Source organism: Caretta caretta, chromosome 13, assembly GCF_965140235.1.
Source record: "Caretta caretta isolate rCarCar2 chromosome 13, rCarCar1.hap1, whole genome shotgun sequence".
Classification (NCBI taxonomy): Eukaryota; Metazoa; Chordata; order Testudines; family Cheloniidae; genus Caretta; species Caretta caretta.
Window position 1 is genome coordinate 20,748,438 of NC_134218.1, and position 253,021 is coordinate 21,001,458.

At 48.1% G+C, this 253,021-nt stretch overlaps 7 protein-coding genes across 19 annotated transcripts; 4 read left to right on the plus strand and 3 right to left on the minus strand.

The window, feature by feature from the left end:
* Nucleotides 1-20,386: 20,386 nt before the first annotated feature.
* Nucleotides 20,387-51,712, minus strand: SDC4 (syndecan 4). 2 transcript variants are annotated; one of them, XM_048819571.2, is made up of 5 exons: nucleotides 51,369-51,712; nucleotides 25,348-25,492; nucleotides 24,268-24,311; nucleotides 23,785-23,974; nucleotides 20,387-23,318 (listed from the first exon to the last, which is right to left on the minus strand). In XM_048819571.2, exons 1-5 carry the CDS (start codon nucleotides 51,390-51,392, stop codon nucleotides 23,167-23,169), a joined length of 555 nt encoding a protein of 184 aa, XP_048675528.1. In that variant the 5' UTR covers nucleotides 51,393-51,712; the 3' UTR covers nucleotides 20,387-23,166. The 2 variants fall into 2 exon arrangements, with proteins under 2 accessions (XP_048675528.1, XP_048675527.1); XM_048819570.2 differs by lacking the exon at nucleotides 51,369-51,712 and adding an exon at nucleotides 43,744-43,888.
* Nucleotides 51,713-51,794: 82 nt separating this feature from the next.
* Nucleotides 51,795-103,112, plus strand: SYS1 (SYS1 golgi trafficking protein). Of its 6 annotated transcripts, none has more exons than XM_075118799.1 (4): nucleotides 51,795-52,197; nucleotides 52,844-53,090; nucleotides 53,949-54,016; nucleotides 75,550-75,667. In XM_075118799.1, coding segments are annotated over exons 2-4 (231 nt in total). In that variant the 5' UTR covers nucleotides 51,795-52,197; nucleotides 52,844-52,928; the 3' UTR covers nucleotides 75,551-75,667. The 6 variants fall into 6 exon arrangements, with proteins under 6 accessions (XP_074974900.1, XP_074974899.1, XP_048675534.1 ...); XM_075118798.1 differs by lacking the exon at nucleotides 75,550-75,667 and adding an exon at nucleotides 102,978-103,112 and having other exon boundaries at nucleotides 51,796-52,197; XM_048819577.2 differs by lacking the exon at nucleotides 75,550-75,667 and adding an exon at nucleotides 55,856-57,599 and having other exon boundaries at nucleotides 51,797-52,084.
* On the plus strand, nucleotides 53,036-109,809 carry DBNDD2 (dysbindin domain containing 2). Of its 2 annotated transcripts, XM_048819573.2 has the most exons (5): nucleotides 53,036-53,090; nucleotides 53,949-54,016; nucleotides 102,978-103,130; nucleotides 103,420-103,563; nucleotides 105,877-109,809. In XM_048819573.2, exons 2-5 carry the CDS (start codon nucleotides 54,004-54,006, stop codon nucleotides 106,077-106,079), a joined length of 513 nt encoding a protein of 170 aa, XP_048675530.1. In that variant the 5' UTR covers nucleotides 53,036-53,090; nucleotides 53,949-54,003; the 3' UTR covers nucleotides 106,080-109,809. The 2 variants fall into 2 exon arrangements, with proteins under 2 accessions (XP_048675530.1, XP_048675529.1); XM_048819572.2 differs by lacking the exons at nucleotides 53,036-53,090; nucleotides 53,949-54,016 and adding an exon at nucleotides 93,334-93,554.
* LOC125622031 (neuritin-like) lies at nucleotides 62,067-75,184 on the minus strand. Its single transcript, XM_048819581.2, has 3 exons — nucleotides 74,822-75,184; nucleotides 71,668-71,815; nucleotides 62,067-63,272 (listed from the first exon to the last, which is right to left on the minus strand). Exons 1-3 carry the CDS (start codon nucleotides 74,865-74,867, stop codon nucleotides 63,047-63,049), a joined length of 420 nt encoding a protein of 139 aa, XP_048675538.1. The 5' UTR covers nucleotides 74,868-75,184; the 3' UTR covers nucleotides 62,067-63,046.
* A 2,432-nt stretch (nucleotides 109,810-112,241) lies between the features above and the next one.
* PIGT (phosphatidylinositol glycan anchor biosynthesis class T) lies at nucleotides 112,242-119,665 on the plus strand. 2 transcript variants are annotated; one of them, XM_048820334.2, is made up of 12 exons: nucleotides 112,242-112,456; nucleotides 112,690-112,894; nucleotides 113,843-113,970; nucleotides 114,838-114,938; nucleotides 115,207-115,293; nucleotides 115,693-115,780; nucleotides 115,879-115,976; nucleotides 116,402-116,567; nucleotides 116,975-117,175; nucleotides 117,971-118,136; nucleotides 118,344-118,427; nucleotides 119,084-119,665. In XM_048820334.2, the coding sequence occupies exons 1-12, from the start codon at nucleotides 112,261-112,263 to the stop codon at nucleotides 119,334-119,336; spliced, it is 1,773 nt and encodes a 590-aa protein (XP_048676291.1). In that variant the 5' UTR covers nucleotides 112,242-112,260; the 3' UTR covers nucleotides 119,337-119,665. The 2 variants fall into 2 exon arrangements, with proteins under 2 accessions (XP_048676291.1, XP_048676292.1); XM_048820335.2 differs by having other exon boundaries at nucleotides 112,243-112,456; nucleotides 112,717-112,894.
* Nucleotides 119,666-130,323: 10,658 nt separating this feature from the next.
* On the plus strand, nucleotides 130,324-149,116 carry BLCAP (BLCAP apoptosis inducing factor). 2 transcript variants are annotated; one of them, XM_048819438.2, is made up of 2 exons: nucleotides 130,324-130,462; nucleotides 147,335-149,116. In XM_048819438.2, exon 2 carries the CDS (start codon nucleotides 147,453-147,455, stop codon nucleotides 147,714-147,716), a length of 264 nt encoding a protein of 87 aa, XP_048675395.1. In that variant the 5' UTR covers nucleotides 130,324-130,462; nucleotides 147,335-147,452; the 3' UTR covers nucleotides 147,717-149,116. The 2 variants fall into 2 exon arrangements, with proteins under 2 accessions (XP_048675395.1, XP_048675396.1); XM_048819439.2 differs by lacking the exon at nucleotides 130,324-130,462 and adding an exon at nucleotides 130,482-130,736.
* Nucleotides 149,117-169,457: 20,341 nt separating this feature from the next.
* Nucleotides 169,458-242,276, minus strand: SRC (SRC proto-oncogene, non-receptor tyrosine kinase). 4 transcript variants are annotated; one of them, XM_048819443.2, is made up of 15 exons: nucleotides 241,681-242,276; nucleotides 208,314-208,388; nucleotides 199,569-199,818; nucleotides 199,136-199,235; nucleotides 197,162-197,179; nucleotides 190,431-190,463; nucleotides 188,866-188,964; nucleotides 187,812-187,915; nucleotides 182,355-182,504; nucleotides 180,985-181,140; nucleotides 180,154-180,333; nucleotides 179,212-179,288; nucleotides 177,924-178,077; nucleotides 176,641-176,772; nucleotides 169,458-176,153 (listed from the first exon to the last, which is right to left on the minus strand). In XM_048819443.2, exons 3-15 carry the CDS (start codon nucleotides 199,807-199,809, stop codon nucleotides 175,945-175,947), a joined length of 1,653 nt encoding a protein of 550 aa, XP_048675400.1. In that variant the 5' UTR covers nucleotides 199,810-199,818; nucleotides 208,314-208,388; nucleotides 241,681-242,276; the 3' UTR covers nucleotides 169,458-175,944. The 4 variants fall into 4 exon arrangements, with proteins under 4 accessions (XP_048675400.1, XP_048675397.1, XP_048675398.1 ...); XM_048819440.2 differs by lacking the exon at nucleotides 190,431-190,463 and having other exon boundaries at nucleotides 241,681-242,271; XM_048819441.2 differs by lacking the exons at nucleotides 190,431-190,463; nucleotides 241,681-242,276 and adding an exon at nucleotides 213,650-213,771.
* Between the last annotated feature and the right edge of the window lie 10,745 nt (nucleotides 242,277-253,021).

Genomic DNA, 253,021 nt, shown 5'->3' on the forward strand with positions numbered 1-253,021 from the left:
AATAGTGAGAACAAAGACCAGGGTAAATTAAAACTATAAAAAAGCTCCAACACATTCCAGTGGCTTAAAATAAAATACTAGAACCCCTTCAATCCTCCGTCCCTGCTTCTCTGATTGCCTCTCTGGTAGTGCTGCTCACGCAAAGGTTTGAATGTTAGGGAAACTTCCCTAACTGTGGTGTCATATCCATGAGCTTGTGACCTCACCAGATGAATCAGCCAGGAGAAAGCATGGTGGAAGAAAGGGAAGTATCTGGGGGTTTTTACACACAAAACATCCTCATGGTCAACTGCAATAAGGAAGGAAACCCAGAGGGGCAGGGAAGCCGAGTGTTCTTAACACTGCACAGCCTGCAGGAAGCTGGGTTCAATTTCAAAAACACAGGGCTTGTCTACACTTATAGCTTCGTGAAGACACTACGTACAACATTGGGAGAGCTTCTCTCCTCAGCATAGGTGGTCCACCTCCCCGAGAGGTGGTAGCTATGTCGACCGGAGAAGCCCTCCCATCAACACAGCACTGTTTACACTCGGAATTTGGTCAGTATAACCACATTGCGCTGGGGTGTGGATTTTCCACACCCATGAGCGACATAATTATACCAACATAAGTTTTGTAATGTACACCAGGGCAAAGTCTGAACAAATAAAACTCTTCTCCTCTCCAGTAACACCACTTTAAAGCAAAAGCTGTACACTACACATATACACTGGCTCACGTGAACACACACACGGAGCCTTGTGTAAATTGTATCTGATCCAAACCACTTAAGAAGTTAAAATAAGCCACGTTAGAAAGTGCACAGTCCAGCTGGATGAACATGAAGTGGTGAGACCTATGAAACAACTGCCTCAGAATAGTGTTAGCCAAGGTAAACAAGACAGGGTTTGGGCTAACTGGTCCCCACCCCAAATCCTTGCTCCCACGGGAGGTGGGATTATAAACCCAACAGTTGAGGGAATAAATTAGCCTTAATTGCGTCTTGTTTAACTTGACCAATTAAACAGCGAACCCTTCTGTAATGTGGCTTCCTTGCCACATGACCTGGTTCGGACAGAGTTATTTATTCCGCTTCCAAGACAAATGCCTGAGTCCCATTTTGGGGTTTATTCCAGGTTTTGAGGAGGTGCTTTGAGATAGCAGCTTCCTGGTGAATTTGCCCTATTGTGTCATCATGGAGAACAGAAAAAGTCTTTGTAGCAGTTCAACAGGGTGGGGGAAGGAGGAGTTCTGATTCCAGCCATAGAAAAGGTGGTAGCAGCCTCTACTATTGTTAAAGAAATATTGAGAGATCTCAGGATTCAGAAAGGCTGAGTCTGTCCAACAGGAGGACACGCATATATTTGTCTGTTGTGCGAGTGTCCTGGGGCAGGAGAACACAGCTGTGTTATATGTGTTGTTAAACAATCACAATTCATTCTCTAGCACCTGCCATCCAAGGATTTCAAAGCACTTTACAAGCATCTGTACATTAACCCTCACAAGAGCCCTGTGAGGCAGGCATTATTCCCATTTACCAGATTAGGAGACTGAGGCATAGAGCCCCAAAGAGACAGTAGATCATCACAGAACTGCCCCAGGAATAGAACCCAGGAATCCTGATTGCTAGCTGTCTTGTGCTAGCCCATACACTACACTCCTTCTCAATGATCAGAACAGAACCAAGGAGTCTTGACTCCTATCCCTGTCCCCCCTCCCATCCCTAATACACACACACACACACCTCACAGAGCCAAGAAGAGAACCCAAGAGTCCTGACTCCCCGCCCTCCCTACTTTAACTAACTCCTTCCCCTCCCCCATCTGTGATTAGAGAGAAGAAAGGGAACATCTGAAATCACCAGGACGCACACAGACAAGTGCAGTATGGGCTTGATTTTCAGAGAAGCTGAATGTTGCCAATTCCCGTGGTGTTTTGGGTGCCTAGCTGGGGCCTTGTCACTCCGCGAATCAGCGTGAGTCTGTGGCATTTAGCAATTCTGGGCACTTCAGGGCATGGCTGACAGGGAAATTGATAAGAAACCCCCTAGCCTCTGACATCTGGGCAGAGTTCAATCAAATGCAAATATGTGAGTTTGGCCCTGGGGGCATTAGGCCAGGAGCAGAGTACATGGCTGTAAGATCCTGGGGTACGCAGTCAGCAGAGCATACCGTAGGTCAGGCTCAGCACCAAGCTCCTGTCAGTTCCTTTTCAGAGCCCATGTCCTGTTTCCTGTTGTGCATGTTTTACACATTGGCTCTTGGGAGCCTGTTCTGGTCCAGCTCTAGCCTCTGAGCCCTTCAGAAATGGGTCCCTGAGGAGGAGGGCTCCCTCCTGGCCCTGGCTAACAAGAACCCGTTGTGGATGGGAAAGGAATCAGATGCTTGGCTTGCTCGGGGGAACCAGCTCCAGGAAGAGAGGTGCTAAAGGCAGCTCCTTTTCCCAGAAATTGCCCTTTCCGGTGCTTCACTCACTGGGGATTTCTTTGTGTTGAAGTCACTGCAGCGGCACAAGCCCCAGTGAGAGAAAAGGAGAAACGGTCAGGAAACAAATGATCTTTCGGGCAGAACCAGCCCAGAAAGGGACATAGGCCAGGTTTGGCCAGGGCCAGAGACACACCAAAGGGGTTAATGGAGTCACTGGGGAGCGAGGGCTTTGGTGACAATAATTGTGAGTCGGGGTCGGTTCTCCCTGCAGAGGGGCAGCGCCAAGCACCCCCATTCAGCAGCATGCAAACTAGAACCTGCCCTGCAAGAATCCAGGGCAAACCTGGCTTTGGAGCAGGGTTAGAGGAGAGCAGGACAAACAAACAGGGCTGCTGGCACTCCCTGGCCTGAGCGGTTGGCCTTCTCCTACCATGGCTGGAGTAAGGCGGCAGCATATCCCACTGCACGAGCCCCCACTGCCCAAGGGTCTCCATAGCTTTCAGTCCTGTGTTTCCTCCCAAACATAGACAGAGACTCCCCACCTAGCTCAGAATCTGTGCCATCATTTTTGAGCCACTCCTGTCTGGTGTGTCATGTGACTCCAGCTGATGCTGGGCCGGTTCCTATTAAACTAATTGGCAATTGTCTTCCATTTAATGCAGCTAAAACTCAAGTGTCCTGGCTCCCGCTTCTCTCACCCGCCTGGTGCCTTGTGCATGAGCAGCTCACACCTCAAGCCCTCAGAGTAGCACAAGAGCCTTCCTTCCTCTCATGCTGGATGCTGGCAGCATCTTTCAGGACACAGCAAATGACCATGCATCCGCCAGCAACACCCTAGGCCAGATGCTCCTATGAAATCATAGGGAGCAAACAAGCATTCTGAACAGACAGCATCAAGCATCCCACCTTCCTTCGGGGTGCCGGTACCCAGTGCTGGCACAACAGGGAGCAGTGACGTTCCCCAGCCCTGGGGCAGGATTATGCCCCAGCCTGGAGCTGTAGGTGTTACAGATACCACATGTGCCATTGTCCCCAGAGAGCTTTAAGGGCCTGCATATTCAGTGAGGGGTAAGTGGAGAGGTTGTGAATTCCAATCATGTCAACAGCCACCATGCAAAATGCTAATGACTTCATATGGATGTAAATCAGGAATGACACTGCAAAGTTGGTGGAGTTACACTGGGGTAAAACGGGTCTAAGTCAGAAACAAGATAAAAATCTTAAACTGAATGGGACCATCAGCTTTCTTGTTTAAAGGAGACCTGCTCTGTTGTCTGAGACGCCCGGATGGACAGACCAACTGGTGGGAAAACACGCCAAGGGGCCCATTTGCACTTCACCCAGTGCAGCAGTGAGTGCAGAATACAGAATGATGCTGGCAGCCAGAGAATGCTCTAGGGGAGAAACAAAGCGCTGCGGGATGGCAGAGGGTGATGCACTCATTTTTATAAATGCACCTTCGGTGTTAGGGCTAGGCCCTGGGGCCTGCAGAGCAGATCTGCAGAACAGGTCAGGTTTCCGAATGGCAGCTCCCACGGATGAACTTGAGGCCATTTTCAAAGGTGCATGAAATCAGGCACCGAACTCTTTTATATACATTTTCAAAGGTGCCTATACATCAGGCACCGAACTCTTTTGAAAGCCTGGCCCAAAACACTACTCCTGGCACAGGCCTAAGGAGTGAGTCAGAACATTACATCATAGAGGCCCCCGCTGTCCTTGGCCAAACTTTCTCCTGCTGCTGCACGGGCTGCCGGTGGCTGCTCCCTCCCACCCAGGGGTGAGGCATGTCTCTAGTTAGGTCAGCTGGGAGGAAAGGAAAGCTCCTTGTGTCCTTCCTGCTTTCTGGAGCTAATGCTTCTGCACACAGAGGCAAGTGCCCTGCCCACGACTGCAGCCCCTGGCTCCCAAAGGGAGATTAGCCTGGGTGGTATGTGGCAGGGAGAAGAGGTTAGATCTATTAGGTGTCAGGTTATTTTCCAAGGGTAGCATGTGGGAGCCAGTCGGGAGCAGAATCAGAAATGTAATCAGCTGACCTTGGAGAGAAAATCCTGATCTGGTTGCAGCTGGACCCCACAGCCTACACCTTCCTTGTCCCTCACAACCACAGCTCCTACAGTCATCATTCTCAATGGACAGTCCCTAGTGCTCTTTACTGCACCCCCCTGAGTTCACCTCTTCCCTTAGCTCCCTGGGAACTGACTAGCTAGTACATAGACCACCCTTTGCACAGGGGCTGCCAGGAGCTACCTGCCTGAATGGTAGTGAACAGAGTGGGTTCTGTAGATATACACTGAGCTCTGTGGAGGGGAGCTGAAAGCATTCAGCAGGGAGCGGCCAGAGGCTCCCATCCGTGATACGAGCCACCCCAGGGGCAGTAGAAAAGGTGCTTGATTAAACCAGCTCCAGTTAACTGGATTAACAAAAAGAATAGACACCCAGGAGCAGGAAGGCATTTGATCTTCCTGCCTCACCTGCTGCAGAAATGGGAATTTGGCCACAGGACAAAGGCTGCAGACAGCTGGGGAGGGACTGAAGGGCAAGGAACTCATCCCAACAGGCCGATGCCAGAGCAGCTGATGCAGCTTCCAGTGCAGATGGATGCAAACTCACGCCACATCCCAGCCCTGAAGCAGCAGTTACAGGCCCTCACTGAGCTACTTGGATGGGAGGCTGCTGGTCAGAAGCCAAGGCCCCCACGTCTCAACTGAACACTGACAAACACATAGCTGGAACCAGTCTGGCTCACTTGTGCGGTAGTGCTGTTAAAATAGGTCTCAGTGTTATAAAAATGTGCTTAATGTTTAGACTTTATTGAATGCTTGTAAATTGCCACTTATAGCATCTGTATCCCATCTCAGAAGGTTTCAGAGTAGCAGCTGTGTTAGTCTGTATTCGCAAAAAGAAAAGGAGTACTTGAGACACCTTAGAGACTAACCAATTTATTTGAGCATAGCTGTAGCGCAGGAAAGCTTATGCTCAAATAAATTGGTTAGTCTCTAAGGTGCCACAAGTATCTTCTGAGATGGCAAAAAGAAAAGGAGTAACATTTAAGTGTTTGCATTGTAAACCTCTGTAACTGTAAATCAGCAGGCAAGAGAGAAGCATTAACTACTGTGAAATACTAATCTCCAACAGAAGGGGTTATCTCCTGCCTGACAAAGAAGGGCCATCAACACCAGACAAACTATTGTGGAACATAAGATGACAAAAGACTTTGTTGATTGCTCCTCCCAAACTACCCCCACCCCCAGTTGGAGACATACAAGTGAATTCCTCCTGGCAGCTGAGCTGGCAGCTCACAGAAGAGGAAAGGGAATAAAAATCCCTGACAAGGAGACACAGGGCTATGCTGCTCGGACTCTTGAGGCAAGATTTCCTAAGCATAAGCAAGAGATCTCCGGTGTTTAGCCTGGTTAGCCCTAGGGGACATATAGAGCTTGCTTATTATAGATGCTTCCATTACCTTTCGAATGTGAGACTAACTCTTTTGCATGTGCATGTTTACCTGCTTTAACCTTGTAATTAACTCTATTTCATTCATAAATCTTTAGCTAGTTTATTATAGGATTGGTTACAAGTGTTGGCTTTGGTGTGAGAGCTAAACTGCAATTGCCCTAGGGTAACTGAGTGCTCCTTTTGGGAATATTGGGGCCTTTTAATAGTGTTGTGATGTTTGGTGTAAGGGACCTTCTATCACAAAGGCAAGCTTGCCAAGGTGACAAGATAGAAGAGTTCCCTCTGACTCCATGGTCAGGCTGTTATAGTGCCCAAGGAGTTCACACTTGATAGGTGAAATCTAAACGTGGAACTCACCGCCCATTTGGGGTTTGTGCCCTGCCTCTTTAACAGTCTGCCCTGAGGCTGGTACTCAGGCTCTTGAGCCACTGCAGGGCAGCTGGACTGATATGGCCATGTTTTTCTGGGTCCTTTTGCACCAGCAGCTTCCTGTGCAGAGTGGGCTGGTACTAGGGTGGCCAACGCTGTATTTCAAAAATAAGGAACCATTTTCTTAGCACCCTGCCATCCCTCCTCCCAATATTGTATTATTATCATCATCATTAATAATAATAATAAATAAGCAGTGCTCTCCTACATTCGCCAGGGATATTTCTTGCTGCTTTTTGCAGCACTCAGGAACTGCCGATCTTGTTGTAGGGAGCTCAAAAAGTAAGGGACGTCCCTTGTAATAAGGGACTGTTGGCAACCCGAGGTGGTATCTGGCTGGAACTGAGGCAGGCTGCATCTCCTGCTGTTAGCTCAGCCAGAAGTAGGGCTCACCCAACAGCAGGCTGCAGTGCAGCACCTGTCCAATAGAGGGTGCACATACACACACAGTGCAGAATGTGAAAGTCAGACCCATATCCAATAAAAGGGGCTGAAAGGAACAGGTAATAAATACAGCTAATCCCTTAAGTGACCACTCCAGGGACTGACAAAAGGGTGCAGCCGAATTGTAGCCAAGGGGCCAAGTGGTGTAAATAAGTGTTATAGTTTCTGACTTTGACACAACTCCCTACAGTGTCTTACACCAGCTGAGGATCTCGTCCCCTCTCTAGGGACTCTCTGGGGCACTCTGAAGATGATAGGCAGCCTTATAAAGGTGATGGGGGGAGAGAGGGAGTGCCCCGGGTGTGGGTTTTCTGCATGCCCTGACGTTTCCCTGCAACACAATATTCAGGGTCAAAGAAGTGATTTTTCCCCCTTGATTAGCTATAAAAGTGCTGCTCTTGCCCAAGGGGTTCCATTCACCACTCACTATAACCTATGGATACACCTAACCCTGCAGCAGTAGCCCATGCAGCAGCCATCCACTTGCCCCACACTCAGCCATCCGCCCTGCACTCCATCACACCCCCGATCCCTGGCAGGAATTCCTTGGCCCCCCCATTCCAGCTCTGCCAGAAGGAAGCCAGCGCTCGGCAGTGGGTTTAAAAGGCCCTTTGTTATCCTGTGTAATTTTACCTGAGTGATAGAATAGAAATGTGCTGAAAACTCACTGCAGACTTTCAAAAGGAGTAACACAGTTCAAACAAACAGTGAGCCCATTGTTCCCAGCAGCGCCAGGCTGTTGGGGGTTCATGCTCCCCACTCCCCATTTCATATGTTAGCCTGGGATAATCAGCCAGTGATAAAACGGGCCTTTCACTTAGCTAAAGTCAATATTGGGCAGCGAGCACCTTGAAAGTTTCTCCTTCATCCAGCAGCACTTACACTCCTGGGAGCCAGACCCACTGGGGAATGGCTAGCCCAGCAAGGTGGAATGTAACAGCGGGTTATAACCTGTGGGAAGATGGAGGTTGAACCAAGTTTGGGATGGAGGAAGAATTTTGGCCCTAAGGCTCGTGAACTGGGCTCTTAGCTCAGCCACTGCCCATAAACAGCCTATGGGGAATATCCACCACGGTCATTGATTATGCACAGTGCTCAGATACAAACAATCCTGCCCATGATGAGCTCCCCATCCCATGCCTGACGCTCCTGCCACACCACTGAACAGCTCTGTGCACACAGATGGGGAGGGAGCAGGGAGATGATTGGTTCATTCCCTGTGGATCTGGGTCTAAACATTCGATCCTAAGAGACTTTTTGACGCTGGCCTCGATTTTCCGGAGAGAAAATCTCCCACTTGGGTACCAAAGCATGTGGCCAGGTTTTCAGGAGGTGTCTATGGTGGGCGCTGAGCTCTGTTGGAACTCTGGCCCCATGAAGATTTGAACTCGTGTTCATAAATATCTAGCCTGTCCGTCTCAACCCCATTGATCTGTAGGCGGGAGAGATCCAAATAGCATGGAACACAGCACCAGCCAACTAATGGTGAGGCTACTATTGCATATTTGGCTATATATAATCAAACCAATAGGCCAGCCTAGGGCTATGTCGATCCCAAAGAACCCAGCTCAAGGCGAATCATAGTCATATAGGCTCTTCTGCTAGGTCACGTGCAGAGGAATTGGACCCTGCTGTGTTTTTCAGAGGGAATGACTTCCTCTGTCACTCTGCCATGTGTTTCAGTGACGGTAAACACTGGGCAAATGGCTCCCAGAGCCCAGGATCAATGGCAGACCTGGGACTTTCTGCAAACTATACAGCCGGTTGGTTCCTAGGTATGAACTGGTGTTTGCCAGCATGAATATCTGGCCATGCAGCCTTTTGCTCACTGCTGGCCTCTCTCTGGTTCATTTACTGCTGCTGACCAAACCCATCCCCCAAATGTAGTGAGTCTTAACACATACTCTAATGAGGGGTGTGGGGGGCATTAAAGCAATTCCCTGAGCAAACCTGGCTGTGTCTCTGCAGGAGGTCTTCGCCTCCAAATGGAGCCAGTCACCACTGTGTAAATGCAGCAGATTCTGCTGCATTGTAAAGTAAAATCAGCCCCTCCAGCTAGCATGTCCCTCTGCAAAGCACTTTGTAAACACACATCCCTGAGGCAGGGAACCTCCCAGAGATCTAGCCACTGGTGCTCTGTTTTCACACCGTGCTCCTCCTGTGGTGTCTGATACAAGGAACAGCAGTCTTGCATTTCTCAGTGAGGAAATGACACGGTGCTGGGGGAAGATTTAAGACAGAGCAGGATTAGGCCTCAGTGCCCTGGGAGCCCAGTTCATGCAAAACAATTGCTTTTCCCTGCTGCCGGGCTGGATTTCTGGATTTTCCCAGCTTCTGAGAACTGCTGGGTTTTCCCGAAGCCTCGCAAGAGCCAGAATCTCTTTGGTGCAGAGGCAGCACATGTTGAGCCCCACAAATCCACAGATGTCCGCAGACCAATTTTGCAGATTGCGGATCGGATGCAGATACAAATTCTGTATCCGTGCAGGGTTCAAAGCACATGGACAAATCTCGCCTGACCCTCTTCTTTCTTTCTTAGCTCTTTGGCACCTCGATCAAAGTATAACCACGAAGCAGTCATTGTAAGCTAGTATTTATGAGACTGCCACATTTCTGAGCAGGAACTCCGTTTCCTCCTCCGTCTAGTTCCCTCCGCTGCTGTCTAGACCCAAAACCTCAGCGAGGTTTGCAGGGTAAAAATTTCAAGCAGCTTTCAAAGAGCGCTGACCAGTGACAGGAGCATCAGAGAGAGGGAGAGGTGCCAGAAGCAATAGTGAAAGCACGAATGAGGGGCACAGAACAATAGGGAGGGCATGGTCAAGATGAAAGGTGGAGAGAGGGAGGCATGCATTTACATACACATCTTCTCCCATGGCAGGGATCTGGGCAGACTCTTCCAATCTGCCCCAAGGACTGTGGAGATCTAGGAGCCGCCAGTACGGAATTCCACTCACTATCAGGCAGGAGGAACGCCCCTTGGAAACTGGAAATATGGGAAGGAGGTGGGACCTGTGTTCTGGGCAGCCTACAGTCAAAATCCTCCCCACAGTGCTCCAAAATTTTATTTCCTTTCCATGGACTGACCAGCTGTAATGACACCCTATTTCAGAAGAGCACATCCACAGGAAGGCTGAGCTTTGGGAAGTACCAGGAGCAATCTGCCCATCAGTAGCCACAAGGCAGCTCTCTGAAGGTCCCCATCAGGTTTTGGCCCCAGAGTCACATCAGTTAAAAACTGTGGTCTACTGAGGACCGTGGTGGAATTGCAAGCTATCACTTTAAGAGTGGAGGGTATTCTGGCAGGCTAGGAGTCTCAGTATGGAAATATGTTAGTGGCAGCCAGCCAGCCTACAATAAGATGGAGTGAGTTGTGTGTCTCTGTTTTAGGGAGCAGCCTGTTTTTTCTCTCTCTGTTTTGGGGTTTGTGAGTGTTCTGAATTCTAAGTATTGTTATATTGCAACCTCCCAGCCAGCGTATTTAAGTTTTCATCCAGTTTCTTTGTATGTATGCCATGAAACATAACTAGAACAAGCTTGTGTCCAGTCAAATCAAGACTAGAACCAAGGGTGATGATGTCACGTCAGCTGAGGCAGGATAGGGAGAAGGGCAGGGGAGCTGCTGCAGCACACTGTGGCTGTGGGTTTTGTTAACATCAGTATCCACATTGACCAGGACTCTGGACTCTGGCTGGCCCATTGCCAGGCATCTTTGCTGCTGAGCACTGGAACAGGCTGCCCGGAGGGCTCAGAGAAGCTGCTACAGAAAGGACCGGAAAAGACTTGGTTCAGGATTCTTCAGTTCAGGCTCCTCTTCCCACAGGGGAAGGCGAGTAGCTGCTGCCAGGGGTTGGGTTTAGGGGAGTTTGCCAGGACAAAGGTGGCTCAGTCACCACCAATATTTAGGTAGCACCAGGGTGGCACAGGGCACTTAATGAAATGGACCAGACTGTGTTGTGTTAATACAGAGTCCTTACCCCAGAGATCCCTCTGTTGACCTTGGGCCCAAAGAGGCAGTCGTGATAGAACAGGATGAGGCTTTCTTAGACTGCTTTAAAAATCTGCTCTGGTCCATAAAACACCCTCCCACCCCCGCCCCCAGCCTCACCAGACACAGCCCTGGATCCTGTCACTGTTTAGTGTAGCCCCGACATACCCCTGCTGCTGTGTTTACCTGTGAGGGTGCAGGTCTGTGCTCCTGTCGCATCCGATTGATTAAGTTGTGTACAAGGCGGCTCTGTAAGAAGGGCTGGCGGCAGGCCGGCTGACTGCTGCAGGGAGTGTAGAAGGGCCTGAGAGAGAGGGGAAGGGGAAAAGCAAATGCCTGTCCTTGAGTGGACAGAGATGGGCCCTGCTGGCTCAGCTGGACGAAGGGGCAGGAGGCTAGAGAGACCAGTCCTATTTGTGTGGGGACGGGTCCCTCCCAATTTGGCAGAAGGTGAAAAGGGGCCAGCTTGAGAGTGCCGTAGGCTAAAAAGCCCAGTTTAATCAACAGAGCAGGGACAACACAGAGAATGGCAGACCAGCCTCTGCCAGATTGCTCAGCCCCGCCTGCCAAGGGCAAGGCCCATTCAATCCTTCCCCCAGCAGAACCCGCCAGCAATGGGTCCACTTGGTTCCGGTTGTGGTGGTAAGTTGTTTCTGAGACGTGTCCACCTGGAACTGGACTGAGACCCACCAGCTCATCCCACATATGGAGACTAATTGTCACTGGGCCAATCTCCTGAGCAAAGGGGCTTTCTGGGTCCCTCTGGACACGAGAGACGCTCTCATTGATTTAAACAGAGGTTCTCATGCCCTCTCCAAAGGCAGGTACTCAGTCCTTCTGGATCAGACAAAGGCCTACAGTGGGGTGGAGGGAGAACACCAGGACCCTCCAGAGCCAATGAACAATGGTGCCAGCAGGGATCTGGAGTCAGATTCGTGACATGTGCGATTCAGGTATCTCAACTGAAAGGTGGGCTGGATGAAAGTGAGCAAGGAAATGTCCTCCTTGTTTGAATAAGGAGCCCAGGAACTGGCTGGACTTACTAGCCTTAGTATAAGACAAGTGCTCTGGTTTCCTAGGTAAACCCTCTGGAGGCTTCCGGAGAGCCGGCTGGTGCTAAAAGAGCCACATCACCACAGGCAGAAAATCCACAGATTGGAGGCCCTACAAGGGCCTGGTGGAGGCGGAAAGGCCCAAACTAGTCCCAGGCGCCTGTTTCCAGAATCTGGGCTGCCCTTTATACGCGACTGGAGCCATCTTTGTATGTAGTGTAGTTGTAGCCATGTTGATCCCAGGATATTAGAGAGATAAAGTGGGCGAGGTAACATCTTTTATTGGACCAATTTCTGTTGGTGAGAGAGACAAGCTTTTGAGCCACACAGAACTCTCCTTCAAGGCTGGGAAAGGTGCTCCCAGTATCACAGGAAAATGCGAGGGGGAACAGCCTTCTTTAGCAAACAAACACTTTTCTCCAGTTCACACCACTGAGCCCAGGAGTAGCCCTGCAATAAACTGCCTCCAAGGGCGTGGGATCTTCAGGGCAGGGTCTGGCTTTGTTCGTGTCTCCTACTGCACCAAGAACATCCTCAGTGCTTGTCATCAGTAACAAGCCAGAGCATGCACACAGCACAGAGCTCACAAATGGCTCCACGCTTGAGAGCAACCCTTTAATAAGAAAGCAGGGTGCAGCCCCAGTACTCAGGATTGATCTTCAGTGACAAACCAGTGTGTGTCGCCCAGGGCTCAGCAGTAACCCTACAATAACAAATTAGGGAATGTATGCACAGTCTCGGGAAGTCTATTGCTGCACAAAGTCACATTGCAGTACCACGCTCTTATAAAGAGTGAATTGTTTTTTGGGAGTTTTTTGAAACTTTTTTTATTTGATCATCATTAATATGCATGGACTTTCCATACGAGTAGTAACAAATCTTTTTCATAACCTGTACTTTTATCTGTAAAAGATACATTTGTCTGTGGTCATCCACTTCTCATTATTTGTGCACTGATTTTGGTAACCATATATTATAAAACCGACCTTCTTCCTGGTATAAGTCTGTCATCTTTGCCCATTTGAAACACTTCCCGTACTCTATTTCTCCATGTCACTAATGTCTAACTCTCCCAGTTAATATTTCAGTGCACAAAACATCAAATCATAGAAATGTAGGGCTGGAATGGACTTCAAGAGGTCCTCCGGTCCATCCCCTGTGCAGAGGCAGAAGCATGCTAACCTTCAAATGCTCTATCATTTCAAGAGCTGCTCAGCAGCAGCAGATCCTCACGGAAGGTCTTTTCAAAGTGATTTCTCGATGCACAAAGTGACTTTTATAAAATGTTGATTACTTTTTTTTTTTTCAACTCACACCCAGTCGCCCAATCAGATACAGTTTAACTTCTTTCAGGCATGGGCCTAACTGGCATCAGCCTATTAGATGCTTCCTTTGATAAGACCTCCGTAATGCCTTTTGCAAACACATGGCACCTCACAGCACTATTGTGCCACATTTGGTTCCATAGCAACGGTTGGAATGCTCCATTTTGAAAGGGACGCTGTGAGGACAAATCATGTGGTTTTAAAATGCAGTTTCCTCCCCCGAGTTACTGCCACCAGAGGTTACTAGAACCGAGAGATTTTTGAAAATCGAATGTGGGCTTCTTTCTGCTTCTGCTGTTTGTTTTTCTTTTTGCCTTTCACTCAGCCAGGGAGGAGGAAAAAGACCAGGCCATGCCCCTTTGTGGTCTCAGATATTAGCACAACATTGGAAGGTGTGGTTGCACTCAGGGCTGGATATGTTTGAATTCAGGCAAAATACACCTCGATCAGTAGGCGTCTACTTAGGTTGAATGATTCCTAAACTCCCTGGCATTGACCTCTAAGGTCAAACTGGGAGGGAACAGCCCTTTCCATTTCAATTTCTCCATCATCTCATTCACGCGTGAGACTGTAAGCTCTTCAGGGCACGGCCCTTGGAAATGCTGTAAAAGTCATAAAATCATAATTTGGGAGCGATGTAAGTGGGGAAGGAGCTGTGAGGGGGGTGGGGGCAAGGTGGTGATGGCTTGGAGCAGGTGTGGGAGGCGCAGAGGGAGTGGGAAAGGGGCCAGAGGTGACATGTGGGGTGGTCACATGCCCCATCACCCCCAAATCTTTAAATTGCGGCCCCCCACTATCACCATCAAGAATTATGGGTCGTCTCTGTACCATTGTGCTGTTGCATCTAAGTATTGAGGCTCTTTAAAATTCCATTTGCCAGCTGGTCATTGATTATTGGCACTATGTACCTGCAAAATAGTTAGACTGCCAAGTCTTGGTAACACCACGACTTCCACTGCTCTCTGCTGATGCAAGTGGAAGCCACATTATCACCAGCGGCTGGTACTCAGGGCTTTACTGAGAATATACACTAGACGGAATAACGTGCTCTGTGACATATAATGCCGCTAATCCCAAGAATGGCCCTGCCCCTAAGTGGCCATGTCTGGGACAGTCTCCAGCACCCATCCTTGTTCAGGCAAGGTGATGTGACCTATCATGATCTGTGCAGACAAAAGCTTGCCAAGACTGGGCATTTGCTCTGACTCCCACCATCAGAACAGCTGCACCCATGTAAACCCACAGTGTAGCCAGGCAAAGCCCCTCATTTGCATTGGCAGAGCTTACCCTGGTTTCAAAGATGGCCACCAATGGCTGCAATGAGGGCAAATCCTTTGCCTAGACAAGGCCGCTGGTTCCCTTACAGCACTGCAGATTTTGATGAAGAGGTGGTAGCAGAAGCAATTAGGGGGTGCCCTGGGCTCAGCACATGAACAGCTGGGATCAAGTAAAACAGTGAGATGGGGAGGAGAGGGGAGAGTCAGAGTGGCTGGGGAGGGATTGAGGTGGGTGTCTGTTTAGCAGCTGATTCTATTGCCATCCTGAGAACTGGTCACTGACTAGAGGAGTAGCCCCTTTGCCAAGGCGAGCTGATGGACTGCAGGTGTGTCCGTGTGGAAACTATTCCCCTTCCGCCTGCCCTTTTCACCCCGGGTGGAAAATCAGCACCATTGACTTGCAAAGCATGCAGAAGAGAGCGATCTGAATGTGGCGGCAGGCGTAGGCTGCACACCGAGCGCTTATCTCGCCCCATCACGCACGCTCCAGGGTCAAACGAGTGTGCCCGAGTCCACAGTTGGAAAAAGCTCCCTGCTGATTTCCTTTTCACTGTGACATCATGGACACAGAACGAAACCGTTCCCAGAGCAGCTTGGGGCATTCGGTGGTTTGAGGGCCCAGGGCGCAGGGAGAGGGTTAGCCCAGCAGATGGCAGTAGACTACAAAACGAGTGGGGAGTTATTTATGTACTGGGGATTTTAAATATTATCCTTGGTTCAGGGGTTTAGCTAGGTGCATGCAGCAATTCATCGTCCACATTTTACTGACATTTCACTGGTGTTAACGTGCTTGCAACTGGAGCTGTGGCTTGTCCCTCCTTCAGGAGAATGGCCAGTCCCTCTGCCCTCTTTTCCACTCCGGATTTGTAAACTCATTACATTCCCAGCTTTTCTTCTGACTGGGTCTCTTCATCTTTCCTCCTAGGTCCCCTCTTATAAGGGAACTATAGACAGGCCCAAGCTGGAAAACCAGATCCAAATCCCAGACTTTAGGATCCAGGTCCAAACTTCATGGCTCAGGCCCAGCTTTATCAAGAACAGAAACATCACTGCTTTCAAATGTTCATCTAATGTCAGACAGGGACCTGTACAGAGATTTAAACCTCCATAATGCATTTATTTGTGTAACACTCACATGGCATGGGGGAAGGGGGTATTCTTACCAACACCCCACCCCCACTGCTGATCAACTACTGACCTAAAGCAGGAAACTAGAGCCCTTATGCCAGTGAGTCACTGCAGATGTGATTTAGACATAATAAAAGCTGCTCCCTAAATCCTATTCATCTATGTGTTTAAATATGATATTTTATCATGCAACAGTGAGTTCTGCAGGTTAATTATGGTTCTACTAACAGCACTATCTTTCTCTTGGTGTCATGGACTCTGTTTTAAATTTGGTGCAATTAATAGCCCTGTAGGGCAATGTGTCTATAAAGGTCCCAAACCTTCTCTCTTTTTGGTCCCTCTTCTTTGAATGCTCCGGTTTGTCTCTGGCTTTTTATTTTCAACGTGCGGCCCCAAACAGCGCAATGACTGACACCACCCCTGTGCCAAGTAGAGCAGAATAACTACCTGGTGTGGTGTACACATGATGCTCCTATTAATACGGCTCGATAGAGCATTTGCCCTTTTGGCAACAGCCTCCTGTTGATTCACATTCAATTCACCATCTGCAAGGAGGCGGCAGGTGTCCAGGGAGGTTCAGAGAGGTGCAACTCAGAAGGACGGGTTCCAAATGGGCAGAGGAAAGTTTTTAGACTGGACTCCAGGAAAAAAATGTTCTGACAAGAAGGGCCACATGCACCCTGGGATGACAGAGAACACCAAGAACAAAGGCATTTAATTGATGGTTGCCTCATGCCCAAAGGCAACCTGCCTGATTTCCTCCCTTGGACTCTCCTAATCCCCATCATTACAGATGACCAAGGCTCAGACTAGTCACTAGCTAACAGGGATAATGAAGCCAGCCCTGCTGTGATACTGGGGAGTGGACTGTGTGGCCTAGGGCAGGCTCCCGCTGACCCAAAGCATTCTGTGGTGAATGTTCCAGATATAAACAGGCTGGCCTAATCTCCAGTTCCACTTCCTTCAGGTTTCAGAGTAGCAGCCGTGTTAGTCTGTATTCGCAAAAAGAAAAGGAGGACGTGTGGCACCTTAGAGACCAACCAATTTATTTGAGCATGAGCTTTCGTGGGCTACAGCAGCAACACCAGCAGGACAGTGGGGTGGGAGGAGGTATTGTTTCATATTCTCTGTGTGTATATAAAGTCTGCTGCAGTTTCCACGGTATGCATCCGATGAAGTGAGCTGTAGCTCACGAAAGCTCATGCTCAAATAAATTGGTTAGTCTCTAAGGTGCCACAAGTCCTCCTTTTCTTTTTGCGAATACAGACTAACACGGCTGTTACTCTGAAAGCAGTGGGAAAGACTCTGGCAGCAGGAAAACAACACTCTGCCATCTCCCTGCTGTAGGAGCTTTTCCCCATGGCCGAAGCTTTCTGATGCAATGTATAGCTGCACATCAAAGTGCCAAGTGTAGACACAGCCGACCTGTCCCTGCAGCGTTTAGCTATGCATGTAGTACCTAAGTGTAGACATAGCTCCTACCTTCCTTCTCTGGAGGGGAAAGCCCAGCCTGGGTTCTCTTTGGGCCCAGGGCTAACTCACTGCTCCTCTCTTGCTTGAGATCTCTGTTCCCAGGCAGCAGGGTCCTGGTAAATCTTCTGCCTGGAGCTGAAATTCTCTCTGCTGTGATCAGCAGCACATCCCGAGAGTCTCTGCCAGGTTTTCTTTTGACCCGTAGGGGCTTTTTGTTTTCACTTGAACTTTGTTACAAAAAGTCTCCTAGCTACCCTTTGGGTCTGGTCAAGCAATCTGTCTCCTCCCTCTGTGGAATGTCCCTGCAGCTCCCTGAGGGAGCCGCTCCCTCCCAGGGCCAGAGCTCACTCCCTTAAGGTAGAATGGCAGCCAGTTTCATCTGTCTCCAAGAGATGGTACTGGCTTCCCACCCCAACCTTTTCAGATTTCATCCCAATAATACTGGCTTTTGAAAACCTGCTCAGCCCAAGAGAAGGGACTGGCAGAGTGCAGTGACTGTACTGCAGCTCATTCACTCATGGAAGCAGAAATTGGGAGCAAAAAGAACAGTTCTGCTGGGGGTCTCTCATAACTCTGCCAATATCTATCCACCTAGTGCTGTCTACGCAGGGACTTAGGTCTGGTTAGCTACGCTGCTGAGGAATGTGGATTTTTCACATCGATGAAGTTAAACTGACCTAATTTTCTAGCATAGATCAGGCCTCAAGTAGGGGCAGGTGTGCGTGTGTCCCACCTCCCATTAGCTTACACAGAGCCGAGCCAACCCCACATGGTCAAAAATCATGAGTGACACCCAACTCCCCCCCCCCATCATGATTAGCATAAAAATGAGATTTTAAACAAATTTTTGGTGCCCCCCCCCTTTTTTTTTTGGCCTTGAAGTGGCCCATGGGCATAGCCAGTCCTGCTGCAAGCAATGCAGGCCTTGCATACACCAACACCATACCACTGGGAGTTAGGTGCCTACTTTTTATTTATTTATTTTTAAGTGGGCCTTACCCTCTCAGTTTCCCCTGCTTTAGCAGTCAGGCACAATTCACCAGCAGTGTTGCAAGGACGAAAATAGCTACAATACATGTTAATGGAAGCTCAAAAAGTACTAAGACAGTCAAAATAGAATATTGATTTACCTGAAGTTACATTGGCACAACTGGTGTGTAGACAAACCCTTAGATGCCAAAATAGAAACATTTTTGAAAAATGGGACAACCCCCCCGATGAGATATACAGTCATTTCACTTGTGTATATTTAGGGTCATCTGGGGAAGCACACTAACAGATTTTTCTTTTTGATTAAAAGAAGTTACCTTTAGCTCAGAATAAAAGAGAGCTCATTAAGAGGATAAAAATAGTTATACTGATTCCAATTGGTGGGGCAGATGGGCATGCCTCTGAACTTTGTCCTCCTTGCAGCTTTGTTTTTATAACAGGTTTCAGAGTAACAGCCGTGTTAGTCTGTGTTCGCAAAAAGAAAAGGAGTACTTATGGCACCTTAGAGACTAACCAATTTATTTGAGCATGAGCTTTCGTGAGCTACAGCTCACTTCATCGGATGCATACTGTGGAAAGTGTAGATCTTTTTATACACACAAAGCACGAAAAAAAAACCTCCCCACTCTCCACTCACCCCAAATTCAGGTTTTGTGCTGGAAATGGCCCAACTTGATTATCATACACATTGTAAGGTGAGTGATCACTTTAGATAAGCTATTACCAGCAGGAGAGTGGGGTAGGGGGAGGTATTTTTTCATGCTTTGTGTGTATAAAAAGATCTTCTACACTTTCCACAGTATGCATCCGATGAAGTGAGCTGTAGCTCACGAAAGCTTATGCTCAAATAAATTGGTTAGTCTCTAAGGTGCCACAAGTACTCATTTTCTTTGTTTTTATGTAAGTCAGAGCTGCCCGAAGCCATGTGACTTGGCTGGACTAGAATCTGGGAGGGTTTGGGGTTAGTAGTAGCTGAGTGAAGTGGGACTTTAAGATTTATTTTTAAGTGTACCGTATTTATACCACCTCATGTGCCAGCAGGTGAAATGAGAAACTTACATCTCATAGGTCAGAGCTGTAGTATAATCAGCCTTTTTTCTAAAGTCTGTTATGCACAGAGTCCCTGTGCTGTAAACTCGGGAGGGCAGTGAATGCTGGAACTGAACAGTTGAGTCCGAAGAGTTCTGCTACTCTGCTCAACAAGATGTTGCAAATTCAACCCAGGGGCTCAGAAAGCCCTTTCCCCAGAAACTGGAGAAACTGAGCAGAGCTCAGGTTCCTGATGTGGGCAAAAGCCACCAAGCTCCCTTAAATAAAGAATGCAAAAGTTTGGTGTTTTGCAGTTTCATTTGTGGGAATATTGTGGTAGAAACTTTGGAAAGCTCAGGCAATTTCCTCAGCTCAGAAGAGGAAGTCTGGGCAGAAGAGCTTACTCAGAAAAGTAAATCCACCCACCCCTCATGACTGTAGCAAGAGGCAAATGAATACTGAGAACCTAGGAATAAATCAGCCTCAGTTCCCTCTGCAAACAGCAAGTCCCAGAGGAGTAAAGGTCAGACATGATTCAGAGAAGTTGGCTGATATATTGGCCTTATAGAAGAAGCAAATTGCTCAAGAGCCCAGTAGACAGGACATGAAACATTAGCAAACAATAAGGAATGAAGTAAACATTTCTGCTATAACCATGTAGGAGTCTGAATGTTTGAGCCCCATCCCATTTCCCTAGACATCTGCTAATTCTGCCCACTAAGCACCTGGAGCAGGTGTTCTGCTTCTAACACCAGCTACAAGGGAATAAGACTCTCTCACATGGGCTCTAATCCAGAGAAATACAGCACCTCGTAGAAGGCTCTGCACTTTTCATAGAGAGCAGTCTTGCTGTACCCCCTGTGCCAGGCAGTTTTGCAGCTTTCCCTTACCATATGGTCATGGAGTAGCTGTGTTTAAGCAGCCTCACACTATTAGAAAGCAGGCAATGAAGTTCTGAGAGGCTGACTAGGTGCACTGGATCCTGAAGGCAATAGTAGCTCTGAGGTTCGGGTGTATACCTGGAGTTGCACCAGTTGAATTTCTATGTGTAGACAAGCACTTAGTGTGAATCTAAAGTGAACTCATTCGGATTAAGCTAACTTAGACTAAAGTGCTCATTCTGGAATAAGAGCATCCACACATGGAGTTATTCCAGAATAGCTGCTCCTGATTAACTCCTCATGTAGACAAGCTCTAAAAGTGTGGTTTTAAACCTATTCAGTTAGCTTGTCAGTAGACTTGCATGCATTAAATCCACATAAACAGTTTTAAACCAGTGTGCATCTCCACACAACACTTTGCATGGATTTAAACTAGCTTACTCACAACTTTGAATCAGGTAAGGCCTAAGTGCCATGCGTCATTTATGTAAAAAAACCCCAAAAGAACGTTTTTAGAAAGTACCAGTTTATTTGATAAAGTACCAGTGGGGGAAAACCCAAACAAAAAAACAAACAAACAAACAAAAAAGCACAATTACATGAGAGAATCTCTTCCAAACATCAAAAGAAAGACAATTCATGTTTCACAGGTGGCACGGTCTGTAGACAACAGTTACAAATGGGTTATTTCCATAACAGCAGAATTAAAAAAATATTAAGTTTCCACATATTAATTCATTCCAGAGCTAGGCCCTGGGACGGGCTGGTCTTTGAATTGAAAGGTACCCATTTAAAAAAAAAAAAAGGAGGGGGGAGGGAGAGACAGGACTCCTGCTAGAGACTTCATTGCAGGGGTTCTTAAGCTACAGGATCAAGCCTTAGCATGGAGTCCACAGAGAGGAGACCCCTTGCCCACAGCTATAGAACACAGAAGAGATCCTCTTCCTTACACCAGTCTAGAATCAGGTGTAACTGCACTGATTTCAGTTAAGTTATAACAGGTGCATAACTACAAATGGAAAGAGAATCAGGTCTAAAAAGTCTATGAAAAGATTCTCCACGGCCTTCAGAACCAGTATGATTTTTATGAGCTACACTGTATGCAGTTGCCCCCACTCTCCACACACAAAAAGCCACCCCACAGCCAGCTATTCTGTAATCTTCATTGTATCTGGAAAGGTAGAGACTCAGATCTAGCAAGTAAGACTGATGCAACAGGACCAAGATAAGTGGGTGTTTTATATACCAATTCTGGAACTAGCCAAAGACTGCCAGAAAACCCTGTAGGACAGGAATGCATCTTCTATTCACTCAATGAATGTTTTGTGGAACTGGACCAACTCTGACAGAGGTAGGATCTGCTTAAATGATGCATTAAAACCCCTTAAAAAAAAGTTAATAGCAAGTGGCTTGAGGAAGTCAGTGTTCCCATAGAGCCACCCTTAGCAAGAGACATGATCAAACAATATTCTAAATACTGAAAGCCATCCTACTGAAGGCAAAAGGGACTAAAGGAGACTAGTTCAAAATCTCTTAAATAGCTTAGCCTATAAACTGAACAACAATTTTGCAAGAGAAAAGGTAAAGGTTACTTCCTTTGAACAGTGAGCTTCCAACTTTTGTTTGCAGCTCTATTGCAAATTAGAAGTGTCACTTTGAAATAAGGGGACGGGATCTCAGCTCCACCTCCTGAACATGAAGGAGCAAGGCTGGCATTTTCAACACAGCAACTGTTTCTAATTCATGGAAGTTAATCTGATGGCTGCTGCATTCAGGGGGCACACAGAGCATTAGTGACCTGGCTAGTTCAGCAACCATTAGCCTGACCCCCAGCTGTGATGAACAAAACAAGGAAAATATTACTGCATTCAACATAAACAAGACATTGCACAAACAGCAGCATATAAACAGACCAATACGCCCTTCCCTTACACACAGTAAGGCTGCACAAGCCCCAAAACCTCTAGCCTTTGTATTCTTAATATTTGTACACTTTGCTGGAAAATATATATATATATATATATATATAAAATATATAGCTCTATAGGACTGATTACAATATATTACAGGATAAAAATTCCCATCTTTCCCTATAATATACTTTAATCATGTTTTAAGAATCCAATTTTGTATACAGAGTAATTCTAGCAGAAGTTATTGCCTTCAGTTTATAATTAAAAATTCACAGAATAAAGCTTAAATAGTTTTCACAATCATAAGAGATTCATTATATTAGTGTTTTATATATAAAAATGAAAAAATAACCAAAAAACCAAAACATGAGAAGGAACCATAAATAATCCTATAAAAATCAAATCAAAAAATTATGGAAAATCCCCATAAATATATCAATTGCATACAGTAGCTGCTATATAGAAAGGGAAACCTGTAACATACTGTAGCCAATCCTGCTTCAGTTCAGAATATGAATTGTATAAAACACAATATATACATCTAGAGAAATGCCCAGCCAAAGGAAACAAAGGATTTAAAAATCAAAAAAAAAAGTCTTAGGAATTTTTTAAAAAGTATGTTTTTTTTTATTTCAGTACTATTTCTAAAAACATAACACATTAGGCTATTTTCCCTACTTAAAAAATTATAAAATCCTACATTAAAAGGTAATTCTCCAACTTGTAAGAGGCTAGGTGCAGGGAAAGGTTAGTCTCAGAGTCAAGCAAGCCAAGAGGCTTTCCTGATTTTGCAGATTGTGACCTACCAAGGGCCAAAAAGGAAGAGGAAACTTCTCCCTAAGAGCCATTTAGGCCACATAGTTATTTCTCCCATGGGCCCTTTATGGCATATGGGCATCCTGAGCCAAGGACACAGCTACTCCCTGATAAGGCAATGGTACACTGTAGTGTAAGAGATTCATAGATAATTCTCTATAAAATGCTTTATATGATTGGCCTGCTGCAGGACAGGCACAATACTACAGGGGAAATAGAATAAAAAACCTTCTACACAACAAGGCAAATTGGAGAGTTGCACACCAGATACAAACACACATATATACACCCTCCCCTAAACCAAAAATAAGGAATTTGACAATCATTTGCACGCCCCCTCCCCCCAATATAGCCATGACAATGTTCCCCTCCCAGACGCTTTACATTTGTTGTGCCCTTGTTAGTTTAGCAGGATGGAAGGGTTGCACAGAAAGATTTTTTTTTTTTAAATCGCTTTGAAATTAGATCCAAGAGAGCATTTGTTGGGAGCATCTTAGCTTAGGTCCAAATGCTTTAACAATCAGTTTTTGTCCCTAGAGGGGCACAAGGTGCTGGTGGCTTTAAGCGTAGAATTCATTTGTAGGCGCTTTCTTGTAGATTGGTTTTTTGCCAAGATCATAACTGCCCTCATCCTTTTTCTTCATGCGATAGACCAACAGGAGGATCAGGAAGACAGCAAACAGCAGCCCAACTGCCCCACCTGCAATAAGAGCTGGAAGAGAATATGGAATGAATATAGCATTTAGGAGGAAACGGCTACCCTCACCAGTCATAAACCTATGAAATCTATCCCAGAGTTCCAGCATTTCAGGGCTTTCTACTGGCAGCTTCCATGTTGCTGAAAGTGACATTTTCAGTCCAAACAGCATCTAGAGACCAGAACTCACTTTCCACGCAGTTTATCCATAATTAAAAAAACCAGCATTTAATAAAAAAGTTTCTTTTGATTAACACAGGAAAGAAGCTTCCCTAATACTCTGTGCCTCCCAGCTTACCTGAACAAAGCCAGTTGGCTCAGTTTCAAGTGACCTGTGGGTTGTGTGTTTTTGGTCAGCATTCTTGCCCTCTAAAGTATGGGAACAATCATACGACCCCATTTTTGGCATCTCCATTTCCCCTTCCTCCCACATTTACAGTGTGGCTGATGAGTCACTAGACTTTGGGGACAGTGAAGTTACCTGCAAGGACTTCTGTTCTTTCAAAGAGGCTGCCGTTGGCTGTGCTGGCCATGGAAATCTTGTTGGACGGATCCATTTTCTCAGCGGGCAAGACTTTACGTGGAGTTATTTCATTGTCTACCACCAGGTTTTCATCCACATCCTTTGTCCCCTTACCGGTATCTTCAGGGATATAGTTGTCACTCGAGAACTGAATAAAGCAGAGACAAACCACACCCTGTCATGAGCAGCTACAAAACACTTCAAAACAGGAGAGACAGGACAGACACCATTTAATGGCAGGACAGTTGAGGTCATTCAAGAGTTCGGTGCATCGTGAGCACCTTATTCCAGTGGACTGGATATGGAAGCCAGCTATGGGGGGGTGGGGAGTGGGTTAAGGCAACAAGAGCCTTCACAGGCAGGCAGGCCGGGCCGGCCAGATACCACACAGAGAAGGGCTGTTGGGCTAGGTTTTTCTGAGAGTGCTCAAACACCACCTACCATAGGACTCTCTTCAGTGGTTGAAGCAATGTCATCTTCAGCATCTAGATAACATGCAAACATACAATACAGAATTAGTTTCCCTTTGCTTTCAGAGTGTTTTCCCAAAGCCCAGGCACACTCTATAGCAGCACTAGCTGCTATTGTCTAACTAGGGCTCTGCTTTGATTAAAGTGCCCTCTTATCTGTAAGTACTTTCACCAGTTAAATATAGTTTTGATTACACAAAGCCACATGATGCAAGCTCCAGATTACCTCATTCAGAGAAGAAATCTTCAGCTCCATCAAGTGGCTCTTGCTGCAGGGTACCAGGATTTGCTCAGAAAGCTAATATGCTCTTGTGTGCTATGCTGGCTTCAGGAGAGCACTCTTTTGAACACCCATCCCTAGAGGATAATTTGCTACGATACTAACCACCAGATCTGCCTGAACATGCCACATACTAATTTCAGAGCTTGTTCTTTACCTTTTGAGAACACAATGTGAACATAAAAAGGGAACAAGGAGCTGTTTAAACTAGTTTATGCTGGGAGTTTTGAAGCCAAAAAGAGTTCTCTGAAAACACTGAATTAACTAGCTTTCACTACTACACTGGTTTTAGGGACAAAGCTGGAAGATTCAGAAATGTTGGGGCTGGAGGAAGATGAGATTTAACAAAACTAGTTAAACTTTACAGCCCCATGGTATTAGGGTGTGGGGGGGTAATGATTTGAGTAATGCATTGTCTACCCATTGAAGATAGCATGTAATCTCATTACAGGGGTGACCTACTTGGATGCCCCTATAGAGATGGAAGACAGAATGAGTCCCACATCATGGCATGGTGCCCTATTGCTGTTCCTATCAGTGTACTGCATCCAAGCAAGCCTCCACATAGGAGGTATTTGATTAGGCTGCTCTACTGATTCTTCTGAATGACTTGCTGAGCTTAGCTTTACAGACTTTGTAGCCCATTGCAAGTTCCATTAAAGAGCCTGTGAGACTCAGGGGACTATGTAGCTTTTCCAGGTCACAGCTATGAAGATGTAATAGTCAGAGGAAGACTCCAATTTAAAGGCTATTTCTTTCTTGCCTACATACCATCATCTCCAGAACCAGAAAACCAGTCACTCTCTCTGCTCAAGTCAGGCCTGGGGTCACTGATATCTTCATCATCTGGCAAGGCTCCAGAAGAGAAATAGTCCTCTCCATACTTCTCTGGGTCCATGGTCTCAGTTTCTCTCACCTGAGAAGGGAAAACCAGCATTAGACATTAGGCAGCGCAGCCAGCACAGTAATATTTCACCATCTAACTGGTGAAGTTCAATTCAGCCCACCTAAAAGCACCATCTTTACCTTCTTGAAAACAGCTGAATTCCCCTAGTATTTGAGAGCAGGAACCAAGATCAGCCTGAGTGGGGATTTCCAGAAGGACTGTGGGTTCAGAAGGTTCCCATGAAGTGACTAGGGTCTGAATTTACTGAAAATAGCTTTCTGGGCAAGAGCTCATGGCAGAACTCCTTGAGGTAGAAGGGAGGAATAAAGTTCAGTGTGATAGGCAGGAGAGTAGTAGTGGGACTTATGCCTAAAGAATCTTTTCCAAGCCTGTGTCAAGAGCTAGATTGAGGTTTCAGTGCTACAGTGAGAACCCAAACCCAGTATGTTTAATAGCATCATTATTTCATTTACAATTCAGATACTTTATCATACAAAAGGTTAAAACTGAGATTTGTTTGCTCCTCCCCCCCCCCCCCATCTGTATATTCTGGGGAACAATACAAGGAGATCAAAAGCATTATAAACAGTAACTCATTTGTATCAAGTGTTCCCTCAACAACACACACAATTCAAAAAGCAAATACCTCAGCAGTTCCCTTCTCAAAATAAAACCAGGATACTGGGATCTGACAAACAGTCAGACATGTGCATTAGCATGGCAGCAGTAGCCCAGATAAGCCAGTCTGCAGGGGCATACAAAGGAGCCAAGCCAAAGAATTGGATGTTAAACTGCCTGACAATGGTTTAAATCAGACCGCATTTTTGCTTGGGCCTCTGAAGAGTAGGGGGTGAAGGCAGAAGATTTAGACCAAGATTATATAAGTTCCCATAACTATTCTGTATAACTTTAGTGACCCTTTAGGGCCAGTCCAGGCGAGGATTCCGTAACTCTGAGATCACGGACCGTCCACACTTCCAAACTGGCAGAATCCAGTGTTTGCTGTGGAATTCCAGCAGCAATTCACAATTCCACAGCCATTAAGTCATTTGCTTGTTAAGGAATTTAACCCTTTCCTTACAGTTGGAAGTACAATGCAAACTGAATGGACAGCTGCTGCCGCCGCCACCACCACCAGTTTCACTGGCCTTGTTTGGCTAACGATTCCCATTGCTATCACCAGTTCTGCTCTGCTAGCGATAGAAATGCTGGGAGCACTAGTGTGGCTGGTGGTGCCTAGCCACCTGTTACAAGCATGGAGATGCAGGGTTAACTGGAGAGGGGGGAAGTGGAGACTTGGGGGGTAAGGAGGGGAACACAAAATATTGGTTCTCCACCAAAGCAGCTCACCCTCCCTTCCCCCAGATGGAATGCCATCTTATCTGGTAGCTCCTGGAACCATTTAATCGGTGTTAAGCGCTCCCAGTGCTTCAAGGGGGTGGGGGGTGTTCAGAAAGCAGCCTGTCTGCTGCCTTGCCCCAGGCATGGTCCCACTGCAATAGAAGACCTGTGGCATTGCCACAGCTAGCCCTGCTCAACTTGTGGGCACAGGCTGCAGACCAAAAAACTGCAGTACAGATATATCCATAAAAACTTTATTACAGTGCCAGATACAAGTGGTCTTTTCCCCTCACACCAACAATCCACTTCCACATCCGTAGATATTGCAGTTGCCCCAGCCACCAGGCTCTACAATCAGGCTATGAGAAGCTTCTCCTCATCCTGAATTCGAGGGGCTAGAACAGTGACGCAATAGCTTTTCTGGCAGCTCTGGTTCATTCTACCCCTTCAGAGTCAAAAGGGACCAGAAAACACTCAACTGAGCATCCTGAAAAACCAAGAAGAGCCTGATTCTGCCAGACTCCTCACCTCCCATTATGCCCCAACTAAGACAGCTAGAAATACAGCCTGGATCAAATATTCCCAGCATCACTGGTCATTTATAGGACAACTTTTATACATTTATAGCGCCAACCTTAATTAGAAAGGAGGCATCTGAAGCTAGCCAAGACACCAGGGCTCCCTAAAATGGTACTGCAGCATAAGCCACAGCTGGAATGAGGAGGCTGCTGCTCCCATCCCAGACTGCGGATGTTTTATTAAGATACAGAAAGGGTTTGATTTCCATTTGCTACCAGGCCACTGTTCAGCAAGTCAAGGTGTGTCCCCCAGACAGTAGCTTTCATGTAGTGCAATGGCAACAGGTTGAGGAGGTTTTCCCTTGAAGAGCAGACAAATATTGACAGGTGTCAGTACTACATTACATCTTTGTGCCAGCTCACCCAGACTGTACACTCATGACTGGTGAATCACAACCATCAGGCAGACACAAAGCAAATGCCTAACAAGGGAGGCTCAACAGAGAAAACTAGGCTGGATCAGTGAGTCTGAAGGGACTGAGTAACCTGCCTTATTCGATCAAACCAAGGATGAGTAAGAATGGTAGACATTTGCTATTACTGGATACTTTGGAATACACCAGGTTCAGATATCACAGGGGGCTTATTCATCAAAATACACACTGTCTGTGTGTATGAGTGAGGGAGGTCCAATACTAACGAAGTTACTGACTCACAGCAGTAGATACGATTATATGGAGTTTTCCATGCCATTGCTCGTTTGGCCCTGGGCCCAGGAGAAAGTAAGTGGGAAGTTCACTCTCCATCTACAGTAACTTTCTGGAAAACATCCAGACAGCTACTGGGGGAGGTGAGCAGCAGCAGAGGGACCTACACTTCTACACACTTACCCTCAGAAGATTAATTGTGTATCCTTAGGGGCTGGGAGTTGAGACTATTTGAGGTACTGGGGTGCTGTTGGGCATCTCACTTCCTTCCTGTATGGGTAAATGTGGTGATATTCATTCCATGTTTCTCCCTACACAAACTCAAAACACACCCACGTAACAAGCAGGCACTTCCCTGGAGCTAGGTGTAAATCCCACCTTGCAGAGCATTCTGAATGGGAAGAGTTAACAGTGAAGCATCTGTGCTCTGTGCCGGGTGGATCTGGAACAGTGACATTCCTCACATACACACCTGCAAAGGGCACACAGGAGCAGTTCAGAGACTCCAATGGGGTTTGTGGGCTCAGGGAGAGGCTTAGTGCAATGTTACAGTTTCTTTTAATATTGTCTACTAGGGACATTGCATTTCTAAAGCAGGAGGAAAGTCTCCCCGCTTCCCCATATATATTCTACAGGCTTCCCTAGGAGGCAGTTTCCGGGTATGAAGACTCCCTCCCAAATGGGAATTTGCAGTCCATGGGGTGCAGAGTCAATAACACAGTGGTTTTCAACCTGTGGCCCATGTGACATCCTCAGGGCCATATAGGTAGTACTGGATGCAGCACACAACACTGTTGGTAAATAAGTTGAGAACCACTTCCCCTTTTCAAAAATATCTGGCACTTGCCGAATGTCCTCCACAGCCGCATTCAGCCTAATTTTGGCAGTCACCAGCTGGAGGCTGGCATCGGATCGAAACTGCTTGTGGCCAGTTGTTCTGCCACCTGCTATTATTGTGCTGGAACTGCCTCAGGGCTGAGTCCAGCCACTCTTATGATGGGAGAAAGACTAAATGACTGTGCAGCCTCACCTACTTCTGGCAGCTGAAGTCAAGCCTTCCTGCTAATATGCTTTAGCAAATAGAATCCTTTGACTACAGAAGGATGTCGCTTCTGCTAAAGTCCAGCTCCAGGATTTCTTCTGGATGTTAAGCAGCTTTTACCCACAGTGACGTGAATGCCAAGTAAGATTAACAAACATCACTGGGGGGAGGGGAATAGAAGGGAGGAGAAAGAGGGCAGGAGCTTTCCCTGCTTAGCAGGAGCAAAAAGAGAGGCTTACTTCTTAGCTGCCAGCCAGAGTGTGTGCAGGTATGCATACTCTGCCTTTATCGTCACATGCTGCTTCAGTAGGATCCACGCAGGGGAAGTGAATGTTTAGGCATTACAGGGATTAGCACACTAGACATGCCAAGATGCAGAGGTAGCAGCCTCCTGTGTATGGATCATTCATGTAGAAGAAGCCTATGGCTCCAGGCAGAGGAGCTGGCAGGGCTGCGATACCTGATCCCCTCTCTGGCTGAGGAGTCTGATTTCAGAGTGGCTTTGGCTCTATTTCAGAAACCTAGATCAGCACTAGCTGCTTCTCACAGTGAAATCTGCTCACACTGCAGCACACAAAATTCCTATCTAACATGTGACTTTCCACAGCCACTGACTAGTCCTGAGAAGGAAAAACAGTAAACTCTAACCAAGCCTGCCTCCTCCAGCCCACACACCACTGCCATAGCTTATGTGCCCTTTCACAGCAGCCGAAAACAAGTAACATTCTCTAGGGCAAGGGCATGAAATGCACATGATCAACTTTTAGTGCTGGCCATTGTCTCTGATCAAACACACCAATGTTTGAATTCACTCCAAGCTTCTTTGAAGCCTGGTAGAAAGTGAGTTGGACAGGGGTTGCACATGCCGATTCCCAGGCATCTGAAGTGCAGGGAGCTCTTTACAGGGTTTCCAACAAGCCAGATAATGGAGCCCTATAATTTGCTTCAGAGTCTCTGCTTCCCAGCACTGTGTACACAAGCCCAGGAGTAAACAGGAGTGAGGTGAAAGTCAAAAGAACATGAGCACTTAGTTAACTATTTGCACCCTGCAAAGACAGAGATATGGGGAGTTGGTCTGACAGCTCCTTTGCAGATGTTTACTGATAGTAAAAATTCTATTCTTAATTTCAACACCAGGAGATCAAGAACTGATTTTCATCAGAGAGACTCAACAGAATGTGTGTCTCACCTGCACATCCATTCATATGACCACTGGAAAGTGATTCAAACCCAGACAAGTCCTGCTGCAAGTTTCCTCCTCCGCACAGTGAATTTGAGAACGGTCACACAGGATCAGACTAGGGATCCATCTAGTCCAGTATCCTGTCTGATAGAGGACGATGTGAGAAGTTCCATACTGGAACAGTCATGGACTAGCCTGCCCAAATGGGAAGTTTCTTCCAAATCTTGTCAGCAGTTGATTTGTGCTCTGAAGTGGTCATCCTGCTCAGTACAGTCAGTTCTTCACAATATAGATATCTAATTCTTTTGAATTCTACTTTGATCTTTGTGTCTCTCTTCTAGCAAGAAGTTCCACACAGTAATGGTGCATTGAGTGAAAATATTTCCTAGTTTTGAATTTGCCACCTTTCAGTTTCATTGAATGTCCTTTTGTTCTTGTGTTATGAGACATGGGGTAAGTTAGAAATTCCTGATCTACCTTCTATACCATTCTATATGGAGAATCATCTTGTCCCCTCACTAAACTCAGCAGTCCTGATCTTTTCAGTCTCTTAATGCGGCACTGTTCCTCTAGTCATTTCCATTGCTATCCCTGAACACACACTGGTGTTCTGAGGTTTGAACACTGTACTCCAAGTGAGGGTATACCATTGATTTAAAATAATGGTATTGAATCTTTTCAGTATTTTTCTCCAGCCAATTCCTTGCTTCGTGTAGTTCTGCTGCACACTGAGCAGAATTTTTTCATTGAGCTGTCCACAGCAAGGCTTAGGGCTTTTAAGCCGTAACCACTCAAGGAAAAACTACTCACCCACAGCTTAGTTGTAGGGAGGATTGTTGGATCCCCAGTTACCCAGACAGGCTGGAATGGTTTCGAGTATATGCTAAAGCTCATCCAGCCAGTGAGTATTTGGGACTTCCTCCAAGATGCAGCTCATAGCCTAGAGACCTTCAGCAGTTTGTGCACTTGTGGATTTAGGGAGTAGCACAGAGTCATTGTGGACTATTATATTAGTGGAGTATTCATGAAAGAGACAAGAGCCCTTACAACATAGCCAACCTAAAATTCAATCACTTAGTATGCATCCGATGAAGTGAGCTGTAGCTCACGAAAGCTTATGCTCAAATAAATTGGTTAGTCTCTAAGGTGCCACAAGTACTCCTTTTCTTTTTGCGAATACAGACTAACACGGCTGTTACTCTGAAACCTATCATTTAGTGTGTTTGTTGTTGCTTCAATTGGGCACTTGGAAAGGAGTGGCATGTGTTTATCTTGACACCAGAGCATACTCCCATCCTCCCCAGACATACACATAATGTCACATGCAGCAGAAGTCATATTACTAAAATGCACATCTAGATTTCAAGTTAAAGGATTCTCAGAATGGGGCTTACACAATACTGAAGTCAGCCCTAGAGTCTGTACTCTAAGAATCTGTGTTTAAAAGAAGCATGCCTATACGAAAGCCACCACGACTGACACTAATTAGCCCTCTTGCTGGATGTCTCAGCAGAGAGGCCAAGGACCAACTACTAGACCATGGAAAGTGAACTGTGTCAGCACCAGATGTAACCCCTCCAGGGCAGGGACGTGAGGCATACTGGTAGAGTACATACATGTTGCTTCACTGCTTATGCTTATGATGTGACTGACTGAAAGCTCCATGGCTGTCCTGACATTAGCACTGAATTCACTTAAATACTTCATTTCTGCCCCTTTGCCCTTAGTTCCAGGCCACCAAAGAGTTGTCATTCTTGTATCAGGAGATCCCAGAAACTAAGTCATTGTTGAAGCAATCTTGGCCAAAATGGATTTGTCCTACCATGGTACATGGCTGGGATCCAGCTTGTCAAACTAAGTGTAAACCACTGGAAATCTGATGCTATAACGGAAGCGCTGAGGCCAGCAAGCTGCAGACCATGTGCTAGGAGAGCTGTGAAAATAAGGTAGGCAAAAGAGCAAAAACTGTGATCTTAGAAACAAAGGAGATAAGCCTGGGACAGGAGGGAATTTCCACCCACTGCCCTTTGTTCTATCTGATTTATTTACATGAGACTCCTGTCTATTCCTAGCTGTTGGAAGGGATTTTAAATAAATCTGTTCTTAAAAAAACAACAACAATGAGGAGTCCTTGTGGCACCTTAGAGACTAACAAATTTATTTGGGCATAAGCTTTGTTAGTGTCTAAGGTGCTACAAGGACTCCTCGTTGTTTTTGCTGATACAGGATAACATGGCTATCACTCTAACTTTGTTGTAGACAGTTACTTTAACACGCACTCAAGAAGAGTCTTCCAGAGAACTCAGTGATCTTCAGATACCAAGCCTCAGATCATTTTAGCATATTTTACAATATCCACCAGACAGCTCTCTACTATAGATGCTTTGGAGTCACATCAGACTCAAAACACCTCCAAAACAAGAGCCACTTGTTCCCTTCCAGCTTCTCTAACACGGACGCACTGTAGCGCCATGGGGTATGCCACCATCCATCTGCCCCTTTAAAGCAGAGACAATATCCTCCTCTCCCATGAAGAGCTCTGTTAGAAGGAAATCACTGCTTCAGAAGCAAGAGTTTCCAGAGACTTCTGTCTTATGTGACTGCTTACTACTGTGGAAAAAAGTTGGATAGTACCAAGCCAGTCACATATGACTGAACTCTACCTGTGAGGGGTCCTGCATGCTGAGGTAGTAGTTATCCCCATGTTAACAAGCATTTCTGTATGTGGTGAGCACAAAGGCCTGGTCTACACCTAAAATGTAGATTGACATAATTATGTCGTTCAGGGGTGTGAAAAATGATGGAAAATGGTGGAAAAAACACTTCTATCTCTGTAGAAAGGATCTGCAGTACAGCATTGCTGCTGTGCCACTGTAGCGCCCAGAGAGTAGACAAGCCCAAATCTCACCAGCAGAAAATGGGTTGCTTCTTTTCCTAACTCCAAAACTCCTCCTCTTTAGATGCATAAACTCCTTAGCACAGACACTGAAGAAATCTCTTCTATGCCTGGGAGCAGAGCAAATAACCTTATTTTAATCCAGGTCACACCTTATATCAGCATTCCTCTGCATAACAAGTACTGTAACAAATCCACATTAGCTGGCTCACTGTGCCCTCTGATCATCTTTGGTGACTGCTTGCTAGTCAGCTTGCTCCAAATTATTGACAGGATAGATGGCCCCTTCTGGCTTTAGTGCCAAGGAAGACAGTTTAATCAAGGCTTCCCTGCATGTGCATGCACTTAAATAGGCTGGAGCCTACTGAGCCAATTGTGCTAGGAGCTTTCAGAGACAAAGTGCTACTGTGCATTTCCTCAATATACTTTAAAGTATCAAGTGATTGGTCATATTGATGAGCAGCAACAGCTCTCACTAGGCAAAACTACCTTTACACCCAAACGATCACATAACTACTTGGCTAGGGTGTCCTCAGGTCAACATAAATTGCCAAAATAAACCCAAAACTTTAGGTTAGATCCTGAAGCCTGTGCTGAGTAGGAAGTAGCAAGAGAGAACAGCAGGCCAGGATTTCTGCAGACAGTTATCGTCCAGCTGTCTGGGTGGCAGTGAGACTGGAGCAAGAAGAACAAGTCTGTTGGCAAGCATATTCTAGTTGTCTGAGACTGGGAGAGTCACTTTCAAATTACAGTGCAGTCCTTCTGCATTTCCACCTCGGGTTCCCTACCAAGAACCTTAGCAGGTAGATAGCAGTAAGAGTAGAATCACTTGTCATTCCTCCTGTACATTCCTATTGTGATGTTTTAAATACTGTGGCAATGAGGGGCTTCCACCTACCCCCGCCATCAGACAACCCTGCAGTGAAAGGATAATCTCATAGCAATAGATTATAATGTATTAAGCAGAGAAGTCAATTTGCCATCACCAGTTCAGCAAGAGGGCTTTACTGTAGCCAGAACCCAAGGAGAGTGAGTTCCAATATGTAATCCAGAGCAAGCTCTAGGTAACATTGTATTCCGAGTTTCATGCTCTCTGGAATCAGTTAGCTTTTGACCCATGTGCATTTGCCTAACAGAGCCCACACTTATTTAAGACTAGGTCTGTGTGTCACTTAAAAACAAACAAAAACAAACAAAAAAAAAAACCCTGAAGAAGATGCAAAGAGAAAGACAAAGAATTGACTGGGAGGAATTTCTTGTTTAAATAATCTGATAATTAGCAAACAGAGCCATAAAAGAGGTTGTACAGTTCCCATGACAGACGGTCACATGCAGGGATCTATTTACAGCAAGTGGACTCATTAACTAGCATCATAACCTTTTCTGATGAACCAGCTATAGGTGTTTGGAATCGTAAGTATCTATTGGTTACAAAGTCTAATTTCAGCATCTTCACCACAGGGATCTACTCATGTTTTAAAGAGCGATTCAGTTAAGCAGCTCAAGGCAGGATAAATAAAGCCAGCCACTGACAGCCATAGTGTCCAAATTCAGAGTACGGGTGGGAAGAGTCCATTATGCCTGTTCTCCCAGGGAGGTGAAGGCACAATGGGTTCTCAACAGGAGTAGATCCTCTTATTATGGGATTTTCATTCAAACATAAAAGTTTGGTATACAAAAGACCAGAGTCAAAGAATGCAATGTAATATACCTGTTTTCCAAAATTTAGTCTTCTCCTTCCCTCACCCGAGGGAGGCATATGGAGATCCTTCCTAGAGCATAACTCAATCCTCCAAGTTATTTTGCAGAATTGCAATGGTGTTTTTTTTGTTGTGGTGGTTTTGGGGTTTTTTTTTTTTTACATGTGTATTACATTACTAGCTTGTGTGTCTTGCACTTTTAAATTCCTTTGTAACAGTGTTAGCAAGATCAGACTTCAAAGAGAATAAGGCACACAGCAGAAGTTTTGGTGCCTTTCCTAGCTGGCCCAATACAGAGCTAAAATGGCCTGACAAGCAACTAATCTAGGCTTCCTTGTACAGCTGAGATCCTGATACTGCATCTTGAAAATGTTTCAATTCCCCACAATCTATGCAAGTTTAATCATATCAAGAGACTAGAGATTTAGGTTTGATTTACACTTAGCTATGTTAGTTTAGGAAGGTTTTGCTCGTATAGATGTGATTTAAAAAATAAAATGTGTAATTAAACCAGAAAAGCCTTTAAGTGTAGCTCAGAAAGGCTCCACTAAGGTCTTGTCCATGCCCAGGAAGCTAATGCCCACGTCTTAATTATTTCCAGATACTCACACCTTCCCAGAATCATGCAAGTCACCTACTAAAGTTAAACATGCTTACAGCACCCCAGCATTCTAGGGCTTGGTTTTTCTCCCCCTCCTCCGACAAAGGAATACTTCAGCTTCACACACACACACACACACACCCTCCTTAACCCCCCATCATCTGGGTGCCAGGGTGTCTTTCTAAATGCATGCTAGTAATCTAGAAGACCATAACGTTCTGTTATTCACCCCTTCTCTGGCTTCTGAAATCCATAGACCCCACAGCACTATCAAGGCATTTAGTTACCAGCATGCAATGACAAGGCCCATTAACAGTAGTAATGTTTATATGACAGTGTTTCTGATGCTTGACCTTTGTTTAGTTAGAATTAGTGCCAAGAATTAATGCCAAGAGTGTATAAACAGCCTCCTGTATAAGAGGCTTCAGAGCATGAGAGAGAATATTCTGGATCCAGTGTGCATTTCTATTTGCAATAAATATTTCTTTTCTTGGAAAAAATCCTCTCATAAATTAATTCTAGTAAATGAAGTCTCCTCCACCTACCACCACAAATAGAAACAGTCTTTTTAAATGGGCTCAGAAATAAAATTGGAATCCTTACCACCTTAAGAAAAGGTACCTGCTCTAACAAGACTGGGGACTTCTAATCACAGTGCCAGGAGGGCTTGCTGTACTGACCAAATTCCTAATTCCATAAGGTCAGACAGGGAGAAGAAATCCCATTTAGGAGTTGCAGTTTAGCCTTATCAAATTTGAACAATGGTCCATCATGCGAGATATGGTTTGAGCATTGGCCTGCTAAACCCAGGGTTGTGAGTTCAATCCTTGTGGGGGCCATTTAGGGATCGGGGCAAAAATTGGGGATTGATCCTGCTTTGAGCAGGGGGTTGGACTAGATGACGACCTGAGGTTCCTTCCAACCCTGATATTCTATGATTCCTCCCACCACACTACATCAGGTCACTGGTCCAATAATTCAGTCTCTGGTCATCAGAAGTAGCTAGACCCTGATGTTCTAGACTGAAAAAAAGAACTCATAATAATTCTGTCCAGCTGCGATCGCCTTAGATACAAGGGGTCTTCACTGTGCCAAAAAGAAAAAAAAAAAGTGGGATGGGGGGGTATTTAATTAAAGAATTGCTACCTCTCTAGAAAATTGCAGAACTGCAACATCAAGGAAAGTTTGAGTCACTGATTCTCAGAAGAGAAACAAAACTATTATACAAGTGCTGACAAGAGGTTTACAGAACCACAGTAAACTTCTGTCTTAGAAAAAGTAATTTTCAGACTCCAGCAAGCTTCTGTTTTAGAAATGTGACTTCCACAAGTCCAAATCAGAATGTAATCTCTATATTACTATTAGTAAGAAGATCTTGGAGAAGTTCTGAGCAGAGGCAGTTATGGCTTTAATGATTCACAAAAAGAAAAGGAGGACTTGTGGCACCTTAGAGACTAACAAATTTATTTAAGCATAAGCTTTTGTGATGCATCCGATGAAGTGAGCTGTAGCTCACGAAAGCTTATGCTCAAATAAATTTGTTAGTCTCTAAGGTGCCACACGTACTCCTTTTCTTTTTGCGAATACAGACTAACCCGGCTGCTACTCTGAAACCTTTAATGATTCAGCAACTCATCTGTATGACGAAAAGGCACTGGATTCTAAATGTGTAACTTAAGCTATGTATCTAACAAGAAGTGAAAATTCTCACCCACTCAGTCCTAACTGGAAATGGGAGTCTGAAGTATTTAATCCAATAAAAAGCCAAGGCAGCTGCATTCAAGTAGAATCTTTTATGGCCCAGCAATGCAATAACTTACCACATCTTGTGTTAAATATTTAGCACACTGCCCCCATCCCATTCACTAACAATGAACTCAGCCCTGCCTCACCACAACAGCTCTATTCTAGTGCAAATCATTTCACGCCTTAATCTAAAGGGCCTGCATTCCACCAGGTTTCAGCAAGCAGCCATTCGCTCACTGATAGAAACAGTTTAGAGGTCAGATATACTCACAGCTGGCCTACACAATTTTTGACAGCTTTAACTATATTGTAGTTAGGGAAGTGTACAACCCTCTATTGTTTGACACAGTTATAGCAGTAGAAGGGTGATGACAGAAATAAGGTGTACCATATAGTTTATTTCTGTCAGCACCTGTACACTGGTATAACTGTTTCAACCTAGGGGATTCTACTTCACTAACTACAATCCATTGCTAAACCAACATGGTTAAAGTGGTACCCAAAAGGAATAAAAATCTTTTTCAGATCAGCCAGGAAAGCAAGCCTCCTGTAGGGACAGGATAAAGCTAACATGAAGTCACATACATCTCTGCACTGCTGTGGTGAAGATATTTTCCAGTTTGGGGGAGTCCATTATATGCAGGGTTATGCACCAGAGAATTGCCCAGCAGTCAGTTACTACACAAAAATGTAATTCTACTCATCTAGGTGTGAAAACAGAGGCTACCTTGACAATAGGGGTCACTTATTTTACAGATACTAGCACCCACTATACCACACTATTCCCAGAGATGCAGTTCCAGCCCAAATCACACCAGGCATTTAGTAAGCACCATGTACAGAGCAAAACAAAGATTCTCCCATTTGAGGACAAACTTTTTTTTTTTTTAAAGCAATAGAGAGAATAGTGAGGATTCAGAGTCAGCCAAGTGGATTCTAGCAGCAAGCAAGATTTCAGTAGCGTATTTAGCAGCAACAAGAGTTTGAAGTGTGGTAAAAACAGACTGTGGGAATTCTGCAGAAGTTTGCACTGTGATGGCAGACAGACTCTCCTCCCCATTGTTAGGCTAGAAGTCAAGTTAATAGAGCTCAGCCTTACAATTGAGAAATAGGGCAAAACAAGGCACTAGACATTATGCAGGAACAGCAGGATAAGAGAGCAGAGTCATATCCTGAAATGGATTCAAGTCATGCACATTGGAAGGGCCTTGTCCTCTTTCCCCACCCAAAAACCAGAAAGAAGAGTCCATGGTATCCTAGCCATAAACAACAGTTTTCACAGCCGCTGGACTGGAGGTGGATTTCAGCAGACAAATAGTCCGCACATCTTTGCCAAGCCATTGCCAGCCACCTCAAGGGCCTGGTGCACTAGCAGTAATGTGGCAGAGGTAGAACGAGGTAGAGCATTAGGATAACAAACATGTTTAACTCCTTGTCTTCTTATACATCGTGGGTTTGGGAGTCTCTAATATTAGAATTCTCTGGAAAAAGTGAAGAGTTCAGCCCTGGGCTGCCTCCACCTGTTCAGAACGCAAGAGTTCTCTTGATCTCTTCTCAAATAGGGGACTCAGAAAGGTGACTTATGTAAGGGATTTGTTCCCCAGCTTCCATTGTGGAGACTACTTCATGAGAGAAGTTCCTCTTGCCAATCCTTAGTTTCCAAAGGATTTCAGTCTCTGGGACACAAGGAAGGGCTCTGGGGATTCCTGCTTAAAAGCTACCTATGAAGATCTTGTTCTGAGTATTCAGAGTACTGAACTGAGGGGACTATACAGATATCACTCCCACCCTATTGGGTGTAACCAATTTGCATATTAGAAACATTTCTGTGAAGTGCTAAAAACTAAAAGAAACTAACTTTTTTTCATTTGCAGACCGCCTAACAAATTTCAAATGGAGGTGCAGACCTCTTTGGAAATTCAACCTGTGGTCCAAGGACCCCTACCATAGAAGTCTTAGACTAAAAACTGACTGTGCAGAATTCAACTGTAAATGCTGCACATGCTCTGCATGGCATTTGCTGCACTGTGAAAAGGGCACTAAACTGTGGGCATCTATGGGAACGACAACACTTCTGATGGACCACAGGTTGAAAATCACTAATCTATTCCCTCCAATACAGCTGCTAATTTGAGCAGATGCATTAAAAAGCATTTGATTTAGTGACAAGAGCCATCATCTCCTCTTTTTCCTTCAAAACTCTGTTCCAGGTACATTAGTCTTTGTAATACAGTCTGCTGCTCTATGTTGGACAGGTATTGCTCTGGCCAAGTTAAAAATCACACCCTGGCTGAACACATCCACACACTCCATGAGCCTCCCCAAGTCAGAAGGTGAAGCAGATGGAAAATAAAGTTATACATACAGATAGCAATATCTTGATTTGATTGAGAGGGACAGATGAGAAACTGGGCAAAGAGCAGAAAGAACAGGCCTCGGGGAATGATGGTAGCAGGACAAGCCAAACCGGTTTAAACATTAATAATGCAGCACTACTTTCCAAATACCATCATGAACAACAAAACATCGACTCAGCCAGTCAGATGCCCAGTGAGTTCTAGGAAGTGTTGACACTTTTTTGAAGCGTTAATAATAAAACAGACAGGTGTTGCAGCAGAAAAGCAGGGCCTGCCTACCTACCTGCTTCACTCAGACCCCTTCTCTCCTCTCACATCTCCCATTTAAAAGAGCTTGATTAGAGATACTCTGGATGTCATAAGTTCAGGACTAGTCTATGAAATGATGCTATGATCTGGCATGCCAACCTCTAAAAGGCAGAAGCACAGCACCTCAAAGATTGATTCTACATACCTAAAACCAATGGAGCTCATAGGAACAGTCTCACATTTAAATATTACATCACGTTAACATGATCCAGTCTGTTACCTAACTAACAGAGCATAGGAATTATGCCATGGAGCTTTCAGGAATATTTTCAGTCCTTTTACGTGTGGTAAGGCTGCCTCAGTCAGAGAAAACCTGACTGCAGTGAGAGCCACATGGGGCATCACATGCCACTTGAAAGAAGTAGAGCTTGCTCCAAAGAATTTCTGGCTCTTGCATTGTAAAGGCTCTGTCGGACCATCACCATACAGGATCACGTAGCCCTCAAGGCCCTGCCCTTACACAAACACAAAATAGACTCCATGTCCTGTGGAGTTCCAACAATATGTCTGCACCCTCTCCATATCTTGGGTGTACAAAAATTACAAGCCACATGCTGTGTAATCCAGCATATTGTACCAACACTACAAAAAGGGACCCATTCCTCCCACACTAACCTAGATGCTGCATCACCAGAGACCACTCCTCAGTGGGGGTTAGGCCCATTACCAGCACTTCTACTAAAGTAAACTTGGTGGCGTAAATCAATTCAATATTGCAACACTAGAATACAGCCACACTAATTAAGCATAGGGCAATAAGTTGTATTGAGTGTACTGTAAACTCAGCAGGAGGGGTTATAGATACAGCTATGCAGAAATGTTGTCTTTGGAGGCATCTGAACTCTTTAGGACACAGCCTACCAAACCCACAACCCATTATATTCCCCAAGCACACTAGGTTGCAATGTTAATTTCATACCAGATGTGGTCAGAGAGCATCCAAAAGCTGTACTGACCCAAGACGTCTTTGCCCAGACACTTCAAGCATTTTGGCCTGAGAGCTTTCTTGCTAAACCACTAGCATCTTGGAATGGAACTTCAGGACAGAAACTGAACAAAAAGTAGTAAGTGGTGACCTACCTACAGAGCCTCAGGGTGCAAGTGAAACAATGTGGACGATTAAACCTAGTTTGGGGATACTCTAATCTCTTGCAATTGCCCCAGTCCCAATGCAATCCCTACTAACCAGTACCAAAGCAGGAGTCAGAGCTGGGTGCCTTCTGATTTGAGCATAGACACTTGTTAAAATTAAAAGTTAAAAGCCAGAAACCCCTCTGAGTTACATACATGCCTGGTGTTTGTACAGGGTCCAGGATCATTTTGAAAGGTAGAGAGGATCTAATGCCCATAAAAATGAGAGGTACCAGTAGAACTTCATTTAGAGATGCTTGTAAAACTTCGGGATTACATTTTCCAGCACTCACTGTATCTGAGCACCATACAAATTTTAAAAATCCCTCAGCATCATCATATTTTGAATTCCTTTCCATCCTCCTCAGACTTTTGATCTCCATACACCTTTGCTCCCCAATCCTAATCTATATCCTTGTTATGCAAATTCTACTCCCCCTCTTTCTTAAACTCTACAATTGCACCTCAAGCCTAACCTGCAGCATCCCTGTTAGCCCACTCCTGAGCCTCTTTGAGAACTACTGGGGTACAGACAAGCAAGAAGAGCAGGGCCCATCCAAGGGCACAGCAGTCACAGAGGCAGAATCAGAAGGGGAGAGCAAAGGCGTAAAGGAGCACAAAAGAAAGAGCATATATTGTGGTAGACTAATTGTAGAGTGAGAGGAAGGCTGTAAGGCATGGGTAAGGCAAATGCTGATAAAATAGAACCCGCAGGGCAAGCGGGTGGGTAGGTTGGTAGGTAAGAAAGTCGGGCCAACATCAGAAGAGGTATCACCTGATGGGAGGAGAAAAGAGGAAGATTTGTGAATAATCAGAAGGAGGTGGCACAGAGAAGGGAGAGGAAAGGAGTCTCTGACCCAAAAAGAGGAAAAGAATGTGATAAGGATTGAGAAGAGAACAAGGAACTTGGTGTAGAGACAGGCAAGTGGTGAGCAAGACAGGAGTTTAGCCGGGGTGGGGTGGGGGGGAAGAGTCAGTTAGACAGGAAAATTATATTTGGAAGCATAGCAGTGCACAGGCAGGCGGCAGATCCATTTGAATGGCAAGCCAAGTAAGCGTTAGTCAGTTAAAAGATAGGTTTCAGAGTAACAGCCGTGTTAGTCTGTATTCGCAAAAAGAAAAGGAGTACTTGTGGCACCTTAGAGACTAACCAATTTATTTGAGCATGAGCTTTCGTGAGATACAGCTCACTTCGAGTGAGCTGTATCTCACGAAAGCTCATGCTCAAATAAATTGGTTAGTCTCTAAGGTGCCACAAGTACTCCTTTTCTTTTTAGTTAAAAGATAGAAATCCATCATCAATACATAAATAATGGTGAGTAGTTCAGTATCCATCAAGCCACACGGTCCTATCACCAGCATATTTTCAGATGGAAACCAGCTACTCTTCTCCCTCATCTCACTCCATTCAATACACAAGCTGTCAAAACTAGAGATAGTTTAAAACCACAAGACAGGGACAGCCTTAGATAGCTCTGCCCCTTTCACCTACCCAAAGTTTATGGAAGTTGGAAAAATCGTGGCCATATTTACTTCAAAGCCTGCTACCAAGTAGCATATTCCCTCCCTGGATAATAGATATAAATTGCTTCAGGAGCAGGCACAAAATCATCTGGAAAAAAAGGCCGTTCTGTTCTCCCTCAGAAAAACCTGTTTCCCTCCTGATGGGAAAAGCCAGGTTTCTGCCACTAGCACATATAATATTAAGTCAGGTAAGGACAAAGTCACACAGAATATTTGGGGGAGCTAAACCTGGAGTCCTGGCTCCGCAGCTAAAAATTCAGAAAGATGGGGGGGACGATGACAGTAGAGAGAGGAATCGGGTGACCAGATGTCCCGATTTTATAGGGACAGTTCCGATTTTGGGTCTCTCTGATACAGGCTCCTATTATCCCCCACCAGATTTTTCCCACTTGCTGTCTGGTCACCCTGGGGAGGAATGGGGTGTTTGAGCTCTGGTACAAGTCTGCATCACACGTCTCTTCTCCTCCAAGGCTGGTTATAATCCATTACTCCCCCTGAGGAGGAGTTAGATCGAGTTCGAGATCACGAGGCGAGGATGGAATTGGAGCAATGCCGCTCTTACCCCAGCTGGAGTACGGGTGCGGGAGGCCTCTGGTGAGGGAAACTCAGCCGCTTCATTGGGTTTCCCCTCAGCAGCCCAGTATTCTCAGCCCGGGGAAATCGGGGGTTGGCACAAGGTAAAGGAAAACCGCAGCTGCGGGCGTGCCGTAGGAGGGGGATTTCAACAGGTCCCTGTGACAGGAGGCAATTGCCGCAGAGCCGGGCTTTGGGGCAGCCTTACTCATGCCCCAGCTATGAGGGCTGGGCACTATCTGCGCCATGTGCTGATGCTGGAGCCCGGGGGCGGCCGCAGGAGCAGGGGGGCAGGCACGAAGCAACGTCCGGCCAAGGGCTGTCGCTGTCCACCCCCGGGACGGGGCGGCCCTTTGCCCTACAGACCCACCCGTCAGCAAGGGACGGAGACAGGCAGAGACTCCGAGGAGAGCTGTCCCGCGTGCGGCCGCTCCCCAGCCCTTCCCTGGCGCCGGGCACCACCTGGGACACAGCGAGTCTCAGGAGGCCGAGCCGGCCCCGGCGCCCTGCAAAGAGCGGAGTCCGGACCCGGACCCGAGCCCGCCCCCTGCCCTCAAGCGGGCCCGAGCGCTGCCCCCCGCACTCGGGGCCCCGCGACGCCCCCCGGCGGAGGCACGGAGCCAGGACACCCCGCGGCGCGGGCGGGCACTCACCGACTCGGCAGCGCTGGCGGCCACCAGGAGAAGCAGAGCGGCGCAGAGCGCCCCGGGGTGCCTCGCTGACAGGAGCTGCATGGTGCTCGGGTGTGATAGTGGCGGTACGATGATCAAGCGGCTAGCACAAGCCCCCCGGCCGCGCATTTTATAAGCGGCCCGGCCCCGCCTCAGCTGGCCCGGCCCTGGGGAGGCGGAGCCGCAGGCCCAAAGCGGGAGGGGAATGCCCGGAGCTGCTGGGAGTCCGGGACGTGCCGCTCTCCTAGTCCTGTCAGCAAGGCAGGGGCATTCCTGGGCTCTGGGTAGACCGGCAGCCCCCTCTCCACCACCATTCTCCTCACAGCCCTGTCCCCTTCTGCTCCCATACAATCCCCTTCCCAGTCCCTGGGGCGTGACGCCACCCTGTCCCCCCCCACCTAACAGCCCCCTCCCCCATCTCCTGGGGCCGGACACCACCCTGTCATCCCCCCCTCCACCTAACAGCCCCCTTCCCAACCTCCTGGGGCCCAGCACCATCCTGTCCCCCTCCTAACAACTCCCTCCCCAAGCTCCTGGGGCCTGACACCACTCTGTTCTCCCCCCTCCACCTAACTGCGCCCTCCCCAGCCTTCTAGGGTGTGACATCACCCTGTTCCCCCTTCCCTGGTCCCCTGTATTCCAACCCCTCACCACTCCCTACATTTTACCACCACTTTACAGCCCCCTTACATCCCCTTCCCAAATGCCCCCATGTGCAACTCTAACACTTCACCTTCACCCTTGAAGGCCCTGCCAACCTTACACCCTGCTTCGTGAACTCCCCTCACATTCACACCATCCCCCTTACACCCTCAACCCAGTCCTATACCACCTTACCATACACCCCCACTCTCTTACACCAATAAGAACTTTATGAACACATAGGAAGAGAGGGAAATGGTAAGTCAAATTTTGGGCCATGTTACCTTGACTGTCTCTTAAAAATCAAGGTATGAGAGAAACCAGCATATGAAAATACCATTCTAAATATGATTTTTATAAAAATCATATTTAGAATGGTATTTTCATATGCTGGTTTCTCTCATACCTTGATTTTTAAGAGACTATAGGATTTTTTTTTAAATCCTCCTCTTGTCCTCCCCTCCAGATTTGCCATTTCTGCCCATCTTCTCTGGGTCTCTCCTGTGGATTATAAATCCTTCTAGGTAACGCCTGGCTGTACTTCTGGGTGTTATACAATGTTTATCCTACTATTGGCTATTAACAAATAATAAATTATTGCAAAAGGGACCAATGGGAATTACTGTTAACAAAAGTGCACCATGAAATTAACAAAGACTGGTCACTTTATTTTATTTTAAAATTTATTTTTTTCCAGAAAACTAAAGAAGGTTGTATTTTAAGGGTACCAAAAATATTCTACTGGATATTCTACTGAAACAAGCAGGGCACATGTTTTATGACAGGAACGAGGCCCTGATCCTGTACTCTGATTCATGCACTTGGACCCCTATGCCTGTGAGGAGCCCTGTTGATTTCAATAAGACACCACTCCAGTATAAGGGTCTGCCACAAGGATGTAATTACAGGATTCAGGCCAATATCTAAATCCAGAACAACATTACAATCAACACAGACCATGATGACAATGTTCTCTCCAACATTTAAGACTAAGCTGTGAAGGCTGGTGATGTTTCCAGGGCAAGTTTTCATAATCAGGCAATCTTTATGCAAAATAACTTCCAGGAAAATCTATTTTGCACCTGAATACTGACTGCAACTACAACCAGCTTTTTAACACTGTGCTTAGATACTATGGTGCCTAGATACAATACCTTTGATAAACATGGAAATAATCTGTTACTCATGTATGATAGGAGCAAACAGATATTTTAATTTTTTTTCTGGAAGCTTCACAGTCAGGCATTTAAAATCCATATCTGTTTTTGATTAATGCAATAGAATTTTAAGGAATATTTCCAGCCTTCATGTCAGATATTTAAAAACAACAAAAGTGTTTCAATGTTGTTAATATCTGGGACAGGCAGCAATCCCGATCCTTCTATGAATCTCATGCAAGTGTATGGCTCTGCTTGCATGGAGCTCATTGCAGGATTGGGGTTTTAGGTAGCTTTTGTTTTTAATATTTTAAGCTGCAACAAATATTACCATAAATAAGTGGAATCCATAAAAGAACATTAATAGGTAATGTAGGTCCAAAAGGTAAGTTTTGTAACTTTTACATGAATACAAATGTTTGTTACATTTGATGAAAAAATGAAAATAGTTTTCTGTTTCCAAAAACAGCAGTGGCAGTTTTAAATGTAAACTGGGACATTACATCACTGTGTTCCTGAATGAGACCCTGAAAGCAAAACTGCTTGGTCTGTTTTCTGTATCTAAGCAGAGGCAAGTGCACAGACCAAATAGCCATCACAGATGGTAAAAAGAAAGACTTAAATATTTCAATTTTAATCAACTCAAGGTATTCATAACACAAGTAAGGGAATTTGTTTATGCTTTTTAACCTGACAAGGTCCCTTTACACAAGAACCTTAGCTTTTTGTAACCAAACTGATAAAATCTTTGGCTCAGGCTCAGTCATAAATATAGTGGGAAATGAGACTTGCCTGTAATGTGTTTTCCAACATTTAGAGTAAATTTGCATAAATCCAGTAATGACAGACTTCCTGAGCACATTTTGTAGATTATCTTTCCTCTATTTGAAATGTAAGTTTTCTCTCTACTGTCACAAAAAGAAACTGCATGGTAGGAAATACAACCCTAAAAATTTAACACTGTGCTGTGAATTCATTTTGCCCTTCAAATGTCCCCTTTCAAGATGTTTATATTTTACTCTCACTAGAACAATGCAAGAGAAATCTTATGTACATGACACTCACTGAGAGTGACAGGATAAAATGGGCATAGAGAGAATTAGTAACTGAAATTTTCTCTGCTGAAATCCACTACCATCAAGTAGCATAAAAAGTCACATCTCAATGTAGTGATTTGATCAGACTTTTGAATTATGACATTTTTAGGTATACATCAGCCCTTGTAAAATATAAGATTACAGCTTTCAAGGAAACTGCACAAAAGTCAGCTTGGCTCAGCCTCTGCTGTTTCAGTCCCATTACTTAATAATAATGCCCTGTTCATTAAATCTTAAAATCAAACCATAACTGGGTAAAAAAAAAAAATCTTGAAAAGTTAATTAACTTGTAATTGTGAATCTGTGACAAAAACATCCAGGAGGAGGAACTATGATTCCGGATAGATTTTAGTTCTAAAACCACATTTTTCTTTTGTCATATATAAAGCACAGACTTTGTTATCTTCAGGAGGCCATGCATAAAGCCAACAAAGACTAACTTCTAGTCAAATCCATCATAGTTCCTACTGGACTGGCCAGGGAAAGACAACTTCCATCCAAGACTTGCTTAGCACAATTTCTAGGGTCTGATTTTTAAAAGAGCACAGGCCTGGATTTTGAAGTAGTCAGAACCCATTACTGAGTATTTTCAAAAAACCTCACACCTAACATGCATCCAGCATGCTGAGCTCTTTTGAAAATCTGACCACTTGCTTTGGTGCCTAAATGGGAGCTGAGCTCTTCTTAAAATCTGGCCTCAGTTGTGGATACTGAGCTTTTTGAAAATCTACCCTTTACTTTCTCCCTGCCAAGATCACCTTATTGGTCTATTACTTCCTGCTTGTCCAGGGGGTGGTGAATCCCAGCAGTGACCAGTTCAGCAAGTGATTTGGTCCACCTTGATTATCATACACATTGTAAGGAGAGTGATCACTTTAGATAAGCTATTACCAGCAGGAGAGTGGGATGGGAGGAGGTATTGTTTCATGGTCTCTGTGTATATAATGTCTTCTGCAGTTTCCACAGTATGCATCCGATGAAGTGAGCTGTAGCTCACGAAAGCTTATGCTCAAATAAACTGGTTAGTCTCTAAGGTGCCACAAGTACTCCTTTTCTTTTTGCGAATACAGACTAACACGGCTGTTACTCTGAAACATGGTTTTATGTCACAAGTTGAGTCAGAGAGCTGGTTGCTAAGAGTTCTAGCTGGGTTTTCTAAAGTGAATTGATGGGAGATTATTATTATACAAGCATTTCTAAAGTCACCACTATCATAGTATTTGAGTGCTTCATTTTGTACTTAAAAACTGCATAATTAAAGGGAAAGTCAGTCTGTAAAGACTGAAAACGAAACTAGGAAGTGGAAGTTAAAGTCTAGCCATTGGCTTTCAGTTCCCACAGTACCGCAGAGCCAGAAACTGAAAACTAATGTGTACAAAGTACTAAATGAGGCAGTGCTGTGGCTTGCAATTCTCTGTGATATGCAGGCAGCAGAGAAACTATGTGACCCTCCATGTCAGAATCTGGGACTTTCCCAGTCATTTTGTAAGGTCTAGAAATTACATCAGAATCAAGCTATATCGAGGGCACTGAGCCAGGTTTTTGAAAATGGTGCAGTCATAAAGAGCTTCCTCTTCCTTGCACAAGCCCTTCTGAGGGAGGAGGGAAGCAGCTGGCTTCTGAGGGCGGAAACTTGTCACTACAATGATGCAAGCTCAGCTCTTGACGTTACCCAGAATGGTGAAGGAAAGGCAAGCATCAAGACTATACAAGGAACTTCCCAGCTGGGTCAATGGGAAAAACCAAGCGTCACGGGAGAATCTGCCAGAGAGAATGAAACTTAATTTCTTATTACCAGGAACATTCCCCCCGCTTTCAAAGACCTTCTCACACCACAGAGACCTGGCCTTCTTCATCCTCCTCCATCTCACATGGACCTAGAATTCCTTTGTTACCTCCTACATGCTGCAAAGACCTGGGATTCTTCCCCTCCCCTGTCCCACAGAGAACCTGAGGTGTCTCCACCATCTCACTGTTGGGCATTAGCTAATGAACTAACTACTTATGGTCCACAGGAAATGAACAAATAGTGACGGGAAGGATAATTGAACTATTGAATTATTTTTATGTACAGCATCCAGGTTTCCTTTTGGCCTGACAGCTCAATACATTATTTAAATAAATATCACATTATTCAGGAAGAGGATAAATAAAAAACCCTGGAAAAACTAGATCACTCACCTGACCAGAGAAAAACAAACTTAACTGGGGAATTTCCCATCGGGAGTAAATCACCTTCCCTAGGAAAATCCAGTATTCCATACTGCCTTGAATGCTTGGTATACCCTCTCTCATGAGGCTCCTTGTATTTAAGTCCTTGCTAAACACCCATTTCTACTGCGATGCCTATGGGGAATCTAATGGACATATACTATCTACTCCTAGGTGCAGTCAAGCACAAACTGGACCTACATATATGTTGTACCCCTTTCTTCTAATCTCTGTCTGTTCTTTTGTCGTACTTTAGAGTGGCAGGTACTTGAGCAGGAATTGTGACTTATTTCTGTTTAGAAAGTTCCTATTGGAATTCCCCGCTGGTAGTGCCCACTTCTTGGGCACTACCAGCAATAAATAATGAAAAGCCAGGAAGCTTCAAGTAACTGCTATATATCTCCATTTAACATTTCACAGTAAACCCGGTATAAATTCTTAAAGGTCATATTTACCCAAACACTGAGGATAGCGAGGGTAGTGGGAGGAAGCTGCCAGGTCCCCTCAATCATCATATGCAGGGCAGTGACTACCCAGGTCTGATCACAGCTTCCAAATGAACTTTTGGAATGTGGAAGATGATCAAAACAAGCCTTAAGAATCAAACCCCAGAATGGAAAGGGTGAGACTAGGATCTTAACTATAATGGGGACAATATGCTAAACCAAAATATAGCATTTACCTTCCCACATAGATTGGCTCAGCAGAATTACCTGGCGGATGGGATGCCATCAGTAGAGAGCATGATGGAATACTATGTCATCCAAGACAGCTCTGAGTATTGTAGATCACAAATCCAGCACAAAATCAAGATTTGACATTAAAATGTGTGCAGTACCACTCCTCAGTTTGGTTATTTTGGGCCATTCAGATCTGCATGGAATTCTACATCTATAGTCCCTCAGGATATCTAAATCATTAAATGATATAGATATATATGTACACACACACAGTATGTGTCAGTCACCTTTAAGGAAAACTTGTTTTATTGAAACCAAACCACCAAATACATAACAAAAGATAACTGCCACCTGGTGACTACCTGGCAGTAGTGCACCAAGACAAATAGCTCCATAGCTCCCCCGTCAGAAATTCAGCCCCAAGTATAAGCAAACATTTCTGGAAAACTGAATTGTTTAAAATGTCCAAAGTGAGGAAAATTCCCACATTTCCTTGGGAAACTGTTCCACAGTCTGATACATCTCATTGACAGAAGATTTCCCTGAAATTCAGCCTCAATTTTCCCTTTCTTAATTCCATGTTATTAATCTTAGTTATAACCCAGTGTAACACATAGAACAGTTTATCTCCCTCATTGTTTTTTCCTTCAGATCTTGCAGACAGTTATTTTGTCACCATGTCCCATCTGTCTCCTGTTAACCCTCCAGCTCCCTGATCATTTTTGTAACGGTTCTTCAAACAACCTCCAGTTTGTCTATATCTGTGGTAGCAAGGTGACCAGAACTGAATCAATAGTCCAGGTCTGGTCTCCCATCAGTAAGGAGAGGGGCTGCCTTGTCCACTTTGCCTTGTGACAGAATGCCTCTGTGAATGCATACAGAAATTGTACTTGCCTTTTAAACTTGTATTTCTATCTAACTTGCTGTCCATTATCACCCTGGTACAGTACCACCTTTTGAATAAAAAAAACTAGAATACAAAATTAATATGGCACACATTAAATGGATTAAAAACTGGCTAAATGATAGGTCTCAAAATGTAATTGTAAATGGGGAAATCATCAAGTAGCTGTGTTTCTAGTGTGGTCCCACAGGGATCAGTTTGTGCCTGTATGCTATTTAACATTTTTATCACTGACCTAGAAGAAAACATAAAATCATCTCTGAAAAAGTTGGCAGATGACACAAAAATTGGGGGAGCGGCAAATAATGAAGAGGACAGGTTGCTGATACAGAACAATCTGGATCACGTGGCACAAACAAACAATATGTGTCTTAATATGGAGGAATATAAATGTATACATCTAGGAACAAAGATGTATCTGGGAAGCAGCAATTTTGAAAAAAGATTTGGGGGTTGTGATGGATAATCAACTGAACATGAGCTCCCAATAGTCGAAAGGATTAATGTGATCCTTGAATGCATAAATAGGGGAATCTCAAGTAGGCATAGAGAGGTTATTTTACCTCTACATTTGGCACTGGTACAACCACTGCTGGAATACTGGGTCCAGTTCTGGTGTCCACAATTTAAGAATGCTGTTGATAAACTGGAGAGGGTTCAGAAAAAAGCCTTGAGAACGATTAAAGGATTAGAAAATGTGCCAACAGTGACAGATTCAAGGAGCTCAGTCTAGTTAGTTTAACAGAGATGGTCAAGGGGTGACTTGATCACAGCCTGTAAATACCTACATGAGGAACAAATATTTAATAATGGGTTCTTCAGTCTAGCAGAAAAAGGTATAACAAGATGTAATAGCTAGAAGTTGAAGCTAGACAAAATAAGACAGTGAGAGTAATTAACCAATGGGACAACTTACTGAGCATGGTGGTGGATTCTCCATCGCTGACAATTTTTAAATCAAGATTGGAAGTTTTTTCTAAAAGGTATTGCTCTAGGAATTATTTTGGGGAAATTCTATGGTCTGTGTTATACAGGAGGTCAAAGATGATCACAGTGGGCCCTTCTGGCCTTGGACTCTACGAAGCCGTTGGTCTACCAAGGCTGCTAACTTGTAGGTCATCATTTGTTTGACCCTAATCATGTTACCAGGGAGGTCTTTTCCCACTGATTCTACCCCTCAGTTCCACCTTCTGATCCTGTGGAGCCTTGTCTGGGTCAAGGGCCAGGACATCACTATGATACCCCATGTCCCTCGTGTTGGCAGCACCTGGGCTAGGCAGGTGAGGTCAGAAGGCCGCCGCCATCCTCCTCCTCCTCTTCCTGCTGCAGAGTGTCAAAGTAATCCCAGGCCTGATCGGCAGTCGGGGTCAGCGGTCACACCACCGTGCCCAGCGGAGCCGCACCAGAGCCAAAGTTCACAAGGTCACGCCTCATTTTGTACACAGCCCTGACGAGGTCAGAGGTCACCGGTTTCCCGACCCCTTGAGAGGGCGCCGAGCACTGTACGCTGCTGCCCATGCGCCGGGGCTGCCTGGTCGGAGAGGTCCCTCTAGGCCCGAGCGCCGTCTCCGTGGTATTTCCGGAAATCCGGTCCCGGTGATGCTGCTCTAGGCGTCGGGCGCCTTTTCTATGGTAACTGGCCGAGATGTTGGTGCCGCTCTAGGCGAGCGTTGCGGCCTCCGTGGTCCGTGCTGTTCAGCCGAGCCCGGCCTGGCTGTGAGGTGGCCTGTGCTGTCTCGTCCCGAGTGAGCCAGAGCGTCGCGCGGGGCTGAGCCGAGGGACTTTTTCCGGGTGGGGTTGGGTCGGGAATCGGAGGCTGCGGCTCGTGAGTGCGATGGGAGACTGGAGGGGGAGGGTTCGTGAGCTGAGAGAGATGCTGGCGGGGGAGGGTTCGTGAGCTGAGGGAGAACCGGGCGGGGGCGGGAGGAGTTGATGAGGAAGATGCTTGGGGGGGGGGTTGGAAGAGGAGATGCTAGGGCGGGTTGGGGGGGAGGGCTCATGAGCTGAGGAAGATGCAGGGGGGAGGGGAGGAGAGGGTTGTGGGGGTTGGAGGGAGGGGAGGAGGGTTCGTGAGCTGAGGAAGATGCAGGGGGGAGGGGAGGAGATGGTTGTGGAGGTTTGAGGAGAGGTTCGTGAGCTGAGGGAGATCGGGGGGGGGGCGGGAGGAGTTGATGAGGAAGATGCTTGGGGGGGTTGGAGGACGGGAGGAGATGTTCTGGACTGGTTGGAGCGGGAGGGTTCATGAACTGAGGGAGATGCTGGGGGAGGGGGGCTGACTCCGTGTCATAGCGGAGACCCCTTGGGGCTGGGCTCAGATGGGTGCCTGTGTGGCTGGGCTGAGGGGGTGAGCTGGACGCTGCTGTTGGCATTACCCCTGCCCTTCTCTTCTAGGTGCTGAGGAAATCACCCAGTGTCTCCTTTTGTGGCAGATGTGCATCAGCTTTCCCCTGGTTGTGTGCGAGCTGCCGCCGTGGGAATGGCAGGACAGTTCCGTAGCTATGTCTGGGACCCTGTCCTCATTCTGACGCAGATTGTCCTCATGCAGGCAGTCTATTACAGCTCCTTGGGGCTCTGGCTAGCTCTGGTCGACAGCCTGGTGCAGAATAGCCCTTCTCTTGACCAGATTTTCAATTATGAGGTAAGAGTTTTTCCTTAGCTCGAGCATGGAGAAGGTCTCACAAATTCAGAGACTAAAACACTGCAGTCTTACTTGGAAATGCGGAGTCCTCAGACCATTTTGGATCTTGAGTCTCCTGCACCACTGAGCACAGAATTAGGGTGATTCCACAGTGGAAATCTGGGTTCAGTCTAACAAAAAATTCATGCATGAAAATATTTAGCTGCTGATTGTGGCTTCAGACCTAATCTTCTGGCAGTACCGTTGCTAGAAAGAGGACCACAGAAATCCATACAGCGTTTCTATTTGCTGTGCGCACGCTGACTATGCTTCCACAACTCAAACCTCACGTGCTCTGAGTGCTCCAGAAGAGTCAGTATTTCAGAGAGCAACTGAGATTCTACATTTAGTTATCACATGCAACAACCGTGGGAATTCTCATAAGAGAGATCCCTGCTCTGAAACCTAAAGAGAGCTTTGTTGCAGAGATGGGATCTAGTCTTATCATTGTTGTTCTCCAGACCCTCCTTAGACCTACAGGGCCAAACTCAGCCCTGGAGTAAGTTTACTGAAGTCAGTGCAGTTCCATCCAGGGTGAATTTCTCCCTTGTGTGTTTTGACATACAAGCTCTAAAATTCCCAGATGCCCAGGTAGAGTTAACCTTATAAATACAAATCCACAACTTAGCAACAACAAAAACATTTTATTTTCCTATCTTTGGCTTTTTTGTTGTTTTTTAAAATCTAGAAATATTAGTTTGTCAGCTTTGTAGGTAGCAAATAAAATGGAACTGGGCCACTGGGAAGAGCCTGAGTTGAGTAGAGCTAAAGCAGTTTTGAATTTATTTGGGTGTCTGTCTTATTTATAACCCTATATAGATCTTGGGATTCTCTACCCCACCTGGAAGACTTTCCATGATTGCTTTCATCCTCAATGCACTCACCTGGTAAGTCAGCTCTCCAGTGATCAGTTGTGAGATTTTGAGCTTCTGTTTATCCATACTGGGACTCGACATCTTCTATCTGGGATTAGCCATCATTGTCTTGAAATTAGAATTTAAAGCTGTGATGTTAGCATGTGCTAGCTAACACCTTGTAAAAGGCTACTGACTGTATACAAGACATACTGCCTTTAACACAGCAGGGAATCTAGGCTTTAACTCAACAAGTTTAGCACATGTTAAAGTCTACCCTGCTGCCTTGTCTATGCTAGACTTTTCAAATATATTAGTACACAGTAGCTAACATGCTAACAACACAGCTTGTTACCCTGCTCTTGATGAGGCTTATACTGTATTGATGATAGGAATGTGGACTGGGTTCAGAACTAGCCGAAGCCTCTTACTCCGCCTGAAACGTGATATCTGAGTCTGGTGAACCTTGCAAACTCTGTGGGAAATTGTGTTTCTTGCAGTGTGAAGGGAAATGATGTAAGTGCCTCTGTTGCATATCCACAGTGTGAGCCTGGTGCTTTGTAAGTTAAATTTGTCCCAGTGAGGGAGTCTGTTTTTATTATTTTTTTGTTCATAGCACTCACAGTGTGCTAGGTATCCTACACTTACAAAGCATACAGAGCCACAAGTTCCCTGCTTGAAGAGCTTTCAGGCTAATGGTAGACATGATGCAACAAGTGACAGCTACAAACAATAGGTTGTGAAATAGGAGGATGGGCTATAAATGAAAACTGTAAAAACCAGATCACACATTCATGCGCATATTGTATCCCCAATTCCCTCCATTTCAATTTACTAAAATGCTCTTCTAGGGGAAAGTGCCCCCTTAGGACAGTCATCTTCTCCTGAGCCTTCCTTGCCATCCAGTCACTCTCTATTCTTTCTTCATACGTCAGTCCCAGGCACGTCATCCTGTGAAGAGTTTTACATCTCTCTGGAACAATTGCCCTCTTTCCTTAGCACAAGTTTCCTATCACTCTGCATTGGTCCTGCTCTCAAAAGCTGTTCCTATTCCCTGCCCCTTTGCCAAGCTGTCCAAGCAGACAGCTGGTATTGTGTCTGATTATGTCTTGTGTGCTAGAACTAGCCCACAGTAGCAAGGATCTTGCCCCGTAAGGTGCCAGCCAGGAGGTCATTTGGGCCTGGTGATTTGAGTGTCTCCTTGATCATTCTTTTGTTTTAGGTAGAGGTGTGTGCATTAAGGTCACTTGAACTATGTTGTTGCAGAACAAATGTATCTTGTTCTTGTTGGCTGAGATCTGAGAATTCCTTCCATTTATCCATAATGACTCCTGAATGGGACAGTTGGCAATTAGGAGGTCTAAGCACAGGACTGGGAATGAGGAACTCCTGAGTTCTAGTCCTGACTCTGATGCTGATTCTTCTGAACCCTCAACAAGTCATTTAACCTCACTGCCTCAGTTTCCCCATCTTTTAGCTGGGGATAAAATCTGCACCTGAGGTATTTTGTGAAAATTAATTAATATTTGTAAATAATTGTTTATCTATAAGGTGCTAAAAGGTGCAAAGTATTTAGTCTCAGCCAGTGGCCAAAGAGTGTAGATACAATGCAGAGAGCCAGCCAGGAATTTTTAAACTAAAAGCTCTGCCATCACATAATTTAAAATGCTACAAGCTGCTTAAGTTTTACTGCAGTAACATTGAGCAAGGTCAGAATAGTCCTGACTTCAGAACAGTTAAGATTTATTTTTAATGGATAGATAATCAGTACGGATAATTCCTGGTGGCTGCTGCTAGATTCCTACCTCTGTGGCCACTCCAGTTTAAGGCAGTTTGTATATAGTTACACCTGTCTCTCCTTTCTTCTTGCAGTGCTTTGGGCTTGTTGTACTTTATCCGGCGAGGAAAGCAGTGTTTGGATTTCACAGTCACAGTTCATTTTTTCCATTTGCTGGGTTGCTGGATTTATAATGCACATTTTCCCACAGCTCTAACATGGTGGCTAGTGCATGTTGTGTGCACGGCGCTCATGGCTGTGATTGGGGAGTATCTCTGTATGAGAACAGAACTCAAAGAAATCCCATTGAATTCAGTCCCCAAGTCCAGCGTATAAACTTGTTCTGGGGATGCGTTGCATCAGGCCATCGTTTCCAGCACCTCGGCAGTGACACAAATCAATGCCAGAAAACTTCATTAAATAAGCACAGCAGGTCTGTTTGGACTTTTTTAGATCTTGGTGGCTGCATGAGTGTGACAATCTCTGCTGTTGCCAGAAGATAGTGAACAAAGCAGAAGTTTTATTTTAATAACACAAGACATTTAACATGACTATTCTATGTGAGCCCTTTCACTATTCATTCGAGTGATACGGCCCAGCAAAAAGTCAGGCAACAAAACCTAGAGCATGAGAAGCAACTGGAATTTAACACATGTGCAAGGTCTTTGGAGTGCATGTTGGAGCTGGGATGATCACACCTTCTGGGAGAAACGCACAGGGGTTGACCAGGAGCTGCTTCTTACATCTTCTAATGCATTTTTCCTTTGGTTGGTTTTTGTTTTAAAATCAAGGAGCTAAACTGATGTAGTATTAAAAATAATTGTGTTTGTCTCAGTCACCAGTTGTGAACCTATAAGACCTGTACGCTCATATGGGCTTGGTTATTGTTCCTGTGTTTAGTTCCCAGAGTAGATGTAAGGCAACATATGTTGCTGACTTGAAGACACTTTTTTAACAAAATAGGAAAAATGGTATTAAGTTGCCTTCAGTGTGTTACAAGCCTTCTGGTGAGCTGAGCACTTTGAGCTACGCAATGAATGTCCACATCACAGCAATGGAGTAAGGTCTGGCCAGAAAGGAACACCAATGGTCACTTTCTAGGGTTTGTAAAACTTCCCACAATGAATGTTAAACACCACAATCCAGGAGCCAGTGAAAATGAATCAGTTTATTCTCATCTTGCATGGAGGGTTGGCCATAACATTCACCAAACGTTGAATCTTATGTTGAGTTGGTTGAGGGGAGCTTTCTGCTGCATGATACAAGCACCATTTCATCATTCCCACTCTGTAGTAACCTGCGTCTTCCTACCAATCGTCAGGTTCCAGTACTTACTCCTGCCTGAAGGCTGCCACCAAAGACTGGTTTCCAAAATTGGTAGGTGGACTTGCTGCAGGACGCCATACTTGGGACTGTTATTTGTCTCTTATTTTATTAACGAGATGGTGCCTTTGACTGATAGGCAATTTAAATAGAACCTCCCTTCTCATAAGGCACCGACCCCAGTATTCCCAATGAAAGGAGTAGGCCAAATGGTTTCCTAGAGTCCTGCATTCCAAGTGGTCAGACTTACCTCTAGTTGTGTAGTTTCCTCTAAGGGATGTTAAGTCTGTGCTGTCTGTGTGTCATTCTAATTTAGTGACAAACTATGATTTTAACGTTGAAATTCTTTTTTTCCTGTGTGGCTTGCTGCTGCCAATCTCTTTCCTTTGTACATTAATATTGGTGAACATTATTAGTTTGAATAAATTATATTTGCTAAATTAATGTGCAGTTTGTAAAGAATTGGAATTGCTGGGATGATTTGACGCAGAATTTGATAAAACTCTCTAAAATGGGTCTCTTGATTTTGTTGTTTTGTTAATTTCAAAGCCAAATTTCAACTGTTCATCTCATATATTCATATATAGTGTTTTCATCCAGGGTAAAATATTTGTTTGAAACTCTCCTGAGATATTACGGAGCGGAGAGAATCTCTCTGTACTATCAGTGAACAGAATGCTGCTGTTTTCATGAGCAGAGCATCATGGCATTCTTTGGGCTGCTGTCTCTTGATTTTCATCTGTCCTGTGTGAGTAGGGACAATGTGAGACTTGAGCTTATCCTATTTGACCTTGATTGAGTGCTGTCTGGAGAACACAAACTGTTTCTGTTTAAGCACAATTCTGCTAATTTGTATTTTTCTCCTTAATACTTTGGGGGCATAGGGAGGGGAAGCATTTGTACGATGACTGGGTCCCAGTTTCCTCAGAGTTCAGCTGCTCCCTGCTGCTCCAGTAAAGTCAGAATCTTCTATTTGCATTACAAGCCTTTCCAAATAACTCCATTCTGATTTAGGAAACCAAGAATCTGTTTCCATTAAATGATCCTAGGAAAGAAAGGAGGAAGGGAATATGCAAAACAATTGTGGTACAGCAGTCTTTCCCGAGGAAATAGTTTAGGCAGTTTTTTCCTAAATAGAGCAAAGAGCTCTTTAGAAGGCCTTTTCCTGCTGTTTAGAGTGCAACACTGCGGTAGCCAACCAGCCTTAATCCCCCTTATCCTGTTTTACCTAGGCCAAAATGCTACTCCTTCCGGGTCTGTTTAGGGATATCTGTTCCTTTAGGCATGTTCAATCCTGGGTGTGAATTACCATTTCTTCCAGGAGGTGGCACTGTTACCTTCCTTTCTAGGAGAGGAAAGTGCCCAGACGCAGATTGGAACAGACAATGCTGTAGCCTTGGGTTGTCAAACTTTTTAGTATAGATAACATATGAAGAGAGACTATCTCCCAGCCACCTCCCTTCTCATTCACAGTAGGATGAATTTCCCCTCTGAATATGATGACATCATAATACTATACTTGCTTATAGGGAAAACTAATATCAGTACAATATGTAATAGCTAAAAATATCTCCTATTGCAGTTTAGCAGCTGAAAATAAGAAATGCTAGCACTATGTGACCATTCGCTCCGAAGACCACCAGCAACTGCTGAACGGACCACAGTTTGGGAATCTTTGCTGTAGCCTTATTAAACACCATCACTGCAGGCTCAGCTGACCTGGCATATGTTCAGAACAATTCTAATCCCATTCGTAGTGGTTTCAGGGCTGAAGCACGTAACCAGAATGATCTGTTACAATTTTCTCCAGTGTACATTATCCCATACAGTTTGTGAAGAGCCTGCTGCGTATATGTGACCCCAACTTCAGTAGTAATCTCATTAAACCATAGTTATTAGTTCAGATCTAGGATGAATAAACGATCTTTCCACTCTTAGAATATTGGTAATTTGGGATAGTCCACATCCAAGTGAGCCTCTAGATGGAAGGCTGTTTGTGATATTCAACCTTAATGTCTCCTTTCTGTCAGTACTAGTATGAGGGAAGGCTGAGTCCCATATGCACAAAGAACTGCAGGGTCTTGTAGGTTTGATTAGTGGGTCGGTAACATGCTGCCAGGAGAGTGACTTCACAATGGCTCTCAATCACATTTTTAACAGTCGATCTTCTTGAGGAAAATATCAGAGTCTCCTTGACTAGAATAGATATAAGGGAGAAGCAATGGAGGGCTGCAGTAGTCCCACTCATTAAAGAGGAAAGAGCTGCTGGCTACAGATACATATTTGTGAGACCTCCTGATCTAAGTGTTACTGTTATGTTTCCCATTCTCGTTCTTATCTGGAAACAGTACCACTTATCTCTTTATGGTCTAGACCAGCAATTCTCAAATTGTGGGTTGGGACTCCAAAGTGGTCCGGGAACCCATTTTAATAGGATTACTAGGGCCAGCATTAGACTTGCTGGGGCCCGGGATTAAAGCTGAAGCCCGGGCCCCAGAAGCCAAAACTTGAGGGCTTCAGCTCAGGGCAGTGGGGCTTCGGCTTTGCCTTCCTCTTACCCCGCCCCCCAAGAGGGGGGTGTCATGGGGTAATTTTTGTTGTCAGAAGGGGGTTGCAGTGCAATGAAGTTTGAGAACTGCTGGACTAGACCATGCTGCATTGGTATGAAATGCTGTAAAGTGGGATTTGAAATATGTTTGTTGACAGGTCTGGATTCTTTGCCTCTGAGCACTTGAATTTATACTATATGTCAGTGCCTTTTATAGGAAAATTCAGTGCCTATCTGTCCTTGGTTGAGGGGAGCAGAGTCTTTTTAAATCAAAAATTGAGTTGGAAACGCTGAGACCCTCCACTCCCATGTCCTAAAGCCTAATTTTCACTTACACATAGTTGATGAATTCTCAGCAGTTCTTTGGCTTTGGAACTTTTACAACTCCACACCAGAGCAATGGCAGATGGTCTATTTCTTAATGAACCTTTTCTTTTGTACATTGGAGCTGAGGGGTTTTGCTCCCAGGGAGATTTTCTCCAACACCTGCTCCCTTTCTGGGGGTTGCAGTAGTGTCAGCAAACTGGATATTTTAATCCAGGCTCTGTAAGGTTTGGCAGGAAGGAGGCTTTGCAGAGAGTACTTATTGTTAAGACATCATTCTGTCTTCTAGAACTGTTTAAAAGCTTGAAAGTTTAACACTTGGAAAGATACCGATCTGTTAAAGCAGCTAAGAAGAGGAAGCCTGTTAAAGCATTAGATAATTATCTACTCTAAACCATACTATTGCTTTCTTTAAAGCAGAATTAAATAGGTGTGGCCACAAAGCAGTCTCTGCCTTGGCCATTGGCAGTGTCCAGCTACTCCAGCTTTCCCCCACAGGAGAATGTGTAGGGAATAGGCAGGGACACTGATAGTGGGGAGGGGAGAGAATGGAATGAAACTACAGCCTGTACTGTATTTTGTATCAGAGCAGAAAGTAGAACCAAGCTGAATATAGAGTTGAGATTAGTTCATCTAAATCCTACAATGATCCTTGTTAACCGCTTCACCTGCCAGCTACCATTGTGCCCAATGCCAGAGATGTTTGTCTCCCTGAAATCCATATGCCATCATTAAGAGTGTGTTATTAATGTCTTCCTCATCAGCAAAATCTCTGAATGCCCCACTTGGAAGCGGAGTTTAAATACCTGCTTCTCCTCCCCTGAGCTGTTTAAGATTTCTTGGGAGCTGCCACTTCATTAATTTTGTAGAGGACTCCCTCCCTGCTGAAAATGAGAGCAGGGTTGCTTAGCAGTGCTGTGGTGAGCAGGGTGGTAAATAGTAACTCTGGCAGCTGGCAGAGTGCAAGAAGTTACACAGGAAGGAACTTGACTTGTCAAGGGTGGCACTAATGGACCTCTTGTCTGCAGTATCAGCAGAAAGACCAAAAGATGTTCCTTGCTGAAGGAGAAGCTTGCGTACATGCCTGTAATATACTTGGCTAAATCCCAAGGGCCAGCAGTGCCTCGCTTACTGGCCCACTAAAGTCATTGTTCATACTCTAAAACATGTTCCCAGATTTGCAAATGTTGTTAGAATCTTTATACCTATTGTTTCTAATTCATACTTGCTGGTTTGAACCAATCTGTGGATGTGAAAGAGACTAACCATAAACACAGGCTTCTCATTTAGGATAACTAACAATTTCTTCCCTACTGTGGTAATGGGAATCCTCAGAGCTGTGCAGCTCATCCATACTGTACAATGCGAGCTGCTGCTTCCCTCTATTCAAAATGGAATGAGTGCCCTGCTCAATGGTCATGAGTGTCATAATAAAAGTATATACAATTAACGCTACAGAGAAAGTAGAGCAGGAGCTTCTGTTCTCCCTGTCTCGTAATACAAAAACAAGGGGACCTTCAATACCATTAAATGATGCAAAATGAAAAACTGATCAAAGGAAAGACCTTTTTACCCAGCGCATAATTAAACTGTGGAACTCATTGCCACAGGAAGTTGGTGAGACCAAGTAAATCGCAAGATTCAGAAACAGATTGGAGTAATATCAATGACAAGAGCATCCCTAGTTGTTATACTTAAAGCTAACAAACGTTTTGGAAAGGATATAAAACAATATGCTGAGGCCTTGAACCAATCTCCAACTATTAGGGATCAAGCTGAGACCTTCAATGGGCACAGATTATCCCACATCTGCCTACTGCAGATTTCTTGTACCTTCCTCTGAAGCATTTGGTACTGTCAAGGGATAGGTTACCGGACTAGATGGACCTTGGGTTTGATCCATTCTGGAAATTCCTGTTCTCTTTGAAATGCTATAATAGGTGTGGAAGAGCAGGCCTGCATTGATGCACATTATTGTCTTTGACCCCCTTGTTTGCCCAGGTGGGGCCTCTAGGGCCCAGGAGATAGTTCTTAGTGCCCTGCTTTCAACTGCCAGATAATACAGTTGAGTTTTTCAACATATCCTGAAATCACTTGCAAGAGTCTCCTAGTATTGAAAATATATTTAATGGCAGTGTTGAAGCCGTGACATGAACAATTGTCTGGGCTGCGCAAGAAGAGACAGGGAGCGACTGTGCTATAGACCAAGAAAGCAGGACAAATGATTTCCAATTTGACAGGTTTAGGTTATACAATAGATATTATTTGATATTCTTGAATTACACAGTCAGTCACAGTGCTGCTCACAGTGCCTCCTGGGATACTTTTAAAGCAAAAGAGTTATTAGAAATCTTTACTTTGCCACTAGCCCAACCCTGCCCCTTTTCCCCATTACGTTTTTCCCTCTTGTTTCCTTATGAAAGGGATTTACACATACCGCAAGAGTCACTCAGGTAGCCAGGTGCATCTCACAAGAAACAGACCCATCCGAGATTGTTCTGCAAGGGGAGGCTTCACCATCCTCCCAGGGGAGGATTCTACTACCAACATGACAAGGAATCCTTCCTGTCTTTGACGGGCTCAGTACGTTCTTCCTGCATTTCAAAAACACCACCAACAATTGCTTCCTCCCGCCCATCTTGATGAAAAAACATCAAGAATTTATCTGGCAGAAACAGGCAGCTGAATAAACAGATTCGCTTCCAGTGACTATAGATAGAAAAGATTGCAAAAGAATCTAGTATTTAGCACTAATCCTGAATTTCTCCACAGTCCTTTGGCCCTCCGGCTACAGCCTCCAGCACTCTGCACCATCTTTTGGAGCTGTGGGTGCACTTCCAGTTGAACAATGTCAAGTTATAGCAAGTGCTGAATTTATGATTAATCATGTAAGTTACTTAGAGACAGTGCAACCAAGGCGATGCTGCCAAGCTCTTCTGAAGCTCACAGATCTGGAATAATAAAATTAAGTGTCCATCAAACGCCATACACAGTATTTCTCAAAGGTTTGGAAATACTACATTTCTGATCATAACTACACTTATGACACTGATAATACCTCTTCATTCCAATACTTTCAGAGCTGCTCCATTTACAAATTAAACCAAGTGACCATCAGAGAGATGCTTAAGACAATAAAATTTGAAACATTTGTCAAACTGAAGCTCTGGGAGCTATTGGGACTGCAGAGATCAAACAAGCTGCCTTGGAATTTGATTTTTCTAGATTCCCTTTTCAAAGTCTCCCAGATACTGGCTGCCTCCTTCTGGCATTCCCAAAGAGCAATCATGGTGCACATGTGAAATTCATCCCAATACCTGTAGCCGAAGGAAGAAAGGAAGCTGTTAGTTCATTTAAAACACTACAGACCAGAAAGACCCAAGACAAAACCTTTCTCCCCACTAGAAACTCTCAATTCAATTGGCCCCAACATTTACATTTGGTGCACTTGTTTGGCATGTGATGTCTATGTGTTCAGCATTGTATAATGCCTCAAGATACAGAAAGTCTTAGTCCTGAATTGCTTACAGTTTAAGGCCCCAATCCTGCAATGAGCTCCTCCAGTGAGAACTCCTATACCTCCTTGAAGAAAAGGAGTACTTGTGGCACCTTAGAGACTAACCAATTTATTTGAGCATGAGCTTTCGTGAGCTACAGCTCACTTCATCGGATGCAATGAGCTCACGAAAGCTCATGCTCAAATAAATTGGTTAGTCTCTAAGGTGCCACAAGTACTCCTTTTCTTTTTGCGAATACAGACTAACACGGCTGTTACTCTTATACCTCCTTGAGTTCAGTTGGATTCTGCACAGGCTTATGGCTCTACCTGCACTGAGAGAATATCAAGATCAAAGCCCTAAAGAGAGCAGAAGCCAGATGCACTGGTAAATCTGAGGGAGACTGACCCAGTGGTGGTTTTTGTTAGTGGAATCATAGGGTTAGGAGGGACCGCAAGGGTGATCTAGTCCAACCCCCTGCCAAAATGCAGGATTAGTTGGATTTGAACCATCCAAGATAGATGGTGACCCAGTCTCCTTTTGAAAACCTCCAATGAAGGAGCTTCCACAACCTCCTTAGGCAGTCTGTTCCATTGTCCTACTCTTCTTACAGGAAGTTTAGTTTTCTACCTCCCTGCTCTGGCATCATTAATCCCCCTTTGTGGGTCTCTCAGAGCTCATTTGCTAAAAACTAAAACCCCAAACTTGTTGAATTGTTTCTATGATTTTTTTGAAAGCCAATAAAATCCATTGTTTTTCATAAACTGATGTCCCCCTTCAGTGCTTGGAATTCCAACTCTGAGTCCCTGAAAGTGAAACAGATTAAGAGTAAATGTTTGACTGACTTCATTGCTCTTCTTTGTCCAAGCTGAATGATGGGCACAATGTAATCACAGACTGGGGGTAAGGACACTGGCTCCTGAAAACTTTCCGTTCTCTAATCTGGTGTCTATACAGAATGAAAGACGAGTCCATAGTATTTTTTTTATGTGCCTCGGTTTATTTGCTTGATATCGTGCCTGAGTGAAAGGAGTTAAATCAAAGGAGGCTGTTAATGAGGTGTGGGGTGAGGGGAAGAAACAGGAAATTAAACAATGACAAAAATAAGATACGCTAGAGAGAATACCAAGGGTCCTGGATAAAACTATGGAGAATGTATTGGAGAATGCCTCTTCCTGGCTCCAACTAGACCAGCAAGGTTTATTCTTCCTATGCCGGAACCTAGAATCAAAGGGGGTTCTAAAGCCTTAAAGACCCTGGCCTAGGGAGGAAGGAGGGGTGAGCAGGCAGCAGTGGCTGGGGAGGAATCTCTGACAGGGAGAGACAGAGGATGCCCAGGGGCTGTCTGTCGCTCCCAGTGCTGGAGTAGGGAAGTCTGGGCTGAGTGAAACTTACCCAACACTGGAAAGGAAAGAGGGAAGGTTAGTTAAGACCCATATGGGCCTTTTGTTGTTTTACCCCTTCTTTCTGCATACTGTGTGCCTTTGGTGAATGCATAATGCTGTTTTGAAGAAGCTGGTTTTGAGTCACTTTAATTGGCTGCTGTTACTGGCCTCTGGAGGAAAAGGGTTTACAGGGCCCAGATATAACTGACATGTCAATACAGTTGGGAAACTGGGGGCTCCCACCAGGAGATCCAGCCCAAGAATGGCTGGACTTTGGGGTTCCACCCTTTGAAAGAGGTGCAGGAAGCCAAGCCTATCATCTGAAGGGTGCCCTCAAGAGGAACTAAAAGGGGTCCAAAGTGCATCTCGCCCTGTAACTGTGACAGTGTCATTTGTAGATAGGGTTGCCAACTGTCTATTCGCACAAACCCAAACACCCTTGCCCTACCCCCTGCCCTGCCCAAATGCCCCGCCCCTTCTACAAGGCCCAGCCCCACTCCCTCCATTGCTCACTTTCCGTCACCCTCACTCACTTTCACTGGGCTGGGGCAGGGGGTTGGGGTGCAGGAGGGGGCTCCGGGTTGAGCCTGGGGCAGGGGGTTGAGGTGCGGGAGGGGGTGAGGGATGCAGCCTCTGGGAGGGAGTTTGGGTGCAGGAGGGCACTCAAGGCTGGGGCAGGGGGTTGGAGTGTGGGCAGAGGTGCGGGCTCTAGGAGGGAGTTTGGGGGCAGGGGGTTAGCGTGCGGAAGGGGGTTCAGGGTGCGGACTCTGGGAGGGAGTTTGTGTGTGGGCTGGGGCAGGGGGTTGGGGTGCAGGTTCCGGCCAGGTGGTGCTTACCTTGGGTGGCTCCCGGAAGTGGCAGCATGTCCAGCAGCAGCTCCTAGACTCAGGGGCAGCCAGGCAGCTCTGCGCGGTGCACACTGCCCCTGACTGCAGGCACCGCCCCTGCAGCTCCCATTGGCCGTGGTCCCCGTTCACGGCCAATGGGAGCTGCAGAGTCAGCGCTCGGGGCGGATGCAGCGCATGGAGACCCTCTGGCCACGCCTCCGCCTAGGAGCTGCTGCCAAACATGCTGGCCGTTTCTGGGAGTGGCCCGGAGCCAGGGCAGGTAGGGAGCCTGCCTTCGCCCCACTGCACTGCTGGACTTTTATCAGCCTAAACTCTCCCAGATTGGCTTCAGTAGCCTCCGGGAGATCAAGCCCAATTCCAGGAGACACCCAACCAAACCTGGAGGGTTGGCAACCCTATCTGTCGAAGAGGTGAAGAGAATTTTTCATAACACATGGGGCCCAATTCTCAGTTACATTATGGCTCCTTTATGCCTCTTGGACAACATAAAGGAGTAGGGGAATGCCCCCCTAAGAAAACCCTCTGTGCAGAGAGCCTCGCTGGCCAGTACAGGGGATCTATTCTGTCACTGAAGGTAAATAGGTACATCCACAGTCTCTCGAGCTATTAGACTGACGGTGAATTTTCCTCTGTCATGTTACTGGGTTTGCTGGCCATATTCTTCAAGGAGGGATTTGATGCACACATCTAGATGTCCCATGTCAATCTGGGAGATTGAGCAGACTATTTGGCTGGGGTCAGCCCCCCAAGCATGGGAAGACATCTTTTTACTTTTGTCCAAACCTTCCTTTCCTGGAGATGACACTATTTCTTCTTGAAGTATGGACATTAGTGCTTTACTTTTTTAATAGGATTTATGTCAGAACACCAGCTGCATAGAGTTCATTAAATAGAGCCAGTGTGGCAGAATAAATGTCCTGAGATCATAATCAGAAACATTGGTGCCAACCAAGGCAAGTTCTTGTGTTCATTAGAGTGCTTCACTCAGTACCCTGCAGCAGCTGAACAGGGAAACACAGCTTGGTCAGGTAGGGGTTAAAAATGTTCTCTCTCTTCAGGCAAAAGATTAAGTGGGGCAGGGGAGAGAGAATGTCAACTTTTAGTCATGGTTCTACTTTCAGCTGGGTGATCACAATTCCCACAATGCTTCACTCTTCACAGCCTCCATCTGTTCAGCCAGACAGGCTATGATCAAATGACTTGTCAGTGTTGGACTCTGGGGAAATACTGCACAAGCAGAACTGAAAAACAAATGCTGCTGATTTCATACTAGGCTGCCTTCCAAGGCATCAATTATTCTGATCTCCATATCTGTCACTGACCTGTGTACTTCACTCCTGGAGAGAACATGGCACAGGAGGGGCTTGAGAAAACCACCCTCCATCAGCGGAATTGTAGATGGCATAGGGAGAGTTAAGGGTTAAAGGCCAATAACTGCCCAGGATAGTCCTTGAAAGGAAAGGGGATCATTACTTTTTTCCTTCAATCACAATAGCACCGGTTGTCTTGCAGGTTGTCCATTCACCAGGACCTACGCAAGAACCCCTGGTAGTGTGGTCAGGATTCCGCTGCTACATAGCACTGTCCGCAGTTCCAGTGTTTTACTGATTTTCTGTATTTGTTTTCAGCCCTGTGCCCTGTAACTTCCTAGAAAATCAGGCTTTATTGCAAATTGGAGCAAAAATCAGTTGTTTCTTTAGAAATGAAACAAACAAACTTTGTTTTTTAAAAACACTGAAAAGCTGTTCAGCAAAACAGTCAAATACAGGCAATTGTTTGCATCCACAAAAAGGTCAGTGGTATGATATGCTGTTGTGTGCTGCCAGGAAGAAATACAGGCTACAATTCACAGCATGACACATGGACTCCTCTGAAAGCCCCTTTAAAGGAACCTGGCTATTTTCTACTGCTAGTGAAGATGCCATTTGTCTTCCATTCCCAATTCAAACCAGAATCTCTGCCCAGCATTATCAGTCCAGGAGGCTTTTCCTTCTAACCTTGCTGGAAGTTCTAATTTGTACATGGGATTCGCCATTAAGACATTTTTAAAATGGAAAATGTACAAAATTTTATGTTTTCAAAATTAAATAGTTTGTTTAATGCCAGATGGACCCAGCACAAACCATTTTGTTTTGTCAAAACAAATTGAAACATTTCATTCAGTTTGACATTAATCTGTGTCTGTTTGAGTTGCTGTGGTACGTCATGGGAGTTGCAGTTCAGGTGCTCCATGCCCCTTTTCTTCTCTATGGGCTGGGCTCCCTGGCTGGACAAGATCTCCTATGGTTAAGGCTGCGTGTCTGTCATGGAAATCATGGACTCCGTTACTCTCCGTGACCTCCATGACTTCTGCAGCAGCTGGTGCTGGCTCAGGGGCTGCCCAGCAGCTCAGCCCCTGGGCCATCAGCAGCAGTCTGGGTGTGGGGGAGGGGGCTCAGGGCTGGGGCAGGGGGTTGGGGTGCACGGCGTCACTTACCTGGAGGGGGTCCCCGGCTCCCATCAGCATGTCCCTGTAGCTCCTAGGCCAAGGGGCTCTGTGCTGCCCGGGGCACCGCCCCCGAAGCTCCCATTGGCTGCAGTTCACGGCCAATGGGAGCTGCTCAGCTGGCACTTGTAGCGGGAGCAGCAGGCAGAGCCCCCCTGTCCGCCCCTACCTCTAGGAGCTGCTAGGACACATGCAGGCAGGTAGGGAGCCTGTGAGCCCCACCAACCCTCCCCTCCCCGCACCAGCAGAGGTCCTGGGCCACGCGCCGCTGCCCACCACCCCGAGCACCAGCAGGGGTCCTGGCCACCCCCTGATTACATGTGGCACCCCCGGAATGCTCCCCCAGAGCACTGTGGCCCCACAGCCCAAGTTTTAGTTAGGGGTATATAGTATAAGTCATGGAGAGGTCACGGGCTGTGAATTTATGTTTACTGACTGTGACCTGTCCATGACTTTTATTAAAAATACCTGTGACTAAAACATAGCCTCACCCATGATGCACCAGTTCAACACAAAAGCATGTGTGAAAATATTGGAATTTTCCATGGCATGGAAATTCTGATTTGTGAATTTACTGGCTTTACTGGCTTGGGCCTAATATTTCTCCTCCTCAGAGCTGGTCTACATTAGAAAAGATGCACTGGTTCAACTAGATTGATTTAAAATCAGTCTAGTAAAACTGGCACAAACCTCAAATGTACATACACTTGAAACAGTTTAACCCTTGCCTAAATTGGTATAGCTTAATGCCACACAAGCTAAAACCCACTTGGATTAAACTGGTTAGCGTTTGTCTACGTTAAAGCTCTGCACTAGTTTAAGTAGATCAATTTAAAATTAATGTAGCTAAACCCGTGCAGCGCTACTAATCTATGAATTTCAGATTTGGTTCACGCTACAGACCTGGGAAAGTTCATGTGTGCAATGGTGATGGGGAAGATATGTCAGAAAACAAGAGCACATAGGTCAGCTTTACACTACAGCATACACCTGGGAGTGGGGGAGTGTTTACTTCACACCTGGTGGCTGGATCAGGTTATATTATTGTGTACAGCTGGGGCTGGAGGAAGGGTTACTCCAAAGATCCCCTAAGAAAATAGAAAGGCAGCTTTTCCTCCAGGGTACCTACTCTCTGGAACACCAGTCTGTTCCCTGAACCAACCCAGTAAAGTAAGAGTGTTTAACAAAGGTCTTTCCTCCTTTCTAATCCATTGGGAGGCCCAATGTTAGATTTCAGGACATTCCAATGAAGTGGTTAAAGCCAATAGAAACAGGAGGGCACAGCTCTCACTGACTAGCCAAAGAGCATGGGGTTTGTGGGGGTGCACTGCTCACTCAATCCAGGAACAAGTGGGGGAGCTCCCCCTCTAATTTTAGCCTAGAGGAAGCTGTGTTCACCCTAATCCACCCCCCTGCACAGCTTCCACCTCCCCTTCCCCATTACTATGTCCATTGTTACGTTGGTTATAAGGCAGCAGTCCTATCCCAGAAAAAGACCTTGTGAACTCAATGGTGTCAGCTAAACAGAGACCTCACCCCCTATGAAGCTGGAGATACATACATAAATATCGGCTCCTGGATTGCATTACTTCCCTTAGAGCTAGCTTAAATGATCCATAACCCCTGTTACTTAAATCCGATGCTGACTTGCCTTGTGGCCATGGCCATATCACCTCCCTCCTCTGTGCTTCAGGTATACCTTCTGTAAACTGGGGATAGGGACTCTTCTCTGCGTGGGGAAATGGAGTGGAGTGTGAAGCTAAAAGGTCAATGTTTGGGAAGCACTCAGATCCCTGGGTAGAAGGTGACAGGAAGAAGAGAGAAGCAATCTGTACCCCTTTCTAAGCAATGCCCCCCTTTGCTCCACACAGCAATAGTGAGGTTGGCTTCTCTCCACCTGGGGCAAATGGATCCTGCACTCAGTGTCGGGGATCCTGCAGAGTGCTGGCAAGAATTTCCACTGGTGCTGGAATTCTGTTGTGTTCTCCTTTCCAATCACTTGGGCTGGTGGGCTTCTCAGCTCAGTCCCGGCATCTTTCTTCCCTGGCAAATAGTTGCCTGTTGCATCTCATTCCTGTTCCCGTGCAAGGCTAGGAATTCATTTCCATTTTCAGCAGCCCCATCAATCTCACCACTTGTCCCTTTCACTAACCCCTAACCCTGAGATGTAAGAGAAATGCCTTCATTTGGATCCTGCCTGTCATTTCCACCCCTCCCCCTTCCCTTTTGACTCCTTATTAGTTCAGATGCTCTTACTCCTCTAATCTTCTTAGCACTCCTCCTTGGGCTCGAAGGTTTACACCTCCCCAGTGCATCTGTCTTTCCCTTGATTGCTTTCTGCATCTCCTTATTCCCCCCGTGGCCTTTCCACTCCTGTGGATTCATTGCTGGGGCTGCTCAGAACCCTCAGCCACCTTCATTTATCTCTGCCAACTTTTCATTTCCTCCCTGTGTCTCCCTTCCCTCACTTGCTTTAGCTCATTCTCTTTTAATCAGACCTTTCCCCAAACATGCTCTGTGGTGAACTCCAGCAACTTTACTATTTTACCCCCTTCCTTGTTTTCCCCTTGGTCCTGATTAGGTTATCACCCCTGGTAACTGAATGGCTCCTCCACCTTTCAAACTCAGCTGTGAAGCTCACCTGCTCATTGAGGGGCCTGAAATCAATGGACTTTCACCAGGAATGAACGGGGCCCTGAGCCTGCAGTAAGGACCCTTGAGTTCAGCTTGCTTTTAGGCTGCTGATACCTGATTAAATGCAGTTTGCAGTCTGGCTCCAACGGCTATTGTGTGCTTAGTCCTTGGCATGGTCTAGCCTGGCAGGATTTGCTTGACACCTTTCTTGCTGTGGGTAAGAGAATGTGCCTCATGCAGCCCTAAAGGCTAGAGCCATGCTTAGTAAGGGCAGTTATCTCCATCTCCACCTACATAGCTGGGTGCAGGAGTCTTCTTCTCCACTGATCTCCTGAGGACAGGGAAAGAGTCATGATCAGGGATTGGCAAACTGTAGCCTTTGTCCCAGCTCCTGCCTGAGGTGGGAAGCAGGAGGGTGAGGAGAGCCGGGCTTCTATTTGAAAGAAACCTTTTTTTTTTTTTTTTTTTGTCAGAGAGAGCAGCCAGAGGCAAGTGGGGGCCTGAGAGGCTGAGTGGAAGGTAAGGTTAGAGCACCCAGAGTAACCCAGAGGGAGGGATTACCTAAATCCTGAGGACCCCCACTCTGTCGCTAAAAATGCACAATAATAATAATACCCCAAACTACTCTCCATGAGTTGTGTCCTCAGCTTTGATTGTGAGTCCTTGGAGGGTTCGCAGACTTCCTGCTCTGCAGTCTCTGTGGTGCCCTGCTGTCTCGACCTGCGTGACACTGTATGTGTGAGGGTGTGTGTCTGCCTGGGTGTGTGTTCTGCATCTCAGGAGGTTGGGGTGAGCACAGCAGTGTGTGCATTTGCCATGTGTTTGTAGGGAAGAAGGGCCAGAACTGGGGGGTTGCTACTCACCCGCAAACAGTGTTCAGCCCCTGCACCTTATCCCTGTTGTCCTCCTCGTAGCTGGCCATGTTTTTGCCCAGTTTTAAGACACAGTTGGAGAAGCCTTGGTAAATGTTTTCACATTTAGTTTCTGTGGCCAGTGAGCTGACCAAATACCCTATAAACCAAAAAGGGGATTTATGTAACAGTGTAGCAACCCAGCTCTGAGTCAACCCAGTAAGGTCACCTCCCATAGACTTCCCCACAACTGCTAGCATGGGCTGTGGGAAAGGAGGCCACGTTCTCTGAAGGGCTACATACATGGAAACGCCTGCATAAACCAGTGGGCAAACTGGGCGAGCTTATGGCAGCTATTTCATGGGCGCTGCCATCTTGTGCTTCACAGTCTCAGCATAAAACAAGCCTCTCGAGCCCTCATCACTGCAAAGAAACTTGTTTCAACACATGAACCATGTGTAAACAATGCAGTGATATGTGCCCGGGTTTGCAGGCAGCCTGCAGTAGTAGCTATGAAAAGGGGAACTGCTCATATTCATTGTGATGGGACTTTAGCAGTGAAGCCTAACAATGATGATTTAAATAGCAATGTTAACTCTTTCACTGCTGATCACAGCTGGAAAAAAAAGAGGGAGAATCATATTAGGAAGCTTGGCATAAGCTACAGCAATACTTCATTTTAGTGCTTTAGGTGGGCAGGGCTTGGTTTGTGGGAAGAGCTAGGGGGAGTGCCCTCCCCTACACAGATATCGTTCCATCCCTGGAATAAATATGAAAAAAAGAAAAGGAGTACTTGTGGCACCTTAGAGACTAACCAATTTATTTGAGCATGAGCTTTCGTGAGCTACAGCTCACTTCATCAGATGTTTACCGTGGAAACTGCAGCAGACTTTATATACACACAGAAATCATGAAACAATACCTCCTCCCACCCCACTGTCCTGCTGGTAATAGCTTATCTAAAGTGATCAACAGGTGGGCCATTTCCAGCACAAATCCAGGTTTTCTCACCCTCCACCCCCCCACACAAATTCACTCTCCTGCTGGTGCTAGCCCATCCAAAGTGACAACTCTTTACATAATCAAGTAGGGCTATTTCCTGCATAGATCCAGGTTTTCTCACATCCCCCCCACCCCCATACACACACAAACTCACTCTCCTGCTGGTAATAGCTCATCTAAACTGACCACTCTCCAGGTTTAAATCCAAGTTAAACCAGAACATCTGGGGGGGGGGGGGGTTTAGATAAGCTATTACCAGCAGGACAGTGGGGTGGGAGGAGGTATTGTTTCATGATTTCTGTGTGTATATAAAGTCTGCTGCAGTTTCCACGGTAAACATCTGATGAAGTGAGCTGTAGCTCACGAAAGCTCATGCTCAAATAAATTGGTTAGTCTCTAAGGTGCCACAAGTACTCCTTTTCTTTTTGCGAATACAGACTAACACGGCTGTTCCTCTGAAACCTGTCATTATGAAAAAAAGGAATCATTAACATTCTCTGTTCTGCTGGGAAGGGAAAAATGCACTTTTTAGCCCTTAGTAAACAGGGTCTCTTCTTGTTAAAAATCAGTGGACTCAGTGATGACACAAAGTGGGGATCTGTTCCCATTCCAGCCCCCAGTGAATCCCATTCTGCCCAAAGGGGGGATAGCAAGAAGAATGACCAAGAATTCAAATCTGCACTGCCCCTTTTTTTGATCCCTGTGGGATATTTCCCAAGCCCTCTGTGCCCAGGATTTCAGGAAGAAGGTTTCTCATGGATGAGTACTGAGATAAAGTTTGCAGACAACACAATAACTGGGAGTGTGGTAAATAATAAAGAGGACAGCTCTCTAATACAGAGCAACCAAGATCGCTTGGTAAAATGGATGCAAGCAAACAGTATGCATGTGAATATGGCTAAATGTAAAGGTATTCATCTAGGAACAAAAAATGTAGGTCATACTTATAGGATGAGGGAATCTACCCTGGGAAGTCGTGACTGAAAAATATTTGGGGGGTTGTGGTGGATAATCAGCTGAATATGAGCTCCCAGTGTGACACCATGGTCAAAAGGACTAATGCAGTCCTTAGATGCATAAGAGTACAGAGGTTATTTTGCCATTCTTTTTGTTAAGTTAACAAATTGAGGATTAAGGGGTGACTTAATTAGTCTAGTCTATAAGTACCAATATGAGGAACAAATATTTAATAATAGGCTCTTCTGTCTAGCAGAGAAAGGTCTAACAGGATCCAATGGCTGGAAGTTGTAGCTAGACCAATTCAGACAGGAAATAAGGCACACTTTTAACAGTGAGAGTAACTAACCATTGGGACCATTTACCAAGGTATGTGGTAAATTCTCCATTCCTGACCATTGTTTAATTGATTGGATGTTTTCCTAAAAGCTCTGCTCTGGGAACTCTTTAGGGGAAGTTCTCTGGTCTGTGCTATACAGGAGGTCAGATAATGATCCCAATGGTCCCTTCTGGCCTTGGAATCTAGGATTCATGGGAGCGAAGAGGCTGCTCTGGTGACAGATGCTTAGTTTATTGTGTCTCTATTGTGTGCCCCTCCCTCTGTGACCCGTGAGAGGAGATCCTATTCCTGGCTAACCAAGCAGCCGGGCTCAGAGGGGAATGACATCCTCCGTGCCCAGTCCCATGGAAAGGGGACTTCTGTGCCCCAGCTCAGAGCGGCTGAAATGCAGCCAGCTCCGCATTCCACGGCAATTGCAACCCACTCACTCCCCCAGCAGGAAGGGCCCGGGGGAGGTTCCCGCCCCCTCTGCTCCCCTGCCCAGGCTGGGCTCGGGGTTAAGATGGGAAGGGCCATCGGCTGCCCCCGGAGGTTGGCCCGTCACATCCAAGGATGAGCTCGGGAAAGCTGCAGCCAGGGTCTGGGCGATGGATGTAACTCGCGGGCCGCTCGCCCCCCTATCCACCCTCCCAGGCGGAAGCCGAGGGAAAAGCCGCCCCCGAGGGCAGCCTGGGCTGGGGACGCCTGCGGGCTCCGGGCGCGCCGGGGCAGCCCCGCAGCTCAGCGCCAGGGGGCGCCACCCCGCCGGGGCGGTGCCGGCCCCTGGCTCGGCTGCCCCCCAGCGGGACCCTGCCCTATTGCTGGGGGCCCGGTCCCTGCCCTGGCTCCCCCGTGTGTCCTGGGCGACCCGGGCTGCCCGTTCCTTACCTAGCGTGAGGAGGAGCAGCAGCACCGTGCCCAGCCTCTGGCCCATCGCCTCCTCCGGCGGCCTCGCCCCTCAGGGGCTCCGGCGCGGCTCCGTGCCCGGGGTCAGCGGCAGCCCCCCGCTGCCAGGGCAGTTCATGGTCCTGAAGACTCCGCGATCGCTCTTCCCGCTTCCCCGAGCCCCGCCCGGCTCCAGCCGCCTCTCAAGCCCTTTGCATTTCCCCGGGGGTTCTCCCCCTGGCCGCTCGGTCCCTGCAGTGTGATGCCCCCGCCCCCCAGGGCAGCTTCCAGGGGGTTGGGGTACCCCGCGGGGAGTCACCTTAACACCTAGCCATGGGAAGCCCCCTTCTTCCTGATCCTGCAGAGCTGGGCGGCTCAGGCATCTGGAGAGTTCAGCTCCTTCTCCAACCCCTTCTCCTCCCCCAGCTGCCTGCCCCTCCCATAGCCCCGCCATCCCCACACCTGTCTCCGGATGGAGAGGAATAGCCAGAGCCCGTGTGAGCGCTGAGCTCAAGGGACGGAGCGGGGGGTGTAGGAAATACTGGGGAGCGGTATTAATAGTCTCACGCACATACGCCCCCCAAAATCGATCCCGGGTGAAGCGCAGGTGGAACTGGCTTCTTGCAGGTTCTGTGGAGAGGGACTTGGCATCAGAAGACCCTGGAAAGTGCATTAGTTCCCAGCCTTGGGCGTTCTTAACAATCCTCACCCTTTCTTCTGCCCCTGCCCAGACTGATGTGGCCCCTCCTGGCGTCTCCAGCGGGTGGCATGTTGGACTTTGGCTTCCAGAGCATGGGCAGCAGGAAACTTCTCCAAAGATCAGCACTGGGAGCCACGTAAGAATGGTCCGGAGGAGAGACTCAGGAGAAAGGTATTGAATATAGGGGTCTTCTGTGGTCACGCTACCTAGCACTTGGGTATACACCCTTACAAACCTGGTGTAAGGTGTAACCTGGTGTACAAACACCTGGTGGCACACACAAACACCCCCCATGTATACACACGCTGACACTCCCTTACAAACATACAGATCCCATCTCTCTCTCTCTCACACAGGCAAACACTCCCTTACAAACATACAGATCCCATCACACACACACTCCCAAACACACACAAACACTCCCTTACAAACATACAGATCTCACCATGCACACACACTCCCAAACACGCACCCGCACACACAGAAACACCCCAGTCACCCACACCCACCCTACTTCTCCCTCCCTGCACCCTTCCCCTCACGTTCACAGGTAGGCGCATGGGGCTTCATGCAGACTGTGGAAGGAATTTTTTGAGCCACCAACTGTTGTATGAAAGGAGAAGAGGAGCTCCCTGTAAACATGTGCAAAACCACTTCTGTCCTCCTTCAGATCTTTCCTTAAAACTCTCATTTGCCCTGATGCATACAACATATTTGACAAAAGTTAGGGTGCTGGTGTGCCGAGACCACTGCCTGCCATGCTGACCAGTATTGTAGGTCTCATTGTCCGTACTGCCCTGTCTGTCTGTATCCATCTGATGGCTCTCATTTTAGTCTTATATTATAAGCTCTTTGGGGCATGGACTTTTTGTACTGTGCTTGTACAGCACCAAGCACAATGGGATTCTGGCCCATGTTTGCAGCTCCTTGGTTGTACTGCAATACAAATACATAGAAACAGTAATAATTATGAACCGAAGAAATCCGAACACTCCGCAGCAGCAGGGAACTGCCATGTGAGGTTCTCAGTTAAGTATACAGGGCAGCAAAGCCAGAGGCAGGAAAGGGAGCTAGAGGGAGGAGCAGTGATTGAAGCATGGAGGTGGCAAGGGGTATAGGAGACTAAGGGCCCGATCCAAAGGGAGTCTACTGACTTCAACAAACTTCAGGTCAGACCCTACTAGAAAAACCATCCGGGCTGATAACCTGCCACCTGATCTAGAATGACCAATGGACACAAGGATCAAACTCCAAACACACTGTGTGACCCAGCCTGCGCAGGCGGTGCCCACTCCAACCTCCACCTGAGGTGGCTTGTCTTTTTCCCTTGGGCTTGGCCACGCTTGGGTAACTTACCACGCCAATTGATTTGAATTGCAATGTAAAGTCCTAGCGCCATCTGCTGGCCTCTTCTCATATGTTTTATGTTGAAAGAGATTAGAAAGTTGAGGAAATGCAAGTGCCCGTTTTCTATGGAGATTGTCACTGTTTTAAAAGCCTCTGCAAATGTTTATGTAAAACAAAAACAATGGAAGTGGGTCTGCACTCATAAGCAACCTACGGTAACAAACTTTTGCTTTCCCTTGATGCCAATAGCATGGGCTAGGCAGCTGTGACCACTGTTTATCATGCTGACCAGTACTGTTGCATTGTTTCCTTGGGCTCACCCTGTTTATCACATCCACCTGTTGTCTCTTGTCTTAAACTTAGATTCTAAACTCTTTGGGCAGGGACCACTTCTTTGTACAGCGCCTAGCACAATGGGGCCCTGATCCATGGCTGGGGTCCCCAGGAGCTAACTCAATACAAACAAACAAACAAATAATAATAATAAACCAGTGTGTGCAGCCCAGCCCTTATAAGCAACTCTACAATAACAAATTGTTTATGTATTTATTTGTTAAAAATGATTCTTTAGCACCCCAAGTTTTATACACAATCATTCATAATGATTCATAATTCATATATTCATAACTCAGTGATCTCTCAGGGTCTAGGTGATTTTTCCTGGAGACCTGTGGGTTAGGTCCCAATCCTGAAAAAACTTGTGCACATGCTTAACTTTGTGCACTGTAAGTAGTTCCATTAACTTAATTGAAGTAAATGACGTTAAGCACATGTGCTTAAAGTCTTCGCAGGATCAAGGCCTTAGCTGTTATCACAGAAATAAATCTTCCCATGCTAAACCTGCCCACAGTTGTTTCCATCACCCTAACCTGCGTGTGTTGGGGGATTACACACCATTTTGCATATCTAGGGCCTGCTTTTGCATCTGCTCTTGCTTACATTAGGCTCTATTGATGTGAGTGGGGGTCACTTTCCAGTTACACTGGTGGAAATGAGAGCAGAATCTAATCTTTGCCCACACGAGCTCTTTCCTGCCCACTTTGATGACATCACTTCATGGTCTGGGAGTGTCACAGGTCAGCCTCTGTGACATCACATTGCTGTATGTTTCACTTGTTACTATAACCACATTAACCCTGCCTGTGACCAGTGTCAAGGCCTTCTGGAAGTTGAAGATGGGCACAGGATTGTGTCGTTTTCTATTCCCTCCTGGATCTGTGGATTAGGGAAAATGAAAGCTCTTTGGGCCAAGGATGTCCCAGGAAATGCCCTTCCTCCTGACCCAGACAGAAGAACCCTCCATGGATGGAGATCATAAAAATGACCTTCTGCTAGGACTGTTCGTTTAGGAGAAGGAACTCATTTGCTGGTAAACTATTGAGCTCCTCTTTGGGTTTCATTTAAAGGTAGCATAATGAGCTAAATCCATCCCTGAAATAATGCCATTGACTTTAGTGGAGTTACAAAGTTACAACTTTGGGGGATTAAAGTGACCTATTATAGTGAGTAGATGTTCAAGTGATTGTACAAAAGAGGCAAAATCAAATTCCTTGTCCACATGCAAGTATCCTCAATAACCAGAGTGTCCATTGCAGCCCACTCTTCAGAGATCTGCATTGCTGTGAATGCAAGTGAGGTGGAAACTACTGCTTTGGCCACCTTTGGCAAACTCAATCCAATCGGCTCCAACTTTGACACATGCCAGAGACACATTTCGTGTCTGAAGGATGCAGATTATTCCCTTTATTTGTAGAATTATGGATCAGTGCATCACTCAGCTGATCTTTCTCTTGAAACCTCATTTCAGTCTCTGCCCAGCTCAGAACATCTGCAAGCCCTGAAAGGAAAACAAACATCAGTGCTGTTTCTCTAGAGAGAAGTATCATCGAGTGCAGTGATTGGGGCTTCTCGAGGCTGAAACACCAACCCACAGCAAGAGGGTAGCTGTTTATCTGCCTTGGAATCTGCATGCTTCATGCTGGGACTGAGCTAATGTGGATGATAATTATATACGTCATAATCCTATTAGTGTCGATGGGAATGATGGGACTTCATCAAAGGGGGGAAGGTCCTGTTAATGAGTGGTGACCTCCTCCATGGGGAGGGAATGTATTATGTTAGGCGCGATGTGTTACCCACAATCAAGGAGAACAGACTTCGAATGTGAGCCCTTCACGGCAGGGATCGTCTTTACTAGACTGGCAAAGTGCCCTGTGTATGTACGGTTCATAGAATCATAGAATATCAGGGTTGGAAGGGACTTCAGGAGGTCATCTAGTCCAACCCCCTGCTCAGAGCAGGACCAATCCCCAACTAAATCATCCCAGCCAGGGATTTGTCAAGCCTGACCTTAAAAACCTCTAAGGAAGGAGATTCCACCACCTCCCTACGTAACCCATTCCAGTGCTTCACCACCCTCCTAGTGAAAAAGTTTTTCCTAATATCCAACCTACACCTCCCCCACACAACTTGAGACCATTACTCTTTGTTTTGTCATCTGGTACCACTGAGAACAGTCTAGATCCATCCTCTTTGGAACCCCTTTCAGGTAGTTGAAAGCAGCTATCAAAAAGTTGAAAGCAGTTATCATATATAATGAATACTCAGTTAAGAATAGGACCAACTGGTGACCTGGATCAGGCACTGCTGTTATTGGGAATAACCTCATCAAAGAATTCATGGAGACACCTACAAGCTCTGCACTGGATTAACCCAATTTGTCCTGCCCCGTCTGTGCTGAGTGGCTGAGACAAGAGTGCCTAGCTATGGAAGGAAAACAGGAAAGTATTAAAAGTGGCTTCGGGGCACAGGCTCTTGCTTGTATTGCTAGCATGGCTGGGTTCAAATCCCTCTGGCACCATGGCTGGGGGAGTGAAAATTCTAGGTGCTTCAATACTGTGGTGAGGAGTGGGGTATAAGAACCTATAGAAGAGGGGGCCCTGCATGCTAGTCCCCCTGCCGCTTGTTTTGCTGCTACATAGATGTTTCCAGGTTAGGTCCCTCATTCAATCTCCAGCTTCTCAGGGCCATCAAGGTGGGGGTGGGAAGCACCTCTGGCCATTGGCAGGGTTTAGAAGGATCCAGCCTGGCTAGGGGAGAGAAAGTCGCAGTGACTCAATGTCTAGGAGAGAAAATTACAGGGGGATGCCAGAGATTTTCTCTTCAGTCAAAAGCCAGCACCAGGAAGCTTACAGGGAGCAGACACTGTCACTCCTGGTACTGGATGGTGAGAGTGTGCTCCAGAGTCTCGCCACAGGACCGAGTGCAGCAGGGTTTGATCCATCGCTGGGTCGCAGGTCTACAGAGCACTTTGGGAGCTGGTACGTGGAGCCGCTTGGGCAGGCCTTCGAACCAGCACTTCTGATGTAGATCAGGAGGCTGGGTTTTCAAGGGCAGCTCAAGGTTACTCTGCACAGCTGCAGCATCTGTATCCATGTCCTCAGGATCGGTGACAGGATTAGCACCAGCATCTGTTTGAGGCTTGTCTGGGTCCTTGGAGGAGACACTTGTCCTAAAACAAAATCCAAAACGAAACACGATTGTTTTCCATTCCAGTCAACTGCAGATTCCAAAACAGCTTATAAAACAGTCCTCTTAACCCAGCTGTCCTGGAACTGGCCACAGAGACAAGCCTTTTGACTGAGCATGCAGCCCACAGGGAATGGTAACGATCATTCTGGCAATAAGGTGCAGGAGTGAGAGAAGCCAAAAGGAAACATGCAGGGGCCATTCACACAAGACATCCCCCTCCCCAATACAAAAAGGAGGAGGAGGAAGAGTCTGAGTGGCTCAGAGACAGAGGGCAAGGTGCAAGCATTGAAAAGGAGCTACTGCAAAGAAAGAAGGATGTGGTCCTGCTAGATGGCTGGAGTGAGGGACCTGGCTACTTTGGTGTGTTGCCTCTCACGTGCCCGGACAAAGGGTTGAGGTGGAAACAATGACGTGAGTGAAAGGAAAACAATGTTTTAGAGATGATCACGGTGATCCGGGCTGTGACTGCCCTCACGTACCTCCATTATTTCAAATACGTGGCATTTTCATCATGCTTTCTGTGTTCAGAGCAATGGACAGAAATTAACTAATTAATCTGGCTCACAGCACCCCATGAGTCCGGGAGAGAACTCATATGATCTTCCTTTGACAGACAGCGATACTGAGACAGAGAGCTGAAATGACTAGACAATTGAATTGTAGGCCTGGAAGGGACCTCGGGAGGTCATCTAGTCAGTCTCTGCACTCGTGGCAGGACTAAGTATTATCTAGACCAGAGGTTCTCAACCTTTTTCTTTCGGAGGCCCCTCTCAGCATGCTATAAAACCTCCATGGCCCATCTGTTGCTCAGCTACTGATTTTCTGCCTATAAAAGCCAGGGCCAGCGTTAGGGAGCAGCAAACAGGGAAATTGCTTGTGGCCCCATACCAAAGGTAGCCCCATGAAGCTAAGATGCTCAGGCTTTGGCTTCAGCCCCAGGTGGTGGGGCTCAGGGCCTCAGGCTTTACCCCATGCAGTGGGGCTTCCACTTTCTGCCCTGGGCCCCAGTGGCCCTGCTTGACGGACCCCCTGAAACTTGCTCGCAGCCCCCCAGGGGACCCCAGATCCCTGGTTGAGAACCACTGATTTAGACCATCCCTGACAGGTGTTTGTCTAATCTGCTCTTATAAATCTCCAATGATGGAGATTCCACAACCTCTCTAGGCAATTTATTCCAGTGCTTAACCACCCTGACAATTAGGAAGTTTTTCCTAATGTCCAACCTAAACCACCCTTGCTGCAATTTAAGCCCATTGCTTCTTGTCCTATCCTCAGAGGTGAAGGAGAACAATTTTTCTCCCTCTTCCTTGTAACAACCTTTTAACAACTTGAAAACAGTTACCATGTCCCCTCTCAGTCTTCTCTTCTCCAAACTAAATAAACCCAATTTTTTCAATCTTCCCTCAGAGGTCATGTTTTCTAGACCTTTAATCCTTTTTGTTGCTCTTCTGTGGATTTTCTCCAGATTGTCCACATCTTTCCTGACATGTGGCACCCAGAACTGGACACAATACTCCAGCTGAGGCCTAATCAGTGTGAAGTAGAGCAGAAGAATTACTTTTTGGGTCTTGCTTACAACACCTGCTAATACATCCCAGAATGAAATTTGGTTTTTTTGAAACACAGTTACACTGTTGACTCATATTTAGCTTGGGATCCACTATGATCCCCAGATCCCATTCCACAGTACTCCTTCCTAGGCAGTCATTTCCCATTTTGTATACTGATTGTTTCTTCCTATGTGGAGTACTTTGCATTTGTCCCTGTTGAATTTCATCCTATTTACTTCAGACCATTTCTCCTGTTTGTCCAGATCATTCTGTTTCGGAGTGCCTGATTTAGAAGGGGAAATAGCCCAAGGCCACCCCCTGAATCAGTGGCAGAGCCAGGATTAGCACTTGGGACAGTCTGACTCCCAGCCTCTTCCCGACTGTCATCTCATCCTGCTTCAACAATTGTACCTCCCTTGTCCACTACCCAGCTCTCCAGACTCCAGCCTGTGCAGGATGGGCTGCTGCTGCTGCTGCCCTTGCCAAGCATACAAAGTACAAGCGTATCTCTCCCACCTCCAGGCAGCTCTCTTGCCTTAGGGTCGTTACAGGATACAGCTCAAAATTGCCTTCTTTGATTTGAAATTCCTCTATTCCACTTACTATAGGTCATATCTCCTCTAGTACCTTCGCTGATGACTCCAGCCCTCCAGCACTAGCCTCTTGGAGAAATCTGAGCATGACACCACTTCCCCCTTTTTAAATCAGGCATTTGGCAGCAGAAATCAGACTGTCTGTGGCCCCATGGAATCATGGCTGAGAGGTGGCCTAAAATATTCTGAATGAGCTAATTTCACCATCTGCCACCTTTCACTTTCCCCATGCCCCCAGTCACACTTCCTGGCCCAGCCTGCAAAGACTCCCCATCTCACAATGTACTCTCACAAAGCTCACCATCATGTAACCATCCTCAGGTTCATGTATCGTGCCCATTAGACGGAGTCACAGGGACACAAAGAGCCTGGGATTCCGTTATACAGTGACTCACCCAGAGGGGGCAGCAGTGAGGGTGGGAGGCTCCTGGAATGCCAGTGACTTCCAGTAGCTGACAGCTAATGCACGTAGCCGGAGGATCCTGTGATCAGCGTTCTTCAGCAGCTTCAGCAGTGACAGCTTCTTGAGTATCTGCCAGATTGGGTACAATGGGAATGAAAGGCTGAAATACTTTATTGCCTTCCCTGATCTCATGAGGTTGTCACAGCCAGAGAAGGAAGCAGAAGCTACAGGCCAGTCACATCCTTTCCAGCCCCTTGGGCCAGCCTGTCAGACAGATCCCCAGTTGTGCATCCCTTCTGGGCCCTTGGCCCATAGAAGAAAGAGACACTGAGATGTTGACATGCACACCATTGCCCTCCCTTTAAATTCCAGCCAAGAACCAGGGAGAGTTTGAGACGAACAAACACACAACTACTGGAAGAGTCCATGCACTACAGTTCGGCCTGCAGAGGGGTAGAGAACAAGGTGCCTGACATGCACAGACCCCACACTACTGTCCAGTTTTACAGTGTCCACTGCCTCATAGTGAGGGCAACACCTATCTACCAGGGGCTGGTATGTGTAAAAAAACGTGTAAAAAAACGTGCTGCATCCGAAGAAGTGAGCTGTAGCTCACGAAAGCTTATGCTCAAATAAATTGGTTAGTCTCTAAGGTGCCACAAGTACTCCTTTTCTTTTTAAAAAAACAGGGTGGCTCCTTACTGTCTTTAGATGGTTCTTCTCTTGTTCCATGTCACTCAGCTGACATGCTCCAGTCTCCTCATCTTCAGTCTGTGAAAGGGAAAGACCAGGCACACTTGAGGCAATAGATTTAAAACTAGAGTGGACAAAGCACTAGCAAATGGATTGTAGGGGACAATCCTGCCCTGTCCTCTGGGGGACCAGAGTCTAGATGGGACCTGATAGGTCTTTTTCTTATCTCTAATGTCTCTGAGCCTATGAGTCAGTGCCACATTTAAAAGGCCACTGCTGGATAACCCTAGTATGTGTTCATCATCACTTTCGACTTCTTTAAATCCATGGCCTTGCTGGGACTTTCCCCACTGGATATGTTTGTTATTGCTTTAGTGGTTGAGCCCCACCAAGGTGCTCCGCATTATACAGAACACGTAGGAAAACCAGGTCCCAGCCCCAAAGGCCTCACAGTCTATATCATTCTAGTCTAAGGGCAAATTCTCTCTCCCCCCAACCAATTCAATCCCTTTGCCAGTTTCAGAGGTTCAGGGAGGAGGATCACTACAACTCATCACAGGGTCTGAAGAAGGACTGATTGTACCTGGTGAATGAGGGCTTTCTTCTTCCCTGGGGCCTTCATTGTCATTCAGGGATTGTTCTATAAGGGCTTTGATGGGAGGTTCTGTGGCAGACAGGCAAGATAGCTGAGAGGTACCTGGGAGCTCCCTCTCTCTGAAATGCCACTGGTCCTCCCTAGGGTCTGAGGTCTTGAGGTGATGTCAATTCAGACAGAGGCTGTGACCTCATTTATCTGTGACACCAGAAAGCACATGTCAATATTGAGGGTGACAGGGCCTGCTGGGGAGTTGCAGATGGGGTGGGGGGTAATGCACACTGTGGGAAGAATAAAGAGAAGGGTGTAACATCAATAGTGAGGGATTCTATCTTCCCGAGATAGGAGAATTTCCAATTTAACATAGGAAACCAAGAAGTGGAACAGCACAGCAAACGTTCAGGGAAGGGGACTGGCAGTCAGGACTCCTGGGGTCCACTCCCAATCTACCATCAGCTCACTGTGTGACCTTGAGAAAGTCAGTCTGTGCCTTCGTTTCCTCACCCATAAAATGAGAATAGTCCTGAGGCTTTGTTAATTAATGTTTATAAAGCCACTGAGATCCTGAGATGAAAGGGACAGTAGCAGTGCAAATTTAATTATTATTAAGAATAAATAAATAAATAACTATCAGGAGCTCTCATGATTCCTGGCACAATACCTGGGGCTCTGGATATTGCTGTAGAGAGCTGCTCTGGATATTGCTGCAGAGAGCTGTCCTTCTCATGGTGAGAAAAGTTGGGGAAATGTGAAAGGAACCGGCTTTGGATTTATTACATACAGAATGTTTCTGGTGTCCTCTCTCCTGAGCCAGTATTTGTGATAGTAATAATTCATAATAAAGACGAATAGATTTGAGGGAAGGGAAGTAAAAGTGTGTATAACAGAGCAATCTGCCCCTTTAATAGTCTCGGGGGGCAGGGAAAAAAGAGTACAAACCCTGTCCCAGAGAGAAGACCAGCAGGCAGGTGCTGGGAAGCAGTTGACACAGCTGATCAGCATCTCATGATTGGCCCACACAACATAAAGGACATTGGCCGGACAACATAAAGGAGAACTCAACCCATGAAGAAGGGGGTGGCTAGGACTGATGTTTTCTTTAGTAACCAGAGCTGGCTGGTTGGCCCTGAGGAACCTGCAGGGGTTAGAAAGGATCCTCCCTGGTAGCTACTGAAGCTCAGAGGACCCCAGTCTGAATGCTGACTAGGCTGATGTTTGTATTATTTTTTGCACACCTTTCCCCTCCCCCCTTACTTTCTCTGTGAAGGTGATATAAACAGGGCTCTGAAGAAAGAAGCAGCAAACTAACCTGGGTGTGTGATTGTTTCTCCTCAGCTGGTGACTAGGGCCACAGCGTAGAGTGGGTCTAAAGTGAGAGTCAAGTTCACAGACCTGAGCGTTGTGACTTGTAGGCCTACTCCCAGCAGGCTGGGGCATTCTGAGCTTCCAGAGCTCCTGGCCTGATTTCTTTGTGTCTATAGAGCAGTGATACTCCTCAGTTGTTCAGGAGCCAGATTACCCAAAAGAGCCACAGTAGTGTGAATTCATTGCTTCATTTACTATAGTTCTATTTGTATTAAACAATATGATGGGAAATAGAGTGTGTGTGTGTGTATTCACCACAGCAAATAAGCTAATAACTTAGTGCAAGTTGATAACTTAATTGGTTAATAACATAATAGAAGCATCCTGACTGGTTAATAACAGAGTGTTTTAATATCATGTCCTGCAAAGAGCCCCAGGAGACTCATTAAAGAGCCACTTGGTCTCGTGAGCCACAGTCTGAGTATCACTGATCTAGAGTGTAGATGACTCCAGCTGTGACGTTGTGACTTGCTGACCCTAACCAGCACCAGCTACCTGGAGTGATCTGACACAGGGAGCTCTAAGTCCAGTAGAGACTGGCGAGGAACTGCCCTACAGACCTCTCTACAGCTCCTGTGTAAGCACACCTGGAATATCATGTCCAGTTCTGGGCTTCTCACTACTTGATAGAAGGGCATTTAGGGGCTGGAGGGGCTGATTTCTGGGAGAGGTAAGAAGAGCTAAACAAACTGTGAGATGATTCAGTGTTATACACAGGGGGTGCACCTGAGATGAGTGGGATGAAATTCAGAAAAGGACAGTGTAGTCTGAATATCCGAGGCAAGCTTCCTGTCAAGGGGAATGATTAGAACAGCAGTTCTCAGCCCCTGTGAAGCTACATTGCTCAGACTTTGGCTGCAGCCCCAGGTGGCGGGGCTCAGGGCCCTGGACTTCAGCCCCATGTGGTGGGGCTTCATCTTTCTGCCCTGGGCCCCAGCAAGTCTAATGCTGGCCCTGCTTGGTGACCCCCCTGAAACCTGCTCGTGGCCCCCCCCCAGATCCCTGGTTGAGAACCACTGGATTAGAACAGGTACCAGAGCAAAGGCTGTGAGTCTCATCACTTGGGGCATTTAACAATGAACTAACAAATCTACTGGCAGAGAACAATCTTGCACCTTCCCCTACCCCAGGAGAGAGTAGAGAGAATAGGCCTTCTCCATCTCCAGTTTCTACAAATATCAAATCAGTGCCCAGAAAGCAGGCAGGTGAAATCAAGCCTGGGATGCAAAGAACATGAGGGAAAGGAGGGAAACCTGCCAAAGAGAGAGAGAACACAAGGCAGGAAAGCTGAAACTGCATGTGCCTTTCAGTAGATTGATCTCCAAGAGAGTGGAGCTGCCCCAATGGGGCTGGAAACACAGAGCCCGTGATTAAATATACAGTACAAGGAGAGTGCTAGCTTCTCCTTTTAATACCAGGATGGCTAGCTGAACAAAGATTGTTACTATTGCTACTGTCCCTGTTACTCCTGGGGATGGGGGACCTGTGTGTGTGAGTATGTGTGCCTGCAATGCTGCTGGGTTGAAGGCACTGTTGTATGTGGACATGGGTGTGAGTGTGGATTGACCTATATATGTGTATGCATGTGTTTTAAAATGGGTATATATATCCAGCAATGCATCTGCCTCCATGTCAGCGTATTAGTAGCATGTCTCTGTGTGTAAAACACTGCTGTATTGAAAAGTGCTTTACCAGCGTGCGTATGTATCCCATGGGTGTATGTTTGTGTGTGCCGGCAGGCACGTGTACCTGTGTATGCATCTAGCAATACTGCTCTGTTTGAAACTGCTGCTGGCATTTCCCTGTTCGAAGCTCCCCCTCTTTTCTCCCAACTCTCTCTGCCTCCTCTTGCCTTTCAGTGGGGTCAAAGTGTATGATTAATCAGTACGGCATAGAAGAGAGAGGCGCTGCGGCACAAAGGCTGAATTCTGCAGGTTTGGGGTGGAGGGGGACCTGGCTTTGCTTTAGATATGTCCTTTCAAGATAAACAAATCAGCAGCTCTGATCTCATCTGTGAAAGTTGCCTTGCTAACATGCTGCGTAAAGCTCGGAGGTGTTGGCACTGGGTCCCTGCACCTCAGGCCATGGGGCACTGTCCTGTTCGGTAGATGGGCAGTCAAGAAGGGATTGAAGTTCCTGCTTTGTTTGTGGGATCTCTGGATCAACCACTTTGAGAATTTGTGGAGCATTTTCTGATGCTTTTAACGATGGCTGGGGCAAAGGAAGGGCAAATGCTCGCAGTGCAGACTCCACAGCTGAGTGGAACTAGCTGATGAAGAGGGTTATGAAGGAATCAAGGGGTCCCCCACCATCCATTTGGGAATCTGGCTCTGAGTTTCCTCTCCTTAGTGATTATGATAGTGTCCAGGGGACCATGTCTGGTGTCTGACTGTTCGTGAAAGTGATGTGGGCAGAGCACTGTAAAGCAGGTATGTACAAAGGCACAGCAGTGATGAACTCTCATGCTTCACAGTGTAGAGGGATTGGTCGGCAAGGGGTAGGGGGAAATCCCTATCTGTCCTGATATGCAGCATTGCAGAGTTGGTCAGGGACATCGAGTATACAGGCAGGATAGTGGACTAAATAGACCACCAGTGGCTGTGCTCACAGACCGTCCTCTCTGCGTTTCAGCTCTTTGAATGTTTAAAATGAAAGGATTAGTGTACCCAGGGCAAGGACTGTCTTTTTGTTCTGTGTTTGTACAGCAGCTGGAACAATGGGCTCCTGGTCCATGACAAAGGCCGCAGGTGCTACAGTAATAATGTGTTTAACTGAGATGGACTAGGTGGCTCAGGGATTGAGGAAATCAGCCCTTTTTGTATAGACCATCAGTTCCTCGCTAGCTCTGAGAAGTCACTGCCATCTGGTGGTTGATGATGGCCCCTGAGTGAAGGGACTTGGTGGCTCTGGGCAGCTGCCTGCATCACAAAATCCATCCTCCACTATGGCATAGGCTGGTGCTCTCAGCAGAGGAGAGGCTAAGGTGTGAAGGGGCCATGGACACAGAACTCATTTCTTACCCCTGTGGGCCATTCATGCAGAACAAAGATTACACCCATCCTGGGGTAGTTGGTGCTGAATTCACACTTTAAAAATGTGAACTGAATGTTCATGCTGATGTGAAAACAAGGGGGAAATAAAAGCTCCTGAATGTCAGGGCTCTGGCTAGTCATTAGCCTTGATTTATTTGTTTAACACCAACAGTGGGCTTAGCATTGTACCAACACCCTAATATAGAGACAGTTCCTGCCCCAAGCCTAAAAGACACACACAAGATGGGAAATCCAGCAGTAAGGAAGACTTATCATTGGGGGTGGAGGGCATTTTCAGATGTATCCAAGTGACTTAGGAGTACAGTTAGACCAGACAGAATGGCCTCTGGTTTGAGGGATGTGGGCTATGGCCAGGTGATGGTGGGGAAAACTTGACAAGTAGAGCAGGTAAGAAGAACCTGGCTGGAACAGTTTTCCAGCTGAAAATGCAATTCCAGCAAAAATGAAACGCTTCATGAAATTGTTTTGATTTTGCTGAAATTTCATTTAGGAAAATAAAATGGGTGGGGGGGGGGGAGAGGGAAATAGTTCAGATAGTGTTGAAACACTCCCACTTCAACATTTTCAGAATGAAACATTTTGATTTTTCTTTTTGAAATAACCTTTCCTTTTAATTTTTTTAATTTGTTTTATATTCTATATTAGAATTATTGTCATACTATAAAATAAAGTCAAAATGAAACATTTTGATTTGAAATGAAACTGTTTTGGAATTCTCTTTTGCAGAGGATTTCAAATTTTGTTCAGAAAAAAAAAATTAGAAATCTCAAAATCCTCCATGAAACGGAATTTCCGTTCTCTGCAGAGCTCTACTGACTAGTCAAAGTGTCCTTTGCTCTGGTGGCCGTATTCCTTACTGTTTGGACCCCAAATAAAGCAGCTGGTCAGAGTCATAGAAAACAAAGTTCTCACGAGGGTAAAAACATTTCCCTTTCTCCACTTCACACCCACCAGGGGCAGATGTTAACTGTGGAGTGCGAGGTGGCTCCTTGGCGGAGATGCATGGGACAGCATTTCAGGGGCAGTTGAGATGCCTAGTTCAACAACTTTCTGTTAGCTGAGTCCCAAAACATCTACGCTTTAGGCACATTTTGCTGCCAGCAGAAGAGAGGGGTGGGGGGGAAGACAATAAAGATGCTACTTCCTGCTATGAGCCTCCTCCTCAGTTCTGGCAAACACTAACTAGGCCAGTGATGTATCTGTGCAGTGATTATCACCTGCCCCAAGACAGGAGCTAACTGCTCTGAAACTTTAGCAGGAGACTTGCATTGGGGTTTGAACAGGTCAGAGTGGTGCATCCATCTAATGAAGCAGCATAAACAGGAGACAGCCTAATTTACCCCATTGTATAACTTCCCATCACATCACTGACATTGCCTCAGAAGCCGCATTAATGGACCTGGAATCATCCACCATCTCCAGCCCTGCCATTGTCTCTGTGCTTCTCCTCCAAGCTTCCTAGCTCCACGTGAGACACGTTCACTTCCACAGCAGCCATATTTCTTCAATAGATGGGAGCTGTTCAGGATCCCATCTATCCTGGACCAAAATCTCCCTTTAAGGGAACTGCAAGATTGCAGGGATCAGAGATGGCATTTCAGCCTGGATGGGCTGCACTCTGGCTCAGCTGTAATTTGTTAGGAAAGAAACCCTGGACGTCCATGGCAAAAAGCCAATTTCCATCTTTACTCCTGCAACTTACTGAACAAATCAAGCCGCATCTCACGTACAGCCTCTTACACATGGTGCTTGTAAAGAATAAGATCTATTTTCACTGCTTTATGATTCAGTGCCTGGCTGGGGCTTGTTCACCTTTCACTTGGCAGCTGATTTATTCCATAATCCTCCCACCCTGTCCCAGTGGTCAGGGACCTGAGTAACCTCCTGTTTTCTGCAAATCTATAATAGAAGAAAGAAACCTGAGCAGGAAATGCAGGAGGAACAAGTCACGTTGCATTTTATTCTGATGATCAGAGTGCTCAGATTACCAGCTTGCCTCAGGAGCTCTGGCAGGAACTGAACTTTGTGCCATGGTGATGGAAGAGCCATTTTCCCCCTAGGTTTGCAATGAGGGCTCGCAGCTGACCTGTGACTATGATGTCATCTTAGTAATTCTGGGCACTAGTTACTGTGATGACCTGGAGAGAGACAGTTCAATTCAAGGAGATTTGATTGGCCCCGCAAGTGATGCTGGTGTAAAGAAAAGAGCCAGGCCCTTCAGGTATCTGTCAGAGAGAAGTAAGATTCCACCTGAGCAGGGCTACATGCTGTTGGCCCCTTGTGTCCATTCCTGATGGATTGCTGTGTAGCGCGATTCCACCTCTGCCTCTCTCCTTTCTCCCCAGGCCAGGCATTCATGGCCAAGAGCAGAGGGGACCAAGATGGAACTTACAGGGCTGGGTTACATTAACTTAATTTGAGTAAAACTGATACTCAACAGGCAGTGGGACCCTATGGTAAAATGCCAGGATGCTTCAATGTATGCTACATGCAGGGGGCGATGTTGCTTAATTCTAAGAATTAAGATACTCTTTGCCATGGAAACAGTAAAGAGTGAGACAGCAGAGGGGTGCATGTTTGTTGTGTTGTTATTTATTATTTGCCAGATTATGCCTCTGGTATTCCCACTGAGTAGTATCTTAGTCTTCAATTAGCTCTAATGAAAATCAACAGGACTACTCAGACTAAGGGACTACTCACTGTGAATCAGGGTAGCAGAATCTGGCCTTAAATCTCACGTTAGTGACTGGTGCCAATTTAGAAAAAGAGATGTACTATAGCAGAGATCTGGTCTGAGGCCCTGGCCCTGGCCTCTAGCTCCCATAGCTGAGAGTGTATATCAGGGAGATCAGAAAGGAAGGTGTGGGACAGGAATTTGAGGAAGTGATACTACTGGCTAAAACCCCTCATAATACTGATAGGGGCAGTGCAAGAGGTTTTTGTACATTACCAATATACCTCAATCCAGATCGGCAGTGGCCCTGTTATTCTAACCTTGAGCCCCTCACAAACACTCTACTGGGACCCCATAATATTGACCTGCAGTCCCTCTGCTCTTCCAGTCCTGTGCCCCTACCAATGCTCTTTAATCTGGACCCCAGGCTATGGACAGAAATAGTCATGTGGAACTCTGGGGTGGGTTTTGGATGTGGATAAATAATCATGTGGGCTAAACTGAAACCTCAGAATTAATTTAACTTGCATCAGATGGAACCAGTGGCATCAGATCTGCACAAATAAACCTCCATGCATGAGCTGTGAATCATCTCCCTCCCTCAAACCAGCCTCCTAACATAGCAGGTTAACTACCATTGGTGGCAAGGGGTTTCTGTTACAACTACCATGTCAAGGGGCCAAAGTCAGGAGGGCAGCAAAGCAACAGTGTCCAAGTCAGGAACAGCTGATGCAGACAAGTCCAACCTCTCCACTTGTCTGATAATGTGGTGATGCAAACCCTCTGAGGCAGTTGGCTGGGTGGGACTGACACTGGTTGTGGGAAACTCCCTTTCATGCAGAGGAAGGGGAGCAAATCATGCTCTGAGGAGTTGTGAATCCTGGCTGTGAGCAGATCCTGTCTGTCCAGAGCAGGGACTGGCACTACGGAGGGACTGAGTCACTCTGTGGAGACGGAGGAAGTAAATAGAGGCCCTGCTCCTGAGAGCTCTGCCATTGACTCCATTAGGAGTAGAATCAAGCCCAGCATGTTTCAGTGATAGCCAAAGAGCTAATGAGGAAAACATGCTGGATATGAGGCTGACAGAGGCCTCTAAGGGAATCTGTGTACTGGAGACGCAGGGAATCAGTTATGATAAGAATGGAGTCTGCAGCCCATTGCCTGCTTGATGATCATATGTGCAGTGCATATAGAGAAGCATAAGACATTAATTATTAACATTAGCACCAAGTAGGCAGGGAGAGGCAGTTTTCCAGATGCGCCAGTTCTTGAGCTCTGTATATATGAGCTCTCTCCACAGCAATTGCAGCCTGTTGCACTGGGATGGAGGGAAGCTGATATCCTATCCTCCCCCCACCCCCTTCTGCCATAAGTGCAGCAAGGATGCTGGCTTTTCCCAGCTGGTGTCACTGCTTTGGCTCCCTTTGCTGGCAGGCCTCAGGCTGCAGTGCTGAGTGCAACCCCAGCTCCATGCTGCGGCCCAGGGAGGGGTGAGAAAAGGGCCCTGACTTGCTTCCCCTGGGTCTCCCGGGCAGGTCACCTGTCCTCCCCCCACTCCCAGTGCCATGGTTCACGGTGCCCCCTTACTGCAGGGTTCCCCAGTGCCTGCCAGAGCCACTCAGCTCAGGGTGACACTGTGTCCCTGGCCAGAACCCATCCTGTGCAAACAGGGCCAGCCTGCCAGCGCTGCAGTGCCTGGAAGGGGGCAGAGGGTTTGCAGGGTCAGAGCTGAGAAGCTCGCCATAGACACCCCCCTTCCAGCCCGGTGCAGGGTGCAGGCTGCTGTCTTGGGTCCCGCCTGCACCTGCTTCCCAGCCGCCCTAACGGGGACCTCAGCATCTCCTGCTCCCTTTCCCGCCCCGCTGCTCCTGCAGCCACAGGCGATTGCCCGCGCGCTCCCTGGCAGGCAGCCCCCGCCCCAGGCTCCAGCGCCTGGCTTTGGTACAGCCAGCGGGAGCCCGCAGCCCGTGCGAGCCGCACTCCCACCCCCTTTGCGGATCACGCAGTTGGTACAGTCCGCCGAGCCCCAGCCAGCCCGGCCCGGTAGGCAGCCCCAGTTGCACTCTCGGCCGGGCCAGCCCCGCTGGAGCGCTGCCTGCCCTGCCTGGGGGGATGAGCAGCCTGCACCCGCCCAGCCCTGAGCGCGCCCTGGGCTGCCTGCAGCAGACAGCGCCCGCCCGCCGCTGGCCATGTCCGGACCCGGAGCTCACAGCCAGAGCAGGAGGCTGCCCTGTAAGTCCCGTCTCGGGAAGGCTGGTGCGGGGGTGGGTTATTTGTCCGGTGGCTTCCCAGCGAGGGTCCCCCCGGCTCGGTGGGTGGGATCACCCTGCCGCTGACTGTCCGGGAGCAGGCGCGGAGGGACGTGCAGGACCGGGCAGGAGGCGCCCTCTTCCCCTCCCGTGCAACGCTGCTCCAGGCCTCTAACGCTCCCCGCCGCAGGGACCCTCCCTGGCCCGGACAGCGCCCCGGTGTTGAGACCCACGTGAGGCTGAGGGCACGCTCCTGATGCCCGCTGCACTGAGCGGGGCTTGGACCAGCCCCCTGTCTCCCAGCGGCACCCCGGGCACAGTCAGCACCGCCAGCCGGAGGCCAGTGCCCGCTCACCCACGCGCACAGACAGCAGCTGCCTCCTGCCTGGGCAGCCTCCCGCAGGAGGGGGGCACACTGCTGCACTGCAGCTCTTACGCGGGCCCAGCTCAGGGGGACTTAAAGTGGGCAGGGTCGCCACGGGTCACAGTCCTGGCAAAAAAAAAATTAAAACTGAGTGGGATCACTAAGGGTGCAAGTGCTGCCCTACCAGTGCAGGAACATTTATCGCAGCTGGGATTGTCCTAAACAGCTGGGCTTTTTCCAGGCCACTTAAAACACGGAGTTTAGGGATTCACAATTATCTTGTAGCGGTCAACAGCCCAGAACAATCCTGACTATTGTACAGAAAGCGGCTGATTCACCCCCATCCCCAAAGTGTCATATATCATGGGCACTGGCAGTGGCCGTCACCCCACCCGTGACTCACACACACTTCCCGTCTGTTTCACACAACTTTCCCCTACACCCACTTGCTCCTTCTCTCACACACTTACGTTGCACTCCCACTCAGCCACACCTGGATCAGCCTTGCACTGTGTGCGTCTCTCTCAGCCAAATGTTTGCTCTGTAAATTTAGTCAAACATGAGCGATTGCTGCTCAGCCAGATAGCCGTGTTGTCTAGCCGCCTCCCTGCGTTCTGTCAGTCAGTCCCCTCTGGGTGTGCCCGTGCGTGCCCATGTACCGGAGGGAACTGACTGAGAGGGTAAGGGAGAGAGCCGTGTGTCTTGGGCTGGCGGGGGGAGTTGGGCTTTTGTCCGTGTGGAAGTGCTAGCCCAGTGGGGCTGTGCTGCCCCAGGCCTTGCCCCCGGCACACGACTCTCTGAACCCTTTCCCTTTTTAGTGAATTCTTTAGCTCTGGCCCCGGCTATAGCAGCATAGACTCCACAGGCAGCAGCCACCAAGCGTGCTCTCAACAGGCACCAGGCAGAGCACCGCCCACCACTGGTCCCATGGACACTGCAGCCCTCTCCTCCCACGGGCATAGCCCTTCTCTGTCCTTCCCCAGACAATTCAGCCCATACTCCAGTGCCCTCCCACATCCCTCCACACACCCCACAGGGCTCTTCCGCCAGCGCCTTCCCACATCCCTTCACTAACCCCACGCCCTTCTACCAGCACCCTCCCACGGCCCTCCATGCACCCCAAACAACCCGCCCACCAGCTCCTCTCCGTCCCCTCCCCATGCAGTGCACCTCTCCACCCGACCAAGCAGCAGCTCCCTCACCAAAGCCCTCAGCTCTACAATCCCTATTTCCTGGCTGCTCACCTCTGCACAGCCACCAACCCCCCTGCCTCCATCTCGCAGTCACCATGCACCAGCCTCCCCTGAAGTCTCTCTGCCCTTACGCCCCATGGTGATTGGCGCCTCCATCCTTTTCATCCTTCCATCCGTTGTAATATCATTAGTAGTTCTACATGCTGAGATCCAGGCAGTCACATCCGGGGGAGGAATAACTCAGTGGTTTGAGCATTGGCCTGCTAAACTCAGCGTTGTGAGTTCAATCCTTGAGGGGGCGATTTAGGGAACTGGGGCAAAAATTGGGGATGGGTCCTGCTTTGAGCAGGGCGTTGGACTAGATGACCTCCTGGGGTCCCTTCCAACTGTGATATTCTATGATCTCTCAAACTGCTGAGTGGCAGGAAGGGCTGGCCCTATCCTGGCATGGATAGCTCTGTGCCCTCAGCTGGGGGCATTCCTTTTGGTGGGGGTGCAGGCTGCTTTCCTGTGAAGCACCAGGCACTGGCCTTTCCCAGAAGCTGGGCCCAGGACTGGCTGGACCGTTGTCTGATCCGGAACGGCAAATCTCTTCTTGTCACCTGTGGAACCTAAGGACAAGAGCAAACCCCTGAAGCAGCAAGTGTCCCGGATAGAGAAGCTCCATGGAGCCGAGCAGACAGCGGGTCAGTGAAGGTCTCTGCACAGTCAGGCCAGCTCCAGGCCAAGCTAGGGAGGAGAGACGGGGTGGTATCCCAGCTCCTTTAAGGAGTCTCTCTGCAGGACTTGGAAGAGCTCCAGTGTGTGGGGCAGAACATGGTGCCCAGGCTGCCTGCCCAAGCAGCGCGCAGCAGCGAGCCTCCCAGCCCGGGTCAACAGACGCAGAATAGCAGGACTCACCTTAGCGCTCTAAAAATAGCTGTGTGGGCAGCGCTTTGAAGTTGTGGCTTGGGCTGGAGCTCGGGCTGTAAAGCCCACCCCCATCCCTAGGCTTCAGAGCCCGAGCTCCAACTTCACAGCGCTGTCTACACCGCTATTGTAGAGCGCTACCGGAAGCTCCTGTAGCCCGAGTCTGTCGACCTGGGCGGGGAGGTTCGCTGCCATGGGCTATGTAGACATCCCCTGTGTGGCTTATGAGCCTCCCCACCTCCTCTTATCCTCCCTAATGCTCTCCTGGCTTTATCCTGCTCAGGGTTCTATGTCAAGTGAATCAGGCCCTGTAAATAGCAGGGTCTTGTGACGCGGACTCTCCTAGGGAGAGAGCTCTGGGCTGTGGGGATATTTTTAGTGTGGAGTCACGGAGGAGTTGAAGATTGGCTGGAATACCATTCACGAAGAATCCATGTCAGAAACCAGGATCACAAGGTGCCACCTCCTCACCCTACTGACACTCTTGCTCTCCGCCCTCCTGTTTTTTCCTGCTCTGTCTCTGCTAAAACCACTTCCCTCCCTCTCCCCGCCTCCTGTGCACTCCCTCTCACCCAGCAGGTTTGGGTTTAAGTTTTTCCTTTTGCTGCAATCAGAATCTGAGAGGGAGGCTGCGCAGAGAGTTTGTACAGGAGCATTCGGCAGGTTCCAGTCATCCAGTTTATGGTCAGCTCATTGCCACTGGCCTCTTCTAGGTCATTGCAAGGGTTCTGCTCTAGCTGCCTCTCCCCAAGACTGAAGGAAGTTGCAAATTCTTAGGGTGGTTTTACCCTTTATCCTACAATGTTCTTGCTGAGAGGGGCTGAGAGTGGAGTAGCTGCGAGCTCCCCACACCGTCACTGACCCGACCTGTTCACTGTAATGCCCCCTTCTGGCAGGGGTTGGGAGTTCACCTCTATAGATAGGACTCCAATCAAAGGGAGCCCAGGGTACTGTGATTTCCTCCACCACTAGTGTGAACCGGGTCAGTGTGTCCCTGTTCCGGTTCACAGGACCTGGGGTGATGCTTTTGAGGGAATGCCCAGGCATGGCATGGCCAGATCGGGTGTGAAGCTGTGCTCCTTGGAGTTGTTCCCTAGAGAAATGATCCACACCCTGCAGAGTGTACCCCCTTCCCTCATTTATACTCTGTTAACCTCCCCTTTCCCCCTGTCCGTACCCCATTAATGGCTTACTCTGTTTCTTTAATCTCTTGGGGAGTTTTCAAGGGATTTAAAGAGACATCAATTAAAGAAAACCCTCTCTCCATCTCCTCTTGGATTGTGCCTCCTTTAACAAGCCAGCCCGCCCCCCCCCCCCCCCCTCCGGCCATTCATACTGCCTGGTGCACAGAGTGGGGTTTGTACTAGGATCCAGCAGGACAATGGAAAATGACAAACATGTCCACTCCCAGCGGAAACACGGCCAGACAAGCTGCCGTGTGCTCAGCGCTGAGCCCAAGAAATCAATGAAAAGATCTCACTGTGTCCCAAAGAATCCATTCAGCCATATCACCCCCAGGGCTCATGTCACCCTCAGTTGCTGGGAGCGACTCACAGCCAGCGCTCGGCACCATTCCCTGCTGGTGTGGAATAGCTGGGAGCTCCTTGCGGCTGGCACTCCTGCGCCGTTCACTGTTATGCTTCCTGCAGGAAGATGGGGAATAGAGGAGCTATGAGCACCTTCCATGTCTGGCCTTCCTGCAGTCACCCTACAGGGTCTCATGCTGAGAGACAGAGAATCCCAGCTGTGCAACCCAGCCAGCAAATCTACCCTGTTTCTTTTAGTACCTCTTGCTAAGGCAGGGTGGCACTAGAGTCTCTGGAAACAGAACACCTCCCCTGGCTCCTTACATTGCTTCCTGCTGCTGGGAGAGGCTGGGACAGAAGAAACTGAGCAATGGCAGTAGAAGGAAATCCCCATATATGTTTCCTTCTCATGGGCCTGTAGTAGGCTGGCTCCTCTTCCTTCAGTCCCCACGCTTGCATTCAGGTCCAGTTCTTCTGTAGGCTTTGGTGCCTAATGAGCAGCAAGAGCCGGAAGGATTTGAAGGCAGCAGGGAGCCTGGTGCTATTTCACACTCTTGGGAAGTGACAACCTGATGTGTTGGGGGGTCAGCGATCCAGGAAAGGCAGTGCTGTGTCCCAGCTGCGAATGTGCATAAGCCTCAGCCCATTGGTTGAGTGCCTTGTAAGAAAGACCACCAGCAGGTATTTAAACCTCAGAATGAATTCCCTGCAGCGCACAGGGGCTGCATTGTGTGAGTGTGTGTGTCACTTGCTGGGAACATGCCATCCCGATGAGACAATCACAGCAACTGACAGCGAGGAGAATGTGACCATCAGTCACATGGCGAAGGGCAGAGACAGGGAATGTTACTCTCTTTTATTTCCTCCATGGTGGTTATTTAGCTGTAAATACATGAGCAGAGCTCTTGACCTCCTAGAGTGCCTGAGATACAGGAACAGAGCGAAGGGGAGGGGAGAGAGGGAGCTGAGATGAGGGAGTGGGAAGAAGGCTCCATCTCAGTTTCTCACTGTAGTCACCAGTCAGTCACCCCGCTGCACATCTTGCTTGATGCCTGCCTTAGTTATATAATGGTATTTCAGTGCCGGCTGCCTAGCTGGCTAAGAAAAGCTTGCCAAGGAATTTACAGACAAGTTTGCTAATACATCTAGGCACATCTTCCCCATTGAGGCTCTAGCACAACCCGTGAGTGAGAGTAACACACCAGCACCAAATGATAGTGTACCAGCCCATGCCACCTCCCTGCATCTCCTCCTGGGGGCCTGGAACATCCCAGGGTTGTAATTCTCATGTTTTGGGAGAGAGATGTATGACGTGTGCATTAACAGTGTAGAAAATTGCAAACTCTTAGGATGGCCTTATCCTTTATCCTGCAATGTTCTTGGAGAGAGGGGCTGAGACTGGAATAGCTGCGCATTCCCCGCCCCATACAGACAGTGCCTTCTTCCGGCAAAGGTTGGAAGCTCACCTCTACAGACAGGGTTCAAATCAAAGGGAACCCAGGGCACTGTGCTTTCCTCCAACACTAGAGTGACTGGGGTCAGCGTGTCCCTGTTTCCACTGTGTCCCCTGTTCCACTGGAATAGGTGCACCGAGTAGATCACATGGTGCTTGTTGCTCTGCTGGAAAGTGAAGTTGTAACGCATTGGCTTTTGGGCCCCCAAACGGCAGTGTTTTTGATCTCTTCGGTTCATATTGATAGTGCAATAGTATCTAGGGACCCTGACTGAGGACAGGCCCTGCTGTGCTAGGCACTGTACAAACACATAGTAAGAGTCATGCTGTGGTTTTGGAATTCGCAGCACAAAGCGATGAAATAGAAACCAGCCTGTGGTTGTGGACGCTGTTGATGCCAAGGATATGGGGAATGAGGGACCTTGGGATGAAGTGTGATGTGCAAGAACTTCCAGATCACCTTCTCCAAAGCGTCCCCAGCTCTCAGGGGTTTCACTATAGCTGCTTAACGCCCCCAGTACCTGAACCTTGACTTCTCCACTCCATATTGTTGGTACTTGAATTTGCTGGCCACTTTCCCTGGGAAAATTGTGACAAGCCACTGGATGACCCAGCCTCTTAGCCATGGATTCCAACAATGCTATAGCTGCAGCTTTCCTGGAGCAGTGGGAGGCTGGTGACTCTGCCCTGGTGGGAAAGCACAATAGGGCAGGCTCCATGCAGCTGGGCTGTGTCATTAGTAAGGCTAAGATTTGATCATGGTTATTTTTAGTAAAAGTCACGGACAGCTCACAGGCAATAAACAAAAATTCACGGAGCCGGTGACCTGTCCGTGACTTTACTAAAAATAACCTGGGGGCAGGGCTAGGTAGGGGGGAAGACTGAAGTCCCATGTGGGGGGACTGACAGGCCAAGCCCCCCGCAAGCTGGTCACAGCTGTGGGACAGGGGTGCGTGGCCCTGGTTGCAGCTCCCACCAAGCCTCAGCTGCAGCTGGGGGTGGCACATGGCCCTGGGAAGCTGCGAGGGGGACGCACTGCCCCCGGCTGCAGCCCCTGCCAAGTCCAGAACACCACAGGGTTTGGGCGCATGGCCCCACCTGCAGCCCCAGCCAAGCCCACAGAGGTGAGGCATGCATCTCTGGCTGCAGCCTCCCGGGGAAGCTGCGGGGCTGGGGCTGCAGGGTCCTGGTTCCAGCCAGCCCCAGTTTTAGGGCAGGGGTGCTCAGTCCCGCTTCCTGAAGCCCTAGACATTATGGAAGTCCGGGAAAGTCACGGAATCCATGACTGCCGTGGCCTCCATAACTAAATTGTAGCCTTAGTCATTAGTTACCTTGCAGGGGCTGCCAAAGGGACCCAGAGTTACCTCAATGCTAATCCTTCAGGGTTAACCTGTTCTTTGTGCAGCCCAGAGCTTTGTAATTAGACCACCCCAGTCTCCTCCCTTCCTCTGTGCCGTAGCTGTTCCCCCAGCCCTTCTCTGCCTCCCAGACTTTCTCTGACACAGCTCTGGAGTTGCCAATGGATTAGCGAGTATGTGTGGGGGCGAAGGGGTGGGGGCTTGGATTCTGTGTGGCCCTGCACCAGGATAAGGAGGAGAATGAGCTCCTGCCAGTGCAGCAGCAGATGGTGAGACCAGCAAGGAAAGTAAAATGGGCTTAATCTCGACATGTTGTTAAGGTGCTTTCAACATGGGGTTTAGTCTTTTGGCAAAGTGTGTGAGATCCTGGCTGCATGGGCACCTTGCCAACCCAGCCCTTGGCAATGGACAAGGAGACAGACAGCAGCAGGGGCTTGCACTGAGCTCTCTGGTTGCAGTAAGTGGGAAGGCCTAGATCTGGGCTGGGCATCTTGGAACCAGAACTTATGCCAGGCAGGTTGGAGCCTGGAAATGGGCCCAGCAGTTATGGGACAAGCAGAACCAGAAATGAATACAGAATCCCAGGGGAAGTGTGCAGGTCACCAGGAGCCATAAGTCACACAGCATTGGCAGCTGGTTCCTGTTTGGTATATTTCAGATGGAGGAGTTTAGCCCTGCTGGGTTTCCCTGGGGCAGGTGTCTGGGCAGGGAGTTTAGCCCTGAGGGGTTTCCCTGGGGCAGGTGTTGAGGGGTGGGAGGGGAAGGAAGAAGAAGTTTGTTTCCTCTGGGGTCCTATGTTATAACATTCTGGTCCTGATACAGACACGGCCCCTTCCAGGCAGGGTGGGGATCCCAGGCGATTGCTGCCCTTTGCTGGGATCCTCCCGCCCCTTGTTCCAGCAGCAGGAGGTGGGTTTGGTCAGTGCTAGGATGTCTGGGGACAGGCTAGGATGTTTGTTTGGTTTCCTTGGTTTCTGCCCTGCCCGGCTGGGTTGTCACATTTTCCTTGCCTGGCCAAGAGCAGCAGAGACGAACCCTGGAATGAGACTCCAGTCTGGGAGCATCCAGGCAGCTGCTGGGATACACCAGCAAGGCCCAGTTCCTCAAAGGTATTTAGGCTCCTAAATTCCATTGAACTCAAACACCTTAGTGGTTCTGGGCCCAGGAAACCAATTGGCCAAGCTGGAAGGGCTGCTGGTTCTTTGCTCCTCTGGGTTCCTAAAGCAGGAGGGACAGAGACAGGCCCTGCTGTGCTTAGGAGGAACTGGCCCTCCATCGCCTTGTTCCCTGTGGAGGGCTCAGCCTTCTTCCCTCAGTGGCTCCTCATTGCTCTTGGGAGCAGAGTTAAACCGTGGGAGGGATGAAAGAAAGGCAAATGCAAAGATCCAGGCTGGCTGTGTATGAAGGGGAGTGGGGCGAATGGAGGAGCCTGTTTGTGTGTGTGTGTGGTGAGGGGGGTGGGGACTGGGATTATAGACTGGTGTATGGAGGGGAGTGTTTGCAGGTGGGAGGTGGGGGTGTTAATGCCATTTTATTACTGTCACCTTTCTCAGTCCAGTATCCCTGGCACTCAGGGTCAGTTCCTGTTCCTGGGAGAATTTCTGCTGTATTAATATTCAAAGGCAACTCTCTGGTTAAGCCTTTGTTAGGCAGCAGGAAGACCAGTGTGTGACAGGCTGGAGCTGAGACTACCCCATATCACACACACCTGAGCTCTCTGGTTACACAGTCCTGAATGTTCAACATCCGGGATGCCATATTTCTTCTCGCCAAGAAAGGCAGGAGTGTCATCTAGTGCAGGGGTTCTTAAACTCCATTGTACCGCGACCCCTTTCTGACAACAAAATTACTACATGACCCCGGGGGTGGAGGGCCGGAGTCTGAGCCCTGTTGCCCCAGGTGGGGGAAGAGAGGGGGCTGGAGCCTGAGCCGCACTGCCCTGGGTGGCAGAGACAGTGGGCTGGAGCCCAAACTCTGGGACTCAGCAAGTCTAATGCTGGCCCTGGCGACCCCATTAAAATGGGGTTGCGACCCACTTCGGGGTCCCGACCCACAGTTTGAGAACCAGTGAATAGTGGCTAGAGCAGAGGTCTATGATTCAGGAGGACCTGGTTCTATTCCTGGCTCTAATACTGGGCGACCCTGGGTAAGTCACTTCTGCTTTCTGTGCCTCAGTTTCCCTCTCTGGAAAGTGGGGATAACAGAACACTAAGCCCCTCTCACAGAGGGGGTGAGCGTTAAAGTTTGTAGAGTGCTTTGAGAACCGTGGGAGAAAGGTGGTAAAGCCCAAAGCAGGGGACGATCATTGCAGCTGTGGACACCAGGCTGGGCTGGATCACAGGAGAGGAGTCAGTAGCAGTGGCCCCCAGCACAGACTGCACTGCTGGAGCAAGCTCGATGGCTTGTAATGCCTCTTCCATTGCTACTAAATCACAATGCACCCCCACAGGTAAAGTAGAGCAGGAGAGAAATACCTGTCCTGCAGGACACTGACAGAAGGAATAGGGCGGACTTATGCAGCCCTTCTTGGCCTTGGCTGATCTCCCATGCCCCATCTGACTGCATCTAGCCTGTGCCTGATCTTCCATCTTGTTCCTCTACAGCTGACATGGAGCATGGGCAGCGGGGACTGGAGCCAGAGCAGATGCAGCAGCAGCTCAAATTACGTGACAGGCAGAAGTTCTTTGAGGAGGTTTTCCAGCATGATGTGGATTTCTTCTTCCCCATGTCCCACCTTCAGATAGAGCACAGAAGACGTAAGTGCCGCCCACCTGGGGCTAGGGGGAGACGTTTGTCACACACAGAAGGGGATGGAAGGCAGTATGGAGGGGATGACCTGTTATTTAATGAGCCCCGAACACGCCATAAAGATATAAAGATAAGGTCCCTGAAGAACTCACACTATAAACAAGCCAGTAGGCTAGTCCCACATGCTGGCTTCCCCTGGCATCGCTTTCTCAGTTCTGCTGGTCCAGGGCTAATAGGTTCTCATCTGGCTGGCATTAGTGATGGCCCTCCCTGGTTTTCTGGCCCATGTCTCTGCAGCTCCGCTGGGCAGCATTTCCTCCATGGAGGTGAATGTGGACATGCTGGAGCAGATGGACATGATGGACCTTTCTGACCAGGACACCATGGACGTGTTTCTCAGCTGTGGGACAGAGGATAACAATGTTGCCGGTCTCCTGCCAGGTACATACGCAACCCTCCCTGTTAGCTCCCTGCTGTCCCCGCAACCTTCACGCCAGCTGGTCAGTTCTTCAATCCAGTCCAAGCCCTGCTGTGACTCTCTCCAGTCCTAAAGGGCAACAAACTTGGGGCTTGGGCCTGTGGGGTTGGAAAAGTTCACACCAGCACGGCTCTGCTAATGCAGCTCCATTGGCGATACGGCCAATGGAGGCTGCCCTGCAGAAAGGGCACAGGCATTTTCAGCATCATGACATCTAATCTTAGGGAAGGATGCTGTTGTACAAACACCTGTCCCCTGTCTACACTACAGCCACCATTGCTGGGAGCAGAGAATTATGGATCCGCGATTTTCCAGGGCTGATGTGCAGTCTTAGCTTTTTAGGGTTTGTAGGACTGAATTCTTGTCCCCCCAAACTGCTCTAGAGCAGCCCCTACCCGTCACACCCTGCCACACTCCTCACCACACTCACTTTCCCCTGGGTCCTGATTGCCCATGCTGAGCTCTCTGCACAAAGTGTGGGGGGTGCCAAGACCCTGACTGTCTTGCATTGAATTCCCTGTTGGGGGCGGTGTCAGCACCGTGGTGGCCCTAGGCTGGAGCTCCCCACATGGGGAGTGGGGAGCCAGGCAGACCCAGTTACCCTGTGTTGAGCTCATTGCCTGGGGAGGGGAACCCAAATGGGGGAGGAGGAGTAATCAGGAGCCTGATCACCCCATGCTGCACTCCTTGCAGTGACTCTGAGTATGAGTCACTCTGAGAATGAGTCAAGCCATTTAGCGGCAGATTCTTCTCTGTTTCAGTTAAACATCCTCACACGTGAAGGCCCCAAGCTGGAATTTTACAAGCGAGACAGAAAAGGCTCCACTGCCAAAAATGGAGAAGGAATGTGAGGCACATGCCCTGCTGCCAAAGTCTGGGACTGGGGAAGGAGACCGGGCTCCAGCAGTAGCCTGGCTCGTGCTGGGGATCAAAGTTGGACTAGGGGACCGGTAGCTCAGCTTGTCCTGGAGGTCAGTGGGTCTGCAGCTCAGTCCTGCTTATGGCCAGCTCATGTCTCTCGGCTCATGGTGTTGTACCAATAAAATAAAAACCAGCAGGATCTTATTAAAGGGAAAAAGGCAAAATACCACATTTATTGTGAATACAGAAAGAATCATAGTAAGCAGTTAGTTATAGTTATAACATTCCATTCAATCTCATATTTATTCACACATTCATTCATACAAACAGACACACACAGGTTCTGCAAGGTTGTTATCATAGTTACCAGCCTTAGAGTTGCTCATGCCAAGCCACTGGCCAGGTGGCCTGGACATGAGGAGGGAGCAGAGCCTTGTCAGATGCTCATCTGATGCTCCTGGAAGTTGGTTTGCAGAATCAGACCCCAAAGTTCTCACTTTTTAGAGTCTATTTTTATAGGAATTTCTTCCTATGCCAGTCTATGGGAATTGCTTCATCATGCTGTTGCTGAATCAATCAGCAGATAGCACATTCCTGACGGCTCCAAGATATTATCTTGTTCTTTGGTTCTCCCATTCTTGAGGCTGTTGGGTGGATTCCAGTCTGCCCTGGGGGGGGGGGGGGTCCTCTGGTTATTTCCACTTGACGCCTTCTTCAGCCGATGGACACTGGATTCTTAGGCTGGCACCTCCCTGATCATTCAGTTATTATCCACACCAAGCATCCATCCACATACATCCTCTATCTCTATTTTAATCACAATTGTTAATACAACAAAAGGGCGGGGAGTCTCTGGGTGCTGTTTCTGTTGTTAGAGTATTGCTTTGAGTCTCTCTCTCTGTGAATTGCTTTGAGAACAGACTCTGTCTTAGAATGTACTAACACAATTAGCAGCTTGCAAGTTTCACACATAGAGGGAGAGAAACAGTACCAAAAACCAAGAGACCTCTTAATTAGTAATACTCTGGAATTTAAACTCTGGGGAATCAAACTCATTTGTGATTTTAATACAAAACTTCTTTAATATGATCCAACAATGGACAATAAGAATGTTGAGCCCAGTAACTGCCACCCAAATCCCTCCTACTCTCACCTCTCCTGACAGGGGTAGTTCCAGCCCATTGCCTCATCTCCTTTCCTCCTAAAGGGCCTAGAAACCTTGTGTGCCAGAGTTGCTGGCTCCACTGAAATGGCGTCCTGCACATATGTAGCCCCTGCAATGGGCTGGGAAAGGGATGAAGCCACAGCCTGCCTGCGGAGGGGTACGGTGGAGGTGAAGGGGGCTGGGCACAAGGCCAGCAAAGATGCTAGCATGTTGTGTTTTTTCTGCTAATCTTGCCTTTCTCCTTGGGCAGAGCCCAGCCACTACCAGGAGGAAATCACCCTGCAAGTGCCCAATGCGTCCGAGATCAAATCCCGGATCTCGTCCACATCCTCCGTCTCCACAGACCTGAACAGCCTGGACACCAGTGAGGAGGGGGCCGAGACGCCCGTGGTGCAGTCAGATGAGGAGGAGCCCCAGGAGGACAGCCCTGAAGCGCAGGCGGCCAGAAGCTAGCAGCAGGTTCCCTGCTCTCTCCTCATCCACCCTCTGCATGGACCTGCCAGCATGAGAGGAAGGAAGGCTGCTGGTTGTTTGACTCCTGCTCAGTACACCCCGAGCCGTCTCCCCATCCCAAGGAGCGGAGAGACGGCTTCCCCCAGCGCGTTCTTCAGTCAGCCACAGGAGAAGGAGAGTGGGGCAGAAAGAGAGGGGTAGTGTAGTGCTTCAGACATTAACTCTTCAGGCTTTGCTACTAACTCTCCTGCTTCACTCACCCGAACTGCTACCCGAGCCGTGGCCTCAGCTGTGCCCATTCCTGGCAAAGCCTCCCCGCAGGATTTCAGCCCCCCCCAGTCCCAGTGGGACCCCCAAAGGCAAATGTGTAACAAAAGCCTACAGAGAAATTATACTCCTGTCAAATAAGCCGTCAGGGTGGTGTGTGTTATTGGAGAACCACGAAAGCCCAGTGCTTGGTGGGGATGAGAGGCTGGCTAGGAAAGGGTTGCAGAAGGAGGACAAGGAGAGCCTTAGGGAGGGGAGACAGGCTTAAGGCAGGGGATGAAGCAATTACAGCCACGCTACCAAGGACAAGACGTCAGTGGTAGATGAGTCAAAATTTCTCAGTCGCCGGAGAACAAGGGTCTTAACGTCATTCCCAGACCAGGCGCCAGCCCAATCCAGTGGCCATTCCTCTGCCCAACATAAATACAAGTGGCATAGTCCTCATTACCCACCCCTGAGGAGAACTATGGGGGTTAATGGGGCAAATCACCAACCCATCCCAATAATAATACTGAGCACTTCTATGGTGCTTTGCATTTTCAAAGGGCTTTGATTGCATTTGTGCTTACAGTGGACACAGCCTGAGACGGCAGTGAGAATGTACTGATTCCCACACTAAACCCACAGGGCTGGTGGGCGTGGGAGCACTGTGATCTGTAACATGACCCCATGAGTGTGTTAATGCAATTCCCCATGAATTGTACAACCCTTCTAGCACCGCAGACTAGCCCCCTAAGCACAGCAGAATACCCAGCATGGCTGCTGGAGCTCTGGCTTACAAGGACAGATTGTCACTTTGACTCCTCCTTGCTGGCTATTTGTCTTGCCCTCTTCCTACTCCCAGGAATGAGCATAGCCGTAGCCACACACAGATCCGGCTGCATCACCATTTTAGAGAGGCGTGCAACTGCTACCAACTGTTCAATACGGGAAAGCTTTGGCCACCAGGAGACTATGTAACAGGGAAAACAAAGTCACTGCTGTGATGAAAGTGGAGCAGCCTCAAGGAGAGGGAGTCTGGTACATAAATAACAGAGGCCAGGTATTGCTCTAGAGCCAGGCCATTTCCCAGGGGCACTCAGAGCTGCATAATAGCTAGACACATACTAATAGATGCTGTTGGACCCTGGCTGCAGCATTTACATCCCAGGTATCATCAAATGACAAGCCAGTGCAGATGAGTCACATTCTGTCCACAATACTGCCTCAAAGCATTCTCCAGAGAAAGAGGTTAAAGGGAAAAGAAAGGTCTGAAAAGAGGAAGTGACTCAGCAGAATGGCAACTCCGGAGAGATGGGGGTAGCACAAATGTAATCCTAGCAATCAGCTAAACTCATGGAAAAATCCAAGAAGTGAATGACCACTGCTGAGCAAGGACTGCTCCCAGGACCCCGATTTCAGAGCCAGTTTGCAGCAGTCTGTGGACAGGGTGGTGCAGGGAGTTCCCTAAGCCCAGAGAATTTGTGTCCAGTGCCCCTGGCTATCCTAGCTCATGCATAACTGAAGCATTCCAGCACTGCAAGTCTCCACTCCTGTGCTGAGAAGCTTGGCATGTTCATTACAGGAGTGCTCTTCCAGGCCTCAGCTGTTTGGGGATAGGGCTGGGCATACATTGTGAGTTTTGGGGTATTGCTTGGGGCTGCATTGAGTTCTTGTTTGTGGCTTTGCAAGTCAGAATGGTGGCAGGTGTTCTCCGGCTGTTGGGTTTGGTTCAAAACATTCTCGAGCAAGACCTTCTGTTGTGCAGCATCTGCAGCTCCCATCCAATCTCCTAGGCCTGGAGTCCCTCACGTTCTCTTACAAAGTCCTGGCACAGCGCTCATGTGTCTAGATTCTATATGGGCTTCTGAGCAAGCACTTGTTCCTGCAAGGTGTGGAGCATTCTGGCCCTGATGTAGAGAAGCATAAACATTTAAGCAGGTGGCTAGCCAATTGAAGTTAATGGGCTTACTCACAAGCATGTGTTTAACCTTAAACGTAAGTGTTTCACTGGATCAGAGCCAGCGTGCTCTGCACGTTGCAGGATCAAGCGGAACTTCTCCTGCACTCCCATCAGTACTTAGGGAGCACTTCCAACATAGGTTTCAGAGTAACAGCCTTGTTAGTCTGTATTCGCAAAAAGAAAAGGAGTACTTGTGGCATCTTAGAGACTAACCGATTTATTTGAGCATAAGCTTTCATGAGCTACAGCTCACTTCATCGGATGCATCCGATGAAGTGAGCTGTAGCTCACAAAAGCTTATCCTCTAAGGTGCCACAAGTACTCCTTTTCTACTTCCAACATAGGAGACTTGTCTCTGAACATTTTGTGTGGATCATACTATTCATTATTAAGGCTACGTTTTAGTCATGGGTATTTTTAGTAAAAGTCATGGACAGGTCCCGGGCAGTAAACAAAAATTCACAGCCTGTGACCTGTCCATGATTTTTACTATATTCCCCTAACTAAAACTTGGGACGGAGGCTGCTGGTGCTCGGGGTGGTCCAGGGGCGCCGTGGGTGCTGGGGGTGGGCAGTGATGCGCAGCCTGGGACCCCCCTGCTGGTGCTGGGGGGGTTGAGGGTTGGGCTTGCAGGCTCCCTACCCAGCTCCGCATGTCCCTGCAGCTCCTAGGTGGCGGAGGGGCCAAGGAACTCCGCACGCTGCTCCCAGCACTAGCGCTGGCTGTGCTGCTCCCATTGGCTAGGAACTGTAGCCAATGGGAGCTGCGGGGGCAGGACCTGTGGGCAAGGGCAGCACGTGGAGCACCCTGGCTCTTCCATCGCCAAGGAGCTGCAGGACCATGCCAGTTGGAGCCAGGGAGCCCTCCCACCCCAAGGTAAGCACCCCCCACTCCTCCCAATGCCTGTCTCTAGCCCTGAGCCCCCCTCACACACACCCAAACTGCTGCTGCTGGCCTAGGGGCTGCCCGGCTTGGGAAGCCCCTGAGCCAGCACCAGCTGCTGCAGAAGTCACAGAGAGTCATGGAATCCGTGACCAACGAGACAGACTCGCAGCCTTATTCATTATCTTTGTACATTTGGGAACTCTGGAATTCAGCATACGCCCCAGACATTGGAAATGGCAGAAATGATACAAGTTTGGACTGTGGTATTTTAGGAATGATTTTTTGCATACACATTACCGGGAAAAACAACAGCACTTTGTCTTGGTTGCTTGTCTGGCTGAGAGACTGAGCTATAAACTGATGTGTGTAGCTTTTATATCTAGTTAAGGATAAGCAGGGCAGGACTGGGGGTCCCTTGCACGGCTAGCTCTTTGCACTGTGTCTACCCTATAATGTAAGATCCTGCTCTTTGGCATATGTTAAAGCTTTGCTGAAAGGCTGCACTGTGCTCCGGTAGGCAGGTCAGACTATTCTTAGTGAGATGCTAAACCTGCCCTGTGTGGTATAATCCATTAACTCTGAGGAGATTGCAATGTAGTCCTGGGGTTAATGGTTCAATAAAATTTCAGGTTCAAATGTGTGTCGTGTCTGCCCTCTAGTGGGGAATGTAATTAGACATTAGAAATGAGTGCAGGAATTAGACCTGATTGCCTGCACAGCCCCTGTAGAAAATAAGAACTTGTTCTCGCAGAGTAGGCCTGGTGAGATGTTGTTTCACACTGGCACAGAGAGCAAAAACAACCACAGTGCAACAAACTCAACCTCCTAGCTCCACAAGAAATTAAATAACTGCTAACAAGCCTTTTAACCAAGCCCTTCAAACAAGAGAAAGTTCGCCAGGGTCAGAATCTGCTTTATCACTCCATCTGTTCAGTGCTGAGGGAAGTGGTCAGGCCTGCTGTCATCCATACTGACAGCTCCAGGATCAGATTTCAACAGACCTCAAAACCCAGGAACATGGTGCCTGGAGGATATTCATTAGACAAGTAATCCCAGTGCTAAACCACAGATATATTGGCCACAGCAGCAAGCAGTAGAATGTTGGAGACAGCAAGTGACAAAGGCCCTAAAAGCCCAAACACACTCCTAGAACTGGAATTTCCATGCCATCAGGTTCATGTAGAAGAATTTTATAAGAAAGCAAGGCAAAGTGGAGAGATCAGTACACCCTGCTCCCACTGATGGACTCTGGCATCTGCCCTCAGTTACTGACACAGCTTTCAGAGGTGCTTGGCTGGATGTATATCCAGATTAATATTAAGGTAAACATGTCTATATAATATAAATCTTCCTGTTTCACAGCATACACCATGTATGCTTTCAGTATTAGGAAGAAAATTCCTCTTTGGGCAAATTATTACATAACTGTCTATTGTGTGTTTTTAGCAACTTCTGCTAAAGTATCCATTACAGCGGAGGTGGGCAAACTACGGTCCATGGGCCACATCTGGCCTGCGGGACCGTCCTGCCCAGCCCTTGAGCTCCTGTCCCCCCCCTCCCCACAGCCATGCCACCAACGCTCTGGGCGGTGGGGCTGCGAGCTCCTGCAGGGCAGCGAGTCTGGCTCCGGCCAGGTGGCGTGGCGCAGCTGCTGAACATGCTGCTCTGAGCGGCATGGTAAGGAGGCCAGGGCCAGGGGACTTGATAAGGGGCACGGGGTCCTGAGGGGCATTCAGAGGACAGGGAGCGGTTGGATGGGGCGGAAGTTCTGGGGGGGTGGTGGTGGGAGAACGGGGGGGTTGGATAAGTGTGAGAGTCCCGGGGGGGCCGGTCAGGGGGTGGAGTGTGGACAGGGGTCAGGGCAAGCAGGGAGCGGGGGGGTTGGATAGAGGGTGGGTCCTGGGGGACAGTTAGGGGCTGGTGTTTCCAGGAGGGGGCGGTCAGGGGACAAGGAGCAGGGGGGGATGGGTCAGAGGTTCTGAGGGGGGCAATCAGGGGGCAGGAAGTGGGAGGGGTCAGATAGAAGGCAGGGGCCAAGCTGTTTGGGGAGGCACAGCCTTCCCTACTCGGCCCTCCATACAGTTTTGCAGCCCGGATGTGGCCCTTGGGCCAAAAATTTTGCCCACCCCTGTACTACAGGCCAACATCAGAGACAAGCCACTGGTTTAGATGGACCCCAGTTAGATCTGATACGATAATTCCTCTGTTCACAGAAAATACTCATTTTCCCAGGATAATCCATGTTCTATCACCTTGAAAAACAGATGTTGATTTATATTCCCCCACCCAAAAAAACCCCATAACTAAGAAAGGTGACAACTCCACAGGCCAGAGAAGTTGTCTTTGCAGTCAGACAGTGGGGTACAGAGGCCTTCACCTCTAGGGTACAAGTTCCAGCGTGACCCTAGGTTCGGGCCACTCGCTAGCTTGGGGCAGGCCCCAGGGAACAGGATAAGGAGCATCCTGCACCCAAGGCAGTGACCGCATCAGATCCAGTCCCAGAGCAGGTTGGAGGCGACCCAAAGGCCCCCCTCCGCCGCTGCCCCCTGGCCTGCGGGAGGCCAGTTGGCGGGCCGCGGTCCTGTCAGTTCTCGGTGGCACATGTCCCATTGCAAACAGCACGAAGCGGGCTGCCCGGCCCCGGGGCTGATCAGGCCAGAGCGGGGACTCCCCGCTGCGGAGAGCGGCGCGGCGCAGCCCCGGAGCTGCCCCGGCGACGGGACCAGAGCTCCCAGCGACCCCCCGTGTTGCTGTGTATGGGGGCGGAGGGGGCTGCGAAAGGGACGAGCCACGTGGGTCCAACTCCCTGAGCCAGAGGCCAAGCCCACGGGTTGCGGCGGCGGCGCGCGCGCGCGCCCCGCGACAGGCACGCGCCTGTGCCCCCCGCGGCCGCGCCGGACCCCGCCACGCGCGGTGCTGAACTCAGGGTCACCGCGGCAACGGGGACGCTGCTGGGGCGGGGCCGAACGAAGGCCCCGCCCCGTGCCCGCTTGAAGTCCCCGATCCCGCCCCTCCACCCGCCCCCGCCAGGCTGTGCCGGAAGTGCCTCCCCATTGGGTGAGCGGGCCGGAAGCGGCAGTGCAGAGGATGGCGGGGGCTGCTGGGGTGCTGGGGCTCTTGCTGCTGCTGCTGCTGGGGTCTCCGGGCGGCTGTGGGGGCTCGACGGCGCCCCCCCGGGACAGCCTGCGCGAAGAGCTGCTGCTCAGCCCGCTCCCTTCCGGGGACCTCGCCGCCACCTTCCAGTTCCGGGCCCGCTGGGACTCGGAGCTGCACCGGGAGGGAGGTGAGAGCGGGGCCTGGGGGGGCGGGTCTGGAGTATGGTGAGCGAGCCCCGGGGCGGGGCTGGGGCTGGGGCTGGGGCTGATCCGTTACCGTCCTGCCTCAGTGGCTGGGGCTGCGCCGCGCCGGGGAGCCGCGGGGCGGGATGAATGGTGGGCTGCGGCTGGGTGCAGGGCTGTGGGGGCGCTGGGTGGTACGGGCTGACTGGGCACACGACCTCCTGGCCTCGCCCTGCAGGTGTGCCGCTCACTCTGCTCCCCGCAGTCTCTCACTACAGGCTCTTCCCCAAGGCTCTGGGTCAGCTCCTCTCCAAGTACTTGGTGCGAGAGCTGCACCTGTCCCTCACCCAGGGCTTCTGGCGAACACGGACCTGGGGACAACCCTACTTGCAAGCTCCAGCCGGGGCCGAGCTCTGGGTCTGGTTCCAGGACTCTGTGACCGAGTAAGTGTCTCGGGTGGTACCACAATAACCATTCTAAAATAAAAGTATTGCAGCTGGGGGAAATGCCCAAGCTTCACTCACCCAGTGGTGTGGCATTGGCCTCTTCCCAGCAGCCCAAGGGCCACACCTAACTGGCACCCAATGGACAGATATATTGCAGTTACTCAAGTTTTTAATACTGATCGGTAGCCTCTAAACATTGTGGGGTGATTCATCTGCTGGCATAAATGGGCATGCTTGTATATTATGGCAGTGAGGGCATAGAAATACCAGTAAATAAATGCATTGCATCTATTTATCTTATTGGTGAATTTGGCCCTATAGGTCCCAACATATAGTTCTCCATCATCTGCTGTCACCTATAGTCTGGCTGCTAGCTGCACTGTAGATTGGGCTGCAGTGTGGTCTCCCTTGGGTTAGAGAACTGCACTCACAAGGGAGACTTTGCAATGTTATAGATTTCTAGAAGAAAGTGTGGAATAAGTTGCTATTCATTCTAAGGGTGCCAGGATCTGGCCCTGTGTTTGCAATGTACTGTGCACATCTGTGATGTTCTGTAAACAATATTTGTGTTCACTATTGGAGCAAGTATAATTATTTTGTGGGCTGTACATTGACAAGATTCCATTTCTCCTCTTTCCACCCCAACCGTTATACCCTTGTAATCTGGTATTTCACAGCACACATCTATAGCTTACTTTCATGGACATCCTTCCAATGTCAGTGCTCAATAACCTAATTTCTGTCTGTCTCCCATGCCCTTGGTTTATTGTTGTCTGGTTAAGGCTCCAGTAGTGATATTTACACATTTATTAACAGCCCTCTCTTTGTAATGATCTATTCATTTATCAAATACACTTTACAAACTTTTAATTTCAAACAGACCCCTATAGATTTGGGGGAGAGAGACAGTTGTGTAATTTGTTGCCTCTTATATTTCTCATTCAGTGTTGATAAAGCCTGGAAAGAACTTAGTAACATCCTCTCAGGGATATTCTGTGCCTCTCTGAACTTCATAGATTCCACCAACACCGTCACTCCAACAGCATCATTCAAACCTCTGGGTTTGGCCAATGGTGAGACAGGACCTGTATGGAAGGGCTGGCTTTGCTCTGTGGGGGAACGCTTATTGATTGTTGACGGTTCACTTCACTGTTGCTGTGGTACTGAGGACAGGGTTTGGATGCAGGTCCTGGGAGAACTCTTGGGTTATGCTAACATCCTAAGTATAGGTCTTCTAAGTGAATTTGGAAGTGGTGAGGTATCGGACAGCTCTAGAAACTGAAACCACCTATGTTCACAGGACATACACAGCATGGGTAGCAGGCAGGCTAGATTCACCCCCACCAGGGTCTCATTCCTCACCTGAAGGGACCACTTTTAGGGGAAAGGGGGGGAATTTAAGTGCTCTGGCTCATTCAGTCCTCTTCTCTGAGACAAGAGGGTCAGTTAGTGCCAGTTGTGATGATTATTGTGATGCGGATACCTGCACACTAGGAACTGGACTGAAATGTCAAAGTAACTTCATACGGGCCACTGGCAGTATGAAGCATCTTCTAGTCCCCACCAAACTCAGCTCGATTTGAACCAGTGACGTAAAGGCCCTCTGATAAGAACCTGAATAGAATAGCTTCCATACCTCAAGTTATTCAGGCCCTTCTGTGCAAAGAACTGTAGAAAGTAAGAGGACTGGAAGCTTGCAGGCTGTTCTTCCAGAAACTAGACCAGAAGGTTTTTTCCTATATGTTGGAGATACACATAGCTGTCCCCTCAGATCCACTGTTTGATAAAGTGGCTGCGCAGTGGTCTCCTCCCTTTTCCACAGAGCTCATGGGATTCTAGACCCCTTCAGAGACTGATCAGCTTTGGGAGTGAGGAGTGTTGCTTTGGTGCATGTGGTCAGACTAACACCCGGTTCCTAACCCTCCACTCCCCCATCCCAGTTACAGATCACCATCTCCTGAGATATGCCGTCTTGCCCCGGGAGGTCGTCTGCACTGAGAACCTCACACCTTGGAAAAAGCTGCTGCCATGCGGCTCAAAGGTGAGGGCAAATCCCAGGCCTTCCACTGCCTGATCAGGTCATAGTCAGAGTCTTTGGAGTGGGGTTCCCAAAGAGCAAATGTTACTACATCGCTATAGCTCCCATTGGAGTCCCGCTCCGATCTCAGTAGGAGCAGGTGGAGTTGGGTTACTTGGTGAGCGGTGAAGCCTCTGCTGGGCTCTTTGAAAGTTTGAGGCGCCTGATAGCTTGTTGGTGGTTACCTTTGTGGCTGGTGATTCAATCATGTTTTCTCCTTCACTGTCTGTAGGCTGGTCTTGCTGTTTTGCTGAAGGCAGAACGTTTGTTCCACACCAGTTACCACTCCCAGGCAGTGCATATCCGCCCTATCTGCAGGGTGAGTACCATCACTAGTGTCCAAAATCTGGTGAGCAGGGTGGCATTTCTGGACAAGTTGATAAGACCCTTCATGGGTCTTTTAATGAATGAACATGTAGACTGAACACTAAGAAGCATTTCCTAATCATTTGGGTTGTTAAACTGTACCAGACAAAGCCCTGGAGAATACACTGTAGGGAACAGCTCTGCCCTGGCCCTTGTGAAATAGGCTGGCTGGGACCTAATCCACGCACATTTAACTCGTATGTTGTCCTTCTCCACTCTTATGAGTCCCATCTGGGCCTTGCAGTGTGTATCATGACCCTTTTATAGCCCCATCTCCCTCTTGTGATGAGTCTTACCCTTCTAGAAGGTGGGTTTGTGTTGAACACAGTCTCTGGTTTGTCTTGTCCTCCAGGATGCTTCGTGTCTGAGTGTCTCTTGGGAGCTTAGACAGACCCTCACCGTGGTCTTTGACACCTTCTCCATTGGTCAAGGAAAGAGAGGTATCTGGAATAACCTGCAGTATGTTGTGTTCTGTGGGCGTACTGAGCCTCATTCACTCACATCCTGGCTGACCTCTCTTTGTGTCTGTCTTCTCCAGACTGGTCCCTTTTTAAGATGTTCTCACGCACTGTCACTGAAGCTTGTCCTCTTGCATCTGAGAGCAAAATCTATGTTGATATTTCCAGTAAGACCCAGGTAACACTTTCTGTTCATTGTCCTGCCTAGTACCCTGACATAGCATCCTGTTAGAAGGAATTTGGATTCCCTGCAGCATTGTCTGCTGTCTCCAGTCGCACCAGAGTGCAGAGATGGAACTGCCCTGGCATGCCGTCACCCAGAGCTCCCTGAAGAGATGGGATTCTTGATGAAAGGATTCCTATTATGATTTGGGCGGATGTCTATTTATTGAAAAAGTAAAATTACTATAGTACTGTCCAGAAATGGAGATGCTGCAGTAGTGTTATAGAAGGTCCTGAGCTGGCCCTGTTCCAGGGGGAGCATTCCTAGACAGAGTACAGGCCAGTCACTTCCATGCGGGGGAATGCTAAGGACTGCCTTTCTGTCTACTGGTTAATGCAGGAGTTGCCTTTCCCTCCTATGTGCTCTGCTTATATTCGCAGGAGAATGAACTGCTGGAGGTGACCCCACCTCCACTGTCCGTGCATGAAGCATCTGTCCAAGGAGACAGGAGAACCTATGCAGTCTATGACTTACTGAGCCCCTTCCTCTTTAATGTGTCTCGCAGCCTCAACGTGCAGCTGAAATGGAAACGGCCCCAGGATAGCTGTGAGTGACTAGTGGCTTCATTTTACCTGCACAGTGCATAACTCCAGCTCCTCCCCGCCCAACCAGTTCTTAATATGCCAACCTGGAATGTGGATTCTCAGACTCCTGCTGCTGGTAGTCACTGTGTGGGCCTTGAGAAGGAGGAGAGAACTGCATGCTTCTTGCTGGGGAGAGACATATAGCAGCAACATTCATGAGACCCTTCCTGCATCCCACTCTGTGCCAGGGTGTGAGGCAGAAACTGCCCCCTCTTCTGCTCCATGTGAGGTGGGAGGCAGTAGGAACCATGTGAAAGGGGAGTGCCCCTGACCTCTCAGCTCCTTGCTGGGTGGATAGCACTATTCTTGTGTTCAGAGTTACAGCTGGGCTTTGGTGTTACTAGCTCCTGTTTGATTTCCCTGTTGCAGTGGATCTGTCAACACCTGTGCTCCATGCTCAGCGCTATGTGAGTGGATATGGCCTGCAGACAGGAGAAATCAGCACCCTGATTTATAACACCCACCCATACCGGGCTTTCCCTGTGATACTACTGGAGACCGTGCCCTGGTACCTGAGACTCTACGTTCACACTTTGGTCATCACCACCAAGGGAAAGGAAAACAAACCAAGTAAGGAATACACTCTGTGCAGACTCCCCTGGCCCCAGGGTCTCTTTCCAGAGACCAGTCAGTCCCTGCACAGGTTCCCAGGGATTCAGTGTGAGCTCCTTATATACACTGTGCTATTGTGGAAAGCTAACTTCAGAAACACACCCTCAAGTTTAGCACTAACAGCAGCATCTGCTCAGGAGAGTCCCGGGGCTGGAATAACTGCAAGCCAGCATTGGGGTGTCTGAGCAGAGTTGTGTGTTCAGGAAACTTGCACATATCAGTTCAGTTACAGCCTTGCTCTTATGAGCATTACACTTTAAGAGTAAAGAGGTTGGGCTGATAATGGACACACACAGAACAGTCTTTGGGTGTTCCATTATCCCCCGTGGTGATTTGTAGCAGGGGTGGATGAGAACTTCTTCCCTTACAGTGGTGTCTGAGTAGATGGGGAGGGGCATCCTGGGTATTCATCACAGAGCCTCTCTCTGACATGAGAATCATGTTGATCTTTGTGTGTCGTTTTGGGTTAGTGAGAACTGGTCAACTTGAGCATCTTTTGCTGTTTAATGTTATCCCTGTGAATTACATGCTGAACCCTGACTGTCCAGAACAGAGCATAGCACAGTCCCTGCCCTGAGGAGCTCATGCTCTAAGTGGGGAGAGCAGAAGCCATATGGGAAGGGTTGTGTGAGGTGTGTGTCATCCTGTGCCCTCTCTTGTAGGGGAGGGTGGAGGCAACAGTATCTATTAGTGCTGTCTGTGTTAGTGGGGAACGTTCCCAGCAGGGTGACAAGTGACTGTCTTTGGTGTTAGGTTATATCCATTACCAGCCGGCTAAGGACCGAAGGCGGCCCCATCTGCTGGAGATGTTGATCCAGCTCCCAGCAAACTCTGTCACCAAGATCACCATCCAGTTCGAGAGAGCCTTACTGAAGTGGACAGAGTATACCCCTGACCCCAACCACGGCTTTTATGTGAGGTAAAGCCATGTGCCCCTGCTTTGGGGTAACTTACGTACTGTGGGCCAGACTTCTGCAGGGCTTTCCCTTTCTAGACCCATCACGGGTTCTGGGCCCAATGCCGTGCATAACGCTGGGCTCCTGGTGTGTGTGTTGTTTGCCATTTGTTTTCTAGCATGACTGAAGACTGCATCTTTCAGACTCTCTTGCTGCTTTTGTCTCCTTAGTCCATCTGTGCTGAGTGCCCTGGTGCCAAGTGTCATAGCAATGAAGGCAGAGGATGCAGAGCAGAGTCCTCTCTTCACTTCGCTGTAAGTGCATCTTTTCTCTGGCCATGGGGGAAAGGGAGGGGTTGCTTGTTTTGGGCTGCAATTCCTAGGCACTTGCTGCACACGGGTCTCACACATGGTAGGTGCTAATCTACATGTGCCAGCACTCTGTTCCCTGTAGAGTTACTCAGTAGTCTTCTCAGTGACATGTTCAGAATCTGAGCCACACAGTCCACCCCTTAGGAGCCCATGTGAGGGGAATGGCCACTTCCTGGAGTGGGAGGAGTGAGAAGGCCGCATACAACCATCTCTGTGTGCTTGTTCTCATGCAGGGCAGCCACAGTTTCAATGTGAACCTGCAGAGTTTGTAGAGTGGCTTCCCCTGTAAGCCCTCCACTTGGTCTGGGATAGTCCTGTGCCCAAATGAATATTCCTCCTGTGTGTGCTTTTCCCTCGGGTGCTGTCAGCTTCTCCCAAGGGGCTCAGGTTCATGATGGGTCTTCAGAGATGACCAGGCAGGGGTGTCTAATGCTGGCTGGAAAGTGGGACCCAGGTTCCCAGCGGGGTGTAACTAGTGCACCTTTGGTGTGACTGTCAGAGCAGGTGGGCAGCATTGCTCACCATCACACTAGAAAGGATCCTGCTGGAATGTTTTGCATGGGATGATCTTCTCCTTCCCCCCCCCCCTCCATCTCCAGATTTCCTTCTTCCGATGGCTCCAGCTACTTTGTGCGTCTGTACACCGAGCCGCTGCTGGTGAACTTGCCAACGCCTGACTTCAGCATGCCATATAACGTCATCTGCCTGACCTGCACTGTGGTGGCTGTGTGCTACGGCTCCTTCTACAACCTACTGACCAGAACCTTCCATGTAGAAGAGCCAAACAGGGGAGGCCTGGCCAAGCGACTGGCCAACATCATCCGCAAAGTCAGAGGGGTTCCACCCCTCTGAGAGAATCCAATGCAGCCAGTGCAGTGGGCATGTAATGTGGGCTTCAGTGGGAGGGCTACAGCCAGGGCTTGCAGGGAGACTGAGAGAGGACAGGAAAACATTGCTGCCTTATCTCCTGCTGCCTCATGTACCTCTGTCTCTTGAAGCCAAGAGGGCTGGGATAACTTCCACCAGTTAAGAGGCTGCTGGGAATTGTAGTCCCAAAGCTCCATGATCACAGGGAAGTGCAGAGCCAAGTGATCAGGAAAGAGGTGTGATAGTCCTCTTCTGGGGAAGGGTAATTTATGTTCTGTAAAAAGATACCAGAAATAAATCTGAGCTGTTCTGTAGGCCTGTGCTGTTCTTTTTTTGTAGCTGAAAGGCAGAGGGTTCCAGCTTCTTCTGTCTCCTGGTTTAGCCTCCCACGTCAGCCCAGCCCCTGTAGGGACACTCATTCACACTCCTGACTCCTTTCCTGGGCCAGCTGTGTTGCTGGGCATCTCAGTTAAGTACTCTCTTAACCCCTTGCCTGGAAATGTTCCACTTGAATGGCAGATCTGTTTTTGTTGCCCTGGCAACCACCATAAGTGAACAGTTGCCCACCCTTCTTGGTAGTGACACTGTGGGAGTAGGTCAGCATAAAAGTTGCAGGGGCTGGAGTAAGCAGGGAACTCAAAGTCCAGCTGGAGAGTGAACATAGGGGAGTGTGGAGACAAAATTGAAGAATTGCACAGAGTTGAGTAGAGCACTGATCCTATCTACTCCAGTATCTCACTGCTTGCCATTTTGAACCAGGCCATGAGTGTGCCCCACATGCAGCAGTGGTCAGTGCCTGTCAGTGAGACTTCAGGAGAAGCTAACAATTCCTCACCGTGTCCCTTGCTGATGTGCAGCATTGCCTCATAGATATAATAATTTTATTAAGATAATGTTGAAGTAAAAAGAAAACAGTACAGAGTTTAGGCATAAGTTTCTGGTTATCAGGGAATAAGGTACAGATTATCAAGGGGTGCGAAATTCGGTTTAGGAACGGGTGGCGTAAGGAATACATAATCTGCAATCTCCCCGATTGGGGGTAAAAGTTTAACCGGTCAAAGTACAGACATTGAGATATGGGGGTATGTTGTCCCATATAATGGCTATGTTCAGGTGTGGAGTATAGTGAGTGGATACGATGATGGGGATGGATCTACCCTCATTTGGTGGGATTTAATGTTCAGTGAGTTTATGGTTCCAGTTCATATGGTCCAATGGGAAAAGCCTCTCGGTCCCTTTCCCATAAGTCTTGCCTGACCCCTGCTTGGATCAGTTTACGTTCTGAAGTATGAGATTTAATTATATTTCACTTAGCATGGAGAACTGCATTTAGCATGGAGAACTGGAGTGAGGTGGTGGGGGGAGGAGGGGAGGGTCTCTGTTCCCCAGGGGCTGAAAGATTTGGCAGAAGGGCACCTCTCCCAGAGCATGAGGACCAAATGGGTGCAAAGGTACAATGATCTGATTTGTGCACAGACAGCTCATGTGAACGTGTGAATGCAGATGTGTGCATCTTTCAGTTTTTGGCATTTGTTATCCAAGGCAAAGTACTGAAAAAGCTTTCCCAAATACTACTTTGAAGTTTTCCATATGTTTTCTTGGAGGTTGGATTCACTCCTTTGGTGTTCGCTTGCCAGGAGTAAGATAACTGATCTGGAGTGTTACTAAAACTGAATTTTAATGGAACCTTGGAGAATATTTGTGGAAAGAAAATGTAAGTGTAATTGTGGTGATTTACCCTGGATCCTGATTCCAAGAGTTGCTCTTGTCCAGTTGGAACAGAAATGTATCACTTGATGTGTAACTGATCTTGAATTTCCACAGTGATAGTCGGAGAATCAGCTACAGACCAAAATTTATTCATAGAAAGAGAACAAAGTTATGAATGATTCATTTAGCTCTACACGGGAAGCAGGTTCTGATTGGCCACGTAGTGTTGGGTTTTATGCGGGGGAGTGGGGGTTGGGTCACATTCAGTAGCCTGCATTGGCCTGGAGACTTTCCTCTAGCAGGATGAAGCTGTTACTGTTACCTTTGTAGCCTCTCGTATAATCATCAGAGGACTTGAACGTAGAATTATAGAAATCTCTTGGGAACACTACCCTACAGGGGCCAACTTTGGGGTTGAGCTGGCAAAATTCTGGAGACAGAACAAGGAAGGGGGTTAACGAGAGACGCAACAGCCACGACCCCATATGGCCACAAGTCCTACACTCTGGTGCTCTGGTCTGGGGTTTGTGGCACCCACCATCTCCCCATGCAGCAACGGGCATAGCAGTGGTGGGGCTGGAGCCTTGGCCTTACTTTGAGGTTTAGCCAGAAACCGTTTACAGCCTCTTCCTGGGAATATTCTCTCCCGCAGCTGCTGTAGTGATGCTAAACAGACATTGAGGAGAGGAATCCTGCTCTAGTTGGAGCCAGGCCCATGAAAGTGCACAGTCCCTAAGTGGCAGAGCAAATAAGAGCTGGGAGTGGTGGATGGGTGGCATCATAGTACATTGAAGAGAACCAGACTTGGAGGCTGATGATTTCTTCCTGCCCACAGTGACACGAAGGGACCTGCTAGAGGCCCACATCCATGTTTCCCTTTTCACCATAAATCCAGTTTAGTGACATGGAGGAAAATGATCAGGATTTCAGAGAGCTGAGCAGTCATCTGGAGCAAGAGCCGTCTCCACTATGTCATTGCTACACCCCAGGATGCTAGGCTGGCCTCATCTACTATATTAACATCACACTATAAATGCACCTAGAGAGGATCTGCATCTCCCCAGCCCAGATCTGGGATCAGTGTCGTTAGCAGGGCTTCCCATGAGCCTTGCCCGGTTCCTCAGGGGCTACTCCCTATGTCTCAGTCATTGCCAGGAATGTTTATCTGTTAAAAGACAGTATGCCCTTGCCAACTTTTTATCCTTTAAGAGTAACAAAAGAACAGCTGCACAGTGTTAGCCTAGAGCTCCATCTCCTCCTACATGCTGTTTCCCAGTGGCCAGAACTAGCTGCTTTAGAGAAAGAAATGCTGCTTTGGGCAATTATTTCTTCCCAACTCTGAGAAATTGGAGGCATGAGGGTTCAGATCCCTTATCTTTGTTGCCCTCTCTAGTGTAACTGAGGATGCTCTCATTATCCATGGGTCTGACCCTTTTTTGTATCCTTGAGATCTTGTGGCAATGAGTTCCATGGATTAAATATGGGGGGTTGAGGGGAGATGTCTTTATATCGGTTTTAAATAGATTGCCTTATTTCATTAACTGTCCCCTAGCAAAATGGGAAGATAAATAGGAGCACCTCCTGACCTTCTCTGTACCTGTCGCTTGTATTTTCCTCTGCCATGTTCCCTTTCCAAACTAAACAATCAGTCTCTTCTGTCTCTCTATCTATGAAGTCTCTGCAAGCTTCTAGACATTTTTTGTACCTCTCTCAGAATTCCCTTTATTTCTGTTACTTCTGATTTCTAGAAATGGGGTGACCAGAACTGAACCCAGTATTCCATGTGAGGGTGAGCCACTTCTAACCTAATTGTAGTAGGAGTCTCTATCCCATCCATTTTATCCGTTTAACAGTTTGTTTGCTTTTTTTCATTTGCTCATTGAGCAGAGGTCTTCACCAGCTCTGTTTTCTGAGTGACGCTTAATTTTAAATCCCAGCAAAGTGCATGAATGGCTCAGATTATTCCTTGTAGTGTGCATCACTTTGCATTTGTCAGCAATTAATTTCATCTGCTTTCATGCTGTGTTCTTCACATTGTTCTCTCGTCTTGACTAACCCAAATAGTTGTGCTATCTGGACTTCTTGCTACCTCCTTGCTCACTCTCTTTGCCAGATCATAATAATGGTCCTAATGCAGATCCTTGGGCACTCTGCTATGTTGAAAACTGGCCATTTATCCCTACTCTGTTCTCTATTACTTAGTTTTTAATACATGACCATACTTTCTTGTCATCCCATGACTACTTTACTTCCTTAATAGGCTTTTGTGAGGGACTGTCAAAGGCTCCTTGAGTGCCCAAATAAACTATTCCAACCTGTTCTCCTTTATCCACTATTGTGTGATTATGCTTAAGAGTATAACAGATTGGAGAGGCACAGCGTTTTCTGGCAGTAGCAGTGCTGAACAAACTCTTGTGCAACTAAAGACACACAAGCCATGTGGCTCACCTTTTGTTCCAGATATGCAGCATCCCATCCGCCTCTCTTTTTCTCATTTTTAAAAAGTAATATCTGGCCCTAGGGAGAGTAATTAGTAGCAAACAGTACATTTGTTTTGAAACCTGTCTGCTATACAGTGGCAGGTTTGAGGCCAGGCAGGGCCTCTTTAACGTCACGCACTACACTGCGGGCAGCATCTTTCTGGGTTGTGTACACCTACCCTAAATAACAGATTGTGTGCATTTCCCCTAAATTCAGCCTCCTGCCTCAGTGGCTTCCCCCATTTCTACAGAACCACAGCAAACACAGGTGAGAGAACATTACCAAGATTTCTTCACTGCTTCCATCCAAATGAAACCCCAGCACCAGGACCAGATACTATGAAAGTGTCTGTGTTTCACCACTGGAATACTCCCCCTGTGATGGATCTCATGAGATTCCAGATTCACTCAGCCTCTGCTTCTCTACCTCCTCTATTTAAGGCACCCTGCAAACTAAACATGAAAACCTATCAAGTCCAGACTAAAATGCAGCAGTGCACCTTGTTGCTATTTTTCTTCCCATCAAAGAAAACCCCGCTTGCCCTAGGCTACTGAGTCAGGAGAATTTTACAAGACCCATCTGGGCTGTTTCACAGTTGAAGGCTGGTGTCATCACTCGTCTAGGAGCATCATCCCACTCAATGCAGAAAAAGCATTAGTTGCCCACAACCATCGTTTCACTCTACTTTTCTCTCCTTTCCCTTCTCTCTCTCCAAGTTTTAACTATGTCCATTTCTGCTGTGGCTCCTTCCAGCCACAAGGTGTCCCCAAAGCACTAAACTAGAAACGCAGAGGCCAAGACAGTAAGATTTTGTTAGGTTTCAGAGTAGCAGCCGTGTTCGTGTGCATTTGCAAAAAGAAAAGGAGTACTTGTGGCACCTTAGAGACTAACCAATTCTCTAAGGTGCCACAAGTACTACTTTTCTTTTTAAGATTTTGTTATGTTTCCAGGACTATGTCCTGAGGTAACCCTGTTGTGGCATGCACAGATGACAGTGGCCAGGGATGATAGAACAATTTTTGAGAGAGGTGTTGAGAGCCTTTGAACCAAACTGTAAACCCTGTATAGGACAGAAACCACTTCAAGCCAGGGGGTGCTGCAGTACCCCCCGTACCCCAAGTTCCAGCACCTATGGCAGGGACCAGCAACTGTCTACAGTAAAAGTGATGAGGGTGGCTAAATGGGGCACGAGGAAATTATTAGAAGCAGATATTTGCAAAGACCAGTTTGTTGATGAAATCCAACCTGTGAGGATGGAGAATAATGCAAAAGATAGGTAAAGGGACATGACCATCCAGATTAGAATTGAAAAACAGAAAGATTTAAAAAATCTAACACAACCACACAGCCTTAATTCTGTCCTTTATGGTAATGGGAACATCATGCTGCCTTACCTGCCCCTATCAATAATGTGTCTTTCTTTATGCCCATCACAATTCCAGATCAGGGCCCCTATTAATGCAGTCCTACAGGACCCTCGGTGCAGCAGCTTTGACACAAGGATTGTCAACTCCTGGAGCCAGGGACTGTCTCTTTATTAGGCTTTGTAGAGTACAAAGGGTTCAGGAGTAATTGCAGCTAGCTGGCAGACATCATGCAGGGCACATAGAGCTGCCTCTCCTCTTCGTTTCAGCCACACAATCACCATTCAAATGGCTAACAACTAAAGCTGTGCACTGAACGGAAATTTTGTTGTGTGAAGGATTTTGAAATTTTAAAATTTTTGAGTCATTCGAAACATTTTGAAAGATTCAAAATGTTCAGTTTTCAGTCTGTAATTCTTTGAAAATTGACCCAAACCCATTTCATTTTGGATTGATCAAACGGCTTCATTTTGATTTTGATTTGCTATTAGTATCTTCTTTGTCCTCCTGTACCCTCAGGTGCCTAGACATCCACCAGTTTCTGCCATTTATTTCAGACTCGTGCTGGTCTGTTCAGGCTTCTGAGTGTCACGTTGATGAGTTTGGTTTCTTTCTCTAGGGTTCTGTGTTATGGTTCTCTAGGTTACCCGCATTTTCCTGGTGGTGTCCATATTATCGCTTTCCATGGAAGTCGTGTTGGTGGCATCCTTAAAGTGTGTCCTAAACAAGTCCATTATTGTTGTCTTACCCCACTCCCACAAGAGCGAGACGATAAGGTGCTGGCATCCCTAGGGGGCAGAGTTAAGGTTGTGTTGTGTGTTAAGCAGCAGCTTAACTGAGCACTTCCTGTGTTTGGTGAGCCTGTGGCTTGCTTTTTCCTGCCACACTACCATCCCTTCTGGGGAGATCTTACCTGAACATTTCTTGGTTTGGTACTGTTTGAGCATGCGGCTCTGAAGTCCCACGGTTCAGAAGGGGATAGAGAGGAGGCAGCCCTATTGTGCTGCTGCAACCATCTTCGCACCATCTCAGTGAAGTTGTTAATGAATTCAGGCTGGTAGAGGGCTGTGGTTTCACACCCACTCACCTATGTATCATCCATGCAAGCACAGGTGGGCAGATGTTACAGGTGAACACACGCATTCACCCTCTGACACACTGCATTGCAACATGGAAGAAGAGCCCTGGCACAAGTTTAGGGCTATTGTAACCCACTAGTGAGCATGTGTTACAGGCCCTGGGTTATACTAGCATCAACGGACTGGTGAGCATGCCCCAGACCTTAGGCTGCAGGTGAGCACACATAGTCTGTAAGGGGCCATGAGGATTCCTGAAGCCAGCTTGATCCCTACCTTTTTTCAGCACTGTTTCAAACACACTGTCCCATTTCTGGCAGCAGTTGTTGGGAGTGATGGAGCCAGTTCAGGTTTGTGGAGTTCCCCAGCCTTGCACAGAACCAGCAGGGAACTACCTAATTTGCCATTAGTCCCCACATAGAGCTAAGGAGGATTCATAGTGGGACCTGTGACGTTAGCGCTGACAGCAGCATGGCTCCCCCTGGGATAAGAGATCCGCATAGGAGACAATAATAGAATATGTCATTGTGCATGGCACCACAGTAGAACAGCTGTAATTGAACTGACATTGATAACTACCTGCTGTGTGGCTTGGCAGAGGTCTCAGGTATGTAAATACAGACATCCTTGTTTTGTGCTGATGCCGAACAGCAGGTGTACAGACATTGATGGGGGAGACTGGATCAAGTGCCTCCAATGCTTCCTTTTGGAGCGGGGAACCACATTAGAATATGGGCAATTTACCTGGGGGCAGTGAAACAGAGAGCTTCGTGCTCCACAAAGTCCTCTCTGTCCTTTCACCCCAGAGTCTCACTACGCCATGCTTATACTCAGGCCCTCTCTGAGGTCCAGAGAGGCCCAGGCCACTTCAAGCTTTGGAGGCCCCTAGCCATAATAAAAATAAAAAATGATGACACATGAAAACAAAATAAGGTACCAAAAAAAGTGACAGGTTTCAGAGTAACAGCCGTGTTAGTCTGTATTCGCAAAAAGAAAAGGAGGACTTGTGGCACCTTAGAGACTAACCAATTTATTTGAGCATGAGCTTTCGTGAGCTACAGCTCACTTCATGATGAAGTATGCATCTGATGAAGTGAGCTGTAGCTCATGAAAGCTTATGCTCAAATAAATTGGTTAGTCTCTAAGGTGCCACAAGTCCTCCTTTTCTTTTTGCAAAAAAAGTGAGACTTTTTTATTTAACAAATGCTTTTCTAGCCTTTTTCTGGGCAAATGCACTAATTATTGGGGGAAAATCTAGCTTTTGTGCAATGTCACAGTTGATATTAAGCATGGCGAGCCCATTCAAAAGCTCATAGTTGAACAGTGCTAGCTCTTTACCTGCTTAAATTTGCAGCTCTAAGCTGAAAGAGTGTGTCACATTTTGGTCCGATAGGGATGCGCATAAAAACAAGTTTAGAAACGTGTCAAATGCCAAAAAATTAATAAGTGTCTAAATTTGAGGCCCCCTTTGAGCTTGAGGCCTGGGCCAAGTGGCCCTCCTGCCCCTCCACCCCCCGATTGGCCCTGTCTATACTACAGCTCTGACCTCATCAGCAGCACACAGTTATCTGACAGAGACATCAGCGCTCTAACATGGAGGTTTGTTTGCAATGTCACTAAGACAGCATAGTTATGAGTCAGTATCGGGAAACTGCACTACAGTCTAGGTCATATTAGGGTTATGACTTGCATTACAGAAGCTCCTAACAGCCCTGTTATGTTCATAGCGTGCATACAAAGTGTTAAGAAACCCCCCACCTCCAAATACCCTTCCTGGAAGGTTGCAACATAACTTTATTTCTAAGAATCCAGAACTCTTCCCCACAACAACAAAACACAGAGAGAAAACAGGCTGTTCTCCAAGGCAGAGAGGCACCACTCACCCCACCTTGCTCCAGATCGCACACTTCACAACAGACCCCCCTTGCCTGCAAGCAGGGCCAGGAAACCCCTTAAAATGTAAAGTGAGAGCCTGTAATTGTAACACAGTTTTCATTACACCACAGGCCTTAACTGAGATCAGGACCCAACGTGCTAGGTACTGTACATACATGTAGTGAGAGAGAGTCCTTGCCCCAGAGCACATACACTCTAAATATCCGAGATACACAAAAGGGTGGGGGAAAGGAAGTATTATTACCACCATTTATGGAGAACTGATCAACAGAAGATCAAGTGATTGCCCAAAGTCAAACAGGAACTCTCTCTGTAGTAGTAGGGCTGACTTTAAGGGCTGAGCTTCCTAGACAGAGAGTCTGGGTAAGGCACTGTGAAGTTCTTGTTGTTATGCAACACCTGTGCATAGCAGAAAGTGCTACCATGCTGATCTGATACTGTTCGACCCCACTTTGCACAGGTGTCAATGAAGACACAAGGTGCAATGCAGGGGACAGGAACACAGGGCTGCAGAGAGCCTGAAAGAGCAGTTGAAAGCACAGTGCCTGACCCTGAAAGAAACCTGAGGAGAGGTCAGTGATGCAGGCTGAAAATAGTACCCTTGGTGCTGTGAACAAAAGAAGCTGTTTCCATCTATTTGATTCCTTCTGCATTCAGAGACACAGGGCTTTGTACATTCTTTGTAAATAGACAAAACTGCTTCCAAGAAAATACATCACTGTCACCGATTTCTCCTCCTAACTGGAAAACCCTACTAGGTCCCCCTCCCCCCTCCATGTTGGCTAGTTATTCAGGTCAAAGGGGCAACACTGGTTTCTCACAGTGTGATCAGACACAAGTGACACATTGCAGTCATTAGAGTAGCAGCTGTGTTAGTCTGTATCCGCAAAAAGAACAGGAGGGCTTGTGGCACCTTAGAGACTAACAAATTTATTTGAGCATAAGCTTTTGTGAGCTACAGCTTGCTTCATCAGATGCATTCCGTGGACTGCATCCGATAAAGTAAGCTGTAGCTCACGAAAGCTTATGCTCAAATAAATGTTAGTCTCTAAGGTGCCACAAGTCCTCCTTTTCACATTGCAGTCATGTTACAATGGAGGCTGCTACACAGAATGAGATATACATGAACAAACAACATTTCCGCTGCAGTACAAAGGCACAGGAAGCCTATAATTCTGGAAACATTAGCAATGTGTTCTCTACCTCTCCCTGCTATGCACATTATATGATGCTTCTCCACCACAGACAGATGACAAACCAGCCACGTGGCTCTCCAGTTGCTACCTAGCTCTGGAGATGGGTCAAAGCCATTGAAACTGAAGTGCAAGGGTGTTTGGTTCTAGTGTTTTCATTTAATCTGCTATGAAGAGAAAGGTATAAAATAGTTATAGGTTTCAGAGGAACAGCCGTGTTAGTCTGTATTCGCAAAAAGAAAAGGAGTACTTGTGGCACCTTAGAGACTAACCAATTTATTTGAGCATGAGCTTTCGTGAGCTAGTCTCTAAGGTGCCACAAGTACTCCTTTTCTTTTTGAAAATAGTTATAATGACTTCTAAGCCAGTTTAATGAATTGGGGGGCCTAATTCATGATTTTTGAATATTTGAAATTGGCAACACTGTCTCAGCTGGTGTAAATTGGTGTGCCTTCATTAAAGTCAATTAAGTTATGCCAATTTGCATCAACTGAGAATCCATCCCCATATCTATTATGCAAGCTATGCGAGGATAGTCAACGCTCATGTTTCTGGCTACAAACTATTTTGGATTTTTCCCAGGTACTGCATTGCACGAGTGATATGAATTGTGTGTGTGTGTGTGGGGGGGGATTGTGTATGAGGTTTTCTAAAGCCTGGAGATCCCTGGGGACAGGATATCAAGAGATGCTCCAGTTGAGCTGACCCGATATTAGCCACCAACACCACACGCACGACTGCATGCTCCATTGCAGGGCGTGCACGAGGGCAGCCTGCGGCCTCCAGCTTTCCAAAATCGGATCTTTAATATCCCTAGGGAAATGTGTTTATTAGTTTAAAAAAAATGCAACGGTGCTTGAGGAGGGTTGTGCTGCAGTAACCCAGACACGCACAGAGATCTATTCAATTAACACGGCCACTCCAATGCCCCCAGCAGTCTCGCCCCCCGCCCTCGAGAGAGGCCAGCCTGCCGCAGCTCCCCGCCCCAGAGCAGGCTCCAGCGATCTCTGCAGCGCCCCCCGGGCCCTCGCACGCTGCAATACGCACGAGCCTGGAATGTCCAGGCGGCGCTCGGCTGGGGCTGTCCGTGGCGGTGCCTGATCAAAATACGCCCAGACCATCGACATGGGGCCAGGTTTCCCCAGGGAGCGATGAGGAGGAGTAAAGGAGTGTGTTAACCACTGCGGGGGGTAGGGGGGAGCCAAGCCCACCGGGGTGAGACGGCGCGGGATAGAGACAGGCAGTAGGAAAGGCAGCCCCAGAGGAGACCCCCGACTCGCGGGCAGAGAGCAGCAAGCTGGGGCCTGTGCGAGTGACGGGCGCAGGCGCAGAGCAGAGCGGCAGCAGCAGGACGGTCCGGGCCGCAGAGAGCGCCATGGCGGAGTGCGCAGGTAACGGGGTCGCGAGCGCCTGCCCGGGGGCTTCTGAGGTCTAGGGCCCCAGGGGGCCTCTCCTGGCCCGAGTGCGGCCCCCCCCGGCCCGGGGGAGGCAGGGTCCCCGCTGCAGGCGGGCGGAGGGGGGCCCTGTCCGCCCCTGTGCCTGGCCTCGCCGGGGCTCCGGGCCGGGGTCCCGAGGCGCGGCTCCCGTCACCCGCCCCGCCGTGCTGGCACCGTGGCTCGGCCTCGCAGAGCCGGCGAGAGGGTCTCCCTTTGCTCGAGGGCTGTGGTGAGTTCTGGAGCCCGGACTCCGCGGTGCCTCCCTTGCCGTGGGCTCTCCCGTGATATGTAACGGGGGGCGGGGCAGATTCCTGTTTTCTGCAACGATCCACTGTGGGGCCACGTTAGAGGCTTTCCCCAGAACGGACGTGTGAAGTGCAGGTGTGGCCCACAGCTTGGCGAGGGGTTGGTCTCTGTGGAGAACACAGCAATGTGCTCCGGCAGATTATCCTTACACAGAGAAGCGCAGCGTGAGGGGCTTGGAATGAGGCCTCTCTTGCCATTTCTCTGCTGATCCATTTGACTGATTTCTCTAGATAGAAATACTTTCCCATCTTTGGATCATCCCCTCATCTAGTTCTTTTCTTATCCCCTTCATGTCCCTAGGGTCTGTAGATCTCCCTTATTCCACTCCTTGGCTTTCTATGGGGTTTTTTTTTAAAAAAACAAAAAACTACAAATAACTGTGCACACCTCTCTCATAAAAACTAGTCTGGGCTAAATTTGACAGTCACACAGCAGTAGCTCTGTTTCCTGTTTATGTATTACATCCAATTCCTTTGCTATTGCTGGACCATGCTTGTAACTTGGCTGCTCTTTAGGGTGGTAAGGCAGTGTTGGTATGGCCCTCTGCACTGAACAAATATGTAGAAAATTATGTTTTAATGATAACAGGCATATAATTCATTTCAGTGGATGATATGTTAATCCTGCTACTGAGGTGCAAGCATAGATGGATGACATGAAAAATGATTAAATGTGCAGCTGTTTTGATGACTAATTTGATTTGATCTTTCTCCTTAAGATTGTGATAGGGAGACAGTACTGTCACCTGAAGCCCAATGGTGGGTTAATTATTTGTGTGGTAGTTCAGTGTGCTCTCAACATAATTTTTTTTTAGTCCTGCAATGATTATCTGTAACTTACAGTGGAAAAATTAAAATGCATTTGCTATTTTTTCCATGCTGTCATTCTCTTCTACGTATCTCAGTCTTCCCTCTCTCCTTTCAGAGTCAGGTAGATAGCATGAAGTGCCAATCTTAAGAACATAAGAATGGCCATACTGGGTCAGACCAGTGATCCATCTAGCCCAGTATTCTGTTTTCTGATGGTGGCTAGTGCCAGATGCTTCAGAGGGAATGAACAGAACAGGGCAATTTCAAGTGATACATCGCTTGTCATCCAGTCCCAGCTTCTGGCACTGGGGGTTTAGGGACCCCATGGGATTGTGTCCCTGACCATCTTGGCTAATAGCCATTGATGGACCTATCCTCCATGAACTTCTCTAATTCTTTTTTGAACTCAGTTATGCTTTTGGGCTTCACAACACCCCATGGCAATGAGTTCCACATGTTGATACTGTTGTGTTGTGACATGTTTGTTTTAAACCTGCTGCCTATGTATTTCGTTGGGTGACCCCTAGTTATGTTATGTGAAGGGGTAAATAATACTTCCCTCTTAATTTTCTTCACACCATTCATGTTTTTATAGACTTCTATCATATTCCCCCCGTCATCTTTTTCTAAGATGTACAGTCCCAGTCTTTTTAATCTCTCCTCTTATGAAAGCTGTTTCATACTCCTAATAATTTTTTTGCCTTTCTCTGCACCTTTCCCACTTCTGATATATCTTTTTTTTGAAATGGGGTGACTGGAACTGCAGGCAGTATTCAAGATTGGGCATACTTTGGGTTTACATAGTGACATAATTATATTTTCTGTCTCCTTATCTATCCCTTTCCTAATGGTTCCTAACATTCTGTTAGCTTGTTTGACTGCCACTGCATTGTGTGGGCATTTTCAGAGAACTATGCATGATGACTCTAAGATCTTTCTTGAGTGGTAACAGCTAATTTAGATTCCATTATTTTGTATGTATAGTTGGAATTATTTTATCCAGTGTGCATTTATCAGCATTGAATTTCATCTGCCATTTTGTCACCCAGTTTTGTGAGATCCCTTTGTAACTCTTTGCAGTCAGCTTTGGACTTAACTGTCTTGAGTAATTTTGTATCGTTTGCATATCTTGCCGCCTCACTGTTCGTCCCCTGTTCCAGATCACTTATGAATGTGTTGGAACATCACAGATCCTTGGGGGACCCTGCTATTTACCCTTCTCAACTTGTAAAAACTGACAATTTAGTCCTATCTCTTTTTTTTAACCAGTTAGTGATCCATGAAAGAACCTTCCCTCTCATTCCATGACAGCTTAGTTTGCTTAAGAGCCTTTGGGACCTTGTCAACAGCTTTCTGAAAGCCAAAGTACACTGTATCCACTGGAAGAAGAAAAGGAGTACTTGTGGCACCTTACAGACTAACAAATTATATTTGAGCATAAGCTTTCGTGAACTACAGCTCACTTCATCGTATTCACTGGATCACCCTTGTGTGCATATTTGTTGACTTCCTCAAAGAATTTTGATAGGTTGCTGGTTTTGGTAATTAAATATTCATGGTAAATAGGACCAATGGCCTGTGATGGGATATTAGATGGGGTGGGATCTGAGTTACCCAGGAAAGAATTTTCTGTAGTATCTGGCTGGTGAATCTTGCCCATATGCTCAGGGTTTAGCTGATCACCATATTTGGGGTCGTGAAGGAATTTTCCTCCAGGGCAGATTGGAAGAGGCCCTGGAGGTTTTTCGCCTTCCTCTGAAGCGTGGGGCACGGGTAACTTGCTGGAGGATTCTCTGCTCCTTGAAGTCTTTAAACCACGATTTGAGGACTTCAATAGCTCAGATATAGGTGAGAGGTTTTTCGCAGGAGTGGTGGGTGAAATTCTGTGGCCTGTGTTGTGCAGGAGGTCAGACTAGATGATCACAATGGTCCCTTCTGACCTAAATCTCTATGAATCTGTGACATGATTTCCTTTTATAAAAGCCATGTTGATTTTTCCCCACCATATTATGTTCATCTGTGTGTCTGATAATTCTATTCTTTACTAGTTTCAACCAGTTTCCCTGGTCCTGAAGTTAGGCTTATGGGCCTGTAATTGCCAGGATCGCCTCTGGAGCCTTTTTAAAAAATTGGTGTTATATTAACTATCCTCCAGTCATCTGGTACAGAGGCTTAAGTCGACCTATGTTAGATTGACTTAACAGCCACTGCAGTAGTTACTGCAGTGGCAGATGTCCACGGTACCCTCCTGTCCGCAGTGCTTGTCCTCACCAGATCACTTCCAGTGACTGAAGAGGGGCAGCATATGTGTGTGTGTGGGGGCGGGGACAGCTCCACACTGGGAGCCCAGCTGTTCCCCAGGGCTTCTCGCCTCCACCCTCCTAGCCGGGAGCTGGGGGCATTGGGCAGCCACCCAGGGCCTCTCGCCTCCAGCAGGTAGATCCGCACCGGGAGTCCATTTGGTTTCCATGCTCCCGGTGGGGAGCTGGGACCCTGGGGAGCAGCAGGGCTCCTGGCGAGGAGTTGACAGCAGCCTGATTGGGGAGGCCAGGTGTTGAATGACAGCTGACAGCCCATATATAAGGAATGCAATATTGCCCTAACTACACTGACATAAGCCCTACGCCTCTCAGTGTAGTAGGGCACTTACATCAGCCGGAGTAAGGCTGTAATGTAGGCACTGATATAGTTAGGTCGACGTAAGCTGCCTTATGTCGACCTAACTCTGTAGTGTGGACCATGTCTAATTCTTTCAGTAGAATTATTCATAAAAGGTAAAGAAATGTGGGGGTGGAGTTTTATTGCACCTGACAAAACAGAAGTACCTGTAATCCAATGGTTTGAGGAGCTAGTGGCATGTTCTCTTTTTGGAGGGTTATGCTGGTTATGAAAACTACAGTTTCTTCTGTGTATAGATAGTACCAAAACTCTATTCATGCATGTTTTCTTTTTCGTTCTTCCTCACCCACTCAACATGGAGAAGCATAACTTCCTCCTAGCGTTGCTTCTCTCCTAACTAAGCACCTTGGATAATGTGTGTGCCATTGAAATAGCCTATATTTTTGGTGTTGGGGAAGGTAATACTGGGCAGCTCTCTGTATTCTGTGATCTGAAACCTGCATTGAGTATATGCTTTACTCTTTCTCCTGCTTAGTACAGAGTCTGGCCGCATGTCTGTGCAGATGCACAATTAAAATGTTAGGAGTTCGAGAGCTCAGAGAAATGGAGTGTGTGATGGGGGTCGATCCTTGTCTGGAAACTAAATACTTTGAGTCTTGGTGGTAGATATTCCCTCTGGGAGAATGGAGACAGGGACACCTCTGGTCAGGATCAGCCAAAGAACACAAGTACTGCCCCCAGAAATCACTCATCTTCCAGGGATTGAAGAATTAAAAAAACAAACAAAAAAAAAATACACTTCCCCCAACAGTGCCAAAAAAAGAGGGGGAAGACTCCTTGTGGAATGCCAGATAAGCCATTCTGCTACTGACTGGGCTAAAACTGAACCTGCTCCCTGAAACTTGTCACTTGTACTTCCCGGGTTCACTTTTAATTTTTTCTTGCAGTGGTTTGGGTGTCAGTGTGTGCATTACTAGGAATTGTAGGCTCCATGTGTTTTGGGTGCTAAACTGTGTATGAGGACCGATTTAAGGACTGTTCTTAAACACGTGCTAGCCTCTATGGCCTGAGACAAAACCTTCTGTTAAAAGAAAAACCAGTGCTACGCAGAGATCTAATTTAGAACATGGTCCTGACAAGGCTTTTATTCCAGCCAAACTGTAGTAAAAAGAAACTGTATTGTAGGTAAGCTGTATAGGAAGGGATCTTATAGTGAGCCCCTGAAGTGACTTGATATAGTGAACACAGGGCAGGGAGTTAGTGACACGATCAGGACTTTGGGCAAGTAACTTAGTCTCATTTTCCCCATCTGTAAAATGGGGAGAATGTGTGCTGTATGAGAATGGATTGATGTTCATAATATGTTTTGAACATGTAAATCTGTATGTAAGTGCTTGATTGTGCAGTTCTGGCATGAATATATGTAAACTTTGCAGAATTAACTTGGGAGATCTCATTTACTCGAGACACCTGGTGCCTCTAAATTCCAGGGAGAGGTTTGGGTTTCTAAAAAGCTGAATAGTTGACCAGCTTCTTGCTGGTACATGAGTGATCTATTGCTGTAAAGCCTTTCAGCTGTCAGACTGGGTGTCAGCTTGACTACCATGCTGGGAGGGAATGATTCATGAATCACCTAAGTTTTGCCTTCTCTCTGGACCAACACCTGCTTAACAGCAACCCTAATGAGGGCTGAATAAGATTACCACTGAGCACTTCCTTGGGTGTTCAGTGGGGATAATCAGAGCTGACTTTCACTAGTTGGGGTAAGTAGAGCCCTAATGTAATTGGGAGTGGCACACTCTCTCTGCAGAAGAGAGGGGATATAAAATGGGTATCCATGGACAAATATATAGGGACTATAGGTTAATGAATACCTTACAACTAAAGTTATGATGAATTAAGCCTTTTCTGCTTTAGACTATCCAGGAATAGATCACAGGCTCCTCAAATGTATTTATTCTAGTAGCTTTTTGAATACTTCACTGCAAATACTTAAAATTCGAGCAGTGCTGGTTACTTGTGGCTGGTTAGATAATTCATAATATTGTTCTTGTTCCTGACTCCCTGAATGTGCAAGTACTTATGCATGTGAATCTTAAAATTGTTTCTGTTAAGTTAGACCTTGGTGGTTTGAGTAACAGAATCATAGAAACGTAGAGTTGGAAAGCACCTCAAGAAGTCAAGTCCATGTCCCTGCGCTGAGGCAGGACCGAGTAAACCTAGACCATCCCTAATAGGTGTTTGTATAACATGCGCTGCCCTCCTCACTGTACTCCATATCTGACAGAAGCATGGAGCTTGCACAACTCTGCACTATTGTTAAGTGTTGCACATGATTCTCTGGTATTTGCAGAGCTGTAAGAATAATCGAATCAGCGGGGAACATGAGAGTTTCTTGGAGGATAGGCTGCTGTGGGATGTAGTGAGAACCAGTTCAAAGTTACTGGTGCCATTTACACCAGTGCTATTTCTGGGTCTGAGAAACAAGCACTGACTGGTGGGATCGCATCGTAATGCAGGCTTGGGGTGACGAGCAGTGGCTGCAGAACTTTCAGATGTGCAAGGCCACGTTCCTGGATCTGTATACCAAGCTCGTCCCAGCTCTGCAGCGTAGGGCACTGAAATGAGAGCTGCACTGACAGAGAAGAAGCAAGTGGTGATCGCACTGTGGAAATTTGCACTGCCAGATTGCTTCTGGTAGCAATGAGAAATCATTTTGGAGTTGAAAAATCCACTGTCGGGGCCATTGTCCTGAAAGTGTTCAGGGCCATTAATAGTCACTTGCTACATGGGACTGTGACTTGTGGCAATGTGCAGAACACAGTGGATGGATTTGCAGCATTGTGGTGACAGACGGTGCGCACATCCCTATTTTGGCACCAGACCACTTTGCCACAGAGTACATAACAGTGCTCCCTTCCTACGGTTATGCAAGCATTGGTGGATCACAAGGAATGCTTCACCGACATCAGTGTTGGCTGGTTAGAGAAGGTGCATGACATTCACATCTTTAAGAGCACAGGACTGTTCAGAAAGCTACAAGGAAGGACTTTCTTTCCCAACTAGCAGATTACCATAGGCGATGATGAAATGCCAGTAGTGATCCTAGTAGACTCAGCTTATCCCTTGTTCCCTGGCTCATGAAGCCATACACCAGCCACCTTGAGAACACCAAGGAAAGATGTAACTACTGGTTCAGCAGGTGCAGAATGACAGTTGAATGCGCTTTGGTAGATTGAAGGGATGTTGGTATTTACTCTCAAGATTGGATTTCAGTGAGAAAAATATCCCAGTGGTTATAGCCAGGGCCCTATCAAATTCTTGGCCATGAAAAACATGTTACAGACTGTGAAATCTAGTTTCCCCTCCTGAAATCTGGTCTTTTGTGTGCTTTTACCCTATACTACACAGATTTCACGGTGGAGACCAGCATTTCTCAAATTGGGGGTTCTGACCTAAAAGGGAATTGCAGGGGGGTGTCACAAGGTTATTTTAGTGGGGTCACGGTATTGCCACCCTTACTTCTGTGCTGCCTTCGGAGCTGGGCAACCGGAGAGCGGTGGCCGTTGGCCAGGCGCCCAGCTCTGAAGGCAGTGCCCTGCCAGCAGCAGCACAGAAGTAAGGGTGGCAATGCCATATCATGCCATCCTTACTTCTGTGGTGCTGCTGGCAGCAGTTCTGCCTTCAGAGCTGAGCTCCTGGCCTGCAACTGGGGTTCTCCAGCTGCCCACCTCTGAAGGCAGCAGCACTCCCAGTAGCAGCACAGAAGTAAGGGTAGCAGTATTGCAGATCCCTCCCTACAATAACCTTGGGACCCCCCCCAACTCCTTTTTGGGTCAGGACCCCTACAATTACACCTCCTTGAAATTTCAGATTTAAATAGGTGAAATCATGAAATTTACAGTTTTTAAAATCCTATGACTATGAAATTGATCAAAATGGACAGTGAATTTGGTAGGTCCCAGTTAGAGCTGCCTGGTGTCCTGGATAATGTGTGTGAAGCAAAGGGGGAAAAGTTGCTGCGGGGGCAAAGGGTTGAGATGGAGTAGCTGTCTGCAGTGTTTGAGCAGCCAGATACAAGGAACTTACACGGCTCAGGGAGGCTTTGAAAGAGCATTTAAACAGCAAGCCACAGTAATGAGTTGCTCTACCTGGCCCTGCTGTTTTGGGGCCTGTTAAGAATTGTGTGGCGCTTGGTGTACATCTGTGAATATACCACTGTCAGCGCACCTATGATATCAAGTGCTATACATTTGATATTACACTGTTTGCCACTGATCCTATGAGTTGTTACACTGTACAGTAACAAGTGGGTGATTTCAGAACTGCTTGGCACTCTGCAGCATATATTTGTGAACTAATAAAAATGAATTATTTTCCAAATAATAGAATTTTATTCAGTAATAGAACCAGTGCAAAGAAAAGTCTGTGGAATTTAAAAGCAAATACATTAAAAACTTATGTTCTGTTCCATTAATTTATTAACAATGTGAAAGAACATTCATGGCCATTTTACATCCACATACAGCAACTGTGGCATTCACAGATCAGTGTATGTGAAGCGTTGGTTGTCCTTTAATGTCACCCAGGTGGAATGTTGGGTAGGGAAGAGGCCCCTGAAAACACCTGGTGTGTAGGGGTGTGTGCGTGCACATTGCAGTTAGGTTCTCCATGGCCTGCAAAGGAGGTGAGCCCAGGATTGTTGAACCTGTAGGTCCACAAGAGTCTGCAGCATCTGTTTGCTGCCAGTGAAGCCCCGTTATGTCCCGGTACATATTCCTCTCCTTTTCGTGCTGGGACCCCTGGGCCTTTCTCTTGTCCACTCTTTCCTTCTCTGGGCTATCTGCAACGTTCACCTTCCAGGCTCTTTGCTCATGGTGTGACACAGCTTGGAGACTCTCCCTGAACGTATCTTCTTTTTCCTCCATATTTGGCTTAGGTGTTCAATGGGTGTGTAGGGGGAAACCCTCAAGGCTGCAATGGCAAAAGCTGCAGATAAAACACAGAGCTATAGTTCCAATGGAAAATGAAAGCTAAGATTCAGAACTCTTTCCTTGTTCCCGCGATGTTTTAAACAAGACAGGTATATTGACACTTCTGCTTTGGAGTGCTTGGGCAAGCCACTGCTCTCAGGACCAGCCATGGTGAGTATGGCTCTCCAGTGGTGAGGAAAACAAGGAGGCAAATGCTTGGTTGTATGAAACTAAGAGTATAGGGTATTGGTACTGAATACTAGCACCATATTCCGCAGGCAGTGATGATTTTAGCTGATATTTCACTCCTGAAAGTAACAAAGGCACAGAAAGCACAAGTGCTGGTGGTGTCCCAAAGTTGCCCAGGCCTGTATGCTGCTAGTCTGTGTGCTGCAATGGTGCCTGCTGAGGTTAGCACTGACTAGTGTGGGAGAAGTGTCCTATGGTAGAGGAAGAAATAAGGCTGCCATCCTAGAAATGTTTGGGAGAGGATTGCAGAGTACCTCTGTCATAAATATAAAGGGAAGGGTAACCACCTTTCTGTATACAGTGCTATAAAATCCCTCCTGGCCAGAGGCAAGACCCTTTCACCTGTAAAGGGTTAAGAAGTTAAGGTACCCTCACTGGCACCTGACCCAAAATGACCAATGAGGGGACAAGATACTTTCAAATCTGGAGTGGGGGTGGGCGGGGATGGGAAACAAAGGGTTCTGTCTGTGTGATGCTTTTGTTGGGAACAGATCAGAAATGCAAGCCTTCCAACTCCTGTTAAATTAGTAAGTAATCTAGCTAGAAAAGAAAAGGAGTACTTGTGGCACCTTTCCACGGTACACATCTGATGAAGTGAGCTGTGGCTCACGAAAGCTCATGCTCAAATAAATTGGTTAGTCTCTAAGGTGCCACAAGTACTCCTTTTCTTTTTGCGAATACAGACTAACACGGCTGTTCCTCTGAAACCTAGCTAGAAAATGCGTTAGATTTCCTTTTGTTTAATGGCTGGTAAAATAAGCTGTGCTGGAGGGAATGTATATTCCTGTTTTTGTGACTTTTTGTAACTTAAGGTTTTGCCTAAAGGGATTCTCTGTGTTTTGAATCTGATTACCCTGTAAGGTATTTACTGTCCTGATTTTACAGAGGTGATTCTTTTACCTTTTCTTTAATTAAAATTCTTCTTTTAAGAACCTGATTGATTTTTCATTGTTCTTAAGATCCAAGGGTTTGGGTCTGTGTTCACCTGTACCAATTGGTGAGGATTCTTATCAAGCCTTCCCCAGGAAAGGTGGTGTAGGGCTTGGGGGCATATTTTGGGGGAAGACGTCTCCAAGTGGTCTCTTTCTCTGTTCTTTGTTTAAAACTCTTGTTGGTGGCAGCGTACTGTTCAAGGACAAGGCAAAGTTTGTACCTTGAGGAAGTTTTTAACCTAAGCTGGTAAGAATAATCTTATGGGGTCTTTCATGCAGGTCCCCACATCTGTACCCCAGAGTTCAGAGTGGGGAAGGAACCTTGACAACCTCCATGGAAGTTTCATCAAGATCTCTCAGGAGGATTCAAGGGACATCTCTGTACATAGACAAAATGCTCTGCATAGCGCCCCCCCCCCCTTACCTAACTTTACAGGGAAATGAAAAACAAATAACAGCGCTACCTCTTTGTTGTACCACTACCTCTTCTAGTACTAGTAAATTAATGAAAAGTCAATGGCTGTGTCCTGTTAAGTTGGGGGTGTCATCACTGTAATGTACACACTTACACAATGTTCCTTCCCCTGTATCAGGCTCGCCCGTTCTCGACTGACTGGAGTGCGGTGGAGTCTCAAACAGGTCCTATCTTGTGGCATAGCAGGACCCCCATGTTGCATGTCCCCCATCATCTTTGCTGCTCATGCCAGGGCCTCATGGCTTGGGCTCCCTGAAAGTATCTGTGGTGGTGTGCCGGGTGATGGTGGGATCTCTGCCAAATATGGCTTGTAGCTCTTTGTAAAAATGACAGGTCTGCGGCTCAGCACCGGATTGACTGTTGACCTCCCTAGCCTTCTGATATGCCTGATTGTAGTTCCTTCCCTTTCACGTGGCACTGTTGCTGGTCCCTGTTGTACCCCATCTCCTGAGCAATCTGCTCGTAGATGTCCATGTTTCTACGGTTGGTCCATAGCCGTGCTTGCAAAGCTGCTTCTCTCCACAGGCCCAGGAGATCCAATATCTCCTGTTTACTCCAAGCGGAAGTGCGCCTGGAGCACGTAGCCAGCCTGATCAGCTGAGGAGTTTTATGCAACAATGGAGAGCTGCTGGGTGTGCCTGCCAACTGGAACAATCAAGAAAAGGCACTTCAGAAATTCACTGGGCTTTAAAGGGGAAGGGGGGACCTTCTGGTCTCCATGACTTGTGGGCAGTGGAGTTCACAATTGTGACCAGAGCAGTCAGTGTCAGTCATTGTGGGACAGCTGCTGAAGGACTGTTAGGGTCAAGCTAAGTAAAGCAGTGTTTATACTCGCACTGTGTGGACCTCAGTACGCTGACCATGGCTCAGCGCCCCTTATGGAGTTGGTGTTACTATGTTACTATAACAAGATGCTTACATGGGTAGGAGACAAATTTTAAGTGTAGACACATGTGCAGCTAGGTTGATGCAAGGTGGCTTATGTTGACCTAACTTTGTAGTGTAGACCAGGCCTCAATCTTGTTTGTTGCAAGCCCATTACTACTTGTCCTACCTCAAGTGGATATGGAGAACACCCTTTTATAACAACCCTTAATGTATTTGAAGATTATCAGGTGCTCTCTTAGCTTTCTTTTCTCAAGACTAAACATGCCCAGTTTTTTTAACCTTTTCTTATAGGTCAGATTTTTCTGGACCTTTCATAATTTTTGTTGCTCTCCTCTGGACTCACCAATTTGTCCTCTTTCCTAAAGTGTGGCGCCCATAATTGGACACAGTACTCAGCTGAGGCTCAACCATGCTGAGAAGAGAGGAACAATTACCTCCTGTGTTTTCCACATGACACTCCTGTTAGTGGACCCCAGAACTTTAGCTTTTTTTCTCAGCTGCATCACGTTCATATTCAGTTTGTGGTCTACTATAACCCCCAGATCTTTTTCAGCAGTACACTTAGCCTGTTGTTCCCATTTTGTAGTTGTGCATTCGATCTTTTTTCTTCCTAAGTGTAGGACTGTACACTTGTCATTATTGAATTTAATTTAGTTGATTTCAGACCAATTCTCCAATTTGCCAACATCATTCTTCAAAATACTTGCAACTCCTCCCATCTTGGTATCATCAAATTTGATAAGTGTACTCTCTGCTCAATCATCCATGTCATTAATGAAATAGAGTGATACTGGACCTGGGACATACCCCGTGGGTCGCCACTAGATACATCCCCCAAATTTGACAGAGAACCATTGATAACTACTCTTTGAGTACGGTTTTTCAGCTAGTTGTGATTCCCCTTAGTTATTTCATCTAGACCACATTTCCCCTGTTTGCTTGTGAGACTGTCATGTATGACTGTCAAAACCCTTACAAAAATCAAGATATATCACATCTACTGCTTCTCCCAATCCACCAGGCCAGTAACCTTGTCAAAGAAGGCAGTTAGATTAATTTGGGAATAATTTGTTCTTGACAAATCCATGCTGGCTATTCCCATAACCCCATTATCCTCTTGGTGCTTAAATGTTGTTCATGGGAGCAAGTAGAAAGAATGTGAGCATGATTGGCGTGGATTCACTAATGAGCATGAGCGACTGTGGAAAACCATTTGTATTTGCTTAGCTCTGATGTGTTGGATGGCTCAGACCCTGAGGGTATTGCAGGAACTCTAGGGTAGGAGACTCGAACGCGCTGCCTGGAGATCATAGAAAGGAACAGTGAATTGTTGAGTGCAGTGAGAATGTCAAGGCAGTTTTTTGTGCGCCTCTGACTCAGGGGTGTAAAGTTAAACTTAGTTATCCTAACAGCTGTGAAGGTTTCAGAGGAGTCACTGTTCCTGGAATGACTAACAAGACTGGCTGACAAGCCAGATGAGAGTGACTGTAAGGATTGCAATCTGTAAAGATGACAGTGCACCATCTTAGCCAAGGAGTCAATGAAAGATGAGTCAGAGGTGAATGAGATCAGCAGGTTTGGAAGAAGCAGAATGCCATTGTGAGAAGGGGAAGCACAGACAATGAAATGTTGGTGTATGGCAGTTAATAACTTGCTGTCAGTACCTGGCAATCTACTCCTCTTGGTCAAGAGCAGATAACTGTAGTTTCCTTGAGGAAAAAGAGAAAATTGGGTGGGGATTTGGTGTGCTTGCTGTGTCCCTGCCTCAGACTATTGCTTAAGAGTCTAGGCAGAGTTGGACACTTCTAAAATACTCTTGTAACTAGATAAGAAATTGTGTGTCAAAGATCACAAGAAAATAAGTATTTCACCTTTTAGTAAAAGAAAGGTGATATGGCTAAGATGACCGAAGTCCCCATGGGACACTCTCATAGCTGCATCGGACTTGGGTGGGTGGGGAAAAAGGTGGAAAAGACTACTTGTTACTATTAACAGCTGATCCACCAGCCAGGGAAGGTGGAATCCATGCCCAAGACTAATGCATAGTTCTAATTCCTTTGCTCAGAGCTCTTTTATGTTTTGAATCTTGGTGTCTCAATAAAGCAACCCAATATAGTCTCACTACCCCTCAGGGTCGTATGTTAGCATTTATCTCTAGGACTTCACAGCCCTACCCAGCTGAGGTTTCTCTCCAGCCAGCTCCTGCTCCCTGTAGGTGTCTTGTCATGCTTTCCACTTGACAGGTACAGAGACCGCCCCCTTCCTCTGGCTGCTTCTCTGCCTGAGAGAGAGAAGCCTTATGAGATTGCCTTTAGGCACATAACTAGGAGCAAACACGTGACCTACAACTACAGCTCTCAGCCTTAAAGGGCACAACGGCTGTACCATGTGCTTCAATACACTGCAGTCCATTGGCGGAAATAGTGATGTTTGCGTATACTTTATATAACGGTTAAGCTTGTAACGTGCTTTGGGGGGGTACGTGAGGACAAAAATTGCTATATAAGTAGCAATAAGATTCATGTTGTGCGTATGATATGGAGCAGTTTAGAAGGATTCAGGGAGAGCTGCAGAGCACTGACTTGCCACAATTGTTTTACTGCCTGCTATCGTACCATATGTTTGCATGGATAGGAATGAAAAGTGAGTGTCTGAGCAGGGAGAAGAGCAGTGACTTAGCTGCTCCACTCCCTGTGAGCCGTGCTACCAGCTCACTTCTGTGAACACTTACCCTGGGGAGGAGCTAACTAATACTTAGCTTCTATAATGACGTTCATCTGAGGATCTCAACAGGCTTGACAAAGGTTAACAGCCCCTCTGCACCTCTGTCATATAGGTAAGTATTATCTTATTAACTAACTATGGCCCATGGACACAGCTGGAAGCAGGAATAAAAACTTGGGAGTCAGATTTCTATTTCTTGGCTCTAACCACTAGAAAATACTGACATGTAAAACAAACAACTTAGTAATTGTGAGGCCTGAAAATAAGCTCATTAGTTTTACTGATAAAATAACCCCCACCTCCCTGCTCTCTGCTGGACAGTACTCTCTCTCCTCTCCACCACACCCTCCCAGGATCAGCACCCCATGCTTTCTCCAGGAATAATCTAAAACGCTGATGATGTGCTGTCTTCTGGGTTGGAGATGAATGGGCTGCCTCCTCTTTCATCACTATTAAAATGCACCCTCTCGCTGGTGGCATGGGGAGAATGTTGCGTATGAGTCTGGAATCTGTTCCCAGCTGTTGCTGGAGGAGCAGATACTCAAACATGGCTGGGAACTTCTTAATCTTCATTATGACTTCACTCTCTTTTGGCAGGAAACCATGTTCTTTGTGGGCGTGTTTTGGCTTTTTCATGCAGCCCCATCTTCCCTCCTCATCCCCGCTCCCCTAGCCAGAAAATCCCATCCTTCTCTTCTAGTTTTAGCCAAGGGAATATGTTTATCTTGTTTATCTTCTCAGCTTCTTTGTCCCACTAGTCCCCCTACAACTACAGTTTCTATTCCTGCCTGGCTCGGCTCAGCCCTTCTTCCCTCTGACACAAAGAGAGAACCATGCAGCTTAGTGTTTGAAGGAAGAAGGATCTTTAGGACAAGCCGTTATAAACCAAGAACATGTTTACTCTGCATGATCATTAGAACCCCTTGCAATTCTCTAAGAGGAGGGGCTTGTCCTGTTGTCCTTGGTCACATGTTTCCCTTGCCCTTTTGTGCCTTGGCTGCCTGCCATCCCCCTCAGCTGTGCTGTATAAATGTAGTTATGAAGCACTGTGGGATGAAAGGTGCTGTATAAATACTCTCATTAGCCCTGTGGAGAGATCTGCTGCCTGTGCCTTCCTTTTTCCCTTTACCAGCACTGCACCTTGTGTGTATTGTTTCAGCAAGATACTGACAAGGAGTCAGAACCAGGACTAGTACTCTAATCCTACCATTGACTTGCTATGTGATCTTGGGTAAGTCTCAAAATCCTCTTTCTCTATCCATTTCCCCTATCTGTAAACTGAAAATATATCCTCCTTTCTAAAGTACTTTGAGATCCTTGGATGACAAATTCTATCTAGAGCTATGTATTCTAGCTTGAGCTGCTTAGATTGCTCACTGGGGCTGCTGCTGATCTGTTGAAGGGAGGAGTGCAACTTAGTATTCTGGTTGGCCACCCTCTCCATTCAGATGCCTTCTCAAAACATGCTGCTTTCACATGGTTTTATTATGATAATCCAAGGAAGGCAATCCTATATTTATGTATAAACGCTGTCATTTTGAGATTGTCCCATATCTGATCCATCAGTGTATTTTGTCTGATCTGAATGTGTGTGTCTGGCTTAGACTGTCTCTGCCTGAAGGATTTACAGTCTTTCTCATTGTAGTGTAGTGTGCATGCTGTCATCATTCAGAGTTTAGCTACACATGGCTTGAATTTCATGTTGCATGATTGGGATCTCTGCTGTCAGAATGCTGCATTAGAAGATGCATACTACGTTTGGGGTTGGGGGACTTTTTAATGGACCCATGTGTGTGGAGAGGAGATGGTACATGGATGGGCTCAAGATGAGTGTTTCAGCAATGTGTCCAAATGCCACAAAGGCATCTTTCTCTGACCTCCACTCCAGCTTTCGCTTTTCTAAGATCTTAAGAAGTTGCTGAGAGAAACTGAGTTTCACTGTTGCTTTTTACTTCCTCCCCAAGGGCTTTCTTTGCAGTACCTGAATCTGTGTGAAATTGACTCTGGGTTTGCAGCTGCTGAGCAAAGGAATGACGAGCAGGACTGCAGAGCAGACTTGGTAGAATTCTCGCACTTTAGGTGCAGACAGGAAAGCAAGAAGCAACCTGGCAAAGGAGAGATTCCCATGATCCCATCCTCAGTTCAGATGTGAAGCTCTTTTCAATCATCACAGTCCCTCTCACATGCCGTCAACCTTATGCTGAACCACTTTTCCAGATGTGCCTATTAGACAGATGTGATTTCCCCTTTGGACGCAAAATTAGATTCTGTTCCTTGTCTTCCATTACTTCCCTCACAACCCCTGTGCGGTGATCTTTGTAAAGTGTACTTGCTGACACCACCTTCCAAATCTCTTTGGACAGTTTCAGCTGAGCATACACATTAGTAGGAAAACCAACCGCTCTAGTCTTTCCCCATGGAATCCTTTGCTTTCCCTCTAGCCTCCCACACTGCACAAAGGGACTGGGTTTTTTTACGACTTTGTTAGAATTTGAGCCAGTGACACAGATAACAGCTGGCCTTTGGGAAAGAGAAGCATTGACCAAGAAGTTAGACCAAATCCATCTCCTTGTCGATGCAGGCTTGCCTCCCTATTGTACATTTTTTTAATGTTTTATCTAATGTTATGTACTAGTTGGTGGTGTTTCCACCATTTCCCCAGGAGACTGTAGTGCAGCCTGAGATCTCAGTGTGAGGAACTCCTAATACTAAACCATGTTAAAACAATGCCGTGATTGTCAGTGTACAGTAGATCGGGAGCAAATAAGTGACTCGGTGTATAAGGAGAATTGGTGTTGGCCTCTCTAGCACATTACTCTAATCCCAACTGTTTTTCTTTTTTCTTTTTAAAGCTTTATCTTCACGTTACAGAACAGTGTTGGGAATCCTGCTCACCTGAGGAGCTGCAGGAAAAAGTTCTAGGAGTGCTTCTGATTGCTGCTATCCCTGGGTCCCTGCCTGCCAGCCGCTATGTACTGCCTTCAGTGGTTACTGCCTGTCCTCCTCATTCCTAAGCCCCTCAACCCGGCTTTATGGTTCAGTCACTCAATGTTCATGGGCTTCTATCTGCTGAGTTTCCTCCTGGAGCGGAAGCCATGCACAATCTGTGCCTTGGTCTTCCTGGCAGCCTTGTTCCTAATCTGCTACAGCTGCTGGGGGAACTGCTTCTTGTATCACTGCAGTGGCTCCCAGCTGCCTGAGTCTGCTCATGATCCCAGTATAGTTGGTACCTAAAAGTTCCTCCAGCTTGCTGACAGCTCTGGTTTTGCTTTTAAAGAGGGGAGTGGGGGGTTGGGGGGAGGGCGGGCTTGCTAGGCATGTGACTGGACTACAAGCAGCCTGTTTTCTATAACGTGTGTGGACTACTGCGGCAAATTCCTGACCAGCCCTCCCACTTTGCATATGATATTTGATGTCAGTTGTTTACTGTGTGAATTCTGGCACTGCTACCTGCTTTTAGAAGCAGAAGAGTTTTATGTTTTCCCTTCCCTTATTTCTGGGAATGTACACTGGCCCTCCCCTCTGAGAAGTGGTAGAAGAAGGACCTGCCCAGCTGTTGCGTGGTGGTCATCTGTGTTCGTCTCTCAATTGTCTGTATAAGGCCACAGCTGTCTCTGTGGGAGCCTTGGCCCACCAATTCTGCTGAAGCAGTTAGAAGAGTTTCCATGTTGCTGTTTGCGGGGAAGCTAGTTGTCTTTGCACTGCTGTTCAAGAGGACTTGCAACAGCTAACAGATGCCCTTAGCTGAAAGCTGCTGGAGCCAGAGACTGCTGAGTCATCTCCTCCTGCTCATCATGCCAAATTGAAAACTGTGCACAGCGCCAAGTGTTTTCTGAACTACTTGCATTCTCCCAGGTCATAACTGAAAAAACTTTGAGTTGTCGTGATGCTGCTTTTAAAGCGCTTCTCACAGGCATCAAAGCCTGCCTCTCTCTGCTGGATTTCCAGTTCGAGGTCTTGACTCTTTGGATACAAAGCATGCTCTGCTGTGGTGTTTGGGGTTATTTTAATTTCACTGTTAGTTTAAAACTGTCAGCATTCCTAGCTGAAATGATGAGGAGAGAACAGGGAGGGAGGATTCAAAGTTTTTAGTAAGCATGATGTGGGGTGGTTCAAAATAGCAAATGGTTGTATCCATTTAACTGACAGTGTTTGCAGGCCCGGGCTGTCTGTGCATTTTTTTTTGTCCTAAGCAAACCAGCCACTGGGAATGTGCAATGGAGGGAGGGAGCAATAAATGGATAGTGAGCAGTCCTGGGATCTCTGTTCTCTCTTGGCAGGCTGGTTTTGGGGAGCCTAAGGGAGGTTTCCCTAGTGGCACTTGCTGTACTGCTTTCTTTCCTGCTCATCTGTTCCAAAGCATAGCAGAAGCTCCCAGAGGGAATGGTGTTCCTTGCTGTGGCAAATGTTTGCTTGTGAGAAACTTAACCAGTTCTTGAAATACACTGGGTCTATAAACTTTCAAAGTTATGTTCCTGTCTCCACACAAGCATCTACTGGAGAACAGCAGAAATGGTTGCTGTTCTCTCACAGGACGTTAGAACTAAAACCAGCTGTGAAACTTCCAGACCATTGTATTGTTTGTTCACTGCACAGCTGTTAATGTTCAATAAAGCTTTATAAACTTTGGTCTATGGACTTGTGCCAGTTGTGATTCATTCACTACCCCTGGACTAAGGCATCTGAATGAGTAATGTTTTCTGACCTTTTCTGCCCCACTCCACATTCTGTTCGCAAAACCTCCAAAAAAGTGGTTCAGGAGTCTACGCCAAGGTTTGTCGTATGACACACAGCTCCCCAAACACTGGTGCTTTCCATTGATTGATGTTGATTCAGGTTGTAGGGTTTAAACTGTTTTACATGTGGCTTTGGGACCTCATCCAAGTTGCAGCCCTGAACTCTGTGTGCGTATGTTTGCTTTGACCTGCCCTTAGAGTTTGAAATCTAATATTCAGGATATGGGCACATTAGCAAAAGTGAGACCTGTAATTCATGACATGCAGCACCGCTGGTGGAAGTCGTAGTGAAGAGAGGTCTCTGGTACCTTCACTTGAAGAGTTTGATGACAAGTAGAGGCAATGCCTGAAACTGCCCTCCCCGAGTACTTTCTGCATCATAGTGTCCATAGCTGTTACCGCCCCTGGAGCTGTGCTGGGGGTGAAGTGATAAGGGCCAATTTTGCCAATGTAGACTCAAGGTCAGTCAGCACTGTGGAGGCAACACAGCTTCCAGCAAGAGGGGTCAAAAAGTGTGGTGAGTGAGTGTGTTGGCACTCTCTCTTTAAAATATGATCCATTCCCCCACCAGGCTTGTCCAAAGGTACAGTGTGGGGCTTTGAGTTATAGAGGTCTGGAGTCATAGTGCGGTAGTGTAGACTAGCCCTACATCAGTGCAGCTGCATCGCATCTCTCCCCTTGGCATAGTCACTCCACCTCCATGAGAGGCAGAAACTATGGTGTCGGGCCAACATAGTTATGCTCTCCCATCAACAGGGTGGTGGAGACACTGCTTTAAGTCTGTATAACTTACGTCGCTCGGGGGGGGGGGGGGAGAGAGGAGGTGGCTTTTTAAAACCCAGAGCCAGGTAAGTTACATCTACTTAAGTGGTAGTGTAGACAGGCCCATAGCAAAAGCTGAAATGAAACTAACTTTCAAAGCTTCCGTCTCTTCAAAAATGTAAAGGGAATGACATGAGTGAAATATACCTGGCCTCAGACATTCTGAAATTAATTGCAAAGCACTGAGATCCCTTCCTTTTCACCGGTTTAAAAGAGTCCATAGAAATTATACTTGCCCAACTTACTTTAAAAAAAAAAAAATCTCAAAAGCAAGAGTGAGAACACTGCAGCAGTGAGTGCCTGTCTGAGTAAGGAGAGTTGTCTTCCAACTAAAAGTCCACAAGCATGGCAGGGAGATCTTAAAGTTGGTCATACAGCAGAGAGTAATGGACTTTGAGACAGGAGCCATGATGGCTCAGGGGATAAGGTAGAATAGTAGAGATGCTCTCAACAATGTGTTTGTTTCAGTTCAGGTCAGTAGACTTATGAGCTGAGAGAAGTTCTGTGAGCTGTATGACATGAGCTGTTGGTTCTTACCCAGGTTGCAAAAGGAAAAGTGTCCGTATCTCACATCCTTCACATTTGATGCTGTTGTTGACAGCAGTCTCATCAAATAGGACAGGGAGACTGAAGTACTTTTGCTTCCTAAAGTGTGATCCCTTCCAGTTGAAAATCAAAGTATGTTGGCAAAGCACCAAGAAGGATTTTTCAAAATTGCTCACCTGTACCTGTCCGGTTACCAGAGGATTGCAGTTCTTGGAACCACCAGTCTAACACCTTTATAGTAATAACTTCACATACATGAAGCTAAGCTGCAAGGCTGCAGCATGATTATGCCAGCACTACCAATTTAAAGTATCCTCCTGACTAACACAAGGTACCGGGGCCCCTTCTCATTGGTGAGGTAAAAGAACCCTGCCACCATCACCTGTTCCATATGCAGATACTCCAAGGGGGCATAGTGCATCTGTCCTCTGATTGCAGGACTGCGCTGTTGCGTTCTCCTGCCATAATCTTATGCTAGCTCACTCATATCTAACTGGCCAAATGAAGACATAACACTGTTGCCCCGGGAGTTGTGTTCTGCTTAGTGAGTAAATCTTGATAGGAAACAGGCCTAGTACTAGTGAAATGCCTGCCGTTAGGCAGTTATGATGTGAAGTGAATGAAAACCAATGCTTTTGCTCTGGAAATAATAATTATAGCTGTGATTGCATTAGACCATGTAACTTTTTAAAAAAAAATACTTGGATGGTCTTTGCTAACTATGGCCAGTTTCACTCTGGGACTTACTTAAATATTTGTAAAGTTAAAGCCTTCTCTTGCACTAGAACATGCACAATCTTAAGGGCACACAAGATTTGGCCATTGTTTTGCCATAGCTCACTGCACAGCTGGTTCACAATAGTTCCTTCATACAATTTTGAATACAATAGCATGTGAGACAGCTGTGAATTTCTTCATTCTAAGACTAGATCAGACTTGAATCAAATATTTAAAAATGAGGTTCTGACCATGCAGCACTATAGATCTGTGTGCATGAGTTGGGGTGATGCTAAAATTATACTTTGAGTCCCAACCCAAAGCTGTTTAGTTATATATTCCTCCCTCAGGTACTTACAGGGTCCCCATTACCATAGTATCTCAGTCCTTTACAGTCTGTAGGGTACTTAGCCTCACCACATCCCTGTGAGGGTGTAGGGAAGTATTATCCTTTTTTACAGATGGGACACCAAAGCACTAAGGCCCAGATCCTCAAAGATATTTAAATACCTAAATATCTGAGGATTTGGGCCTAAGTCAAGGTCACCTAGAAAATCTATAGCACAGCAGAGAATTAAACCGGTGTCTTCAGAGTCCCATGCCCTAACCACTAGTCAGACCCTCTTTCCTCACTGTAGACCACCACCAAAGTCCAGCCCTGGGTGGAGGGTCTACCAACCAGCCCACCACACTGTATAGAACAGTGAGGCTTGAGATATGGAGGATACCAACTCAAACCCCTAAACCATAGGGTCTTTCCTTTCTATACACAGCTGACCAGATCTGTGTAAGGGTTCTTCTGAATCCAGTAGCACTGATCTAATTTAAGATGCCTATAAGAAACCATTTTATTCAGAGGGACAAGCTATTTTCCATATTCTCTTAAGAACTCCTTAGCTGCCAGTGAATGCCATATGCCAGGGAGAGCTGAAATGATAGTGAAATGATAGACAAGGTAAGTCTCCCTCTGTCTCTCTGCCATATACTTGTATATATTGTCCATGTACACATGCATGCACATGCTCTCCCCGCAAAAAAAAACCAAAAACCCACTAGGCTAGCCCTGGAGACATGGATTGAGAGTTTATGGTTATAGTACCATTCTAACATTGCAGTACACAACTGGGCCACTGTGTGGCAAACATTTTCTTTAATATTTGTATTTTGGATTATTATCCTTGTAGCCTTTAATTTTAATGTAAAGTTAATTTAATAATGTTGTATTACAACACTGTGGGTTTGGCTGTGGTTGCTATGGTTTCAAGGTCAGAATGAAAGTCATATTAGCTACTTGCTTCAGATTTAGAGTCCCTGGCATCACAAAGACCAAGGATAGTGACCTCACACAGATTTCACAAGTACAAAGTCTAGTCTGTTTTACAAGTTTATTAAATCTTCAATTAAAGTTATGATTACCCAAGCATAGAGAAAAGGAGTACTTGTGGCACCTTAGAGACTAACCAGTGAAGTGAGCTGTAGCTCACGAAAGCTCATGCTCAAATAAATTGGTTAGTCTCTAAGGTGCCACAAGTACTCCTTTTCTTTTTCCAAGCATAGAGGAATTCTATGAAAACCTATGCACAAGTTACAAATCTAGTCATACTCACATCCTTAAGGATGTTCTAAGGTCTGATGGCTGCCTTGCCAATTGATCATCAGGAGGGGAATGGGTCCTGCTGAAGTTTTCCCATAGGGAACTCAATTTTCCCCTTCTGGGTACCCTCTTTTTCTAATGTGATTCTGAATATACCTCGTTAGCATTTATGCATACAGTGCACTCTGCAGTTAGGGCATGTGTAGAAAAATGTGACTATGGATATCTTGTAAGCAAAAAATTACTCTTTAATTTTCATAATACCACGACAACTTGCACTATGACCTCGTGCAAGTCTGTGCCCCAATTCGCCACTATCTGTAAAACAGGGATAATTTATCTTACAGGAGCCTTGTCTGGCTTAATTCACCCCTTGGACACCATCTGGAGTTCCATGGATGGAAGGAGCTATAGCAGAGCAAGTGGTTTAGGACTTGCAATGTAAGGGTATGTCTACACTACGAAATTAGGTCGAATTTATAGAAGTCGGTTTTTTAGAAATCATTTTTATATATTCGAGTGTGTGTGTCCCCACAGAAAATGCTCTAAGTGCATTAACTCAGCGGAGTGCTTCCACAGTACCGAGGCTAGAGTCGACTTCCGGAGCGTTGCACTGTGGGTAGCTATCCCACAGTTCCTGCAGTCTCCACTGCCCATTGGAATTCTGGGTTGAGATCCCAATGCCTGATGGGGCTAAAACATTGTCGTGGGTGGTTCTGGGTACATATCGTCAGGCCCCGGTTCCCTCCCTCCCTCCGTGAAAGCAGCAGTAGACAATTGTTTTGTGCCTTTTTTCTTGAGTTAGCTGTGCAGACGCCATACCACGGCAAGAATGGAGCCCGCTCAGCTCACTGTCACCGTATGTCTCCTGGGTGCTGGCAGACATGGTACTGCATTGCTACACAGCAGCAGCAACCCATTGCCTTGTGGCAGCAGACGATACAATAGGACTGGTAGCAGTCATCATCATGTCCAAGGTGCTCCTGGCCACATCGGCCAGGAGCGCCTGGGCAGATATGGGTGCAGGGACTATATTAGAAGTGACTTGACCAGGTCATTCTCTTTAGTCCTGCAGTCAGTCCTATTGAACCATCTGATGGTGAGCAGGCAGGCGATACGGATTGCTAGCAGTCCTATTGTACCATCTTCTGCCAACCAGCCATGAGATGTGGATGGCTTGCAGTCCTTCTGTACTGTCTGCTGCCAGCCAAAGATGTAAAAGATAGATGGAGTGGCTCAAAAGAAGAAATAGACCAGATTTGTTTTGTACTCATTTGCTTCCCCCCCGCTGCCGTCTAGGGGACTCATTCCTCTAGGTCACACTGGAATCACTCACAGAGAAGGTGCAGCGAGGTAAATCTAGCCATGTATCAATCAGAGGCCAGACCAACCTGCTTGTTCCAATAAGAACAATTACTTAGGTGCACCATTTCTTATTGGAACCCTCCTTGAAGTCCTGCCTGAAATACTCCTTGATGTAAAGCCACCTCCTTTGTTGATTTTAATTCCCTGTAAGCCAACCCTGTAAGCCATGTCGTCAGTCGCCCCTCCCAGTCAGAGGAACGACTGACAATCGTTCCGTGCCTTTTTTCTGTGCGGACGCCATACCAAGGCAAGCATGGAGGCCGCTCAGCTCACTTTGGCAATTAGGAGCACATTAAACACCACACGCATTATCCAGCAGTATATGCAGCACCAGAACCTGGCAGAGCGATACCGGGCGAGGAGGCGACGTCAGCACGATCACATGAGTGATCAGGACATGGACACAGAGTTCTCTGAAAGCATGGGCCCTGCCAATGCATGCATCATGGTGCTAACGGGGCAGGTTCATGCGGTGGAATGCCGATTCTGGGCTCAGGAAACAAGCACAGACTGGTGGGACTGCATAGTGTTGTGGGTCTGGGACGATTCCCAGTGGCTGCGAAACTTTCGCATGCGTAAGGGCACTTTCATAGAACTTTGACTTGCTTTCCCCTGCCCTGAAGAGCATGAATGCCAAGATGAGAGCAGCCATCACATTTGAGAAATGAGTGGCGATAGCCCTGTGGAAGCTTGCAACGCCAGACAGTTTGTGGAGTAAGGAAATTGATTTTAAGAGCCCTTTAAGTCGAAAAAAAGGGCTTCATCATGTGGATGGGTGCAGGTTTACATCGATTTAACGCTGCTAAATTCGACCTAAAGTCCTAGTGTAGACCAGGGCTAAGACTTGACATGTGCTCCAGCAGCCTGCTAAGCACACAGTGAATAGAGAATCTTGAACCATTCCTTTACCCCCAAAGACACTGGCGTGAACTTCATAGAGAAGCTGTGAGTTTTCCCTATGCTCTTCTTCCTAATCTCCACCAGCCACGTTGCTTTCAATTTGATTGGGGGATTATATTGACAAGCTAATCTGCCCTTTGGCTCTGCTTGCAGTTGTGACTGGGGGTGCAGGAAATAGAGAATGGCAGGCAGCCACTTTGACTTGGGGACAAAGTCCCAGGGGAGGAAAGAAACAGGAAGACTCTGGAAGGGGCAGTCTATAAGAGCATTGCTAGTTCACTTGCTTTCACTTTTCTGTTTTCGCTATGTTCTTCCAATGCGGAAAGCTAGTTTTGAAAGTGTAGCACAGTGGTGCGGCTTTGCTCATCCTGTCCCTATGGTGAGAGCCTGGTGAATGGACAGATCAAAACAATCTTAACTGCTCCACTCTCCTAGTAGCGACTATATTGATATTCCCCAGAAAGGGAAATCCAGACTGCTTTCACATGACAAGGCTCTAAGGGGCATTGCTAACAGTTGAGTTAAAAATGGGTCTTAATGGCAGGTAGGCCAATGAGTTAAGTGTTCTGAAATGGAGGTTGCAGCTGGAGAGAGATGACTTCGTGATTGAAGCAATTGCTTTACACTGTGCCCTGGTGTGAAGTCAGACCTCCATTTGATTCAATGGAGTGACAAAGATATAACAGAGCAAAACTTAGATTGTATTTCTTTTTCCCTTCCAGCCAGTTAAATTCTCTCTGTATTGCCCCCTGTACTTGTATCTTGCTGTGACTTTTGTGGTCTTGGGGGTCAGGATCAAGGTGAGAGGAGCTTGCATGGCACCTGGCTAGGTTGATGCTTCAGCCTCCATCTCCTCCACTCCAACGAGGATGAAATTCAGCATTAATTTTTTTAGAACAAACTGATTAATTGTCTACTAGATCTTCTCCTTGAAATCTGTCCCTTTTAAGTAGGAGTGTTGCGGAGTCCTGCTTACTGCATCTGCTAAGAGTATTACCATGTTCAGCTCCTCCGTGAGAACCACTCATCCTGGCAGTCTCTTCTCTGAAATTGCTCAGCAGACTGGAAAGCTCAGCTGACATCTGCCCCCAAATACAAGTATTTTAAAGATAAATGGACTTGTGCTGAAAGGGGGAAAAAAATCCAACTCTGAAATCCCAGGGTGTTATTCCAAAGCATCAGGGGCCACTAGGGGTGTGTGGTTATGGAAACATGAATTTCCCATTCTTGTGCTTTGCTCAGCAAAGCTGGCATCTCTACCACCAGAGAGACTGTTTCTCGTTAGTGAGTTATGACTAGCATCCTACCAAATTCATGGTCCATTATGGTCAATTTCACAGTCACAGGATTTTAAAAATCATAAATTTCAAGATTTCAGATATTTAAATCTGAAATTTCATGGTGTTGTAACTGTAGGAGTCCTGACTCAAAAAAGGGTTGCAAGGTTATTGCAGGGGCATTGTGGTATTGCCACCCTTACTTCTATGCTGCCGGTGTTGCTTTCAGAGCTGGGGGCCCACCTAGTAGCCACCGCTCTCCGGCCACCGAGCTCGGAAAGCAGCACAGAAGTAAGGGTGGCAATACGGTGAACTCCCTACAATAACCTTGCGACCCTCCTCACAACCCCCTTTTGGGTTGGGACACCCAGTTTGAGAAACACTGGTCTCCCCTGTGAAATGTGTGTAGTATAGGGTAAAAGTACACCCCAGATCAGATTTCATAGGGGAGACCAGATTTCACGGTTTGAGGCATTTTTCATGGCCGTGAATTTGGTAGGGCCCTAGCTATGACAGTGACAACCTTTTGGCCTCCTGAGAAAGGCAGGTTTCATTCCTTGTCAGGCTATGCTCACGGCTCCCTATTTGTCCTTTACTAATAAGCAGAAAAGAGATGCACAGCGGGCACTGGAAAGATACCTTCAAAAAGAGCTGAGGTGCTGTAACTTAGTAAATGGAATGGAACTGAACTCAGGAATGCGGGCTCCATGTTCCTGCTAACCAGGCTTGCAGCACAGCCATTGTGTTAACCAGTCTTTTAAAAATGCTTTCCTGCTACTGCTACAAAAGTCAAAAGGCATCCCAGAATCCTCAGTGCAATCCGTGATGCTTTCCTGGATATCCCCAGCCAAGCAAGTAGCACTGAGTATCTCGTGAGTGGGGTGAGAATTGCACAAGTATTAGCTGAAGAGTACTCTGTACATCCTGCCTTAGGAAAGGTGGGACCACTCAGTGAAGAAACCTGGGCAGAACTCAAGTTCCTTTTTTGCTCTGCCGGTCACCTCTAAGGGTAGTATTTACACAGAGCTTTGGGGAAACTGAATCAGGGAATTAGAACTTTTGCCCGTCTACAAATCAGGCTCAATAGTATCAAACTGCTGATTTTATGAACTCAACTGTGCCACTTCTAATGCCATCCTTCCAAGAGTCAAGCACTAGTGGTAGATTGTAGAGGGAGGTTTCAAGTGGTCAGGCATCTCCTATGTATGTGGCTGGCTTACGCATTAGCCTGTAATGTAGTTAGTGCAAACTGTCAACTGGTTATGGGGCTTCTTCTGTCTGGTACGCTTTCACTCCTCTCACCACCGCTGTCTCGCTGCCATTGGATAAGAGTTCAGAATGTAGAGCGTGGAAGCAATATTTTGACTTTCTTCTGCCCTCATTCTCCCTGTATTTGTGTAACTCTCAAATCCCATGCCTAGATTACAAAGAGATCAGGGGAGAAGCAAGTGCATGAAACAAACAGTGAGATTAATTCCTTTAGGAGCCTACAGTGTGTAATCCCCCAAGGCGCATCTGCCAGTCCGAGTGAGGCTTAGCCAAAGCAAGTCTGGCAGCTATGAGGAATTTCTGCTGGGATCTCTCTAGCTGGGGGGAGGGGAAGGCAGAGTGGGGTGACTGGCTGCAGCTTGACAGAAGGATGCTGTGGGCCTGATTTACACCCACCTATGCTTCATACAGGGTTTCAACAGTATCCCAGCCCACTTGGTGATACATGCAACAGCCTCTTCTCCAGACTGCCCAGAGTCCAGCAATTCCATATTTTGTCCTACCAGCTTAGCCATGGTTTCTGCCCCTCCCAAATCCAGCAGTCCTATGTGAGACCTCCGCAGACCTCTCAGTATCTCCCTTTACCTGGTAGGAGTGCCTTGCAGCAGAGAGAAGCAAATCCTCTGGGCTCCCGTGACTCTCCCCTTGGGAGATGGGCTGGATTGTGAGGCAAAGAATAGGTCTCCTTTGATTCTTGATGTTGGTACATTTCCAGAGGGTGGGGTTGGAGCACATCTCCCCTGCCTGGGGGGTGGCAGAACAGGACTTCTGGCTTCCTATCTGTACCAGCCTCTGGGATGGGCTAGGGGAGGTGTCACGCCGAATGGGAAGCAAAATAAACTGCTTGGCTCCTTTTCAGTGCAGCAGCAACTTGGTCTAATTTCCTCTCCTCCTGGTCTGCTGCTGGAGTGGGGATTCTGGGATAGGTCATGCAGGTACCCTGGGGGCACTACTGGGGGAATCCAAGAAGGGAGGGCCCTTGATCTAGCAGCCAGGTGCACCCAACAGAGGGCTGACGCTTGCAAGGAGCAGAGGAGGCCTTAATGTTTTTGGATGGATTGCAAAGTGGTCTTTTGCAGATTCCCAATCCCCAACGGCACTAGTTCCTGCCCACCCTGCTCATGTCCCCGTGGGCATGGCTGGCCTAGGGAGAAGTTAGGTTTGGGATGTATCCCAAGGCATCATCTCCCTACCGGACTCATTTTCCTTTAGAAATGGGAGCGTTGGAGAGAGGTTGTGGCTGCGTTGCTCCTAGGATATTAGAGAGACAAACTCTCTCACCAACAAGAGTTGGCCCAATAAAAGATATTCCCCCACCCCCCTTGTTGCTCTAGAGCTGGAGAGAGTCTGTTCAGTCCCTGCCCGCCTCCTGCTGCAACAGTGGAGCCCACGCAGCAGACTCCATTCAGTCCTAGCAAGCAGCTCACCAGTTAGGTTTTCAAGGCACTTTACAAGGGAAAAATGTAACAAAGAGCCCAGGGTTAACTCCAGCGGTGCCCCCTCCAGCTCCTCGGTGCCCAGGGAGCGTTTGGACAGCCGCTTGGTGGACAGCTTCGTGTCAGTTTGAGCGCAGAGAAAATTTCTGCTATGAAACACGCACAGACTGGCATCCCCGTAGCATGGCCCCTGTCCTCTTAGGAGCTGGGGGGGTTACTGAAACAATCCCAGGAATTCTTGGGGAGCATTTGTGGAGGTATCACTCTGAATTTTGGCCTGCAGCTTTTGCCTCATTATTATGAGCCAGGCCCCTTTGCTTCCCCCCCCCCCACCCCATACAAGCATCACTAGCAGATATCTCGTGGAGGTGAGAGGTAACTAGAAGTGTGCGAGTACAACTGGCAGCCACATTTTGGTCATGTCCCCTGCTGCTGCTAGTGCCGGGTCACATCAGGCGCTGCAGCCGGAGCGGGGAGGAGGTTGCTGTGACAGCAACATTTACTTTTTCACAGCGTGAGAAATTTCAGGATGACTCTGCTGCTGGCTGAGCCCCCTGGCGCAGCTCCTTCCCCAAACTAGGAGAGGCAGGTGATGGCGAATGAGGAACCTAGTTCCTCGGTGCAGATCTTGGCTCAAAGAAGTGGGGTTATGTCATCTCCTGTGTGACACTTGCTGGGCTGAGTCTACACGGATGGTGGCGTGTGGAGGATAGACCCTGTGTGCCCCCCAGCATGGGTATAAATAGCAGTGTAGAGGGTGAGGCACTGCTTAGGTGAGTGAAAATGCTCCAGAACTTTGTGGTATACACCTTACATGTCAAGCAGGGCCACTCCTGGCTACAGTGCTATTTGTAGCAGTGTAGTGTCCCGCTGCCTGCCCTTTGCCAAAGCCTTCCTCTGCCACATGTAGCTGTACCCTGCAGTGAGCATGGACGCAGCCCGCTTTTCAGTGTGGTGCGTAGCTATGTGCATGCTACACACTGCCAGTGGAGACAAGGCCTTAGAAGCAGCTTCAAGCCCAAAGGGCATTCTAGGCAGCACCCCTCTAATAAGAAGAGCCATGCTTCTTGATAAAATAACACTTGATTGTTCATATGCTCCATTAGGCTGGGACACTTCCTCATTCACTAGAAACAGAGGAGAGACTCCCCGGGCCCCCGGATTATTCTCTACCCAGCTGCACTGCACTCTGCCTAGTGTCCTTAACTGTATCAGTCCCCAGGCCAGATTCTCAGGAGAACTCAGCACGCCCCTTGTCACCAGAACAGGTGGCCAGACTTTCAGATGAGCCCAGCACAGCAGGTGCTGAACGCTCTTGAAGAATCTAGCCCCAGTTGAGGATGCGGTGAAGCACTTATGCTGGCTATCCAGTTCAGATTAAGAACTGGGGCCTTTTGTTTCGTAAATGGCACCTGCAGAAGGCATAGGTTTAAAAAAGCAGCCTTCACCTCACCTAGTGAAGTGAGCCTAAAGACTAGTTCGTATCCAGGGAGGTTGTGGAATCCCTCTCATTGGAGGCTTTTAAGAACATGTTGGACAAACCCAGCAGGCCTGGTCTAGGTTTACTTGGTCTTGCCTCAGTGCAGGGAGCTGGACTAGATGGTCTCAAGCTCCCTACCAGCCCCACCTGTCTAGGATTCCATAATGTAGTAAGAGGGCAAATGGAAATGGTTGGTGGTTGTTTTGCCCCACCCAGGGGTGAATCAATGTATGTAATTAACCAGTCGTTCATTTAGCATTTCCTCCTTCGTTGGTGTTTGTTAGATCTGAGATATATATATTTTCTATAGACAGCGGTGGAGCAGGGAGTCTCATCGATGCTTATGCCCAGATTTACAGAAGTGCACAGCAGCAACAGAAACTCTTCAGGCCCATTAGAGCTGCTGAAGGCTGTTGAAAGCCTGACTGGTAGTGTGAGAGCAATATTGGCTGCTGCCCTTGTGCTACAGCTCTGATGATGCTTGTTAACAGGCACAGTTAAAAGCTTCCAAAGCAAAATCCTATAACCACACCTAGTGAATTAGACGGCAAAAAGCCTCCTATTTAACAGTCTAAATGTCCTGGCTATGTGCCCCACATTCTCCCTGTAGTCACACAGCCCCTGTGCATAACCATTCCAAAAGGGAAAACTGAGGCCAGAAATCCTCTTTAGCTTTTGAGTAGAAACAAAGCTGCTAGTTAAGGAATCAGCCTGGATGTCAGAGGCTTACAGAAGACAGTTGCTGCTGAGAAATATTCCCTTTCATTTCATGAATTGCTTTAACGGGAGGTATACTACAAAACATTAAACATTTAAAAAGACAAGACTGTCTCACTTACCAAACATAACAGATCAGAGAAGCAGACGGCAGGAGACAGGCCACCGACACTCAGAAAATTCATATTTGCAAACATACCAATTCCTCCATTGTTCACCCCTGGGCCTTGTCATCAGGCATCAGTCTGCCCTTAAATGGACTTTTCCTATGGGTGGGCCTGGTATCAATTGTCCAATCTGTTTGATGCCAATCAGATCCGTTTTAATTACCCTAATTAAGCAGGCCTGTCACTTATCAGATTGCTGATCAAGTGGATTCATGATCGCATGCCTTCCCGCTACACCCCCCCCACTAACAGCTAGTCTTTTTGCAATAAGGCTTTTGCCAGTTTCTACTTTTTGATTCACTTTCAAAAATCAAAGGAGCCTGGACTGACGTGGAGAGGACAGGCTGGCCACCCAGGGTAGAGCTGACCGTGTGGCTGCCAACCAGGCACCAAACTGCCTTCCTCATAACACCATTTTAAAAAGATTACTGTTTTTATGAATAAGCTGGTTTCTGATTACACTTTTTTCCCTCGCCCCAGGAAATGAGCAATGGATGGTCAGTAACAGGAACATAAGAGTGGCTGGAACAGATTGAATGCTGGGCCATCGAGTACAGTACCCACCTCAAAACCCATAGTCCATTAGGCTAGGTGTGCAATGTGCATCAGAGGTGAAATGAGTCTGTGTGTGCCTTCTAGCTGGGGGGGGGCTCAAAATTCTTAGACACTGGGTCAGAATTAGTATCACCATATTATAATTGGTGATGCAGAGTCACAGGCTAAGTAACCTGCCCAGGGTCACAGAGTGAATTAGTGGCGGAGCCAGGTCTCCTAATGCCCAGTCCCCTGCTCTAATCATTAGAGAAAACTTCTCTTCACTTGTTTAGTTCTATGGGTTATTAGTGCTGATAAAATTATCCAGCCACTTTCTAAACCTTGCCCCAGTGGTTGACACAGACACCCTTCGTTGCAGCAGCCCTGGAATAGACACTGTGGTCTAAATGCAGCACTAAATTTGCAGCGTCCTAGCACAGTCCTAGGGGCTTGACAGACAGGGGTTCAGTGACGCACGCACCTTCCTTTTTGTATTGCAATGTTGTCCCTGGGTGGGGTTGGGGTGAGAGAAGGATGGTGTGTGAAGGGAGTGGGGCAGGGGTGTGTGTGGGAAGGGTCAGGGGAGAGGCCACTGTCTCTGGGAGGTGGCTAATCCCTGTGATTGGAACTGGACTCTCCCACAGCCTGAGTGAGTAGTCTACCCATAGGGGACAAAAGAATGATTCACATTTAAGCCAGCGCCCTGTTCAAAACCCTTCCTCTCACGGGGTGGGATAGAACCAGGATATCCAACAGCTCAGCTGTGGAGCCTAACCACTATGCTACCTAGGGGTTCTCACACTCAGAATGTGCTTTGGCCTTTTAATAGTTTATTAAAGCGGAACAGAATCAATAGGCCAGACAGAAGGAAACCACTTTTCCAAGCCCTTCTCATCAGGCACAAAGAAGACTTGAACCAGGGTACTAACAGCCCAGGGGAGGGCCCTAACCACTGGGTGACAGAGTGCTTCTGACATTTTACATCTCAATTTGGCGAGTTAGTTAAGTAGAGCAGCTTCAACAAGAAAGCCTGAGGGAGCCCCACCTCAGAAAAACCTCAAAGTGCAGCAGTTAAACCATTCACTTGAGCTGTAAGAGAACACTGCTTAAATCCCAGCTCCGCAAAGAGCAGGGGGCGTGACCCAAATGCTCCTATAGTCTAGGTGAGTACCCAAAATGCTGGACTATAGCGGGATTCTTACACTCTCTGTGGCCCAATGAATGTGTAATTTTTTTTTTATTAAAGAGGAACAGCTTCAATAAGAGATGAAGAACACCCGATATCAGCATACCCCTGCTGTCAGTGATTTGGGTATTCACGTGAAAGAGTGCAGACCCTTAGTCACAGCCCTTCTCACCAAGCATAGGAGGAACTGAACCAGGATTTCCACCCCCATCTCCCAAACCTTACCAAGGGCTAGAGAGGAGGCAGGGCCTAGGCTGAAGGGAATGGCAGTTAGTGTCAATTCTACCTTGTTCAGCATTGTCCCTGGCTGCAGACCAGTAGGAGGGAAGGTGGCAGGGGTGCTGGGATGTGCAAGGGGTGGTAATTCCCCAGGTCATAGCCCAGCTCTTGCCAGAAAATGTCAGCAGCTCCCGTCTGCCAGCCCCCATATCTCCCTGCTCCCAGCACTGCTGGCATCTCTCTTCCTGCCACAAAAATTGCCTTCCACTGGTCTCCGCTCTTGCTCTCTCCACTGTCTCTAGCTCCTGTCTCTCCTGTCCCTAGTGGCTGGGTTCCAACTCTTGGTCGTTCTGCAGTAACATTCCCCGCACACCCTCCCTCCTCTCCCCCCCGCCCCCCTCCCGGCCGCCCTCGTGAGGCAGGATCCAAACTGCTATTTCTCTTGCTAGAGCCACAAGATTTGCTTCCTTGTGGGAAAACAATTTCTTGTCTTGTAAATGGCTCCTGTTTTTTGACTGACTAGGCAAGTCGCCAACAGCTGTAATTGACTCAGAAGGAGCCCAGGTAGTTAGCCCAGAAACTCCATAGAAAGAAGCCTCCAACAGCTTCCCATCCTTCCCCCTAAGCCTTGACTGTCCAGCCCCACTTCCCCTACAGCCGCCACGCCGTCCCTTTCCATGAACTACCCAGTGAGGAGAGGCTTATAAACAAGAGACCCCTGTACTAGCTGTTATAATGTGCAATGATTGTTGCGGAAATATTTCTGTGAGCCATTAAACTGTTACAATGGAAGCTGCAGGGAATCCCTGGCTGCCTTTCCAGGGTGAGAATTTTGCCAGGGATAGAATCTCAGGGCCTGGGCCCAGCAAGAATAACCTCACCCACAAAGTAAAAGGAGAGCTTTTTCAGTGGCTGGGTTCTGTTCAGCCCAATGTGGGAGACCACTGAGAAAGGAAGATGCATTTATGGATCTGGTTAAAGCCTCCAGCTGCCCCACTGGCTTCCTTGGGGCCAGGGAGGGGGAGAGGTAGAGGGGCAGTTCTTTTACTTTGTAGGTGAGGTTATTCTTGCTGGGCCCGGGCCCTGCAATTCTATCCCTGGCGAGAGCAGCATGATCCAGTGCCTTGACTGTATTTTGGGTGCCACCGAGCAAAGGCAGGGCCGCAGCATAAGGAGAAAAGGGGAAGCTGCGATTCTTTGTACAAAAATGGGATGGTTGTTTCAGACAGTTCCTCAGGCCCGAGGGCTCTAGCTCAGGGGAGAGAAAGCTCTGACATGTTTCCGTTGGCGGCCATGCCTGCCTGGGGGATTTCTCGACGTCCAGGTGCAGTGGTACAGGCCCCTCATGGAGTGGCGATCAGATCCCAGCCCTTCCGCACTGTGGCCATTGACTGCACTGGGAGCAAAGCAGGCCTAGTACTGCTAGCGGCTCTCATGAGGGTTACCCCAGTTTGAAGCCGGAGAGAACTGCACCAGTGCAAACAGCAGCTTGGCCTGTCGGCACTAGGGCTTCACACTGGTGCAGTTGCAGTGATGGCTGTGACTGGCTCAGACTGGTGCCCTGGGGAAGTGGAAACTAGCTCGTGAGACATAGAGCCTTTCAAATCCACCGCCATCTCCACAGCTCATCCCTGCAAGCATCACTGGGAGGAGGGGCCGAGGACTGGACAGGCCGCAGAGCCTGGACTTCCATCTTATCCCCAGATGCTCCTCCTGAACACGGGTAAGGTGGGTAGAGTATGGGTCAGCTTGGGTTGCCACTGCCCAGGCTCCCCCAGCTCTGGGGCTGGAAAGGAGGGTCTCAGAATCATGTCCCCAGGCGCCTCTCACTAGCCTGAAATTCACATGGGGGGGAAAAGAAAATATCAAATCTGCTAAAGGAAAAGCAACAAATAACCGACCTGGCAGCCAGTCAGTGATTGCAGGGCTCCGAAAATAAAGGCAGGAGCCTGAAGCTAGCCACCCTCCCTGATGGCCCTGGCACAAGTGCGGGGATCTTGGTGTCCATAGCACAGAGGAGGCTACGTGCTGCAAACACAAGGGGGACTGGCAGGGAAGCGGGATCGGGGCTAAGAGTTAGAATCTTGTTTTATTCACACAAGAAAGGCTGCAGTGACTGGAAGGAGCCTGTACAGTGCTAAGGAACTCATCATGAAAAGCCTTCTCTTGGCACAGGGGTTGGTCCCAATCCCAGCCATTAGCATAGGTGTGTTCGATTTAATTATAATGCTAGTGGAATGCCTCAACTCGTCAGAGGAGTTTCCCCGATGCGTGGTCCTACTTCCCCTGCTAGATGTATTGGTGTAGCTGAGAAGGGACTGCAGAGAACAGGGTGCCAGCTAAGCACGTGGCAGGCACCAGAAAAGGTCTGTACAAGTCCCCGCATGGGAAACATCGCCGGCTGAACGGGAGGCAAAAGGTTGTGCTAGCTGGTGGGAGTGAAACCTGGACTGCCCAGCGAGGCAAGAGAGTGGAGCCTGTTGGTGGGTAAAAGATCCCACAGATTAACACAAACATCTAATCTTAGAATCATAGAATCATAGAATATCAGGGTTGGAAGGGACCCCAGAAGGTCATCTAGTCCAACCCCCTGCTCAAAGCAGGACCAATTCCCAGTTAAATCATCCCAGCCAGGGCTTTGTCAAGCCTGACCTTAAAAACCTCTAAGGAAGGAGATTCTACCACCTCCCTAGGTAACGCATTCCAGTGTTTCACCACCCTCTTAGTGAAAAAGTTTTTCCTAATATCCAATCTAAACCTCCCCCACTGCAACTTGAGACCATTACTCCTCGTTTTGTCATCTGATACCATTGAGAACAGTCTAGAGCCATCCTCTTTGGAACCCCCTTTCAGGTAGTTGAAAGCAGCTATCAAATCCCCCCTCATTCTTCTCTTCTGCAGGCTAAACAATCCCAGCTCCCTCAGCCTCTCCTCATAACTCATGTGTTCCAGTCCCCTAATCATTTTTGTTGCCCTTCGCTGGACTCTCTCCAATTTATCCACATCCTTCTTGAAGTGTGGGGCCCAAAACTGGACACAGTACTCCAGATGAGGCCTCACCAATGTTGAATAGAGGGGAATGATCACGTCCCTCGATCTGCTCGCTATGCCCCTACTTATACATCCCAAAATGCCATTGGCCTTCTTGGCAACAAGGGCACACTGCTGACTCATATCCAGCTTCTCGTCCACTGTCACCCCTAGGTCCTTTTCCGCAGAACTGCTGCCTAGCCATTCGGTCCCTAGTCTGTAGCTGTGCGTTGGGTTCTTCCATCCTAAGTGCAGGACCCTGCACTTATCCTTATTGAACCTCATCAGATTTCTTTTGGCCCAATCCTCCAATTTGTCTAGGTCTTTCTGTATCCTATCCCTCCCCTCCAGCGTATCTACACTCCTCCCAGTTTAGTATCATCCGCAAATTTGCTGAGAGTGCAATCCACACCATCCTCCAGATCATTTATGAAGATATTGAACAAAGGACATCTGGTGTCTTAAAGGACACCAGATGAGAGGGAGCAAAGGCAAACAGAAGGGAAGTCTAGGCAGTAGGGTGAAGAGTACACACCCCCTGGAGCAACCATCGCTGGGCTTGCTGCCTCATTATCTTGTCAGAAGGTAATTGGATCCCAGGGTTTATTGTACAATAGCGCAGATTAGCTCACCGGCCATCCTGGCCCAGGATAATCTTGTTGCAGGATTACACAGCCACGTGTGAGTCCCGCCCAATTGGTTGATGGATACACAAGGATCACTCCTAGAGGGGGGAATGGCAAAGGGGAACTTTCTCTGCAACATCTTGGCAGACCTGTAGTTTTCACAAGAGTCTGATGCATCAGGAGCGTCCAGGGTCTCAGGCCCAGAGCACGCGGCTGCGAATGGACTGCTCTGCACCGAGTACCACCAGCCTTTTCTGCCCTGCACAGACCACAAGCAAGGCTGCGAGTCAGTCACGGCTTCTGTGATTTTACGTGACCTCTGCAACTCCAGCCCCGGGGGGCGGGGCTTGGGCTTCTGTGATTTATTGTTCACTGCCTGCATCTCGTCCCTGACTTTTACTAAAAATACCCCTCACAAAAAATCTTAGCTTTGGTGATGATCAGTCCCTGGCCACCAGGGGGCAGCAGGGAAGCAAACAGTGAGCACTGTATCAATGGCACCTGGGCCCCTAACCAAATGGGGATTTTCACAACAAAGCAGAGCTCAGGACATGCCTTCCCTTATAGGTAGGGTTGCCAATTCCCGTATTCTCGTATTCCTGGAGGTTTTAACACATGACAATTTTAAATTAAATGTTAATCTTTAAATCCTGGACACTCTAGGCCAACCCTGGAGGGTTGGCAACCCTAAATTCATAGGCCTTAGGTCACCCCTTCCAGTGCATGCAAGAGGCACATGCACCAACCCTTTGCAACAGCGCAAATCCAGGGGATGGCTCAGGGTATAAAGATCAGAGCTGAAATACCTTGAATCGCTAGCAATGTAAATGCCATCAGGGCTCATCCAGCTCCGCCTTCCCTGGCATTACTGTAAATTGCACTAGACTGATGAAGCAGTTGCATGTGGAGATTAAGGATCATCCAAACCAGGGTCAACTGCAAAGTTCATCTGTTTGGAGCAGTACCTGCAAACTGATAAATTTTGCCGTTGATCCCGGTTTCTAAAGTCAATGTCTCCAGCCCACTTTTCCATGCCAGGAAAATTCACATGCAGCTGTGATCAGGCTAGTGTGACTCTTATTATCTGGCAGGACAAAGCCACTAGATGCATGAGTTACTGTAGCAAGCTAAGTAGCACAGATCTGCTTGTGTACACCTTGTGTACATTAACATACATGTGACTTGCTGTCTTCAGTCAGCAGTCTTGTTGGGGTGCTACAGGGAGCAGCAGCTGGAGGTTAGCTGCAAACCAATCATTCCCTCATCTGCATTCTATTGTGACATGGCCAGCAGGACGGCCTGTGCTCACCCACTGAAGAAGTAACGCAGATGGGAAGAGATGCTAAAATAAGCAGCAAGAGACTCTGGCACGGAGCACATCAAGCATGTTGTTTATTTTAAAGGAAAACCAGCTCCATCCAAATGTGTCGGGGGAGGGAAGATTCCCCTATCAAGATCCAGCTTCTTTCCAAAGCTTCAATATACACCCATGTCCCATTATCAGCTGGAAGAACTATAAATCAGTGAGGGATGTGATTATCTGCAGGCTGTGCATCCAGGATGAAGCAGCTACGAGTGTTAAGGTCTAGCTCCAACCTGCATTAACATTTAGATGACACAAAAAGAAACCAAGTTTTGTACGAGCAGTGCTAGTCAGCCCTCTCCTTTTTCCTGTAGAGCAGCAAAAGGAATTGAGATTCAGTTTGCTGGTAGATCCAGCTGCTTTAATATTTGTACATAATAACCCAGCTCCGCTGCTAGTAGACTCCAGGGACTTCACATTACCCTACGCACAGAGCTTGTCTATTATATGATAGAGCAGAGTTAATTTTTGCATGCCTTCTGGAAGCTCATTCCTAGCAGGGCAGAGGGATTCACTAAGGCTGTCCACTCCCCCAGGGGTTCATTTGCAAGGAAGGAGTTCTTGTCTCAGCAGACTGTGATGGATTCCAGAGGGCTGAGTGTCGCTGGCTAGAGACATGCTGTTGAGAAGGGCACTGGCTAATAGTCTGATGGGCCGTGGTAGTATAATGCCTGGTAGAACTTGCTTCCTTGAAAATTTAAGCTGATGGATTGGGGGGGGGGGAAGAGGGGAATGGAGGTTACCTAAAGAGAGCGCTATTGTGGGCCAGAGGCCAGCTACCCAAGTAGTGTAGAACATCCTAGCTCCATTAAGGTCAATAATAGGTATACCAATGAGTGCCAGCTAAAGTCTGGCCCGAGATCTGTAAGAGGTGCTCAAATATTACAGGGCGGCGCTCATGTTTGTTACAGGACGTGCAGTGGCACGGAAGGCTCCCCACTAGTGCACACACAAAAAGCCGATCTTTTCATTCATACGCAAGATACAACGCTTTTTTAGTGAGGTCTGTGTGTTTAATCAGACAAACTGCAAAGTATTTACACCAATATCAGAGTTTCAAAGAACCCCCGCGTCCCCCTCCACAAATCTGGGGACTTGAGGTTTTTCCAAAAAGTTTTATTATTTAAAAAAAAAAAAAAAGGAGGGGGGGGAAGAACTAGATAGTTAGACACTCAAAAGGCAGTGGGGTGGGGAGCAGGGAAGAGAGGCAGATCACCTTGTTCTCTGCATAGTCAGCAGCCGGAGATTTTACAAAACACTGTTAACAAGTTACAATAGCAGAAGAATACCTTCTACGGTGTTATTTATTTCCCTGAATCAATGCAAAAGAGCATCAGACTCATTAGGTAAAGAGATTCCTCTTCAGTTTATTGGCTTAAAAAGTAAAATTGGCAAAACACACTGGTGCGAGAGGACAGTCTCCCCATCCTGCTGTCTCCAGGGTATTAGTCGGTTCCAACGCCAGTATCCAGCCCTGAGACATGAGAGGACCTAGGGTCTGTCATGTCCACACACAGGAGGGTTACCCTGCTCTACCATACTCGAGATCATGCACAGTGGAGAAGGGTTTACTCTGAACCTGGGACAAAAAAAGAATTGAAGGAATCCTGCTCTATTCTTCTTCAAAGCTCGCCAAAGACAGGGAGCAAGAGCATCCCGTGTTCACTTACATTATTAATCGTCATTATTGCTACACCAGCTGTGGTAAAATCAGACACAGCTGGAAACAACCAGTGTTCAAGTCATTCTGTTCCCCCATCTTTCTTTGAAAAACGTACATATTGAAAAAAAGTCTTTTCGGGCTGTACAGCTGCTGTTGCCTCCCCTCCCCAGCTCCCGCCAGCCTGCTGGGTTTCAGCATATTCCAATTTTTGTTTCTGGAGCAACGATTTCTTCTTGGTGGTAGGTGTGTAAAGTTATATCAATTATACAAGCATCACTTGCACAACACACGCTTAATGTCCCCCCACCCCCCATACACTTTCTCTGCATGTTAGAAACTTTACCAAAAATGGGGACGGGAACCTGATCTCGCTAGAAATGAGGATTTCTCCCCAACTGCTCAACGTTGGCAAAAAGACACAGAACCTGACAAAGGGAGCGAGAGTCCCGGCTCATGAATGCAGCAATCTCGCCACAGCAACTTTTATGCTGTGCAGAAAAACTAAAAGGTCCAAGTCCAAAATTCATTTAAAAGACTACAGAAAATTAACCTTCTTCCAACCAAGAAAGGTAGGAACTTTTCTTGGAGAGGAGTGGAAACTCAGCTTTTTCGAGAGAGAGGGAGAGAACTAGGTTTAATAAATTAAGAGTGAGATGCAGGGCTGGGTTTGCGTTTTCATCAGTCCCAATTTCCCTGAGCTCCTAGGGGGGAAAAAAAAGAAAAAAAAATGCCTAAAAGGAAGATTCTTGTTTGGGTCACAGCATCTCTGGGAGAAAAGGAACCACCCCTTCCACCATGCCCAGGTTTGGAAGAGAATGGCAGTAAAGCTAAATTTCTAGCCGCATTTAAGGGGACAGGTTGGGAAGTCACAATGATCTCATCCCTCTGCACCTGCTTCTCCCCTGCTGGACTGGGAGGGTTTTATTCTGAGAGGCCAAGGCTGGGGCCACTTCAGTTAATGGGAGTTGTGTCCTGGATTTCCGTGGGGCCTGTACATGGCTGCAAGAGCTCAGGAGAAGGCGGCTTCCAAAAGAGTCTACAAGCCAGGGTGGAGTCACACGCCACCTAATTTTCTGACCCTAATGATTTTTAATCACAAAGTCATACCAGCAATACAGACCAGATACGTGAGTTAAAGATGATCTATAAATACCAGCACCGTTAGACTATCTCCCAAGGTTGCTTGCATTGTAGTATGACCAGGCAGAGGTAGAGGGGACTGAAGGACAGATCCCATTGAAGCCAACAGGAGTTTTGGCACAGATGGCTGCGGAAGGAGGATTTAGCTCACATGCAGCCAGTCATCTCCATGAATGCCCCATGACACTTCTCTCACCCCACTAGCTCCACCTGGGGGATTCACCACTGCTGCTAAGACATTTCTGCAACTTGCGACTGTGATACACAAGGACCTGGCACATGGTGGTGGTTTGGCTCAATTGCCCTAAAGATGGGGAACAATCCCAACATTGGAAAAGCATTAGGGTCATGGAGGAAGAAAATGTATGGAAAAATACCAAACCCCATTTTGCTCCAGACCCCATCCTACAGGCTGGGGTGGTCAGGGAGGGGGGGCGGCACATCAGAATCAAATCACTTGCTTCCACTTCCAATGTCACGCATAGCTGTGCCTCCTGCTTTTCAAGGTTTTTTTTTTTATCCTATGTGCTTCTGAGATTTCACTCTCCCCAGCTGGCATTTCTGCAGGGGAAGGATTTGTGCCTGCCCAGCACTCCTTACCACCCCCCCAGAAAAGAAGTTCTCCTCCGCATCAAGAATGGGCATCTGAGCCAGACCAAACCCAGCCTTGGGCAGAATGGATCATTTCGAACCATGATGCCAGCCTACAATTCTGGAGTCACTCTCAGCCAGCGTGCCAAAGCGCCCCACAGGACAGATGCCACCTAAAGGAAGCAATTAGGAGAGCACCTGTTTGGGACAGCTAAACTCTTTGAATAATGCATGGACTAAGTGGGCCACAAGTTGGGCTTAGAGCACGGTCCTTCAGTTGCCAAAGGGATTTGGTCCGTGGGGATTTTTGGCACACTGAAGAGCATCCAAAAATACAGACAAAAACGAGCGAGTGATGACAATAACCAAAGCCTTGCGGGCAAATGGCAAAGAATTCCAGTTACATCCAATTGCAGACACGAGCGTTACCTTAGAAAAAACACATGCAACTAATTCAACAGGCGAGTTGAGGGCTATGTACAAAACCAGGCTATTTTACAGCTCGTTAGACATTCTCCCTTTTAAGAAGCCATTACCCCACAGAAAGCTGCTGGGCTTCCCCAGTTGAACAGCGTAACTTTGCTACAAAGAGGCAATCGAAATAGGGCTTCGGTGGCTGCTTGGGTTTTCTAGTTTGTTTAAAGAATCACCCATTATGAGGGGAAGGCAGGAGCGAGATTGGTCATTGAAAACGGTCAAACTCAGAAGCATTTCCAGCCCCTGTATGTGGCATAGGAGAGGGCAGTCCTGCGGCCCCCTTCTGCCACCCCACCGAGCACCCTCTCTTCTAGAGGTTGGCCAAGCGCATCTCGGTCCTGCTCCAAGGACGGGCCCACACCACATGGGGCTTTATGACTGGAACTCATTTAGAATGAGGAAATCCTTAAGGACAGAGCAGGTGGGACCTCGCCTGGCGTATTTGGAGATCTGGGCCGAAGACCAGCCAGCTGTCTTGGCCAAGGATGGGGCAGTGTCTCTCGCATTCTCTCCTGTCTTTGGCACAGCACCTGCCCATTAATGACACTTTGCCCACATGGGCACCATTTGCTATTCCACCCACCTCCCTGTCTCTCTCATTCGGACATTCCAGGTCCACCTCAAAGAGGGATAAAAGCAGCGTGGAGCCTTTCTTCTGCAGCCAAATGAGAAGTGGGCCTGCTGTTCCTTTGGCAGTGCTTTGGCCTCACCTCCAAAACGGGGGTGCACGCTGCCAGCACGCAGCTGCATTAGGGCACCTTACTAACAGGGATGGAGCCCCATGACATTCTGGAGTTCACGAGAGTTGAGGTTTCCTCCCTCCTTCCACCACTGAAGAGAGTGGTCCTTTTGCTTAGCACAGTCACTGAAAGGCCAGGCTCATTCTCCATTTTAACACTTCCCGCTGTAGATCTCAGCACAGCAGTCCTCCCTTGTCCATTTGGGACCAGTATCTGAGACACAGATCATTCATTTGCAGTGTTGTCCTAGAGTGCAACTAATGACCTGCATCCAAGTGCTGGGCCAGCCCAGCTCTTACTGCCCTGCATACAATCCATCCATCTGCCTGTCAGCTAAAAGCAGATGGAGAGTTGTCTCTTGACCCGTGGCTACTGTCATCTCTCCTGCACCATGACTAACTTGGCTGTAAATAGCCTATTAGCTTCTCTGTCAGGGTAAGGGTCACCAGAAAACTCCCCTTGACAGCAGCTTGAGCTAGAACTGGTGTCTGAATCTGCCTTCCACCAGATCTCTCCACCTGAGGAGACAGCAGGAGAGAAGAGATGATCAGCAGTGATCTGGCAAGAAGGGATTCCTTAGAGATTTTAACAACTATATACACACAGGGCAAAGCTTGCAAACTTAAGTCTGCTGTTTATTCACAAGCCTGATGAAAAAATACAACCAGCCACTTGTGTGTTAGCTGCTGTCAAGGCAGCCTCTGCTACCTGGCTGCATAAATACAAGCATGGAAGCCACACATGCACCATCAGAGAGCGTTAACTGGGAGCAACAAGCTGTTTGCTGAAGAAAGTACATAGGATCCAATCCCACAGAGTGCTGAGCAACCTGAGCTCCCAAGGATTTCAGTGGGAAGTGAGGGCTCTTAGCACCTCACGGAATCAGGCCCTTCCTCCTCCCTTTCCCCACCAAGGCTTAGAATAGAGATTTTGCAGGATTTCTGCATTCAGGGGCCCAAGGCCAGCTTGCAGCAAGGGCACAACTAGGCCAGACACCAATACACAATGAGGCAAGGAGGTTGCTTCCCTACCTTACCATGCTGCACACAGAGCAGGTACAAAGATCTCACCAGGATTCCAGAAGATCTCAGCTCTAGCTGCTGAAGAATGGGGTTGAGTGGAAGCCCTGAACTAGTGATCTTCCCCATGGGAGCCCTTTCCCAGACCCTCACCTGCACCCAGAGAAAACAGCCATGGAAGCTGGGCTAAAGCAGGAGACTCCACAGTTTTAACTTTTAGGCAGGGTCTGGAGTTTAGGTGATGCCCCCTGTAGCTCAAGACCTATTATGGAGTGAAGATGGAGGGGAAGGCCCCTCTGCTCTCAGGCAGAATGGAGACTTCACCTCTACCCCAAATGCATCTATAAGTAGTTCTTGAAACCATGCCCCCATGGAATGGGTGATGCTCTCCCAAGCTCAGCAGCCTGCGGAGGATAAGACAATGGGGCATGGCCAGGGCCCCAATTCCCTAGGTAAGCTAGCTCCACATCAGGCCTTGATTCAGACAAAAAGAGCCCTTTGCTGGGCAGAGGCTTTCCTGACTGTGGCAGAGCTGGCATGAACACCAAAGTGTCCCAAGAGTGACCGACCCTGCTTCTCTGGCACTATAAACCTTGGAGTAAACTAAGATGCAACTGAATGAGTGGAATGAGGAGAGGTAGGGAGGGTCTGGCTAAGTGTTCTCCACATGTGCTGCTTAGGGTGGTGGCTGGAAGACCAGGGGTACTTCATTGAAGAATACCCCTCAAACAATAGGGGGTTGGCAGCAAGGGTAGGAAAAAGGAGGGGTATCCTGCCCCATTGGCATTTGCCTTAGTGTGTCTCTAAGAAGTAGTCATCTAGGTTAAAGGTTCCCTTTGCTGGGTCAGATGAGACTGGAAGACAGAAACCTGCAGCTCATGATCTAACATGGTCCTGAAACAAGTCAGAAGTCACTAGCACCATGAGCAGCAACACTGAACCCCAATGCAGCTGCATGTGCAACGCAGCCATGAAGTCCTTCTAGCTCTCCAGTAGAACCTCGCCCAGGGAGAAAAAGTCACCTCAAGAGCCTCCAGGTCTATATAGCACAGTCAGCATCCCTGATCCAAACTCACTTGTGCCTGGGACCTGCAGCAAGGCAAGGGGGCTGGGGCTGGTGTCTCAATGCCACAGCCCTGTACACCAGCAGGATGGGGCAGTGGAGACTGAGTCATGCGAGCACTGAAATGTGAATGTCCTCTCTGGAAGAGTCTCTCAGTCTGAAACCACAAACACTCCTGTAGCGAACTGCAGCCAAGTCTGCTCTGGGAACAGGCGTAGGGAGCAGAGAGGTATGGGGGAACCTTGTGCTGGTTTAAAAGAAAAAAGAGAAAGGCTGGAAGCTGCGTGATCGGAGATTGAAAGGTGTCCATCTGTAGCACTAGCATCCAATCCCAGCAGATCCAAGCGTTCCAGTGAGGAAGTCTAGGTCATTGTTAGACAGAGGTTGTCTAATGCCTTTCATTGCACTTCAGAACTACTAGGAGGAAGACCCCTGAAGGTCCCTCCAGCTTCTGCACAAACCTTCCCTCCTGGGTTTCTTCTGGAAAGGCTCCTTCTCCAACCCCCAGTCACTGCACACAGCCAATTCCCTTCAGACTCATCTCCAGGTCAAATGACCACACTTTGTTAAACACAGACCATAAATCAGTAATTAGTGATCAGGAGAACCCAGCCCCCCTCCACCTTGCGGGGCTAAAAAGCACCTAGTGCCACCCTCTGGGAGAAGGGCTAGTCACCAGAACCAGACTCTGCAAGGAGTTCCTGAGATGCCGCGTGTCTTGTGACATGTGTGTGGACACACCAGGAGGAGAGCAAGGTCTTTGGCACCAGGAGCCATCCCCAGGTCTATAGGTTCTCGCCTGGCTGGTACTGGGGCTCTGTCGACGTGAAGTAGTCCTCCAAGAAAGCCTGCAGGTACTCGAAGGTGGGCCTTTCCTCTGGGTCCTTCCTCCAACACTGGCACATCAGATCGTGCAGCGATTCGGGGCACTCTGGAGGACAGGGCATCCGGTAGCCACGTTCCACCTGGTCCAGCACTTCCCGGTTAACCATACCTGATAGCCAAGAGAAGGAATAGTGAGACATACCAAGGCTAGCTGACTTGACTAAAATCATGTAGCTAGTCTGTGACAGAGCTAGGAACTGAACCTTTGATCTTCTGCTAGCTAGATCTTCCTCAGCCCTAAATACAGCCAGTCACTCACTCCAAGCATGAATGGGAGGAGAACTTGATCCAAGGCAGGAGGTGTGGGGCTTGACTCAAGGCTCAGAGAACGTCTTCTTCCAAGTACAAGATCCCCTCAGGTCTTTCCCACCACGGGGAAGGCCTCATTATCCACCCCCATCCCTAATCAGTGGCAGAAACCCCACAGGAAGTTTCTCCATTGAGGAGATGAGCCTAGGAGTCACCATGGCAACTTAGACAGAACACTACTCCATAGATCAGCTGGGATCTGCCACAGCCGGAGCGGATATCAGAGCCTGCAGTGGCCAGCGACTGCATAGGACCTCTTGGTGTCTACAGTCGGTACCTACTCTTACCTGGGTATGGCACTCTGCCCTTCGTGGTCAGCTCAGTCAAGAGGATTCCAAAGGACCAGACATCTGACTTGATCGTAAACCTGCCATACAAAGCAGCTTCCGGGGCTGTCCACTTAATGGGGAACTTGGCACCTAAGCAACAGAGATAGAAAATAAGATTCAGATGCAATCACCCTGTATGTCCACTAGAGGAGCCTACACGTGGAGAACGGAAGGATAGTGATACCACAATGGGTGTGAGCTGAGAGCTACTCTAGGTGGGAGGTTTCACCAGCCGGACTTGCAGACCTCCGTTCAGAGGACTAGGCTACAGAACTAGCATTGGAGAAAAGTAATGCCTGCCCCATCTGCAGTCCGTGGCACTAGTGATGGTGATTGCTTCCCCTCTCACCCCTTATAGGGACAGCAAGTCCTCTGTCGCCTTCCTCTGTAGCATGGGGCACGGGTCACTTGCTGGAGGATTCTCTGCTCCTTGAGGTCTTCAAACTACAATTTGAGGACTTCAATAGCACAGATATAGGTGTGAGGTCTTTTTTAGGAGTGGTGGGTGAAATTCTGTGGCCTGCATTGTGCAGGAGGTCAGACTAGATGATCATAATGGTCCCTTCTGGCCTAAATATCTATGAATCTATGAATCTATGAAAGTACCTTATTAAGTTTCATACCTAGGCGGGGACAGAGCCTGCATCAGGAGTAAGTCTGAGCATAAGATGGGGTCCCAAGTCCCATCCCCTTCACTTTCCAATAGCACCAGCAGGGAAGGGTGGGTAGAAGCAGGTGAACGGGAGTTAAAGTGCTGGTTTAAAAGTACACAATATGGAGCAGCAGGGTCACACCATACATATCCGAGCACAGGAGTGAGACTGCAGACTCCTGAGGAGTGCTGGATCAAGAGCCCTGCACAGCTGTGTCCCTCAACACATGCAGTCTGGGCTGTAGCTGTGCAGACTCCCTCACCGGCTTGGGACAAGGGATTACTTCAGCCTTCATGCCCTGTTTAAGTACTTGGCACCTCTGCAGAGGCCACCCGTGCCAATGGGGCAATCTGCAGGGAACCAGACAGGCCCACAAACAGTGGCTGGAAGGAAACAATTTTGAGTCATTCCTGAGCTGGGCTGGGCTGGACTTGAACCTAGGAGCACATACTAATGGCTTGTGCCACCTTGCGCTCACCTGCCCTGCTCTGCAATGCTAAGCAGTTTGGGCCTCACTCATTTCCATTTTCCACAGCTTCCTTTGACACCCGCACATAAAGGCAATGCGCACCCTCCCACTCCCCATACCTTGCCTGGCTGTGTATTCATTGTCCTCAATCAGCCGGGCCAAGCCGAAGTCGGCTACCTTGCACACCAGGTTTTCCCCCACCAGGATGTTGGCAGCTCGGAGATCCCGATGGACATAGTTCATCCTCTCCACATATGCCATTCCAGATGCGATCTGTAGCCCACACATGGGACAGTGCGCAGAGAGTGTTAGATGCTACAGGACACAGTTTGCCCAAACACTAGACCTCACAACTGTGCTCGTGTGAATGCAGAGCTGCTTGCAGCTGCGCTCTGGGCATGGTAAACAGCTGGCACTCCAGCAGCATCCTGGGAGGCTCTGGCTGAGGTGGAATGGAGGTGGTAAAGTGGCAACCCAACATCAGCCTGAGGGCTGGGCCACACTGAGCTGATAGGACTTGGAAGGGTCTTGGAGTTATTTTGCAACACTTCGTCAGGCCAATGCAGGTTTGTGGCCATAAATAAGACACCGATGGGGGAGAAACAAAAGCCTGGCAGTGATGAGGGATTTTCTTCTCCGAGATTCTATGTGAAATACCGCACAGAGCCCCAGACTGGGGTCCTTTTCTATAGCAGCCAGGTCAGGGCAGTAAAACCTGATAGGACCGGTCCAGTGGCAGGAGCCAAGCTAGGGACGATAGCTGCTTTTTGTTTCTGTGTATGCACCATAGACTAGGGCTACAGATCTAGCACAGGATCCCTCACAGTTTTCCGGAGTACATCTCTAATTTGGTGACCCTCCAGAGCCCTATAAATCTGCTTAGGGCAGGCTGCTATTGACCTTTCACCACGGAGGTTGCCATAACACCAACAGCTGCTGGCAAAGAGCCCAGAAGGTAGGCGATCCAAAGTCTAGCACTTTATGGCTCTGGCTGTGCCCTGACCAGCCAGTTCCCAGGCCTCGCTTGAGAGCGCAATTGTGGCAGAGAAACAGAAAGGAGATAAGGGCAAGTGGGACAGAGGCCCTCCCATTCTGAACAGATTCTTCCTCTCTTCCCCGCCCACCCTGCCCCCATGGGATTGCTGGCTTTGGATCAGGTTATCCCCATATTCAGAGGACAAGGACATCTGAGGCAGCGCCTCAAACTCTGGAGGGCATTTCACTTTGGTGCTAGTAGATTCCTGTTGGCCTTGGATCGCACTCGTGAAGGCTAGTATGATGGTCCTGTCCTCTCTGGCAGCTGGAGCCCCACACCCTACCCAGACCAGGCCCGAAGTCCAAGGGCCACAGCAGCCAAGAAGATAAAAGGGAAATTCAAACTGCAGCTCTCCATTGAGCCAGACCCACCTGAGCTGCCATGTCCACCAGCTGGGGCAGCCGCAGATACTTGCCCATCTCCCCCTTCAGGAAATCCAGTAAGCTCCCTAGGGTGGAAAGGCACAACCATCAGCTGCAGTTAGGAAGGAGCAGACACCAGACTCTCGGCCACTTGATGGTGTTTGAGCAGAATAGCAAAGAGGTGTCCTCATGCAGCTGCCCTTGGAGTTAGGAGATGATGGGAAGGGGGTGGGGTGAGGAGTCTTGTGCTAAGCCAACCTGTAGCCACCTGGGATTTCATTGCTCTACATCCACTTGGAACACCATGGCAACAGTAAGGACAGAATCCAAATCCTCCTGCTCCAAAAAGCACAGGCCCCTGCCTGCTGAGCTGAAGACCAATCTGTTAGCGGGATGGGGCCTATGACACATTGAGCAGCTCCGGTTCCATCCGGGAGAGGGCAGCAGAGTGGGAACATTGTGAGGCAGGAAGTTCCAGCCCAGAACTGGGTGTGGTTATTCCTCTCTTCACAACCTGTGCCCTCCCCCTCCTCAGTCAGCTCCCAAGCAGGCCGTTTCCTTACCCCTCTGCGCTCTAGTGGGCCCCAGCTCCCTTAACTCTATCCCTTCTAGTCGGGAAACTGCACATTGCCCATGGCAGGTGCTGCTGGTAAATCTCCACACGCCTCCTATGGAGGAATGGGTAAGACTGCTCAGCTGGCTAGGTCTCCACCTCCGCCCACTAGGATCCGGCTTGCCATGTACGGGAGCACTATGGAATCAGTTTTAGGGGAGAGATTCCTTCCAGCTCCCTCAGGTGGCTGCATCTCGCTGCTGCCGGTGGCCAGTGCAGCTTGCCCTACGCGCTTCTCTCTGCTCACACAGTAGGTTCAGTTTCAAATAGGAAGCAGTTCCTCAGTTATCAGAGCCTATGACTGCCCCAGCCCTATCCCCTGAGTGCCAGGCACTGACCTTTGCTCATGTACTCCGTTACAATGTAAATGGGCTCCTCTGACACCACCGCATACAGCTGAACCAGCTTCTCATGTCGGAGTTTTTTCATCACCTGGGCCTCCTGCAGAAATGCCTCTGGAGACATGGTGCCGGGTTTCAGAGTCTTTATGGCCACCCGGGTGGTGCCATTCCAGGTCCCTGGAGCAGAAGCCAGAGACAGTTTATGAAGCAGCCCCTGGCGGATTAGGCGCTGCCTTTACAGGCGCTCACCTAGCACCCCGCCTTCAGGGGCGTGGTGCCCAGCACCCAGTCACCCCGGCACAGCCGGATTATGCCATGACACACTATCAACAGGATGTGCAGGGATGATGCTGCACCAGGCGTGGAAGCCCAAGTGCATGAGCCTGACTAGCACAGGGAGAGCTGCGGACTTCACCGCGCCCCACCCGACTTCCGACACATCAGCATTCCTTGGCCAATGCTCAGTGCACTGGCCACAATCCACGGGTCTCTGCCGGTGCGAGAAGTTATTCCCTCCCATCCCATTTATACGGCCTGTTTGGTGGGCAGAGATGCTCCCTCAGAGCGCCCTGGGGGGCACTTTCAGCGCTGGGGAAGCTTTGCATCACTCCAATGAGCACTCCTACTCCCACCCAGGTGGGAGACACCAGCCAGGAAGGAGAGATTACTCAAATCGCTGCAAGGAATAACGAAGGCTGAAATGCCTATTCTCTCATCCAGCCCTGGCTGTCAGAAATCCAGCTGGCTCATTAAGAAGTCAAGATGAGCAGACACTCCATGGCCCAGGCACCTGCTGCCGCAGGCGTGTGTGTTTGGAGGAATCCTTACCCATCCACACTTCTCCAAAGCAGCCTTGCCCCAGTTTCACCTCCAGTCGCAGAGACTCCCTGGGGATTTCCCAAGCATCCTTAGCAAGTCCTTGAGTTTGGGGCTTGGCAGTTGGGCACACGTTTGTGAGACGGTGGCACAAGCCATCAGCATGTTCTGGCAAGGGGGAAGATAGACAGGCATCGGGGGAGTTTAGATAGACGGCATCTTCACCAGAAGTCCTGCCAGCCTCAAAAGCTGCAGAGTCTGTTCTGATCATCATCCCTTTCCTTCTTACTTAAAATCCCATTATTTGGCTCTTCTCCATTTTATTTCAGTGAGAAGGGTGCCTGGGACCCTTTTGCCTAGAGTGCTACAATCCATGTGGAAGACAACATCCCCTGCCCACTTCAAATGGGGCCTGCCATTCACTGCTTACCTGCTAAGCATTTAGGCCATAGGTCTCTAGGGGGTTGTTCTCTGCATTGCAGATGGGAGGGAGAAAACGGTCTTCCTTCCTTGATAATTTCCCTCCTAACATCTAGTATCCGTCTCCCCTGCTGAGATGCGCCATCTCCTTAGGAGACAAGGGCTAGAGAGGAGGGAGCCTCACGTTTACTCATTCTATCTAAAATCACCAAGTCTCCTGGCATCCTGTATGTTTTCAGGGAAGTGGAAACAGACCTTTGGCTTCTCTTTTTGATTGCTCGACCTGCCAAAATGAAGGCCCAGGCCTCTCACCCCTACCACAATGCAGCCCTGGGGCTTTCTACACTGGGGATTTTTTTATTGGCAAAGTTACTCATCATTGCTAACAATGGTGCAGCTGCGTCAGCGGTAGCTTGGAAGGAAGCACTAAGATAGAAGAGATCAGCAGCCCGGTCTAAAAAACCTGATCAGAGCAAGTCTAGAGTGACACAGTGTTGAATACCAGAAGCTGCAGGAGCCTTGTCCACACTAGGGTCCCACCACTGCAGCCACTTAGGGAGCTGCACCAATCTTCTCCCCCCTCCCCATTGCCAAGAGGGAGGCAGACAGAGCCTCAATTCACATGCAAGGCGTACATCTCTGTGCCTTCGTACACCCCCCTCGGGTGTCTCTATCTCCTTCTCCCACTCTCAATGCTGTGCTTTTACCAGGCTGTTCCACAGGCCCCATACACTCGCCCTAACCTCCAGCAGCCTCTCTCCCCTCCTTCAAACCCAACTCTTGGGGCAATACACCCTCTCCTCCATCATTACTAACCCACAGGCCCTGGTTTTCCTGAGTGGCTGTCTCAGGCCTGGCTACACTTTACTTTGCATAGGCCATAAAGGAATGCAGGGCAGGGAATGGGTTCAGCTGCATTCTGTACAAATGCAGGGCGCAAATACTGATCTCTCGACACCTACTGGAGTAATACGCCACCAGCTGCTGCAGGTTGTTGAACTGCGTGCGAGAGGTGATGTAGAAGCCACCGCTGTCCAGCTTGCGGATCTTGTAGTGTTTCACGTTGAGCCCCTTGGCGTTGTCAAAGTCAGAGACCGAGAGGCAGTAGGCACCTGTGGGGAGAGCAAGTGCACCTCAGTCCTCCTGCCCTGATTATGCCCAGGCCCTTGAGGGAACACTCCACGAGCAGCGGGAAAATGACTGAGTAGGGTACATTAAAAGCGCATGTCTCGTCCCTCTGAGGTTTATAGAAAGGGAATGGTGGGGTGGGGGCCTGGGCAGGGGCACTCATGCTCTTTAGAGATGTAACTCGGTTGATGTGTCATTCTAAGACTGGGACAAGTTGAACAACTCTAAGGTAGCCAGTGTGACAGAGTAAGGCAAGGGGAGAACCAATGCAAACAACTATTGGTTGTTATAGCTGCATGTTGCTTTCTCCCTGGTGCTGTACAGCCGCAGGACATGGGAATACACACAGCCTTGCGTACAGTCCCATCCCGCTGGGAAGCCTTGATCCTGTGTCCCTGGAAGAGATTCTGGACATGCCAGTGCAACAGGACAGCAACTTCACAGCAGGACCATGGGGAGGGTTGGGGGAAATCGAAGTGTAGAGGCATCATGTCCTTTGAACAAAGCAGCAGGCAAGGCCAACTCCAGTTGTGGCCTCCAGTTATGTTTGCTGATGCAGTGAGGCTGTCAAGCGCCATAAGCTAACCAGTGTGGGATCAAGAGAATACTTGGAGATGGGAGACCGCCACAGAACACCTAGACACTAAGGCAGTGATGCTGGTGATTTACTGCCCTGTCAGTGCCAAGCCAGTGTCCCAGCGTGGTGCTAGGATGCCCTGTGGGGCTTGTCAGAGATGTCATGGATGAAACATAAGACCTGGCATTACACCATCACAGGAGGTCCAACGGCAGTATAAGATGGGGTTATTCACCCTCAGTGTCTTGGGAGAAGTGTCAATTCGTGTGTTTACATTCCACCTCCCTAAATTCCCCCCTGCAGTTTCTCCTGGATACTGTTCCCTCACTTCCAGCAGTACTATACAGCAGTTTAGGAAAGGTGTTCCCAGATAGCACATTCCACCCCAGAGTTCCACAAGATCACACGTATCCATCACACCTACTCATATAGGTGTACCCCTGACTACTTCTCTGGCCCATACAGCACGTAATCTTTGTGGATTGGCTTAACAAGGCAGCAAAATGAGACTGGAGGGGAAGAAACGTGAAATGAGTAGCACCAAAATGAGGAGTACACAAAAGGGCAGGCACAAAAACCAGCCACTTCCCTTGAAATGGGGACATTGCTCTTCAGTGGAACGTACAGGGAGATGCACACTATTTTGGTGAGGTGTCTAGGATCAGCTGGCCCTGCCATCACCTCCCTGTGGGGAAGTGAGAGTAAGAGGAAAAAGGTGCCTCCCTGTGTGATTCCTGGTTGCGGTATGAATAGGAAGAGACCCTGCTGGCTTACAGGAGCAAAGCCGCGAGGGGAAACAGCTGGCAAAAGGGAACATGACCTCTGGAGTCTTGCTAGGGCTGGTTGGGTTGGCAACAGGGCAAGCAGCCATGTGAGAGGAGCAAAGATGAATGCACGACTGGGGGAAGGCTCCAGATAACAACGAAAGCAACAAAGGAGGAATCTGCCTCGGCAGGAACCAGCCGAGTCCCAATCACCAAAGAGGGGAATAGCTGGATTGTGGGAGCTGGAAGGGTGGGGAGGAGAGCGAGCAACCGGAGGGCTCCAAGCCCCCCCTTTCTGAGAGGAAGTAAGAATGTGCTGCGCTGCCATAGTACCTCAGATGGGTCATTGCTAGATACGAGCGTGACAGACCCCTCAGGCTAAAAATCATGTTTAAAGCCAATCTCAATTTTCTTCATCAGCTTCTCAAAGGAAGGGCCCAGATTAATTCCCAAACCCCAACCCCCTCCAGCTTTGGAGGGCATTGGATTCTGGAGCTCAGTGGGGGCTCCAGCTCAGCTCTTCATGCACCGGCCCAGCACTGCCATGTTTAGGCTGCCAACGCTTCAGGGGATGGCTGGTGCTTTATTCATATAAACTGTTTTCACTGGAATAAAAAAAAAAAAAAAAAAAAAGAAAAAGATCATGCTGATTCTAAGAATTATTGAAGTGTTTTCAGGAGCTCCCAGACCTCCATTTGGGGCCAAAATTTGACCAGTGTCCTGTTCATTAACAGAAGCACCAACCCAAATGTTCAAAAATGATGACTCAGCGCCCCCCCGCAAGCCATAACATTTTTAAAAATAAAAAGAACCAAAAATCTATATGCCTTCTGATTCTTGAACCTTTGGGGGTGGGTGGACAGGTGGAATGGAGAGGAATCACATTTTCCAGTTTTTCTCCACAACCAGGAAGGGCTAATAAAACCACAAATGTTTAAACAAAATAACAACACCACATGACTCCAGGAGCTGGAGCTTCATTGTGAGTCTTGCAAGGGTGGGGCCTCAGGGCAGAGCAGGGGTGGAGTATCCACCCAGACAGGAGGAAGTCAGTGCCTGCGTTTCTTCTCACGCACTCCTACAAACAAGCCTGTGAATTAATCAAGCTATTATGGCTCCTATGGCCTGAGAGGGGAGAGTGTGCACGTGTTATTTCTATTTTTAAATGTCGGGGGGAAACGGGGGCTCCACCAGCACCCAGAATAGATGCGGGCACTCTAAGCAGGCAAGCAGGGTCAGTCCTGGCGAGGGAGCGGTTTGGACTCATTTCAGGGCAGAGAGGCCTCCACACACAAAAATAAAATTCGCAACTTGCATGACCTAGTGAGCTACTGGCAACCTGCTCAACAGACTTGTGCCATTGTGGAGCATCGAAAATCCGCCTCAACACAATCCAAACCAAGACGACTCTCAAGCAGTGAAATGTTCCAGGATGCCTCTTTTTATTGGTTTAATGGATTTTTTGCAGCAAGAGTCAGACAGACAGACTCCCTAGAGCAGGGGTGGGCAAACTACGGCCCACGGGCCGGATCCGGCCCCTCAGGGCTTTGGATCTGGCCTGTGGGATTGCCCCCCATGGTCCCTGGGGCTCCCGGAGCGGAGCGGCAAAGCATGGGGCCCCGGCAGGCAGATAGGGAGCCTGCCCTGGCGCGTGCCGCTGCCACCCTGGAGCCGCTTTAGGTAAGTGGCGCCGGGTTGGAGCCCGAACCCCTCCTGCACCCTGCCCCCCAACTCCCTGCCCTAAGCCCCCTGCTGCACCCTGCACCCCAGCCCCCTGCCCTGAGTCCCCGCTGCACCCCTCCTGCACCCCAACCCTGCCCTGAGCCCTCCCCTGCACCCCAACTCCCTGCCCTGAGCCCCATCATACCCTGCACCCCAACCCCCTGCCCTGAGCCCCCTCCTCTGCCCCAATCCCTTGCCTGCACACTGCACCCCTTCCCACACCCCGCACTCCCTCCTGCACCCAACCCCCTGCCCCGGACCTGCATACGATTTCCCCACCCAGATGTGGCCCGCAGCCCAAAAAGTTTGCCCACCCCTGCCCTAGAGCCCTGGCCTAATCCTTATTTGGGTGGTGACCCTCTGTTCACATAGGTTCACCCGGTCGTTGAAGTGGGGGAAGTTAGTCTGAACTTCCCCTCCTGAACATGCTTTCCTGGAACTTGGGAGATGCAGAGCCAGGAACTGAGCTGCTGCAGACATCTCATGTCACCTTGATCAACTCCCTGGGCCTCAGTTCTGACTCTGCAAAAGAGGGATAATCTCCCTTCTTCTAATTCTTTAAAGGCTAAAGCCTTCCCATGTTGTTTGTAGAATGCCTGCCACACAGCCCTTGTGCAAGGCTTGGGCAAGATCTCGAGGCACTACAAGCATGACGACTGCGTAGCATTGCCACCTTCCACCCCAGAGATGAGTGCACAACAGAGGAGGGGGAAGGGAGCCTGCTGCACGTAGGCTGAGTTGGGCTACGACGCGAAGAAAAGCCATGGAGATGTTGCAGCTCTGGCAGGAGATCGGGCTTTGAAGCCTAGGGATGGGGGTAGCTCCAGCCCACGTCTACACAGTTAATTTTTAATTCAGTGACCTGACCCCCCCCGAGCCGGAGTCTGACCCAGGCTCTGAGACTCTCTGTGTAGACTCACGCTAGCTCTCGCTGAGCTAGCTGCAGTTGCACAAGCAGCAATGAGCAGTGGCACGGGCTAGCTGCGAGGGGGACAAACCCGCTCCGGACCCCCTGGGTACGAACTCAGGGCAGCTCGCCCGTGTTTCCACGGCTACACTACTTCTAGCGCACTAGCTCAATGAGCGCCAGGGCGAGCATGTCGACGCACCCAGCTCCAAGCGCGGACGGAGCCTACACCTGAAGCACATGGGACTCCATCTAGATGGGAGGTTGCTACGTAAGTTACTATATACCCCTTTTATACCAGTCCTAAACTTCACCATCCCACCCACCATCTTCAGAACATCTCACGTCAGCATGCAGAGAGCTGTTTGGGGCCTTAGATTGCACGCTCCAAACCAGCTTGGAGACAGCACCAGAATCCACTCATATCAGAGACACAACATTCAGCCCCCCCTCCCCAGTTATCTTAACTAAATACCCCACCCCCAAGTCTCAATCTCTGTCTGACTCAGAGCAATTATGCTGCTTGCACTGAGCGCACCCAGGTCAGAGCAAGGCTGATGAAATCTTAGCAAGCACAAGCATGCAGGGCAGATGTAATTCACAGCCAGGCTCTCTGCCGATGCAGAGGCCACTGCTGCCCGGATATAGGCTAGCCTGCTCCGCCCCGCAGCCAGGTCCTCACACAGTATCCATGAAGCAGCTCAAGCTCAACAGCCCCTGGCACTATAGGAAGGAGGGAACGGCAGAGTTCCCCGTTGCTATTGGTTACCCAGCTATTCCCAGCTCAGTGACCCAGTTTCTGCACAGTTCTCCTGGAGGAGAAAAAAAATAAAAGAGGCGAGCACAAGATCGGAGATTGTTTACACCAGACTTTTCAATCCCACCCAGCTCTCAGCCAATCGGCTGGGGAAAGAGTCGGGGGAACCGCCCATTGGAACAGGCTGGCTGAGCAGGGACAAATTAAAAGCGCAAGGGTTAAAAGCAAGGTGGTCACCGATTAAGGGTCACCTTGGTACAGGACAAGGATTCTGGGTGTACTGCAGACAGGCTGCCCCTCCAGGCATAGGATAGGGGGCACTTTAGGGGTTGTGCGCACAGAGAAGTGGGGGCCTCTCAGCAACTCCAGCTAGCATCTCCTCATTCTATCTTTGTGAGAGGAAGCGCAGAGCCTGGGGAGACGCCTGGACCCAGCAGACTGGCCACCCCACTGCCTTGTGCCTCCAGATCCTGACAGGAGCACCGTATAGGGATGGTTCTCCAAGACTTAACCACCCCATAGGCCTTCATCATGGACCTAAGCGCCTGCCGGGGATCCAATTACCTTTGGTGGTTTCACTCTCCCTGACCAGGAAGGTTCCTCGGGGGTTCTCAGAATTGAGCAGGAGCCGCTCCGACTCCCGGCGAGTGATCTTGCCAAAATACCACCTGGAAGAGCAAGCAACAGATCAGCACAAGGAAAACCCCCTGGATTTAGACCCTCTTCATTAGTGCTACCACGTTTTAAAGAGGGATGCCCCAACATCCCCTCCCCCACAGCACTGATTGCTAGAACCAAGGGTTGCATTAACAGCCAGAGGCATTCGTCAGAGTTCTCAAATCCCAACAGCCAGGGATCTATTCGGAAAGATATAATTAGGTAAACAGCAAAAGCCTCTCCCCTCCCACCCCTCCAGAGCAATTCTGTGTCATAGGCAGTCACTTGTCTTTTTTAATTCAGGCGTCCCCAAGGCATCCCAGCCCAGTGTTACTCCAAGAACTCTGCCCCCCGCCAGATGTGGAGCAGAAAGCGGGTGTTATTTTCACAGCACAGTGCAGGCTGCATGAGTGCCTGCAGCAGTGTTCAGATGGGAGTCTGTGTGATTTGGGGTTAGCCCTATCTAGCCTTCCAGCATGGTGCGTGCAACCCGTCAGGGTAGATTTACATAAAAATTAGTGGCGCAGCCAATTGCACATGCCTAATTTGCACAGACCACGAGCGTGATTGCATACACAAATAGGGCCACTGCGGGTGCAAATGTGCCTATTGGCATGCTGCCCCTAATTTGCATAAGCAAATTAGTCAACATCTTGCATATGCAATTAAATGCCTATTTGGTCTAGGAAAAAAAAAATCAGATTCTTTAGGGCCACATCTACTACACAGGCCATCCCTGGGCAGTTGCTCAAGACGGGTTTCACTGTATATGGCACAAAAACATATCTAGTCTTAACATTTGGCTTTGAGCATGTCTGAGGAAAACAACAAAATGTTTAACAGAGTGGCAACCTCAGAAAGCCCAAAGGCCTTTAGGAGGCTACAAAACATGTCGGAAAAAAATATACTTGGCAGGCTGTTTGCATTGTTCTTTTAAACCGTCTAAAAAGATTTCAATTACTCTTCAGCCTGGATGGAGTCTGAGGGTGCGACATAGTTACTGGGGATGTAGCCCGTTTGTCCTGTCGTGAGGGAGTGAGCCAGCCACCAGTCTCCTTCCCTGGAAGAGAAATAAAAAGAGACAGACATTCAAAAAGAGGAACTTCTCTAGCATCTGTCAACCAAGAGTGGACTCCCTGGGCTGGAGGTATTGCCAACAGGCAACCCAGCCCTTTCAGGGAGGTCACTGGCACCAGGGTTATTTCCAAGCTAGTTCTTCTGGATTGTTTTGCTTAGGTCACTGTTGGGTGCCCACAGCTTTACTGAACTGGGAGATGTTCAGAGACCCAAAGCTACAATCAGATTGGATTGAAACTGGATTTAGAGTCAACAGGGCAAGGGACAAGCTCTCGAAGGTTCAGGGTGAGTTAGTTCAGGTTGGGGGCTGGGTGCTGTGAGCCCAGAGTGAATTTGTGTGGGGGGGTGGAGGGTGAGAAAACCTGGATTTGTGCTGGAAATGGCCCACCTGATGATCACTTTAGATAAGCTATTACCAGCAGGACAGTGGGGTGGGAGGAGGCATTGTTTCATATTCTCTGTGTATATATAAAGTCTGCTGCAGTTTCCACGGTATGCATCCGATGAAGTGAGCTGTAGCTCACGAAAGCTCATGCTCAAATAAATTGGTTCGTCTCTAAGGTGCTACAAGTACTCCTTTTCTTTTTACTATATGTCCACCTTCCCATGTTTTCTGTGGTCATTAGTAGGGTTGCCGAGTCTCCAGGATTGTCCTGGAGTCTCCAGGAATTAAAGATGAATCTTTTTAATTAAAGATTGTTGTGTGATGAAACCTCCAGGAATACGTCCAACCAAAACTGGCAACCCTACATTACAGATGAGCAGAGGAATTTGTTAGGCCACAGAAAGCCTCACTCTTTGCTCTCAATATTATTTTTACCATCAACTACAACTGCTCCCCACGACAGTCACTAGAAATTCACCTTGAAGTACCCTCTCCAAGGGACCATTAGAACCCCTGGGGGCAATAGCCAAGCTGGCAGGGGAACTAATAACAGAGCTTTGCTCACAAAGGGCTGAGTCTAAGGTGCCGAGCACCTGCAATTCCCATCAACACGGGCAGGGGAGGGGGGGAGGATTTACAGTTGCTCAGCACCTTGATTTGGCCCTTGTTCTTTTGGGCTTGGATTTACTGCACGAAGCAAGAGGCAGAGTGCAGAACCCTCAACAGGCAGAGCTTTGGAAAGGGGTCTGTCCCTCCACAGCCACAAGAATCTAAGCATTTGCTTAGATATAGTCACTGACCATCATGACAGCCATGGCACCAAGTGCTCTAGGAAATATATTGGCAACAAGGGTCAAATTGCTCCGGTATCAGGGCACCCTAAGTTAATTCAGAAATGCCATTTGACCAGAGATTCCAGTGCGGATACCACGTTGATCCCATAAGGCATGCGATGGCCACGGTCACTGTGCAATCACTCTCACATACACACTCCACAGGTAATAGCCTTTTAAATAAGGAAACTCCTTACTTAAAAAGGCACATCAGATACCCATTGAAAATACCTTTGGAGCCATCTGAATTTGAACCAATTCTGTCTGAAGTGTGAAGCATTGGAAATCCCAGAGAGCAGAAAGAACAGGGAAGCAGAGAAGGAAAAGAAAAAGAAAAAGAAAAAAGCAGAATGACTGTGATAATAAAAAAAAAGGGTGCCAGAAAAGACGGCCAAACAAAGGAGACTTGTTTGTTATATGCAAATCACATAAAAGCAACAAGGAGGAAGAGAGGAAAAAAGGGGAGGGACAGAGCGTGAAAAATAAATGATTGAGGCATGAACGTCACTTAGCAGGGCTTGAATGGCGCTGCCATTTATTTTGGCGGCAAAACTCCTTTTGAATTCAGTGGGGAAAGGACGGTCATGATTGGCGTCAGGTTTCATGTAATCTCTCCCTATCAGTGATCCTGTATGAGGCGCTTACATGATTGGGTGAGGGGCTCTCCCAGCAGAAGTGGATCCAGGCACAGGTGCTGACTCTGTTCTGTGGGGAGAACCCACGGAAAAAATAGAGGGTGCTCAGCACCCACCAGCCACAGCTGTTTGGCACAAGATTGGCAGCTTGGGGAAGGGCAGAGAACAGCAAGCTGGGGCCAGGAAAAAGCGGAGCGAGGGCAGGGATGGAGCAGGGGATGTGGCCTCGTGGGAGGGGCCGGAGCAACCCTGGGGAAAAGTAAAAGTCGGTGCCTATGGATCCATGCTTCAGTATTGGGCTGCACGGGGAGCTCAGAGCTACTGCGGTGTTATCCCAGGAGTCACCTTAAGAAGCTGTCTCGGAGCTCAGTTATTCATGTGGCCGTGCACAAGTTGCTGGTGCAGCCCTGGTGAGATGCAGTACCCTAAGCTTTATGTGAAGTGAGCAAGAGGGAAGAGGTGAGGAACAGGCTCCTGCTCCATGTGGTACGCGCTCCTCTCTCTCTAAAGAACTAACCCTGAAAGCACTCCAAATGTCAAGGTGGTTTGGAATGTCTTTATCTTGCAGAATTTCACAAGTGAAGCCACGGCTGCTGGGTAGGCAAACCCTCCATGTGGATTTGAGAATACATTTCCTCAGAACAGAGGTGTCTCAGACTCCACCAAGCTGTTTCATAGACTGCGATGACAGCATGAACTCCCCCAAAAGACCACCTCCCTGCACTTTGAAAGGAACGAGTGTGTGTACCCTTAACACAGTGTATACACAGATCAGATGGCACATGGTAGCCTTGGAAAATGGACAGGAAAATTTTCCAATCTAGACACAAAACTCAAATATTCCTAACTGCATGAGCAAAAGTGCATCATTTGCCCATGGGATTATGCATAGCCATTTACACGTACAATTACTGCTACAGTGCACACAGGCTTAGTGACTAGATGTAGAAGTTGTTAAAATCTATTTTAAAAAGTGTACTTGCTCATCTGCACCAGGAGGATGGATCCAATGTATATGCCCACAAAAGTGTTACTTGCCCCAAGTACAATTTTACAAGGCTGGAATTTGAGAAGAGTCTATATAGATTGTTCTGGTTCATCACTTTAGGGTCTAAGCACATCTAGGGGCTCTGAGATGGATAACGGGATAGTCAAGCCCACCATCTTGTCACAATAAAGTACGGCCGTCATTTCCATTAGCAGCGATCTCTTGGGATAAGCAGACTGGTGAAGTGAGAAAACAAATCCAGGGCAACGACTTTGTCGCACCAGTTCCCAGATTTTCACTGGGGTGTCTCGGGGGATTCTTGTAAGTGGGTCACAGGCAGAAAGGAATGCCTGAACACTGGGGAAGTTTTGTTCTATGGGAGATGGCAGTCATATATTACAGAGACTGTTCTATCAGAGTCAGATGGGAGGGAGGAAGGAAGAGCCTGCGTCTAATTTACTGTGACTGCAGGATAAACAAATCTACAAAGAACTCTGCAGATTCCTGATAAGGGTCTTGAGATACTTTACCAGAGGATTCATATTTTCAGAACAAATAAATAAATATTTAGTTTCAAATAAATGGATAACTTCAGGGGTTTTTTAAAGGCACATTTTAAGAGATGGTCTGAGCTTAACAAAAAGACACCCAACCACACATCTTCCAGATCTGAACTCTCGGCCTCAAACCCTGAGGAAATTCAGATCCCCTGCTAGTCCCTCCCTGCACAATGGCCTAACCCAAAACCTGGATCCAGATCCCTCAGCCTTTGGTAGCTCAGGCCATCTCATGACCCATTTTACAGGTGTTTTCACTCTGTATAATGGGGAAATATTGTGCACCTGCAGATGCACCAATACTGCCCCATTAGCAAGCACATCTATTTAGAAGGCCAATGTAGTGCACGCTGCCCAATGAGATCTTGGGCAAGTCACTTTCTCTCTGTGCCCCACCTGCAAAATGGGGAGATTAGCACTGCCCTGTCTCTCAGGGGTGTGGCATACACATACACTGAAGGTTGTGAGGGGCTTGGATAACACTGGAATGGGGGCCAAATAAGTAACTAAGATAGATACCAACAGTGCATTCTGGGAAACTCAGGTCAACTATGCCATCCTGCCTCAGCAGAGGCTACAGTGCCAGAGGAGATGCATGTAGAGCAAGACAGGGGACAATGCACTTTGGGAGCTCTTTCTAAAGAGAGCTGGGAGGCCCAGGCAAACTGCTTACACACCCATGATCGGGATCCTGTCTCCGCTGCAACACTAGGACGTTGGCAGATGGTGGCATCCTACCAAACTGTTGCCTAAGTAGGTAGGTATGCTGCCAGTGGGCCACTCTGAAGAGAGATCCCTCTCCATGGAAAGGCATGGGGAATAGCTCAAGGGATTCCACAGCTCCCCCTGTGCTAAGCTGATGTGCCAGCCATGGGTCCGTGCTGTACTGAATCCATTACAGAGGGGACAGACACTGGGGAACAAGGATGAACAAGAGCTGGCTGAAAAGAGAAACTGAGACGGGAAATTCTGAGCTTTCAAAATCTGGTTTCATCCCACATTGGGACAAACAAACCAACCCACCCCAAAATCTGATTTTTAACTCCCCATGAAACAAAAATATCCCAAAATGTTTAATTTCGATAAAGGTTGAAATATGTTTTTTATTGTTTCAATTATATGATAGTTTGAGTAAAAATGTTTAAATCTAAATAAAATATTTAGATAATGTTTTTTGACAGGGAAACAAACAAAAAAAACCACATTTTGCAAGAGCGATTCGATTTCATCGACTCAGCATTTTCCAATGGAGAACTGTTCCGTCAGATACATTTTTGACCAGCTCTAACAAATGAGCAGGATAAACCTCAATCTTTCCAGCCTAGCCAATGTGACAGGAAAGTCCAGCTTTGCTGTCTGTCTGTCATGGAGACAATGATGTCAAGTGATTCTAGCTGTATCAAGGTTCCTTAACCGGGCCCCTGTCCCAGGTTACGCCTTGGGTATGCTGCAGCCAAGATTCCTAGAAGTGACTTCTCCTCATGAAGGCCTCAATATCTGAGGCAGATCAGAGGCGTGACTTTTCAGGAAGTGCTGAGTTCCCACCCTCTGAAAACTTTACAAACGTCTTCCTCCCCCCTCCCTCCAAAAATGGAGGGAGCCAAAGTCCCTAGCCACTTTTGTAAATCTTGGCCTGTTAATTTAAGCTGCCTTGTAACCAGGTCAGGGATGACAGTGTCATCAGTTATAGCCATGGTACAGAATGGGGCCTGAGTCTCAGAGACCTGCAGCTGAACTGTGAGGTGCTGGCGATCCTGAGCGGTAGGTTTGGTTCAGCTCACTATACAGTTAGATTGGAAGCTCCTTGGGGCAGGGGCTCTGTTTGTTGTGTGTTTGTACAGCACCTAGCACAACAGGTCCATGGACAGGGCTCCTAGGTGCTATGAGAACACAAATTATTCTGGCAGTTCTGAACCGGGGCGGATTTCTAACCACATCAAGTTTGGGAGATCCAATTATTCATATGGGGGTGGGGGGTTGTTTGGGGGCCATCTCTACAGTGCGTATCATGAGCATTTTAAATGGTCCAGTCAGCCCTGACATTAGCCTCTCATTGGGGTGTGAGAAGTGGAGCGGGGCAGCTCTCGTTACCAAGTTGCTGTGCTATTCCCCAGTGACTTTGACGGACCCGCACACCTTTTATATGAGCTTTGGCTATAGGCCACCAAAGCTCAGGAGGCAGAGGAGAGGCCTTGCCACTTACCACCTTCCCAGCTTTGCAAAGGTGTCGTCACCTCCTGGCTCGCCACCTGAGTCCCTCCTCTTTAACCGAAGGATGGGAGACACTTGGCTGTTTCATTCCACAGAGGTCCACGCAATAGTTCTCTCTCATTCCAAACCTATGGCTCCTTCTCAAGTTTAACTGAGTCGAAACAAGATCAGCGACTCCAGAAGAAAAGTGCTGAAGACACCGAGCTCTGTGTGGTTTTGAAGCAAACCCATAAACCAACTCAGATTGACTCAAAACCAGGCGTGGGCGGGAGTTTGTAACCTACCTCAACCAGAAGCATTTCCTGAGAGGTTACATGACTCTAGTTCCAATACCAAAGGGCCTGGATGTATCGCTAGGCAGGATTTTCCATCTGCCACATATTTCTCTAATGATACTTCGCAAAAGGAAAACAAAATGACTAGGTTTTGGGCTAACTGCATTCAGAACATGTGGCTAGAATGCCAGCTCCACTGCGTGGTCAGCGAGAACGCATGACAAGGTGGGTGGTTATCCCAGGAATGTCTGCACATCTCAGTGTGTTAGGCAGAAGATTAAGTGTTTTCAATCATTCAACACGTGTAGGTTAGTCACTCCCAGGGGTGAAAGTGAGCCAGTACGGGCCGATACTGTGTACCGGTAAGAACCCGCACCACATTAAAGTGCTGCCCTTTTGCCTCCCCTGTCGGCGGCCCTGCTGGTAGGAGGCGGAGGGGGGAGGGAAGGAGCAGCGATGTTAAAGCTTTAACGTCGCTGCCCCTTCCCCCACCCTGTCAGCAGCCCTGCCAGTAGTGTCCGTACTGGCAGGGCCGCCTACAGGGGAGGCAAAAGTGGCAGGGACATTAAAGCGTTGCCACGGCAAAGGGCCATGCAGCGCTTTAACGTCCCTGCCCCTTTTGCCCCCTGGCCACCGACGGGCGGGGGTGGGGGGGCCCAAAGGGAGCAGCTACCCTGGGGCCGGCGATTTAAAAGGGCCCAGGGCTCCAGACGCTGCTACTGCGGCAGCGGCATCCGGAGCCCTGGGCCCTTTAAATCAACACGGGAGCCCTGGGCAGCATGGGCCAGGCAGCCCCTTCCGCTGGAGGCCCCGCCCCTTCTGGGGGCCAGAGCCACCCCAGCCCTGTACTGGTAAGTGTCCTCAGTTACTTTCACCCCGGGTCACTCCCCTAACAGCACTGCAGGAAGCTGCTTTCTAAAGATGGTTTTTTCCTCTGATAAAGTGAAGGTCACAGCAATGCGGTTACACTGGATACTGTGGGGTATGTAGCTTGAAACGGAGATCTTTTCTCCTGCATAGTGCACCGTAGGATTTCCAAGCACTCTACCTGGCCTGCAGAGATAGCCATTTTGTTCTCAGAGTCCCTGCAGCATGTACAAAGGAGACACACATACTTTGGAATAGTGAGCAAATGTAATTCAGATGGAAAGCAGAGTTGCCTTTTGTGCACGGGAGTAGGGGGATCCTCTCACAGACATTTGTTCAATCCAAAATCCCCAATAGGTAGATTCCTCCTTTTAGAGTACTCATTAGAAACCAAAGCTAGCATTAGTACAAAATTAAGATTCCAAAAGTCAAACGTTCAAAAAGGGGTCAGGAAACTCCCAAAGTTGAGGTTTCTTCTGCAACACTGAACTTAGCCACTTCACACAGAGAGATTTTATGGCTTGAGTTAATAACCAAAAACACACAGGAGTTGGGAACTGAAAAATTCCATTTGGGCAACACTACACAAGTAACATAGCAGTAGAAACCTCACAGTCAGGGAGTTATTGGACCTGCCAGTGCTTGATGTTGCAATTTTAAATTTCCTTAGTTTTAAGAAAGTGGCAGGGGAAAGTGTAAGAACCCGGACAGATGTGTCTCCCACAGCACAACCTTTGCCAGAAGAGCATGCACATTCCTTGAAGCATGGCTATTTGGTCGGTGCACCGTAAGAGCTCTGAAATGTATCTACTGATAAGCTTGTCTGTGCATGCACACTTATTAAAAAGCACACACTTGGTTCCAACGAAGAACAAATTCAACACCTCTCCTTCTGCAGCCCTTTGCACTATCCTACTTCCAACTGCATGCGACATGCAGTGTAAAGAGCTGGCAAGAATGCCACTGGGGGAGCTGAGGAGATGAAGGGGTGCAGCACCAGGAATTTCAGAGAGGCAGGGTGGAAGCAGTCCCCACTCTGTCCTGCCTGCATCCCCCATTGCCATTAGAAAGACTGGTGCACTGGTGGCTTGGATGAATGGGAGAAACAAAAAAGGGGGAGAGAAAACAAACAGGTAGGAAGTGCTTTGTTGGGAAGGGATGGGGGAAGAAGGTGCCAGACCTGGATGAGAAGAGGGGACTGAATTCAGACCACCGCAGTATTGGCACACAGATCTAGGCAGGGCTATTCAGTAGTTAGAAGATGAACCTATAAAAGCCCCACTGGGGGGAAAAACAAAACAAAGGGATCCAAGTGCAACTGTGACCAGGGACCATAAATGGACCACGAAGCAACCCCTTCCCCAGCTGCCCTTTAGCCCACCCGGGAAGGAAGTTGGCTTTAAACAAAAAAGTAAAAACAGATACACACCTGACATCCACTTTTCTCCTAAATGAAAGCATGTTGTGCAGGAGAGAAAGAGACAGGGCTTAGATTAGAGGTACCGCACGGGCGCTGGTGCTGCTGAACTGGGAAAGAAGTGTGCGTGGAGAGATCTCACAAGGCAATCAAAAAGGATTTGAGATCCTGTGGCCTCAGTTGAGGCTGTCAGCCAGAAGCAGGGAAGCACAATAAACCCCCGAGAGGTGTGATTTATTTAAAGACTGGGGAGGCTGATGCCACTAGGCAGAGGAGAGATTTGGCAGCCAAGGGGCACCACGAGTAACAGGACAATACTTCCCAATGGGGGTTTGTTTTGGGGAGTGGTGGTGGTGGTGGTGGTGGTGGGGCAGATTCACCCTAGAGAGAACCCTCTGGTTCACCCTAGAGCCTGGCCCCAACACTAGGTCAAACTAAAGGTGATCCTGACAATGCATCTTTCAATAAGAACCTCTAGGTTTGGCTCACCCCAGGAAGCACCTAACCTTTCGCTCTGCCACAGACACCTTAGATGCTCCGAGCAGCCAGAGAAACAACCAACAATCCCTCTCCACAGCGTCAACAGCAGAGGGCCGTTTCCTAGCTTACGGAGGGGAACTGTGAAGTGATCCGAGCACAGAACTCGGAGCCAGGGACTCCCGAGTCAGATGCCTGCTCCCTCTGTGGCCCTGGGCAAGTCACTTAACCTCTGTGTGTCTCGCTTTGAGGGGACTGCAGTGACTTTAGTGATAGTTCTAAGGGGAGACACCACTTGCATTCAACCAGGGGGCCCTTTGCATGCTCGCTGCTCACCTCCCGGTGCTTCCCAGCACCCTTTTGCTGTTCCCCTCCTGGACCTTCCCAGAGCTCTGACTGCCTGAACATCTCACAGCTCAAGATAGGCCTCCTCTAGCTCCAGAACACCAACCCCGCCCTAGCACTGGGGAGAGCAGGCCAGATGCAGGACCCAGCTCTAGTAAGAGAGGGGGACTAACTCAGTAACCCCCAGGATTTCCCAAATGCCTCATTCTGCTGCCCAGCTCCCGCAGCGCAGGCTGCCTGGGTAAATGCAGTTCCCTTGGCACCTAAACCCCGGAAGGCGTCACATCAAGACACAGAGGGCTTCACAATCTTCCCAGTGGATCCTCCGGCAGGGCGAGCAGGTGTCTGTTACCCACTTCCATGGAAGATCCTCTGCATGGACCGTAGGATGCCTGTCAAACCATCTGAGGTGCATTCACTGCCTCTGCCCCGAGATACACATCACATCCAGTCCTCAAGGGGTGGGCAGGACGCTGGGGACTGAGACCCGGCGGCACCATTATGTCACAGAGCAGGGGAGAACCCACCACATGACTCCAGTCACAGGTATGCTCCTTAGAGCCGGTCAGCTTCCCTTCACTACCTCCTTGAAGGGAGGGACTGGAGCCTCTCTAGCGCTCTGGGCAGCGCTGCAGGGAACCATACCCAGCCCTCCCCAGTCCTGGGACGGAGGGCTAAGGAGGTAAGAAGGGAGGCTGCTTGAATGGGGCAAGTTGGAGGATCCCACTATCTGCCCCTCACCACCTAGTGCTGCATGGGCTGCTCCATGGCCCCGAAGCTCCCTATCTGGCAGCAGCCCCAGAGGCAGGGACAGCAGCTTGTGGTACTCTTGATAAATCCCCTGGGTCTAGCTCAGGGGCCCTTCGCTGGCACAGGAGGCACAGCCCACCCCTCTGCAGCTGGACAGGCAGACAGCCACACTACCAGGCTTTGGGAAGGGAAGGATCCCAGAGGAACCACGTGCAAACCCCAGGCAACAGACATGACCAGTCGGGGCTTAAACATAGAAGAAAGAGGAGAAACAAGAGGGAGAAGAGCAGTTTTGAGGCAGGAATGTTACCAGCGGGGCTCCCCTGAGCAGGAAGGGTCGGAACCTCTCCAAGGGAGATGCCAGCCCAAGCAGCAGAGGTGTCCCCAGCCCAGCGAGCAGGCAGACGCACTTACGTGTTGTTGACAATTTGGAGGCGCTCCCCTTTCTTGAAGGAAAGGTCTGTTTCCGTCCGTGACTCGTAGTCGTAGAGGGCCACAAAGGTGGTGACTCCGCCTGAAACAGACCCAAACTCATCCTGTTAGCCACACTCCCGCTCCAGGAAGCATTTGCTCCCCCATGGCAATTAGCCATGAGCCGTGCTCGGCACAGCCTCTGCTTTCCTCATGGCATTTGCAAGGCTGGATTCTCCACTGCAGCCTTCCTCACAGCTGGCAAAAATGGCACCGACCCGTCATACGGCCCCCACCAGCCTAAGGCTCAGGGTCCAGCACTCCCGCGAGACAGTTCTTCCTCATCTAGCACATGGCTCCCTTCTAACAGCCTCCCTCCCCCAGAACCTCCAGCTGCTCCTCCCGCTCTGGCAGTCAGAGCTGACGTCATACTGACCAGCTAAAGCCCCCGAGCGCTGCGGGGACGTGACTGTGTCGGACGTATTGAAGCCTCCGAAGAGCTTTGGCTCAGCAGCCATGCTCCCGAAGGAGCGGTTGGGGGTCCGATGCGGGTCGGGGACAGGCGTCTTGCTGGGTGTTTGAGAGGAAGGGTAGCCGCCATGGTGGGCATTCTCAGCAGATTCCAGGCTGCGTCTCCTCTGGCTGGGGTCTTTGGGTTTGCTCTTGCTGCTCCCCATGGTCCAAAACTGGAGGAGAAGACAGTGGGGTTAAGCAGATCCCTGTGGTCTGGGTGACACAAATGTCTACCCGCTAGGGTCTGGACGGACTCCTCCAGACCCCTTGTGTACTGGCCAACCAACCACTGTTCAGCTGGCAAACCTCCCATCACGACCACCCGGGGATGGGCTCCACCTCATTATATTCAGGTACAGTCTCCCACTTCCCTGTATTAGCTAGTGAAATAGACTCAATGCACTTAGTAAGCGATATTTCAAGTACCAAAGAGAAGCACACTCAATAGCATTGCAGTAGAATGAATTATGCAGAGCACGTGCCTTTCACAAGTAACCAACTAGACAGACTAGCCTAGCCACAAAGATCAGGTCCAGAGTCCAGAAGCGTTCCGACTCCTCTGTACTACATGGAGATCATTCTCCACCCAACACTGCCAAGCAGCCATCTCTAGGGGGGATGATACATCAGCAAACACAGAAGAACGCTACAGAAGATCCAATTTCACACTGCAGCAAGCACTTCAACTAAGCTGAACGTACTTACCAGAGTTCAAATTTGGCCCGTGCAATAATAGGACTAGGCACCCCAGGAATTCTATGGGAAATTTAAGGCCTACAAGCAATCAGGACCTCAGGTAGAGGATCCGAAGACCGTCTGCCCTAGCTCAGCTAAGGGAAAAAACAAGTGCTGGGCTCCAACATTAGACAGCTCTGAACTCCGCTGCTCCCCTCGGAGCACCCCCACTCAGCGTGCAGTGTTCAGACACCAACTCCCTTGTGGGCCCACTTTCCCGAGTGCATCCCCTCATACACACGCCCAGCAGAGGGCCTGTGGGTCCCATCATGGTTGTGCATTACTCTTTGGGAAAACTGGACATTGGGAGCAGATTCAGAATGGTCAGCTGATGTCTAAGGTTCACCATTTCCTTTGGGGGCAGGTAGGATAGCCAGCGCCCACTGCTCATAGGGTACCAGACAGGCACTGGGGAGGTGCGTCTCTAAATCCTAGAGCCATTCAAGATGTGCTATCACCATTGGCTTCCAAAATAAGCCTTTTCCATAATCCTCCTTTGACTTTCCTCTCCCACAAAAAGAAAAGGAGGACTAGTGGCACCTTAGAGACTAACCAATTTAGTTGAACATAAGCTTTTGATGAAGCGAGCTGTAGCTCACGAAAGCTTATGCTCAAACAAATTGGTTAGTCTCTAAGGTGCCACTAGTCCTCCTTTTCTTTTTGCGAATACAGACTAACACGGCTGCTACTCTGAAACCTCTCCCACAAAGGTCGTCTGAACAGCAAGGAAGTTTCCGTTTCAGAGAGGCAGCCCAGCATTCTGAAAGCAGGACTCACAAGACCACGGGGGCGTCACTGACACTTCACCAGGACGACAGCCACCCCACATTGCAACAGCCGCCTTGTGATCCGACAAGAACGTTACGTGGGACACAGCAGAGGGAAGTAATCGCATCCAGCAGGAGACTGTTGCATACAAACGCTACATTCATTGTCCCTATTAGGGGACAGGCAGGAGCAGGCTGGAACAATTTGTATGATGGGGGTGCCGAGAGCCATGGAACCAAACTGTAAACCCTGTATATGATGGAAACCACTTCAAGCCAGGGGGTGTGGAGCACCCCCAGCGCTTTTTGTTCCAGCACCTATGGGCAGGAAGAGAGGAGTCAGATCATCTTACACAAGTTATAACCACATCAGAAGTTCAGACAAAAGTGCTGGACCATCACTGGAAAGATGGGATTTTAAACATCCCGAAAGATTGTGGGAGACACCCTACTACCCATAAGTAGCCCATGGGATGCAACAGTTGAGTATTAACACACACACTGCATGCACATGTGGTCGCCCCATCTCAAAGATATATTGGAATTGGAAAAGGTTCAGAAAAGGGCAACAAAAATGATTAGGGGTATGGAACAGCTGCCATATGAGGAGAGATTAACAAGACTGGTACTTTTCAGCTTGGAAAAGAGAGACAACTGGGGGGGGGATATGCTTGAGGTCTATAAAATCATGACTGGTGTGGAGAAAGTAAATAAGGAAGAGTTATTTAATCCTTCTCCTAGCACAAGAACTAGGGGTCACCAAATAAAATTAATAAGCAGTAGGTTTAAAACAAACAAAAGGAAATATTTTTTTCACACAATGCACAGTCAACCTGTCGAACTCCTCGCCAGAGGATGTTGTGAAGGCCAAGACTATAACAGGGTTCAAAAAAGAACTAGATGAATTCATGGAGGATAAGTCCATCAATGGCTATTAGCCAGGATGGGCAGGGATGGTATCCCTAGCCTCTGTTTGCCAGAAGCTGGGTATGGGCAACAAGGAACGGATCACTTGATGATTACCTGTTCTGTTCATTCCCTCTGGGGCACCTGTCATTGGCCACTGTCAGAAGACAGGATACTAGGCTAGATGGACCTTTGGTCTGACCCAGTATGGCCATTCTTATATTCTTATGCAACACACACAGAGTTCCGATTCTGAGCATTTTAGGTAGTTAGTAGCTAAGCTCCGTGTGTGTGTGATATATATAATATTGTGTGTGATATTATATATATATATATAAACACAACATTTTTCAACTCAAGATCACATTCTATAAATACGTTCTAAATAGCGATATACATGAAAGAAGGGAATTATTTTGGTCTCTGAAGATGGCAGGATACATAGCAATGTCCTGAAGCTACAGAAGGAAGTATTTAGGCTAGTTCATTTTGGGGGAGAGGGGCAGTTCTTAATAAGTTGAGCAGTTGTGCAAGGGCCAGAGAAGATGGCAGATACACGTGTGGGGCAGAAATCTGAGAGCAGGTTAGATGAAGCAGTGCAGGAGGAAGTTGCAAGGGATTCTGCAAAATGCACGGGGCCAGGTTGGAAGCCCAGAATGATCTTTTCTGAGCAAACTTCTCTCTGACAGAAGCTTAAAGGGTGTGAGCCAACAAGTTCAAGTCTACACTGTGATGGTCATGTCAAGATAGAGAAATTAGATAAAAACAAAATACTCTGGCTGGAAGGTTGCAACGTAACACTACTTTATTTCTTAGAATTCAGAAATAACGCACAAGAACCTAAACAGAGAAAACGGGCTACTCCCTCAAGGTAGCCACGCACAACTCACTGCACCTTGCTTTAAAACAGACTGATGCCAATCAGCTGCACCTTTGCAGTCACATGCTTTGCTACAGAGCTCCCTAACCTGCAAGCAGGGTCAGGAACCCTGTCCATCTCCCTTCTCTTAAAGTGACAGCTTGCAATTCCAGCACTGCCTGGAATACACCACACACCTATACAGAGCCAAGGAGGTTCTGAGACAGTGTTCCAGTTGAGGAACCTCATCTCCACTTATGATTTCTGCAAAGTGGGATCAGATAGTAGTGGGTGTATGGGCCTTTGCTTTAGGGAGCTACCTACCCCTTAAATGGAAAATCCTTCCTCCTAATGGAATGAGTTCTGCTTCTGTAAGCCCCATGTCTTTATTATTAGATCTTGTCTTCAAAATAAACTCCTTTGTTTCTGAAAAAGCTGAGGTCGTCTGCTCACTTCCAACCTCTAGATCCAGGGAGCATAATTGTTTTTCTACAAAACCAAAAACCACTCACTTACACATTATTAACCTTTACTATCCTGAATAGCTCCATTGAAATCAATGGAGCTACTCAGGGTAGTAAAGTGGAGCGTACATGTAAACATTTGCAGGATCGGGGCCCTCATCCATAGCTAAAGAACCAGGAGTCAGGAGACCAGAGTTTTCTTTTGGACTCGGACACTGGGAGACCTTGGGCAGGTCACTTCTCCTCAGTTTTTCCTCCCCATCTGGGAAGTGAGGGTAGTATTTCTTTACTTCAAACATTAAGCTGTGCAAAGTGCTTGGACCCCTCAGGCTGAAGGCACAACAGGAACACAAAACAGAATCCTTGGGCAGGCCAAGAGACTTCCGTGGCAATGGCATCTCACAAGGGAGGCAAAGTCATGGCTTGCCTGTGCATGGAGGAAAAACAGGAGCCAGAGACCAAGGGAATAAGGGTCTTTTAAAAATAAATCATGCAGAAGAGCAATACAGAAAATATGATCTAGGAGACTGCTGTTCCTCATGATCTGGAATACTTGTTAATAACAATCGGACAGGGAAAGACAGAAACATTCCCTCTTGCCCCCAGTTCAGCCTTTTATTTTTTCCTACCTTTGTCTCAGGTGATTCAGGTCTCCCGCCACGTGTTCCCGTTACTAGATTCTGCCCTGCTAAATTCCATCTATGCGCAAAGGGAGGAGGAGACACGCGCAATGCAGGACAGGGACTAACCACACGGCTCGTTTTCCACCATTACATGGGCAGTCACAGTACCCAAGTCAGCTCAGAATTTCCCCTGGAAACAACACTTCCCCAAACGGAAAAAGACAGAGTCTCGTAACATGGTCTGTGCATAAGAGCAGGGATTTTTCCTAATCATTCTGAGTCACTTTCTTTTGGCCTGGTGAGCGAGCAAGCGAGCATCTGAAAGACAGACATAACGGGCCTAACTTAACCGTGCCGTAATGCAATGCAGTGTCCCTTTTCAGAGTCCCACAAGAGCCTAGTGTCAGAGTATTTCACTAGGACTTCCCCAGATCAGTGTGTAGTGGGAGGAGAAGACAGACAATGGGCCAAATTCTTTCTTCCTCTGCTGAAATCACTTACACTAGCTGTGAACTTGGCCCAGAGAGAATGACTCCTGGGAAAGACAATGGGCAACGGGAGTAGGAGGTGGGACTGACACTGTACTGCTCACACAGCAATTGGGTCCCCACAGGCGCTCATGGGTACAACATCACCACAACTCATTGAAATGGGCTTCAGAAAAGGGCCAGGCTTTTTACATGAGTAAGATCCGCCCCTGCAGTTGCACTAGTTAAAATACAGTTGAACAAGACCAATCATCCCCTTGCTTCAGGAGCCAACTCCCCACCTTGTGTCAGAGAACTGGTGTATGGAGGGGGGGGGGCGTGGAGAGGGGAAAGAGGCAGGTCTTCGTCTAAAGCACCCAGCAATGGCCACTCCGACACGGCTAGACCCACGGTTACTTGTCACCTCTGGAGACACTTTCTGATCTGCTTAGGCCCCAAACAGGCAGCAGGAGTTTTGATGCCCTTGTTTCAGACTCCTGGGGGTGTTTCTCCCCCACCCCATCCATTCACAAGTGGGGCACACTACAGCAACCCTACTCTCAAGAGAGTCCTTGTCTATCTTCAGGGACTTCATTGGGAGAGAGTCCCCCCGAACTTTCCCTTCCCCCACCCACTTTGAACCACTGCCCCCACGTCACGAGCCCCGCCGGCAGGCTCCAGCTGAGAAAGCCGCCATGCTGGGCTGGCGTACCTTGGAGCCTATGTCGGGAAGTTGCCTAGGAGAGCAAGAAGCTAGCTGCAGCACACTAGCCAGTGTAGAAGGGTATCCGGCGTCTCCAAGTCAGGGACTATCCAGGCCAAGAGTCTAGGACACAAATTAGCCTCTAGAGGGAGGGCTCCACCCCGAGCACCTTTAAGCCAAGGCACAAACAGTGCACTTGTGAGAGTCCTGAGTGCTGGAAACCCCCATCCCTCCACGGGTTTACCCCTTTGAAAAAGGGGTCCCACAGACTCGTGCTGAACCACAGCCGGCACTGCTTTGATGAGGCCTAATTTGGCCTCGCGCTCACGTGGGCTTTGACTGCAGAGACAGGACGCACAGACCAAAAAAGGAAGTGTCGTAGGGCTCTGCCTTTCGTTCTACTGCTCAGCTGGAGAGAGGGAAACAACGGCACATACGGGGCCACTGGCCAGGAGGCACAGAAGAAAAGTCAGTCAGACAACAGGCTCAGAGTGGGGCAGAATTCAGTGGTGTGGTGGGGGAGAGGTGAACAGCTCAGACCTGTCCTGGGTCCTTCTTCCTTTACTTACACTACATACTTCCCAAGGTCTCCTCTGCCCCGTGTTCAATCCCATCCCCCATGCCACCAGCTCAGCTCCCCTTACACTGGCCACCCCTACCGATCAACAGCAGGTCCTCTCTTGGAGCCCAGCCTCCACTGGCAACCCAAACTAGGAGGAGGGGCGACAGAGAGAAGGACTGAATGGCAAGTTCACTCAGGTGTGCTTTTTATAATGCCAGATTTGTAAGTCCTATATGAGGGGCAGGCAGCTAGCCCACCCTCCCATCCCCCATTCCTCTCCTCCCAGGAAACCTCCACCAGTTACACTCTGTAGGATCACAGCATAGATAGGGAAGGGCCATCAGATCAAAGTACCAGCAGCAACTGATACAGTGAGCCTCAACATTCCTTGGATGCCCACTGGCTTCTAAGCAGGCCCAGTGCCCACTGTAAGGTAGTGCCCCAACGTCACTCTTCCCTGCTGGAGATGCTGCCAAAAACATTTTTCTTCCTTCCCTCCCTGTGCAAAATAGAAGTCATGCTGAGTCGTCGAATCAACCTTTGGAGAAAGAGCTGTGTCTCTGAAAGAGCGAGAGGCAACACCCACCCTCCAGCTAATGGTGGCCCACCAAGAGCTGGCTGTGGGCAATCAGAAGCCACACTGGCAGAAACCTGACTGCCAATAGCTGGAGGTAGCCACGCTTCCACGCTCAGGCAAAGACAGGGTTAAAATTCCAACCTCTGCCTACAATCCAGGAGGAAGCAGCAGCAGTGTTGTGAAAGCCAGCTGTACAAGGAGATCTCCAGCCACCCCCTTCTGATAAAACCAGGAGGGTCAATGCCTATTCATTAGTCTAGCAAAGGAATTTGTATTGCTAAAAAGAGTGGCACAGGGGAGGCCTGGGGGAAAGGAGTTATTAATGACCTGTCAGGGAATGTGCTGTGTGCAAAGGTCTCGGAGTTAAGGAGAGATCAGACACACTCTGCCAGGCGGGGGAGAGAAAGAATGAGCCACGAAAGAGAAGGGAGTAAAGACAGGCTGCAGGGAGGAAGGAGAGAATACAGCTAGTTGAATCTACTGCCGGTTAGCCTAGAGCCTCCCGGAGGCTGGCTCCTCCGCTCCCTCCCACAGCTAGTTCCAGCTCTTCTAGCCTTGTTAAATGAGTTACTGGGCTTAAAGGAAGCTACCAAGCTGAGAAGCTTGTAATATCAGCCCCAGCAGGAAACAGATATTGGACACTTCCCTGGGGAGCCTTTAGTCCTAGCCACAAGATCAGAACTGTGCCAACTTCAGTGTGGTTGCAGCTAAACATGGCTGCTTTCACCTCATGAGAGAGGCCTTTTGCCTTGTGAGCATGGCAGGAGACAAACATCTGCACAGCACCACGGTCTCTGCACTGGTATCTAGTAGTTTTCCAGGCTCCCACTATGCTACAAAGGAGATCTGCTTGGATAACTGGAAGCTGCAAACATGGGTCCAAGCTTCAGGTGCAAGAAGGAAGCTGACTAAATCATCATCCCCAAAGCTGTTACTACAGCCTACCTGTATTGTGGTAGCACCTTGGAGTCCCAATCCTGACGCAGGAGCCCAGTTCACACTGCACCATACCACATATGAACAAAAAAGATGGTTCCTACCCCAGAGAATTACAGCCTGTCTCATATGGGTTCCAAACCACGTGCAGAGCCATACAATAAGGACACAGAGAAGCAGATTGTGTGGGGAGAGAGGGAACAAAGTGTTGTCACTTTTCAGGAGAGGGACCAGAATCTGTTGACTTGTACATTTCCTGCCTCTCACGCCCATCCTCCCCCAAAACAAAAACCCTCTTGCTTTTCACATCATTTCCCCCAGTTTAAAAAAACAAAACGAACAATGGTAGCGCTACATTGTCATGGGGAAAAACGTATTTGTGGTTCCAGTTCACATCTGGTTTGTGAGCAATTAGGATCTCACAGAATCTTTAATGTGAAAGCCCCCCATCCCCTCTCCATACAAAGGTGAAGTGCAAAAGCAGCCAGCATTCGCAAACGCTTGCTCCTGGCTGATTAGACACGGTAGAATAAGGCAGGCTTTTCCGCAGCTGGATTAGCACAGAAGGCAAGTTCAGGCCTGCTGGAGCTCTCTGATGATTTCAGCTCAAGGGAAGAAATCACAATGGATGAGTTTGAGGCCATTGGTGGGATGAGTTTAAGGCCTCAGCTGTGTCTCCAACAGGCCAGTTAGAACTAAAAGCATCACGCCCAGTTTAGCACAGTCAGTCATGTCTGCTCTGGAAGTACCAGCTGATATGAAGACAAACCAAACCAATAGCTGCACTTTTCTCCACACAGCTTCCATAGGGCAGCAGCCCATTGCACTCGGCACCGAACCACACATATTACTCTGGCAGGACCAGGTTATGTGCGTCATTCCCACGCACGCTGCACTGTACCTGACCTGGGACCTAGCTAAAGTCCACCCCGCTAAAGGTACCTATTGCCTCGGGATCTAAGTGCCTCTAAGTAGAAGATTTCGCTTTCACTTTGTGATCTGTTGAATAGTCACTGCAGAACTCTCAGACCCTCTTCTCCCCTCTGCCCAAAAAGGAAAAGGGTCTTACCTCAATGTGTCCAGCTACAGCCTTTCTACAGGGGTGGAGTGGCCGTATGTGAAGTCACCTCAGCTCTTCAGGAATCTGAGACACAAATAAAGTGAAAGGTTACCACACAGAGTTCTCAACATGCTGCTCACTGCATGCCTCATAGGCAGTGATGCTGCCTGGGCACCTTCCCAGCACAGATAGCCCCATGCTTGCAGCTTTCAGTACTCCAGCTTGAGATCAGTTTCACACCTCCTCCCTTCACCCCCGCCCTCCCATGAAGGGGGGCTTCCCATCAGCCTCCCCATCTGGCCAAGAGGAGCTTATGGGAAGGGCTAATCAAAGCCAGGGAGGCTGTGATCTCCACCCTCCTCACCTTCCCCAAGAACTTTCTAGCTTGGGGGGTCTCTGAAGTCCACAACAGCCAGCCAACTTCTGCCTCTCTGATCGGTCATGTGTAAAGAGGGGACGATTCTCTGCTCCACTTTATCAAGATCAACAGGGTAAGGAAGGGGAGGTTGTCTGTGGCAGCCCAAGGCTACCCAACGTGAGCGTCTGCCTGAATGGGTGTCTGCATTGTCACCAGTGTAAGAAACTGCTCCCTGCATGAGCCAGGTGGGCCAGCGCAGTACCCAGAGCTGCTGGGTCTCTTCAGAGGAACTGTGGGTTTCATCTCAGAGCGTTTAGACACAGATCCGACCCCACCCCGCAACTAGCCTGCACAGAGCAGCCTGAGCAGCCCTGTGCACGGATGCAGGTTTCCTACTGGGCAGGCTGGGCAAGGACATCATAGTGCTTGTGAGAGATGCCGCAAGTCCTGCCCCCAGAGAGAGCACAGGTAGCAGCAGAGCAGATAGGCCCAATATGCCATCCAAAACCCCTGAGTGAACTGGAGGCCTTAACTCAGGTCTTAACTGGTTTCTACCACCTAGCTTCCATTTGTTGACCATGCTCAGGCTCTTGGACCCCTTTCGGCTGAATTTATTCTAGTTTGAAAGCAAATCTTTTCAGAAGTGTCACCAGTACTCTCACAGACATGGTGTGTGTCCAATCTCATCATTTCCACAAAGGTCACCCCCTGGAGTAGTCATTAGTTGGAATTCCACATTCAGAGAGTTATTCCTCTAACCCTCACCCCCCAACAGGGGCACAAAGAGTTAAAAAAATAAATAAATCCACAAGTCACTCATTTTGTACTTCTATAGCAGCTTTCAGAAGATCTCAAAGCACCACACACCTCTTCAATCCACAGGAGAGGAGGGGGGATATACAGAGAATATTTAAGCTACCCTGAAATGCAGCCACTTCTGGGGTGAACACAGCAGCTATAACAACGCTCAACAATTTAAAACTTAGTGGAGGTACAACAACACTACCTATATGAAAATTTAGGGGAAACTCAGACTATAACTACTGAATTTGGGGTTTAGCTAGGGCAACATCCTTACTCAAAGTGCTATGGGATCTTTTGTCATGAGAAAATGGCCAGGCCCATGATTTCACATTTCATCCAAATGACAAAACCTGTATAAAAAAAACTAGTGTAGACAAAGCCAGGAAGTGCCATTGATGTTAGCAATGGCGAGTGCACTAGAATAGATCAGTCACTGGTGTATTTAAATTGGCTCAGAGCTGGGCTCAATACCAGTGGCTGCCTGTATGTTTTACCTGGGAACTCCCACTAGCAGAGCTGCACAGGTCAAAGGTTTTAGAAAGAATCAGTGTAGACAAGGACCAAATGAGAGCACACAGTGATCCTGAGCATCTAAGATTGCCTTTGAGATCTTCCATAAAAGACCTGACCCAGGCCCCGCTTAGCTGGAGAATTAAAAGGATCCCAAGACAAGGGGGTATGGCAAAGGCTAAAGTCGTGGGATTTTTGTTTTTGTTTTTTAATATTCTGTTGCACTGGGGTGGATATGAAAAAAAAAAAATGGATTTTTTTGCCAGGATCTATGCAGACCCAGCCAACCAAACATCTCCTCCCAGTCCCACTGGGGTATTTTGGCTGGCAGTTTGAGTACGTTGGTTAACATGCTGCAGATGCTCTACAGTGCAGTTTGATATCTCTCCCTTCTCCCTGCTAATAAGTTTTGACACTATTTTTAGTGAGGTTGATTAGGATAACAAGCAGCATTTGATTGACAGCTCTCTAAGACAGAACAGTTTGTAATTTGTACTTGACTAATATTTGCTAGAAATAATTGCACAGCAGGATGCATGGATTTCAAGTTAGTGTCTCAACTCAGGACTGCAGTACATACAAATAAGATTCCCTTCCCACATCCATACTCCACTGCAGTTGACAGGTCTTCGGAGGCTGCATCCCTTGGCTCTGTCTGATTCCGTTAGAGCCACAGTGAAGTTCTGGAAAGGGAAACTTCCTAGTTGCACTTTTTTTGGCTGATGCTTAGTATTTTATTTTTAAAGACAGTATTACAGTTTCACTGCATTTAGCAAGATGGTTGACTAGTCTGAATCACATTACAAAAAACCCTCATGGCTTGAGCTGATCAGCGTGTCGGATCTGATGACGTGCCACCAGTGAATGAGGTGATATTAAAAAAATTCCACCAAGACACCGAAGAAAAAGCATCCATGGGAAAAGAGATGGATTACAGGTCTGGTCGGGAAGATAGGCAAGGTAGTAACAATTCAGGCACTGGACTAGGACTCTAAAGATTTGGAGTGAAGTCCTAGAGCCACTGAAGTCAGTTGGGCCAGGATTTCATCCTGGGTTCTATACCCATCTCTGCCACTGACCTGCTGTGTGACCTCTTGCAAGTTACTTCCCCTCAGTTTCATACCCTCCTACCCTGCGTCTCGTCTGGATTGGTAACTCTTTGGGGCAGGGGCTGCCCCACACCAAGTCCATTCAGTGCCTCTAGGTGCTCCTGTGGTACACAATATTACTAAGGGTGAGAGGACGGCAAAGGAAGGAAAGAAGTTACAGTAGATAATATTGAAAACCCTAGACGAGCTGTACAACACCTCCCACCCCAGCAGTGCTGAAGCCTCTATATGAGTACATAAGTATTGCCTACACTAGCTTTCCATGGTCTCTGTTTGGCATCAGCCACAGTGGGAAGTGTTTGCGAAGTTTGTCTAGCATAGACCAGGCTAATCATGTTCTGGAAGCGGACATCCTTAGTGCCTCTAACTCCTGGGTTAGGTGGGCTCACTCCAGGGCAGATGGTAACACCTTTTCAGAATTTCCCACTTACTAGCATTGCACTGTCCACTCTTTACAGGTCAGGTTGGAGGTGTGGAAACAAATTTTTGCACCATCCTGTCTGGGGATTTTGAGAAATTATGGACTCTTCTTTAGGCTCAGAGGAAGCCAGTGTACAGAATATTGCTTCGTGTATCTATGGTGCCAAGTGACAAAAGCCCATCCCAAGATCTCAAAGCACTGGAAAAAGTTCCCCCTCCCCCTTTTTTTTAAAAACAGAAGGGGAAACAGAGGCAGTGAAATGACTTGCCCAAGGTCACACACTACATCAATGGCAGAGTTGGGTTCAGATCAGCACCCACGGCCCTTGAATTCAGCCCAGCAGCTGTCCACCAGACCATGCCACAGATGTAAGTTGGTCTATGTTGAACTTGAAAGACCTCCATTCTAATTAGGGATGGTCGATAGGCAGAGCAATACTAACAAATAATGCACGCACGTCCCTAGCACCTTCCACCCAAGGATCTTAAGCACTTCAAACTAGCGGATTAGTCACCACCACCAGGTTTAAGCACGATCCACATTTTACACAGAAATCTACTGAGGCACAGACAGGTTAAGAGACTTGCCCAATATCACAGTAAAGCAGTGATGGCGCCGGGATTAGAACTTGAGTCTTGTGCTCTAACCAGACAACCATGCTACCACCCTGCCTGGCATTAAGACATCAGAGCCTGCTCTGCCCATCTTTACTCTGCCAAACAGTGGCAGCTTGCAATCCCCTATTCAAGAGGCTTAAAACGGCCAGCTCCCATAGACACTGTTGGAGGAGCAGGAGGGAAGCGAGATACCAAGTAGCGAAGGAGTTCGTGATCCATGAGAATTGCCCTTTCCTTGGAGCTCCGTAGCATTTTCCAGCAGCCAAGAGGAACATTTCCCTAACGTCCAGTTCCAGGTTTTCACCACAGCTCTTCCCTCCATCCACTACCCTCCGCCCACCCCAAGCTGTGGCACTGATTAAGACCAAACAGGGGGGAGGGAGCTGGAGGGGGAAGCAATGGATAAGCTGAGACATGCAATTCCTGCCCTCAGGAGACAGACCAAGACAGATCTTAGCAAATGGCCTCCCCCCCCCCCCCAAAAAAAAAGCAATTAAAAACAAGGCACTCCACTGCGTAGTTCAGCTTGGTTCAGATCATGGTGCTTAGACAGCACTTCCTCCTGCCCTCCCCTCATGGCAAATCTGGAAGGCTGTGGGGTTGTTAATTGAATGAGCCACAGGACGTGAAAAGAAAGCGTTGGCATATGGAGAGTAAAAATTAACTGTCCGGGAACGCCCCCAGACCTGGCCAGCGCTGCTTCCACTCCTTTGGATCGGCCAGCCCAGAGGCCCCGGAGCAGCTGGCGTTTCGGTTTGTGCTCTGCATCCCATCTGCAAGCCCATCACCGCATTTGTTCTAGAGAGATTCCGTACACGTGGCATGGAGCTTCCCGCCAAGGAGATGGACGCACTGAGCTGTATTGTGCGCTCCCCTCCGACAGGCTATGGGAGCAACGGTTATAGCCCCAGGAAGGAGAAATGGTGGAGAGGGTGAGAAAAAGAGCACTTTGAAGGGAAGATCTCACTAGCAAATCCATGGCCATTGGCTAGGTGTGTTGTGGTAGCACTTAGGAGCCTCAGTCATGGTCCAGGACCTGCACAAACATGAACAAGGCAGTCTCCACCCCAGAGAGCTTGCAAGAGACCCCAGGTGGATGCAGACACAGCGGAACCTAGAAGTTCTGGTGTGCAGCATGCGGATAACGGTCACTAGTGGGGTCAAAGCTTCCTGCTCCAAAGCAGTACCCCGCCACCTGAACCTAGGGGAATCTCCACTTGATGGTAACAGAATGGGGCCTATGGCACAGTCAAGAGGGCAGCAGTCTGCACTCACACACTACAGCATGTATTCATCATGGGGCGAGAGGCTGGCTAGGTGCCTACGGGTCTCATCTGGTGCCTCCTACAGAGCCCACAGGGAAGAGAGAATTTCCCGTACAAGTTGAGAGCCACCCCACGGTGGAGCAATGAAAGGGAGAGTCTCCCAGCAGTTTATACTGACCCAGGATCTCCTGCCCTGAATTTCCCCTGGAGCTGCTACCCCAGGAGTTTAAAAGGGGCAAGAGAATGACCCCAGTGACTTACATCTCCCTTGGCAGAGTGACACTTCACCAGCTGCAGCCCGAGGAAATCCAGCTGCATTGAAGCCAGCCTGTCTCCTTGAGAAAGACTCGCCCGCCCACCACTCCCAAGTAGAGAGGCTCCTTGTACCCAAATATCTCAAGGCCAGAGTGCTATCAGTGTGGCTTTTACAGCTTTCCAGACTGGTGGTGGAGGGGAAACAGTCTCCTTTCCAGAAGGGCTAAGGAGGAGAGAGAGAGAGAGAGACACAGACAGACCATGTTACCAGACCAAGATCTGGAGATACCACATTCTTGTTTCTCTTACAGGAGAGGCCTTGGGAAATAGTGTCATCAAAGCAAAAGTCCCAAAGCACTAGGAATGGTGGGGATTAGGCCCCATAAAGGATGGGATCATGCTCCTCCCTTTGGGGTACTGTACCTAGAGCAGCTAAGCTTACTGTACCTAAGAGGCCGGGGGCGTGAATCCTAGCACTAGTATGCGGATCCTATGCATAACATGAAAACCCTCTCCCCTCATTACTGGCAAGTGCAACCTGTGCCTTCAGCCTATGCAGAACTGAAGCTTTCTGCTAACCAAAAGTCCATGTTTCTAGCCCCCAAGGGTTGCCAGGGACACTTTATATATGGGAGCCAGGTGTGAACGGATGTAGCATTGCCTTCCTGAATCAGCAGATAAGCAGCTCTAGTGCCTCTGCTGCAGCCTGGGAAAGCTCTGAGCAGCAGCAGAGTGAAACCTTACCAATGTCTTGCTGTTGTCATGGCTGCTATTCAGAAGAACCCTGTAGGCAAAGGGTCAGTTCCACTTGAAACTAAACACCCAACAGTAGCTAAAGCAGGCACTGGAGATGACCTCTAAAATGCCACGGCATTAGCAAAGACACCGCCTATTACAGCAGCCAGGGAGTGCGAAATAGAGATGGAGAAACCCTCTGCCCTCCCCAGGGCTGAGGAGATCAGGGAATGAGACCACCCTCAACCTTTCCAGTTGTTGGGAGACAGTGGGCAGAGAGGAAGTTTTTGAGTTAGCACACACTTGCTAGCCCCGAAGAGGATGGAGCCCCCAGTCAGGGTCCAGGGCCAGCACCCTGGTAAGAACTGCAGCATCTCCAGAGGTGAAAGTAAGCCGGAATGCCCCGGCACAGCGTACCGGTAAGAGCCGGTGCGCCGTACCGGGACCGCCTTTCCCAGAGGGCAGTTTAAAGCCCTGGGGTAGCAGCGGCGCTGTGGCGGGGATTTAAAGGGCCCCGGAGCTCCAGCCCCCACTACCCTCCCCCACCGGGTCCCTTTAAATCCCCGCCTGAGCCCTGCTTCCCGAGCCCTGGGGTAGCAGTGGCAGGGATTTAAATGGCCCTGGAGCTCCAGCCCCCGCCGCCGCTACCCCAAGGCTCGGGCAGTAGGGCTCAGGCGGGGATTTAAAGGGCTCAGGGCTCCAGCAGAGCCCCAGGCCCTTTAAAGCTGTGCCAGAGCCCAGAGCCCCGGGGTAGCGGTGGCAGCCGGGAGCCCACAGGGCTTCTCAGTGATTTAAAGGGCCCGGGGCGCCGCTGCGGTAGTGGCAGCTGGAGCCCTGGGCCCTTTAAATCGCCCCCGAGCCCCGGGGCTCCCAGCCGCCTCTGCAGCTGGTAGCTTGGGGGCGATTTAAAGGGTCCCGGGCTTCCAGCCACCACTACCACAGCTGGAGCCCTGGCCCTTTAAATCAAGATTTAAAGGGCCTGGGGATTTAAGGCCCTGAGGCCACGCCCCCTGCTCAGGACTCCGGCATACCGGTTAAGTCCTCTAACTTACTTTCACCCCTGAGGATCTCCCTCTTGCCCACAGCTTTTTTGTGAGGGGATGGAGAGAAAAGAGAGACTTCTCACAAAGGCAGAGATTGCCTCTGGATAGAGCTGGCTGGGAATTTGACAAACTCCTCTTCACTGAAAAGTGTCAATTCTTCCACACTGAAATTGACCCTGTTTCACAAACAAACCATCAGGTGACTTGGAAACTTTTTGGAAAGGAAAACGTCAGAATGGGAGGCTTTGACAGCTTGGTTTTCTAGTGAATGACTTCATTTTGAAACTTCAGTAAATTAGACTAAAAAATAAAAGCAGAGATGTTTTTATTGATCCAAATTAAAAGCTTATTTTTGGATTTTCAGTGTGAGGTTGAGAGTTTGTGTCTCAAATTTGAATGGTTTCAGATATCTCAAGATGTTCACAGGATGGGAAAATAATTTCTAGCCCAGCTCTACCCCTGTACAGTAGGCTCTGGCTAATAGGAGCAGCTTCAGCTCTTTGGTTAACTGATGTCTGGGAAGTTTTGAGCACTGATCAGATGGCTGTAATGCTAAAGTCACATGCTGTAATACTAAAATTAGAGCAGTTACATCCCCCTGTCTCCACATCCCTGGGATGGGAGATGCGGAAAGAGAACAGTGTGCATGACTACTAGCTAGGCCCTGTTCAGAGCCTAATTCTGAAGGCAAGTACAGACAGTCAAACGGAGACAGGCTTTCCCTTCAATGGTTTGCAATACCAGAGGTTAATAAATGCATGTGCCTCATGCCAGACTAAGAAGGGAGTTTTTAGGCTGGCAAGAGGGACAGAAGGGACTATGGCTAAGTTACACTACAAGAGCTATGTAGACATTTCCTACACCGCAGAAGGAGGTTTTTACTGTCACTGTAAGTAATCCAGCTCCCTCAGTGGCCATGGCTAGAGGAGTGGAAGAATTCTTCCATTGATCTAGCCACATCTATGCTGGGGTCCCAGGGTAGCATAGCTCTGGCTCTCTGGGGTGTGAATTTCCCCACCCCAAGGAATGACATAGCTAGGTTGATCTAAATTTTAAGTGTAGTCCAGGTCTCCATGGAAGAGCGAGTGAAAGTACAAGTCTTACAAGTCAGAGTCTGAGGCAACAGATTGGGGGCAGGGCGGGGGGAATGGTATTTCTCACCCACACTCTCAGCATGCAAGAACTATGCAAGAGAGAGTTCCAAATGTTGCTTGGCCGATCTCTTCTGTTCCATCCCTAAATCTTGAACTTTTGCCTGTTTGGGTCTCAGTCTTCGCAGAAGAGAGAATTGCCTGGAGCAACTCTAGCCTGTCAAAGTGGACAGTGTGTAATTAAAGGGCAGGATTTCCGATTACAGGTTGGCATGGTGCCAATCCCCCCAGTGTAGCTCTTACAACATCCAAGGCAGTGGCTCCAAGGCAAGAGACATTTTTAGGTCTTCTGGTCTTGCAGGCCATTTGTTAGGGGGAAGTGTTGCAACTGGAAACTTGCTATCCTGTTCCAGAATGCAGTTGGGGTTAACAGCTTTCAGCATCAGTCCCTAACATTTCAGGGTCTCTCACCTGCCATGAAGACATCCGAGTGCTTGGAGTCAAAGACATTGGATGGTTCTCAACTAAATGCTTGTATCTAAGCTGCTGCCAAGACCTTTGGGCAAGTTTAGATCCACACTTTGCAGCCCATAACCAGGGGAAGGGCCACACCAGCCCCATCACAGTAAGAGACAAAACCACATGATAGGTCAAAGGGTTCTCATGCCAGAGTCATCTGTAGAGTGGGTTGTTCCCAACCTCTCGCGCATCATCATGATGGCTAGCTCAGTCCAACAGGAAGGATAGGCCAATAGTTAATTTGCTGCCTGGGTCTTGGAGACCTGGTTCAATTACCTGCTCCACGACAGACTTCCGACGTAGCCTTGGACAAGTCATTTAGTCTCTGTGTCTCAGTTTCCCAAAATGGGGAGGACTAGCACTGCCCTGCCTCCCAGGGGTATTGTGGGGATAACCGCATTATAGATTGCGAGGCCCTCAGTTACTTTGGTGATAGAGGCCATGCAAGTACCATAGATAGAAGATCACATTGCCTCACTAGGCACACAGGGCTGATGAGACTCCACTCTGACCTTGTCAACTGACTGGCAGGGATGCAAATCTGTGCCAAGAAACATTACAAACCACGTCATAATGTTCACAGCATGGCCAACCCCAGGCATTCAAAAAATTCATGAGTCAGGCCCCAAAATACCACAAGGTGTTTAGAGGAAAAATTGCTTCTTTCTCTTTACACGCTACAGGCTCAGACCCGAAGGCACTCAGGGCACATACCAGCTTTTCTCCAAAACCATAACGGGCTAGAAACTTTATTTTTCAAATGCAAAGTGATTCGGGGAGACTCTGCTGACTCCAGGAGCTAGGGCTTAAAGAACACACCAAACATTACAAGGCTCACAAAGCCGCAAAGGTGGGCAACAGGGAGTTAAACAGCCAGCTTCCTTATGAACCCCACCATTCCCTGTGCTGCTGCCTGGAGCGAGAGCTCTGCTTTCGGTAATGTTCAGCAGTTACCCAGCGAAGATGCGAGTGAAGGAACTCCATTCATTAGTCATTCCTGACAATGCAGCTTTCCTCCCCCATCCCTCTTAATCCAGCTAAAATTTCTCCAAGATAAAAGAAATAGACAGGGTGGGGGAATATGGTAAATTACGCTCCTGGAGCTGTCTCACCTCCCACAAGACCCAGACTAGTGTATTAAAGACCCAGACCCACCCACCAGTCCTGTCAGCTCCTGTTAAATTTAAAACCATCTTAATGAAAGCTACATAGCCAAACCTAGCAGGGGCCAATGGGTTATGGAAAGGGATAATTAAAATTAAACAAGCAAATTCACTCTATCCCCTTCCCCACGGAGGGAGAAAGAGGGGCATTCAGAAATGGGAAGGAATTAAATGCCTTAAAAAAATAAGACTGAAGATTGAACCAAGAGTTTTGGATGCTTTATCTGACTAAGCAAACCGTGAGCACAAACACACACAAATCTGCATAATCAGGCAGCAACAGATTGGAATCTTCCTCTATTGCATGAGCAGGTGTCGTCTTTGTAGGTTCTGGGCCAATCCTGGCAGTTATTTTGGCTTGTCAAGTAAGTTATGAAACTACTTGCCTAGGCAGGCAGGGTTCCATGTAAGTTATCTGTAAACACCCAGCACTGACTGCAATTGGCAGAGACCCAAGTGAAAACAAGAGGCAGGGAAACATGCACTATCCTAATCTGGAGGAGGGTTCCTTTCCCAGCAGGAATTTGTGGAATGAGAGTCTCAAAGCATGGGCCAGGTGCGTAAGACTCAGAGGGAGAGGAAAGGGCTTTGAGGGGCTCATAGGAATTTTATTGTATGCAATATTGCCAAGCCCATACAAGCAAAGATTATTAGCTCAGATCCTAAAGGTCATGACATTTAAAAAACCTGGGGGATGCTTTCTGCTTTTTGAGCCCTGAGGGGTTAGAATCCTAGTAGGGACGGCAAGGGGCATCTAGTCTAACCCCCTGCCAAGTTGCAGGATTTGTTGTGTCTAAACCATTCAAGACAGATGGCTATTCAGCCTCTTTTTGAAAACCTCCAGTGAAGGAGCTTCCATAACTTCCCTAGGCAGTTTGTTCCAGGGTTATGTTTTGAGCTTTACTCCACAACCATGCAGGCTAGAATTTTTAGGGGTTTGGGGGCAGGGGGAAGAGGCAGGAATACAAGATTCTCATATCCCATGACTCCAGGAGCTGGGTGTTTTTTGTTGGTTTGTTTGTTTGTGTTTAAGAGCTCTGGGTGGCTGGGGCTTGCACAGAAGGGCTGTGCACACCTGGGAAGCAAGGATAAAGGGGACAGCTGGAGCCCCGCCATCGCATTCCCTCCCCGCCCCCCCAAAAAAACCACTATTGGGGGAGAGGGGAAGAAATATCTTCAGCCTCTCACTCGAGGTAGGGGGCAGCATCGCTTCCTGTCACAGTGTCAGGGCAGCTGACGCAGGCCCAGGTTACAGTGACAGCCGTCTGTCACTGCCTCTGTTTCTTTCCCCCCTGGCTCCCAGCCCTGGGAAGGGATCTGGCAGCTGCAGATACAGGGGAGGGACCAATCGGCTCTCTTGCTGAGCCACAACGTCTGCTTGCAAAAATCCCAGACGTTGCCTCTTATTTGAAAAAGCCACCCAGCCAGAGGATCAAAAAAGAGGCAATGTCCAGGAAAACCCATATGTACAGTAACCCTACGCAAGCCCTTTATGTCTGAAAAAAATCAAGCCCCTTTACAAGGAACCTGAAGTTGGGCCCCCAAAGTAATTTTTGAAAATTTAGGCCAGGGGTTATAAACCCCACAAGTGCCAAGGAGGGTCACGTAACCAGGGAAGCTGCTGTACTGTGCACAGCTGTTGTGAGCTCTCCAAACTACTACACTCAGAGCAGAACGCTCGGCGAGAGAACTTGTCAGGATTGGCGAACACCGAGCACACACCCTGGCACGCCTGTGCCTTTCTCCTATGTTAAACACAGCGTTCCATACCATCTTGATGTTTGAGACATAATCTTGAGTGATGAGTGGCTGATTTCCACCTCAGACACCTGACTCACCAGCTTTTTAAAAACAGGCCTTGCCCAGACTTGCTGATTCTTCCTTGTACTTCATGCTGCAATCACCAACACCAACAACCAACAGTTGTAAATACAACTGACCCCAAAACTCTGGGGCAGAGGGGAACCACTCCCTACCCCCAGATTATTCCCAGTGGTGGAGAAAGCCAGACGGACATTAATGCTACCCCAGCTCTGTCAACACACCTTTGTAATGGGCCCATCCCCATCCCTGGGCAGAGCTAGCCAGTCTTGCTACACTGGAGATCCAGTTACATTAGGAAAATTATGTGCTGCGGACAATGGTTGTCAGCCACCGACACCCTGCTTACCCATCCCCTCAGGCGGGTGCTGAAAGCAGCCTCTAAATTGCTACTGTAGATAGAACCAATCTGTTCTCAGAGAGCATTCACCGCCGCCGCCACACAAAGTCCATTGAAGAGCGCACAGAGATCGAGCCCATCCACGCTAGCCCCCGCAAGGAGAGCCTTTGCTAATGAACAGTCAACATCAAGCTACTTTTCTAGCACAGGCAGGGCATGAAGCCACTGGGGTTGGCTTGAGGCAGAGAACCACTGTGCACTAAGGAAACCTTCCCTTTCATGTTGGTCTTACTCAGGGATTTGAATTCAGATCTGTAGAAGCAGAAGGCTAGTGTATTAGCCTTGTTTATCCAGTCCCACTCAAGGAGAGAAACCGATATTCCGCAGTCCTTTATAGTCACCACACAAACCATGGTTCTTCCCTCTGACCCGCAGCGACCGTTTGTCTCCTTTGTCTTTTGGTAGGCTTGCCCGAGCTCCTTAACTTTCACGCAGCACTGCTGTGTCTCCCTGCTATAGCCTCTGTCCAACACGCCCCGAGAGATTTTGGCAAATATATTTGCATTTCTTCTTTTGGATCAGAGTTCTGCCTGCATGGATTCTTCTCCCCATACAGCGATCAGATCCAGTGTCTCCCTTGAGCTCCAGCACGGACCGAGTTTGCGATTCTGGGACTGCATGGTCACCTATGCTGCTGAGTTCACCATGCTGACCAAACAGGAAATGAAATTCAAAAGTTCCCGGGGCTTTTCCTGTGCACCTGGCTAGTGCATTGGAGTCAAAAGTGCTGTCCAGATTGGTCACAATGGAGGACTCTGGGATAGCTCCCGGAGGCCAATACCATCAATTTGCTTCCACACTACCCCAAATTCGACCCAGCAAGGTTGATTTTAGTGCTACTCCCCTCGTCAGGGAGATGTACAGAAGTTGATTTTAAGAGTCCTTTAGGTCGATGGAACGGGGTTGGTTGTGTGGACGGGGTCATTTTTAAATGACCTAACACAGCTAAATTTGACCTAACCCCATAGTGTAGACCAGCCTCAGTCAATAGTCACCCTCGCCTTTAGAGGCAGCCCTCTTGCCACTGTTAAGTGCATACATGCAGATTAGAGACCACAGGAGATTCCATGACAGCTAGAAAACAAGCCTTCCTGGAATTGCTTCCAACATACCCAAGTACCTCCAACCCTCACTTAGAGCAGTCACAGAGTCTCTCCCCCTCCTCATAAGAGCCACCATACTGGTCGGACCAGTGGTCCTTCTAGCTCAGTATCCTGCCTTCTGACAAAGGCTCATGCCAGATGTTTCAGAGGGAATGAACAGAACAGGGCAATTGAGTGACCCATCCCATCATCCAGTCCCAGTTTTGGCAGTCAGAGGCTAGAGACACTCAGACTGTGGGATTGAATCCCTGAGCATCTGGGCTAGTAGCCATTGATGGACCTATCCTCCGTGAACTTATCTAATTCTCTTTTGAGCCCTTTGGCCTTCATAACACCCCATGGCAATGAGTTTCACAGTTTGACTGTGCGTTGCAAGGAGAAGTACTTCCTTATGTTTGTTTTAAGCCTGCTGCCTATTAATTTCACCAGGTGACCCCTGGTTCTTGTGTTATGTGAAGGGGTAAATAACAACACTTCCCTATTCACTTTCTCTGCACCAGTCATGGTTTTATAGACCTCTATCATATTTTCCCCCCCACCCCAACCCCCTTAGTTATCACTTTTCCAAGCTGAACAGTCTCTGTCTTTTTAATCTCTCCTCACAGGGAAGCTGTCCCATACCAGTAAGTCATTTGTTGCCCTTCTCTGTACCTTTAATAATTCCAATATATTTTTCTGAGATGGGGCAACCAGAAACACATGCAATATTCTGGATATGGGTGTACCATGGATTTACACAGTGGCATTATGATATTTTGTGTCTTATTAGCTATCCCTTTCCCAATGGTTCCTAACATGGTTAGCTTGTTTGACTGCCACTGTACATTGTGGATAGTTCTCTGAAAATATCCACTCAATGACTCCAAGATCTCTTTATTGAGCGGTAACAGTTAAATTAGACGCCATCAGTTTGTATGTATAGTTGGAATTACGTTTTCCCAATGTGTATTACTTTGCACTTATCAACATTGAATTTCATCTGCCGTTTTGTCGCCCAGTCTCCCACTTTAGTGAGATCCCTTTGTAACTCTTCACAGTCAGCTTTGGACATGGCTATCTTGAATCACTTTGCCACCTCACGGTTCATAAATGGTCTGGGAAAGGGGTGAATATGGTGAACAGTACTGGTCCCAGTACAGATCCTTTGGGGACTTTGCTATTTACCTCTCCATTGTGAAAACTGACCATTTATTCCTGCCCTTTGTTTCCAATCTTTAACTGGATGGTGATTAGTGAGAGGACTTCCCCTCTTATCCCATGACTGCTTAGTTTGCTTAAGAGCCTTTGGTGAGGAACCTTGTAAGGCTTTCTGAAAGTTCGGGTATGCTATATCCCCTGGATCACCCTTGTCCACATGCTTGATGATTCCCTGAAAGAATTCTAATAGATTGGTGATGCATAATTTCCCTTTACAAAAGCCAGGTTGACTCTTCCGACACATGTTCATCTGTGTGCCTGATAAATCTGTTTTTCACTGTAGTTTCAGTCAATTTGTTTAGCACTGAAGTTAGGCTTACCAGCTTGTAACTGCCAGGATCGCCTCTGGAGCCTTTAAAAAACAAAAACAAAAACAAAAAAACCCCCACAATATTACATTAGCTATCCTCCAATCATCTGGTACAGAGACTGATTTAAGTGATAGGTTACAGCAGTTGTGCAATTTCGTATGTGAGTTCCTTCAGAACTCTTGGGTGAATCCCACCTGGTCCTGGTGACTTATTACTGTTGAATTTCTCTCCTTTCAACAGAGTTCAGAGAGATGGATGGAACACTGGTGCTAAAGAGCAATGAAATAGTGGAAGCTAGGCCCTTGTGCCACTCAATGGCTCTTTGTGTGCACTTAACAAGGGGCTTGAAGATGGAAGATTTGATGCAATGGTTTTTGAAGGGGGAAGAGAGGCCCCTAAGGTCTCTATGTGCCAAGGTGCCAAGACTGAGCCCCTCATACTCTGTAGAGGATCGAGTCAGTGATCACTAAAGGGAATCCAAGGAGCTGGCTGTTGCCTAGACAGAGCTGCCTCCTTGCTCCCGCGTTTGCAGGGAAAGAAGCCATGAACTCTGCCCGATTTCAGTTCTACCAGGTCAGGCAACACTAACGCATTTTCCCAGCAAACTGCCAGGCTACACTGAAACGGCCCCCTGGGTGTTTCCCAGAGACTGTGTTTCCCTCCAGGGGACTGTGTGCTGGCAAAGCAGTCTATGTGTAACACTGACAGACCCCAGTTGTCGGCGGGTGGGATCGAACCTAGGACCTCTGGAGCTATATGCATGAGCCTCTACTACATGAGCTAAAAGCCATACGGCCCTTAGCTAAGGCTATAGAGCAGACTCACTCTCTCTCTCTAAGTGGTCTCATGGGCCAGAACACCACACCCAGCATGTGTGTGGGTTACATATGCGAAGTGCACGCAGCCATGCAAGTTCTTTGCAGACACCAGCTAATCTAACCCACACAACACCCACATATGTGAGCCAGACACAACTAGATACCACCTAGGTGAGGAAGATTAAGAGTAGGTGACGAGATAGAGGGAGGAGAGAGAAGAGGCTTTGCAGGGTGAGACAGTTACTAGGCATGGATTTTTGGAGGGTAGGAAAGGTGGGGAGTGGGAATTTCCCCCATCATCAAGCCAAGCAGTCTTTGGGCTTGAACCAGGAAGGCTGTAAAGTCACAAGCTTTGCTCAGAGTTCCAGGTCTGGACACACAACTGAACAATTTCAGCACAAAGCCAGGTGAAACTCAGCCACTTTGGCCAAGCCAGGAGTCGTTTTAGGGGTCTGAAGTGAAATCTGCCAGCCTGCCCAGTGATCCACAAGGATCTGAGTTTCACTTGCCTCACGACATTTTAAAGCAGTCCCAGTTTCCTGCATTTCACTATGAAAACATTTTGCAGGGCTCTCTGCAAAGCCCAGCTGCCTGGGAACAGCTGATGGGCCAGCAAAGCTATCTTTAAAGAGCATCATCTCAGGAGACAGGCTTTAACAGCCAGGAGTGGGAAGCTATAAACCTGTCTAAGAGCAGCTCTGGAATGCCAGGAACAGAAGCGGCCCATTCAGACCACCAGAGAGCACAGACGCCAGACAAAAAGCAGTGGGCCCTGCACTCAGGATCCTCTAATATGTAGCTATGTTTAGAAAAACCTCCATTTTGTTCTTGTTTCTCTTCTAGCCATTTCCTTTCCCCAGTTTTTGCCTTCCTAATAATGAGCTCCCATTCCCCATGTCTTCACTCCTCCAGGGCCTACCCAGCTCCTGTCACACCTCAAGCAGATGGTGCATGCCAGTAATGCCAAGGGTGCCACAAGTTTTCCAGGAAGAACAAGTGTGTGACTGGAAAACATACACAAACCTAGAGGAAAAGCAGGAAATGTGACCTGGGACCTTTAGCCCCAATGACATGTTGGTTACTGCAGGTCATTAGTCTAGTGCCTGAGGGGAGGGTTGAGGGCAGATGGCTTTAGAGCCTTTGTAACTGAGATTTTCATACCCAGTTGGTGGTGATTTGGACAGAGGAGGTGTCTCACCTCTGCTTCAAGTTCCAACCCTGTCACATTAGGTGAAAGAGCTAGAGAAGCATCAGTGGGCTCGAAACAGTCTCTGATCTGGCTAGGCAAGGATTCCCCCAGTGCAAGAGCTGCAGTGGACAGCCTTCCAAGGATGTCCTTGCAAGTCTTGGCCTAGGGAACTGCAGCACTGTTGAGATTCTGAGCAGCTGAGTCCTTAGGGCAGTCCAGGAGTAGTCCACACCGCACACAGGACACCCCTCTTTCTCAGATACCAATGGGCACTCTTGTTGGCAGGGTTAGAGGCCACAGGTAGGCTAGGTTCTGGATTTGGGGCTTTCCTCTCCACTAGGCAGTCCTTATAGGGCAGGGCTAAGGTGCACAGATGGGTTGTGTCTGGGGAGGGAGCCCTCCCAACACCTGTTCAAAGAGAAAACCACAGATCTCAGGACTCAGATTTTGGCACTCTGTTCCCTTCAGAAAAGTGGTTCTCAAGCTTATTTGATCAGGCTCCCCTGTGGCTGCAGTCATTCAGCCCCTCCCCCCAAAGTACATATACCCCCACCCAGCTCTGAAGGCAGTGCCATGCCAGCGCCCCGTTGCCACCCTTACTTCTGAGCTGCTGCTGCTACCCTGGGGCAGATACCCGAAGCCCCTCCACCTCCCGGTGAGGGACGGTGGGGCTCTGGCTGTCCCATGTATCCTGGCCTCCCAGGTGTGCAAAGTCCTTCTGTATAAACCCCGGACACCCAGAGCTCCTAAAAAAAAAAAAAAAAACCCATGCACACACCTTATGCCTCCCTGGACACATTCCAGTGCCTCCCTTGAGAGGCCCACCCCATAGTCTGAGAACAGCTGTTTTAGAAGAAGGAATCTCCTGGTCACCATTCACACCAGACAGAGCACACTTCCTTGGTGAGGCGCCCCATCCCCCTCTCCCCAGAGCGGAGAAGTGGCACAGATAGCAGACCCAGGTTTTGGCACTTTCCACTAGCTTTCCCAGCCCTTGTGTAAACATGCCCATCAGCAGGCTCTGGAACCATGCCCAGGGCACCTGTAGAAAGTCTGTCCACTCAAGGTCGAGAGAGGAAAGAAGAACATCAGTGCAAGCTTTGAGTTGAATACTGGTCCTCATGACACACGGGGAAACTGCTGAAGCCCCAATGAGTTGTGACTGTATTTTACATGCTTGAGTGAGGTCACAGACATTCACCTGAAGTGGGGAGAGGGCTGGGGAGCAAATCCAGATGCAAGTTCCAAGCAAAGTGAGTTCAGTCATCTCAGCCCAGCCCAGAGCAGACACCCCATACCCCCCCAAACTTCACCAGCCAAAATGGGGTTATGCAAGATCCAGGGACCTTTCCTTCCTGCCACTTCCCCAGTCCTTCAGGTCAGGGGGCCACCTGCAAGCAAGACAGCACAGGGAAGTGTGCACTGCAGCTCAGTCAGCTGCACCACCAGGCCTGGGGATTTCAAAATAAAACAGAAGCACTTCCAGTTTCTGGCCATGGCAGTCCCTTCTCTGTCAGCAGCACTAGTATGCCAAGCAAGAATCTCACATGTGTGTGAAAAGCCAAGAGAAGTAACTCCATTCAATGCAACCCACATCATTTTTGCTGGTGTCCACTGATGATGATTAGCATAACAATCATCTCACTGCACTCTAGTGCTCCCCCCATCTGTATCCAGGTGCTGTCTCGTCTTAGGCGCAGGCTGTCAGCTCTTTGGGGGCAGAAACGGTCTTTTTGTTCTGTGCTAGGTACTGTACAGACACAAGGGGGTTCCGATCCCCAGTTAGTGCCTCTTGGTGGTACTGTAACAATATTCCCTCCCTAGGAAGGGTGTTCAATTGAAGAGACCTCTTCTGCCCCTTTGTTCCTCCCAGGGAGCTGTGTGAACTGCGAAGCCTGAGAGCTTATAGCAGCCAGCCACACACTGAAATCAAACCCTGAATCACCTTGATCCAACACACGAGCGTAACTCTCTGTCGCTAGTAAAAAGTGACCTCATTTACTCCGTGCAGGCAGACCAGCTTCTCTCTAATTCACCAGTTCAAGCCTTCTTATCCCTCCCCTTTCATTTTAATGAAGCTTTTGTTGAGTGGAATGCATTCAGAGGGCAGGAAAGAGCTCCTTGAAGGCTGCACTTGATATTTTGAGGCCCTCATAGACAAGCTCTGTGGAGGAATCCTGCTGTGAGCAAATCTGGAGCATCTCCTCTTGCTGAAGGGCCGGACAATAGGGCTTTCTTTCCCCTTGTTTACCGCAGAAGATTAAAAGAAAAGGCGCGGGGGGGGGGGGGGGGGGGGGGGGGGGGGGAACGACCCACTCTGTCCTTCCCCTCCTCCCAACATGCGGGCTTTGATCTCTGAGCTGGAATACAGAATTGAAAGGCAGGCCATAACGCTACTAATATGCACAGCTCAGCTAAACCCAGATTTCACTCATGCCACCTTAGAGATCCCCTCTCCCCAATTAATGGTAGCCATCATTGCTGCTTTCTTGGCAAGGGTTCCCATAACTCCTCCTCCACCCCCTAAGGGATCAAGCAGGCTTGGCACAGCCCCATTTACACTCACTCTCAGGAAGGCAGAGAGACTAGAGCACAAGCCCGTTCGCCTGGCCTGGCAAGCCAACCAAAAGCAGCACGGTGAGCTCACCCCGTGCAGTTGCACCCCAGGAAAATTCTGACCAGCTCACTTCCAGCAAGTCAGAGTCATTAAGAGATGGAAGAGCCCTAATGGAGCAAGCTAGCCTCTTCCTTGAAGGGGGCATCTCCACTAGCAAGTTGATGCTTAGCCAGCTGAAATAAATAAGTCCCATGTACTTCTAGCATGCTGCATGTTTAAAGCCCTTCGCAAACAAACTGTCTTCGCAGCCCTCCTGTGAGGCAGGTGAATACGGCACCATCCTCCTTTCACAGATGGGGGAAGAGGTTTGTGGCCTGGCTTAGGACCGGGCTGAGCACCTGCAGAGACTCACCATGGACCATATTGAGCCAGCAGCAGCGTTGGAACAAGAAGCCCGACTCTCCATGCCCCGGCCTTGTGCTCCGAACACTGGACTATGCTCCCTCACAGAATGCCACCTCGAAGCTCCAGCCATCCCTGAACTTGGGGTCTTTCGAGGTTCACTCCATTCTTTCCATTAGGTTTTTATGGCACACCCATCGCTATGGCACCTGATTCCCTTCGGCCCCCACCCGTTTCCATGGGGAACCCGCTGGGTGACCAAAGCCCTAGTTGAACTAACAATATTCCCCCTCCCACAAAGCCTATGGAATCTACAGGGAGGATCCAAGGGGCCTGTGCTCCTTAGTGCAAAAGCAATTTAGCCGCTTGCTCCTTGGGCATTTCATGGTTCTCTTTGCTAGAGCCCTGTGCACAAATTCATCTCTCCATTTGCTCCAGCCTCGGAAGAGTCCAATGCTTGATTCCCCTCCCCCCACCCCCGAATCCGCTTTCTCTCTTCCCCTCTCAGGAGTCAGGGTCAGAAAGGCTGGAGGGGCCTGCGAGGTGCTGCTGAGAGCCGGATCAGGAATGGATCTGCCCTTGGAGCTCACCTTGACCTGCTGCATAGGCAAATGGAGCTCGACTGTCAATGGTAAATTAAAGCTCTCAATGCACAGAGGGACACTTTGCTGACTAGCCCTGCTTGGCAGCCGGCACCTTCTGTTTCACTTCGGTTTGCTGTGAGGAGCAGCTGTGCTGCTGCACCCATTCCTGTGCCTCTAGCAGGGTTCCCTTGCCCTTGTGTTGTATTTCCGCTGGTGACTCGCCCTTCCTCACCCCGCGGCCGCCAGCAACAAGGCGTATCACTCCTGTTTGGAGCCCGCTCTCGCTCTGCTCATGTCAGCACAAAGCTGCTCAGAGCTCCCTTTGATTCCTGCTAGTTGGCACCTGCGATGTGAGATCTTGACCCTATGAACAGAAAACGTTCTCCATGCCCTAGTGGGGAATCTGGTAGGGTTCAGAAGTCGCCTGTCTCTGCGGTGACCTCTATTTGGATCGGTCATCTGCTAATGGCGAATGCAGCGCTCTTATAGTGCGATGCATGTGCAGCGTAGCACCTTTGAGATTCTTTGCGTGCTTTCTGCTGATGGGTGGCCTTGTAATCCTTATACAGAGGGGGAAACTGAGGCAGCGAGGTCACTTATCTGGGCCAAGGCCACACAGCAGGAGAGGCAAATAGAGACGTGACTTGCATTAAACCCACATGACACAGAGGATAGAGTGCTCCGAGAACAACTTCCCTATAGAATGGAATAGCCAATAACCGTATGTCCTTTTGGGATCATCTTTATCTCCGCTATCAGGTTTTGAAGAGTAAGTCCTATAGATCCCTATTGTCTTAATCCCTATTAAAGTATATAGGGCCCTTCCATAAGGGATCAGCACACTTGTGATGTGTGTGCTCCCCCACCTCTGCATGCATGCCTCTAAGAGCTGGAGTTGCCAGCAGAGGATTTTGAAGCCTGCAGGAGTTCCTCTCCTTGTCAGACTGGCCTGGCTGGTTTCTGGTATTGGAATGCTTGGGCAGTGACATGGCTGGGTTCTTCCTCCCCCTCAAAGGATTCTCCTGCCTGGCTGAGCTGGTATCCTTGCTCTGGCACAAGGCTTTCAAGAATACGAAGTGGCTCCAATGATCTCTGGTGTGTCATTCCCTCTTGGCGCTTCACCTCTGCTCAAACAGGTAGAGAGCAGCACTTTGGCTGCCCACGGGTAATGCTGTGGCTGAGTCACTTCCGCCCTCATTCGGAGTGTGTGCTCTCCACAGCTCTCAGGTGTAGGAAGGCATCTCAGACTGAAAGCAGATGCTTCCCCTGTAGGTTCCTGTCACTAACTCTGGGAGAGAGCTTGCCAGCATGTGGGTCTCAGCTCTGTCGAAGCAGCTGCAAGTGGAATTTGCTTCTCTCCTACAGCTGGGAACTAGTTAGCACTGGAAGGAAGTTTCTGCCTCAGGAACAGAAATCCACGCCGCTCCGCCTAGAAATCAGACTCCAGTTGCTAGGTTGCTCAGGTCAAGCTATAGTGTTGCATCTCCATGGGCCACATCACCACCCTAAGAATGGGATGGCTGCATTTGGTTCTAGGCCCTGGCAAGCTGCCAATATTGCCCCTTACCCTGGGCAAAACTGGACTCTAGATGGACCATTGGTCTCGTCTGACCCACTATGGCCGTTCTTATCTACGTCTAGTGCCTGATTCTTCAGTGTCTCTTCTATCCTATACATCCCTAGCCTCCAGAACGCATCAGAGGAGCCAATATCATACCCAAATGTAATTAATAGACAATTCTGGCAACTGATATGGGTGCAGTGAAGATTTGAATGGCAATGCAGTGCAGCACAGAGACCACCTAGTACCCTTAAGTGGCCACTGACTCTTTGCATAGTGATAGCAGAGAGAACACAGGTCTTCCTGCTTCAAGAGGACAGGCCTCTGCCACTGAAACAAGGAGGAGAATCTCCACTAGCTGGTGGTAGTGTGAGGTCTATGGTAGAGCTTCACATATCCAGTTCAGACCCCAGTACAGGGCAGTGGTACACAGGCATAAACCAGCCAGTTTCAAATCAATATTGTACATGCAGAGAGAGAGAGAAAGGGAATCAGATCTACGTGTTTGCAGGGGTGCTGGAACTAGGGGTGTTGCCGCATCCCCTGACTGGAAAAATACAGAGTTTACAGTTTGGTTCAATGGCTCTCAGCACCCCCACCGTAAAAATTGTTCCAGCACCACTGAGTGTTTGTGTACAAAACTACATAAGCCAAGAATCCCCTGGCTGCAGACTTCAAGGGGGTTCAGGCACGCAAGTGGCTGGGTAAAAGTGAACATCTTGCCCCTGATCTCATGGTAATATGGAGGTAACGTTACAACACAGACAACACAATGATTGCCTATTTCAAGGCTGGAGCTAGTGAAATCAATTTGAGGAGCAGCATGAGCCAGTAGGTAGGGCAAGGAGACCCAAGTTTTATTCCCAGTACTGCCACCAGCCAGCTGTGCAACCTTCGGCCTGTCTCAGATGCTGCTTCTACGTTGCTTGTCTTGTTGATTTGGACAGTACGCTCTTTGGGATTGTCACATATGTATTTGTACAGCACCAAGCATAGAAGACCTGATCTTAGCTGGGGCCTCTAGTCTCTGTTTTGCATTGTTTGTTGCCTGTATTTCCCCACATGTGCAGTATTTACTCCCTCAGACTCTGTATCAGGGAGAGATCTTTTCATATATTGCAACAATAGCACAGACGGACTTGTCTGAGCTAGCTTTCCGGCCCTGGTGGCGGTTTGTTTGTTAAGAGACAGCACAAGCTCAGGTGCATAGGCCATCCTGGCCCACCAGCACCTGCATCTCTAGCAGATCATGGTTGCTCCTAAGATGAGCAAATCAACATCCTGGTTGCATCAGATTCCTCGGAGCTGCTCTGGCTTAGAGAGCCTTGAGAGGCAAGAAGACAGCGAAGGCTGTACCAGAGCGTGACCAGGCCAACCTCAGAGTAAGAGACAGTTGGACAAGCTGAGAGTTTGTTTCTTTTCCACCCCACCCCTCCTCCAAGATAGGTCAGCTCCATGAATTTCCCAAACGCAAGACACTCAGGGCTACCGTGCCAGCCACAGCCATGAGTCAGCCAGTAGATGCTGTGGCAGGACCTACAGGAGATCCAGAGGTTCCAGCAGCACAGGGCTGCCTGGAACTGAAGAGAGGGAAGGGTTTCTCTGAGTGAAGTGAACAATCACACAATCATTTAACCAGGACAGCTTTCACCAAACTGGCAATGGCAGCAGCTTGCTACATAGGGGCTGGCAACATGCTGGAACCTGTGGGGTGATGAGAGTTGCAGTGACAGGCTACAGACATGGCCTCTCTCCCTGACAGTCCCGGTATTTACGGCTTTCTGCACTAATCGGGACATGCTGTGACACGCTCACTGGCTAAGGGTGAGGAGTTTGTTAGACCACTCCCTCCATTGTGTCTCCTTCCATTTCTGCTGCCTTCGTTCATGGTGTTCTTTGTGCCCAGCACAGCCACACCTGCACCTCTTGGGCTTCCAAAAAACCCCTGCTGACCCATGAAGCCGTGCAAGGAGAAGGGCCACCGCCCATCCTGTTTGCTATGGCAAAGCAGGCACCACAGGGCCGGGACTGGCTCTTTGATCTCTGTGCAGCACCATGCACGTCCTCTGCAGCCACTCTCCACAGCCTGGAAGCTCTACTGTGCTCTCTGAAGAGAGAAAACTCCCTCCCCCCATGCACACCTCACAATATCAGCCAGTCTCCCAAGGGTTAATACTGCTGCCTCAGTTCTTTCCCCCCCCCCCCCCCCCAGTCTGCAGCTGAATGACAATGGGTCCTGGCAGGCCAGGAGTTGAGCTGCTCAAGCACTCGGAGGGAGGGCTGTGAATGCATTAAGATTCCCATCCCTCCTAGATTATGCCCTGGTATCCCTGATGAGCTCTAATGAGAGCACTTTGCGGCTAGCACTGCTGAAGGTGAACAAGGGCACCCAGGACTGTTTTGGTGCAGGGCAGACAAAGAGCAGCGTTCACTGGCGTTTCTCAAATACCTACAACAAACATTAACGCCAGTGAGGCTTCCCAGTCAGACCGCTAAAGTGCAGTTAAAATGAACCCTTATGGAGAAGTCTATACAAGGGCATAGGATTTTTAAACCAGCCTATAATCGGGATCCAGTTTCCTCTCAGAGTCCACAGGATGGTTCTGGCTCATTTCTGTAGAGCCCTATTGGGTCAATCTCAATCCCCATCACAAATCAAGGGGATTTCTCCTTAAGGGAAGGGCCTAATTTATTGCAATCCCCTTCAAGGCTCAGGGATGGGAGGAGGGGTGCAACATGAAAGGCAGACAGAGACGTCTACTCAGCCACTGCAAACAGGGTCAAACCTGCCCTCCTTACGTGGCTGTTAGTACCCAACTCCGCAGCAAGAACAGTGCCAGATCTGCACCAGACTTTACAGAGAGGCAGCCGGGCAGCACAGCCTGGGAGATGCACGCTCTGAATCTCAGGAGCCGGCCGAGAAGCATACAGCTATTTCCCCTCATGCGGCAGGGTCCCCTGCCATAAGAAGAGGTCACAGAGCTTCCCCAGCGTTACTTCTTCCCATCTCCCAAGGCTCAGCAAGTCGGCCCCCTCTAGACCTCTGCCAGGACATGCCTTCTTCTTTGACTCCACGCACTGCTCTGAAGTCACATGCCTTGGCAGCTGCGCCACCTGTGCTCATCTCACCCAACGATCAGACATTTATCAAACCAGAGTGGCAGCAAGAGGGCCCCCTCCCGGGCCCTGTATTTCCACTCTGCCTGCTTTAGAACTCAATTGCCCATGACATTGGAGCATGAACCTAATCCCGCTTACAAGGGCTCTCCTAGCCCCACACACTCGCTCAGCCCCCTCCAGGCTGGACATCAGCCACCAGCACAGACCTTTGTCTGGTCAAACCGGTCTGAGGCTCTGCTGGGGGGAAGAGGTGGGAGGAGGAGAAGCAGCCTGTCCATATAAATCAGATTGGCTCCAGAGAGGTGTAGTAGAACAAGGCTACAAGCAGCAAGCAGGCTGTACCCACAGGAAACCCTCAGTCCCACTTGCTTGGGGCTGTCATTTGCCATCAGAGGCTTCCAGGGCTTCTGCAGCGTCAGAGGGTTGCACAGAGGATCCTGGTGCAAGGCTGGAATAGGCAGAGGAGGACAACACTGCACATGGCTGTGTTCTAGCCCCAGTCACCTCAGTACCACTATCCACCCTCACTCATTCTTTGCTGTAGTCCCAGGTCTCATGAGTAGAACAGATTCCATCCCCCACACAGACGTTATGGAAGCACCCTATGCAATGCCAAGCATTTCTAGAGCTTCGTCAGTAGGCATCGAAGTACTTCTGAGATGGCAGGTACTAACCTTATTTCACAGATGGGGAAATGAGACACAAAGTGAAGTTAAGTGACTTGGCCACAGTCACAAACACAAGCAGTGACATAGCCAGGAGTTAGAAGTGAGGTCTCCTGGTCCAGTGTCCCATCTTCCTACAATCATTTTCTGGGGGAAGTGAGATTCAAGCCCACCAGTAGGAATTCTACAACAGACAAATGCTCAAGGGCTGTAGCTGTTTCTATAAAGTCAATTGGTTTCCTGCCGATTAGAGTTTTTCCTGTTGCATTTCCCTGACACACAGCCAGCCAGGGCTCAAAGCACCCAGTACTCAGACTTTAAGGTCAGAAGGGACCATCATGATCATCTAGTCTGACCTTCTGCACATTGCAGACCACAGAACCTTGCCCACCCACTCCTATAACAGACCCCTAACCTCTGGCTGAGTTACTGAAATCCTCAAATCATGGTTTATAGACTTCAAGTTACACAGAATCCACTATTTACACCTGTGCCACATGCTGCAGAGGAAGGAGGAAAACCCCAGGGCCGAACATGAGAGAACGGGAATAAAGCAGGGCAGGGACAGAGGCATATGGGTTTCACTTCTAATGCATGTTTCATGTTGTACAGGCCCAGTTTCATGCTGGCCCGCAGGAGGAGAGGGCATAGCCACGCACAGCAGAACGGAGAATGATTCCACAGTTTGCAGACGTCAAGGACACATTTCTGCACTCCCCACGTTTTGATTCACAAGAGTTTCAGAGTCTGACAAATGCAAAGTAAAACTCATTTGCAGCTGCCTCAGTTCATTGCTTCTACATTCCAGCCACAGACCAGCAGTCATGCAGTGTCAGTGAGAAACCACAAGCTGAGAAGGAGACATGCAGTGTGGAAGCTATTTCTGTAGCATGCAGTCAGGTTTTCGCCCATTTGTTTGCACAGCACAGCAAGCCTCGGGCCAGTAAAGTTTACAGTCACGGAAATGAGACCATAATAGGTCAAACATGAGACAGGGCTGAGAAATTTAGAGCCAGCCTCCAGAATTTTCCTACAGTACTAGAGGAAAATCAGGGAGTAAATATTGCACAACTGAAGTCACAAGCAAGAAGAGAAATTGACCCAGCAAAACCTAAGCGGGAGACAAACTCAGTATCACAAGAGATCAGAACTTTCACCTTTGTCAACCCCAAAACAAGCTCCTCCCACAAGGATATCTGAGCACTAGCATGCCTCTTATTGAGAGAAGAGCTGACATTTTCCTTTGCAGTTCCCCTTGGACAGGACACCAGGAGCCAGCTACCATACTTGCCTTGGGGAGAACCATTTACATTACGGAATTTGTAACCTGCAAGGTTAGGGCATAGAAGCAAGTTGGACTAATCTTTACTGAACAAGTCCCTGGAGCTAACCAACCTGCCCATAACATACATGGCACCAGGGAAAGGAACATCTTCCCTCCCCTCAAAATAACATCAGGGCCCCATCTTCAGTTCAGTTAGGATTTAGAACCCCTCAAGCCCCAGAATCTCCATCTGCCTCCTATCCCAATTCATCCCAGAGTGGGAATAGCAGTAAGAACTAGTCGGCTAAGACTGGTCATACAGGAGCAATGGTAATTACAGCTATCTCAGTGCATCTTGTCATGAAACCAAGAGAGATCTGAGCTGAGACATTCAGACCCTCAGACTTCAAGGGGCGGGTTTCAAATTGGAGACCCGGTGTTTTCTCCTCCAGATGCTCTATGGCATTGTGTTTCCTCTCCATATGCTGTTGCCCCACAGCAACCCCGTCCTCAACTGGTCCGAAGAAACAACCTCAAACAATCGTCACGGACGGCTATTCCAGTTCCAGGCTTCCTCAGTTTCTGGCCTCTCACTTGGGATAGGTCTCAGGCTCCCCAAGACCAGTGGTGAAGAGGAAGGAGCACCAATGTCCTGCATGCAGGATTAGTTTAACCAGACTCCCGTTTGGAGCAGAAGTCTCCCCAAGCACGATGTTCTGTAGGTCCCTCCACAGGATAGCTGGTCACCTAAATGCCTGATCCTGCAGGGCACTGGGACCCTCCCAACTAGGGGCTCTGCTCCCATTGACTTCAGTGGAAGCTGAGGGTGCTAAGCAGCTTGGCTCCCTGGGGCATTGGGACCCCATTCTGCAGAGGACTCAATAAAAATGGACACCTGCTTTTCTCTTTCTAGAATCACAGTTCACTGCATTGGCCCCATCACATGGGGTGGCCATATCCCTGCTTTACGCTAAGCCAGAAACACAGTAACATTTGCAGCATCACACCCTGGGAGCCAGGAATCTGCCTGGTTTAATTAAAGAGATTTGGCAAATGGAACAAGAGCCAGACAGGAAGCAAGCACAGGCCAGCTGGTTCTCCCAAAGGGGATATTCATCCTTAGCCTTTATCTGCAAAGCACTTCACAAACATTAATGAATTAAGTCTCACCATGCCTCTGGATCATCCCCATATTACTCATGGGGAAGCTGAAGGCAGAGAGGTTATAAATGGCCTCAAGGGAATTTGGTGGCAGAGCTGGATTTACACCCCAGGAGTTTCTGTTTCCCAGCCTTGTGCTCAGACCATGCTCTCTCAAAATACCTCCCAGAATGTGTTTTCAAACCACATTTTGAACATTAGAATCTGCAGCCCAGTCAGTCTGCGGCACAGAGTAAAGGCCCGATCCTGAAATAAGATCTTCACCACATAGGCTGCATCTGTGCAGTCTCAGCTGAAGGTAACGGAGCTCTGCCTATTGCAGGATTAGGGCCTTGATGTAGGTCTGGGCATCTAGGTAAAACCCCTGGGAAAATGTGGTGAAGAGCAGCAACTAGATGACATGCAGCTGCATTTCAGAGTTGAATCTCAACTAATTTCTCCCTCCCACACAAAAGAAAGAAATCTACATGTGATTTTACTACAGTGCCCCAGGCTTACTCTTCTCTTCTAGGGAGAGCTTGGAGGCTTCTAGTTATTTTGTGGTTCTGTGCCATTTAAAAAAATTAAAGACAAGAGTAATTATTTTTGTAAAGTTTGGTTTAAATAGCACCACATGCTTTAAAATTTTTGCTCCCAGGCAGACTTTTGCTAGCAAACTTCAGCCTGGAGGGATTTTTGTTTTGTTTTGTTTTGTTTAGCTAAATGACCCAAAGTTATAAGTCTCAGAAAACAGGGCTTTATTGGAATGGAAACATTGACAATTTTAACTAGAGCAGCATGAATAGCATTAGCAGAGACCGTTATTTCCATGTTAAGTGATTTAAGCTCATATTTCATTTACAAGCATCAACTTAAATGAATCTGCCTCTTCCCTGTTAAAAACAAACAAACACAAACAACACAGCAACTTGGGTGGAGGTACCTCATGTGCTTTCTTCACTGAGCACGGAGGGGAAGGTTGGGGTGGCAAAACGGGCAAGGCGGGGCGGGGAAGAACTTGTTTCACTCTGGGATGTTCTGCACCCGAGTAAGTGAAATGCATCGGAAGAATATCCAACTGGGTTATATGAAACGAGACACCGCATGTTGAGGAAGTGAGGTCATATGGGAAATTGTTCCATGAGATAAAAAGGAGCATGTTAAAAATCAGGCCATAAGACAGACAGTACAGGAAACAATAGTGCTTTAGATAGGCTTTAAAACATCCCCAGAATGCCAAAAATACAGACCTTTATAGAAACGACACTGCCTTTTTGTGTTAAGCACTCAGAGGAAGCAGACTAAGGAACTGAAGTCGTCCACTTCAGTCTATGGTTCGCCCCAAACTCAAAACATTATTTGCATTTGTGGGTAGTTAAGAGAGACTTGGGCCCAGTGGTTCTATTCTAGATCATGTTCAGAGAGTTTTACCAATGACTTCAAAGTCCAGGCTTAATCCCATCATTAGCCCTAGCTCCCGCCAGGAACAGTGCAATCAGAGACTGGGCAGCTCTCAGCCATCCCCCTCCAGCCACACTTCTGCCAATACACAAATGGGCAGCAACAGACACAGCTTCTCCAGCTCCAGCTGCCATGGAGCAGGTTTCATTCTGCTATTCAGAGGCTGCTCAATCAAGTCCAACTGGGGAGCCACTGTGGTAAGTGGACAAGTGCCCACTAAGGCCTGGTCGGGCCCACCTGGAAACAAGCGAGGCTTCAGGCATCAAGTGCTGCTGCGGCAGCGACAACAGCATCACTTTCACATGCTATTACATTTCAACACGTGTCCACCAGCAAAGGCCACCACACGCTTTAGTACAAGAGAGGTGACTGTGCCTATTAAACGCAGATTTCGTTTCACACGCTTAGACCTTTGAACATACCCCCCTTCCTATGTAACCAGGCTACAGAAATTAACGAAGCCGCTCCTCTGGTTTGTCTCACCAGCCACGCTTCCCATGCACATTGGTCATTTCTAACGGATACCCCCTTTCTAGGTCTCAAAAGAGAAACTTTAACCTCCAGGTGTGTATCTAGGTACTTGCTGGGCCCCCACCACCAGCATACCTGGGCAGCTCATCACGTTTTAGAGCTGCTTTTGAGGCAACTCTCCTGATTCTGCACAGCACCCTGGCATTTTGCAAGCCCACCATGCCTGCCTAGTGTAAGGCAATCCATGGGCAGGGCATACCACATCTTTCTCACATGGCCACACACAAATCAGCCTCCTAAAATGTCAGGCTGATCCACTATTTCAGCAGCAGCCACAGACTAAGTGGAGCTGCAAGAGAAATTCCCTTACCTGCCTCCCTTGCTCACAACTTGGAAGCAGATTCCAACTCCAACCGCCTACAGTTCAAAGAGGTTTGGCTCAGGCCATCTTTTTGTTTAACATCCATAATCATTAAAGGCCTGAGTGCAGAGTGGCCAAAACTCTCATCAGGCTGGATCCTCAGTTGGTGAAAAATGGTATAGCTCCATTGACTTCAATGTCTCCAAGGTTCTAGCCCTGCTTGTTTTTGGGATCTTGGTGAGTCTGTCACGATAGATCAGCTAAGGATCCGGCCCATTGACTAACAAGTTGTCGGTGCTGAGCAATTCTCAGGACCAAGTCCCCAAACTTAAACATGACATATTTATATTTAATTGCCACTGCTTTGTTGTCTTCTTCTGCACCTCCCCCAAACACAGGTAATGGCACTGGGATCATCAGACATCCCATACAATTTTGGGGGGCCCCCCTTCAGCAAAGGTGAACTTCATAATGTACTTGAGTGCTTTGATGAATGAGGGCCATAGACATTTATAGAGCTATCACCTGCTGAAGGGGAACTCCAGGCTTGGCAGATAGGACATGAATGGCTTTCCAATACAGTATTTGAAAAGAAATTAAAAAACAAAAACTTTGGTTGCTTCTATACTGAAGAAGTTGGTAAGTGGTTACCTGCACTGGTATGGACCACCATGAAGGCTGTGGTGTAGACAGGATGCAGGCATTTCACCATCATGTCCCCTAATCTAGCTCACAGAGTAGCTGCAAGACATGCCTGCATTCTGTCCATGCTACAGCTTCTACTCTTGGAAACACTGGGACAGGTCTATGTGTTGGTGGTGCGGGGGGGGGGGGGGGTAGAAGGGGGAACCACCAACAAGCTTTGCATGCTTTTCCAGTGTAGGCAAGGTCTTAGACAGCACTTCTTGGAGGTTCTCAAGTTGTTTTACTAGTGTGGGTCAGGTTTGTTATCGCCCCCACCAGCAGCACTTTGTAGGTGGCACAAAGTGCCTCACCCATGATCCCATAGCAAGTAGGGCTAGAATCCTGGAGACTTCCAAGCACAGCAGCCAGGTTGAGTTCTCCACCCTGCAGCTCCCACACACAAGCCCAGCATGACGGGGAGCATTCAGAAAGCTAACACTCACTGGCAGCAGACAGGCCTGCCCAAAAAGAAAGCCAACCCACACACCTCCAGGTGAGCATTCTGCCGCATGAGCCAAGAGCAGCTACCTGCTTCAAGCCAGCAGAGGCAAACTTTACCAGGGATTTGTTGCATTGTGGGATGACCTAAAATACCCTTCACGGTCTGGTGGGTCATCTGCCGTTTAGCCGTTCTGAGGAACAGGTAAAATAGTTAGCCACCTCTTTTGGGGAAGGAGAACACACACACACACCCCACAATCACTGACCATCTTCTTTCTTTATGAATGTAGACTACTGGGTGGCTGTTCCTAGTCTATTCTAGTACAAAGAGACTGTGTGAGACAATTCTGGGTTCCCAATGCAGCCTATTCCCCCAAGGGCAGTCAGTCACCACAGGACAAGAAACTAACAAATGGGCTTCTAAATCCCTAGGTTTTATAAAAATGGAAACCTATTTGGGAGGGCTTAACATTCGCTGGTCTCTAGGTAAAAATACCCCCAACAAAGCTAGGGTAAGTCATTGCACAAGTACTCTGGGATGGGGAGGGGAAGAAATGGGGGAGCCAAGGGAGTGATCCACAGGAAGAGACAGGAGCAGGTTCTCATTCGTTTTTTGCAGAAAGCCATACAGAAGTTCGCTGTACCACACAGTACCACACAGTACCAGGAACATCCAACAGAAGAGGCACCTCACGCCTTGCCAGTGCCAAGATGTATTAAGCACCTCCTGACTGCCCCTTCCATTGGGTCCACTAACACATCTTCTTCCAGCAGGTACAAATAAGCAAACCAAGATCACAGCTGGAATTCTTACAGTGTCTCAGAATGATAAAGCAGAGCATGTGCACCACCCACATCCCATACTCCCAGGATAGCTGGGGAGTAAAACAACAACAAAAGCCAATTGAAGTTTGCCAGCTCTGACCCCAGGTGTTTGGCTTCAGAAGAAGGACCTAGGACTCTGTGGAGCTTGAAAGCTTCTCTCTTTCGCCAACAGAAGTTGGTCCAATAAAATATATTACCTCCCCCACCTTGTGTACCTAGGACTACAGTGGTTAGCATGGCAGCAACTGATTACTACAGACATGGTCTGAATTATAAAACCTAGCGTGTTACTTTCTTTTTTATATAGGTGTTCTACCAACCTGAAGAAGCAGAAGTTACAGGGCTGGTAAGTAATAAACGGCTTCCCAGTCTTCCACAAAATAAACACTAGTTAAAACAGGACCAGGTTAGAAGGACAGAGGGAGAAAGAAAGAAAGAGTGAGGAGCAGAGCTTCTCCTACACTCCCTGAAGTGATGTAAACACACAAACCCCCAAAGAGCAGCTGCGTGGTTTAAAAAAGAAAAAAATCCCACTGAAATTAAAATTTAACAAATAGTAAACGCGAAATGGATCAGAAGACATCAAAGCAACCGAGATATTAATATTTCATATTTTGGCCTACATACAGCTCCTGCTCCCCCCCGCCCGGCTTCCCCCAGTGATTTGATTAAATGAACTACAGAAAGTCTTCAGCTAGACAGAGAAGCCCCGACGTTTCAGTCAGCCCTACACCACCACCACCACAAAAGAAAGTGAGGGGGCTCTGAACAAGTCACACACACACACACCCCGGCCGCATCACCCTCCCTTTCCAGCCCCACCAGACAATACCTTTCGCGTTTAGCTGCTTCAGCTAGTTCATCCTCAGCCGAAAGGAAGCAGCCCCCCGGTGCCACACACAGGCAGGAATCGCTGCGGTTTGTTGTTCAGAGGCGAAGTGTAACGCGCCTACACGACCCCAGCCAACCCCCCCCCCCCCCCGCAAATACCACCAAGGCGGGAGCTGAACAAAGCTCCGGCTCCGCTTCATCCCCGGGTTAGTCAAGATCCCCGAGCGGATCACCGGGCAGCCGCTACCTCACAGCGGGCTGCAGCCGGGCGGTTTCTTACCTTGTCTCTCCGCGGGAAAAAACACCCCGAGCCCGGCGGCTCCCTCGCTCCGCTCCGCTCCTTCCCCCCGCATGCAAAGCCCTGGGCGGCTCGCAGGCCCCAGCGGTTACAGGACTCGCCCGCGCCGCTGCGAGACACCATCGCGGAGCGGCCGAGAGCCGGGCAGCCGCGCCGGGGGCACACGGCTCATGGTTGACGCGCCCAGACAGACACAAAAAACCCGGCTCTGGCTTTGTCTCTCTCGGGGGGCGGGGGAAGGGGCGGAATTAACCCCCTCGGCTGCTCAGTCCCCCAGCCCCTGCCCGGTGCGGCTGCGGCGCTAGCAAATGGCCAGAGAGACGGCTCGTAACTCGGAGCCGTGATGTCAGCAGCGGTTCACGCCCGCCTGCGGCTGAGACACCTTCTCCCCACAGTGATTCATGCCGCTGCCTGCTTGGATTTAGCATCGGGGGCCAGGCGAGGCCACCGCTGTAGCCCTCCCCCCGCTCGGGCTCTCACGGCCGGGGCGGCTCCTGGCCCTGGCCCTCCTCCTCCTCCTCTCGCTGCTGCTTCTGCGGCTACTACCCCCAAACGTTAGCATCGATTCTTATTTATTTGCAAATGCTCCCCTCCCCCAACCCACCCCAAAAGGGGGAATATGGCAGCAAACCGGAAACAGATTAAGGAAAAAGAACCAGCCCTTCCCCCTTGATATTTTCTTCTTCTTCTTCTTTTTTTAATAAGGAAAAAAAGGGCTCCGGGCGCTCTGCCAGCGGCTGGAAACTGGCAACGTCCCGATCGAAGCGGCGACGTTTGCAAGACAGGGCTGGACGTCGCTTTTCTATGGGGAGAATACGGATCTCCCGTCCCCAGCCCCCGCCGCAGCTAGATGGGTGGCGGGGCTGGAGCTGCCGCGGCTAAGAGGCTCGGAACAGCCCGCCGCGCTGGGACGAGCTCTGCACAGCCCCCAGCGCAGCTGCATCTCTCCTGGCTCTCCAGGGCTGGAGGGAAACCCCGGGACTGCTCGCCTCCCAGGGTCCCCGGAGTGCAAGTATTATTGTTGTTTATTTATTGTACTCCCCTAGCAACTAGGAGACCCCGTCATCATGGACCGGGGCCCTCATTGCACTCAGAGCTGGAAAAACAGAACAAAAAGACTGTCCCTGCCCCAAAGAGCTTCCCTGGTGAATATGAGCTGTGCCAGACTAAACCCATGCAGGAGGCCTGTGTGTTTGCCCATGTGCTTGCCTCTAAGTAGCGTTTTAGAGCACAAATAAAGAGTTGTGTTTAAAAAAAAATCCAGTCCGTATGTTCCCTAAGATGTCTAGGGGCACCCAAGTAATTACTGAGCTAATCCTGTGTCCCAGAAGTGCTTCCTGTGGGGGTATTCCTGGGCTTTCTGTGGCACCCATCTGAGCCCATCACAAGCAGGAATGAGAAGGCCTGGAATTGTTATTATAAGGCCTCAAACAAGTTTAGGGTCTAGAGACAGTCCTTTCCTCTAAGAGTTTGCAATTGAAACATATAAGGCTGACAAGGGAGGAGAAATGAGGACAAAGAAGGAAAGTAACTTGTCCAAGGTCACACAGCAGACCGGGGCTAGAACTCCTAACTCCCAGTTCTATGATGTAGTTACTAGATCATGCTACCTCCCCTGAAAGGGCCTCAGCTACCTGTTCCCCAAAAGGGTGTGGGTGGAGGTTTTGCTTAGACTTTTACATTAGCATTCCAAATGGTATCTGGTTTTTAACACAGAAGGGCAACTGGAGAACTACGCTGTTGACGATATCCCATAAAACTGGAATCTGATTAATGGAGAAGAGAAGTGATTTTCATGCAGTCTGTTTAAAATTCCTCGGGTTTTATTATTTATTTTATTAGTTAACTCTGACACCAAAAAACAGTTGGAAGAAAAGCTCTTTTGTTACTTACTCCAGCCCTTTCAGTTAAGAACTGAGAGAGATCTAAAGCCATGTCTGCATCCTCCAAGAAAGACCTTCAACAAAAGAGGGAAAACCAGCTTTGATGCTCCTGATATTTCTAAAGTAAAAAACAAAATCTCTCCTCTAGAAACTAGCATGGAAAAATAAACAACCTTTCAGGCCTTCTTGATGCAACATAGAGAAATGGAAAAGAAGACCAGCCCTAACTGTATGTTATTTTGCAGCTACCTTTAAGGTAGCCAGGGAGTCTAACCGCACCATATTTGAAGCAGTAGTAATGGTACATATCTGAGTGATCTCTAAGACCACTGCTTTAATAGTCTTGTAAGTCTCGCTCTGTCTCCACTTTATTCTCTTTCCCCACTCACCTGGGATCAGGATTTAAAGAACCTGGAGACCTCATTGCATCCCAGGAGGCTGTGGTCTATCAGTTAAAGGTCGAGCTATCTTTGTGACTCCACAGGGGGAAATCATAAATTGCTCCATAACCAAATTCACAGGCTTGAGTAAACACTGAGACTGCATTCCCCTCTCTGCTCACGTGGCCCCTTCAGGTCACTGTTTGGGGAGGTTGGTAAATCACTGGTGGGAAAGACCCCTGCAGACAGGCAAACCAGCTTCCTCTTGGCCCTGGAGAAATGGCCTTTTTGGAGCCAGGCAGAAACATTCAGTAGATCAACATGAGGAAGTGCAGGGCTGAATGTACAGTGAGAACAGAAGTGGAATTGAAATAGGATTCCACCCACACAGCTTAATACCTTTTCTCTTTTAAATGCCCATGCAATCTTCTCAAAGAGGGAAATTTTTCAGCATCTCACCCCAGCCACTAATTGGCACTAATTTATAGATGCAAATTTGCCCAGCTGAGGGTATTGGCAACCATGAGGTCTCCCACACAAGCCAAAACATGGACACATCAAACGATTATTTATATGCACTTTGAGAAAGATACTTGGATTGACAGAGCAGGAGTCCAGATTCCTCTCGTTCTATACAGAAGAACAGATACAGCTCAGGAGAGTAAGCTTTTTCCCTGATAACTTGTCCTTGTGCCTTGCTACTGACCCGGACATACTGTTGTTATTGAGGATCCTGGGAGCTCTTTGAATTCAAGCACTGACATTACAATGATGGTATCTACCTACTTTACTGAGCATGTCCCTGCTGCATGAGTATCTATACAGTGCTGACTAACCCCTCCTTCAACAGTTCCCTCCAATCTTTCCCTGTCATATCCAAGGAAGAAATTGGGTCCAGTACTTAAACCACACTTGTAGATTTTCTTGAACCATTAAATCAAAGGCAGAATAAAACAATCTGTTGTCTGTAGCAAACAGCACCTCATGTCCATAAATCCCATGGAACTCTGAAGTAGTTTGATTTTTAAAAAATCACAGTACTTCAGGCAGGAGCTGACACTTGGAGAAAGTTGGAAACGTTAAAGCATTCCATATACCTCCATGGCTGATTTTTTTCTTTTTCTTTATTGAAAAAGCATTTCCTGTGACACAGCAGGAGGCTTACAAGCCTGTGAGTCACAAGGAACAAGGAGTCATACCGAAAGCTAATTCCATTATCTGAGTGCCCAGCACATAGTCACTTGGAGCTACGAGCAGCTGTTCATTTGATAAGTTCCTTATCAGTTTATCATTGGAGCATGCTGTCTGCAATCTCAGTTAATAGTTTTTGATCATGGCCATACCGAGGATAGGCCCCCGCCTTTTCACCGACAAGGGCTGGCTCCCTTACATGGCCTTTAATTCCTGGATGTCTACTAGGCACTGATGCACAGGTAATATTTAGTTATTTGCCTAGTTCACAGGGTTGCTGTGAGGACCAGAGCCATAAAGCAATTTGAACATGAGAAGCACTGCACAAGTGTGCTTATTACTGGATAGCAACTGTTACTTCGCTACCTGAAAGCCAACCAACAACCAGATTTATAAAGAGTTTTGGGTTGGTTTTTTTTTGGCTAGGATCATATATGCTGTGCTAATGCCAGCCACCACCTCCCCTAGTTCACTGATGCAGGAGTTGATGACCAGGGGTTCCTTTATCTTTTGGTGACAGACTGTTAGGCTACTATGGGTGCCACTAGGAAGTATGAAAGTTAGGTGCTGTGAGATCTGAATGATGAATTCTTGGCTGGGATCGGGAGTGTTGGTATCTTGTCAACGCCCCTCCTATGATAAACCCTTAACCACTATGGTGATTATCATTAGGGCCATATAAATACCAAGCTAGATAGGATTTTGTCTACATACATTTCAGTTTCTAAATATCTTGGATACAGGTGCAGAGATGCCATTGTGATAGCAGGCTCTCCATTCTCCACATTCCCTCCAGCATAAGCCGTGGCTATGATTCCTTTTCATCTCCCCGTCACATCTTTCTGAATTTTTGGTAACAAAAGGCTGTAGGTTAAGTCCGGCCATTTTTAAGGACCAGATTGGGAGTCCCCGTCTTCTCACTGCTCAGACATGTAGTTCCAATGAAGTCAATGGGAGCAAGTAACTGCTTATCAGCAAGAGTGAGGGATTCACCCTCAGGCCCAATATGAAGTGGAGTTTGTACAGTCAGGTCTTTTAAGGGATGCTGATCCAATGTAATGGAGAGCCCTTTGGATAGATGAATTTTATTTTCTCTTTTGTAGCCAAATCTGTTACTATAGGGTGTGTTGTCATCACAAAACTCTCCACTTCTGGGAGCTGTTCAGTGTTGCTCAAAGGAGAATAGCAAAGGGTTCTTCTGTCCCATTTAACATGCAATAACCCAGTTTATGTTATGATGAGGGTGATGACGTGTAGATTTAAACATTTGCAAATATATACATTCTGAAATCTATCCACTCCTCCTTCTCTGACTTGCTAAAGCTCCGATTCAGGAACACAACATAGGCACAAGAGCACTTAAACACAAAGCATTGATATTAATGGAACTTAAGCATGTGCTTAAAGCTAAGCATATGCTTCAGTGCGTTCCTGAATCAGTCTCAAGAGCAGTGGCTGTCCCTTGGAGCTGTTCATGCCCCTGCTAGCACCAAATGTCAAGCATTTTTGTTTGCTTTCCATCCTGCTCAAAATGTTTTTCTTGGTCCTTTTAAAATCTAAACATAGATTCTGTTACTAATTGGGGACCCTCAGCTCTTATTTGAACTTTTTTTATTCTCAAATGATTCTTCTGTTCATCTTTATCTGGTGCCAATAAAATTCACAGTTGCGAAAGCCTAAGGAGGGGAAATTGGGCATACCGAGAGGTTTAAATTGACACAGAAAAGAGGCACTTTCAACTTGAATGTAAAAACCAAACAACCAGACTATCTAATTGAAAACAATTCCACTTTCTGACAGGTCCCATTTATAAGAGCATGTCCTGATTTTTTTGTTAATAATTTCTTTAAAAACGTGTAAGTGTTTTTTTGCTCCCCTGCTGGTGTTTATACAAGTCTTTTCCCCAAGAGAGAAACTGATGAAGAGTGAAACTGACTATACACAAAGTGCTGTCAACTGCACAAAATAAACAAGCAGAAAACTACAGAAAAATATATGTATTCTAATGTATTTCTGTTTTCTCCTCCTAGGTGTTACTTATAACCACTAATTGTAGGTGAATATATTTTTCCGACAGAAATTTGAGTGACAAGGTGAAACGGCCATTTAACATTCATCTAAACAGGTTTTCATCACTTATTTTTAAGGCCTCTGTTTGACCTGAAGTGCATAGCATCTCTCTTATACACACTACACCTAAGAACCATGCTCTTTCCATGCAGGAGGAGCCCTCAAGATCAGGAGTGAACTAGAGAGCATAGATATGCGAGCTTTCTTCACTCATTGTATAAAGTGAGTAAGAGGAAGCCCACTGAGTCCTGAGCTCTCAATCCATAGCTGTGGATTTACACAGTGCATCTATTCTACTCGAGCCAGATTAATTTTTAAGCATCTTGGCAAATTTTAAAGCTTTGGTAGTGTGGATCCAGTCCCTTGGGCTGGTTGTGTTTTGCTCAGTGCAAAGTCCAGACAGCTCTGCACAAATTGTGATGATTATTTAGAGTGTGATAGTGTCCGAGATGCTGGGCAGACATTGAGACAGACACAGTTCTTGCTCCGAGGAGTTTACACTCTACAGCCCTGATCCTACAAAGACTCATGCACATGCTTCACTTTTAGCCCATGAGTAGTTCTACTGAAGCCAAGCTGAGCTGGTGAGTAGCTGGGCTTGTCTACATGGAAAATTGACTGGACTAGCTTCTGCGGAACATGCTCCACAATTTCTCAGTGTGAACTCTTATTCTGTTCAGTTTCCTCACATGGACATGAGCTATGTTTGCAGGCTGAGGGCTTAAAAAGACAAAGGACAAGGATTACAACACAGAAGCAAAGGGCTCAAGGAGATGGTTGATATACACTTGTTAGTTCCCTTTTTACTTTTGTATATAATATAGAAATAAAGCATCCCCCATGACCCTGTACTTCACCTTTATTGGTTTGCTGCTGTCTTGCAGGCATTGCAGTAGAAATGGGTCTTTAAGAGCAAAGTGAATGATGAGGTGGCGGTGGCTGTGTGGGGCACGTCCGGAAGGCGTAGGATGAAGGAGGCTATCATGAGCTTCAGTGGCATGACAGCCCACGGTACTCTTTCTAATGTCATTAGCAGTACTTACAGGTGGGAAAGCAGTAAGGGCCATTACCCTCAACAATGATGTTTCACCCGGCAATATCAATTAGAGCCGGTGGAAAATTTTCCAGTGGAACATTTTCCATCAGAAAATCCTGAATCCACAAAATCGAAATGTTTTGTGAGCCTGTCGATTTCACTCACATTTTTTGATGGGAAAGTATCAAAACATTTTGTTTCACTAAGGCCAAACCAATTAATCTGGTCTTTTCCCTGACACATTACAATAGCATATATATGTCAAAATGATAGTCAAACCTAAACATTTCCATCGGATCAAAATGAAATATTGCAGCTTGCACAAAATTCAGAGATTTTGATTTTTTCTATCCTAATTTGAGACAAAATCAAGCCCATGAAAGTTTATGCTCTAATAAATTTGTTAGTCTCTAAGGTGCCACAAGCACGCCTTTTCTTTTTGCAGATACAGACTAACACGGCTGCTACTCTGGAACCTGTCAGAATTTCCTGTGGGCCAGAAGTTTTATTATTTATTTATTTATTTATTTAGACCAGCTTTAATATTGCTAGAGAAGAGCAATACCAAAGCCTCAAGGAAATGTTATGGGCCAGATCTTCACCCCTTCTGGCTGATTTGCGAACAGTGAGGCTCAGGAGTCCTCTGGTGCTGGAACTGCAGGGTGGCACAAAGATGGGGAAGCCAGCCTCCATGACCTTCACCTCCAGCATAATGGATGTGGTCTAGAGTGCACTGAGCTCCGGCAATCCTCAGACAGCAGAACCATCCAAGGCATGGTTCCTATCAGTACAGTGCTGCTCTAAGTTATCGTAGTGGCCGTGTCAGGGAGCAAGAGAGTGGGTTAAAGCCAACGTCCCTCCCATGCTGGGTATTGTGCCAAATGCAGAACAGGCAGGATGTTGTCCCAGAACTATTGTATATTGCTCCTTCGAGCTGGGGATGGGTTGAGGAGACTAGATTCTGGTTCTGTAAAATTGAAACCAGATGTGGTTTGGATCCATGGCTACTTTCATCTAAGCTACAGTTTGGGGTGGAGGGAGGAGATATATCATTCCAGCTTTGCCCCATTGCTCTTCTGAACCCAGCACAAATATCACACATCTGAACTGGTGCATAATCCATGCATCTCCCCACAAGAGTTTTTATCAAGGGACAAACAGACGTGTATTTCAGCCACTCAAACCAGTCAGATCCAAGGGATTGGGAGTAACGGCACCACAGGGAACACAGCCTCAGGGAACTTTCTCTACACAAACCCCAATAGCAACAGTAGATCCTTGCTGCGATAACATCCATCAATTAGTAGATGAGCTGATTAAACAGTTGCCCTCTGAAAGGAGGAGAAATGTGTGATAAAAGGCCCCATATACAAGACTCAGCTCTGTGACTGAACCAGCTCCAGCAAAGTGCACAAATAACAACAGGAAGTTGTCCAATTTAGGACTTGAGTCAGCATTAGTCTAGTCACAGAGTTAGGGAGCAGCTTTGTACTCTAACTGCACAGTGATCTCACAGGATTCATTGCACTGAATTCTGCTGGTAGACTGAGGGGTATGTTGTAAGACAGGAGGTTAGAATGGACCTCACAGCAGCTGGGAGCCAGAAGGCAGTAGTAATGTAAGCAGGAGAGAGGCATGGCCTAGGCACAAGTCTTGGAGCCAGGAACTCCTGGGTGCTAATTCCCACTTGGACAATGACTCTGCAATTGGGGGAAAATCCTAATTTCCTTCTTTGACAAGGTTACTGATGGGGAGAACGCAGGAGATGGCATATAGCTTGATTTTAGTAAGGCTTTTGACACAGTCTCACATGACATTCTCATAAGCAAACATGGTCTAGATTAAATTACTAAAAGGTGGGTGCCAAACTGGTTGAAAGACCGTACTCAAAGAGTATTTATCAATGGTTTGCTGCCTAACTGGGAGGCTGTATCTAGTGGGGTCCCACAGGAGTCTGTCCTGGGTTCAGTACCATTCAGTATTTTCATTAATGACTTGGATAATGGAGAATATGCTTCTAAAACTTGCGGATGCCACGAAGCTGGGAGGATTTGCAAGCACAGTGGAAGACAGGCTTAGAATTCAAAATGACTTTGACAACTTGGAGAATTGGTCGGAACACAACAAGAAGAAATTCAATAAAGACAATGCAAAATGCTATACTCATGGCTAGGATGATTTAGTTGAGGCTTGGTTCTGCTTTGAGCAGGGGCTTGGACTAGATGATCTCCTGAGGTCCCTTCCAACCCTGATATTCTATGATTCTACATAACTGCACAGCAGTAAAACAGGGAGTAACTGGCTAGGCGGCACTACTGCTGAGAAGGATCTGGGGGTCAGAGTGGGTCACAAATTGAATATGAGCCAACAATGTGGTGCAGCAGCGAATATCATTCTAGGCTGCATTAACAGGAGTGTCGTATGAAGACACAGGAGGTAATTGTCCCGCTCTACTTGGCATTGCTGAGGCCTCAGCTGGAGTACAATGTCCAATTCTGGGACACACTTTAAGAAGAGGTGGACAAACTGGACACAGTCCAGAGGAGAGCAACAAATATGCTGAAAGGTTTAGAAAACCTGACCGATGAGAAAAGGTTTAAAAGAACTGGGCATGTTTAGTCTTGAGAAAAGAAGATGGGGAGAGGGGGTCTGATAGTCTGTAAATATGTTAAGGGCTTTTATAAAGAGGACAGTGATCAGTTGTTCTCCATGGCAACTAAAGGTAAGACACGAAGTAATCAGCTTAATCTGCAGCAAAGACAATTTCTGTTAGATATTTGGAAAAAGCTTCTAACTACAAGGGTGTTTAAGCTCTGGAATAGGGAGGTTGTGGAATTCCCATCTTTGAACGTTTTTAAGGACAGGTTAGACAAACACCTGTCAAGGATGGTCTAGGTGTACTTGGTCCTTCATCAGTGCAGGGACCTGGACTAGAATCAGTATTTCTCAGCGCTGGGTCCATGGACCAGCATTGGTCCTGTAGCTCTCCTTGACAGTTTAGGAAGGCAGCAATCCGGTCCCTGATATGAAAAGGTTGAGAAACACTGGTTTAGATGACCTCTCAAGGTCTCTTCCAGCTCTAATATCTATGAGTCTATGAAGTCACTTAGCTTCCCTGTGCCCCAGTTAGTGAAACTGGGGTGCTGATACCCCCTCACAGTGGGACCATGAGGCTTAATGAGCTATTTGGACAGCACTTTGACAATGGAAAGTGCTAGTTATCATAAGGGCATTTAGGATCAATGGGACTACTTGCAAATTCAGGTACCACTCAGCATGAATAGGGGTGGCACAATCTGGCTCTCAGGGTAAAGTCCTGGCTAAGCAATAACCGTGAGTTGGAGGATGGTAGTGGGAACGTAACAGTTAACATATATTGGATGGGTGGAGACATCAAGAGGGGGGAGAGGAGTTAATTAGGATAATGCAAGGAAGGTAAAACTAGGAGGAATGGCATGAAACTGGGATTCAAAATGGAGGTGAATATCAGGGAAACTTTGAGTTGGTGGGAGGTATTAGACTGTAAAACAGTCTCCCGATGGAAGAACTTGGAGCCCCATCACTTTTGGGACATTTCAGTCTAGATGGTGGTCAAAATATTAGCAATGTACAATAGGGAATGATTCAGCAGTGGCCTCTGGAAGAGACAAGATCACTAACCTGGTCTTTTCCCTGTCTGCTTTCTTGTGTCTCCTCATTTCCTCATGTGTATCACCTCCAGGCCTAGCACATCCCAGCATTTGAGTCATATTTTTACATTCTTAGCAGCAGAAATGTAGGCGGGGAAATAATCCCAGGCCATACCTTTTGATAGGGAAGGGGGCGGATCTGGGCAGACATCAGTATTCTTCAAAGATGGCTCCAGGCAGTTCATTTCCTATCAGTGGGGAAGCTCACCAGGGTGTATCTGAGGCGAACAGAAGTGTGTGCATTAAAATGAAAGTAAATTAGGTCTGAATAAGATTAATAGGGATTTAATTGAACTGTGCGAACAGAGACTTCGGTCATGAGCTACTTATTAGCCAGCCTCAAGGGATTGTGCTACTTGTACTGGAGAAGTACAAGGATGTATTGTTGGTGTAATACCTGCGTTCAAAGGGACAGCAGCCGCTGCAGCTCTCAAATGAGGGGAGGAAGCTAGGATGGATTTGCTCTAATACAACCAAATGGCAAATAAAAAACAATCCCAACTCACAAATGTATTTCTACAAAACACAGACCTGCCCGATGGAGTGAAGGGAACTCAGCAACCACAATTAACTGAGGGCATCCAGCTGCCACTTCCTGGGCTTTGGGCTGCCAGGACACTCTGGTGCTGACTAGGGCTCTGCGCAGAGATCGATATTGGGATTCAGACTTTTGGACCAATATTCCTATCTGAAGGCAGGCTCTAAAAGTTTCCTTTACATAAAACAACACTGACTTAGTCAGGTCTTCAGCTCTCTTTGGGAGGGTAACGACAAACCCACCACAAGGAAAGACTTCAGGGATTAAAGGATTTACCACATAAATGCAGTTGTTCTTTGTATCCTTTCTCTTAGCTTTTCTGCTGAGGATTTGAGCGGTGATGGTCACCAGAACCTTGCCTGAACTACCTATTTCCATCCAACTCAATGAACCGCCATCAGCCAGTACTATACTTCAACCACTATTAAACTGGTCTAGATTCAAACCAGGGACCTAGAGGCAAAAATCCCCATTATCAATCTACTCAGCCATCCGATCCCCAGTCAGTATCATTAACAAGCAGTATTTTAATCATT

What these genes read in the sequence shown, in the direction of transcription:
- SDC4 (XM_048819570.2), bottom strand. Translation starts at nt 43,824, where the DNA reads ATGCAGCTCCTGTCAGCGAGGCACCCCGGGGCGCTCTGCGCCGCTCTG. An exon ending in CCGCCAGCGCTGCCGAGTCG is followed by an intron (nt 25,493 to 43,743) that starts GTGAGTGCCCGC and finishes TTCCCTTCTCAG; the next exon opens with GTGAGAGAAACTGAGACCAT. An exon ending in CCACTGAAGAGAGTCCTATG is followed by an intron (nt 23,975 to 24,267) that starts GTAGGTGGTGTT and finishes TGCTTTATTCAG; the next exon opens with TTCTCGAGTGACAACTATAT.
- LOC125622031 (XM_048819581.2), bottom strand. Translation starts at nt 74,867, where the DNA reads ATGGGCCAGAGGCTGGGCACGGTGCTGCTGCTCCTCCTCACGCTAG. An exon ending in GCTGCTCCTCCTCACGCTAG is followed by an intron (nt 71,816 to 74,821) that starts GTAAGGAACGGG and finishes TTTGGTTTATAG; the next exon opens with GGTATTTGGTCAGCTCACTG. An exon ending in GGGCTGAACACTGTTTGCGG is followed by an intron (nt 63,273 to 71,667) that starts GTGAGTAGCAAC and finishes CTTCGGCTACAG; the next exon opens with GTATTGGGATGAATTTCACA.
- DBNDD2 (XM_048819572.2), top strand. Translation starts at nt 93,512, where the DNA reads ATGTCCGGACCCGGAGCTCACAGCCAGAGCAGGAGGCTGCCCT. An exon ending in CCAGAGCAGGAGGCTGCCCT is followed by an intron (nt 93,555 to 102,977) that starts GTAAGTCCCGTC and finishes GTTCCTCTACAG; the next exon opens with CTGACATGGAGCATGGGCAG. An exon ending in TCAGATAGAGCACAGAAGAC is followed by an intron (nt 103,131 to 103,419) that starts GTAAGTGCCGCC and finishes ATGTCTCTGCAG; the next exon opens with CTCCGCTGGGCAGCATTTCC.
- SYS1 (XM_048819577.2), top strand. Translation starts at nt 52,929, where the DNA reads ATGGCAGGACAGTTCCGTAGCTATGTCTGGGACCCTGTCCTCATTCTG. An exon ending in ACCAGATTTTCAATTATGAG is followed by an intron (nt 53,091 to 53,948) that starts GTAAGAGTTTTT and finishes AACCCTATATAG; the next exon opens with ATCTTGGGATTCTCTACCCC. An exon ending in ATCCTCAATGCACTCACCTG is followed by an intron (nt 54,017 to 55,855) that starts GTAAGTCAGCTC and finishes TTCTTCTTGCAG; the next exon opens with TGCTTTGGGCTTGTTGTACT.
- SRC (XM_048819443.2), bottom strand. Translation starts at nt 199,809, where the DNA reads ATGGGGAGCAGCAAGAGCAAACCCAAAGACCCCAGCCAGAGGAGACGC. An exon ending in CTTTGGAGAAGTGTGGATGG is followed by an intron (nt 180,334 to 180,984) that starts GTAAGGATTCCT and finishes CTTCTGCTCCAG; the next exon opens with GGACCTGGAATGGCACCACC. An exon ending in TGAATACACAGCCAGGCAAG is followed by an intron (nt 176,773 to 177,923) that starts GTATGGGGAGTG and finishes TCTGTTGCTTAG; the next exon opens with GTGCCAAGTTCCCCATTAAG.
- BLCAP (XM_048819438.2), top strand. Translation starts at nt 147,453, where the DNA reads ATGTACTGCCTTCAGTGGTTACTGCCTGTCCTCCTCATTCCTAAGCCC.
- PIGT (XM_048820334.2), top strand. Translation starts at nt 112,261, where the DNA reads ATGGCGGGGGCTGCTGGGGTGCTGGGGCTCTTGCTGCTGCTGCTGCTG. An exon ending in ACCTCTGGGTTTGGCCAATG is followed by an intron (nt 113,971 to 114,837) that starts GTGAGACAGGAC and finishes CCCCCATCCCAG; the next exon opens with TTACAGATCACCATCTCCTG. An exon ending in CATTGGTCAAGGAAAGAGAG is followed by an intron (nt 115,781 to 115,878) that starts GTATCTGGAATA and finishes TGTCTTCTCCAG; the next exon opens with ACTGGTCCCTTTTTAAGATG.